The sequence below is a fragment of the Eublepharis macularius genome, chromosome 6 (genome assembly GCF_028583425.1).
Source record: "Eublepharis macularius isolate TG4126 chromosome 6, MPM_Emac_v1.0, whole genome shotgun sequence".
NCBI lineage: Eukaryota > Metazoa > Chordata > Lepidosauria > Squamata > Eublepharidae > Eublepharis > Eublepharis macularius.
The window spans coordinates 77,449,828-77,684,912 of NC_072795.1; the positions used below are offsets into that span (position 1 = coordinate 77,449,828).

General features: G+C 42.0%; 2 protein-coding genes across 3 annotated transcripts; one reads left to right on the plus strand and one right to left on the minus strand.

Moving 5' to 3' along the window:
* Positions 1-100,477: 100,477 nt before the first annotated feature.
* HABP2 (hyaluronan binding protein 2) lies at positions 100,478-153,623 on the plus strand. 2 transcript variants are annotated; one of them, XM_054982285.1, is made up of 14 exons: positions 100,478-100,617; positions 106,129-106,168; positions 127,043-127,165; positions 128,936-129,046; positions 133,606-133,722; positions 134,131-134,250; positions 134,719-134,890; positions 136,105-136,199; positions 136,699-136,951; positions 137,999-138,141; positions 142,971-143,105; positions 145,743-145,888; positions 152,124-152,326; positions 153,441-153,623. In XM_054982285.1, the coding sequence occupies exons 1-13, from the start codon at positions 100,549-100,551 to the stop codon at positions 152,298-152,300; spliced, it is 1,701 nt and encodes a 566-aa protein (XP_054838260.1). In that variant the 5' UTR covers positions 100,478-100,548; the 3' UTR covers positions 152,301-152,326; positions 153,441-153,623. The 2 variants fall into 2 exon arrangements, with proteins under 2 accessions (XP_054838260.1, XP_054838261.1); XM_054982286.1 differs by lacking the exons at positions 100,478-100,617; positions 106,129-106,168; positions 127,043-127,165 and adding an exon at positions 127,182-127,274.
* NRAP (nebulin related anchoring protein) lies at positions 153,065-229,281 on the minus strand. The gene is made up of 42 exons (XM_054982284.1): positions 229,055-229,281; positions 228,614-228,708; positions 226,697-226,784; positions 220,562-220,666; positions 218,325-218,429; positions 215,139-215,252; positions 213,386-213,490; positions 213,175-213,282; positions 211,740-211,832; positions 207,493-207,597; positions 205,703-205,819; positions 204,830-204,934; positions 203,779-203,883; positions 202,227-202,331; positions 198,431-198,529; positions 195,641-195,745; positions 194,909-195,016; positions 194,085-194,186; positions 192,788-192,985; positions 192,346-192,450; positions 190,271-190,369; positions 189,157-189,261; positions 186,527-186,634; positions 183,870-184,181; positions 183,257-183,361; positions 181,680-181,778; positions 180,597-180,701; positions 180,160-180,267; positions 178,424-178,534; positions 176,302-176,499; positions 174,751-174,855; positions 171,882-171,980; positions 170,611-170,715; positions 169,688-169,795; positions 168,286-168,597; positions 166,761-166,865; positions 165,828-165,926; positions 164,231-164,335; positions 162,745-162,852; positions 160,947-161,258; positions 157,734-157,886; positions 153,065-153,500 (listed from the first exon to the last, which is right to left on the minus strand). The coding sequence occupies exons 1-42, from the start codon at positions 229,124-229,126 to the stop codon at positions 153,399-153,401; spliced, it is 5,202 nt and encodes a 1,733-aa protein (XP_054838259.1). The 5' UTR covers positions 229,127-229,281; the 3' UTR covers positions 153,065-153,398.
* Between the last annotated feature and the right edge of the window lie 5,804 nt (positions 229,282-235,085).

Consider the following 235,085-nt stretch of genomic DNA (forward strand, 5'->3'; position numbering starts at 1 on the left):
TGTTACCGTGACTTGTGAGAGGGGAAGTTCTTTCTACACTGTGTCCAGTCTAAGAAGGGAAATAAAGCAAGAGATCTTGGGCCTTAGAGAGATAGTCACCTACCCCTTTGGGAAGAAAAAGAGAGAGAGAGTAAAAGGTTCAAAATTAAAGGTCTTTCTTCTGCTCTTGTAGCTAGAGGACAGAAAATAATTTCACATAGAGATGGGCTTGTGACACAGAGAGTAAAGGCAGCCTTCTCTAAAGGTTAGAAGACTTTCAAGTGCAAAACAGTGTAAAAATGAAAGGCAGTTTTGTAATTAATTTTTCAAAAATTGGATTTTTACACATTTTGTTGTTCTTTGTTGCTGCCCAACCCAAGATCTCAGGATGGGGTGGGATCAAAATCTATATAAATAAAAATATAAATGTTTCAACAATCAATCGTATGTCTTATGTGCTTTTTCAAATGAATGTAGTTTTTAACAACTTGTTTGAAGAGTTGTCAATAGGCATGGTGGCAATCAGACTAATAATGATTTGTTTGAAGTGTTTTACAGTGCAATTCTAAGCAGCGTTACTCCAGTCTAAGACCATTTACATCAATGGGTTTATATTAGCATAACTCAGTTTAGGATTGCATTGCTCAACAGTTATCTAACATCACAAATTTTCCTTCTGAAATAGCCACCAAATTGGCATTCTTGTATGTAGTCATCTTTCCTGATAGTATCTATGATCACAGTTGAAAATAGCTTTGGATGATCGTCCCATTTCCTTCTCTGAAGCCAGTAGAATTTGAATATATTTACTATCCATGATCAATCCAGATGCAACTATATAAATATTTGACAGTGAGGGAAATATCATGCTGTTATGTTTTACTGTATCATAAAATGAAGTTATTTCAGTATAATATGCTTTAAGAAGAGCTTGATTCATGTAAATATAAACAATATAAATAGAGAATGAAATCCACTCCTAATGACGTATGTCAAAAACTTTTTTTGTCACAGAACACTAATAATGATGTAATATAGCATCCTGACCCAGAACCTGCCTCCAATCAAATGATTAGAGTTAACCACACCAGTTATCATTTTGGTTGCCATACATGTTCAGATCCATGCCACAGCTGTAGATAGGCATGAAAAAAGATTGGATTCAGATCATTCCTTGTTTTAAATTTTTGAATTGGATTGTGTAACTTTGGGAGAAAAGCAAGGAAACATATTTCCAGAAACAACACCCCCATTGAGGTAAAATTGATAATTTTTCTCACCAAAGGTATACTGACTCCTAAATTTTAGACATATAGGAAGAACATGCCCCTGTTTTTCTAGAACATCTTTAAAGTGCTTCATTTTTAATGTGTGTGTGTATGTGTGACAGAATGCACTTTAAAGAAAATTTCCTAGGCAATTCAGATTCCAAGCAATTGTTAACTCATTCCCTTGCAGCTCTCTGAGTGCTGCACTTAGGAAATCTTCTTTAAAGTGCATTGAGTTTGATTGACAGGTTGTTCCCTCCTTTCTAATTGGTTGGTCAGAACCAATCATTAGAATAAGTGTTGGTTGCTGACAGGATTTTGAGGAGAGTATGTGTGAGAGTCTGACAGGGAAGGTAAGACAAGTTCCCTAACTATAACATCATTGCCCTAACTGTAACGTTGTTTTGAGGGAGAATTTAGTTAAGAATTCCAAGTATAAATAGCCAACCCAAGCTGAAACCTGTTTATAAAGCTACAATAGAACTGGGTGTGTGTTTTCAGCAAAGAGTGATTGAGTAGTAAGTGGAGACATCTATTCAAGCCAAGTAAAGAAGAGTTATATCTTCTTAGGTGAAGAATAATAATTCCTGCCCAGTGTCTAAAGGAGGGGGGTGGCTCAGAGGAGACCTCCAGGTCTGTTGTAAAGGGAAAACAATTTTGAACTAATGTCAAGAAACCTGAGTTGTAAAAGGGAACTTTGTGAAGAACCATAACAATGTCAACTTCAGTCAACAAAAGAATGAAAGCAACACACAAACACACACACACACACAGCCTCACCCACCCCCATGAAAAGAAAGCAGAATGAACTCAAAGCAGCACACACATACACAGAAACCCCTGAATGAAATGGAAAGCAGAATGAACTCAAAGCAGCTGAAGCCTCTTCTGCAAAGCCGACCCCAACAGCTATGCTTGCACTCACGCTCTCGCTCTCTCTCTCTCTCTCTTACGAATGAAAAAAGCAGAATGAACTCAAAGAAGTTAAAGCCTCCTCTGCAAAGCTGACCCCAGCAGCTATGCTTACGCTCGCTCGCTCTCTCTCTCTCTCTCTCTCTCTCTCTCTCTCTCTCTCTCACTTACGAATGAAAAAAGCAGAATGAACTCAAAGCAGCTAAAGCCTCCTCTGCAAAGCAGACCCCAGCAGCTCTCCTTACACTCTCTCTCTCTCTCTCATGAATGAAAAAAGCAGAATAAACTCAAAGAAGCTAAAGCCTCCTCTGCAAAGCTGACCCCAGCAGCTCTGCTTACACTCTCTCTCTCTCTCTCTCTCACACACACACGAATGAAAAAAGCAGAATGAACTCAAAGCAGCTTACCCTCTTCTGCAGAGTCCTGCCAGGCCCCAGCTCGCTCTCTCACTCTCTCTCTCTCTCACACACACACACACAGAAGAATGGGAAAAAAGCAGAATGAACTCAAAGCAGCTAAGTGTCCTCTGCAGAGCCTGCAGGGCCGAAGGAGGAAGGAATCACATGGGCAGATTCTAGAGCTTCCGGAACGGCGTTCTGGAGCATTCCCCCTCAAAAAGCGCCCTGGTTCCATCTCAGAATTGACCATTGTGGAAGGGATTTTTATCTCAACAAATGTGGATGTTTTTAGGAATAAGTGAAGTTGCCTTTATTGAGGCAGTGGTACACCTAGTTCATACTGTCTTCTCTGACTGATAGGTACATTGACAGCCAAAATTCTATAGGCACCACATTTAAACCAAAGGATCAAGTCCTTTAGAACCATTTCTGAGTAAATGCCAGCTGTGGCCACAGGGTCTTTTATCAGCTTCAACTAGTTGATTAGCTGTATCCTTTTCCAGGCAGAAAAGATCTAGCCACAAGCAACATCAAGACTGGATTACTGCAATATGTTATATGAAGCTCATTGCTGACTCCATTCATCCTCACCTCTGCTGAGGGGTGCCAAGCTTCATCTCCCTCTCACAGCATGCCACAGCAACAACTAAGGTTTTGTTTGATGCTGCTTAATACCTAGGGCATCCCCTCCTCAAATTCACCCCTGTCTCAGGGATGTTATGAACTGTAGAGGAACTACCTCCATCAGCTTGATGGCTCAGGGTCCTCACCTATTCACCCTACCTATCATGGGGAACCTGTCTTATTTCTGCCACACTGGTTAGTGACCTAACCAGCTGTAAGACCAGGCCTATTTATTCCAACATATCCCAGAACAACCTGGAGCATGAAATAGTCCATAAGAAGTCCATCATAAAAGGACCCCCCCCCCCAATCTTGCTTGACCTGGAAGTGACCAGCTAATTCCACAATATCCATGAGAAGGCAGGCAGGGTGGTGCCACACAGCAAATGGGAATGGTGGGAAGGCTTTATATGGTTTTCCCCTAAACCTTTCCTATAGGCTAGGTAATTAACTATCCAAGCCATTACGGTCTCAACCCCAATTTGAACTGAAGGGACTGGCACAATAGCATCCACCACTCCAGTGGCTGCTAATGAGCTTTTATAATTTTGCAAAGAATTTTGAGCCACTGATAAAGCAAGACAAAAAATAAGAAAATGATAGAGACATTATGAAGAACTAGAATTGGAACAAGAACATTACTGCATTTCTTTATTGTAAGGAAGTATACCAAGGTCAATAGTATCACAAGCCAATGAGAGATTCAGGAGAACCAACAAGAACACACTCCCCTGACCATCAGCCAGCGTAGCTCATCAGTAACATTTTTCACTATCAAAAGCAGGTCGAAATCCAGGCTGATAGTGTTAGAATACGTTTATACTGTTATTTGGTAGAATTTGTGGAGTTCCTCTTCCTGTATTGCTTATGGTTTCTAACATCATGTGCATCATTTTTCATTGGTTTTGGCATTACTGGGCTCTTCTTTTCTTGTGTGTATTTTGGAGGTTTACCCTTTTATCTCTTGTGGGAATGAGATGGCAAAAATGAGTTGCTTATCTCAATTGGTTTCATGCACATTGTGGCAACTGATCTTTCGGTAAATGATGATTAGAAATGGGCATGAACAGGGGAAATTCCAAACCATGCAGTTCATGGTTCGTCGGGTTTCACAAACTACAAGCTTTCATGAACTTGCCCTGGTTCATGAACCATCTCATTCGGTTTGTGAAAATGTCACTTCTGGGTCAGCAGAAGGTCTGCAGAGAGCCCATCCCCCCCACAGCTGCCTAAGAAACTGATTGACTGGTGCCAGGCTGTCTGCAGTGACAAACCGAAATATGAACCAAATGAATCGGGCTAAAATTTGTCATGATTTGTGAGAAATGAGTTCCCACGAATCGCCAGTTCATGAACCACGAACCAGACTGGTTCATGGTGAACTTTGGTTCGTATTTTGGTTTGTGCCCACCTTGAATGATGATCTGTATTCACTTCAAATATGGGCAACAGCAGTACTCCAGATGTCACTGAGGGCCAGCAAAAGAAAGTCATATTGTATTTGCTCGTGGACTTTTTGCATTACTATCAAGAATAGCACGCATTGCTGTCAACTATGATAATCATTCAAGGTTTGCTTTTATTTTTGTTTTGATTCTTTGCCTTCCAACCTATTCACTAGAAACTGAAACTCCACAGGAAAATCTACAGGTCACACAAATTGATCTCCAAGACTTTAGTAATACAAGGAATAATTGAATGGAACATTCAGGGATGGAGAGGCCTACATTTGTTTCATTCCCCTTCCCAGTCCATCACCCCTATCCCACCTCACACTCACTATGTGTCAAAGAGGTCACTTGTTTCTCCAGCTGCCTATGTATCTCAATTTCATCATGTCAGTAGATCTTTCCCATGCTGACACTCAGTACAAGATGGGGCTGCTTTAAGTTTCCACAAAAAAAAAAATGAAACCCATCTGTACCAAATTCAAACCAGGACTCTATTTTAAAACAACAATAAATACTTATGACTTGAAGCATACTTTTTTTAATGGTGTTTGATGACAACTGGTATCACTTACAAGACTTGCATCATAAAAGAAAATGCAATGATGTTGCATGTCATCGAACTACATTAAATGTCAGGAGAAACATATTTTCCCTTATGCTTCAATCCAAATTTAGTTTGAATGTCTACATAAAAGCTATGATTCTAGTGCTGAGAATGCAAGGGTTTTTGCAAAGTACTGGGTTCCTCAAGCCCAATCTGTTTGTTGGCAGGCATAGAAGCTTACTAAACTAACATTTTATGGAATTAAGTAGTGACTCCCCCCTTCTTTTCTTTGTCTCCTCTAGAGAAATTATTGTCCTGTAGGTCTGAATGGTTCCACCAGAAATATAGAACAATTTCTGTAAAACTGTGGCCGTTGTGGGTTTTCCGGGCTGTATTGCCATGGTCTTGGCATTGTAGTTCCTGACGTTTCGCCAGCAGCTGTGGCTGGCATCTTCAGAGGTGTAGCACCAAAAGACAGAGATCTCTCGGTGTCACAGTGAAAGATCTCAGTGTCACACTGAGAGATCTCTGTCTTTTGGTGCTACACCTCTGAAGATGCCAGCCACAGCTGCTGGCGAAACGTCAGGAACTACAATGCCAAGACCACGGCAATACAGCCCGGAAAACCCACAACAGCCATCGTTCTCCGGCCGTGAAAGCCTTCGATAATACTTCTGTAAAACTACTTCAGTCCTTTCATAAAGACAATGATATATAGTTATATTAAGCTATGCAGAAAATTAATTTACTTTTGAAGGAGGCCTGGCTAGAGGACTCACTCAGACTCTCCACTTCATCAGACACAGCTGTATGAGTGAAAGGTCTTTATTATAGGATTTCCCCTAGAAGAACACTGTACAGAGCAGTTGCCTAGAAGGCCAAAGTGAAACCCTTTCAGAAGAGTTATACTCCCAGTCTTCTTCCCCTTAGGTTGAAAGAAAGTCAGTTGAAGTCAGCACGTAGTTGCTAAGAGACACAGAACTGACCCCCCTCAAGGCTGGTTGGTTCCCAGATGCTCACTCCCACCTGCACTGATAACTAGACATGGGCATGAACAGAAAAAAACCCAAACACGGTGTTCATTGTTCGTTGCCATCCATGAACAACAAACAATGAACATTGATGAACATGACCTGTTCATGAACATGTTCATTGTTCGTTGTTCGTAGGGGCCAGCAGGCTCTCCTCCAGCCATCAAGATCCCTACCAAGCCACTTCCAGAAACCCTACCTGAGCAGGAAGCAGAAAATGTACCAATCATAAATAATAGTTTAGCCCCAGAGTCTGGCAGCAGCCCTGGAACTTGAAGGGGTAGATCCCTACCGCATCACTCCCAGAAACCTTACCTGAGCAGGCAGCAGGAAAGGTACCAGTAATAAATAATAGCTTGGCCCAGAGCCTGGCAGCAGCCCTGGAACTTGAAGGGGTAGATCCCTATCCTACCGCACACAAAGAAAATTCAAGCTTCAATGCACTCTCCCTGTCTCTCTCTCAAAATGCCAACAGCAACTCTCTCTCCCTCACTCTCTGCAAAACCAGAGCTGGGAGCCCCCCTCCCCCCTGCTCTTTGCTTCCATTTAAGAAGTTTGGAGCTCCACACGTGAAAGGAAGACCTGCCTATCAGGCTAAATTGGGCTTAGATTGGGGTTTCCAGGGCAACAGCAGGAGTTCAGACAGAGTTCAGGCAGTCCCTGCCTCTGGTTGCCAAGGGAATTGATTGCAGGTGCCAGATTGTCTGGCTTGATGAACAGCAATGAACAGCAACGAACGAGGCTTGCGACAACCACCTGTTCATTTAGAATGGGGCCTCACTAACAGCTTGTTTGCAAACAGCTGATTGGGCTGTTCCTGGACTTTTTTTTGCTGTTTGTGCCCATCTCTACTGATAACACAGCCCTGTAGAGATAGCGGCATAAACCCAGCAAAGGAAAAGTGAAGCAGGAAAGGGGCTAGTCTACTTCCCACCCCCACCTCCCCCAATAATTAGATACCCCCATGTATGTCAGGCAGGCTGGCTTGCTAGCCTGTCTGACAGTGATTAGATTTCTATTTTTTTAAAACTTCATTAGCTAGGGATGAGGTGGCCATTTGCTTTTTAGAGGAAAGATGATAGCGCATGTAGCAGCAGAACAGGTTTTCCTGGATGACACATCTGCTGTTGAATAAAAGCTGTAGGTGAAGGATTAACTGTTTTAACATGATAAGTACTTTTAGATCCAGTTATTTTAGAGATGTTATTTATGGTTTATGGGTTTTGTGATTAATTGTAACAGCCTTTGGATATATCCAGTAAATGTTATCATTCCTTCCTTGACCTATTTAAATCTAGTTTCAGGCCTGGGGTTGATACTGAGGCAGGTTTAGTTACACTAGTAGATGATCTTCACTTAAAGTTGGACAGGGGAAATACTATTTGGTCTTTCAGAGGCCTTCCATATAGTTGACCATTCCATTCTTACCCACCAGTTTAAATATGGAGCAGATATTAAAGGCATAGTTCTTAGGTTGTTTTGCTTTTTTCTGTCTGATTGGATGCAAAGAATATCCAATTGAGTCATGGAATCAACTGGGTGGGATTTGACTTGTGGAGTGCCACAGGGTTCTATTGTCTTATCCATGCCCTTTAATACATGTATGCGCACATGTCTGGAAGTAAACCCCATAGAATACAGTGGGACTTAGGATCACAGTCTTTTCAGAGTTCTTCGCTGGGGTGTTCTGTTTGCGCCTCCCCCTAACAGGCGGCGAGATAATAAAGACAGCCCTTCATAGAACTACTTTGCAAGAGGTTGTGGGCTACGGTGCTGGATAAATTTTTCCTTCCTCCTCCAATGCCATTGGAATCATACAGAGTTTGGCAGTTGGGTATAGAGGTGGGTATGAACCGGGAAAATAACAAACCATGAGGTTCATGGTCCGTCACATTTCATGAACCACGAACTTTCATGAACTTGCCCCGGTTCATGAACTGGTTTGTTTGATGCATGAAAACATCATTTCTGGGGCAGCAGAAAGTGACTTCTGGGGCTGCCGAAAGCCCATCCACCCCATTGCCTAGAAGACTGATTGATCGGTGCCAGGCTGTCTGCAGTGATAAACTGAAAAACAAACCAAATGACCGGACTAAAGTTCCTGGTGGTTTGTCTGAAATGGACCACAAACTGGCCCAATTCGTAAAGAATTTTGGTTCATATTTCAGTTTGTGCCCACCTCTAGTTGGGTTTCATCGATATTCATATGACACCCAGCTCTATATTTCAATATCCAAGCTTCCAGATGCATCCACTGTGGTTCTAAATCAATGATCTGAGGCTGTGGTCAGGTGGCTACAGCAGAACATACTGAAGCTAAATTTACCCAAGACAGGCAATTTCTGGTTGTGGATTCTAGAGAAATTAAATCCACTTATCCTGGATGGAGTGAAGTTGGCTTTCTCAGAGCAGGTTAAGAGCTTGGGGCTGCTCATGGACCCCGCACTGGTCTTTGAAAAGCAGGTTGATGTGGTACCTCAAGTGTCTTATAAAAATTATTTTACTGTAATGATACTGTTCATTTGGCCAACAGTCCTTGAGCAATGCCACACTAAATACTACAAGATCAAATTATTGGGGGATGATTTTCATCAAATCAGCCCTGCATGGGGGCCTCCACTTCCTTGTTGTGCCAGGGATAACATCATTACCAGTAAGACAACAAAATGTTCTGGAGTGCACAGGAGCCCTGGGCCCATTATATGTGCTCTTCCCCCCTGCCTGTCAGGTGAGTGCTGGAGGGGGTTGGAGGCCCCTCTCCCACCGGTAACCCTAAATAATATCAATATTGGCATAGCAGCTAATATTGGATGGTGAAATTTAGGGTTTCTCAAAAAAGGAGCCATATCATTTATATACAAATTAAAGAGTAATGGGGATAACAAGCATCTTTGCCGAACACCCTTCAGTAAAGAGAAAGAATTGGCTAAATGGCCTTCCAAACTACAATGAACCCGAGCTGACAGAGAATCATATAACTTCTTTATTAACCATAGCAGTCTTAGATCAATTTCCCTAGTTTGTTCCAGAAACAATCCCTTACAATTCCTTTTATCAGCTGCATCTGGTGCATTAACTCTCTTGCTAACTAGACTCAGCTGATCTATGCTTTTATAGTTTCACATTTAGATTACATCCTCAGTATGGGGTTGCACAACCCAGAAACTACAATTGATCCATAATTTGGCAGCCTATTGTCAGGGGGGCTAGTTACTGGGAGCATCTGTTGCCTATTTTGAAACTGCTACATTGGCTGCCAGTATGTTTCTAAGTTCAATTCAAGGTGCTGGTTATGACCTTTAAAGCTCTTCACATCCTGGGACCTACATATGTGAAGGACTGTCTCCTTCCATATATCCCCGTGCACCAACCACAGGTTTTTTTGGCCAGTCTAGCATCTATTTGGGCCTTCTCTATCATGGCTTCTGCTCTGTGGGATAGGATCTAGGTAGAGGGGAGGGGAGGCTCTCTTTAGAGCCTCTCCTAGATCCTATTCCACAGACAGATCTTCCTCTCTATTCCTTAGAGATCTTCAGGATGCTTGCTTGTTTGCCAAAGCATTCATTTTACAATAAAAGATTATTCTGTGTTGATTATTTTTGCCTTTCTAGAAATATAAATAATAATATAACTTCATTCATTCATTCATTCATTCATTCATTCATTCATTCATTCATACATACATACATACATGAGCAACCACATCAAAAGCTATTAACAGCCCAAAGCATTCTTGCAATTTAATCCTGAATATATCCAGGTAGGTTATTGAACTTTGCCATGAAATTTTATTGCCTGTTAACATCAAGCCTAACTAAATTCAAACAGACACCCTTGAATGAAAATGATTTCTACTCAATGAAAAACATCAGAACTGACAAACGAGCTGAATTTTATCTAATTCTAGATGATACTACATTCACGCTGGTTAGTAGACCCCTTTCCATATTACAAGGCATAAATAATCCAACAACTGTTTTAGGATCTAGGATGAAGTTACAATTAATCTTACACTCAGTTTGAGCAAAAAATTATTAATGAGGTTTAAGAACATTTTCACTAAATAATCTACTAACAGTGTAAACCCTGTGAACAAAGCACATGATTTCCATGTGCTTAAACTAAAGTAACTGCATGGGATAACACTATTAGTTTATATGTTCACATTTTGTCTCATGAATATATTTTGGGATTGTGTGCGGTTTTGAAGAACCATTGATCATTTCAGAAACTATACAAAAGTAGATCCACTTTTTGAAATAACTTTTTAAAAAATATATATGTTTGTGTGTTTTTAACACAATGGGTTGAATGCAAATCAGTGCACATGGAACTGATTTAGGGTTCCCAGGTGACCTCCAGCGGCGGGCAAACACCCAGGGGTTTGCCCCCATGTCTGCTGATTGCCCAGTGATCATAGGGAGGGGGCAAACTCCCGGAGGTTGCCCACCACCAGCAGGCAGCCCAGGAATGCATGCCGCATGTGTGCTCCCAACAGGCATGATGTCACTCCCAGAAATGATGTCAACGTGCTGCCCATGGGAGCGCTCTCATACTTCATTTGGGGCTGATTTAGTGGTTGGTTTGCAGATGACGGCACAACCAGCTATACATGAAATGTGCTTGGGCCGGGGGGGGGGCTTTAGCCTTAGTGCATGGAGGAAGAGGCAGCCCTGCATTCCTAGGCATCCAGGTTTCTGGGAGGCGGGGCCTGGCCCTATAAAGGGTGGCTCTGCCTCCATAGGACTCAGTCAGCTTTGAAAGTTTGGCTGGAGCAGAGCACATCTCAAGCTCTCTCAGCCGAGCTCCTCTGAGGCTGGTTTAACTGAAGGCCCTCGGGGATAAGCAGCAGTAGCTGCCTTGTAGAAGCTGTGATGTTTCCTTGCTTGCTATCTTCAAACTCCAGGAGGAGAGTCAGGGCCCAGCGCCAGGATCAGTGGTTTGACAGAGACTTTTTTCTTATTTACATTTGGGTCCTGTTGTCTATCAGTCAGGAGGGCTAAAGCAGAGTTAAATCCAGCCCCTTCAGGCCTCTGGCCTACCTAGGCTCTTCTCCCCACCACCACCACTGTTTTTACTTTGTTGGGAGGGAGTACTTCCAGTAGTAGCTGGCTTATTATTTGACTCAGTCCTAAAAGGACAGTCATAAAGGGAGCAGCATGTCGGTGGTTAACCGTCCTCTTCAGGAAGCAAAGGATGAGGTGGACCTGAGGAGGGAGACAAGTAAATGTGTCTTAAGAATGTTTACTACACCTGGGCCAGGTGGCTGCTAACCGGCCTCCTTTATGGGAGCTCCAGCAGCTAGAGGGGCACCAAGCCTTGTCTCCAGGGTGTTGGTGCCTAGAAGTGGAGTTTCCTTGGAGTTTCCACTGCCTTGGGGCCCAATTGCTTCTGGGTTTAGTTCAGAGACACTGGTAGGCTGAGCAGTGGCCCATTGACCCATCAGAACAGGGATCTTACTATAGGCTGTATATGCTTGGAATTTTCCAACCCTTATGGCAGTTGGATTACAGAGGAGGGAACTAGATAACTCCTCAGCCCACTTCACATGAACGATTAGGCACCTAACCCTCTTTCATCCAAGTGGCATAGGATTTTGAAATGGGTCTTGGAGACTGATCCTGGTGTTTACGTTTCAAGACGCCACATCTCACCTGCAGATGGAACAATGCAGCTTGTCACTTGAATTTCCTCTGAGCTATGCCTGCGGGGAGGGCTGTGGTTGCTTGGCAACTGGGCAACATCACCCCCAGCACATGTGAACCTATGACCAAGTGGCCAGCATTCTCTAAACTGGGATGCAGGTTGGTCTGTAGGAGATATGGCTAAGGTGGTGGATCTCTCCCACAGTTATTGGGGGAGTGGAAAGTTAAGGAGCTTGCCTCATATCTGGTGGCAGCCATCAGGTGGCTTTAAGTTCACCAGTAAACCTCCCAGTTTGATGTAAGCCTGGACGATTTCTGGGGTTTCATGACATTAATGGTTGATACAAGAGTTAGATCCTGAGCATTAGCGGAGTGGTGACCAAGCCCATAAGGAAGGGTCTAGTTGACTCTGCACTTAGCCATGGGGAAGGTGATGGCTGAGCTGCTACTTCTGTTTGGTGGGACGTGGGGTCCTTTGCCTCACTCCTAGTAATTCATCTGGGGGTAATAAGCTGGGCTTCCCAAGGGCATGGCCCTTCCATTACAGGCCCCAGAGACATGCATGCATAGGCAAGGTGGCCTAGTGTGCTCGAGGGGAGGAGCAGTGCACCTCACATACTGGTCATTCACCTGGGCAGTAATGACCTTGGCTGTGGGGCATGGTCATTCTGATATAGGCTCACACAGACTTGCACTCATAGGCAAGGTGATCTCATGAGCTGAAAGGAAAAAGCAGCCTCCATTTCACGTTCGGGTCATTCACCTGGGTGATATGACTTTGGCTCACAGAGGATGGCCCTTTCCTTACAGGCTCACACAGGCTTGCAGCACCCAGGCAAGTAGTGACCTGATGGTTTGAGGGGAGGTGCAGTCCTCTGCCTCCTCGCCAGGGGTCATCATAAGTCATTGACTTGAGAGCACTCTCCATCACAACCAGGTATAGTACACAAGTAATACTATGACATAATCTCTACTTCTAAGACATTATTAATAAAACATGATTCTTAATATAAGCTCAATCAACAGAAAATCATAGCATTGATTATAACTACACAGATCATTAAAGGAGAGCAATTACATGAGTCCAAAAAGTATCTCACGCAAAATAAGCAGGTGACAGGCAAGGAGCCCCTTCTAAGAAAGAAGCTCATGATTAATTCAAATTGTCATATTTATAGGGTTTCAGAACCATCTCCTAACAATAATTAACTGTCCTGCTTCAAAGGGCTCACATTCGTGGCTAATTAATTATCTTATAACTTCATTTCAAACATCTTTTTAAAATATATAAAAATTGTTAGTTCGTTCTTGTGACATTTTATCTTAACAAAGTGTATGTAAAGTTAGTGATTACAAGTTTCTCAAACATATAAATATCTTCTGGCCCTCAACCAATACTCCTATCCTTGAGTTGAGAAGTTGTACATTTTTATCATTCTCTGACATTCTCTGCACTGGGCCTCAATACACTGTATCTGTTGTTATGGGTTAGACAGCTCTTCTGATCTACACAAGGCCTTACAACTGTGTTACTTCTCTTTTTCATGCCCTTCTCCAAGCTTGTTCTATTCTAGGCCTCTAGACTTCCTTTGTGGCATGTCTAACTATCGAGCAGGGCTAGCCCTGCTTCTGTGTGCAAAGGCATTGCCTATGATTTTCTTGGTCAAATCTGTGGCAACTGTTCTTCTATAGTTCTAGCTATATTGATAACACTCTGAAGTTGGGGAAACAAAGAACAGGGGCTTGAGAGACAGTCTGGTTTGTAAGCAGGCTAGCAGGCTGGATAGTGTGTGAGGAGATGGACCTTCAAGTACCCTGGCTAGGATTCCCAGGTCCCTATATCTTTCTGGCGGGAGGGGCAGGGGCTGGCACTTACCTTGTGTGTATTTTCACACATGAGTAGGATTATGGTGGCAAGCCACCTTTCTTGGCCTATACAAGTTCACTATACTTTATTAACAGATACTAATAAACACATACAAACTGTACCCCTATAGGAACACGATCAGGAACTCAATAAAACCAGGGCCCCAGATTAACTGGGTACATTTACATGCATAAAATGTATATGATAAAAAAGTTTACTGAATGCATGTGAGGTTGGGATGTTTGGGCTGCCATTGCCATCTTAGTATATACCATGCACATTTAGTCTCTCATCATTTCAAAATGCTTGTGGTGAGATGTAAATTAAACAGAACTTCACAAGGCAGGTTCAATATGCCAAAATCTGCTGACAGTGTCCATTGGGTTGATTATACTATGTTAAAAAATGTGTTAATGTCATTTTTCACACATGAGGTTTCAATAGCAAAGAAATGTAAAGCCTACGTTCATTGCACTATCCATTTGGTTTTAGAAATGGCTATCTTTTGCTTTTTGTTCTATATTAATATACAGTGGACAAAAACACACATACCCTCTCCCATGTTTGGGTTTTGCCCCAGTAACTTTACAATACATGCATGGAAATAGTACAAGAGATTCTGCATTAAATTCAGCAGGCATTTTCACTGAGTTCATTGTAAACAGATCTGCATGAAAGAAGTTAAAGGTCTAACATTCTTCAAATAATATGACTGTCTTGTTTCAGAATATCCACTGATAACTAGGTTATATTCCTCTGGAATCTCTATAAAAATACAAATAGATACCTCTTCCCTAAATCACTCATAGACATATAGAGGTCACTGCAGGTTAACAATGCCATATTTAATCAGGATTGCAAGAAACCATTTTAATGCATTTGTGGACACACTATCTTCTTCCACAAATATGCCCAAGGTAACTCTTCCTACATTGTTGCTTTGTAAAGGGTACCCCCCCTGCAGCTATTCTGCTGTTTTGACAGATACTCCAGTAAAGAAAGACCCTTGAGATATATTTGTTGATTAATTATATTCACTTGTTGGTTTCCATAATTTTTCTACAAATTGAGGATGAATCTTTTCAAAAATATAGAAATCAATTAACAGTTTCCTGCATACAGGTTTTGCTGCACAAATATTCTCTTTTTCAGCAATTAAAACAAAGGTGGGGAGAAAGTTGTTTTCTCTTTTTTATTATTTTTTTCATGCTAGAAAGCTGTTCCGCCTTCAGCTGTCTTTACCAACTAGGAATTTTATAAGAAAGAGGCCATTAAAGTTTGTTCTTCCCACTTTAAATCTGGCACAGCACACATTCACTGCCAACTTTTCCAACTCAACATCTTAGTAAATTCTTACTGACAATAGTTAGTGACAAGCATGTCAGAAACAACAAACTCAGTCACATATAAGGCTTATCAATAATTTAGTCCTCTTTTCCCCCACGAGAGCCTGTGTGTTTTGCAATAATGAAATATATGATTTTAAAAATAAACAATAGGCTGTTGTCAGGCCAATTGTAGCTAGAAGTTATGAATTTGATTGATTGATTGAACATTTGACTTCATTCTCTCTAGCAAGATCAAAGAGAAGCTCTTCCATTTGCCCACGGCCACTTGCAATTTATTTAGAGATTGTGTTCATATCCCAGCAGGTAGCAATATTGGACTGAGGTACACAGAAAATCAGCTCTTTGAGGTTTTTTTTTTAAATCCAAGGGATGCAACAAATGAGATTTTAAAAATTTCATTAAATCATTAACCACTTAATTACTAAAAGTCAAGTGATTAGATTTCTCCCCCCCCCCCCCACAACTCCTTCTTCAAGCTAGGCATAACCAAGACGCAAGCATTTTCTTAAAAAATAAAATACAATTTGGTGTTTTAGATATGGTTTGCTGTTTCAAAATGTGACAGATTGTAATTTTTATTTATGCAGCTCTCCCCCCCCCCGCCCCCGCTTTTTAATCAGCATGGCATAAGCCATTGACACCTCAAAATGACAAGCACATGAATTGCAATGAAGAACCATACAATTGCAATGTAGTGAAGACAAGGAGGATTCAGAAGACATAAACAAAAGCATACATGAAATGTTTGTAGAACAAATCTTATAGTTCCCAAAACAGGAAAAACCCACCAAGACTTGTGTGAAAGCTTCAGTGTATAATGGAAATTAATCAAGGAAACTTGACTTCTTCCACTTAATTTCTATAGGCTAACTTATGGGGTTTTGAAGGTTACTTGGTCAAAATGGTTGGGTGGAGGTTGTGTGCTAATACAAAACATGATTCCAAGATTAACTGCATTTATACCTAGGGGTACATCCATGTCACTACATCCACACTGTAAGCCATCTGGCTAGCGATTTCTTGTTAGCGTTAGCACATGCATGCAAATTAGTAGAGAATTTCAATTGTCAGGGTCACAGCATGGAACCTGCTGGGGTGAACAAAGAGTATTTTCAGACCTGCAAGGGAAGTACAGACATGAGGATTAGGAGGGAGGGGATGGTTTTATTCAGGGTGTCAGATTATCCTACGTTAAAAAGGAAGCTTCAAATTTATCGGATTACTGGAATTTGCATTTTTAAGAGTTGTTGCACTAGCCAAGTCCAATGGTACCATAGCCTAATTTTGACTGACTTTGGCAGTGGAAGTATATAACTTCCATATATGCCATCATTCAGGAGGCCCATCTCTGCTGAGTTCCAGCCTCTGACATATTCTCTAACTTATTAGGTACAGCATCAGTTTTCTCAAAATGTGAACATTTTGCTGATACATATGAATTAATTATGAATTCTTCACCAGACCAGGCAACCAATATCAGGACTGAAGCAACATCTGTATTGGATCAAGCATTCCTTTTGTTCATCGTGCACATATGCAGCACTAGTCCCTGAAATGTGATGACTATAAGACACCTTTGTCTTTGATTTGCTATATGTGGGAATATTCAAAAATATGATCCTATCTATGATTTAAAGGGAATCCAGACTAGAATTCTACCAACTTATTCTGCACAACATATGACAATGTACTCCATGCCTTGTGTCAAGAAGAATCTGCAGAAAGTTGAGAAACGAACAGTGCAATCCTAAACCATCAACAGCTTATACTGGAGTAACTCTGTTTAGGATTGTATTGTAAGTATTCCTGATGTTAATGGGCAATTGAGTGCTAGATGTATTAAACATAGAAAGAAGGCCATTTCTGAACTTGATGCAACGAAATAGCAGATCTGCTATAGTAAATACATACAAAAGTGGGAAAGATTTAAGGTGATTGTGTAGCTTGAGTGGAAGCATACACAAGATTAAGTAGATATTTCCAAATAACTTTTTTGGACATTGGATATAATGGAAGATGAGAATAGGCTGTTTATTAAGGGCATCAGGAAACAATAAAGATGCATACAATCCAGCCCTCCCAGCCCACAGACGGTGTCAATCCCTGGCAGTTAGATCCCCAAGTTCTCTGCAGTTAACACACAGGTGTTCCAGTTGAAGTAACTTTATTAGAAATCCATTCAGTACAAGGTGCTCAGACAGTGAAATTGGCAGAAGTGTCGTATGTAGGGCTAGCAATGTTAGTTATAGGGAATATTCCCACCTTTGGGAAAGAGGACCATTAACGGGGGGGGGGGGGGTGTTGGGGTGAGACATTGTTTTAGAGTAGACAGTGAGAAAGATGAACTTATCTTTGGTTCCTAAGAAGGATACATTTCGAGCCAGTTTCAGCTGGCAGTCAAGGACACTGGCTCAGCGGAGCGAGAAAGAGAAAGTAAACATTTGGAGATAACTTAAAGGCATTGCAACAATAAAGAACTTCCCATACTCTCAGAGACTAGAGGCAGAGCCAATATATATTCATGGCAGATATGCAGGAGGCAAATATGACACACGGCTGCATAGGGCCAGGAGCCACCTTTGCCACCCTGGAAGGGGAAAGTAGCAGGGCACATCCCCAGTCATCCAGATACTCAGGATGGGGGCCAGTGCTTGATACTTTAAAAGGTATGACCGCCCAGCTTGTCAGTTGTTGCCTCATGCTTGGCCTACAGAGATTGAGAGCCTTCCCGACTAGAAATTGGTCTAGCATAGTCAGTAGGATACATACAAAATAGGGGGAGGAGAGGACACAATTCAGAGGGCTGGGTAGAGCTGACTTTGCTGAAGGCCATCAGGTCTAGGCAGCAGTAGCTGCCTTGGAGAAGCTGTGCTATTCCCCTGGTTGCTACCTTCAAACTCCAGGATGGAGTTAGGCTTTCTCACTCAGTCCACCTGATGGCATATTGTGTTATTGCATCTGCTTTAGTATGAACTGGGGTTTTGTGCAAAAAAAAGAGAGGGACAGAACAGGAGAGCAGAAGTAAACCATTTGATTGGCATTGTGTGGGATCTGATGAATAGCATTTAATTTACAACAAACAGAACAAATTGTTATTAAAGGACAATCATCACAGTTACTAGGTGTCAGATTTGTGGGTTGCTGTAACAGCATGCCACCAAAGCCATCCAAAAGCCACCCAAAAGAGAGGAGGAGCATGCATGCCCCCCACAATCAGGAGACCTCTGAGGCAAATTTCCTCATCTTTTGAGTACAAGGAAGCATCAGGGACCTAGTGGCAGATCTAGATGCTTAGGAAAGGCCAGGGGCCAGAAGAGAAGGCTAGTTGGAGACTCTTCTGGGGGGAATGCAGAAACCTGCAAAGCTGTCACGCAGGGCACAGAAGTCTAAGATGTTATCTGACCTTTCTGACAGATTGATGCAACTGACGGGCAGTAGCTGAGCTGGGATAGTCTGCCATAATCCAGTTCTGTTGCAGTGGCAGTGGACCCAATTGACAAGGTCGAGTCCAGGTGGCTTAGCCGGCAGTGAGAGAAGCAAAATCTACGCAACAGAGGGTATGGCTATGGAGGCCAAAGGAGCACTGGCTGAGCCAGCTGTGGCAGTGAACTGGTTGACTACCAGCTGGGGTAAGCTTGACCATGGGGGGCTCTGAGGGTTATGTGTCTGCCTCCTCACCCCCAAGCTCTAAACACCAAATATGGCATAGGCCTGCACATCCCAGGGTCAAGGCCCATGCAGGGACAGCCAGTATGGGTGGGTCAATGTGGTGGGGTAGCCGGGGTCCTGCCCACACAGGCACCTATTGGCATATAGCCCTGGCGCTGAGGTGAATGGCTGACTTTGCCAGCCTAAGGGCACCATGGCATGCTTATCCAGGCTCTTCATGAAGGGACCTCCAGTCAGGGAACATTTCCCTTTTTATGGTTGTTATTATCCACAAAGGGTACACTGACTTTGTCAATGCTGTATGGTTGTACACAATGAAGAATTCAGAAGGGGCCCACCCTTAACCCCGGCTCACTTTGGAATCAAAGTCACCAGCAGCTGTTGCTGCAGGTGATCTACCATAAGGGCAAAAAGGACACTGGTCCCCCATGAGCTATCAGTCAAATAAATGTAAACAGTTTCGGTATATAAACCAGTTTATAATTTATAAAGTGCAAAGTGCTCAAAAGTGAATTTCATACAATATATATTTCTAAATATCATTAACATTAAAGATGACACATAAAATGGATATCAAGTAATATGTAGACAATAAATATTAAATATTTAAAACAGTGGCACACAATATTCAATGGATGCATGTGTGTGTGTTATGTGCTGTCAAATTGACTCCGACCTATGGTGACTCTATGAATGAAAGATCTCCAAAACGTCCTATCATTAAGCCATCTCGTTTTAGGTCTTCCTCTTTTCCTACTGCTTTTCACTTTTCCTAGCATTATTGACTTTCCAAGAGAATCTTGTCTTCTCATGATGTGACCAAAGTATGATAGCCTTAGTTTTGTCATTTTAGCTTCTAGGGAGAATTCAGGCTTGATTTGATCTAGTACCCATTTATTTATTTATTTTGGCTGTCCATGGTATCCGCAAAACTCTCCTCCAGCACCACATTTCAAATGAATCAATTTTCTTCCTGTCAGCTTTCTTCACTGTCCAACTTTCACATCCATACATAGTAATGGGGAATACTATAGTTTGAATTATCTTGATCTTGGTTCCCAGAGACACATCTTTACCTTTAAGGATCTTATCTAGCTCCCTCACATCTGCTCTTCCAAGTCTCAATCTTCTTCTGATTTCTTCATTGCAGTCTCCCTTTTGGTTGATGATTGAGCCAAGGAATAGAAAATCTTGAACAATTTCAGTTTCCTCATTGTTAACTTTAAAATTGTGTAATTGGTAGTCATTACGTTTGTCTTCTTGATGTTCAGCTGTAATCCTGCTTTAGCGCTTTCTCCTTTAATCTTCATTAGTAGTCATTTCAAGTCTTCACTATTTTCTTCCAGTAACATGCTGTCATCTGCATATCTCAAATTGTTAATGTTCCTTCCATCAATTTTCATGCCACCTTCTTCTAGATCTAATCTAGCTTTCCTTATGATATACTCTACATAGAGAACATAGAGGTTGAGCAGATTGGGAGATAATATGCATCCTTATCTGACACTCTTGCCAATTGGATACCATTCTGTTTCCCCATATTCTGTCTTGACAGTAGCCTCTTGTCCAAGTGCAGGTTGTGCATCAAAACAATCAGATGTTCTGGCACCCCAATTTTTTTTTAGATGCTCCATAGCTTTTCATTATCCACACAGCTTTTATTTATTTTATTTATTCAATTTATATACCGCCCATCCCAGGGGCTCTGGGCGGTGAACAGTTAAAATTGATAAAAACAAAAACTAAAATCAATATACAAATAATAAAACAAATTAACAAGGTGCAGTGGTGGGGAGAACCTTCCCCACCCCAAAGGTGGGAGGCCGACATGGCACCGCCCCCTTCAATCACCAAACGCCTGGCGGAACAGCTGTGTCTTACAGGCCCGGCGGAACGATAATATGTCCCGCTGGGCCCGGGTTTCCATTGACAGAGCGTTCCACCAGGCTGGGGCCAGGACTGAAAAAGCCCTGGCCCTGGTTGAAGCGAGGCGGGCTTCCTTAGGGCCGGGGATCACAAGTAAATATTTATTCGCTGATCGGAGCGATCTCCGGGGAACGTACAGGGAGAGGCGGTCCCGAAGATATGCCGGTCCCAACCCACTCAGGGCTTTAAAGGTAAGAACCAACACTTTGAACCTGATTCGGAATTCAACTGGAAGCCAGTGCAGCTGGCGCAGGACAGGTGTGATGTGTGACTGGTAAGGTATACCAGTCAGGACCCGTGCCGCCGCATTCTGGACCAGTTGTAGTTTCCGGATCAGGCTGTAATCTGTAATCTATAAAACGTAGGCTGATTTTCTTCTGAAATTCTCCTGTATGTTCCATTAGCTATCATAAATTTTCAGTGTGATCTCTGGTGCTTTTTCATTTTCTGAATCCAGCTTGAACATCTGGCATTTCTTGTCCATAAATGGTAAGAGTCTTTGCTGTAGAATTTTGAGCATCACGTTGTTTGCATGGGAAATTAACGCGATGGATGGATGAATGATAACATTGCAAATCCAACTTTTGGATACAACCCAATGGGACATTTGAATTTTAGATGAGCTTATGATCCTTCATTTGTCAAACTGACAAAAAATCTCTACATGGACAGCTGTATGTGGCATCGTTCTATAGGTATAACAATCCTCCTATAGGTCTTGCTTCTTTCACTGAACCCTGGAACAAGCAGCCAAGAGAGTCATGCAGTAACTGCTTTCTGCATGCTTCCAGGTAAGTAAGTTTACAGTAAGTGATAAGTCCGTCTAATATTCTCTCTATTGACTTATCTTTATTTTTAGGTGAAAAAGAACACAGTAGACCCAACTGGATGGCTGGGTGCCTTCAGACTATCTAGTCCCTAATGGGACAGTTGCATGTTGAGAAACATCTGTCCAAGAGGCTGCTAGCTCTGGTCCTGTTTCGTTCCCTTTATCAAGTACATTATGAGATCGTATCTATTCAATTCCTTTAATCAGGGTGTGTGCCAGGAATTGGGGTGGGATGCTTTATGTCCTGAGTCCTGCAGGCAAGTCTGGTCTCTGCTGGAGTAAGGCTTCAGGTATTGTTGGTTAGACTTGGGATGCACCACTGGATCCGGAAGCAAAGAGCTTAGAGTCACCGGCATACAACAGGGGAAGGGGTCTGTCAGGATCAGCTGGTGTGTTTGATGGCTGCCAGTTATGAGAGTAGATTGTTTGGCAGGACCCTTTGGACAAGTCGGTCCTCCCCTCAGGCTCCATGGCTTGAGGTGGTTGGAGTTTTAAGTGGGGAATCATTTGCCTGGTCAACCAGGACCCAGTCATGTGTATGGATGACTCACACCCAGGGCAGTGGGTCTCATCCAGACAGGTCAAAGTAGAGGTCCAGGGGTGACCCCAGGGCTTGACCTGTACCACTAGTTAGTCCCTTACCATGTTAGAGTTAATGTTGTCAAATAAAAGCGGCCCATTAATACCCAAGCCTTGTGTCTACCTCTTTATTCCAGCAATCATTAGACTTTTAGAGCCTGGGCATGAACCTCAGGGCAACTTCTCCACCCAGGGTCTATGAGTTGATCAAATTTGTGCTGGATAGATCAGGGATGTCAGGGCTTGTCACTGCTGCTGCTGGGCAGGGCGCCAGCTGGGCCGGCCCTGACGTCAGAGGGGCACCAGGGATGCTGCAGGACCCTGCTCTGTGGAAGGAGGGCGGTATACATCACCCAGACTCCCTCTCAGTCCACTCGCTGGCCTGCTCAACCTGGCCTGCTCACCCCCTGCATCCTCCATCACCTCCTCCTCCCAGAACTCTCCTCCAAGCCTCCACTCTCGCACTGCTCTGCTCTCACTCCACACCATCACTCCTTACTCACACCCACTACCTCAGAGTTCTTCCTAGCCACCCTTTATAGGGTTTCCTTTATCCGCCCTGCCCTCCTTCCAGGCTTGTTCCCTCTCCTGACTTGGCCCAGCTGTGCCTTCCCTCAGGTGTTTCCCTCCTATCACTAACCCCTTCTAGGCTTCCTTGCCTTGCTGGCAGGGTGGGGTCGAATGCGAGCCATCCCCAGCTGAGGTCTCCTTGGCCTTGCTCACAAGGAGCTGCCCCATTAGGCCTTTGAGCTGCTGAGCTTGCCTGGCCTCGCTCGCGAGGAGCTGCCCCAGCCAGCTTCTGTGCTGCTGAGCTTCCCTGGCCTTGCTCGCGAGGAATTGCCCTGGCCAGCTTCTGGGCTGCCTGCTCATTGATGCTGGGCGGGGCTACCCATCTCCTTCCCCAGAATGCCTGGGGCAGCTCCACCTGGAGGGGCTTGGCTCCTAGCAACTCCTGAGCCAGGCTACTGTCCTCTGGCCGGGGTGTGGCTCTGGGCTGTAGTGGCTGCTTCTCCTCCTTGGCTGGTAAGGGCTCTGTTTGGGCTGCTGCTGGGTCCCTATTCCCCATGCCTTGGCCCTTTTCCTCTGGCCTGCTTAGCCCCCTCTCCCTGGAGGGTGGGACTAGCTGGTCTCTCCCTGCTTCCTCCAGCCCTCTGAGGCTTTGGCCTTTCACCCCTTCCCCCTGGAGTAGGCAGGTTCTGGACCTGGTTGCTGGCTGGGGTGGCAGGGCCGCTGCCTCCCAGTTGCCTCCCACTGTTCCCTCCTGGCAAGTCTGGGGGTGGGACTCCAACCCCGGACAAGGGATAGGCAACCCCCAATACATCTGCTGAACCGCTGCATCCCAGATTATTTTGCTTGGCACTCAAGGCCAGTTCTCTGCCCAAGCAACTAAGGTGAGTCACTGAGGCACTGGAATCAGTATTATGTGAGAAGGCAGTGAGTGTGGCTTATGCCAATTGTTGTCTCTTGGACCCCCTAGCAAGAAACAAAAAAAATAGTGGTGCAGTGGAAAAAGTGGCTTTATTCCAACTGTTGTTGTGGAAAGCACTTGATTTTATCATACCCACACCCCTGAAGCTTCAGCAAAATGCATCTGGCCAAGTACAATCCTCATGCCCCCACCCCTTTTTTTTTTTGCTGGCACGTCAGTATCTTTATAAGTAGATGCAGTTTTTTGGCACTCAAGCCCAAGTGATGTCTACTTCTGGGTTAGATGGATGATTATCATAACATAACCAAGAAAATGTTTACAGCTTTACATCCATGTATAGAATAGGAGGATTGCATCAGTGTGTACATGCGTATGAAAGAGGACACTAGAGAATGTGTGTTTATTATGTCTCAGATTGGTGTGTATAGCCGCTACGGTCAGGAAATTTGGCCACTCCTGATATACTGCTCTTGAAAACTGAAATTCTACACATTCTTTTTCCATATTAACCTCAGCTGAGCTTCATTTATTTACTGTAACTAAAGACTTCTATCGCTACCCCAGCAGTTGCTCCTCATCATTTTTAATTTTTTATCCCTTAGGCCTTTCCTTCATGAAGTGCCATTTCCCAGTTATTTCTTTTTTTTGTGGCGTAAAATAAATCTATATCCTCTTACGGACGCACGACTTTGCTATCTATAATTGCAAGGGAGGAAACTGGATTATGCAAATATGCTTATTACGCTTAGGTTTGTTGTTAAGTTTGGACTCATTAGCACTTTAGACAGCATAAGATTTTTCAAAAACATATCCTGTGCTCATGCTCCCTTACACACACACACACACACACACACACACACACACACAGAGAGAGAGAGAGAGAGAGAGAGAGAGAGAGAGAGAGAGAGCTTCCCTTATTTCACAAGTCTCAACTGGATGCATTTAGAAAACAGCACAAACATTATTTACATTTATTCTCCTTTTAATCTGTTCCATGACACTAACCCTCAACTCTACCCACTCCATCACATTAATGATCATATGTGGGGTATACATAAACACACATAATTTTCTGAAAACTGAAGTAAATGGTGAAAATTACATTTAGGTGACTAGAAATATTCACAAGTGTATTTCTCAATATTGAACAATCAATTGCTCAATATTTTCAATGCAAATAGTCTCAACAGCTGGCAATTACTGGAGTAATTAAAACAAGGTTTTTTAAAACATGTTTTACCTTAATTGCGTAAAATGCAGATCATGGTCATAAGTCATTTTGGCAGAAGGGCCAGGCAACCTAAATATTTTTGTTTACTGCATGTTAGACAGATGTCTTTTTCAGCCAAAAGATAAGACTATGCTAAATGCAATTTTGTAAATAGTCTTTCTACATGCTTCCACTTGGGACTGGTTTGTGGTTTTCTTGCTAGATTATTATAACAGGTTTTAATTATACCTGGGAGCCAAGGTATACCAGAAGCAAAGTACAAAGGTTTTCAACAAACAATGAATATTTTTCCAAAGGTTCTTTTTTCAGGGCTCCCTCCCCCCCACCCCCACAAGGATAAAGTAATCATTGTTTCCCTCACATTATTGACTAGGCAGCTTTCTGGAATGAAACAATGGAAACCGTTTTTGTGGTGAAGGCCTGAGCTCTGCTTTGCCACTGAAATGATCTTGAGGGTGAAGGCTTGGGATTCCAAAGATGCGTACCACAGAGTGCCATCTGTCAAGCACAATTCTTCCAGCACCCCTAACTACACTATCACCAGTGAATAGCCACTTCAGCCTTCCTCACTGTCCAAAGGATTGGTGGGAGTAATTAATATTTGTACTGACTAGTGCTTGTTTAATGCTTTTCTATACACTTTATGAGCTTATCTGTGTAATGTACTCTCGTTACATTAATTTCTCACCAGTGTTGGCAGGTAAAAGACACATGTTTCTAAACTCATTTTAGACTATACATTTGACACTAATGAGATACAGCTGAACCAAGCTTTATCTGGAGAATATGGCACTTCCAGCCAGCAGCAACAGACACTTTGGCTGGGGGCCACAATTTGCCTCCCTGAAGGAGAAGGAGGCAGCTATGCTTTCCTGGCCATATGGGAATGCTGGAGGGGGTGGAGCAAGAGGCCTCATAGGGCTGCTTCACCCCTCAGTGTCTCATTTGTGCCTCGTGCTCAGCCTGAGCAGAGCATACTTCAAGCTCTCTCTCAGCTGAGCTCCTCTGAGGCTGGCCTTACTGAAGGCCTTCAGGGCTAGAAAATGTGCATTTCCCCTGCTTGCTACCTTCAAGCTCCAGGATGAGAGCCAGGGCCCAGCACCAGGCTAACTGATTTGACAAAGACTTTTTCTTATTTACATTTGGGGCCTGTTGTCTACAAGTCAGGAGGGCTAAAGAAGAGTGAGGCCCAGCCCCTGTAGGCCTCTGACCTACCAAGGCTCCTTCTCCTCCCCCCTTTTCACTTTGTTGGGAGGGAATACTTCCAGCAACATTAGCAAGGGTTTTGCTGTAGGCCATAGGGGTGAATTGCAGCCATCTGGGGGAGGATTGCTTCATACACTGTTGCTGCAGGCCAAGCAGGGTGGATGCTGGTAGCCCCCCGCCACCGGGTTGCCAGCTACAAAGTGGGAAATTCCTGGAGATCTAGGGGGTGAAACCTGGAGAAAGTGGAGGTTGGGGAGGGAAAATAATTCCATAGAGTCCACCCCCATAAGTAGCCATTTTCTCCAGGTGAACTGATCTTTGTGGCCTGGAGACCAGTTGTAATTCCAGAGGCTGGCAACCCCCTCTAGGCTTTTCCCTCTCCCCTCTCCCTCTCCCCCTTTACACTTACTTGGGAGGAAGTATTTCCAGTAGCAATAACTCGGCCTAAAGCCTTCAGGCAGCAGGGGCCGTTTTGTGGGTGGGCTTGGCAGTTTATTCAGTCAGGTGTGGCCATTTTGAGATTGGCACCCGGTGGTCTGCTTAGTTTCCTGGCAGTGGCAGCCATGTTGTGAAGGCATCTACAATATGCACAGCTACAGAGGTGGCCATTTTGAGTGTGGGCTTTGTGTGGCCTGATTTGCCTCCTGCTTACTGGCAGTAGTGGCCATTTTGGTGGGGCTTTTGCAGTTTATTCTGTCTGGGAGTGGCCATTTTGAGTGTGTCACACAGTTGCCTGCTTTGCTTCCTGGCACTGGTGGCCATTTTATACAGGCCTCTGAAGCCTACAGATTGTTTGGGCTGCCATTTTGGGGGTGCTGTGTTCCTATTGAGCTTTGAAGCTCTAAAAGCAGTCATTTTACAGAACATTACATTACATTGCTGTACATTTCCATCATACCACCCAAAAGGGTAGTAGCCCTGCTAAGGGCAAGACTCATTCTTTGAGGATGATAAAGTGGCAAAAAGGAGGAGGGAAATACTGGGCTATCAGTGTCTATTAGTGAGGAGGGGTGAAGCAGGGTTAGGCCCAGCCCCTGCAGGCCTTCAGTCTATCTAGCCACTCCTCCCACTGTTTTAACTCTATTTGGAGACAGTACTTACAGCAGCAGCAGCAGCGAAGGCCTGGCTGAGGCCGGGAGGGGGGGGCTTCCAGTCATCTGGAGGGTGGATTGCTCCATACATTATTGCTAGTGGCTTAGCAAGGATCTACAGTCCCAGGGTGATTGCTGGCCCCTTTTCACTGCTCAATTTTGCAGACTTCGTGGGCCTAAAGAGCTGTTTTTAGGTTTTGTAAATCACACCACTTAATGGCATGCAGTGTTATTGCATCTGATGAAACCTGCAAAGCTGTCATACAGGACACAGAAGTCTAAGATGTGATCTGATCTTTCTACCAGATTAGCATAATTGACAGACGGTAGCAGATCTGGCTAGGCTGCCGTAATCTGGTCCTGTTGAGGTGACAATGGACCTGACTGACAAGGTAGGTAAGTCCACTGGCCCCTAGGGCATGGCAACGGGGGATCCGGGAATCAGGCGACAGTCTCCAGGCTGCCATGATTAGACTCCTGGGGTATATTGTCTTGGGTCTTGCCTTTGGGTTGTACAGTTTGGCCACTGGCTTATTACTTGGCTCAGTCCATCAGGGACAAAGTCATAAAGGGAGCAGCAGGTCGGGGGCTAACACTCCTCTTCAGAAAGTAGAAGAGAAGGATGGGGTGGACTTGAGGAGAGAGACTAGTAACTGAGACTTAAGAAGGTTTACCTCACCTGGGCCAGGCGGTTGCTAGCTGGCGTCCTTTATGGGAGCTACCACAGCTGGCGGGGCGCCAAGCCTTGTCTCCAGGGTGTTGGAGCCTAGAATTGGAGTTTCATTGGAGCTTCCACTGCCTTGGAGCCCAATGGCTTCTGGGTTTAGTTCAGGAACACTGGTGGGCTGACCAGTGGCCCATTGACCAGTCAGAATGGGAGTCTTACTATAGACTGTATACGCTTGGAATTTTTCCAATCCTCATGACAGTTGGGTTGTGGGGGAAGGAACCAGATAACCCCTCAGTCCACTTCATGTGGATGATTAAACAGTGGTGCACATACCTAACCCTCTTTTACCCAAGTGGCACAGGATTTTGAGACGGGTCCTGGAAACTGGTCCTGATGTTTGTGTTTCAAGGCAATGCTTGGTCTTGCCTGCAGATGGAATGGTGCAGCTCGTCCCTTGGATTTTCTCTGACCTATGCTTGCAGGGAGGGCTGTGGTTGCTTGGCAACCGGCTGCCATCTCCCCCAGCACGCAGTGAACCTATGACCAACTGCCTAGCAGTCGGTAGGCTGGGGCACAGGTTGTTCTGTAGGAATTATGGCTGAGCTGGTGGATCTCTCCCTCAGTTATGGGGGAGTGGAATGTTAGGGGACTTGCCTCATATCCAGTGGCAGCCATCAGGTGGCTTAGGCACCTTTAGATTTACCAGTAAACTTCCCAGTTTGATGTAAGCCCAGGCAATTTCCAGGGTTGTATGACATTAATGGTTGGCACGGGAGTTAGATCCTGTAGGGTTAGTGCAGCGATGGCCAAAGCCCTTAAGGAAGGATCTGGAAACTCTGCACTTAGCCACTGGGCTGATGATGGCTGGGTTGCTACTACTGTTTGATGGGAGGTGAGGTCCTTTATCTCCCTCCTGTTCTTTCACCTGGGAGTAATGAGCTTGGCTTCTCAAGGGCACAGTCCTTCCGTTACAGACCCCATAGACGTACATGCATAGGCAAGGTGGTGCAGTGCACTTGAAGGGAGGAGCAGTCTTCCACCTCACATTCTGGTCATTCACCTTGCAGTAATGACCTTGGCTGCGGGGCATGGCCCTTCAAGTGTAGGCTCATGCAGACTTGCATGCATAGGCAATATGGTCTCATGAGCTGGAGCGGAAGAGCAGCCTCCACCTCACATTCAAGTCATTCACCTGGGTGGTATGACCTTCACAGGATATGACCCTTTCCTTACAAGCTCATACAGGCTTGCAGCACCCAGGCAAGTAGTGGCCTGATGGTTTAAAGGGAGGTGCGGTCCTCCACCTCACATCCTTGTCATTCACTACATGGAAATTACCTTGGCTTACTGGGTATGCCCTTTCCTTTCAGGCTCACACAGCCTCAGCCTCACATGCTGGTAATGACCATGGCTCACAGGACACGGCCCCTTTCCTTACAGGCTCACTTAGGCTCGCAGCACTCAGGCGAGTAGTGGCCTGATGGTTTTAGGGGTGATGCGGTCCTCCACCTCACATCCTGGTCATTCACTGTGTGGTAATGACCTTGGCTCACGGCATGGCCGAGTGAGCAGTCGACACAGCCACAGATGCTCTGCTAGCAGTTCAGCTCACTGGGAGCCTACTCCAGGGAGACTTGCAAGTTTCGCCACATGTACCTAGTTTGTGCAGGTCCTCAAGCCTTCATGATATGTAAGCGTTCAGGACAGGGGAAAAGGCATGGTACAGATGGCTCTGGGGATGCCCAGCAACAGGCAGGCAAAGGGCCTTTGCTGCAATGACAGAGTGGACTGTTATTGTTTAAGTTTTAGGGCCTTGTTGTTTAAGGCAGTTAGTGGTTGTGTTTTTTCTCTTTAGGTACAGTTGTTGGAGCTGGTGATGACCTGTGACATGGGCTGAATGGCATATCCAGCTCTCGCTGGAGACTAATGAGATTTGTTGGTTTACCGTTGTTGCAGGATAGAACCTACGGATTATACGCAGCATCTGCTTCAGAGGCTAAGTGGTCCTATGTATTTCCATGGTATTTGGTCCAATGCTTCCCTGCCGGGTGTGTGCAAAGAAGTTTGGAATTGTTTTGTTTTGGGCTCAAGGCTCGGTGCTGTGAGTGTGCTGAAATCTAAGGCTTCAGTGCCGGGTGTGTGCAAGAAGCTTGGAATCTGTTTTGTTTGGGGCCCAAGGCCTTGTGTCTGGTTGCACAAGACTTCCTTGCCTGTGGTGCAGGATGTTGGAATTTGAGGCAGGGCCCAAGGCTTCCCCTCCAGGTATGTGCAAGAAGCTTGGGATCCCCACACATACTCATTCCAAGGCTTCCTTGCCAGGTGTGTGCAAGAAGCTTGGAGGTTTTCTTTTGGGCCATCAGCCTGGGTGCCTGGTTGCGCAAGACTTCCCTGCCTGTGGTTGCGGGAAGGTGGAACTTTTTGTTGAGCCCAAGGCTTCCCCACTGGATGTGTGAAAGAAGCATGGGCCCCGGTTTGCAACTTTAGTCCAAGGCTCCCTGCCTGTGGTGTGCATGGAGCTTTGAATTGGTTGAAGGGCTTGGTGGAGGCCCTAGAACCCTCTGGGTGGAGGCCCTAGAGCCTACTCCAGGGAAAGGGGGGTCCCCCCATCTGCAAATCAGGGCTGCATTTGCTGACCTCTACTGAGAAGACAGAAGGAACAGCATTCTGGAGGAGATGCGGCAAGGGCTCAGGTGGCTTTACGCCATCTGTGGGATGTGAAGGCCTTCTCAGAGGCTTGGACTTAGTGGTGGCAGGTTAGAAGTTGGGGGAAATCAGCGGGCCGGTGAGCCCCCTTGGCATATCCCCATTGGTGGGGAATTGGAGTCTGTCAGGAGCGGCTGGCTGCTTTGTGGCCCAGTTTGTGAGGACAGACACCCTGGTAGGAAGCCCCTGGACAAACCAGTATCCCCACATAGCTTTACGGCCGGGTGAAGGAGCTTTAAAGAGGGGAACCACTTCACCTGGTGGGGCCAGGTCCCAGTCATGTGCATGGATGGCTCGCACCTGGGGCAGCAGGGGCTTGCCCAGTCAGGTCAGGGCGGAGGTCCAGGAGTGACCCCAGGGCCTGACTTGTACTGCTAGTTAGGCCCTTGCCGTGTTGACAGTTATGTTGTAATTTAATAAAGTGGCCCTTTAGTTCCCAATTCTTGTGTCTGCCTCTTCATTCTGAATTTGGGGGGGGGGGGGGGAGAGATGGTTAGGTTCATATTAGTGAGTGTACAAAGTTACCTAAAATATAAATAGGAAGGAACATAAGGGAGGCTGGAGTGGGTTCAGGAAGAAAATAACTAGTTCATAATTTTCCATACAGTGTGAAAACTGGAGAGAGAAAATGGTTTTTTTTTTAATTGCATACCATGTCTGATAATCATATCAGGGGTTGGGGGTAACATTATGTTTTTATTAACTGTCCTTCTGAATCATTATGGTAGTTTCGGAAGGACTTATGTCCAACAATAAATGTATACTTGTATAAGTATTGCTGAGATTGGCATTTGTTTTAATACTAGTTCAAGTATAGCTGAGAAGATCAAAGTACAGCTGCATAGTTCCTACTTGGGTATGATCCCTGAAGGGAGGCAGTGGTCCAGTGTGCCCTGCCATCATTGTATGTTTTTGGTCTTTGTGAAGAAGAACATGATTGCGTTGGTTAATGGAGTTGATAATTATGGCATTAATTTTTTTGATGTGTGGAATATTGAAATACTAATTATGGAGAGACTGGAAGAGTTTCAGTTCCATTTCTCCTGATATACGCCTATGCACCAACTATACACTTCAGACAGTTTTTTTCTTGGTAGTAGGATCCTAGGATAGCACCAGTTAGATCACAGGCTGTTTCTGTAGTAGTGTCATTTCTTTGGAATGGCCTACCAGAATGTGTTCTGAGGGAAGGTGTATAAAATAATTTTATTCCAGAGGGCATTTGGTGGAGGGTGAATTATGTCGCTCCGTCTGGCTGCATTTTTAACTAGGTATTGCTTTTATCTTTTTGATGGACAGTTATGCTGTTTTTATATCATCGCAGCTGTTGCTGCTTTGTTAGCCGCCTGAGGCCGAGGAGAAAGCATATAAATATTTTAAATAAATAAATAAATTCTGAAGAAAGTGTGAGACAATAGTAGCAAATAGTTTTCAACTGGATATATTTTGCTAACTAGTTTTGAAAACATAACTTTAAAGCACATTCTCTTCTCTTCATTCCAACACCACCTCAGTAAGAGAAGCACACAAACAAATGCTGCTATTCATCCTAAGAGTTGGAATGTTGTTTAATTCATGTGTAAGCAAGAGTGAAGGTGCTGTGTTGCCTGAGAGGAAGTGTGTGTTGTGCAGCATGTGTGAAGTGTAATGAATGAGACATTTTGACTTTTGAATTATCTTCATGAAGAGTCATTTGTATTTGTTAGTAAGCCTTTTGTCCTTTATTTCAAAAGCAAGCTCTCAAATTGCCAGTTTCTTTGGTGCATAAAAACATTCCTTAATTAATTATCCAGGTTTACAGTTTAATAAACACACTAGAATCCAGTGTTTTTACACTGCATGCATTAAATGCATCTCTCTTTTTGAATACTCCTAGGCTCTTAGGTGCCACATAAAAAGACAGCTCATAGGGAAAGATACTGATAGTTGACACCATCACTAGTGCAATCAAAACTGAAATCTTGTACTTTTTCAAGCTCCAAAGCTTCCCTTTGTCTACTGAAGAGATCCTTTTTATTGGCTTTGAATATTTATTTTGGGAGGTGATAAGGTCAAGAAAAGCTAAGTTAACCTTATTTTGATTTTTAGCAAATAAGGTTGAGTTTTAACATATAAAAACTTGCAGTTTGTACGAGTACTCTATTATACTACCAGTGTGCTCTCCAAAGAGAAGGAAGATACTTCTTTTCCTTCAAAAGTTCTATGAATGCTTTGCTGTTGTTATTCACTTGATTTCTTTCTACACTATGAAAGATATTAGGAAACAATGGATTCCATCTCTGCTCTGATTTGTTTTACATCCTACAGAAGTAGTTCCATGATGCCACTGATAATATATAGAAATTACTCTCTTGTTTTTAGTTTAAAAAAATTAGCCTTTTAATGTTCAATAATGTAATCATTATGTCTAAGATAAGATGCAAGGTGAAGATTCATATGTATCAAGCTGATGGAAGCAGTCATGTTTTCAGCATTCTTCTTTCCTAACTTCAATAATGCACAAATTGAAAACTCTGTTAGACTTTCATCACACGACCTCACTGTAAGACATTCAATAAAACTGCAATAACAACAAAAGTGTTACATTATAAAAAAATGATATAACTTCCACCATTACATCAAATTTGACAAGTATGTCACTGAAACACTCATGCCTCTTTTTTTCTCAAGAAATATTCCAGTGAGTATCTGAGTACCCTATTTCAATGCCAAGGCAAATTACTGTGACCATAGTAACTCAGTGCCACAACTGCATGAATGTATGAACTCTTCAAGGCAAGCTTTACATTTCTGGTTTGGTGAACTTCACAAGCCAAACATGTTGGGCAAATCCACAATCAATCAAAATGGATCACCAAATACAGTGAGAAGAATTTGAAGACAAAAAGGCAAGCTTGATACTGTTATGGCCTGTTTTTATCCATAATACTATGTGAGTGTTGCCCACTCATGTTAACTAGGAATGATTATTGAAGTTAGGAAAGAAGAATGAAGAAGAAAGAAGTTTGACATTGAGAGAGCTCTGTCTTTCGGTGCTACACCTCTGAAGATGCCAGTCACAGCTGCTGGCAAAACATCAGGAACTACAATGCCAAGACCATGGCAATACAGCCCAGAAAATCCACAACAACCAAGAAGAAAGAAGAATGTTGAAAACATGACTGCTTCCATCAGCTTAATACATATGAATCTTATCTCCCTCCTCAGACGTAGCAGGAAGCTTAAGCAATGATATTTGCTACTCAGTATAATCAGATGAAGTTATCACTGCCACTTTGTCATATCCATCCTTGTGTCCTATCTGTTGTCTACAATAATCCTACAATAATGCATCTGATGAAGAGAGCTGTGGCTCTCGAAAGCTTATGCTACAATAAAGTTGGTTAGTCTTTTTTTATTTTTATTTTTATCTGTCACATTTACATTTCTCAAAGTTGGGTAGTCTTAAAGGTGCTACTGGTCTCTTTACAATAATCCTAGAAATGACTTTTGCCGCCCACCCCCCCCCCCAGTCAGAATAAAGAGGCAGACACAAGGCTTGGGTAATAAAGGGCCACTTTTTATTTTATGGCAACAACGTGAACTGCAACAACTAAAACCTGGCAAGGGCCTAACCAGCGGTACAGGTCAAGCCCTGGGGTCACTCCCCTGGACCCCACCTTGACCTGTCTGGGCGAGACCCACTGCCTCGGATGCGAGCCTTTCAAATGCATGGCTGGGATCTGGCTGGCCTGGCAGATGGTTTCCCCCTTAAAGCTCCAAGCACCTCCGCCACAGAGCATGAGGGAAGGACTTTTCCAGGGGCTCCCACGAGGCAGCCTGCCCTCTCAACTGTCCGCCGCCAAGTATGCCACTCGATCCTGACAGGCCCCTAATATCCCCACCAATGGGGATGTGCCAAGGGTACTCACCATCCCGCTAACATCCCCCCAACTAAATCCTGCCAATGCTAAGGTTGAGCCTCTGCTCAGGCCTTCGCACCCCACAGGTGACTTAATGTAAGATGCAGCCCTTGCCTCAGGTCATCTAAAAATATGTTGTTGCCTGCCACCGAAAGGTGGACCCCCATCACCTCTGTAGAGGTCGGCCAAATGGGCCTTAATCCTGGTATGGGGAAGATAAATCCCCAACCCATTCCCCAAAGCTAACTGGAGGGCCCTATTGGCCCTGTGCCTAGCCCCTTCTATCCCTTTGGGGTCTAAAGCATCATGCCACACCTGGCGCTGAAGTATCTCTGACCAAATGAGTAAGACACCAGGCCACTGCTTGCTAATCCATTGCAAGTCAGCCTGCGCCTGCAAAGTAAGGGCTTTACCCTTTATAAGCCCAGGGTCATTACCTCCCAGGTGAATGACCAATATATCAGATGGAGGACCACTCCTCCCCTCGAACAGCAAATGCAGCAGCCCTGGCCACCTTAGGCCCCAGCGGCCCTGCCTCTCAACTGTGGCCCACTCACGCAACCCAAACTGGGACCCGATTGCCATCCTCTTGGCTTGGTGGGCCACCCAAAAAACCATGCTGTGTCCACATATAAGGATCTGCAGCCTTCCATAGCAAAATACAGCACCTAAAGAAAAAACAAATCAGTTGAGGTTCCCAGCGCCCATTGGGCAAATGTATGATCGATAAGCCTTGGACCTCCACCGGCCCACCTGCTGGATAACCTGACTAGGGTAGCCCATGGCTGCAGCTGTCAAGGCTGCCCTAAATAGGTGCCAAATTTAACATTCTGCAGACCCAATTTTGTCAGAGCCCATCTAGTAACTGTCCAGAACTGGTATTTAGTCAAGGGGGCTCCGTCAATGTGATGAAACAATAACCCCCTGTCATCCCCCCGAAGTGCAATGTATTCCTTCAGAGCCAAGACTGGGCACAACTCTATGTACACACAAGGACCCAGATGAATAACTGACCCCCACTGTAACTGATCCGTCTTGGAATGCCTAATCCTTAAAGTGACATTATCCCCCCCAAAACTTTACATCCGAGGCCATTAAGGCCCTCCCAGACTCATCCTTAACTGAGTGGGCCACCAATTCACTTATTCTAAGAGCCCAAAAAAAGGCCGTCAGCACAGCTGCATGAAATAGAGCCGCCTCATAACCCGAACAGCACACTGATCCCCATACCACACTAAGGCCACTTAGGATGTCCAGAGTCATAGGCTCCCTACCATCCCTTGGTCTGCCTGCTTCCCAGGACCAACCCTCTAGCATCTTCCTAAGGTGGAAATCCCCAGTGGTTTCTGCAAACCTCTGGGCTTTGCTGGCAAATGCTAACGCCACCAACTGTCCCCTAATTGACTTTACCGCTAAGCCCCTCACCCTCAGTTGAACGCAAAACTGCATAAGGCGATCAACCAGGAGTGGCCATACCTGTCACAGACCCTGCTCATTCCTAACCCCCGAAAACCACCACACGATCATAGGACCTCTGTGTGCTGGGGGCAATGGCTAGCTTGATGGCCCTGTAGCTTCAACCTTCCAAGCTGCCACCATTCCTGTGGCAGTGGGGTGGGCATCAGGTCGGCCTCTGGGACAAGCTGATGAAATCTTTCCATTTGTAGGCGAGGCAAAGCATCTGCCACCCCATTATCCAACGCTGGGACATGCTTAGCCATGAACACAATGTTCAATTTCAAGCAGCAAAGAGTGAAAGCTCTAACTAGCCTGATAACCCTTTGTGACTTAGAGGTAAGGGAGTTCACAACATGAACTACCACCAGATTGTCACACCAGAAATGCACAGTGTGACTGGCAAGGTCCCAGACCCATAGGAATACTGCAACTAGGATAAGAAAAAATTCAAGGAAAGTGAGGTCCCGACTGAGGCCCAGCTCAACCCAATCTGCTGGCCACTGCTCGGCACACGTGCCCTTGAAAAAACACCCCAAATCCCAGAGAGCCAGAGGCGTTAGAGTGCACCGGTAACTCCGCTTCCAGCAAAAGATTGTCCCTCCAAAAGGAGACGCCATTAAATGCCTGTAAAAATTCATCCCAAACCATAAGGTCCTCCCTGATCCCGGCATCTATTCTGAGCCTGTGATGGGGAAGCCTTAGTTTGCACATGGCATCACAGAGACGCCTTAAGAAAGCCCATCCAGGAGCCACCACTCTACAAGCAAAGTTTAAGTGGCCTATAAGCTGCTGTAACTCAGTCAGAGATACTCTATGCATCTCTTTAAATGAGGCAAGCCGTGCCCTGAGGTTGGCTAGCTTTCCCAGTGGCAGCCTGGAGGTTTGATGGACGTTGTCCAGTTTAATACACAGAAAAGTGAGGGCAGTGGCAGGGCCCTCAGGTTTTTTTGTGGGCCAAGGGGACCCCCAATTGTGCTGCTAGATTAATGAAGCCTTCCAAGAACCAGGCACATTGGCCAGTTCCAGAAGGTCCCACAAAAAGATAATCATCCAGGTAATGAACGGTGTCCCAACAGTGAAGTCGGTGACACAATGCCCATTCAAGTAAGGAGGAGCTGAAACATTCAAAGACCGCACAGGAAATCGAGCACCCCATGGGGAATGCTCTGTCCATGTAGAAATGGCCTTCAAAAGGGAAACCCAACAGCTCAAAATCCTCTGGATGAACCGGGAGAAGGCAAAATGCTGACTTAATGTTGCATTTGGCCATCTCAGCACCCTGCCACAACGCCTGACAACCTTGACTGCCTGATCAAAGGACGTGTACCTCACCGAGCAAAGGTGGTCAGGGATAGCATTGTTAACTGATCCACCCCTGGGGTAAGAAAGTTGGTATATTAGCTGGCACTCACCTGCTGCCTTTTTTGGCACCACACCCAAGAGGGAGACCCGCAAACGCGGGACTGGTGGGGCTGCAAAGGGGCCCAACACCCGACCCTTGGCACACTCCTTGGCAATCTTTTCCATAACGATACCTTCCATACCAGCCACAGATCAAAGATTGGCTGCCATGAAAGGGGTCTTGGGGCCCTGGAAAGGGATCCTATAACCAAACCAAAACCCATTGAACAAAAACAAAGCGTCTTCCTGCTTAGGGTAACTATCCAAGAGGCACTTAAGTTCCTTCAGCTTTATTGGGCTGGGACCCTTTACCAGCTTGCTACTGGAAGCTACCTCCGGCCCCACCCCCCATTTTCCCCAGCCTCCTCTATAGCGCCTAGGGCAGAAGTTAAAGGAGTCGGAGCCCTCACACATTGGGCATTCATGCTTGAACTTGCATGGTTTCCTTGTGCATGTTTCCTGATATGCGAAGTCCCAGCACAACAGCCATGCTTGAACCGGTTGACCCGTGAACCCACAGGTACTGGGAGTAGAAGAGGACCGCTGGACTAAATGGCCACTGTTGGAGCAGTCTGTAAGATTAGCCTTTGCAGGGGCCATCACCTGCAGCCAAAGCTGCTGCAGAATCTTATCCCTCGGCAAAGCAGGGTTCATTGCTGCCCTCATACAGAATTCTTCATTGTATTGCATCCACGCAGCACCGACAAAGCCTGTGTACCCTTTGTATTTTTTGTCAAGGTACTGGAAAAGAGATGCATTCCTCCATGGCTGCGCCCTAACAATTACTCCTGCATAAATCAGGAACCCAGGGAGCCAATTGGCCCAGGTACAATCGACCTGGTGCTGCTTCAGCCGTTCCTTGTCCCTATCATCGAGATCCTCTTTGTCTTTCTTCTCCAGTTCCCTGTAGAGAAGGGAGAAGACATCGACAAACTCTCCTTTTAAAATCTTGTCCCTAGTAGCTTGAGTTCGTTGATCACCCAAGGGTAGGGATGCGTCCCCAAATGGAAGGGCCTGATACGGAACAAAGCCATAAGGAGTCATTGCAAAAGAGGAGCTCCAAGGGGGAGCAGAACTGGGCCAAGCAGAGGCTGGGCCGGGCAGTGTCTGACTGTCTAAACCCTGCCAACTAGCCGTGCCCATCTGCGCCAGTGCACCCGGGTCAGCAGTAGCATACTGACCACCCCATAACTGATTATTACAACCAGGCACTGCCCCATACGTGGTTTGATTTTGCATGGAGCTTTGCTGCATGCCTGACAAGTGTGTCAGAGATGAGGATGCTGGAGCAGAGACCTGACTCCAGGGTCCCCATGGCCATCCACAGCCTTGCTGCATAAGAGCAGACTTACCATCCATCACCGGTTCCACGGCCACCACCACAGGTTTGGTATCCACTAGGGGTGTACAAGCCAAAAATTTTCGGCTATAGCCGAAAGTAGAAAGCCGAAAGAAGATTCTCTATCGTTAAAGCCGAAAGCCGAAACAAGAATCTCTTTCGGCTTTTGACTTTCGGGATTCTTTCGGCATTATTTCGGCATTCTTTCGGCTTTTTTCTAAGGGAAAATGCCTCCATCTTCCAGGACGCCTGGAGGAGGCATTTTCCCACCAAATAAGCCCAGAATTGGTGGGGACCTTCCTCTAACCCTTCTCTAACAACCACCCAAGTTTCAGACAGATTGGACTTTGGGGGGCCATGTTATGGCCGCCAAAGCAGGTCCCCCCATCCTCCCATAAGAAAGCGAAGGAGCAGCATATTGTTAGCATGCTGCTGCTCATCTTTCTTCATTATTTCCTATGGGGAAAAAATGAAGAGGCAGGCTTCCTTTGCCAGGGGTGGCATTTTGCATGCAAAATGCCCCCCAGCCCTCAGGGGCCCTTCTCCCACCCCTCCTCCCACCCCCCACCAAGGCTCAGCCTGCTCCCACTTGGGGGGGGGCATTTCATGGCCTCCCCAAGTAGGTGCTCTAATCTCTACCACTGACAGCTGGGGGAGGCTTGTGTTGCCAGGGGTGGCATTTTGCATGCAAAATGCCCCCCAACCCTCTGGGGCCCTTCTCCCACCCCTCCTCCCACCCCCCACCAAGGCTCAGCCTGCTTCCACTTGGGGGGGCATTTCATGGCCTCCCCAAGTAGGTGCTCTGCTCTCATCTCTACCACTGACAGCTGGGGGAGGCTTGTGTTGCCAGGGGTGGCATTTTGCATGCAAAATGCCCCCCAGCCCTCTGGGGCCCTTCTCCCACCCTTCCTCCCACCCCCCACCAAGGCTCAGACTGCTCCCACTTGGGGGGGCCATTTCATGGCATCCCCAAGTAGGTCCTCTCAGCCCCTAAAGTCCACCCCTTACAGCCCCACACAAACCCAATTCCCCCCCCAGCTGCCACACACAGACCCAAATCCCCACATTAGCCCCTCACAGACCCAAATCCACCCCCACCTGCCCTACACCCATAACCCCAGGAACAGGCTGGCAAAGGCCAGCCCTCTCCCTTTGTTCCCTATGCTGGGAACTTCTAAACTCTCTTTCCCTGGGCAATTCTGCACAGCCCAGAGGTGCCACAATGGTGGGCACACTTCTGAGTGCCAGCTGGTCCCTGTGAAAGAGCACCTGAACCACAGACACCCTCCCTCAAATTCCCCCACCACCTACAGAGATGGCTGGCCAGCCAGCCCCATTGTTCCCTATGATGGGAACCAACTGCACAACAAAGAATAAAACAAGAACAACACAAAATAAAGTTTTAAAAAAATTATTTTCTCCCTTCCAAAGTACAAGTAGGCAAAGCATTATGACACATTACACCAGCAGTCCCCCACACAGAAAAATTAAAACAAAACTCACTTAACATCAGAGAATCACAAAGCATGATTCCTGTCAAAAACACTTTATTTCTTGAACAGCTTTAGGTTACACAGCAGGGGGGAACACCAAAGGGCATGGCAGCACTATCTTACACAAAAATAACACAACTCACTTAACATCAGAGAATCACAAAAACACAATTCCTGTCAAAAACACTTTATTTCTTGAACAGCTTTAGGTTACACAGCAGGGGGGAACACCAAAGGGCATGGCAGCACTATCTTACACAAAAATAACACAACTCACTTAACATCAGAGAATCACAAAGCATGATTCCTGTCAAAAACACTTTATTTCTTGAACAGCTTTAGGTTACACAGCAGGGGGGAACACCAAAGGGCATGGCAGCACTATCTTACACAAAAATAACACAACTCACTTAACATCAGAGAATCACAAAAACACAATTCCTGGCAAAAACACTTTATTTCTTGAACAGCTTTAGGTTACACAGTAGGAGGGCACAACAGGGCATGATAGCAATGTACTACAAAAAATAATACAACCCACTTCACCGTTTTTGACAGCAATTGTGTTTGTGTGATTCTCTGATGTGAAGTGAGTTGTGTTATTTTTGTGTAGTACACTGCTTTCCTGCTCTGTGGTGCCTTCCTACTGTGTAACCTAAAGCAGTTACAGAAATAAAGTGCTTTTGACAGCTATTTTTTGGGGTGATTCTTTAATGTGAAGTGAGTTGTGTTATTTTTGTGTAAGATACTGCTTCCATGCCCTTTGGTGTCCCCCCCCCTGCTGTGTAGCCTAAAGCTGTTCAAGAAATAAAGTGTTTTTGACAGGAATTGTGCTTTTGTGATTCTCTGATGTTAAGTGAGTTGTGTTATTTTTGTGTAAGATAGTGCTGCCATGCCCTTTGGTGTTCCCCCCTGCTGTGTAACCTAAAGCTGTTCAAGAAATAAAGTGTTTTTGACAGGAATTGTGTTTTTGTGATTCTCTGATGTTAAGTGAGTTGTGTTATTTTTGTGTAAGATAGTGCTGCCATGCCCTTTGGTGTTCCCCCCTGCTGTGTAACCTAAAGCTGTTCAAGAAATAAAGTGTTTTTGACAGGAATCATGCTTTGTGATTCTCTGATGTTAAGTGAGTTGTGTTATTTTTCTGTGTGGGGGACTGCTGGTGTAATGTGTCATAATGCTTTGCCTACTTGTACTTTGGAAGGGAGAAAAAAAAATTTAAAACTTTATTTTGTGTTGTTCTTGTTTTATTCTTTGTTGTGCAGTTGGTTCCCATCATAGGGAACAATGGGGCTGGCTGGCCAGCCATCTCTGTAGGTGGTGGGGGAATTTGAGGGAGGGTGTCTGTGGTTCAGGTGCTCTTTCACAGGGACCAGCTGGCACTCAGAAGTGTGCCCACCATTGTGGCACCCCTGGGCTGTGCAGAATTGCCTAGGGAAAGAGAGTTTAGAAGTTCCCAGCATAGGGAACAAAGGGAGAGGGCTGGTGTCACGGGCTGGGCCAGCCCCAGCAGGGTGGTTCAAGTCCAAACCTTAATGGCTGAGGGGAGTTCCAAGAGCAAAAGCCAGGTCAAACCGGTGGTCAGAGCACAAGATAACGCCAGGAGTGAGTCCAGAGTCCAAGAGCAAGGTCAGGTGCAATCCAAGGTCATTTACCGGTAGTGTCAGGTCCAAAAGCAGGCACAGGCACGGGCAAGGTTCACAGAACACGGAGTGGTTGCAGGCAATAGACACGTTGCTTCCACGCCCGGCAGTTCCTCCAGACTGGCTCTTATAGCCAGGCGTGGTTTTCAGCCAGCTGCTGGGGCTCCATCCTGACACTACTCATCATCACTCTCCAGCAGCTGGCGTTGGCTCAAGAGGCGAGCACTGCGCCGTCTCTCCTGCAGTTCCAGTCTCTGGCGCTGCCTGCGGCGTTCCTTGGGCATGGGTGAGCCTGGGGGGGTGGAGGCTCTTGGCTGCGCTGCACCTGTAGAAGTCCCTGGCTGAGCTTCCCCTGTGGTGTAGGGGCTAGAGGGTGCTGGTGTCTCAGCTGCTGGCTGCAAGCTCTGATCAGCCAGCAGCTGTTGCTCCTGATTGCTGGCTTCTGCTGAATCAGGGCTAGGGCTGGCTACACAGGGCTCCTCTTCTCCTGAGGAGTCCTGGCTGGCTACACGAGGCTCCTCTCCTCCAGAGGAGACCTCACTCTCAGACTGGGCCATGACACCATCCCCCCTCCCAAGGCCCCCCCTCCTCTGTGGTCCAGGCAGCCCCGGTTTCTGCGGATAGGCCTGATGGAATTGTCGGACTAGGCGGGGGGCATGGATGTTCACAGCAGGCTCCCAAGAGCGGTCCTCCGGCCCATACCCCTTCCAGTCCACCAAGTACTGTACTTGCCCCCGCCGGCGACGGGAGTCTAGAATCTGGGCAACCTCATATTCTTCGTGCCCCTCGATGGTAATTGGAGGCGGAGGGGGCGGTGGCCCGGGATGGTGCGGGTCTGGCGGTGAAGCTGGGACTAGAAGGGACCGGTGAAACACAGGATGGATTGGGAGGGTTGGTGGTAGTTGCAGGCGATAGGCCACAGGATTCACCTGGTCTGTGATTACGAAGGGTCCGAGGAACCGGGCATCCAGCTTTTTGGAGGGCCGTTGGCTGCGGATATGGCGGGTGGATAACCAGACCTGATCGCCCACGGACAGGGGAACACCAGGTTGCCGTTTCCGATCTGCAGCCTCCTTGTAGCTTTCCTTGGCAAGCTGGAGTTGCTCCCGTAACAGCTCATGCATGGATTGGAGTTCTTGGAGGTGATCATCAGCGGCTGGGATTCCCGACAAGGTTGCTGCGGTAGGGAAGAAACGAGGGTGGTGACCATAGTTTGCCATGAAGGGGGTCTGCTGGGTGGAGGAATGCACTGCATTATTATATGCAAACTCGGCCAAAGGCAGTAGAGCTAGCCAGTCATCCTGTTGATGGTTTGTGTAGCATCTCAGATACTGCTCCAGGGTCGCATTGGTGCACTCTGTCTGCCCGTCAGATTGGGGGTGATGTGCTGAGGATAGGTGAACTTGGGTGCCAAGGAGGGAGTGCAGGGCCCGCCAGAACCGAGAGGTGAATTGAACTCCCCGATCAGAAATTATATGATCTGGACGTCCATGGAGTCGAAAGACATGCTGAAGGTACAGGTGTGCTGTTTCCTGAGCAGTGGGGGGTCCAGAACAGGGAATGAAATGAGCCATCTTTGTGAACAAGTCCACCACCACTAGGATGCAGGTGTGGCCTTTGGAGCAGGGCAGGTCTGTAATGAAATCCATGGAAATAGTCCTCCATGGGCCAGTGGGTGTGGGGAGTGGATGCAAGAGACCAGAAGGTTTGCCGGGGACGTCTTTGGCCCGTCTACATGTTTCACAGGCTGCCACATACCGGGCCACATCCGATTGCACCCGGGGCCACCAGAAGTCACGGGTCAAGAGGTGGGTTGTCTTGTGGCGGCCGAAGTGCCCGGCAGGTCTAGAATCGTGGACCAGCTGCAGTACCTTTGTTCGTAATGAGCCTGGGGGTACATAAATCCGGCCTCGGTGGGTCAGTAGCCCCTCTTCCTCTGCAAATTCATCTGCCTGGGGCTGGGGAGACCCCCGGACGTTCTGGAGATATTTCTGGGCAACTGGGTCCAGTAACTGTTGAGTCTGTATCTCCTCCACCAGCCCCGGAGGGGGTTGCGTGGCGGCGAAAGTTTCTGGAGCCAGGATGGTCATCGGAGGTGGTTCCAGGTCGGGGGATGTGTTGTACTCCGGCTTCCGGGACAGAGCATCAGCCTTCTTATTCTGGGAGCTGGGAACGTAGGTGATCCTGAAATCAAAACGGGAGAAGAACAACGACCAGCGAATCTGTCTCTGGTTGAGGCGGCGGGCAGTTTGGAGGTGTTCAAGGTTCCGGTGGTCAGTGAGCACTTGGACTGGGTACCGAGCCCCCTCCAGATGATGCCGCCAAACCTCGAAGGCTGCCTTTATTGCCAGCAGCTCCCGCTCCCAGATGGTGTAGTTCCTTTCGGCGGGGGTCAGCTGGCGAGAGTAGTAAGCGCAAGGCTGTGGAGTGCTGGAGGGGGTTGCCCGTTGGGAGAGCACTGCTCCGATGGCGGTGCTGGAGGCATCTGCTTCGACTAGAAAGGGTAGCTGGGGATCCGGGTATCGCAGGACTGGTTGCGTGGTGAAGCGAGTCTTTAGGGTCAGGAATGCCTCGCTGGCTTCCGGTGTCCAACGGAAAGGTTCTCGAGGCCGGAGAAGTCGAGTGAGAGGGACGGCTATGGATGCAAACTGAGGGATGAATTGCCGGTAGTAATTGGCAAACCCCAGAAACCGCTGTACATCCTTCCGAGAACGGGGGGCTTGCCAAGTCTGTACAGCCTCGACTTTAGCTGGGTCCATTCGGATTCCATGGGGTGATAATACATGGCCAAGGAATTCCACAGTAGGCCGGTGGAATGCACACTTTTCCAATTTGGCGAACAGGCCATGCTGCCGGAGTCTTTGCAGCACCGTGCGCACATGCCGAGTATGTTGTGACGCGTCATGTGAATAAATTAATATGTCATCCAGATAAACGATGACGAACTGATCCAGGATATCTCGAAAGATGTCGTTCATCAGTCTCTGGAACACAGCTGGTGCATTAGTCAGGCCAAAGGGCATTACCAGATACTCGTATTGCCCATATCTGGTACTGAAGGCGGTTTTCCATTCATCACCTTCCCGGATGCGCACTAGGTTGTAGGCTCCCCTGAGATCCAGCTTGGTGTAGATCTGGGCTCCTTTGACTTGCTCCAAGAGGTCAGGGATCAGAGGCAGCGGATACCGGTCTCGGATGGAGATTTTGTTCAGGGCCCGGTAATCATTACACAGCCGGAGTTCCCCGTTTTTCTTTTTAACGAAGAGGACTGGGGCAGAGGTAGGTGAGGTAGAGGGGCGGATGAACCCTCGCCGCAGGTTGGTGGTGAGAAAGTCCCGGAGTGCTGCCAACTCTGGCTCAGACAACGAGTACAGGCGTCCCACCGGCAGAGGGGCGCCGGGAATCAAGTCAATGGTGCAGTCATATGGCCGATGAGGGGGGAGTTGGTCTGCTCCTTTTTCCTCGAACACATTTCTCAGATCCACGTATTCCTCTGGCAGTGCCGAAACCTCCGGTGCAGCGGCCACCATAGGCCTTGGGCACGGATTTTCATGTGGGCATGGTTCCCGGAAACGAAGGTCTAACTGGCCCCACCGAACAATCGGATCATGGCGGCAGAGCCAGGAAAGTCCCAAGACCAGCGGAAACTGGGGAATGCCCACCACATCAAAACAGAGCCGCTCCTGGTGCCGCTGGATCTGCAACAGGAGGTCCTGGGTTTCCTCAACCACTGGCCCAGAACGCAGGGGCCGCCCATCGATGGAGTCAACAACAGTGGGATTCTTCTTTGCCCGCAAGGGAATCTGGTGTTGTGCAGCGAACTTGGCGTCCATGAAGCAGCGGGAGGCCCCCGAGTCTATCATGGCATACACGAATAGCCAACGTCCATCAGGCAGGCACAACTTGACTGGCACGAGGAATGGTTCTGGGGGGTCACCGGAGGCACTGGCTGTTCCCACAAGTGGTTTAGGGTGCGCCGACTCCAGGCTTATGGCTAGGGTCCTTCTTTTGGCAGGGCAGCCATCAGCATAATGGCCCACCCCACCACAATACCAGCAGAGGTTGTGGTTTCGGCGCCTCTCCTTTTCCTCTGGGGGCAAGCGGTTACAAGGTACCCCCACTGGCGTGGGCTCAGCTGGCTTTTCAGGCAAGGACCAGGGTGGGGGTGGATGCCTTAGCGCACGCGCTTGTCTCCGGCTCTCCAGCCGTCCATCTATGCGGAGACATAGAAGAATGAGCGCTTGCAGTCCTCCTGGCCGTTCGGATCGGGCCACTTCATCCAACACTTCATCAGACAGCCCTTCCAGGTACTGGTCAACCAGGGCCGCTTCATTCCAGTCCAAGTCCTGTGCCAGTAACTGAAATTCGGTGGTATATTGGGCTACAGTCCCATCCCCCTGGGTGAGGGCACGGATCCTCTGGTTAGCTTTGATGGCTTTCAGGGGGTTAGCAAAGGCAGCAGTGATGTGAGCCACAAAGCTTGGAAAATCCCCTAGCAGAGGGGATTTGGCCAGTAACAAGGGTGTGGCCCATCTTGCTGCCTGCCCCTTTAACAGACTGAGGATGAAGCAGACTTTGACTTTATCCGTGGGGAAGTCTCTGGCCCGGAGTTCAATATATAGCTGGCATTGGGCAAGAAATGCTGGGAATTCCTCCACATCACCCTCGAAGCTGTCAGGAGGCTTCACTGGGCACTTTACAGGCAGAGGTGCAGCAGGTGCAGCAATCTGCTGCTGCAGAGTCACCAGTGCTTGAGTTAGTTGCAGTACCTGGTCCTGCAGCAGTGCCAGGCTCCCCGGGGTGGGCGTTGCCGCATCCATGCCGGGAAGTTTGGGTGGAAGCAATCTGTCACGGGCTGGGCCAGCCCCAGCAGGGTGGTTCAAGTCCAAACCTTAATGGCTGAGGGGAGTTCCAAGAGCAAAAGCCAGGTCAAACCGGTGGTCAGAGCACAAGATAACGCCAGGAGTGAGTCCAGAGTCCAAGAGCAAGGTCAGGTGCAATCCAAGGTCATTTACCGGTAGTGTCAGGTCCAAAAGCAGGCACAGGCACGGGCAAGGTTCACAGAACACGGAGTGGTTGCAGGCAATAGACACGTTGCTTCCACGCCCGGCAGTTCCTCCAGACTGGCTCTTATAGCCAGGCGTGGTTTTCAGCCAGCTGCTGGGGCTCCATCCTGACACTACTCATCATCACTCTCCAGCAGCTGGCGTTGGCTCAAGAGGCGAGCACTGCGCCGTCTCTCCTGCAGTTCCAGTCTCTGGCGCTGCCTGCGGCGTTCCTTGGGCGTGGGTGAGCCTGGGGGGGTGGAGGCTCTTGGCTGCGCTGCACCTGTAGAAGTCCCTGGCTGAGCTTCCCCTGTGGTGTAGGGGCTAGAGGGTGCTGGTGTCTCAGCTGCTGGCTGCAAGCTCTGATCAGCCAGCAGCTGTTGCTCCTGATTGCTGGCTTCTGCTGAATCAGGGCTAGGGCTGGCTACACAGGGCTCCTCTTCTCCTGAGGAGTCCTGGCTGGCTACACGAGGCTCCTCTCCTCCAGAGGAGACCTCACTCTCAGACTGGGCCATGACAGCTGGCCTTTGCCAGCCTGTTCCTGGGGTTATGGGTGTGGGGCAGGTGGGGGTGGATTTGGGTCTGTGAGGGGCTAATGTGGGGATTTGGGTCTGTGTGTGGCAGCTGGGGGGGAATTGGGTTTGTGTGGGGCTGTAAGGGGTGGACTTTAGGGGCTGAGAGGACCTACTTGGGGATGCCATGAAATGGCCCCCCCAAGTGGGAGCAGTCTGAGCCTTGGTGGGGGGTGGGAGGAAGGGTGGGAGAAGGGCCCCAGAGGGCTGGGGGGCATTTTGCATGCAAAATGCCACCCCTGGCAACACAAGCCTCCCCCAGCTGTCAGTGGTAGAGATGAGAGCAGAGCACCTACTTGGGGAGGCCATGAAATGCCCCCCCAAGTGGGAGCAGGCTGAGCCTTGGTGGGGGGTGGGAGGAGGGGTGGGAGAAGGGCCCCAGAGGGTTGGGGGGCATTTTGCATGCAAAATGCCACCCCTGGCAACACAAGCCTCCCCCAGCTGTCAGTGGTAGAGATTAGAGCACCTACTTGGGGAGGCCATGAAATGGCCCCCCCAAGTGGGAGCAGGCTGAGCCTTGGTGGGGGGTGGGAGGAGGGGTGGGAGAAGGGCCCCTGAGGGCTGGGGGGCATTTTGCATGCAAAATGCCACCCCTGGCAAAGGAAGCCTGCCTCTTCATTTTTTCCCCATAGGAAATAATGAAGAAAGACCATCAGCAGCATGCTAACAATATGCTGCTCCTTCGCTTTCTTATGGGAGGATGGGGGGACCTGCTTTGGGGGGCCATAACATGGCCCCCCAAAGTCCAATCTGTCTGAAACTTGGGTGGTTGTTAGAGAAGGGTTAGAGGAAGGTCCCCACCAATTTTGGGCTTATTCGGTGGGAAAATGCCTCCCCCAGACGTCCGGGAAGACGGAGGCATTTTCCCATAGAAAAGCCGAAAGAAAGCCGAAAGAATCCCGAAACGTTTCGGCTTTTTTCTTTCGGCTACCCGAAACGTTTCGGCATTCCCCGAAACGTTTCGGCATTCCCCGAAAGAAGCCGAAACACTTTTGTTTCGGCATTCTTTCGGCATTCTGAATGCCGAAATGCACATCCCTAGTATCCACCATCCAGCTTGGATAAACTCCTGAATGCTCAATGCTGCCCCCCTGTGCCCTCTTTGTTTTGATTCTCAGCTGCTTCAGTGCCTGCTGAATTAGAAGGCCCCTCAAGGGCAGATAGTCGGTTAAGAACCTCAGCCTGAAAAGCTGCTGCCGACATCAGCCTGGCAGGCCTACAGCCACTTGTCCTCTGCTGCTGACACCCCTTACATATGCCTTTTTAACCCTAGAAGTTAAGCCTGACAAGTTAACCCTAGAAGTTAGGGTTGACAAAACTGGAATAGGAGGAAGCATAGGAGGAAAAAAGATGAGATGGAACCAAAACTGGTTTGTGTTCAGCTTTTCAGTAGAGTAGACTGGAGATTCCAGCTGTCTTGTTATCCTGAGCTGACTCATATAGTCAATGACAAGGGAAAGGCATAACCAGAAAAAGTGTAAATAAAATGAATGCTCACTCTAGGAAGGGTTCTTGAAGCCTATACTCAACAGACAGGAGCATAAATATCCTTATAATACGTTTAAGCTTCCAATCCTAAGGGCACATCCGCATTAGAGACAAGAGTCTGTTCTTACCAGAGACTCCTACAATTATAGTTTTGTGAGAGAACTAGGGCTGACTGACAGAGCATCATTAACTCTTCACCATTCTGTAATTTTTAGGATTCTCTTGAGAAGCCAATGTGATAGAACTGATATTAATATAGCTAAAGTCCAAGGTCTGCAGTTGAAGAAGACTATGTATTCTGTCCTTGATTCTCAATGTCATCAGCCAAATAACTTCTTCCTCAAGAGTTGCTGTTTGTGTATTTAATGCTGTGTTTATCATGAGTATATCTATGTATTAAATCTGTACATATATATTATAGAATAATATTTCACATTTACATATTAAAGTTCTGCTATTTTAAAATCATTCTTTATTGTAGAAAATATCAGTATGTATTTCTGACAATTTAGTATTGTTTCATTTTATTAAGCTTTTTATAAAAACAAACCTCAGTTTCCTTAATCACTACAGCTAGACATTTCCCTGTCCCATCATCAATGGAAGAGAACTATGAACACAACAAATTGCACATGACAAATTTTATAGGAAAGTAAATATGATGCCAGGCCTTAAGCGTGTGGTGCCTTTGACAAGAAGAATTTACTAGCTACCTGCATCTGCATTTCTTCTTTGATGAATTAGTCCATAGGCAGAGGAATGAATATTATACAGTTTATTTTTTTTAAAAAAAGTTAGAAAATCTTACCCAATTTTCTCAATAAAAATGAGAACCAGCTGGGTTCAGCAGAAGGACTTTAGACCATAGATAATTGATTTGCACTTTAAACCAGATTTTTAATGTCTCTGTTCAAGTTTCTCTCTAGAATCCTCTTGCTATAACTGATATGTCTCTTTAAGCCACTTCCGTTTAGAGTTGCCAATTTAAATCCTAAAATCACTTCATCATAAGAAGCCTTGCTAACTTCAATAGTTGTTATTTATATGAACTATGCTTTCTTAATATGAATAGGAAATTCAAATATTCATACAGCCTAGAGATTAACAGGTCATAAAGACACAGGTTTGCAAAAATGGCAATTTTTTTCATACAATGATGGCCAGGGAAAAATATCTGGCAGCCAACCCATGTGAAGCAGAACCTGACACAGTGACTCAAAGTCACAGACCATAAAAACAGTGATTATTTGGTTTAGATGACACTTGTTTGGTATATGGCTATTATGATAATGAAGACAATAGAAAGCAGGCAGAATGGATATCTGTAAAGGAATATACCAAGTACATATTGTCTACTTTTGCAGAATTCAAACATAACTCCACGTTGCCAAATATTCAGTAGATCTTGTACAGGCAACATGAGGGACTGAGCAGGGTTTTCACCCATGCATTGTGCCAAAATAGTAAATGTGGGGAGACCAGTCATGGCATCCAGGACAACTGTTTCCATGAGAGGTCAAAGCAGGTCCAGTTCCTTATGAAGGCTTCTAGATCAGGCTTGCTTACTGGACTGAGCCATTAAGTGATTCTGTTCCTTCAAACTATGGAATGTCTTTGTGTTAGGAATGCACATCTCATGTAAGAAGAAATGGTTTTGCTATTTCCATGCCCAGGGGCCCATTATCTGCAAGTGTGTCAAATATCATAATCCTTTCATTTTTTTAACAGATGTCAAAATGCTACAGAGGAAGACTGAGTGCCCTGCTTAAAATTGCATAGAAAGCCTGTTGTAAAATGTGATGCTGAAATCTGATCTTCTGGGAGTCATAGATATCAGCTGTTCTCTACCTAGATTTAGATATTACAAGCACTTGTGTTTTCCAAGGTGAAGGAAGGAATTTAAAGGCAGTATTTATTTATTTTTAAAATATTTTGATGCCATCTTTCCACCCAAATAGGGTCCCCAAGGTGGTGAACATCAAACATTAAAACATGTCAAGATTAAAAACATTTAAAATGAAGTATGTATACTTCAATAAAAACATACAAACAGACATAACAAACATTTAGCCTAAGATGGCAAGAGTACCCAAAGCAGGGCCTCCAAAGATGACCAGAGTAGATGGATCAGTTAATATAGGAAAAGTGATCCTTAAGATATGCTGCCCCCAAATTGTATAATCCTTGTAGGCCAATTCCAGCACCTTGAATTGGGCCCAGAACAAACTGAAAGCCAGCGTAGACAGAATAAGACTGGAGTGCTATGGTTCCTATGATGCAATTTTGTCAAGATTCTGACTGCAGCATTCTGTACCAACTGTAGTTTCATGATAGTTTTTAAAGGCCACCCCATATAGAGTTCATTGCAGTAATTCCAGTCACCGCCAAATGGCTAATATTGTTAATTTTAACTTGTATTTCAGATATTTGTATTTTTGTGTTCTAAATAAATAATAAATAAATTTAAAAGAACAAAAAAAATTCCCCACTCCAGGAAAGGCTGCTACTAGCTCACCATCTGAAGTTGATAAAAGGCACCCCAGGCCACCACTGCCACCTGTTTATCCAACAGAAGGACCAAGTTCAAGAGAACCCACTAGCTACAAACCTGTTTCTTTAGGGGGAGTGCAACCCCATCCAGAACAGGAAATATCCCAGTCCCTGCTCAGACTTTCCCCCCCACCAGTAACACTTCCATTTTGTAAGGGTTACATTTCATTTTGTTAGCCCTCATCCATTCTAAAACTGCCTCCAAGCACATGTTCACAGTTTCCACAGCTTCCCTGGGATCTACTGTGTGAGACAGAGCTGAGTATCAATGGCAGATTGGTGACAACTCAGCCCAAATCTCTGGATGACTTCTCTCAGCCGATGTAGATGTTGAAAAACATGCTGTTGTATATGTTGTATAGTGACATCCTCCATCAGTTGAGCTCCACTGTAAATGCTCTGGTGAAGGTGAAAGGGAGGTGCCTTGTGTATGCATATAGTGCATTTTATTATGCCGCTGAGTATACGTGTATGTATTTTATGTATGTATTTTAAATGCTAGGATGTTTATATATTTATAATTTTAAACTGTGTAATTGTTAGATGTATTTTAAATGTATGTAAATTGTAATCCGCCCAGAGCCTGCTGGTGTGGGGAGGGCGGAATATAAATCTAATAAATTAATTAAATTAAATTAATGTAGATGCTGAAAAGCATGGGGAGGATGGAACTCCATAGGCCAGAGGCCAAGGGCCAAAGCAGCAGTCCCTCCAGCACCTCACTCTGAAATCTACCTTTGAGGTAGAACCAGAACCACCGTAGAACAGTGCCTTCCCGTCTGAATCCCCAAAGGTGATCCAGAAGGATACCATGATCAATTGTATTAAAAGCTGCCGAGTAGAGATGAGCACGAACCAGAAAAAAATGAACCATGCGGTTCATGGTTCATCGCATTTCATGAACCACGAACTTTCATGAACCTGTCCCGGTTCACAAACCGGTTCATTTGGTTCATGAAAACGTCACATCCAGGTAAGCAAACTGTCACTTCCGGGTCAGCAGAAGATCACTTCCGGGTCTGCAGAAGGCCACTTCCGGGTCAGCAGAAGGTCTGCAGAAAGTCCATCCCCTGTTGCCTAGGAAACTGATTGATTGGTGCCAGGCTGTCTGCAGTGATGAACCAAAAACCGAACCAAATAAACCAGCCTAAAAATTCGTGATACTTCATCAGAAATGGGCTCTGATGAACCGCCGGTTCACGGACCATGGTTCGTCATGAACTTTAGTTTGTATTTCAGTTCATGCCTATCTCTACTTCCAAGAGGTTCAGGAGAATTAATAGGATAACACTCTGCCTGTCCATCTCCCAGCACATGTTATCCACCAGGGTGGCCAAGGCCATTTCAAGTCCCATAACCAGGCCTGAAACCAGATTGGAATTAATCCAAATAATGTGCTTCATTCAGGAATTCCTGAATGAAATCTCTTGGATGAGATAAAAAGAAAAGAAGCAGAATTAAAGAGATATCCAAGAAATATAAATATTTCTCAACATATTAAGATTTTACAGCAAAAGTTATCTAAGTTAACAATAAGAGAAATAGAAATAAAATTGAACTATGTAAAACAAAGAACTTTTGAATCTGCAAATAAACCAGAAAAATGGTTGGCTTATCAACTGTGAAAGGAGAAAGAAAAGAAAATGATACTGAAAATACAAGAGGGAGACATTTTAGTAACGGAGATGTGGCTATACAAAAAATCATTTCATCAGTATTATTCCAATTTATATGAGGGGTGATATACCAATGGAAAAAATAGATAAATATATTAGAAAAATAAGTTTACCCAGGATTAAAGAAAAACAAGGACAAATTATTAATTTAATTTAATTTCTTACATTTATATTTCGCCCTTCCCTCATCAGCGGGCTAATGGACCTATAACAATAAGAGAAGTGTTGGAAGCCATAAAAAAGATTAAACCAGGAAAGGCCTTTGGACCAGATGGCCTCCCAGGTACTTATTGCAAGTGGTTTGAAGATGAACTCCTACAACCTTACAAAATATGATGATTTCTGTTCTACAGGGAGAAAAGATGCCAAAGACTTGGAAAGAGGCTAATATAAAATTAATACCAAAAGATGGACAAGATATGACATTGACATGAAATTACAGATCAATATAATTATTGAACAACTATTACAGGTTGTTTACAATGATATTAGCTGGAAGCCTTTTAAGACTTTTCAGGATTTCATTCATGAATTTCAAAGTGAATTTTTACCTAAAAGGCAGTTGAGGGATAATGTAAGAACTATATTAGATATTTGGAAATATTTGGAAAAACATAATGAAAAACAAGCTGTGTTGCTTTTTTTAAGATGCAGGGAAGGCTTTTGACAATATGAACTGGACATTTCTATTTAAAGTCATGGAGGATATGAATTTTGGAAAAAAATTATAAAAGGGGTGAAATCAATTTATACCTTCCAGACAGCACAAATAATTATCAATGGAGAACTGACTAAACAAGACAAAATTGTTCATTGTCACCACTTTTATTAATTTGTGAAATATTGAATAGAGACATATGACGAGATGAAAGAATTAGAGATGTAAAGAGTAAAAAGTAGTCTTATAAGTTAAGAGCGTTTTCCAATGTCTTGGTGCCAGGTTTGGAAAATTTCTTAAAGGGAATTGACACTTTAATGGTCAAAGTGAAAGAATTTGATGTAGTATCAGGTTTTAAGAACAGAATACTAAGATGTTAATATACAATTGGAACCAGAGTCTTTTCTTTTGAGACTGATGGATACTCAGCTGGAAAGAAGTCATGGAACTTTATTTTTATATATGACAACTGCAGCGACATTATTATATGCACAAAACTGGAAGAGTCCAACATTGCCTACAACAGAGGAATGGTGGGTAAAGGTGTTGGAATTTGTAACGATGGTAAAAATTGATGGTTGTTGGGGGTTTTCCGGGCTGTATTGCCGTGGTCTTGGCATTGTAGTTCCTGACGTTTCGCCAGCAGCTGTGGCTGGCATCTTCAGAGGAGATCTCTGTCTTTTGGTGCTACACCTCTGAAGATGCCAGCCACAGCTGCTGGCGAAACGTCAGGAACTACAATGCCAAGACCACGGCAATACAGCCCGGAAAACCCCCAACAACCATCGTTCTCCGGCCGTGAAAGCCTTCGACAATACATCGATGGTAAAAATTACTTCATTGATTAGAAAAAATTCATTAAGTTTGCTTATTGTTAACTGGGATCCCCGTATAGACTTTTTGCATGCAATAGATAATAATGATTTGATGATCTGTGGGTCTGCGGAATAAGGAATTTGGACATTTAAAAAAAGAGCACTTTTCTTTGTAACATAAAGAGAAAATTTGATAATTATGCTTATATTTGTCACAGAGAAAATCAGAAGCCTTTTTATAGCTTATATACATGTATTTTGTTTTATTCTATATTTTTATTAGCTGTCATTCTTTGTTTTGTTGTTCTCTATGTAGTTGTCTTTTTGTTACTTTATTTCCTTTATATAAGATTCTTAATTTAAAAAAGGAATCCCTGAAGTTGGCCAACCATCACTTGGGCCGAATCCACATTACCTCCGCGCGGCGCTAAATGTCCGCGAAACACCCGGAAGTATAGCGTCTTTCAAGCGCGATTTCTGAAATCGCGCTTGAAAGACTCTATACTTCCGGGTGTTTCGCGGACATTTAGCGCAACACCGGGACGCGCGAAGGTAATGTGGATTCGGCCTTGTTCAATCACCTTGCTCAGGAATGGTACATTTGCAACTAGAAGGTAGTTATTCAACTCCCCTGGATCTAGAATAGGTAGTTTCTTTAAAAGTGGATGCACCACTGCTCGCTTCAAGGCAGAAGTGACCATCCCTTCTCTCAGAGAGGCATTTACTGTCTCCTGGACCCAGTCTGCCATCCCACACATCTGCCAGCAGATTTAAGCAGCTAGAAGTTATAAGGGTTGTACAGCAGGTGGTAGGTCTCAAATTTTTAATAATCTTATCCACATCCTCAGGCTGGACAAGATGAAAGGTATCCCATATACAGCTTGCCAAATTGTCACCCCGGGACCATCCAATCCTGCCACTGCTAAGGTAGAGTACAAGTCAAAGCAGATGTGAGATTTTATCTGCAGTGTTAGCAAAATGATTGCAACTGGTTTCAGATCAATCCACCTCCTCTTCTAGGCCATAACCCAATAAACCCCTGACCACCTGGAACAGTTCCATAGGTCTGCACTGTGTTGATGCAATGGTAGTGATTTTTTTTTTTTAGGCTTTAAAATGAGCTCTAGCCTGTGCCTCAACAGAGTCATCCTGAGCCTTTCTCTACTGTCATTCTAGCCATCTCCCTTGTCTTATAATCATCCACAGCTTCTCAGCAAAACAAGGAACTGCCTGGGATCTTAGATCTGAGAGAGTGGGTGCCTAGATACAATTGTGTCAATTGCCTGGATCATTTCCTTACTCCAAAGGTCAACCAGGAGCACCAAACATATCTGAAGGAAAGTCCTCTAATACCATCTGAAAACTAGTTGGATTCATGTGATATAGGGCAGGTCTGTTACCTGAATTAGTCTCCTTGCAATAAGAGAATTGTGGGGAGAATTAGCAGCAAGGAAGACAGCTATGTGAGAGGCAGTAACTACGGGATCTTTTTCACCAATTTTTATGGAGTCTCTTCCCAGATAGCAGATGACACTGGTGCTTTAAGTTCAAAGAGCAATATTTTATTGGAGAGGGGAAAAAACATACATACAGGAGTAAATAATAAAATGGTTACACACATACAGAGTCCTAGGAAGCTAGCCAGAAGTTGGAATAGAGTGAGGGAGGGGAAGTATATCTACCTATCCTGGAGAGTAGTCCAGTCCATGGGAGAAGAGAGTGGCTTCAAACGTCCAGCATCCTCGGCCAAGAGAGCAAGAGGCTTGGGATAACCTCAAGGGAGCAGTACTTCAAATCCACTAAGTGTGCACTGTTCAGTTTGAATGGGGCCAGGGAACTACTCTTATAGGGTAAAACGTGTCCTGAGGTGGGAGAGCCCACCTAGCCATTGGAACAAAGACTGCAACGGTCAGTTCCTGGGAATAATAAAGGTTTGATTACCTTGATTGCTAGCTGCCGGGGCATGTAAAAGAGAATGCAAAGTCTCTCCTGGACCTGCACATAAGGGGCAGTTTGTTAATGGAGTCCACTGGAGCTAAGTTGATGAATTTAGTCTGGGAATGTACCTTTCCCAGGAATGAATTATAAAAGCTTATGAATGCTAATTGATTCCTTTCGAAGCTGGGGAGACTGTAAAACTAATCACCACTGGTCACTCTGCATTTACATGCGGCATTCCATTCATGCCTGGGTCTCCCAGGCGGGACTCAGCAACTGCTAGCTGGAATTCCCCTGTTTGCAAGCCAAGCTGCATTTTAATCCAGATGCCTTGTAATATTATATCACAGGTAGCTACATTTAATAGCTATTAAAGATGGCGGAGGCCAGGCCAACTGCTTACAGGTCATCTTAATCCTCCATCCCATAGAGCCTTGGTATCCCTGTAAGTCTAAACCCTAACAAGTAGTGATCGGTCCATGACTGTCTTCATTTTCCCCACCTTCAGATCACCTTCATCCTGTCCAGAGCAAAGTACCAGATCAAGAATGTGACCTGCATTCTTGTGGGGCCTGTCATTACCTGAGGCAGGACCATGGTTGTCATGGAAACAATGAAATCCTGAACCACTCACAACAAGGTAGCCTTGACATAGAGATCCCCCAAAAGAACCAACCTAGGAGGCCTCAACACCACCTCCAAGATCACTCTTTTAGCTTAGGTAGGTAGACAATTGAGTGGCAGGATGGACAGTACACCAACAGAATCCCAATCCTCTCTGGCACTCCCAACACTAGATGCACACTCTCAAAACTGGCAGAGTTCTGAACAAAACATTGAGCCAAGGGGTAGAATCACAATAGACTACAGCAACACTATCACCCTGTATCAAGCCTGTGAGCACCCTGGGTACATATAATGTAGGGGGATGTATTTAGGGAGCTTCACTGTGAGTGGATAAATTGGCAAGCATCCAGAGGCACTGGACATGATCAAGGGTGTCTGGGACAAATTAAAGGCAGAAGTCTTGAGTAAACATTCCATAGGTGGAATTATAGGTGGGTGGCCAAGAGAACTGCACCCACTGGATGTGACTTATCTATTTAAAGTCACATGATATATGATTGCTTCCTCAAAGAGGATGCTGATTGTTGTACATTAGCACTGAGTGCTTGGAGAACCTTTCTCCATTCACAAATGTCATAGAAAGCAATTCATGTAGAATCTCCTGGAAGTGTAACTTTATCTGCTGTCATAGGTGCTACTTCCCTTCCGTAGATGTTTATAAAAGTGAAATATAATAATGAATGTTGCAGGCATGTCAAGTTGCATCGTGGCTCATTGTATGCAACCTCTTCATTCCTGCCCCAATTAATTATGGCCTAATCAGTCAGAGACCAGGCCTATTTATACCCACTTCCTAGGGACATTGTGAAGCCAGCAACAAAAGGACAATTAGGGAAACCCAAAGCAACCAGCTAATCTCATGATAACCCATGGGAGGGCAGGTGGGGTAGCAGTGTGCAGCAAGAGCTTGTGTGTGAGGAGAAAAGTTAAGCTAAATAGCCCCAAAAGACCTGTCTCCCAATTGGCTGAAATATCTCCATACCTATAGATCATGGCCTATGCTTCATTTGAAACCCAGAATGGCCTGGGACAAGATCTGCAGCTATTCTGCTGTGAATGCAGGGATGTCCAAGGTACCTGAATGTAACATAAGATACCAAAATGTTCCCCCTCCAAAGATGAAGAATGTAGTGTTACAACAAGGACTGCTGCTAGTAACATAGTGGAACAAGTGGACCAATACAAGGGAAGGGGGGCGTGATCTGAAAGATATTATGATATCACAAATTATTACACTTACAGTTTGACCATGTGAATATCCTGGACAAATTTGTGATAGCTAAATGAAGTGTTCTGCATAATCTTGCCTAAATAGCTATCCTATTTAACTAAACCCACATAGAGGGACAAAAACATATAAGGATAAGACATTCATTTATTTTTCAGGGTATATCAGACATGTCCTTTGATTCTGGCAAGGCCCGTTAGTCAAAATGCCAAAAAATAATTTAATTCACATTTTAGATATGGCAATATATGACAGAGTGTCAAATATGTAACACACAGGTCAGTTTCCAGCAAAAATGTAATGGAAAAGTTTTACATATATATATATAAATAGGAATATAATCAGAGGCCAATTGGCTCCCTCTATTAAGCAGTTAAAATGTCTTCCTACATATATGGTTCTTTCCTAGGTAATGAAACAGAATCTCTACTGTAGCTCTTCCATGTATGCTCAAGCTAGTTGAATTTTTCCAGTATGCAAAGATATTTGGGTGAGAAGAAACAGGAAAACTATTTTGCTAGTTAGAGCATCAGACTGCATTTTTGTATAATGCCTCCTGATGGGATATACTGTAATAAAACATCCATTTTCAAGTTGAGATAAAAGCATTTACCTATCAGATAAATCTAGCTGTAGAGACTAATACTGCTTAGCATTGTTTTCATATATTATATGCACAACTAACATTAATTGTCACCTTTTTCATAAGTCTTTCCCATTCGTTTTTAATCTCTGTAGGCTGTATTGATTTTTTTCTCTGTTGCAGCTACTGTTGCCACTAGGACCTCCTTGTAGAGAAGGTGTTTCAATTCTGCGTGTGATATTTCATAGGAAAACACTTTTTTTTGGTATTCCCTGCCCCCACTTCTTTTTCAGAATATTAAAAGGAAGATGCTGTAGAAAAAGGAAGAAAAGAATTCAGAGCACCAAGCACAGACTTTTGATGCCCTTCCTTTTTTAGCAGATCCTTTTATTTGACTGTTGGGAATGAAGCATTTTTGTTATGGCAAATGCAGACTTATGTTTTACAGCCAAAGCAGTTTACAAGGTTACACAGCTGGTCTGCAATACTGAGCAGGTCTCCTATACTGGGAAGCGGTGATGCTTACTCTCACCAGCTCTGTAGTGCAGCACGATCCTTTCTCTCTCATTTTTACTCCCTTCCTCCATCATTTATAGCCCACTGAAGTTTATAACACAGAATGTTAAACTGACATATTCTGGGCAGTTAAAAGAAGGTTGTCCATGAATGAATGGAATGACATCCATTCTCCCTGCATGATGGATGATGACTGATACTCCACCATAAATAACCAGTTCCATAAAAAATGACTTTAGAGGTGGAGCAGAAAGATTATTACAGAAATCACTTTCTGCAGCATCTGAGTGGGTATTTGGTAGCATGCTTTACTTAAGAAGCAGAAGTCTTCATGCCAGTTTATGTGTTTGCTAAGACAAAACTTTATTCAGACATGCATATAAACCAACACAAATAAATCAAGGGGCTACATTTCCCCAATGCTCTTTGAGATGTTTCAGGGAGTCATTCACCAATAGAAAGGGAGGGTTTAAACGGCAGGGTGGATGAGCACAGAAGGGACTTTACAACTTCTGTTCCTATCCTTTATATTTTGTTGCATGGGAAGCTTGTCCTAGCCCATACTTCCTTACTTTTAGAAGATAATGCCCATTTTTCTAATAAATAAAATCTTATGGATCTTACCAACATCAGTCCTTCTACATTACTCCTTGCCACTGTTGGAGAAATTAAACTCACATTGATGTCTGATTAGTTTCCCATAAAAAATTATGTCAAATATGGAGTGAGAATTTCTTGCCTCAGTCCACTGCTTTCTGCTGCAGAGCCTTCCTTTCCAACGCACTGGACGTGACTTTTTTTTCCCTGCCGTGTGACCAAAACCAATGGCAACGTTTTCCCCATGGCCAGGTGGATTTGGCACAGTTTAGGATGGTGTGGGAAATCTTACTTCCTCACAAGAGGCGTGAAAAGGGGTCAGCTTGGCCTGTTACAGCTGCCTTGGCCATTTAGTAGTTGGTCCCATTGTCTTTTACAGGATATGTACATTGCATCACATACCTTTGTACTGTCCTCTCCAGACAGCCCATAGAGTGGCACAATGTCAGCTAAGTCAGCCTCTGTCTTTGTTTACTTCAGCCCTGCAAGTAAGCAAGCCCTTTTCTTCAAAGCCAAGGCTTCTTCTCCTCGTTTAAACCAGGAGCATTCACACTGGTACATTAATGCATTGAGCAAGAAACTATTCTAGTGCCCCCCCCCTTGAGTCCCTGATCCAGTTTGGTGTAGTGGTTAAGAGCACGGGACTCTAATCTGGAGAGCCGGGTTTGATTCCCCTCTCTTCCTCTTGAAGCCAGCTGGTTGACCTTGAGCTAGTCACAGCTCTCTGGAGCTCCCTCAGCCCCACTCACCTCACAGGGTGTTTTGTTGTGGGGATAATAATGATATACTTTGTAAACTGTTCTGAGCGGGCATTAAGTTGTCCTGAAGGGCGGTATATAAATCAAATATTATTATTATTATTAATCCATTGACCAGACCTATCAATCTTTTCCTTTCCCAAGAAGGAGGGAGGGGGGGAAGAACTAACCATTGAGAACTTTCTCAGATACAGAAATTGTCTGGCTACCAATGTCTCAATAAACTAATGTACAGTCTACTTAAAAGTTATTTCACCATTCCCCTTCAAATCCATATAAATACTACTTTTCCCAGTTAAAGAAAATGGTCAGTTTACATTCCCTCATTGAGTATCTTGAAATCTTATTCTGCTTTCTGTATCCTGATAGAATTTATTTGTTAAATGGTCCAGTCCTCAAATCACATAGAAGCTAACAGGATTACTGCAAAATAAGTGTTCCAAGGACCATGGCTTTAACTATGCTGTAGGCAAAAGGCCAGGATATTGAGGGAACAGTAATATCTCAGGAGAACCAAAGAGCCTTGATCCAATCATACTCTTTGCCATACAAAAGAGCTCATCAAATTTTAGGAGAAAGGAAAACAGGGTTGTGTATCTGACAATATCTAGCCCTACTGAAGCTCCTGTATCCAGGCTACACATGAGGAAATGAAGGAATGGAGAAAGCTAAAATAGCTGTGATAGTCCTGCATAACCAGTTCAAAACCTTGTTCCGGGAAGTGGGCTAAATATTATCCACATCCACCCCACTGAGTAATTTCAGACTGTAATATATATACTACTACTTTAAATTCCATCCACTACATCGGCATCAGTGATGGATCAAGACAGATGCACAAAAAAGTTTGCTGCTTATGAAACATACATAACCAAATCAGGGGTCTGAATGCAAAAACTCCCTGCCTTGAAAAGCACAGCACCTGTAGAAGTCTGGGCAGAAGGTGAAATGTTTTGCAGTTATTTTGCTTCTGGACTAGATGACTAACTGTTGTAAAATTCAAAAGAACTATGGAGGAGCTGTGTAGGAGGACAGTTTAACTAAAGGAAAAGAAAAGCCGGAGAAGTGACACAGAGAAAAAAAAATCAGCACTGGGAATTTAAAAGGCTTCTTTCTAAAAGGAGCATTTGTCTATCATGCTGCTGTTTTGATATTTGTTCCTGATGGGAGGAATATTGGTCCATAAATTTCCCAGTAGTGCAAAAAGAGCCAGAGAGAGAGAGTGGGTAAACACAAGCTGAAGTCAGGAATGTTCAGCAGTTGTCGTTCGGCAGGGGTGTGATTTCTGGTGAGGGAGACCTTTCAAGAGACCTTTTTGGCCTGAATTGCAAAGTATTGGAGGTGTTTAAAAAGTTAATACGGTGAATTTGCTGAAGGAGACCTATGGTACAATCTTAAACAGAGTTCTGCCTTTCTATACCCATTGAGTTCAGTGGACTTAGAAGGTTATGTCTCTGTTTAGGATCATACCATTAATCACCCAGGGGGAACAGAGATTTTTAGAGAGGGATTATTCACTCTTACTCAGTGAACCTATCAGATGTTGTGTATTCTTTTAGCTTGGGGGGGGGTGTGTGTGTGAAGTCTATCAGATTTTAATACAGATCTTTGCTGCCCATTTCTTATTTTCATAGATTTTAATAGAGATCTTTGCTGCTCATTTCTTATTTTCATGGTTTGCTTCCAAGAACTGGATGAGCATTCAGGTATTAATTTAACAAAATCAAAATTGAAAATGCCTTGTCCTTTAATGTAGTTTAATAAACAGTATCAATAAAATATAAATAATATTTTAAAACAATTGCTAGTATTAAAAAAGATCATTAATTCCTCAATAACTTCTGTCACTGCACTACCTGAAAGCTCAACAAGGGGAGTAAGAGTGAGAAGAGAGAATGAGCTAGCAGATATGCAAAGTGACAGGGATGTTTTCCATTGAGCAAGGTTATACATCTTGCCACTGAACATGACTGTGAACTTTTTGTGCGCACTCAATGCCCTGTCTTGGTAGCATGGAGACCTTCTATACAAGCAACAACAGAAGAATCTTTTCCCTTTGCTGGGCTTTGTGCCTTCACAAAACACTCAATACTTACTGAACAAATCTCTGTTCCCACTCTATCATTCTACCTCTACCATTTTCCCTCAGTCTTTTCTGCTCTTTTGTCTTCCTTCTGGTGTTGCCAGCTCCTGGAGATCTGGAGGTAGAGCATGGGGGTGGCAGAGTTTGGGGGGTAGAGGGCTATGTAATACCATACTGCCCACCCTCTGAAGCTACCATTTTCTCCAAGAGAACTGATCTCTGCAGTCTGTAGATGAGTTTTTATTCCAGGAGATTTCCAGGTTCCACTTGAAAGTTGGCAACCATATCAAACACCTTCTAAAAGCCACTGGGAGAGGTTATCCATAAATGTAGGCTGAGTTGCCACCAATATGCAGTTGGCACTCAGCTCTATCTCTTGCTTCCTTTAGATCCCAAGGAGGCTGTGGAAACTGTGGACATGTGCCTGAAGGCAGTTTTAATCCCAGAAATAGGTTATCTCCTATTCTGGACGGGGTTGCACTCTCCTTAAAGGAGGAGGTTTGTAGCTTGTGGTGTTCCTGGACCTGGGTCTCCTGGCAGCAGTGGCAAGGAGTGCCTTTCATCAGCTCTGGCCTTTCCTGATAGAAATGATCTTGGAACTGTGGTACATGACCTGATAACAGCTAGGCTAGATTACTGCAACATGCTGTATGTGGAGCTGCCTTAGAAGATTGTCTGGAACTTACAGTTGGTACAGAATGCTGCAGCCAGAATGTTGTCACTGTCACCTCTGGCCTCATGTCAGGGACCATACCTTTGAAACCCAGATGGGTCCTATTTGGCTCTTGCTTGGCCAACCCATGCCTTCCTGCCACCTCCTTTTTATCAGCAACCTCTCTCTGTGCACCCCATGATGTAGCTTGCCCTTCAGTTCCTAGGCTCCTTCAGTCCTGGGGCTTCTCCTGGTAAGCCTGTCCCACGGAGCTGTGAAGCCAACTTCTTTCAGCCTTGATAGACATTTTCCATTGACTGAGAGTTCCACCCAAGGCATACCTCCCCTGCATGGAGTGCCTCCTCTTGCAGTGGCTCATTCCAGGTGCCTTGTTGCACCATCCTAAGCTTGGCTCCAGCAACCACTACCTGGGCTGCTGACACAGTCATGCTGCTTCCCCCTGGTTTTTGTGCTGGGAAGAGCTTGTTGCCACCACCTTTCCTGCCTCCCCAATCTCTAGCTATCCCCCCTTTTTACCATGGAGCCTCAGCTGGCTCTGCTGCTCCCTGCAGCTCCAGTGGAGTCCTGGCATCTCCTGTTTTCACTTCTGGGAGGGTCACTGGAGCAGTGGCAACATTATCCAGACCTCGCCAGACTGTCTGGGTCAGGTAGGCAACTACAATTGACTGGAGAGGGTTGTAGGGACTATATCTTGTCTTGGTCGACCTACACTGGCTTATAATTTGTTTCTGGGACCAATTCAAGGTGCTGGTATTGACCTTCAAAACTCAATATGATTTTTGTCCAGAGTACCTTAAAGACTCTTCTTCCATATGAACCTACATGTCCACTCTGGTCATCTTTGGAGGTCCTGTTTCAGGTGTCCCTGCCATCTGAGACAAGAAAGAAAGCACCTGCTCAGTAAAGGAGCCTAAACTTAAGATCTCTCTCCCCGGAAAGATTCATCTGTCTCCCTCTGTCGTTGTCTTCCACCAATGGGTGAAGACTTTTTTGTTCTGTTTGGAATACTGTTATGGGCCTCCTCCCTGGTTTTGGTGTTATTTTTGTTTTTATATATTTATTGAATTATTGTATACATAATTTATTTTAAATGTTTTTAAAATTGTTTGATGTTTGCTGCCTTGGGCATCCTATTTGAGTAGAAAGACAGCATAGAAATGTTTTAAATAAATAATTAATAAATGCTATTCTAATTGCCGTAAATTGGAACCTTTTTTCCTATCAGACTGAAACTTGTAATGGAGAACTCCTGGGAGTGAGGAGTACTACTTCAGGGAAACTTGTACCCATTGTTCAATGTGAAAAAATTGTGGTTGCTTTAAAAGGCCTATAAAACTGGAAAACTCTTCCTGCGAAATGTGGCAGATCATATTCCATCAATGAAGGATATTATAATCCCTGAATATGTCATCCTAAATCAGGCAGAAGGGGAAAATGTTAAAGCTAGAAATACATTTTCTGTTACATGGTTTGCCATTTATAATTCGTCTGTGACCAAACAGATATCTGTGAATCTGCAGCATCCAGGTGTAAATGATATCACAGCCATGTCTTCCTTGCCAATATGATACGGAGCACTGTTGAGCACTGTTCAAATAGGTTGGTTCTCTGACAACTGGTCAGAAGTGCTCCTGGTCACTGGCTATTCCTTCTACTTTCTCAATGGAATTTTCTCATAACTCCCATGGTCATATTGTACAGTTGGTTCATTATCTGGAAAATGAGGGAACAGATTATTTCCATCAGTGAATTTTTTAGTAAATGGCAAACATTTCACATTAAAGGGGCTCTAGATAGTAATATGTTCTAAATATAGAGCTATCATCTGAATTCTCCCTCCAAAATATAACTGCTAAGAAAAGGAGGGGGGAAGAAAGATCAAAAATATAAAGTAAATTATAAATCAAAATGCAGAAGCACCAGAAAACGTTATTTTCATGGGATCCTGGCCACACACATAAAAAAGGAAAATGAGCCATAGAGGTTTCAAAAAATGGCACAAAGGAATGCCCCAAATTAACACTTAAACACATCACATATCTCCTGTGTTCAGGGGATTCTCAGCAACATCCCAGAATTGATCTTTTTGGCTGCTCCTAATGAAAGCCAGGTTTTTGTACAAGGTTTTCATCCCTAATAACTTGCAAATCAGAAATAATTTTCCATGCTAAACATCACTTTCACACATGACACAGCATGCATCTGACAAAAAGAACTGTGGTTCTCGAAAGCTTATGCTACAATAAAGTTTGGTTAGTCTTAAAGGTGCTACTGGACTCTTTACTATTTTACACATGATACAATCACCTTTCAATCTGGAATTTCTTATTTGAGTAATATGAAAAGCAGAAGAACTGTGTCTAAAGTGAACATATGTTGTAGTCATTGTAGAGTTTGTATTTGCTTTTACAAGTATGGGAAAATATTTAAATATAATTTGTAATTATGTCCTAACTCCAAGATATCTGAAAGGTGGACTATTGAGTAGTCATTTTTCTTCTCTTTTCTTTTGGTTATCATTCTCCTTAGAAACCTTTGCAGCTTTAAACCCTTCCTCAACAATTTCTTAAGAAAATGAGAAATGACTAATATTGCTTAAATATAATGATAGTTAAAGCCAACCAATTTGCATAAGGTACAAAAGAATTACAGTAAAAAGAAACATATCACAAAATCTTCCCCCCTCCTTTTTTTTTTTTTTGGCTGAGGTTATCTATGGAGGAATTTTAGGTGCTATTTTATCACTTCTATTTCCATGCTGGCAACGGCATCCCTGTCATATCGTACACATCTTGCCTTATCTTGACGGGGGCGTTATTTTAGTGATTAGGATGCTAAATTTATGCTTTATCAAAATTGCCATTTTATTAACTACTCTAATAAATGATCTTTCCATTTTCCCTTCATAGTAAGAATTCTGTGAAAACCCATCCACGTTCTTTTAAAAAATAATGTCAATTTCAACAGATAGGTATAATTCTTTCTCCAGCATGAAATATATATAAAATGCAATTATAATCTGAATAATATTGTGGAAATGTAGGATACCAAAACACAGTGGAAGTGGATGATATGCTGAGGATGTGTACCAAAATACACAAAATCCATTTATTTCAAGTAAATTTCAAATATATTTTCCAGATTGTTATTTCCTGATTGCTGTAATGCAAACTAACAATGTACACTGTGTTGTATGGAAGGAATGCTAGTTTTGTTTCAAGCACCTTTTTTACTGGCTGGAATGTAATAATGAAGTTTTTTTTCAAATTTTATGGGAATATAAATACAGTAAAAGAATAATTTGTATTGGATTAAAGGTCCGTTCCCCATTCCCAAAGTGGACAGAAGTTCAATGTATTTCCAAAGTTCAACTATTCCAGCTCATGTAGCCTTGTACTTTAGTGTCCTCTAGTGGCTGAGTACACAATCCTGTACTGAGCTGTGGGAGATTAAGAACTCTAAAACACTTGCCATTTTGTAGAAATGAAAACTTTAACCCTCACTGTGTCTTGCCAGAGAGCCAATTCACTCAACCATTAGACTTCCCTCCCCCACTGACTTTTTTCCTGTATAGAGAGGCAAATTGTTGTGTTGTGGGCACAAATGGCCTCATCTACACACAGGTGGAGTATATTTTAAACAGCTTTACCACCTAATGCTGGTGTACAAATCTTACTGGAAATGAACAAATACATTTCTTGATCTAACACTAGAGTGTACTATGTTTATTACAAGCTAGTCCAGGATTTATACTCTGCATAGATGGCAATCAAGGAGAAATAAGTGAAAAAGGTTTTTGCTGTATGCATTGATGAACCAGTAATGTTGATGTCTATGTCTATTTGCAGTAGAAAAGAGCGTCCAGTAGAACCTTTAAAACTAACAAAATTTGTGTTATGGTATGAACTTGCGTGAGTCTATTCTTCAGATACATTTCTTCAGATACTTTTCTACTGCTACAGACAAACTAAGATGGCTACCCATCTTGATCTATGTCTTTGGATCTTGATCTTGATCTTTGCCATAATTCATATACCATACCACTGAGCTACGGCACTTAATGCATAGAGGCATAGGCAATTCTACAGGGAATCAAGGGTAGATAAATGTCCTTTTTGAAAAATTACCCCCTGTTGCCCATTTAACTTGACAGAACAGGGATCAGAATTCCTGAATGTGCAAGATATTGACACCACATTTTCCCTTTGTAACTCATGCTACTGTGGGGTAATTAGACTATTGGGCTACGATTGAGAAGACCTGGGTTCAAGCCTTTTCTCTGCCATGAAGCTCATTGGGAGACTTTGGACTAGTGAGTCTCTCAGCCTAGTCTAACTGATATGGTTGTTGTTTGCATAAAATGGGGCAGGTTGTATGGCACCTTGAGCTTCTTGGATAATGTGGGGTAAAAATATGCAATCCCAGAACCTTCTACATCTCTTCTCTCCCCCACACTCTTTTCTATTGCCACTGCTGCAGTCAGGTATTAGAAAGCAAGCAAAGTTCACATATCACTGCCAAGTCCCAGGTAAAGCAGCCCAATATTATAGTTCAGAACTGAATAAATAAAGTGGTGATATCAAGCTGTTTCATGCATGTGTTACACACTAGCGCATTCTTAACTGGATATAGATCAATGCATCTTTAACTGATGTATCTGAAATCTGCAAATTTTATGAACTGATCCATGCTCTATAAATGTTACTCTACAGCTTTAACTGTATTTATTATCTTCACCCAAATTATATGTTTGCCTTTCCCTCTTCCATTCAGCAGTCTTTAACCTCAATATTCTCCAGCAAAACACAATAAACTAAAATGGCAGAGTTATAAATCTAAAATAGAACAATGCATATGCAACATCACCAAGGAGCGTTGCATTCTTGGGATGCTGGCCACACACAGAGAACAAGTATCAATGACTTAGGCTTCAAAACATAACACAGGGTAAAATCCCTAGGATATAATAAATTCAGACATATTGGCAAAATTCTCTGTGATGTTCCAGAGAGGATGCCTGCAGAATAGCCTACATATGATCCATTCCAACATTCTAAATTATATTCATGGAAGTCTTAAATTCCCAAATAATATTGGGAAATGCTGTATTTTTGACAGCATTTAGCTGTGTTTCAAATTAACTATGTCCCTTTTCACATGGTCTTCTGACAATGTACAATAAATGTATGGAGGATGAGAATGATTGTCCACATTGTCTCTGCCTTCATACCAGTGTTCACAGAGTGTCTCCTTCTCTCTCTCTCTCTCTCTCCCTCTCCCTCTCTACACACACACACACGCGCACACACACACACACACACACACACGAGAACAGCCCTGCTCAATTGGACCAATGATTGAGTCCAGTCTTCTTTTATTACAATGTCCAGTCAGATGCTCTTGAAAGACCTACAACCAGGGCATGGAGGTCAAATTGTCCCTCTATTATTGCTTGCCAAAACAGCTGGCATTGAGAAGTATACTCTGCTAAAATGGAGGCTCCATTTAGCCATTGCTTTAGCTAGTCCTGTTCTCCATTTAGCAATTGATGATTCTATTCTTCATGAAGCTGTCTAATCCCCTTTCTTAAATTGTATAAACTAATGCTCATCACTAAATCCTGATGTCCCCATAGTGGCATAAGAGCTTTTGTTGCATGGTCAAATCTCACAGCACCAAGGAATATGTTTAAATGAAACAGCCATGTGGGTACAGCTAATTGCATCAATCTTCCACCAAGAGGAACGACAGTGATTTGATGGGAAGGACACATCTGATAAGGCTTTCCCCTCCTTCCTTGCCCCATGGGATTGTGCCACTTATGGGTGCTTCTGAAAAGGAACTTATCCAAGAAATTTCACAAGTTCTCATAAAATTCAGGTGGTTTAAGTTGATTCTGCCTTAAAACGGAGATGTTCTAACGGGCCTTGGGCTGAGTGCCAGCATGTGTCCTCCTTCCATCAAAGACCACCACTTTTTCTGGGGCTGCCCTCGGCCATCTGCTATGCCCGTATACAGACTCCCAAATATTTATTTAAATAGCCTGCATCTGGACTATTTTAATGACTTTTAAAGATTATGATTGATTTTATGGTTTTGATTGATTCACTGTGTTTTATGAAGGTTGTTAGCCGCCCTGAGCCCATTTGTGGGGAGGGAGGGGTATAAATCAAATCAAATCAAATAAATAAAATAATAAATAAAACTCATCACACTATTCTCAGCTGGAAAGAAATGGCTACTGTTGTATGACTGACAACTGATCACTTTTTAGGGAAGTGCCATAAACCAGTGGTTCTTAAACTGTTTGAAATGGAACTAACTTTAAACACGCTCTACCTTTTTAGACCCAGCACCACAGTGCTGTCAAACCTGGAAGAAAATACATGTAGCCCAACCTCACTGTGGTTGAGTCGAACCTGGGGGAATAAATGGGATGAAAGAAAGGAGGGTAGAACTTGGCAGTTCTTTTCTCTGTTCTCTTTCCCACCACTGGGAAATGTGAAGGCAAAGTCATTTCTTATTGGTCAGAAGTTTAAGCCTTGCAGTTCACCTACCCTCTTTGGGGTTGTGACCCACAATTTAAGAACTACTACCCTTTCCTGTTAGTTGTGAGATGTAGCCAGTTTGGTGTAGTGGTGAAGAGCGGCAGAACTCTAATATGAAGAAGCAACTGGCGCCAAGACTCATCTGGGGGGCCAGATTGCAGGAGATGCAGGGGGGGGCGAGCAGGGAGATGGCATGGTGGCTGCCATGTTGTGGTGGTGGTGGGGATGTACAGGGGCTGGGGGAGCACGCCCACGCACATCCGGTGCAGCCCCCTCGTTTAGGAGGCTGCCCCCCACCCCCTCAGCACTTGGCCTATGGCAGCATCCCGCCCAGCCCTCCCTTTTGTCACAACTTTGGGATGAGTAGGCTGCGTATTGGGCATTGGGCACTGATCCATTTGGGGGGAAACAGGGCCCTCAGGCTCAGTTTCCCTATTATGGGGATCCCCATAAGGGGTCTGGGAAGTGAGGAATAGCCGGTGCATGCCCAGTTGGGGGGTGTCAGTTCGCCTCACTCCTAGGTGGCAGGGGATGTTTCACACAGGAGTGTATACCCACGTGGCATCCCACTGACTGTCATCCCATGGTTCCCCCCCTCAGCAGGGGCCTGAGGGGGCATGTGGGTCATCGGCTTGGCAGGTGGTTCAGCCAATGCTTGGATCTGTGCCCTATGTGCGCCTTCACTCTCTGAGCTGTAATCTCAATAAAGTTGTGGCCTTCTTTACCTCCAACACTGTGTCTGTGTGTTTTTGTTGCCGTGTCCCCTCCCTGCTGTCCTCCCCCACTTAGCACTCACCTGCAACTGGGTTTGATTCCCCACTCCATCACTTGAAGCTACCTTGGGGACCTTGGATTAGTCACAGCTCTTTCAGACCCCCACCTACGTCACAGGGGGGTAATAATGACACTGATTTGTTAACTGCTCTAAGTGTGGCACTAATCTGTTCTGAAGAGTGGTATGTAAACACAAGGTTATTATGTACAATGGAATTCTCTGCCGTTCCTGTTTCTGCTGCCATCCTCCCCCACCCATTAATATAAGAATTAGAGGTTGTTGCCCAATTTTTTTTTCTCCAGCCAGTGTCCCTGGGGGCGCTTGCATGACTTTTACATCACCTGACTCCATAGTGCTATACCGTCATCATGATGAGACACAACTACCCTCCATTTTTGCTATTTTTAAAAGGTTTTGTGTAAAAATAGTTTATGGTATAAATGCTTCCTCACATCAATCACTTCCTCACTTCCTCTAAATGGGAAACATGAAGAATTTCAACTCCTCCCGTGCCAATGCATTGGCACTCCCCAACACTGGTCTTTAAAAACTGTTGTTTTCCCCATCAAAGATCTGCATTCATCACCTCTGTGCACTGCAACACTCATCTTCTGTGCTGTGCTTGAGAAGATGAAAGGGATAAACAGGCTTCCCCCCTACATCTCTGGTTTAGAAAACAGCCCAGCAAAGGAAACAGGAGGTGTAGGTTTCAAACCCTACCAGAATGTGACCTTTGCTGAGCAAAGTGTATCTTTTAGGTGTTCTGCCTACAGCAAGGATTTATGATGCAAATCCATTTGCTTTTGTCTCCTACCAACACTGTTTGAGAGGGGAGTTAAGATCTCACCTCTCCTCCTTGCTCATTCGAGGCCCTGGCAAAAATGCAGATTCCTAACCCTGGGGCCCCTTGCTCTACCTTGTGGTATGTTTGCTTCTTTGGAAAAATAACAAGGCAGGGCCTCCACATTTGCTAATAGTCATGCTGATAGAGAACTGAAGTGCTGAATGTTAGCAATGTAGTATAAATAATAAGTAAAGCAGAGCAATTCAGAGAGCACAGCTAAGTATCGATGTGTGCATGCTGATAAGTCTGCACATCAAAGGATAGCATCAGATACAGCTGTATAGTGTGTCTTCCTCTCTGTCTCTCTAACTCTGTTGTTAGAGAGCCCTCTCTGTAACCTGAGACCAGGAACAAGGGGCAGCCTACAAGTCCTTCACTTCTTACAATGTGTAGACTGATACTCGCAGGGAACTTCCTTCCTTCTTCTTCTTCATCTCCCTCACATGCCCACACACTCTCTCCATCTTGCCACCATGGAGGATACGGGGTTCAGTCCCTGTATTCACCAGGATCTTAGTTTAGATAGACAATTAGATTATACCTCTCCTCTTTCCTATCCTGAGTGGAGTTCCTAAATAAAAGGACTCTTATTTTCTTTACTGAAGTAAGTGGAATCTGTGTGAGTTTATTGCCTCATCAGCACTCACGCACAAACAGTTGTGCTCTCTGAATTGCTCTGTTTTGCTTATTTACTTATTTATCCTACATTGCTAACACAACTAGTGATGGACAACCACTCCTTTGTTTAAATTGTAATATGACTGCAAAACATGAAAAAAATATTCACTCCATATTGAGTATCCTAAACTACTCTAAATTGCACGATAAATTTTTGCACATTTTGTTATACAGCTTGGGAACTATGATTGGGGGGAGAGAGGCACGAGTCCAAAAGGAAGCCAAGCCCCAGCCACCTGACCTATGTAGAAGAACCTAGGAAAATATGCTTTTAAAAATAAGTTCTTTGCTCCTGTATGGTAGTTGCCATTTCTGTCCATTTTACTAGCCTGTTTTTATCTTTTCATCCTCTCTGAGTCTTACGTTATTGGGTATTAGTTGTATTCCAAAGCAGCTACTAATTTCATAAAAATATTCTTCCAATCACTGAGTCTATCAACAAAATAGTTCTGTAACTTAGCAAAAGGGTCTGATTAATGGTTAGCTGTATGTTAACACAGACTCTGACCGATCTACTGCAAACAAAAAGGCAGTTGTCATCACTTCTCAGAAAAAAAACTGATAAAAACATGGACATACCTGGTTCAATTCACAGCTCCCTTGAATGGTTTCTGTTTCATTGGCAGCACTGCTGGGGATGCTTATTTTAGTAAGAGTGGATGTTTTTCAAATAACTATGTTTGTTGAACTTTTATAGACAGTTATACAAAGTGGTTAAAAAAAAGAGGTACCAGTACTCATGATGTTTGCCACCCTGGAGTACCAATCCCACCAGCCAAAAGAGGTACCAGTACTGCAGAAAGAGATGCTGCCACTGTGGAAAGAAATGCTGGTATAGTGTACAGTGGGTACCACCAGGAAAAAGGCCCTGTTTATATGTAACACAAATGTTATACATTTGAACCTTTTATGAGCATCCTTTTGAGTTTTATTCCAACCTCTAATTTACAGTAAAGTCCTTTGACCACTAATGCGGCAATGAGGCAGTTCCTGCATATGATAGCAAGAAACATAAACAGAACCTTCTTAATTTCCTTAAGAAATTAATTTTCCTATCATAGCAAGCAAGTTTCAGCTATGTCTGCAGAAGATTTCATATATACCATAAATAGGGTTACAAGTGATTAGATGGCAACTGGTGGGAGTCGGGGGGACAGGAACATAGGTGGGATTTGGGGCAGGTACTATCAGCTGATGATGTTACATCACTTCCAGGGAAAGCCCAGAAATTATGTCAGTCCAGTCTAGGAATCTCAGGAAATTTTAGGGGGGGGGGGGCGGGGACAAAAGTGACATAACACCAATAGTGAAGTTTTAAAAAAACTCCCACTGTCCAGGAAAGCAGCAAGAGAAAACAGGAACCATGGCTGGAGGATTCCCCACCCCTATCAAGTACCTGGCAGCCCTCATCATTTAATTGCATTTTAGTAGGGACAGTAACATTATGGATTATATTCATGCTTTATATTATGGAAGCTAATATCATATATGTAATAATGTTACTGATAACTGTTCTCCAGTTCAGAAATGACAAGCTTGTAATCATCAAAGCCAAAATACCTCTAAATTTCAGTTGAATTTATAAAAACTTTTGGTCCATTCCAAGCTGCCTCCACCCTTATTAAGGACTTGGAAACCTCAGAAAACTATAATTCCCAGAGATATTTGAACCTAGAACTTTCTGTTAAGTTTTGTGCCTAATGAAGACTCATGAGTAGACATGGGCACGAACAAGGAGAAAAAATGAACATGGTGTTCGTTGTTCGTTGCCATCTATGAACAATGAACAATGAACATTGACAAACATGACCTATTCACGAACATGTTCATTGTTCGTTGTTCGTTGGGGCCAGCAGGCTCTCCTCCAGCCATCAAGATCCCTATCACACCACTCCCAGAAACCCTACCTGAGCAGGCAGCAGGAAAGGTACCAATAATAAATAATAGCTTGGCCCCACAGCCTAGCAGCAGCCCTGGAACCTGAAGGGGTAGATCCTTATCCCACCACATACAAAGAAAATTCAAGCTTCTGTCTCTCTCTCAAAATGCCAACAGAAACTCTCTCCCTCTCCACTGTCTGCAAAACCAGAGCTGGGCCCCCCTCCCCCTGCTCTTTGCTTCCTTTTAACAAATGTGGAGCTCCATACTTGAAAGGAAGACTTGCCTATCAAGCTAAATTGGGCTTAGATTGGGGTTTTCAGGGCAACAGCAGGAGTTCAGAGAGTTCAGGCAGTCCCTGCCTCCGGTTGCCAAGGGAATTGATTGCAGGTGCCAGGCTTGACGAACAGCAACGAACGAGGCTTGCAATGACCACCTGTTCATTTAGAATGGGGCCTCACAAACAGCTTGTTCGCGAACAGGTGATTGGGCTGTTTGTGGCTTTTTAAAATTCGTACTGCTGTTTGTGCCCATCTCTATTCATGAGTAGTCCTTCTCTCTGGGCCCCTTCATTCACATATGCTGGATTTGGGAAAAGAGAAAATAAAGGGGAAAGGAAACCTGTTGTGGGAAAGACCCTGGAGGGCTGACAGGTTAGTGTTTGGTTTGGTTTGGACTGGTCTTTCCAAAATTTCAGAGGACTTCAGGAAAAAACTGAGGAAGAACAAACTGATGCTCAGTTAAGCTAGCAGGATGTCACTCATCCCTACAACACTGGTATTTGTCATCCACAGTGTTGAGTAGTTAAACCTGTTCAACTGTATTATTAGAGATGGGCAAATGCTCATTTCACGTAGAGATTTCAAGCTCTGTCCAGAGTTGCATGGGCAAGTAAGAAACAAAAGGTGATTGATTATTTTATCTTCTTATTTTATTTATTTAGGCTATTTCTATGCAACTAGAATACCACTCAATGTGGCTTACAATTAAAATCACCATAATATAAAAAACAAGCAATTAAAAACAAGCCATTGGATACAAGCAGCATAAAACTGTCCATAAAACAGAAGCAGACCATTTGGAACTCCCTTCCTAGGGAGATTCATCTGTCTCCCTCTGTTGTTGTCTTCCCCCAGTGCATAAAGATTTTTTTTGTTCTATTTGGCATTTGTTATTAACCTCCACCCTGGTTTTTGATGTTATGTATGTTTATATGTTTTATTGAATTATTATATATAGATATATACTTTATTTTAAATGTTAATGCTGAAATGTTTCAATGTTTGATGTTTGCCACCTTGGGAAACCTATTTGGGTGGAAAGGTGGCACAGACATTTTAAATAAATTAATTATAATAACAATAACAGCAGCAGCAGCAAAATAAAATAATAAATCAAATAAGAAGCTATAAGATAAAACCCCTACATAAAAATACGTGCTTTGGCCTGGAGCCTAAAAGAAAGTGAAGTAGGTGCCAGGGGGAGGGTGTTCCAAAGGTGAGGGGGCACTACAGAAAATGCTGTTTCTAGCTGCCACTGCCTCCCCTCTGAAGGCAGGTACACAGAGAGCAGTGCTTAAGAGGCAGGTCTTAACTGGTGGGCTGGATAGTATGGGAGAAAATAGTCCTCTAGCTTCCCTAGCCCCAAGCTGTTTAGGGCCTTCTGGGTAAGAATCAGCACTTTGAATGGTACCTAGAAAGACATGGGCAACCAATGCAGATCTTTTAGGCAGGTGTGATATCCCCTTAACCAACTGTAACAAATGCCTGGCTACCACATTTTGAACTAATTGAAGTTGTTGAACCATTTTCAAAGGTAGACCCGCTTGGAGTGCATTACAGTAATCTAACTTGGATGTGATCAGAGTATGGATCACTGTGGCCAGATCATATGAACCAAACAATATAAGGAGCTCAGGAGGCTATCATAGGAACCAATGCTGATGTCTTCCTGCTTCCCTTGAGGCATCAAATGTCCTTTCCTGCCAAGGATTCTTTTTTCCTCTCAATACTCGTGATTAGAGGTGGGCACGATCAAAAAAAAAATACCGATCAAGCTGATCGTGGATCGGCGCCGGCAACGATCCCGAATTAATGATCCACACCAGTCATCTCTCGTTTCCGATCCGTGGATTGTGGATCGTGGAGGCCAAAGCGGAGGGGCGCCCTGCTGTTCCCAGCAATACAGGAACGGTGGCTGATGCCGGCAGCATCTCTGTGTGTTTGGCTGTCTCTGTTTGGCTGTCAGAGCTGCCTATCAGGGTTTGCACGGATGAGATTGGAGTGCCCATGGCTACAGAACACCCCCTTCCCCCTCCCTCCCTTGGGTGTCTTTTCCCAGCTGGTGACTGCTTTGCTGCTCTGTGGTTGGAAGGAAGCCCTGCTGATCAAGGTAAGCTGGGCTTCCATTTGGGTTTCCAGGGTGACAGAAGGAGGGCAAACACAGCTCAAGCATTCCCCTGGCTCCGTTGTCAGGGGAATAGATTGCTGGCGCCTGAATGTCTGGCTTCCCGATCCAAGCACAATCGCCCCGATCAAGCCCCGATCCAGCCCCCTCCCAACCGCTGGATCGTTGGCCGTGCCCGAGCACGATCCGCCGGGTCCCAATCGCGCGATTGCCATTATCGTGGGGGGTTTTCGATTGTAATGCAGATCGTGCCCATCTCTACTCGTGATCCTTGCATTGTAAAAGATGTCTTTCTCTTCACCTCTGATATCCATTGACCAGAGATTGATTGGAGTTCTGCATTCCTGCATTTCTGCCATCTGTTCAAGTCAAAAGATCCTGAGTTAACATACTGCCAGTCTGAAGGAAAAATAATTTCTGGGTTACTTCTCCCCATTGTCAGCTTTCTTACAAGCGTACAAACTATAGTAACACTATAGGGAGAATTATTACTCTTTGTCCTTCATTGTATTTATTTAATGCCTTGGTAAAAAGCAACAGTGTCCTTCTTTTCAAAGCCTGTGTTGCTTACTTTCCTTCCCCAGCCCCATCAGTGCCCTTTGCAGATCTTTATGTCATACTATGTATGTTATATTGTTCTTTGCCTATGATTCTGTATATCATGTTACGTACCTTTAATGAAAATTAAAGTATTGCCCGGTTACTAGTTTTTTTCATTATAAGTACATGTTCATAGTAAGCAAGGACATTAGGGTGATGATGATGATGGTGTCCCCTACCCATCTATTACCCAAATGAATAATACCCAATTAATAACAAAAATAATAAATGATAAAATAACATTATTTACAAACCAGATTTTAAAAAAAACACTAGATAACAGAAGTAAACCTAGCCAGAAGTAAATCTAGCCAAACCTTGCCAGGAGTTATGAGATCATGCATATTACACCCATTCTGCAGTCTCTCCATTTGCTGCCCTTCAGTTCAAAGTACTGACTATCAAATACAAAATCCTCATAGCCTTAGACCCTCAAATCTGTACGACTGTGTCTCTCCTTATGTGCCACCATTACAATTTCACTCATCTGTTCAGGGCTTCCAGTGGGGGCCACCCTGCAAACTGGCAAGACCAACAACCACTCAGACCTGTGCTTTCTCTGTTGTGGCCCTCTTGTGGAATAGCCAGCTTGAGGAGGTCAGAGGACTTCCATCCTTCTGTCATTCCACAAACCATGTAAAACAAAATTGTTCAGGAGGGCATTTCTGTAAACTTAAAAGGGCTCTACAAAAACAAAAATTAATGAAGACCCTTTATAAAGAGAAAGGCACTATGGTCTAAACTGCTGTGTATAGGATGTGTACTTTACTGTACATATTATGCTGTTGTCTCTGCATTGTTTTATACTAATGTAATACCATTTTTCTGCATTGTATTTACACTCTGTATCATGTCTAATATGACATGATACATGTTCAGATTTCTATAATCCTAGTCCTAGTACATTGCTTATGAGTACATTGCTTATGACTTCATTGCTTATGAGTTCTCATCGTATTGATTGTATCAACTTACACTGTGTCCTAGTGAGAAAGATGGACTATAATTATAAAAATGAAATGATAAACACAGCAATAAATCTAGCCAACCCAACTTATCATTGAAGGCGTATCTGAAAACAAATGAAAGCATATTACTGAAAACAAATGTCTTTCACTTAGACTTGTTTTCCACAGTGTGATAGCCAGAACTAAAGAAGCCCTATTGTGTCCCCTAGGCCACTGTACCTTTTTTATCAATAGAGAACTCTAAGCAGTTTCCCTAGCAAATCTCAATGGGTGTGAAGCAAAGAGGGAGTCTTGAACAGGGAGAGACCTATGCCCTTTCCAAGTAGTATAACAGCTACCTTCCTTATATGTTAAACCTTTGATTTCTGTTATGGAAGTTCAGGAGGTTTGGTTTTCAGTCAGTGAAGCTGAAAGTTCTTAGTAGACGGCAGAAGTAATTTATGTGCAATTATCTTTTTCTTTTTTAGCAGCTTGTATGCTTTTGGATCTTAGAATATTTTTTTACTGCTATATAGGTAATTCCACTGCCACTGTCATAGCATAGAAAGAAGTTATGATATAAAATGACAAGTCCTAATGAGCCCACTGACAAGGGCATCTTGAGTACGAGTTGCTGTGATGGCTCTCTCAGCATTTTCATCAATAGCTTTGACAATAACTGAAACCAGCCTTCTAAATGCTTGGTCAAACTTACTACTTGACCCACTCATTGCTGGCCAGTTTTATTATTAAAAGGGCTGAGAATTCACTAATAAATCCTCATTCCTCATGGCAAATTCCTTGACAATCTTACTGCCCAGCAACAATACATACTCGTATAATGGCACTTTATATTCTCTTCCACAAAAATTGTCTTTATGCTGTCCTATTTATATCTAATAGTAAACACTGATAAAGTAAAGGAACAGAACAAGGCCATCAACAGGCAATATGGGGCCTTTATCTATTTTAGGAACTCCTTTGTAAATTAATCAAAAGAAAAGGTGGGGAGGTAATGGTCTAATGAGGAGTGACCATGGTCCAGAAGGAACAGTATGTTTAGAGAAACTGGAGAATAATGGGAAGGGGAAATCAGCTTAGCCCCCAAGATTTGTGCTACAAAAATTGCAGGTAAATGAATAATAGGAATCAATAGAGATGCAAACTCTAAGGAACAGAAAGAAGAACCAAAAAAACTGTATTGTTATTAGAAGGCCAGTAGTACCTTGACCACTGTAGTTCCCAGCAAGGTCACTACTGATTTTTCTGGGTTTTTTAAAAATTTTGCCTTTATACCTATATATTCAATTTTTTACACAGACTTACTTCTACACACTTGAATATTAAAGCTACCTCAGTCCTGCAGGTTAAAAATACATATATCATGCAAGCAATGATGAGCATTCCTTAAAGTAAGAGGCAGAGTATTGGCACATATGGAATGAGAAATGCCATATGTTCAAGCTGGATTCAGAAAAGGGAAGGGGTACTAGATATCATATTGCAAATATAAGTTGGACTATAACAGAGAATTTCAGAAGAAAATTGGTTTGTGTTTTCTAGATTACAGCAAAGCTTTTAACTGTGTGGGCCATGAAAAGATACGAATGGTTTTAAAAGAAATGGGTGTGCCATGACATCATATTGTTTTTATGCACAGCCTGTACTCTGGAGAAGACGCTATTGTTAGAACAAAACGTGGAGAAACCAAAGGGTTTCCAAATAGAGATGGGCACGAACAGAAAAAAACCTGAACATGATGTTTGTTGTTCGTTGCCATCCATGAACAGGGACTCATGAACAACCACAAACATGGTCCTGTTCGTAGGGACCAGCAGGCTCTCCTCCAGCCATCATCCAAGTTTGGTCAAGATCCCTACTGCACCACTCCCAGAAACCTGACCTGAGCAGGCACCAGGAAAGGTACCAATAATAAATAACAGCTTGGCCCCAGAGCCTGGCAGCAGCCCTGGAACCTGAAGGGATAGATCCATATCCCACCGCACACAAAGAAAATTCAAGCTCCAATGCACTCTCCCTGTCTATCAAAATGCCAAAGCTGATTACAGCTGAACATCAAGATGGAATACACAATTTTAAGGATGACAATGAAGAAATTGAAATTGTTAAAGATTTTCTATTCCTTAACTCCATCATCAATGGTAGACTGCAACCAAGAAATCAGAAGATGATAGAGATTTGACAGCCATGAAAAAACTATAAAAGATCCTGAACCGTAAGAGAGTGTCATTGGAGACAAAGATTCATACTATGGTATTCCCCATTATTATGTATGGATGTGAAAGTTGGACAACAAAGAAAACTGAATGGAAGAAAATTAATTCATTAGAAATGCAGTGTTGGAGATGGTACCACGGATGTCCAAAAAGAAAGAAGCTAACATGACTAAATTGTGGCTGTTATGCTTTGGTCACATCATGAGAAGACAAGCCTCTCTGGAAAAGACAATAATGCAGTAGCTAAAGGAGAAGCCCCACAATAAGATGGCTTATTGGATTTATTCTATAAAGGAATTCATGGCCTTCAGTTTGCAAGACCTGAGCAAAGGTGTTAATGATAAGATTTTTTGGAGGTGTTAATTCATAGAGTTACCAATTTCAGCACATAACACACACAGGCATGAGTAGTACTTATTCTTGGTCAAGCAATTTCACAGAAAACACATCTCCTTTACTAATTTAGCAATTTTAATATCCAGTAATAATTTTGATTAGGAAAAGAGCCATGACTCAACAGTAGAAAACATGCTTTGCAGGAAGAAACCTGCACTACCTGGCCCACCTGCGAGGATCTGGCTTCGCTCCAGGAACCATGCGGCGCGAGTTGTTGGCCATCTCTTTCGTCTGCCAGGCAGAGGGTTTCCCTGACCCATGTGGCGGTTTCCAGGCTCGCAGGGCCATAGAGGGGTGGGGGAGGGTCTCCCCGTGGGCACCTGACCAGCGCAGGCCCATCACCCTGCCCATCCTGCGGGCGATCTTGCGTGTGCTTCCAGACATTTGCTGGTCCTCATATGAGGAGCGGCTCGTGCGCGTGGCCTTCACCCTGGCCTTCTTCGGGGCCTTCAGGGTCAGCGAGCTGGTGGCAGGGTCCCGCCAGGATGCCTCGGGTAGGGCCCTGGGTGTGGGGGACGTGGTCCTTTCCAGGCGCAGGGTCACCATTTTGGTCCGGCAATCCAAAACTAACCAGCGGGGCCGGGGGGTCTCCGTCACCTTGCGGGCCACTCGGGAGCGGGCCATCTGTCCAGTCACGGCTGTCCAGTCTTTCCTAGCAGTCCGGCCTCCCCTCCCAGGCCCCTTCCTGGCACACAGGGGCGGCTCCCCGTTCACTCGCTACCAGTTCGCAGCCCTCCTGCGGGCATGCCTACAGGCAGCAGGGTTCCCGCCGGCGGACTTCGCATCCCACTCCTTCCGCATCGGCGCGGCCACGGTGGCGGCAGGCCTTGGGCTCCCCGCATCCGCCATCCAGCAGCTCGGCCGCTGGCGGTCCAGGGCCTTTCGGACCTACATTCGCCCTGCCCGGGCTCTTGCTCATTGAGTTTTGTTTATGCTTCATGTTTCAGGGCGGCGGAGGATTGTGTGGATTTGCGGCCACAGTATCGTGTATTGGGCCGGGAAGTACGCTGCGTCTTCAGGATGGGGAAGACACCTTGGGCTGGACGACCGCATCGAGATTCGCTGGATCGGCTCCCGAGGCATGCTGTGGGAGGCGCTGGCTCCCACCTTGATTCGGAGGGCCCGCCGGGAGGGCCAACCCGACGCCTTGATCATCCAGCTGGGAGAGAACGACCTGGGCAAGCGAGAGGCTCCGGAGCTGAAGCGGGCGATGTGCGGTGACCTGGACTATCTAAGGGGTTTGTTTCCCCGGACTTTCCTCCTGTGGTTGGACTTGCTCCAGAGGCGCTGCTGGCGTTTTGCGCGCCACCTGGAGAAGGTGGATGGAATCCGGCAAAGGGTGGCCCGCGCCATGGGACATTACATCTCTGCGGCCGGGGGCCTGCTCATTCGGCACTTGGACATCTCATTCCGCATGGAGGCGCTGTTCCGCCCAGATGGGGTGCATCTGTCCAGCTGGGGGCAGGACATTTGGCTGCAGGACCTCAGGGATGGTCTGCTGGAGTGGTTGCGGCGGTAGGAGCTTTGGCGGGAGCCCCCCCCGGGGGGGGGCTCTGGTGGCGGTTGGTCATTGGATCGGATCTCTTTTGGGGGGATCAGGGCCTCTGCCCTGGTTCCTGAAAGGGGATGCCCATAAGGAATCTTGGGGGTGAGTCGTGGAGGTGCATGCCCAGCTCGGGGGCTGCCAGGTGGACTCACCACCAGGCGGCAGGGGAATCATGCAGGGGTGTACACCCAGATGATCTCCCCCCTTAATGCCGCTCCTTGGGTGCCCCCCCTCAGCTGGGGCCTGAGGGGGGAGGGTTCATCGGCTGGCAGGCGGGCCAGCCGATGCTTGGGGATCCGATCCATATGACTGCCTTCGCTCCTTCCTGCTGTTCATAATAAAGTTGTGGCCATTTTCACCCAGCCATGGTGTGGTCTCAGTTTGTTGCCAGCGCCTGTCGTCCCGCGTGCCATCAGCCTAGGCTGCAAAGGCGTGGCTGGCAATGCATGGCACTTTCTAGCTGGATCAAACATTTCAGGTTTGGGGAAAGAGAGCATCTCTGTCTTAGACCCTGAAAAGCCACAGCTAGAGTCAGAGAAAACAAACATGATCCAAGCAGTCCTAAGACAGCTCCATATGGTTTTCATATGTATGTATGTATGTATGTATGTGTATGAGAGAAAGCAAATCAGTGTATAGCTGTAGACGTGAGAGCACATTAGTTGGAGCAGGACAGTTGGTCTTCTTGCCCCCAACTTATTTTTCTCTCATATGTTGAGGTGGCATAGAATCAGGAAGTTCTTGTGTGATGTACAAAGCCTTTAGTTTGTTTTTTTTAAAACTTGCTTAAAACAGAAATAGCAAAAGAGGGAAAACAGAAAACACATGGTAAGATTTGTTTATATATGCATGTCTCTTTTTTGTGAGATCTGATGCAAAACAAAATGCAAAATGGCTCCCTTTCCCTGAAGCAATGTATGAACTGTAAAGGTTCTGTCCTACAAAAGAGAAAGTACACAGTATTATATCTAAATATATCCCCAACCAGCTGGGAAATCTTTTTTATCTCCCTTCTTCTGTTTCCTTGTACCATAAGGTGATGGCCTTTTGGTTTCGATAATACTTGTCTTCTGGAAATTGGTCTTTTGCTTTGGGGGTTAGTTTTTCCCAGTTAGCAAGCCAAAGCCATGGGTTAGGGCATAAGGAAGAGGCCCATTTCCTCCCACCCAAGAGTCACAGGCCTGTTCTTTTCATGTGTTGCTTATAATCCCTTTAAAACAGTATTTCCAATGATACCCACCAATGTGATGAACATTTTTCATGTATTATTAATGCCTTTCTTTGTACAGTGCTCCAAAGAGGGAGGTTTTTAAAAAGTTTTGATTTATTCCATACCAATGTGACAAAACACTGAAATGGCAGCAGGCTGTCTCTTTCTTTCACCAAGATTTGAAAACTGAACTTAAAAGTCTAGAATTATACTCAGATGCATTTCTCTCTTGTAATATTAACATTTTTTTATTACCTGAACTATTTCCCCTGTCTCCCTTGACTCCCACAGCAGGGACTCTCATATTATTTCCCGCAGCGTTCCACCTCCGCTTTCAGAGATGTGGATTTGAGGAGCTGCCCTACCGTTTATCAAAGCTTTCCCCTTGGTCATCAGAGAGAGGCTTGTCTAGTTTGGGCTGCTATGAAATTGCCAGCGTCTACTTTTTTCCCTCTGGCTTTTCTTCTTCCTCTTCTTTGTATTGAGTTATCTGTTCACAGCTGAGTAATCTCACTAGAACTGTTGGGACGATGATCTTCATGCAGCACCTCCAGCAACTAAGCCAAGGGCTCGTGATACTGAAGTGTATTTATAGCTATACTAAAAAAAAAAAAATTGGGCATGTGATGGAGAGATCCACAGGACAAATTGCATTTATCACAGACCTTTGACCACCATGCCTATTCTTTGGCCACCAATGCACCTGTGCCAAGAATAACTACTTCAGAAATCAAAGCAATGATGCTGTTTTTGGTTAGTAGCCATTTTCTGAATTGCTGACGGTTACAGAAACATTTCCCGTTTCTCTCCAGAGGTGTACAATCTTTTCTTTTCTCTCAAGAAAAACAGTCGTTGTTCTGAATTACAGGAATCATAGCATATAACAGGATTGCCACCTAAGTAAAGCAATTAAAGGGGCCCTTTCATACTGAATGTATGAAGGGCTTTACCAAAAGCTATCTGTCCATCTGAGATCACTATTTTATAATTTGACTGGCAGTGTTTCTCTTAAACCGATAAAAGTATTTTCCAGCAACTGTTTCCTTTAACTGGACTGAACCAGGGACCTTCTGTAAAAGAAATAAGGTTTTCTACCACCGAACCACAACACCTCATTTACTCTAGCTGTATGCGAGCTACTTACCTGCAAGCAACTTCTGCATAATTGGAGTAATGTTAAAATGACCCAATTACATTGGTGAATGCTACAGAATTAGAACTTCCTCCTTCCTGGTGAGGTGCTGATTCTGTAGCTGGGAAACATAGTCAGCTCAATGGCATGAGGCGGAGTCTTCTAAATATTCCCCTGTTGCAGGGCTGCCACTAATCAGTCATTTGTTTTAGGCGTTAAATTGATTATTTAGTTAAGTCTGCATAAATTTTCATAAAGAAATTAATATAATAATTGTGAAGAAAACAAGGATGCATTATTTTAAATGATACATGAACATCTCATTTTCCCCTCTTCCACCATGTCCTTTTTCTTTTTCCTGCCCTTTATAACTTCTCTTCCTTTTCCTGCTTTCCCCTCCTCTTCTTCCCACCCACCATTTCTGGTCTCATCTTCACATTTACCCTTTCCCCACCCACCTTGGCAGCCTCTGCCCTATGGCCCAGTTTTGTGTTGCTACCTGAGCCAGGCCCAGTTGCATGGTGGGGAACCTGCAAGGACTTGTGGGAGGTACTTCACTTTCCCCTGAATCTCCTTCCCCACATTATTTCCTCTTTCCCTCCTCCTGGCACTTATCCCTACATCCTTCTCTCCTTCAAACCCAGTAAACATCTTGCCTTTTATCCCCCCTTCATCTATACTTCTTAATATACTTTATTTATTTACTGCCTTTCTACACATTGGGATACAAAGCAATTTAAATCATTCTCCTTGCCTCTATATTATACTCACAACAACCCTGAGAGGTAGGGTAGGCTAAGAGTGTGTGATTGGATCAAGGTCACTCAGTGAGCTTCCACAGAAGAGTGTGATTTGAACCTGGGTCACACAGATCCTACTCTGAAACTCTAACCACTACACTACACTGTGGGGGGCGGGGGGGATGCTGCTGTTGAACAGTAGTAAGCAGCCAGGCCTGGGTGAGTCATGCAAGTCATGTGATATCCAGTTGCCCAATGTTTGCTTCTGGACCTGGCCCCAATGAATCCTCCCTTAAAGTGCAAAACAGCCCTGGAAAAAGCTCTGCCCCCCCCTCTGTCTTTTGCAGACAGGAACCAAGCCTGAAATACTGGTTAAACTATTACAATTGCCTAGAAACAGCTACTGAGAGCATCTGGTTAAAGGTGCTCCTTTTATCATTTTGGGTTTTTTTTAACCACCCTTCCCCAATGTTTTTTTTCTTCTTCTAGATTTCCTTTTCAGGTGTAAAGGAAGATCTTTCTTGTCCATTCATGGTTCCAATCTCCAGATTTAAGTATCCTAAGATCAGATCCACTTAGCTATTAGGATATAAGACATTCCATCCTACATATATGGCTGCGGTCACCCCATGATTATAAGTACCTGTTTTAAAAATATCCATTTTTTAAAAAAAGAATCCTCTCTCAATCAGTTAAATATTGTAGGCTTGCTTATAATTAGAGACTATTTATAACTGATCAGACCCACTAGATTTTGTGATGCTTCACATGAGAAAACATGATGATAATATTCAATTCCATAACAAATTAACAAATCTCCAATTCCATAACAAATTAACGTTTCCTCTGAGGAAAAATTGAACTCTGAATAGGCTATCCGTTTAGCCAAGGTGATTCACTTTTTTAAATAATCTGTTGTGGAATTGGCTTATGGTCTTTTTGGATCATTCTGTCCTACATAACAACAAAACAAGAAGAATAATGTGTCTTAACCATGAATATCACTTTACATCAAGGTCAAGCAGGATTCATACCAGGAAGGGACCTAACAGACAACATCTATAAAACATTGGATGTCCTTTCCTCATGCAAGCACATGGACACTGAGGTGATCTTTCTCTTGCTAGATATTGAGAAAGCCTTTGATTCACTAGAAACATCATACTTACAGACTCTACTTCTTCTTTACGGACTGGGATCTGGACTGGGAATTTTCTTCGTTTAGTGAAAACCACCCACTTTTGCCTAACAGCACAAATAAAGGCAAATGGTGCAGCTTCAGAACCTATCACACTACACAGAGGGACTAGGCAAGGATGCCCTCGATCGCCTATACTTTTTGCTATTGCCTTGGAACCTCTAGCTGCAGAAATACGAGAGAACTCCTAAATACATGGAGTGAACATAGCCTCTCACGTCTTCAAACTGAGCATGTTTGCAGATGATATGCTTCTTTACATCACAAAACCAGAACAATCCCAATCCAGAAAAAAACATCACAGCTTTTAGTCAGATCTCAGATTTGAAAATCAATCAATCCAAATCCTACCTTTTACCTGTAAATTTATCTTCTATTTCTGAAGTGCATTTACATCAACTATATGACTTTCAATGGATGAACACACATCTCTCCTATTTTGGGATACACATTCCTCTGAATCTCAACCACCTGCTAAAAGTCAACCATTTTAGGAAATTCCAAGAGATAAAATCGGATATACAAAAATGGGACAGACAATTGCTTTCTTGGTCAGACAAATCTTTTGTTCTTCCTAAACACTGTTTCTATTCCAAGCTATTCCCATTGCTATACCCTCCAAAACATTGAAACAGTGGCAATGCATAATTAATAAATTCCTGTTGCATCATAAAAGACCAAGAATTGGTTTAAATATGTTATGTCTACATAAAGCACAAGGGGTTAAATTATCCTGATATCTCCACCTACTATAAAACAATACAGCTTTCAAATATAGTACAAATGTTGTGAATAGGACACCTTGACGACTGGATAAATACTCTATATCCACTCATTGCTCCCATGGCCATTCAAGAAGTGATATGGAACAGTCAGCACTTTCGTTCAATCTTGATTGAACAGAACATTTTTCTTAAAGCCATGCTTTGGGTGTGGGACTCATTTAGATCCAAAATGACCCCATAAATACCACAATTGTCCTCATTCTTATTCCAAGAATGGTTTCTTGCAGGCAAAGAATCTTCTGTACCCACCATATGGCGACGAGCTTAGATCACATGCTTGACTGACATTTCCTCAAAGGAGGGTATTTTAGCAAAAGTTGAATTGGAACAGAAAATTCAACAGAAAGTTCCATGGTACTTCTATTTACAACTTAGCCTTATGATAAACTATCTATGAATCCCAAAACTTCGGGTAATCCTGAATCAGACTTCGAACGATTGCTGAACAACTTGGAATCTAAGTGCAAAGGTTTAATCATAAAGATATATGATATATTACTCCATATAGAAAAACCAAAATCTTTAAGTTATCAATAATAACATAACAATAATAACATTCGATTTATATACCGCCCTTCAGGACAACTTAATGCCCACTCAGAGCGGTTTACAAAGTGTTATTATTACCCCACAACAATCACCCTGTGAGGTGGGTGGGGCTAAGAGAGCTCAAGAGAACTGTGACTCGCCCAAGGTCACCCAGCTGGCTTTGTGGAGGAGTGGGGAATCAAACCCAGCTCTCCAGATTAGAGTCCCGTGCTCTTAACCACTACACCAAACTGGCTCTCAACTAAGTGGCAACATGATTGCAACAACATCCTAACAGAAGACCAGTGGACAACTATATGGCCCTCCACATTGTTCAATTCCTCTGACATAAGCAGCAAACTACAACTTATAAAATACTAACCAGGTACTACCTTACCCCCAAGAAACTAGCAATAATTACTTCTTCCAGGGAAGTACACAACCTCACTCTCTGGAGATCTAGTGAGGAATAGTAGCTCTGGTGTGATGGATCTGTTGCCTCCACCTGTGCTCTGCCCGTAAATTTTTAAATATAGCAACTGCTAGAAAAATTTTAAAATCTCCAGTGCTCTCTTCAACCCAGGGAAACAACTCAGGTAACTGGTAGTTTCAAGAACTTCTCACAGTCAAAGAAGTAAGGCACACAGAACAAGTCATTAGGAAAGGAGACTAGAATACGTGGACTGATATGTTTGTACAAATGACTGAAGAAATGGGGAGAGATCAGAAATAATACCACAGACAAAAGATGAACAGAGAATATTTAAAAAGCAAGGAGGAAAAGCAAAGCCTGCTGAAAGATTAAATAATAGAAATGAGCAAATCAATTATAGTGTGAAGATTTCAAGGATTTTAATTCATATTGGTCTGTGTTATATTAGGTTTCCTCATAGTTTTTTTTATTATTGATGTTCTTTCTCTGGAATCTAAATCTATAGGACTGAGCTATCCTTTGAGGATAAGTGTTAAGAAATGGAGGTCTGATCCTATGCATCATTTCTAAGGGAATTAACTGGATTCATCCATACACTCATATTGATTTCCAAAATGATATGAAAGTGTCTGATTTTTATATGAAAGAACCACAAGATTAGGCATTCAAGATATAAGAGTTAAAATAGCCATACTTTCAATGCTGAACTGAATAGTGAGCAAGCAGACTACTGAACTCTGAATTTTGGTATAATAACTTCATATAGACATGAGTCGGGAGTAAGATGGTTTTGTGTTTTGGCCTTCACTGGGATAGCTTCATGTATCTAAGACAACACACCAAATAATAATTGGCAAGCTCCCATAAAATCCCTACTTAATTTGTCATCATACTAGATTTCTTATAAAATTTGAGGAGGGCATTATGTGGCTAAACCCCAAATGTAGTATCAGTCAATTATAAACTGATCTTTTAATATTTTTCTTCGGAAGGCAATTCCTTCTATTTTGTACAATTGACTCTTTTGTTTGGCAAATGCCTATAAGGAAATGTATTTGAATTAACCATAAAATATAAAACATATTTCATACAACAATTTCTCTCCCAGGGAAGGCCTCAGAAAGCAAGGAGGAGGGGCAACCCTGGGTGACCCAAGTTCTCTCTGTGCCATCTGCACAGTCTACACTGTTATTCACTGGCCCAGAGGAGCCTAGAGACAGAGCTGCAGCAGCTGCCCTTCATCACTGGCCCTCCTGTTCCCTCCCTCCCCTGTATAGAAGAAAGTTAACAATACGCATGAACAGCACAACAATATTCACTAGCTTCACTTGGGGTGCCTCTGGGTTTAATTTCTGATTGTTTTAAAACACTGGCAAAGCCAACTCACCAGCAGGCAAAGTTATAGCCAGGGAGGTGGGCAAAACTGGGACAGAGGCAAACGAGCTGCAGCAGGGAGTGCAAAGGGAGGAGTCCAGGCAGGAGCAACTTTGGCAAGAGAACAACATTATCTGGCCACTTTTCTCAATTTTCTGCACAGAATTGCCCCGGGGTCCAATGAGTGTTCTGGCTGGATAGAGGGAACAGGTGGTGAGGGAGATTCCAAGTTGGAATTGTGGATTTTATACAGTGTGCCAACTTGATAAACTGTCCTGCTGGTGTTCTATCTAAGTTTTATCTTTGGGATGAGCGTTTTCCCCTACCTTCTCAACACAGACTGAAAGAGGATGCAGGCTCACATCACTCAGTTTCATAGCCTAGAGCTGGGAAACTGAAGAGTGGCAAGTTGACCTTCAGGAAGACCAACTGCTCAACTCTCCAGGGGAGTAGTCAAGTGTAATGAGGCCTGACAATCTTCTCCTCATGGGAAAATATACACTTGCTCTGCACACTCATTGGAGGGCATAAGAAAGGAGCTTTACCTCTTTCTCATCCCAGTAGCTCAGACAGCTGCTATGCAATTTGCAGGGATCTGTAAGGTAGTCCCTGACTATTGCCTCCACCAAATCCTGGCTCATACACCTCATGTTCCCAGAGGGGTTGATTGCATCCCAAGTGGCCTCCATTTCCATGGACATCTGGGTACGGCCGTAGGGGAATTGTGCCAAGAAGGGGAGGTGCAGAGAACAGCAGAGCTGGCTCCTCATCCTCCCCCTCTGCTTGCAAAGTGCCATCGTGGCCTGCGTATGTTTCAGCTACCAAGAGAGCTCACCTCTCAAGCTGGTGAGCTTCCCTGTCCACTTGACAATGTTGCTCTTGATGTGTGAGTTACACATGGTGCCCAGCATGTACAACTTATTCTTGGTTAGAGGTCACAGGTAGAACTTGGTGGCTTCTTGCAGCTGTCAGTCCTTGGCAGTTAGGTCCCCAAGTTCTCCACAGTTAACACACAGGTGTTCCAGTTGAAGTAACTTTATTAGAGATCCATTCAGTAGAAGGTGCATAGACAGTGAAAATTGGCAGAAGTGACGTAGGTGGGGTTAGCACTGTTCGTTATAGGGAATATTCCCGCCCTTGGGACCCGAGACATTAACGGGGGGTGGGGGTGGGGGTGGAGTAAGACATTATTTAGAGCAGGCAGTGGGAAAGATGAACTTATCTTTGGTTCTCAGGAAGAACACACCACAAGCCAACTTCGACTGGTTGTCAGGGACACTAGCTCAGCAGAGTGAGAAAGAGAAAGTAAACAATTACAAGATAACCCATTGGCATGGAGCAATAAAGAACTTCCCACACTCTCAGGATCCAGAGGCAGAACCCATATACATTCATGACAGATATGCAGGAGGCATATATGACAGCAGCCTTCTCACAAGCACATGGTCTGTTAAAACAAAATCTGCACATCCTGTGCTTGGAGCCAAAGGGCAGCCAACTCCCTCTGATCAAAGGAATGACCAGATCCAGAGTTGCCAGGTCAGACCTTCATAGTGAAGTCTTTAAAGGGCTTAAGGATCGCCACCATTTGGGAGATGGTCAGCCAGTCCTCTTGCCTGAACTGATTATCTTCTCTGATTATCACCCGAACTGATTATCTCCTTCAAGATCCACCTGGTGGTGCTTCTTTAAGTGGTTCTATCTTAAGTCAGATAGTTTTGTGGTGAGCCAGGTCTTTCCCTCAAGTGATCCAAGCCCTACACAACTGGCATTGTGCATACCAGGGTTCCTCCATCTTCTGTAAGTGATCTCAGATGGACAGCAGAACACGGGATATGGCACACAGGTAGGGGACAATTCGCTGGCTCTCAACCAAAGGCCCAGCAGAACATCTCCATTTTGCAAGCCCTGTGGAACTGTAACAGAGCCTGCAGGACCCGTATCTCAATTGGGAGCGTGTTCCACCAGGCTGGAGCCAGGGCCAAAATGGCCCATGGGCCAGGGACCACCAGGAGCTGCTTATCTGCAGAGCAGAAGGCCCTGCGGGGGACATAGTGGGAGAAGCAGTCCCGCAGGTATGCAGATCCCAGTCCGTAAAGGGCTTTGAACATGAAAACCAACACTTTGAACTGGATCAGGAACTGAACTGGAAGCCAGTGCAGCTGGCACAGCATGGATATGTGCCCAAAATGGTGTCCCTGTAAGGATGCCATTTGTGGGTCACACATAGAGATAGAAATATGTTCTCTTATTACAAAGCCTTATTTATTTATGCGATTATTCTATCTGCATTAGGAAGAAGTGTAATTCCTCTTTGAAAATCAAGCACCTCCCTTCTTGAAATTCAGAGACTAGTACAGACCAGTCTATGGTTACAAACACTACTTTTCTAAACCATCTGACCTGGCTTTACTGAAGCCAAAAGACCAAGAGCAAAGTGAGCAACCTAGTTAATTTTTTTTTTTACTATGGACCTATTTATATATTTGACAACAACACCTGAACGCTTTTTAATGCCTGCACAAGCTTCTTTAGAGGAAAACTACAGTTCCCTAAGCTGAAAATTAATGTGTGCTTTTTAACGAGGTCTACATTTCACCTATATTAAAGTGTAACTAAAACCTAGCGACAACAACTCATAACAACCAAACAAGAGCACTCCAAAATTGTAACCACTAGAAGCAAAACTGCAGCCACTAAAGGCAAAAACAATAAACAACTGCAGTGCAGAACAACTCTTAAAACGCTTTAATACAGGCAAGAATCAATCTGCCCTCCACAACAACAGTAACTCTTAATATATAAGAATTAAATATTAAGCCCCACTAAAAAGCAAAAAACAATCTGCCCCCACAACAGCAAAAAGTATTACACAACCACTAGAAAACAAGCAAAAGCATGCCCCCAAACAGTAAAAGTAATTACAGTTTTAAAAGAGTTTAAAAGAAAAGAAAAAGTTTGCCCCTTTCCCCACCCTTACCCTTACCCCCCCCCTCAACCCAACACCAGGCCAAACCCTCTCCCCCTCCCCCCAAAACAGGAGAAAACAGCAAGTCTACAAATCTCAAACAAGGCAGAAGTTCCTCAGGTGGTCCTCCAGGCAAGCATACAGGCAGCAAATACTCAAGTCATTCACCAGGCAAGCTGCAGAAGGTAATCCAAAGCACAGAAGATCCAAAAGACAGTGTTAAATCCAAAAGGCAGACTCCCAGAGCAGCCAGAGCCTAAGAGCACCCACAGCACACTCTCCAGAAGTCTCATTCAAACTGGAGTCTGCTCTGAGCCAGGCCTGCTTTTATGTTCTTGCAAGAATTTGAAAAAGACTCTCCCATCAAATAATCCCTGTGACTGGACAGACAACTAGAGTTCCTCCACCCACTGGTCACTCATTCACTCCCCCTCCATCCTCTGCCAGGGGGTGGGGGAAGCCCGAGAAAGGACAGAAAGGATAGGCCGGCCAGATTTAAAATAGCCAGCACAGTGATTCCAGGATAATCCCAAATAATTAGGGTATATTTGAGAATGCAATATTTGGTATATAAATGGCTAAGTATATTCAAGACAACTCACTTCCTACCCTGGTACACCACCAGAGGGCACTGCTTTGGAGGGAAGCCCAGATGAGGCAGCCAGACCTCCAGAGAGTGTGTCACGGTAGAAAGCCCAGGCCGGGATCAGCAGCAGAGCAGGTGGCAATGCCTGCCCCCCTTCACCTGGCTGGGATCAGGCGAGGAGCAGGTAACAATGTCTGCTCCTTTCACCCAGCCAGGAGCGGAGCATGAGGCAATGCCCATCCCCCTTCACCCAGCCTGAATCAGGCACAGTGCAGAAGGTAATGCCTACCCTCAACTTCATCCGGCAGGGATCAGGACTGGAGAAGGTGGCTTTCAATACAGACAGATCAGAGATCTTTACAAATCGGACTGTTCAAGACGAGGAATAAGAATGGAAAACTCAGAATTGGAAGAAGTAATGCTACAAGAAGGCAAGAAACAAGTTTCAAAGATTTATAAGATACTTTTAAAAATGGTACACTAAGGATGAAACAGTGAAAGTACAGATGGTGAAGTGGGCAATAAACTTTCATAAAGAAATAACGATGGAGTCCTGGGAGCACTTGTGGAAAAATACAATTAAGATTACAACGTGCATGAATATTAAAGAAAATGTGTATAAGATGATATACAGATGGTACCTAACACCAAAAAAAATTGCGCTGGGGAATGCTAATATGTCAGACAAGTGCTGGAAATGTAAAAAGCACGAAGGATCACTATATCATATGTGGTGGACATGTGAAGTAGCTAAACAGTATTGGGGTGAAATAATAGAAGTAATAAATGAGATTTTACAAATACAAATAAATAAGAACCCAGAATTGTTGCTACTGAACTTGGGGATGGAGAATGTTCCAGTGCAGCACAGAACATTGTTATTCTACATGACAGCGGCAGTAAGATTATTGTATGCGCAGAAATTGAAAGTGCAAAAAGTACCTACTGTAGAGGACTGGATTTACAAATTGCTGTACATGGCAGAAATGGACAAAATGACAAGAAAACTTAAAGACCAAGACCCAGAACAATTTATGGCAGACTGGGCGAAAATGAAACAATATTTGGAGAAAAAATGGGATGTGAAAGGAGAACTGTGGCAGTTCGAGAACTTTTAAACTATGATACTACAAACAGAAGAGAGAAGTGACTTTACCAATAGAAGAAATGTGTGTTTATATTAATCTAAGCTAGGATTATAGTTAACTATAGGAGGGGTAGAATTTATAACTGATATTTAGAAGTGGGATTGATATATTAGAAAAAGTAATATAGCATACATATAGTAAGGGAAGAGGAAATTATTTAGAGTAATAAATGTTAGTAAGTTAGAATATTAACTTAGTTATCATTAAGTTTGAATTATGGTTAAGTATAAGATATGAGAAGTATGCTGTTAATTATGGGAAGAAGTATTAGTAAAATTAATTTGATAAGTATGTTATTAATTTTGCGAAGAAATATCAGTAAAACTAATTTAGTATGTATAGATTATAGAGTAATTAGGGCTTAGAGTAAGGATTGTTATGTAGGGATGCTTGATTGTTTAATATAGGATATGTTAAGTAATAAAGGGGGTAGAGGGTTGGAAAGCTGTTGGAAGTCAAGAAGGAGGGGGGAAAGGGTGGGGGTTAGGTTAGATTTAATCAGATAGGATTTAATTGAAATATTGTTTGAAATTATGCTCACCAATAATTTTTTTTAAAAAAAAGGACTGGAGAAGGTGGCAATGTCCACCCTCTTCACCCAGTTGGGATCAGGCAAGAAGAAGGTGACAATGCTCACCCCCTTCACCCAGCCGGAATCAGGAGCAGAGCATGAGGCAATGCCCTCCCCCTTTCATCTGGCCTAGATTAGGTGCAGAGCAGGAGGTAATCCTTAAACTTCTATGGTAAATGTACTGGCTAAGTGCTGTAATAAAGTAATCTGAATCAGGAGGCAATGCCCACCCACTCCCATTCAACCTGCCAGAATCAAGCGTGGAGCAGGCAGCAATGCCCCCCACTTCACCCAGCTGGGATCAGGAGCTGAGCAGGTGGCAATGCCCACTCTAGCCAGCCAGGATCAGGCACAGAGCAGGCAGCAAGGCCCACCCCTTCACTTGGCTGGGATCAGGTGTAGAGCAGGTGGCAATGTCCACCCACCCCCCTTCACCCAGCCAGGATCAGGTGCAGAGCAGGTGGCAATACCCATCCCCCTTCACTTGGCCGGGATCAGGTGCAGAGGAGGTAACCATGCCCACCCACCCCCTGCCTTTGTCCAGCCGGGATCAGTGACAGAGGAGGGAATGCCCTCCTGCCCACCCTCCCCTTTCTAGAGCCTGTTGTATTTTTTCGCACAACAGGCTTTGTTGCTAGTCTAAATATATCTGGTTTTATCCAGTTACACCAAAAATACTCAAATAGTACTGGTAAGATATTTTCCAGATATATATTCAGCTCAGGAATACTGAATTGCTCACCCCAAGTATTGGAAGCAGTGAAAGATGCATAAAAGGTAGCTGCTAAAACAGATCTTTTGCACATCCCCTTCTCCCAACAATGTCTGAGACTTTGGACAGCTGACGCTAGATGTCACTGGACCCACATGGACAAAATGGCATATGAAGGGCTGTTGTGAAGAAGGGAAGCTCAGCAACATCCCTGATCTCACTCTTAAGCCTATATAAGCTCATCCATTATAAACTGGCCATTGTATAGCATTTCTTTTTATACCTCATAATCAGTTGTTTATATTATTTCTGGATTAATTCATACTATTATCATTATTGGGTTGGATTCAAAGGTGTCTTAGGCCCAGAGGAGTTCCTTGCACTACAATGCTGGCAAGAAAATTGAAACAAAATCCAATACTGCCTCCTCTATTTGTGCCAGAAGATATGCCAGAGCACTTCTGTATAAGGAAAAGTATGAGACCTGGAGGCCAAATCTGCAGTCAACCATTGAAAATAATGGCCCTTTCAAGTTTGAGGATTGTACACAGTAGGGGTTCATTTTTTCCTCCATCATCACTCCTGCTGTGTACTTGAAATTCTGGGAGATTTTTTTTTTTTTAGTTCCAGAATTTCAGGAGTGTCGGGGGTCATTTCAGATACCCCCAAGCCAAACTAAAACCAAGAATTTCAGGTTTGATTTCAGCTTGGAAATGTCTGAATGCACACCCCTAGTTACACACCCCCTCACAAAAGCTCATATCCTACCACAGATTTTGTTAGTCTTATAGGTGCTACTGGACTGATATTATACAGTTGCTCCTTAAGTCATTCTACAAAAACATACCCATAATGATATTCTGGGTCACACAAGTCTTACAGAATACATATTTTCAAAAAGAAGCTTGGTTGTTTTGTCATCATACTGACACTCCAACAAACTTCAGTAGGAACTTCTGTGGTCCAGGAGTAGCTTTCATGTTTGAAATAGAATAAAGCACATCATTACCTTGAGGGTCACTGTTTTATTTCTTCTTCAGACTTTCTCAGATATGAAATGTATCCTGTAATATGGTCTAATCTATGTCACTAATTTGTCTTGTAGGTGAAAAATAATTTCATTTACATATTGCTTTACAATGCATTCCTAAACTGAGTTATACTCTTCTAAGCCATTGAAATCAGTGGGTTTAGAAGGGTACAACTTTGCTTAGGGTGGCACTTCTAGTGTCATGAGTATTGGACAAAGATGCAAGATCTGCATACAAAGATGGTGACTAGATGGTAGGTGTGGTCCAGTAAAATTTTATTCAACCAACCAATATGCACATTGATTTATGCTGTTTGATGTGTAGCATGCACAATACTAGTGGTTGCCTAGTAGATAGAAACCGGTAGAATGCAGTAAATTTAGCCCACAAATTGGAGTAGCATAATTAAAAGATAAACAGCATTACAGGTTATGTTTAAGTACCGTGTCACTTTTCCAAAGATATAGCTGAAGAGATGCAGGACACATATTAATAGAATGCATAGGAATCACCAAAATATGATCTACATTTCACTTGATCAAAGAGTTTGTGGAAAAAATAATTAAAAAGTAAAAACCTTACACAATGAGATTTAAAAGAAAACTTTGGAGGCTGACAAGATGCTTCTGGCACAACTTCAAAGTCCTTCAAAGTACATATAATCAATGTTTGTCAATAGCAGTTTTGCATCCTTTAATTTATCTTTCATGGGTATAAAGAACGTTATTATTAGGATCCAGTCCATACTTTAATTCTGTTTGAGATTTGATGAATCAGGGCTCCATTAAAATTCAGTACACCTCACCTTACTCAAGGACACATTACATAAAACTGCTTTATCACGATCCTTTCATCTTTCTGTCTTTCTAACTACAGAAAGTTGACTTATTTATGGAAACTTTTGTGCAAATGCAAACACAGAAAAATCAGTGAGGGAGAAAGTGTATGTATCTGGGAGAACAACTTGGTGTTATGAAATGGACGGATGGATGAATATATCATAAATACAACCATACTGGATTGATCTAATGGTCTTTTCAGATCAGAGTCCTATATTTGTTAGTGGCCAAATTTAGACACTTAAAGAATTTTAATACCATGCAGGAACTAACAAGACAGAATCAAACATAATGACAAATGTGGTTTATTGTTAAGAGCTCACACACTTTCTTTTCCCTCACTCACAGTGGACTCTGTCCAGGGTCTGAGGCCCAGCCCCCAGACTTACCAGGAGGAGGGGACAGCCGGGAGACAGCTGTCCAGCCGTGCCAACTGACACCCCGGCCCAAAACCCAACAGCAACAGAGGGAGGGAGAGAGGCACCAAAGCCTCAGGGGGTCAGATGGAGCAGGTGGAAGCCAGCTAGCCCCACCCTCCGATGGGAAGCTAAAAACCCAGACAGGGAGAGTGGGGATAGCAAGGAGGGGACTGTACCAAAGGGAGAGGGCACAGGAGACAGGGACAGCCAGCCAGCAGCCAGCCAGACAGCAACTTTATGGGCAGGAGTGGAAAGGCAGCAGAAGCAGCACAGGGCTACGCCCCAACCTGCAAGCAGGGTGGAAGGGAATAGCAAGAGCCAGGTGAGACTGAGATCAAGGCAGCCTCTGGTGGGACCCTGAGGCAATCAGCAAAGAGAGCCTGGCAGCCAGCAAAGGAGGCGCAGGTGTGGCTGGCTCAAGCAGGCAGCAGAGTGATGCCAGGTGTCGCTGCCTAGAACAGCCTGGACCATGGCTAGAGTGCTGGGGGGGGCGCAGTTGGCAGGTGGAGCCAGGGATGGGTGAAGGGATATAAGGGGAGTTCTCTCACAAGGTGGGGTGGTGAATTAGGAGCATGGAGGAGGAAAGAGCAAGAGCAATACTAGGAGGAAGAGCAAGAGAGCAGAAGGAGGGAAAGAACAACAAATGAGGAGGTAAGGAGGATGAAGGCTTTGGGAAGCTGGAGGCAGGAGGAAGCAGCTGGGAGTCAGCCAGGTTGAGCATGCCTGTGAGTGGGAAGGAGCAAGGGTGAGATATATCCCCTTCCTTCCACAGAGTGAGGCTCTGCACCCTCCCTAATGGCTTTCTGGAATAAAAGTCAGGTGCGCCAGTATACAGCACCACTGTGCCTGTGGAGGAACCTGACAGACTCTTCCACATTTGTACATTTAGTCTGAATCACTAACAAAATATGGTTTGTTACAAATCAGGAAGTCTTCAGTCCCCAACTTGAGACTAAGGATTTCTAAGGCCATTTGTCATTATGCCTGAATGTGCCACAGAATATTCATTTCTTGGCACTTGTTTTCAAGTATGTTCTGGGGAATGGTAGGGTTCCTCAGAAGCTTGCTGTACAATAAGAAGATTGATAATAATAGACAAACTTTGCATAGGACAAGTTTCCCAAAATTTATCTCCAAACTGAGGATCTGAATACAGGATTGTCAACCCCCAGGTGGGGTCTCAAAATCTCCCAGAATTACAACTGACTACAGAGATTGGTTCCCCTGAAGAAATTGGCTGCTCTGAAAGATGGGCTCTGCAGAATTATACTCTCCTGAGGTCCCTTCATCCTCAAATTCCATCTGCCCCAGGTGCCACCTCCAAATCTCCAGGAATTTCCCAAGACAGAGATGGCAACCCTATTTAGATAGCACGTTATATAAATTGAATCTAAACCTGAGTCTAGAATGCAGTTGAATTGGGTATAGAGATAAAATCTGATTAATGTGAACTTACTAGCACCTCAACAACTTTGTCATACATACAGGCTACCAATGTAATCTAGTATAATAAAAGGATCTTTCCATACATCTGTCTGTGGCAGGTGTAACTACTCAGAAAATAAAGCTAGGCAACTCAAAATTGACCACTGGCTTTAGGAGGGTTGTGGAAGTTGCAGTGCCAAAAACAAATGGAATCTGAACATCTTGTCCCAGATTATCTGAAGAAGCTTTCACACACACATACACACAAAGTACATGCAGTGGAAGCTAACATTTTCTATGGCAGGCACAAGTTACTTGGCAACATGAAGAACCTCAAAATTTACCATCAGCTTCAGGAGAATGGTAAGATTGCAGAGCCCCTAATATATATTGTTTCTCTGGTCAGACATACGGGGAATGGGTGAGGTTGATTGGCTGATTGGTAAGGGGGACTGTTAGAATTTTCTCAGTATGAGATTTGTCTGGTAATTTTGGATGTCCTGTAATACATGTTCCAATTGCTATTTTACTAAGACAATAAATCTGCAGCATGTTTACTTCTCAAAGGAGAAAATAAGTTGTAAAAAAGATGAGGGCGATAATTAGCAATTTAAAAAATTAAAGCACATGGTATAGACAAAATCAAGTGTTTAACAGTCAAATCCTAAGCAAAGTTACTCTAGTCTAAGCCCATTGAAGTAACTCTGCTTAGGATTTCTCTGTAAATGTTTCCTACTAAAATTAACAAGAAATGCTTAATTTTGGTTGAATTATACCCATAGAAAGAAATTAGTTAGCCAGTAAAAATGAAAAATAAGATTAATGGACATTCTTTCACTGCTCATAGCCATCAGTTCCTCTTTAGAAACTGGGATGCTGAAACTTGTAAGTCCCCAAACTTTCCAAATAGAAGGACAGAAGGCTGATAAATACAGCAAGAGCCTCTCTTATCATACACCCCAGAGAATAACTATGTTGGAAAGGCTTTTGGCAGTACTCATTGGATCATGAGAGCCTGCATGGAAAATATAGTTAATAATTTGCAAGGTACAAGCCTGTTCTTTAATTACTTTAGGCTGACTTTTAGAACAACTAAGAAACAAGGAAAACATTCATCGTACATAGAAAAGGAGGGGGAAATCATACAATAAGGATGGTTAATAGTTTTGTTTATCTGCAAGTTCTTCCTCTGATTGTCCTGTTTGGGAATAGACCTGTTTATGTAAGTATCTTTTAAAATTTGGATTAATGAAATCATGTCAGAGCTGTAGCATAACATACTCCTTACAAAACTGAGCCCTATATAAAGAAATGTATTTATCCTGACATTATATGGATTCAATTTTATCTAAACTTTAAAAATTATTTGGTATACTCTACTCATTTAAGCCAACCCAGTGGAAAATCTGAAAGGGTCTATCCAAGCAATAACAGGGCATTTTAACAGTGCAAAAGTGTTCCACCTTTGATAATTTCTAGTCCCAGCCCTTTCTATTGTTTCTATCCTTCTCCCAATAACTGAAATCTCTATATCCATATTGTCCATATTACTTTAATTCACTTGGGTGCTAATCTAACAGAGCATACTTTACATAGTATTAATATAAAATAACAGAGTGATGTTGCCCCAAAGAATTAAGACAATGAAAGAGCTGAGTGTATCTATGGTAAGTACGTATATTGGAAGCTATTAATTTAACTCTGGCATTTTGGGGGGGCAACCCTTTAACACATATGGAAGATTAAGATTATGATCCTAAGAACAATTTCCTAGGATTGAGCACCATTGAATAAAGTGGGATCTATTTCTGAATAGAACTGCTTAAGATTCCTTCCAAAATCCTAAAAGAGAGTTCATGATTGTAGTTTCATATGACATTAAGACTGCAATCTTAAATGTACTAATATGCAAGTCATGGTTAAATGGATCTTACTTCCAAGTAAACCTGCTTAAGATCAGGCTGCAAATGTTTATGAGTTTGCTCTTTGTAAGTCCATGATGACCTATCAAATAACAGTTCAATGCATACAAGAAAATGTCTTCTGTTCTGCTGCATTGTAGTCTCTCATGGGGTAGGAGAGGAAAGCAACTTGCCAATTCAGCATTGTTCATTGATCAAGGAAGGCCAATATGCTCTTTCTACAGGATGGGCTTGGGTCTGCCTGAAGCTACAGGATTGCAAAATGTCTTAGCTAGATGCATTAGCGAATGTTGCACTGATCTGTTGTAGAGGGGAAAATTCTTTTTGACCCCTGAAGGCAATCAGCATATGCCCTGAAGCATGAAAGTTCCCTTACAGCTAAAGAGTCTTAATAGGTTTCCATAAGCTTTAAGTCAAGCTGCATAACCTGCATTCTCAGCACAGATACAGCAAAAGATTTGATGCTGTGGAAATCTTGTGTCAAGGAGAACCTGGTTTTCGGGTTGTAACTGAACAAGTTCTGCTGTTTCAGTCTTTAATTTATATCTGCTTCCTATAGAACAGCACAATGGCAGAAGCTCAGCTAAACTGATGTGGAATGTTGATAGTTTTATTGTTAAGTGATACAATATGTACAACTTCAGGATGGGGTAATATAGCACATCAGAACTGTCAGTGCTACTTCTCATAGTATCCTTCCTGATTCCTTCCTATGTATTTCATTCTGCTTTTGCTCTAAGGAAACATACATAGTTGTCTTGTGACACATGGCCTACTCTGGTTACTGTCACTGCTAGAAATTTCTGTTTCTTTATGCAAAAGGTACCCTTGAGAGAAATTAACACATTATGGTAATTAGTAGTCAAGCACTAGATGTAGGGATTGATTAAAGAAATGGATACTTTTAGATTTAAATAACAGAACAAATTTCAGTTGAGAATATAATAAACCAAGAAAAATAATGTAAGAATAAAACACAAAACCAATTCTGCCTCCTGTCATTGCATATACCCTGTAAAAATTTATTTTATTTTACTTTCTTTGCATTATTTATAATTAGCCTTTCAGACTGAGGGTCTCACCACACGAGACAATATACACTCGAATTACATGGATAATTCGAGTGTATTTTGTAATTCGAGTGTATTTGAGTATAATTCGAGTATAATTCAAGTGTATTTTGTCTCATGTGGTTTGACCCTGAGATTCAAGGCGTAATTCAAGTGTAATTCAACACAATTAACAGCTGGGACATTTGTTAAAACATCAATTTCAGAAAATAAGCAATTTGACATGACATAATAAACAATAGTAACAGCTGTTATTTAAGTATCTATTTGAACTATTTGCTTATGGTATAGCCCTATTACCTGTGTATGAAAGCCCTCTTGAATAATTCGGTTTTGCACAGTTTGTGGAAAGCAAGAAGAGTGGGACTTCTGCTGACCTCTTTAGTCAGGCTATTCCTTAAGGTGGGGGTCACTGCACATGTATAGGCAGCTGTTGATTTTGCCTGTTTACAGAGTGGTATCTGAAGAAAGCTTGTTCAGATAAGGCAAGCTGCCCTGGCAGAACATAGGGAAGAGGTGCTTTCATAGATATGCAAGACCAAGGCCATGAGAGGTTTTGAATCTTGAATTGAGTCCAGAAACCGATGGGTAGCCAATGGAGTGGCTGCAAAATGGGAGTATTATGCATGGTCCACCTAGCTCCTGATAATAATCAGGGCCAAGCTACACATGACGAATGACACTTGAATGGCAAGTGTATTTCTCCCTGTTCACTTGCCCTCCACTCAATCCACTTGCCGTTCAAGTGTCATTCGTCATGTGTAGCTTGGCCCTCAGGCTGCAGCGTTCTGCGCTAACTGGAGTCTCTGAGTTGACTTTAAGGGGAGCTATTTGAGGCTAGACAGGTAGCAACTCAAGGAAGGACTTTTTTGGCCATAGCACCAAAACTTTAGAACTCTCTCCCCAGGGAGATTCTTGTGTCTCCCTCTATTGTTGTCTTCTGCCAGCAGGTGAAGACTTTTGTTTCATTTGTGTTGCTATTGAAATGTTTTAATAATTCGATTTTTACTTTGAAGACCCTGTTTGAATGGAAAGGTGACATTGAGGTGGTGACATTTTAAATAAATAAATAAATACAGTGGTGTCTGAGGGGGTAGTACAAGGGCATGTACGTATTGTGATGGTTTGCATACTTGTATTTAGGTTACCTAGAGAAGCTTTTTATTTTACTCTTGTGACTTTTGCAGCAACAGAAATCAGATGAGTGAAGCTTTTTGTCCACTTGTCCTCTTGACAGAACGAGCTTCATGTGCTAAATTTCTGTGTGCTAGGTTATAATGAAAGATGCATCAGGAGAAAAAGGAAACATTTCTGTTTGTATGTTGATATGTTCAACCAAAGCAAACATAAACTATCTCCAAGAAAATATATTTAGTACTGTATTTCAGGTTATTTAATTCACCATATATTAGAACTTTGCCAGTGATACACTAAAATAAATTTAAAGGAAGACTATCTGTTTATATGTCAGTTAAGAATGTACACCAAAATTGTATTTCAGTCCATTTGTTTTTCAATAATATTTTAATTATTACAGTTATTAATTGGATTTTCCCTTTTCTTTATTCATTCCCAGTAGCTTCAATGATAGAAACACTTTCATCTGCACTTTTTTTTCTTTTCTCCCAATGACATTGGGATGAAGTTCTCAGGAATCTCCCTGACAATTTTCAGACAGATTTTAGTCAATCCAATTTTAGAGACAATTAAATGTACTACTCATACAGGCAAGCATAAAATAGGTATGTCTGTGAATTTTTCATGCCTTCTGAGCATCCTCAAGCACAATAGCATTTTAAACAGAAAAAATTAAATGTGGGAGTATTGTAAATAAAGAAAAATGTTTAAAATTTTAAACCCTCCTAAAATTTGCTGTTTTGCATCAGCTCAGAGATACCCAAAATACTCCCTTAAATTTAGGAGTTACAAAAAATTATCTTCCAAAGTGTTTCGGGGTTCAGGGGAGTCAGCAGGAGTAACACTGACAAGGGAAGGAAGAGAAAGAGGAACGGGAGAGATGGAGATTGTATACCCATTTGAATGGTATCAATAACTAGTTGTGTTTTTTAAAAATGCTGCAATCACCAGAGTAGGGCACAGAGTTTAGGTCTCCTCCCCCGATCTTTTCCTGCAACCTAACCTACCTGCCAGCTAAATATTGCCTGAAAGTACAAAACTATCTTCTCTTTTATCTCAAGTTATCACTGTGTTCTGAACAAATGAACTAAATATTATCAAGTGCAATTAAGGGCCTTGTCATGCATCAAAAAGTCTTCATGTTCCCCAAATGTATGCCTTGGTCCTGTGGACATGTGCTAGGAGTCCTGTGCTTGGAATTCCCAGGTGCATATAAGCTGTGTTCAGATCTTAAGCCTTTTCTCATCACCATTTGTCTGTCCTGAAATAGCTCTGGGAAGCCACTATCTGTCCCACTGGAGAAATATTTGCAAAGTAATGGCTAATTTTGCACATTTTTCTAATAACATTTTCCCAGAATCTTAAAAAATTCTTTTCTTGGCATTTTGGGTTATTGGGTTTTTTTGCTGTTTTGTAAAGTACTACAGTAAAACATGCTTCCTATAATTTGTTTCTAGCTTCAAAATGTAGAGCCGCTGTGGTGTAGTGGTTGGAGTGTTGGACAAAAACTTTGCAGGTCCAGCATGCAGCCTATATTCAGATTCAAATTCATGATCTGCCATGAGCTTTGCTGAGTGACCTTGAGGTAGCCACGTATTCTCAGCCTATCCAACCTCATAGGATTATTGTAAAGATAGAGAAGGGAGAGTAATGTTGCTGTAAGCTTCTCATAGGAAGGGATGGATGGATAGATAGATGGATAATATTTCCACCCACCCACCCACTCTCTCTCTCTCTCTCTCTCTCTCTCTCTCTCTCTGATTTTACTCCCTGGAATGGCATAGTATGCATGTTGGACAGCAGAAACAATTGCTTTTGTATGAAATAGACTAGTTTCTCATTTACTAGTTCTTTGTGACTTTGAAAGGCAAGGCCTCCCTCTTCTGGTTATGTAGAATATAACATGCCAAAAATGGAAAAAAATATTCTGAAACTTACAAATACTTTCACTTTCCAAATGATTCATCTTGAGTAGTTATATAATAGTATTTCCTCACCATGAATGTGGGTTGATGAAATGATTCATTAATTTATACAATGGAGTAGAACTATACACCAGGAAACTGGCCAAAATTCTGCTACAATAGTTGGTGCCTCAAAGCACTAATGAGATTGTAGCATTTGTACAGGCAAGAAAGAAAGAAACAGAATTGTGATGCTGGAGGAGATTACCGCAAGTGCAATTTAGCTAACCCAGAAAAATATGGAAAATTATCATCACAATGTCATAAAGCAGAGTATATAATTAGAAATGTACACACACACACACCCCAAAGCTCCCAAGGCTTGCCGTCAGAAAGTCAAAAGTGTGATAGCTTTCTTGACCTCTTTCAGCAGGCCATTCTGGAGGATGCTGCTGAGAAAGTCTTTCCAGCCCTCCCTCCTATTCTGCCCAGCAATTATTTCCTTGAAAACTGCAATGTATAAAATATTTACTATGTTCACTTGCATTTCCGTTCATAAAGTGACAAGATTTTCAAAATGTTTCTGCTTTATTAAACTGGTTTTCTGTATAGTGCTAAATTAAGGTTTAGCTTTAAAAAAAGTATACTTTATTTAGTATTATTCTACCATTAATTTCTTATATTTTTGCTCCTCATGCAGATTTCTGGTACCCTGCCTTCATCATTTGGCCTACAGATTGGTAAGTGATACAGCTCTTTTGTTTTGTGGCAAATACTGTGGATTGCCAAGACCCAGGAGGGGGCTGCAGACCATTGTTGCCAGTTATAAATCACAGAACACATTGAGTTGAAATGTATCTGACAATTCTTGGAAAACACTGTAAACTGCATGTTGATTTTATTTACAGCCTGTGTAAAAGAATTCACTTCTTTATATTTATATGATTAAGTCTTTTTTAAACTTAGTGAGTGCTATATATTTAATTGTGTCAACTATGAATAACTTTTATTATTTATTTTGAGAGCAATATTATTAATTGTGAAGATTTTGCGATATGTTTGGAAGTCTTAACATCTTAACACTTTATAAATGGACTTTTCCGGAAGATACCAGAAGAAAATTTTGCTTTCCTGTGGAAAATCATCTTTGCTGTTGCTGGTTAGAAGTCCTATTTATGATAAAACAAACTTTTCAGTTTGTTTTATCATACTGATAGCTGATAACTCAAATTGCTGAAGGAACCAGAGTTTGTTCATTGGTATTTTTTATGCAGTTTAAGAATCGCCAAGTGGGCACGTGCTCTGACTGAAGGGAGACCAAGTTCTGCTCGGAAGAAGGCCACCAGTGTCCCTTTTGGTAGGGCTAAAACATGTCTCATGAAAAAAAACTGGATTATTTCCAAATTGTTAAGTGTTAGTTCTTTCCATCCCCAGATCCCAATTCTATACAGTAAATGAGTAATGACTTTAGAAACAAAAAGCTTTATAGCCAGCGCTATCAAAAAAACACCCCTAGAGTAGTAAAATCTCACTATTGCTCCTATTGTCTTGAGTGTTGAGGCTTTTATAAGCTTTAAATGGGCATCCCATTTCAGGGTCTCACTAAAAGTTAAACCTAGATACTAATAGGTCCTACACTGTTCAATTTGGATGCCTTGTGTGCTCCACTGATATTTTTTCACTCTTCCTAAATACCATTGTTTAACTTTTTGTTAATTAATTGTTAATTTTTCCTCTTTACAGTATTCGCCCAGATTATCTAAAAATCTCTTTAATCCAAGAGATTAAATCCAATTTAATACACTCCTAATTAGGACCATGTTGTCCACTTTTAACAAAACTGACACTTCACATTGGCCTAAAGTTGGTGCGACAAATTCTGGTCCAGATAACTTCATAACAATATCATTTATAAATAGAGGTGGGCACAAACAGCAATACGAACAAAAAAAAGCCACAAAGAGCCCAATCAGCTGTTCGCGAGCAAGCCATTCATGAGGTGCAATTTTAAACGAACAAGCCTCGTTCATTGCGTTTGTCTGCTGTTCATGAAGCCAGACAGTCAGGCGCCTTCAATCAATTCCCTTGGCAATGGAGGCAGGGACTGGCTGAACTCTGTCTGCACTCCTTCTGTTGCCCTGAAAACACCAATCTAAGACCAACTTAGCTTGATGGGCAGGTCTTCCTTCCAAGTGTGGAGCTCCAAACTGGTTACATGGGAGCAAAGACCAGGGGGGAGGGGGTGTTCTGTAGCCATGGGAACTCCAATCTCATCCCTGCAAACCCTGTTAGGCAGTTCTGACTGCCAAGCACAGACCTCCTGTGTTGCTCTATGGGACCTCTGGTTATGAAAGGAAGCGTGCTCCAAGCTCTGACTTTCAGATTCAGCAGGCAGTGGAGTGGGAGAGAGCTGTTGCTAGCATTTTGGGAGAGAGACAGGGAGAGTGCATTGGAAATTGAATTGTTTGGGTGGGTGGGATAGGGATCTATCTCCTCTGGTTCCAGGGCTGCTGCCAGGCTTTGGGGCCAAGCTCAGTGGGCACCTTGGCTGAGGGCTCACATTGATTATTATTAATGCCTGATCTGGTCAGGTATCTGGGAGTGCTGGGCTAGGGCTCTAGCCCCTCCCTCTGGTTCAAGGGCTGCTGCCAGGCCCTGGGGCCAAGCTTAGTGGGCACCTCAGCTGAGGGCTCACAGTGTTCTCTCCTTTTCTTTCCTCAATTCTTGTTTGCTGGCACACGGCTTTGGGTGGGGGCCAAGGGTGGTCATGGGGGGAAGTGCAAAGATTGTCCCAGTTGCCCTGCTGGAAGCAGTACTGGGCGGGACTCGGGGGTAGAAGAAACTCCTGCTCCCCAAGATTCACCTTTGGGGGCTCTGGAGGAGGCCAAAGAGGTTTTGCCACTGGGGGAAGAGGATCTCTAAACTTTTTGAGGAGGAGGGTGAGGGGTCCATGGAGGAATGGTTGGGATTCGATGAAACATCCATCCCATCTCCATCCCAAACTCTTGGTGCTATCCCTGACTGGAGTGCACCTCTCATTCCATCTTCCGGTGCCAGCTCTGCACTGTGGCCTGTAACCCTTCATCCTCCTTCCCCTGGAACAGTTAGTGGGCTACGTTTCAAGCTTTCCATATGGAGGCACTTTCGGGCATTTCTGAATGACCCTCATGTGGTGCAGTGCCGTGCTTGCGATGGCCTGGTGTGCAGGGGCAATGACCCGAAGCACCTGTCATCGATGGTCCTGAGTAGGCACCTGAAGACGCACCACCCGAGCCTGTGGTCTCCATCCTCGCCCAGCGAAACATCCGGCGGGGGGAGAAAGAGGGCTACCAGTTCTTCTGACCAGGGATCAGTGGGGGGGTCACCAGAATCCACCCCAAGCAGGAAGTCTTGCCCCAAGACTGCTGCTGGTGGGAGCAGAATGGTCAGGCAGGCTGCCCTTGTGGAGGTTGTTCCCTCGGGGTTGGGGATAGTGCCGCTGAAAAGGGTGAGGTCGAGGTCTCAGGAGGCGGTTATTCGCGTCATGGCAGAGACAATTGTCCTACAAGGATTCCCCTTATCTGCCATGGAGGGCTGCTGCTGGTATGGTTCTCCATACCGTCATGGCACACCGTTGGCCGTCGAGTCCTGCCTGCCCTCTACCAGTCTGTGTGAGACATGGTGCTCAGGAAGCTGTTGGCTGCCAACGGCTGTACCGTACACTTCACGGCAGACCTCTGGAGTGGCTGCCATCATGGCTACCTTGCCATCACTGCCCACTGGTGGCAACAAGAAGACCTCCACCCCAGGCCAAGAACTGGCACCCAAAAACAGGTTACAACAAGGGCACAAGCCCTAGGAACCCAATAAATCTATGATTATTATATCAAAATATTTTATTTGTGTCTTACTCACCAAGTGAATACGAAAAATGTACAATCAGTCAAATATTTACAATGCATACATCTATAATTCACAGCATTGATTAGAAACGGAAAATATCCAAACGAAAATAGCCATCTGGAGAGTATGATTGGGACTATTATGTGTGTAGAGGAGGCCAGGATGAAGGGAAACCGAAACGAGCAACTCTAAGCTGGCGGGCTCGTTGCCACCTACCTGGAGATCCAGAGGGATCCTATTAGGCTCTTCTGATATTGCTGGTTTGGACACTTACCTTTACATTGACCATCCTGATGTGAACACAAGAGGAAGAATCATTCCAAGGACTACTCCAGCCTACTTAGATTATAGAATTGTCATTGACTCTTTGCAGCAACTATGGGACAGATGTGTGTACTTGTTGTATTTATAGATGTATGCATTGTAAATATTTGACTGATTGTACAGTTTTTGTATTCACTTGGTGAGTAAGACACAAATAACAAAATATTTTGATATAATAATCATAGATTTATTGGGTTCCTAGGGCTTGTGCCCTTGTTGTAGTCTGTTTGGGTTGGGACCCCTCTCTTTTTTGTTACTGGTGTTTACCCCAAAACAGGTGCCATGCTTGACACTGGGCTACAGGGTGGTTCTTCTCCAGGCCTGGGGGATGAATGATGTTCATACTGGGAAGAACATAGCCACCACAATAAAGGCAGCTCTGAGGGAGTGAACGACCAGGGGGGAAAGGTTTGTCTGTGGCTTCATGGTGACGGATGCAGGAAGCAACATGTTGGCATCCCTGAAAGAGGTAAACCTCCCGGACCTGGTGTGCTTGGCGCACAACCTGCACCTGGTCATGAGGGATGTTCTTGGGCTAGGGAGCAAGCTGAGGGGACAGCTGGGATGAGGGAACTTTGTGTATGTGCAACCTGCTGGACAGCTGCTGGCACATCACTTCCCACTTCTCCCACAGCATCAACTCTTCCCGTGAGCTGCTTCAGAGGCAGGGGGAGGGGGGACCCCGAGCATGAGAAGAGCTGCTCCCCAAGGCTGAGCAATTGCATCCTCTGTACCACGAGGTGCCATACCAAATGGCCTCCCTCTGTGACCCCCATATCAAGGGCAGCATTGCCATGTGGGGTGGGGGAGATGCAGCACTGGAAAAGGGAGCTCTGCAAAGCACTGCTCCATTTCCAGGCAGAGAATGCAGGATGGAGGGAACTGGGCAGGGGTGAGGGGCAGGCAGTGGAGAAGGAAAAGGAAGAGGAGGGGGAGGAGGGGGGAAGAGAGCCACAGTAGGAGAGACCCCCCCCCAAACAGGCCCACTCAATCTCTGGGCCTCGTTGGGGGGCTGTGTGGTTGGTTGCAGAACAGTGGGCGCGTCTCTCACTGTGAAGGACTCGGTGGGGGCCATGGTGCGAGAGTACCTTGCAGAGCCCACTGAGCCCCCATAGTCCAACCCGCTAGAGTATTGGGTGAGTAAATCTGCCATATGGCCGGACCTGTCCTTCGTGGCAACCAACATCCTGTCCTGCCCTCCCACCAGTGTGCAGAGCGAGCAGGTGTTTTCCCACCTGGGAGACCTCCTCCGTCCCCACCATGCATGTCTGCACCCGGACCTAGTGGACATGTTGACCTTGTTAAGGTCAACCTCCACCTGCTGGGATATCCTGACCTGGACCTACCTGGGCTCTGAGCTACCGCAGTCTACTGTAGTTCTAATCTAGGCAAAGCTCCTCTGCAGCAGCCTCAAGATCTCTGGCCCGCTGACTGTCTCTGGGGCAAAGCTACTTACTGCTATTACCTGTCCCACGGCTACTCAGGTCAGGTTTTTGTGAGTGGTGGTGTCATGCTCTAGCCCCCCTCAGTTCCCAGGGCTGCTTCCACGGTCGGGTGCCAAGCTCAGTGGGTATCTCCGATGAGGGCTCACACTTGTTATTATTGGTGCCTGTCCTGCCTGAACAGGAAAGGTGTCTCTGAGTGGTAGTGTCGTGCTCTAGCCCCCCTCAGTTCTCAGGGCTGCTCCAAGGTTCGGATCCAAGCTCAATGGGTCTCTTGGATGATAGCTTGCAAACGTTTGGGTCTTCCCGGTCCTGCTCCACAATGCAGCTAGTAACCCTTTGTCCTCCTCTCCCAGACAAGTTCCCGGTCCCTCTTTTGACCTCTTCCTCTCTGGATGGAAGTACTACAACCCTTCCCAACAACTTGTTCTGCCCATCCCGTCCTCTCCCAGACAAGTTCCCAATCCCTCTTTTGACCTCTCCCTCTATGGATGGAACCACTACGACCCTTACCAGTGACCTCTCCTGTCCTGCCCATCCTGTCCTTTCCATGAAGGCAGGAATGTGGGTCATGTCAGCTGCTGCCACTTTTGGACACAAGGGACACCTGAGCTGCTGTGGCACATGTAACTGTACAGCACGATGCCCCATATCCATGGCACCTGCTGTCCCCTCTGAGCAGGGGGGAATGGGTCCTGTGACTCCTGTCATTTTCACAAAGGCAGGAAGGTGGGTGATGTCTGCAGCCACCACTTTTGGGCACAAGGGACACCTCAGCTGCTGTTGCGCATATGGTTGTACAGCATGGTGCCCCCATCAATGGCACCGGGTTTCCCCTCTGAGCAGGGGGGAATGGGTCCCATGACTCCCATCCTATCCACTGAGGCAGGAAGGTGGGTGATATTGGCGGCAGCCTCCCCTTCGACATAGGAGGAGCAGACACTTTTCTCCAGCTGCAGTCTTCGCATTCCTTCAAAGTGGATCCCATCACCCGGGGTTCTTAGTTTGGGCTGACTGTCCTCCCGGCTCCACCATGTCTGGTTGGAGGGATAGTCAATGGCATCAGCCTTCCCTGCAATGCCATCATCTGTAGGGTGCTGAATAGACTGCCACGTCCATGACAGCAGGCCAGTGGGTGATGCTGGGGGCAGCCCACAGCTCCCTAACCCTAACCCCAACCCCCCAACCCCTAGAGGGGAGGTGGCCCACAACCACCTCCTTGAACCCGCCAGGCCTGGCAGCCACCGACATTTACCACCTTCTGGCCAGGTGGAAAGTAGTCTCTGTGAGGCCTGGCAAGCGAGCACACAGGGGCTGCCACCAGCGAGCAGCCAAACCCCATACCACCAGAGGGGAGGTGGCCCACAATGGGGTTTCGAGTCCTCCACTTGTAAGCAGGGCCAAAGTCGATGGCTCCAATTGTATCGAATGGGAGTTTCCTGGGGGCGTCAGATTTGGGAATGTATAACTCCAAGATTCGTGTTGCAATCTTGACCAAACTTGGATGATGGCTGGAGGAGAGCCTGCTGAACACTCCCTGTGAATATGGGCTCTCAAAGTCCCAAGGAGGCTGTTCTAGCCCCAACGAACAACAAACATGTTCGTTAACAGATCATGTTCATTACTATGGTTGTTGTGGGTTTTCCGGGCTGTATTGCCGTGGTCTTGGCATTGTAGTTCCTGACGTTTCGCCAGCAGCTGTGGCTGGCATCTTCAGAGGTGTAGCACCAAAAGACAGAGATCTCTCAGTGTCACAGTGTGGAAAAGATGTTGGCAGGTCATTTATATCTACTCAGGAGGGGTGGGGTTGAGCTGAGTCATCCTGTAAGAGTTTCCCAGGGTGTGGAATGCTAATGAAGGGAGGCTTCACTGTATCCTGAGGAGGTTCTTTTGCATATGGATTGGTGCTTGATGTACTAATCTTCTCTGCAGGGCTATTGTCGGGTGTAGAGTGTTTTGTTAGTCTGGTGTTTTTCAGAACTGGAAACCATGCTCTGTTCATTCTTAAGGTTTCTTCTTTCCTGTTGAAGTTTTGCTTATGCTTGTGAATTTCAATGGCTTCCCTGTGCAGTCTGACAAAGTAGTTGGAAGTGTTGTCCAGTATTTTGGTGTCCTGGAATAAGATACTGTGCCCTGTTTGAGTTAGACTATGTTCAGCTCAACAACATCCACCTGAACATACAATTCACAATGGAGAAAGAAATCAAGGGAAAACTCCCATGTCTGGATACCTTGGTCATCTGCAAAGCAAACTTTCGGTTAGGTCACAAGGTCTACAGGAAACCAACTCACACTGATCGGTACTTACACAAAAACTCCAATCACCACCCCCGACAGAAAAGAGGCATGATGAAAACATTAGTGGATTGTGCAAGACGGATATATGAGCCGCACTTTCTCATTGAGGAAATTAATCATCTAAACCACGCACTTCAGGCAAATGGCTACTCCAGAAATGAAATCCGAAGAGCAATCAAACCCAGGATGAATCAAACAACCAAGGAAAAACAGTCTCCTACAGGAAAAGTGTTTTTGCCATATATCAAAGGAATTACTGATCAGATGGGAAAGCTTATGAAAAAGCATAACCTTCAAGCAGTATTCAGACCCACCCGAAAAACACAACAGATGCTACGATCAGCAAAAGACAGTAGAGACCCCCTCACCTCTGCAGGAGTATACCGTATACCCTGCAGCTGTGGACAAGTTTACATTGGGACCACAAAGCGTAGCATCCAGACAAGAATAAAAGAACATGAAAGACACTGCAGACTTGGACAACCTGAAAAATCAGCAGTGGCTGAACATAGCCTAACTCAAACAGGACACAGTATCCTATTCCAGGACACTAAAATACTGGACAACACTTCCAACTAATTTGTCAGATTGCACAGGGGAGCCATTGAAATTCATAAGCATAAGCACAATTTCAACAGGAAGTAAGAGACCTTAAGAATGAATAGAGCATGGTTTCCAGTCCTGAAAAACACCAGGCTAACAAAATACTCTATACCCGACAATAGCCCTGCAGAGAAGATTAGCATATCAAGCACCAATCCATATGCAAAAGAACCTCCTCAGGATACAGTGAAGCCTCCCTCCATTAGCATTCCACACCCTGGGAAACTCTTACAGGATGACTCAGCTCAACCCTACCTTCCTGAGTAGATATAAATTACCTGCCAACTTCTTTTCCACACTGTGACACAGAGAGATCTCTGCCTTTTGGTGCTACATCTCTGAAGATGCCAGTCACAGCTGCTGGTGAAACGTCAGGAACTACACTGCCAAGACCACGGCTATACAGCCCAGAAAATCCTCAACAACCATTTTTCTTATATTTTAATTGCTCTAAGTGTGTTCTCTGGAAAAACACCACATACATTAGCTCTTGCTATCTGAAGTGTGGTATTGGGGAGTGACAGCAGAGAAACTCTCCATTCTTGGAGCACTATAACTCTAAAGAGCAAAGTTGTGATAGATCACCACGCTCCTGCTAGTAGCAGCAGGAGATGCAGCAACTAAATGTAGCACTCTTTCTGGCATGAGATACTTCTAAGAGTTGGTGGTTACCCAGGTGTAATTGGCACCCCAGGGGTACCTTTGACCTCCTGGGGGTCCAAATAGAAAACATTGGGAAGTGAGCCTGTTCCTTCGCAACATGTGACAGAAAGCAAAGAAGAAATCAGTGGATGAGTGGGTAACATAAGCTTTGAACTTGGAATGCACAGAGGCAAGACACACTGGTAAAGAATAGTTCCAAATTGCATATAAAGAGAGTGCCAAAGGTCAATACAGTCATTGTACTGAATGCACAAAGGTCAAGAAAGGAGACCACATAGAAAGTCCCATACTCCTCTCCTGTGTGTTTCAAAGTAACATGTACACAGAGCTAGAAAATATGGTTTTTCTTTAATGACAATGACGACAGGATTACTAGTAGCATCTCTAGCTCAGGATAATCAGTCTGCAAACACTGGTTTTTGGTCTTGAGAAATATGATCTAAAAAGCACCTACAAACTAGGAAAAATATTGTAATAGTCACATACTATTTAATGTTTCTGCCTCAAAATAATGCGGACAGTCAAGTAACATGTGCACACATCATTTTCAGCAACTTTCAACCTATTGAAAATAAGCAACGGAAATGACAAGAAACGTAGAAAGATAATACTATGCAAAAACTGGTTTGAATGATGAAAGAAAGCTGACTAAGCCAAATCTTATGGGAAATTTGAGACTTCTGGAATAACAGAAAAGGGACTTGTGAGGAAAACGAATTCTAAAAGCTGGGGTCAGATTTATTGGGGAAGATTTATACAAGACATTTTGGCACAATAGTATCCAGATGCTTTGAGACTTTGGAATAATGAAAAAAGAAATGCCAAAACATCATTGAACAAACCTTGTCAGACAAACCATGGCAGCAGATTCCATCAGGTTTGCCTACATGAAAGCAAAACAACCATTTGTCCATTATGAAGTACTGTAGCCAGCATCCAAAAATTATGTAATCATCAGATGTCAGGCAAATTCAGCATTCAAGTTCACAAAGTCAGTCCTAGCAAGGCATGCGATCTTTGACAAAATTATATCTGACAGTGCAATCCCATTAAAATCAATGGCCTTAGACTGGAGCAACTCTGCATAGGATTGCAGTGTTGGTTGAATTTGTGTTTGTCTAAGACCAAAGTTTTAAACATTCATTTACAATTGCATATACATAGTATAGTGGTTTATAGTGGTTAGGACTAGGAAAAGTCAGGTTCTAATCCATTGAGCCATGAAGGTTACTAACCTTGGCCAGTGACTCTCAGCCTAGATTAGTTCAAAAGATTGTTGTTAAAAATCAAGATAAAGATGAAGGTAGGATAGAGTAAGCAATACATACATTTGAACTTGTTAAACTATAGAAATACATCAATAGTGACCAAGTCCAGAGTAGTAGCTGAATTAGTCTGTTGTACTAGAAGAATCTTGTGGAACCTCCAAGACTAATAAAGTTATAGTGTAGAAGCTTCCATGTTCCCACTTTGCATTATATCCCACACATGCCACATGTTCTTCCTGTGTATTGGTGTAAGTGTGATATCTCCCCCACTGAATGTAATAGTATATATAACTAACTAATCAGGCTCCAGCTTATGAAACAAAAAATATGCTAGTTTTTAAAATGCCACAACAACTAATGGGAGAAGTCATTGAAATATTCCAAACAAGTAGGTAGTCCTAGTACAGATGGACACAAACAGAAAAAAAATGAACATGATGTTCATTGTTAGTTGCTATCCATGAACAGGGACTCACGAACAACCATGAACATGGCCCTGTTCACGAACATGTTCATGGTTGGCTGTTCATGGGGGCCAGCAGGCTCTCCTCCAGCCATCATCCAAGTCAAGATCCCTACTGTGCCACTCCCAGAAACCTGACCTGAGCAGGCAGCAGGAAAGCTACCAATAATAAATAATAGCTTGGCCCAGAGCCTGGCAGCAGCCCTGGAACTTGGAGGGGTAGATCCCTATCCCACCACACACAAAGAAAATTCAAGCTCCAAAGCACTCTCTCTATCAAAATGCCAACAGCAACTCTCTCCCTCTCCACTGTCTGCAAACTAAGCCAGAGCTGTGAGCCCCCCTCCCCCCCTGCTCTTTGCTCCCTTGTAACAAATTTGGAGCTCCGCACTTGAAAGGAAGACCTGCCTATCAAGCTAAATTGGGCTTAGATTGGGGTTTCCAGGGCAACAGCAGGAGTTCAGACAGAGTTCAGACAATCCCTGCCTAAATTGCCAAGGGAATTGATTGCAGGTGCCAGACTGTCTGGTTTGACGAACAGCAACGAACGAGGCTTGCAACGACCACCTGTTCGTTTAGAATGGGGCCTCATGAACAGCTTGTTTGCGAACAGCAGATTAGGGTGTTCGTGGCTTTTTTTTGTTCGTATTGCTGTTCGTGCCCATCTCTAGTCCATAGTAAACACTCAATGTAATAATGAAAAATATATAAAGAGCAAGCAGAAAACATCCTATGACAAAAGGCCAGAGCTGATAAGGATGAAACAAAAGAATGAATGCTCTATAGGAAAATTGTGGTCAGTGCTACTGAGATCTTCAATATTAACATGCTTGCCAGCCAAGTTTATATATGTATTTATTTACAAAATGTAGACCCTGCCTTTCTTTCCTCATTATATCCACCAAGACAGCTAACAAATTAAAAATATACATCATAAAAGCACATCTTAAAAACCATTAAAACCAAACAAAAGCACAACATTAAACAATTAAAACTAAGCTAAAATATATGTACAAAAACATAAAAACAACATCTGAAACATAGGGCAGGAAGGAGGGATAATTGAGGGAATGCCAGATGAAACAAAAAAGTCTTTAATCTCCAGTGGGAGATAACAATAGTAGGCAACAGAGTCTTTCTAGGAAGAAAGTTTCAGAATTTTGATGCCGCAACCAAGAAGGCTCTCTCTCAGGATGCCACCTATCTAATCTCAGGGGGTAGGGGCACCAAAAACAGGGCATCAGAAGATGACTATAACAGTCAGGTTCACATTTTCTCTGATCAGACTCCTTGCTTTCATACCAGCTGACCTCCACTACTGAATCACCTCAATGTTGCTGTGTTCTCCATTATAACTATGCTAAGCAGCTTTGCTCCTATACAGTAGCTATTTGTACTATGGGGTCATGGCTCAGTGGAGCCTTAGTAGATGAGTTTGTTTTACTTCTGTACTAAAGCTTGCAGCTGTATTTTCATCGGTATAATTGACCAAGTCAATCTTTCAGCCACCGGGGTAGATGGCATGTATCTTCCAAAGGTTACAGTACGTTCATTTAAGTAACCTACTTTTCAAGCACATTCAAAATTTGCCTCTTTGTTCCAACAGTATCTGTGCAAAGAGTATCACAAGAATTTATTGCAAGATTTATCACCTAGTTTCATGGGCAGCCATACATCTTTGTGTAAATAACTTTCCTGAGCAGCCAACTAATTATTTGAAAAGATGTATAGAGATACCAAAGAAGAGGTTTCAGTTTTTAAGAAGTTAAAATATCAAAGTTGTTTTTCTCTTTTAACAATATGCCTAGTTAAAGCTAAATATTTGGAAGGACCATGTACCATTCTAGGGAAAGGCTCTATACTTGAAATGTTTAGAACTCAATTTATCAAAGAGAGAGGATATCACACAATGCATTTCCTTTATTTCCATACCATAGAAAGTAAGTTATAGAAGAAGTTCTTGATCTACACTTGCTACACTTTCTGTGTAATCTTAAGCCCTGAGTCAGCACCCCCGCCCATGCGTCAATGTAAATGTGCTGCTCCACCACTCCCTATGGATTTTTGCAGGAGAGCCATGCCAGCACGAGAGCTAGGCAAGGTGGGGCTGTCACCAAGAGCACCCACCTGCTGTTCCCCTGACAACCCCTCCAACACCAGCCAATGGCTGCACTGCTCCCCTGACAGGCAGGCAAGGGACAAGTGGCAGCACAGCCATTGGAGAGGTTTTGATCCCTGATGCCCACCAACAACCCCCCTCATCAGGGAGCCGGTATACCTGTTGGGGAAGGGGACAGAGATAATACTGAAGGTTCAGATTGGACACCCCCCCTCTCGCCTGCCCAGCCCCCATTTCTGATGAGGGCCAGGCTGGTGGCTGCAGCCTACAAATTCTCCCGCTGCTGCCGCCACCACAAGAAATAGGTTCCCCCTCTCTGAAAAGTGGGACCAGAAAGACAGCAGTACCTGGCGAGGGTCGTACTCACAACCTACAGCACTTGGGATCAGCCCCCATGTTCCGGGGGGACAGGTGGGGGACAGGTTTCTCAGTAAGTGACACGAATGCCCATTGGAAACCACATGAGAGGCCAGAATGCCCATTGGAGGTAGTGGGAGTGAAAAGCTCCCACAGACTTGCAGTGGTGCCATTTGAACACATCACTGCATCACAATGATGTGAGAATGTGGGTTGGACCTTGAGAGCCATGCCCCAGTCCTGGGGTGATTTCCCAAGTCCATTCCTGTTTCCGCAAACAGCAAAAAGGAGGGTAGTCCATCCTCCCGGAGGAGGAGCCCTGGAGATCCCAAGATGTTCCACATCCCCCACCTCCTGGCAGCAACTTCCTCCACATGCAGCGATCATCTGCCTGGCTTATCAGATGCCAGCAGCTCAGTCTATCAGAGAATGAAAGTCCTCAGTGAAGCCCCCCCCCCCAGCCCTACCAGACATTCATAGACCACACTTCAATTCCCACCCCACTCCCACTGCCTGAAGTTGCATTGAGAGGGGAAGGGGTCAAGGAAACCGGACGGAGTGCCACTTGACATCTTCTCCTCCTGGCAGCAGAGCCCACCCCATCCATCCCAGCCCTTTGCCTAGAAACATTTGTGAGGATGGGTGAGAACACATCCCGACGGGGATTGGGGGGGGGCAGGCTACTGTCAATGTCAATGTCAGGCAAGCAATCAAACAGAAATCTGTTGTTTTTCAACACATTTTATTAAACTAGAAAAGGTGCAAAGGTTCTCTAGACATGTCTCTTGTCAATGTCCCTCGGCTGGAAAGAGAGCAGAGGCAGTTTGCACAGCAGTCAGAGCCACAAAATCCGTGCCTCGTCCTGCCCTCGCAGGGACGAGGCTGAGATACGGACTGCCTTGGAAAACTGCTCCCTGGGCTTGACCTGAATGGAACTCGCAGAGGATTACCGGGGACTGAAACATGCTCCATGGTCTCCTGAATGAGTTGCGACCTGCAGGGAGAATTCCTGGGCCTGGGGCAGCTTAGGAAGCCAACTAACTCATGACCCGCCCCCTGCCCTGTCCCCTCCAGCACTGGCATGGGACCTTGTGCCTCACTTACACCTCTGCCCGGCCGCCAAGTGTCTCTGCCAGTGGCAGCCTGGGCACAGTAGTGCGCCTTGGGCAAGCACCGGCAGAGAGGGTTACGTCCACGTAAGATCCATTTATGCCTGCGCAAGCCTTAGTTCCCTCCCTGTGCGCTTTCCACACACCCCTTAGGATCGGGCTGTTTGTTTTTACATTGTGTTTTTTTAATACTTGTTTTAACTGTTAACTGCCTTGGTGGACCTGGTAGGGCAGAAAGGTGAGGTACACATTTTTTAAATGAATAAATCTAAAAGTTGACTTTAAACTTGAAATTCAGTCTGCCTATCACCTATGACATGGACATTTTTTGTACTACACAGAAAAGTTACACTTTGAAAATATGCGTAGAATGTCTCATTAAATTTTGTGTAATTATCATATTTCAGAGACAAATGTCGGATCACAGCATCCTTAAATATGTTTTTTTAGAATTTCCCAAGAGTGAAGGCTCTGATTCCTCAATATGTTAAAATAAACCCATGTATCAGAATTTGTGCATTAATGACACTTAGATTTTTTTAAAAGTTGCTTTTACTTTACTACATCTATGACTTGTTATGAATAATTTAATGAATGGAACAAAAACTGTTTCTTAAGTACAGAAAATGAGGTTAGCTAGTACTTAGAAACAAATAAAGAAGAATGTTAAAGGAATGAAGCAAGACTAAGAGATTTCTTCCACTGCATTAGTCACTAGCTATGCAGATGGAAAGCTCATCTCTGGACATAGCCTAATTTCACCTTAGAATGGAAAGAAAGATATTTTGTGATAAAATACCAGACTGTAATTCAGAATCAATTGCCAGCTTGGCAACAGAATTTATAAGTAAATCGAGAAATTCAGTATTATGCAGTGTGCTGCATTGGGGCATTCTTGGGGATTTTTCTGAAAAATAAAATTAAAAAGATGTCCAGATTAGATGGAAGTAGTAAGACCGCTAAGTTGAAGAAAAAGTGCTCATGTGATTAGGGTTTCTTTCGGAGAGGAAATACTAGATAGAATCCTTCTAGGAATTTGAATAGCCAAACAATTAGGGCAAGGTTTCCCCAACTTACTTTATGCAGAAAACACAATATATTAGGCAGCTGTATTATTCACACACTGCTAAGTGTCATTTATAATTTAGCAGTTCATCAGATGGATTTAGAATGCAACTTGATGATGTCGTAGAAGAAATGATGCATTTTACATGTTGCACACATGAATGTATCATGGCATAGAAACACCCAACATGAGGAATAACTTTGCGATACTCAAGTGGTAATGTAATGAATAAACAATTGTAATAGTTTTGTATAGAAATGCATAAAAATACAAGACAATCATAGGCACACCACATTTAAAAACATTCTTCTCAACAGTAGAGGTTATTTATCGTGCTTGTTGATATTTCTCTTGCTTGGTGGCCATGGGGTTTTTTTAATGAAAAAAACCCATACTATTTAAGCAGAAAAAGTCTGGAAGCTATTTACCCTTTGACTAATCTTTTAATGTGAGTCCAGATGTTGCACTTTATAGGAATGCAATACAAAATAAAGGATATGTAAATATTAAATTCTTGATCAATTTTTAATTACAGAAAATGTATACTGATATTTGGTAATTATCACCTTTCTTTTTTACGCATGTGCCCATAGCAATGTATAACTTATAAAAACCCATGATAAAAGCCAACTAGAACAATCCAAAGTAATAGAAAAGGAGAGTAGGGTAAAAATAATCCCAACTGACACCAAGACACTGACTCTGTTTTATTGGTTTATTTAGAAATTGTATATACTACCTTTCCAGACAACCTGCCCAAGGTATTTACCAAGTAAAACACGATCAAATAATAAAACACTATAAAAATTAATACAATTCAACAAACCATTAAAACACAACCTGAGGATAAAACCAGAACAAAACATATAGCAGCCTAAAATAATGCTTATAAAAGAGTGTTCAGGCTGGAATAATCTGGGGAGTTATTTCCTGATTGCCATTGTGACAGAGAAGTCTTACCTTGATTACTTTTTGATATAGGAAGCATAATCTAAGGATCCAAATGTTCCTCCATAAGGACCAGCTGATAATCATGTACATAGCATAATGTGTTCTATGCCATTATTGATCTAGGAGACATTTATTTAAAATCAGTTGTCTTAAATTACTGCAGCCCCTAAAAGTTGATTGGGCAAGCATCACAGAAGCCAAATCCCTCCATCCCTAGGATCGAGAGAAACTGAACATTTCAGACCTAACCTAGCAACTTTTAAGATTAAGAATCCGTTTAACACAACATTGATATGTATGTGAAGAAATAGGCCTGCTTGGCCAGAATCTGTATGAATTGTGGATAAGTGATGACACTGTAAGAGGGAGTCTGCAAAAGTTTGTTTTGCAGCAGGCACTATTGCAGCAGTCTCCAAGGTTAAAGGCAAGGTTGAGCATTTCTACTAATTAAGCTTATCTGACCTAGCTGCAGTTCCCAAGAGAAGATGGTGCATGCTCATGGTAATGATATATGGGCTTGGTATAACCGCAGAATGCTAACCTCACATACAGTTACAGGGCACTGGTTGGTTACTGAAATCTCCCCAGGTTGCTAGGTAATTGGGAATAAGTTAGAAAAGTCAGTTTTTGATTCACTATTTCTTTTTGGAAACTCTTTAAGGTCCCTTATGGCCTTTCTTAGTTATGGGTGCTTTCTCAACCTTAGACTACATCTTTGAGTTGATGCTTTGGACCTAAGAAACTAATGCTGACTGAGAATGCTGTGTTATACCTACAAATTACCATCATAAGTTAGAAAGGCAAGAGATTCTGCCTAGTATGTATAGTGTTAGATTTAGTTAGACTTTATTTCATGTATTGTTTTACATACTTTCTACAATATAACGTTATGATGCACATTTGTAATAAGCAAAATATTCTTTGTAACTGTGTAGTGTTTCTTTAATCCTTGGCTTCAACCTAAACCCGTGCTAAGACCGTTTTGGGCTTCCTTTGTAGCTTTCATGGAGAATCAGCAGGGCTGACTCTCAGGTGACATCTAGTAAAGCTAGACACTTGTTTCCCCCCGTTTCTGAGCCAGGGCTTGTTCAAGGACAATGGTGGCAGTACTACAATGTTGTGGTTCAAGGGTGCTCTGTTAAGATTGGTACTTTAATCCCTGATTCTATTCTCCTCTGGGCCAGGTTCTGTTTACTTTACAATGTAACACTAGATTTAAAAGTTAGAACCATTCTTTTTTACCTTTTTCATTTCTTCATGAATTACCTCTTTTTATTGATGTTTTCCATGAGTTATCATTAAAAATATCTTCCTGTATCCAGACGATCTTAGTTGATGTGATAACCTAGTTCAAACCAACTCCACATGACTAATCATTGTGAAAATGCCTGACTTTGAGATAAGTGATGTAGGAAAGACAGAGAATACCATTGTGCCTGAGAGACCTGAGGCTTCGATACTTTGTCCAGGAACTTGCCCCTTTCAGAAAACCTCCAAATTGAACTTTTTAAAAAAAACTTGTGCAGAGAAAACATTTGAGACTGAACTGGTGGCAGTTCCTGGATCTCAGAATCTGAGACCTTTCTTGAAGCTGTAAGAATATACAAGGACTTGGGAAAAGGGGGACAGTTTTCCAGTCCATTCAAGGGAAATATTTTGTGACACTTCTGTAAATCAAAACAACTAATTAGACAGAGTCTAGGGCAGTCAACCAACAGGGCAATCAACCAACATTTTTATTGCTACAGCATATCTGCAGCAGCAAAATAAAGTAGCAGGCTTTGAAGCAGGCTTGACCCACAAGCAAATAAAATAAAATTAAAATTATGAAGTAATGTAGAAGAGTTATACGAATAGATCAAATGTAATGATTCTCATGAGAATTTAAGTATAGTTTTTGATAAAAATTCATCTTCCTGAAAAAAATATATATATATAGGCTTGCACCATGTTGGAATTTTCTGTTTGTCTTGATATAAAAAACAGAAATCTTTATTGTACTTCCAGTACCAATGTTATGTTTTATAGTATTATTGCATATATTATATGCCAATATTATACTTCAGGTTATTTGTGCTTTTTATACTTATCCATTCATCTATGAATACTAATCATTTCTAACTATTTAACTCCCATATCCATATTATCTATACTTCTTACATACTAAAGCTGATTAATTAGGCATCTGCATGTGTAAAGATGTATATCTTGATTAAGCAATTGTAGCAATTTGTTCATGTCAAAAAATAGATGACTTAAATAGCTTGAATCCTAATATAAAATCCTCTGTGGTTCTGAAAGTTTTGTGGGTAGGATTCTCATCACCAATTACAGAACAAAATGAGCAAATGAGCCAAAAAGAAAGGCTCAAACAAAATGAACAAAGACAGACCAACAACTGTGAGAAATATAGAGAAATGTAAGTTCCGAATGGCTGATACTATCATGTGGTCAGTTCAAATGATGTCACCCAATGTTTCATTAGGAACTAATAAAGGCATGTGAGACAAAATAAATCAAGGAGAAGTCCTCAAGCGGAGGAAAATACAAGCTCAAAGATGTTCTCAAAGCATCCAAAAATGACACCATTGTTCACTCAAGGAAAAGGCCCTGTTTGTTTCATCTGGAGAGTAGAGTATTGGGATGACATGCAGACCTTAAAAGTTCATATGGAGCCAAGAATACCTTTTCTTATACAAAGTTTAATAAATAAACAGAAGAAAATCTAACTTCTGCAAAATCCTCCTACGCAATGTCAGCTTGAAGTCTGAACTCCAGGCAAACGTTCTCTTTGTTTTTCCCTTTTCTATTGTACCACATTAAATTTTATTTTCTCAGTGAAGACAATGGTCTTATCTTGGAATGAGATTCTTATTCCTCAGCCTGGCGTGCACTCCTGCAGCACTTTCATATTGCAAAGACTCGACTCTTATGAAATAATGAGCAAAGAAAAGAAGTCTTGACTTGACATAACGATAAATGAAGGGAAACTTTTTTTTCCCGTCAAGAAACCAGGGTTGGCGCATAGAAAAAAAGCAAGTTCTATTTTAATATGAAATATAAAGCATCCATTGTACAAAAAGTAGGGTTTTTTTTTCATCAGAAGCAAAGGAAGACTAAAGATAAAGGCTGCTTCAGAATGAATGAGGAGAAAACTAAGATAATGTCGTTGATAATCAGTTCAAGGCGAAGCGTTATTCACCAGGCCATTGGCCCAGCCCTAGGGGAGAGCTTTTAAAAGTGTCCCTGTATGCATTTTCACTCTCCTCATTACCATACCTGCTCTTTGAAACTCACCAGTGGTTCCAACAAACTGCAGTGACACCTGCCGGAAAGAGCGGATGACCCGTCTTAATCAACTACTTCTGTGAAAAGTCTGTGGAATGAACTGCCATCCCATCTTCACTTTGCTGTTCTGAAAGCTATTTGTCAATGGGTATGCTGAGAGCCATGGCTATGAACAAAGATCTGTGCCTGTGTATTGGAAATGTGGCACCATGATCAAAGCTAAGGAGAATCTCCCACTTGTTCTCTTTGTTCGTGAATATGTCCCTTCTCTTATATGGCTACTAGAACTAGAATAATTATCTGTATTTTATCCTTTATCTAAGTAGAAGTATTATTCCAGTAACGTGATTTCAACATTGTCCTGAATGGGATTGGGACCCTGAAGCATTCTATAGCCCCTTAATGAGGCTTTTTCTTCAGCCTAAAGACCCCAAGCAAAGTTGCAATTACCTCATGGTCATATGTTAGCAGTGTAAATTGTGAGGGCAACAATAATAAAAGTATCTTAAAGTAAATGTTCTGAATGATGCAGTTAAATGTAAGTCATTAGCACAAAATGTTGAAATGCAGCCCTGAACTATTGAGATCAATAGAAGCTTTGCTACTGCCTGCAATGGAATATGAATTGTGCCCTAAAATGGGGCTTTGTTCTTCAGTGATATACTAGGCAAACTAAAATACAACTGGATTGATTTAGAATAAAATTAATTTGAAAACAGATATTTCAAAATATCACTTCTGTTATTGAAATATGTTGAATAACATTTGTAAATATTGTTATCAGAATATCTTGTAAACACGCATGTCCTTGTAAGCATGTTTGCAGAAACATAAAGACTGAAACCCAGTTGTCATATTACTTACATGGTAAAGTCTCACCACATAAATTCTGAGCAGCAAATGATTAGTTTGAACAAATGCTTAGGTGATATACAGCTATTTACAACTTGTACTTGAGACCTAGTTATTAAGAATTCACCAGACAGGATAAAAACTATGTAATTTAAATAAAAGTTGCATCATAGAAAACTACCGTCCTAAAATCATCTTGTGGTGAATTTATCATTTCCCAAGTAATAGAATTATTTTGGAGTCCCATTGCTTTCTACTGGAAATGCTTACGTACTGCTTAGATTAGATACGGTTTCATTTGTAAGAGAACCAGTGCAATCAATAATTAGAGTGTTAGGTTTAAATGTGGGAAATTTGCTGAGCTATGAAACTCATTGGGTCATCATGGCAGTTAATTATTGTTCATTCTAATCTATATTCCAAAATTTTAGTGAAAGTAAAAAGAATGAAGGACATGTTGATGATTCAGCCTGAGATCTCAAAACAGGATAGAATAAAAAGTTGTATGGAAATAAATAATCTCAGCTATTCAAATTACCAATATGTCCAAATTTATAATTTGTTCTTATATAAATGTGAGTGTGTGCGCACACACATGCATGTGCAATCAAGTCTCAATCAACTTATGGCGATCCCAGCAAGGGGCTTTCAAGACAAGTGAGAAGCAGAGGTGGTTTGCCAGTGCCTTCCTCTGCAGAGTCTTCCTTGGTGGTCACCCATCCAAATACCAACCCTATTTAGTTTCCAAGATGTGATGAGATCAGGCTATACCATGCTGCTTTTCCTCCCTCTTATATAAATAAAGATTCAATTTGTCCTACATCCTAATCTGTCAAAGCATTTAACTATCCAGAGAGTAAGAACGTATTATATAAGAGACTTATTTTTAATCATGCATGTCTTAGTCTATTCTCACTCACCCCTTACAGATTCAACTGATGACTACTATTATGAATACAGCACTGAATATACTACACCAAACCCCACTAACACCAGACATGGTGTGTCTGCTAGAGATCCTGACTGGTTCCATGAATACTTCAGCTACAATGGTATTAGTTCACACTTCCATATGGAGAGAGGGTCAACGACAAGTGAAAACAATCAATCAAATGCAACAAGGCTTGAAATATTATTCTGTCTTCTTGGCTCTTTCAAAATGTGTGTTGATTTGAAAGGATTATTGCATTCTTTTAGTAAAGAGTCTTATCACCTTGGACTGATGTGAAGAGGGTTCTTTTTTTGTGGAAACTCTTAAGTATAATTTTAGAAACTCTTCAATATAATTTATGTATTAGAATCCTGTCTCTTGATACATTTAGGGTAAGGATGTAAGATATACTACACTTAGGGGAGTTACATTGATTCAAGGAAACCTTGTCAAAGTAAATGGTTTTGCAAGGGGAAAGAATAGTCGTATTTTGTGCAGAAGGTTCTAAGTTCAAGTCCTGGCACCCTCAGTTAAAGGATTTCAGGCTGGAGTTATTAGGAAAGACTTTTCTCATCTGGGATTTTAGAGTGTCCTTGACAGTGAGAGAAGATTTCATTTTTCATTTTTTTGTTTTGTTGCTTCATTCAGCAGCTTCATTCATTCATGGAAAAAAAAATTCATTTTTTTGTTTTGTTGCTTCATTCAGCAGTTTGATTCATTTTCTTAGCTGATTTCAACAATTTTCTTGATTTCATGTCTAATTGGAGTAGCTGCTTCATTTCAATTTTGATAATTTAAAAAAAATTCCCACTGATTTCTGAGGAAATTTTAATTCACTGTTATTTTTTAAAATTTCTTTTTAGAATCAGATGAAATTTTCAGGGATGGATACCCTCCATGAGTGAACACTGCCTGCTAAATTTCATCCAAATAGATTTGCATGAAATGCACATAGAACATGGAGATGCTTTTGGTAAGCACCCTGCAAAATTTCAGCTGTTCCCCAAAAAATCATTCTTGAATGTGAATGCGTAATACTACTGGATGTTGGAGTTTAAATGCTGGATCAAAATGAAACTCACCCAGTCTCATGAATATTAATTAGGAGCAATAAAAAGGGAAATAATTTATTGATTTAATGACCACCCTCAAAACATACCAAACAGCCAGAAACCTATGTATTTTTTCAGATGTTCTTAATTCCCTCCCTAGAATCATGAAAAAGTAAAGGAGTCAACCAAACAACAACCTTAATTCAGCTACTTTATACCTTATAGAGCTGTCAATCATATTTCCCCTTGCTTGGGCTCTCCATAATGGCTTGAAAATAATCTCCCTTAAACAGATGAAAAGGCTCTAGGAAATTAGAAAGTCAAAGAGCCAAATGAAGCAGCCAGCCGCTTGAAGTGGCTTGAAGTGCTTCAGATGACTGTGCTTCACTTTGGAGTGATTCAGGAGGAACTTGCTTCATTTAGAAGTCCTCCCAAAGCAGCTCAAAAGCAGGATGATACATTTTGGAGTTTAATTCTTTTAGAAATGCATTCACTCCCCTTAAATTTACATCTGGATTCAGAGGCAGTCGGCTCAGTGATATGTAGCTGAATGCAGAGGAAGGTAGTGAGCCACACTGTTGCCCACATTTGACTGCACATAGTGATTCCTACACTTGTTGACAGAAGCAGACAAAAAAATTAGGTATGAGAAAATGGAAGGGCTGTTCTGCATGTGTAAACCTATCAAGAGGACAATCATCAGTGGTCTGGTGAGAGAGAAAAAATATTCATCTGAATAATTGGTTGGTACTGCTTTATATGGCTGCCATGACAGAACCTTAGCCTTCCATATGTAACAGCCTAATTGGAAAATAAACTTTGCTTTATTTCCATGTCAGTAAATCCATGCCAAGCCAAACCATGCCAGAATTATGGAATATGTGAGAGGAATGGAAACAGCTATAAATGCCACTGTGTCAAACCATATACAGGCTCCAAGTGTGAGAATGGTAAGTGCTATTTTCATATTCTTGTTGCTGTTACATAAAACATATTTACTTTTATATGAACCTTTTAATCAAAATAATTCTATCCCAAATGCATAATTATTTACATTTTAAACAGACTATTGTTAGCTTGGAGATCACAAAATGTACATTCCATCAATCAGTTCAAATATTTATTTCAATGTCATCTGTTTTGAAAAATACTTCAAGATTATATCCATTGTATTTGTGACATGACTTCTTATATTTCATTTAAAAACATCTGTAGTGCTTTCTCATGTTGAGCTTTTTAACTTAAAAAAAATCACCTATTGCAATCAAACCATGTCATACTCAAATATGGACAGATATATAAACTGTGTCTTACTCAAATGTAATACATCCAATTATTCTTTTCTTGCTCTATCATCTTGCCAGAAATACTTAAGCTACAACTCATTCACCTTATGAAACCAGTGATTTCATAAAAAGAGTTGCCCTCTTTTAAGAGATTAAACAGCACAGATAAGCTGCACCTAATGAGAGAGTGAGATAAAATTTAATGACGTAAGGAAAAGATTCCAGTAACAGAAAACATACATTGGTGGTACCAAGAACATGTCATCATAACACACCTATCATGCTCCCACAACAATCAATGTAGAAGGAAGGGAGGGGGCACAAAGGCAAAACAAAGGAAAAAGGGCAATTGGTGCAAAGCGAAGAATCTTTAATAATTGTGCACCCCTACAAGTTTCACATACAGCTTCATCAGATGGAATCTACCAATTATATTTTGTTTTCATTGGTAGGTTCCCCCAGATGAAGCTATATGCGAAATTCTTCTCTTTGCACCTTTTTTATTTCCCACAGCATGCCAATCATGCTGCATACATAGGGTCCCAAGTTGTGCCTATAAAACCTAATCTTGAATAAACAGATCCCTGGAATAAAAAACATTATTGCTTGTACAAAGTATTAGTGCTATGAATTCTTAATAAAGCTTACTAAATGAAAACTAGGCTTGTGGATTTCTTTCATTAATAATTACAATAATTATAAAACTGGAGTGTTGTGTCATTATCATAATTAATATGAAAACAACACATTCTCAATCTAAACAGCCTATAACAGAAAAATGCCATGTGTTCCTTACATTTTGTTCTGTTTCTTTTGTTACTGTAGTCTTTTCCTTCTTTGACTCTACTGGTTTCACTTTTACAAGGCAGCCAATATTTTCCTAATAAGGACAAAAGTTGTGTTCTTTAAAGGGAGGAGTAAGAAAAAGGCTCTGGGCTTGCTTTATAAACTATAAATAGCATTGCTAGCTTCCAGGAGGGGCCTGGAAATCTGGAATTACTACTTATCTGCAGGCCGCAGAGATCATTTCCCATGGAGAAAATGGCTGCTTTGGGAGGTGAAATCTACATTATACCCCACCGAAGTCCCTCTCCTCCCAAATCCCCACCCTCCTCAGGCTCCATCCCCAGATCTCCAGGAATCCCCCAAAGTGGAGTTGGCAACCCAAACTGCAAACTGTAGCATGTGTGAGGTATTCCAGTCCTGAAGGGGTGGGATATTGCTTTCCACTCTTCTCCAAATGTCTGCCCTGCTGTGTCAAATTTTCCCTTACAGTCTGTGATCACCTGCTTGCCTCATATTTTCCCAACTTTATCTCCCTTTCCACCCTAGCAAAGCTCGCACACGTTCTTCCTGCTGCTGCTTGCCTGCCTTGTTCTCCTTCTGACACCAAATGCCCTTGTTTTGTCTCTCTGCCTCATTCTCATAGTACAGTTCTTCAAGCTAAATGGCTGGGGTTGCCAGGTCCCCTTACCTTCCCAGCTGAAGTGGGGGAGACCTGGCTCTTACCTCCTTCTTCCCTTCTGTATGTTCCACTCAGTGCGCACACAATCTCACAGCTGTGTGATGATGTCACTTCCAGTGACGTCACTGCGCAGGCACAGGAATGTGCACACTTCACAGCAGGGCAATTCAGGCCTCAAACAGGCCCACTTCAGTCCATTTGGGACCCAAATAGGCCTGCAGTGAAGCTTGGAAGTACTCTCAGGGTGTTGCGATGACATCAGTGATGTTGTTGCGCCACCCCAGGAGTGTGCCTGGGAGGCCCATTCCCATACCATCCTCCCCCACCAGCCAGGTAAGTGGAGGAGAGGGCAGAGGTTGAAAGCAGGGGATCCCCCACCCCCACTAGAAGAATGGGATCCCTATAAGTGGCTGTAATGCTGTGTTACTGTGTGTTTGAAATATTTCCTAAAAATTCTGTCATAGATCAAGATGGGTAGCCATGTTAGTCTGTCTGTAGCAGTGGGGGGAAAAGTCCAGCAGCACCTATAAGACTAACAAAATTAGTGGTAGGGTATGAGCTTTCATGAGCCACAGTCAGGCCTGGTGCGTCCACAGAGGCAGTGCCTGCAGCCGCCTCAAGTGCTGAACTCTAAAGGAGGTGCCATGCCAGCCCCTGATGACCCCTGACCCAGAAGTGGGCCACATCCCCGCTCACCTCTCCGCCCCTTCACCATTGCTGCCTGCCTTGGCGAGCCGGGCAAGCTGGGCACCTAGGTGGCACGGCAGCGAACAGGTAAGCAGGCCGCCTCCCTGCCCCTTTGCCGCTGCCACTTGCCTCAGGTGAGGGGGATGCTCCTGCGCAATGACGTCACAATGTCGTTGCGCAGGGCTGGAGCGCACGCATGCTTTGCACACGCACGGGAGGGGGGCGCAAGTAGGTATCTCACCTCAGGCACCAGTAACCCTGGCACCAGCCCTAGCCACAGCTCACTTCTTCAGATACTGCTAGAATATGAGTCCATCTGTCCTTATATATTGGAGAGTGGAGTGATTACAGAAGACGAATGATAATAGCTGTGAATGACAAATGCAGGCATGACTGAATAGGGTAGGGTATGCAGAGGGGTAGTAGGTGTGGAGAAATTAGCACTGATAATGAGACAGGAAGTCTTTGTCTTGATTCATTCCAGGTGGATGTATTGTCTTGAGCTTCATTATCAGTTGCAATTCAGCAGTCTCTCTTTCTAATCTCTCTTTGAAATTCCTCTGCAGGAGCACTGCTACTTTTAAGTCAGCAACTGAATGTCCTGGAAGGCTAACATTGTCCCCTGATGGTTTTTGAATGTTTTGGTTCCTGATATCAGATTTATGTCCATTAATTCTTTGTCAAAGGGACTGGCCAGTTTGTCCAATGTAGAGAGTGAAGGGGCATTGCTGACACGTGATGGCGTAAATCACATTGGAGGATGAGCAGGAGTATGAACTCAAGATGGTATGATGTTATTGAGTTCATTGATGATGTTGCTCGGATTGATATGAGAGCAAAGGTGGCATCTTGGTTTGTTGCAGGCCTTGGTACCAGAGTCCATGTTAGTGTTAAGTAGTTTATCATTGTGAGTGAGTAATTGTTTCAGGTTAGTAGGCTGTCTGTAAGCAAGAAAAGATCATCCCCCCAGTGCCTGTATGAGGAAAGTGTCACAATCCAGCACAGGTTGTAGATCATTAATAATGCATTGGATGGGCTTGAGTTGTGGGTTATAGGTGACCACCAATGGTGCTGTGTTGTTATTCTCTTTGGGATTGTCTTGTAGTAAGCTGTCCCTGAGTGTCATTTTGGTCTTCCCAATCATCTTTCTCATTATGTCAGGTGGATACTGTAATTGCAAAAAATGTCTGATGCAGATCCTTCAAGTGACTATCTCTTTCTGAGTGGTTGGAGCCAATTGTCTGGACCCATGGCAAAGAAGTCCTCGAGAGATTTCACTAGGCTTTCCATAACTTCCATCCCACAACCAATCTACACAAGAAATAAACTTCTTGGACATCACACTACAGATACACAAGGGACACATAAGTACCACATTATAACCAGAAATCAACAGATCAGCAACCATATCTACGTACCTCAAGCCAGCACCCAAGCCACATCAAGCAAAAGCAATCCATTGTGTATAGCCAAGCCCTACACTATAGTCACATCTGCTCCAACCCCTCAGACAGATATAGTCACTTGGATGGTACACATCCAAGAAACAGGGTGGGGTCTTCTATGGAAAGGAAATGAGAAACTTCTGAGATAGCAGAGCCCACTCTTTCCCCATTTGTTTCTGTCTATATTGTGCAGATTTTTTTATCTCCACTCTAGGGCCTGTTTCAGATTTCGATATAAAGGTATAGCTAGGGTTGCCACTTGCTGGCAACTGGCAGGAGGATCCAGTTAGAAGATGAGGCTCAAATGGCATCACACAATGCCACGACGTCATTTTTGACTGAAAAAACAGAAGTAACATCACCACACTGCAGTGATACTTTAAGAAACCTATCGATCTCTATGGTTTTTCCAGTAGTGACATCACTTTGGCCAGAAATGATGTTGCAGTGTTACCTGATGCCATTTCCACTTCACCATTTCCTTCTGCTGCTTATATGTGGGCAGCAAGGAGGATCAGTGGGAGCTCTCCTACTGAGGTAAGTGGAATTTCTAGGTACAGTGGCAATAAAATTGCTGCAAAATGAGAAGATAATGTATATTTCTATTTTACCTGTACTTACCACAGTGAAAAACACATGTCAAAGAAACAGCTGCAATAGAGGAGACTGTCTTATAAGCCTAACACAACCTTATTATCGATGCAGTTGCAGATATCCCTATCAGCTACCATTCTGTGACAGAGGTAAGTACTACCTGGATAATGTCTGCTATCCAACAATACTGAAGTAATGCTATTCTATGTAGCTACTTGAAAAGTGGATCAAATCCCTTCATAGTTTTTTAACCGTTGACATCCTCCATTGGAAATAACCTTTTAATTTGGACAAAATTACTTGCTTGTTATATTGCACCCTGTCATTCCTTCAAGATGTTCAGGTTGGTTTATATTGAGTTATTTTATGTTCTCAATAACCCTATAGGTAGGAAGACCTAGCTTCATGGGTTTCCTCAAAACTGAACATACAACTATACCATACTTACCATTTCTATTTATAAAATTATTTACAACTATCTACATCTCTGCATTGTTCTTGCAAGTTATTAATCTCACAGAAAAGCCTGATTTGTTTTATTGTCTGAACACTGGCAGCACGATCAGTTTGTAAACCAAACCCTTGCAAAAATGGAGGTGCCTGTATGAAGCACCGAATAAGATCGAAGTTCACGTGCAACTGTCCTGAGCCATTCAGAGGAAGATATTGTGAGATAGGTAAGGAAATGCTCTATGTTCAAGTGGTGGGCAAAGTAACACATGGGAAGGAAGGAATTTCAGATCCAGTAGTATACTCTGCTTGTAATTTATCAAGTATAGTTATGGATGAGCTTCTTGCCCTTATGACAATACTGTCCAGTTTTCTATGTCAAATGGCCTTAGGTTCATGCTTACTGCCATTTACATGTATGAAGTAGACTAAAGATTTCAGATATTATTATGTGACAGCAAGGGTTATTATTAACAGCTTGGAAGTGAAGCAAAAAGGAAATGAGGAAAGATCTGTGTATGAATGGTTAAGCTGGATGCTTAAAAGTTATTGTGAAAAAAGTATAAGAAAGATACAAGAAAAGATAAAAGGTTTATGTGTAAAAGAGAATGCCACTACAAAATTTAAAAGAGAGAAAGCACTGAAAAAGGAAATCAAAATCATAATAATTTCATATAATGGCATTCCTTTTGCAGGACCCAAAGACTGTTTTACAGAAAATGGCCATACATACAGAGGAAATGTCAGTCAAACAATTCTGAAGAAGACTTGCCTTCACTGGACATCTCACCATCTCTTGGAGAGCAGCTACAATGCATTTATGGAACATGCTGACTATTATGGTCTTGGTGACCATAACTTCTGCCGGTAAACTTCTGTTCAAACATTCAGAATGTTCTCCTTCCCTTCACCTTGCATGAATAAGAATGCCAGAGAAGAATAAGAATCCCTCTGGCAACTAAAACAGTACAGAATGGATTGAATTATTTTCTGCTGCTATGGGGAATAACTACTTTGAAGTTAATAATGCTGTTTAAACACCACGAGTATGAATGAACTCTCCTTGGCTTAGTTGCAGGAACCTTTCATACACAGGCTGTTTTCTCACACCTGTAACCTCTGGAAAATCGCGCAAATCTCATGGCATGACAGCGTCTTCATAGCACAATTTCCCGTCATAATCCTGTTTAATGGCATTTCTGATGTCATCTCACCATTAAACGGGATCATGACGGGAAATCGTGCTATGAAGACACCATCATGCCGTGAGTTTTGTGTGACTTTCTGGAGGGTTTACAGGCATGTGAAAATGGCCACATTGACAGAAACAGTCCCAAGTAGATGTTTGATGGTGGCACACCTGTGAAAGATGCAGGTGAAATCCTTGATCTAGAAAAGTTAACACAATTCATGAAATACTAGCTATCACATGAGGGTCAAACCAGACATGTATTGGTATGTTTGCTGTGTAAAGTGCAAAAAAGTGCATAATCTATTGTTTAGAAAAAACAAGTTCAGATGTGGGGCAGTTAACCCTGCCTCCTCCCTTCCTTTTCTCATTGCACTCTGTTGCTTTATATATTTTTCCTAGCCTGACTCGCTTTTGATAAGACAGCCAGACTAGGACACAAAGGCTTCAAACAAGGGAGTTCAAGAAAGAGGAGTGGCAGAGTTCAGCATCTCTCATCTGAGTATTGCCAGAATATATGTGGATATCCCCATCATGTCTAGTTTGACCGTACATCTCTTTGGTTGAACAAGGTTTTAGTAGTAAGTAATCACCACCAGCAATGAAAATGTTATTATGACTAATAATATTACCATTGGACATCTAAACCCCCTCACTGGAATTGAAAATATTATACTATATCAGCTACACATATCTAGGAAATGTTTACAAACAGTGCTTTGTAATTAGGGTGGTGTGCATCACCATAAAAAGAAAACATACACAATTAGTGAAGATCATATTTATATAGCGGTATGAACCATTTTCCATTCTGCTACCTTCCTGCTCTTCAGTTAGTAACTTGCTCGCTTATGACTGGTGAGTGGTGACTATCAAAACCTCCCTCCTTCAGGAATCCAGATGGTGATGAAAAGCCCTGGTGCTTTGTCAACGTGGATAACAAGGTGAAATGGGATTTCTGTGATGTCTCTCCCTGCTCAGCAACAGGTAGAGTGGATAATAATGTGGAACATATTAATTCAAGTTGAAAGGTGTAGCAGATTGGCAGACAGTGTGAATTTCCTGCCATCTCTCTGCCACCACAACACAGCCCACAAAATTATAGTGACTCTAGCATGATTTTTTAAACAGTGTTCTTGAAGCTCTGCCCAAGAGTTTTGTGTTATTATAGGATCTGCTATTTGTAGATTGCTGAGAAGTGTGCCAAACAAATAACAAGTTCTGAGATGTCTATTGTCAAGAGACACAGAAAGAATTAAATATAAAACACTACATCACAAAACAAACCATTCACAGAAGGAAGGAATAACATTCCACCTGAGCCTATCAGGAATTATACTGATGCACTGTGAGAAACAGCTTTGATGCAGAAAAGTTGCATTCCTGTGGATAACCATTTCAGAGCTGAAAGGGATGTGTATGTGTGCATGTCTAGATAGGCACTATAACATTTCCAAATGTTGCCATATCCTTTCTATTATAACAGAGTACTTTGGGACTACAACCAGCTTTAATGTGCTGCCTAGAGTGGGTAACAGGCCTGGTACATGTGGACAACCAGAGATGATAAGATCACTCAAGAGAATCTACGGTGGTACCAAGACGACTCCTGGCAAGCATCCATGGCAAGCTTCTCTTCAGAGCAAGTTTTCAATGGGATCTTCCATGCCAAGGGGACACTACTGTGCAGGAGTACTGATTGAACCATGCTGGGTTCTTACTGCTGCTCATTGTATTATGTAAGGATGCCCACTACATTCTACTGATTTCCTGTTGGCTACATTACAGTTAGGAAATTAAGGCATAAGCCACAGAGAAGTGAAGTGACTGGTCTTGGTGTGGTGAAAAGAGAGAATTTCCTCTTCTCACATACTAAAACTCATGACTATGTAATGAAGTGAATGAACAGTAGATTCAAGAGAGGCAAAAGAAAGTATTACTTTATGCATTGCATCTGTAACTTCTGGAACTCACTGCCACATGTTCACAATGGCCACTTGTTTAGAGAGTTTTAAAAGGAATTAAACAAATTTATGGAGAAAAGATCCATCAATTGTTAAATGGAGCCTCCATTTCAGATGCAGTATACCTCTGAATGCTAGTTGCCGGTATTCAGCAAATGGCATATTTGGTCTCTGTGGCCTTGCTTGTGGGTTTTCCAGTACATCTGCCTGACCACTGTGAGAAACAGAATGCTAGATTGTTGATTTACTCCATCTGGAATCTTCTTACAGCATTGAGTCAGGTGCACCACTTTTGCTTCACTCAGTACTGGTTCTGCTGTAATGTGAGTCATTTTAGTACTAAAAATGGCTCCACGTGACTCTGAGCTATTGGCTAGTCGAAGCATCCAAAATTCAAACTCCATGCCAGGGTTTGCTGATGTAAATACTGTTGGCAAGGAAATATGCAGAATCAATGCAACCATTTTATAATAAGCTCTTTCACAGAATGTTCCACAAATGTATATGTTTCAGAGAGAGAGAGAGAGCAGACTCCGTTTACCCTGGCACTTTGCACAAAACTTGACTCTGTGGTATAAGATCATATGTCTTTGAATAGGAAGATGATTATTTAATCAGTTATTTTTAGCAGTATAATTATGTTTCAAAAGTCTGCAGAATAGTGTGGCTTTGTGTTTTGAGTGCTGTCTGATGCTCATAGGTTAATATATTAAAGATATTTTCCATGGTGTTCAGGAGATTCATGTACAGGGATTGAATCAGAAGGTCACTGAATTCTCTTGCAAGCTTTCTAATTATGACTTTGGTTCTTTTGCTTCACAGGACAAGCATATATAACCTCCAGGTGTCCCTTGGGGAACAAGATCTCACTAGGAAAGAGCATCATGAGCAGACGTTTGATGTAGAAAAAATAATTAAACATGGACACTATGTAGAAAGAGAGCAGATTCCATACAATGATATTGGCAAGTTTCTATGACTCATGTGTTGCTTACAAACATTATTGTTCTCTGAGGACAGAAGAAGGAAACAGTGAGCATTAGCTGAAGAACATTGATGCAGGGTAAAAATCAGGACAAATACATTGTGTCTATAAACTGGGCAGTAGAGCATATAATTCAGGAATGTGGCAAAGCCCTCATCTGTTAGAAATGTTCAAAACTAGATTGTACTGGATACAAAGTACCACAAGTACAAAAATATTTTTGGAACGGACTTCCTTATTCTCACTGCCACCCTCAAAGTCCCCTAATATCTGCTTTTGGGAGTCAGGGGACCCTCACAGAGTGGGGAGCTCAATTATCAACATAAGGGGATAGCTGTCAAAATACCTTCATCCTCCCCTAACATTGCACCATTGTAAAAGAATCTTTGGATCCAACTTATTTTTTCAGAGATTCTTCTACATATTTACTTATTGCATAGCAAGTTCAGAAAAATGGATAGACTGAGCATATGGTGCTACTGGACTCTTTTTGATTTTGCTACTACAGACTAACACGGCTAACTCCTCTGCATCTATGAGCATATGAGAAGCCTATACATGTCCTATTGTGAATGGAAGAATGGTGCTTATGTCTTGGACATAGTATCAATTTCAGTGCCCCCAAATTCAAGACATTGTGTCAGGCTTTCTTCCTTTCTGGTCATGAAAGGAACTTGGAGCTCCTTTGTCAGTTCCTCAAAAGTGGCCATAAGCTAAGTGTACTCACTAAAATTACTGCAGCCAGCAAACAGAAAATCATCTAAACAATATGTAACCTTAGTTGACCCAGCATCTACAAGAAGTCCCAGACCAACATTGTACTAAAAAGCTCAAAAACTACACAAGGGTAGAATATACCATAGGCAGGGCTTTAACTGCCCCTCAAACTGAAAATCTAACAACTCAAAGACAAAAAGATGAAGCCTGAAAGTGGATTTTATATCAGCTTTGCTAACATGGCACCCTGACTCCATGATCTAACCATGTCATCTGCCAAATCAAAAGATGAATAATTCATCTGGTATCCCATCACTGGGTATCCAAAAGTACAATCTAAATAATCTTTCTGAATTATTTAAAGACTATGTAAGGGACAGATTTACAATGCTAAGTTTAATTGATAATGAACCAGAAGAACTATGGGTTGAAACCAGAGATATTATCAAGGAAGAATGTAGCCTGTAGCCAAAAGAAAGCAGAAACCTAAATGAATGACTGAGGAAACTCTTAAAATTGCTAAAGACAGATGAGAAACAAAAGCAAAAGAAAACAGATAAGAGTCCAAATTCTAAATGCAGCTTTTCAGCAACTTGCAATCAGAGATAAAAAAATTTATTATAATAACTAGTGCAAAGAAATAGAGAAGAAAAAAGGGAGAACAAGAGATATGTTCCACAAGAGCAGGGAAATCAAAGGGAAATTCAAGCCATGGTTCAGGATGCTGAAAGATCAACATGGAAATACAATATCTGATCAGGACAAAATAAAGATGGAAACCATATACTGAAGATACCTTTAAAGAAGAATCTTTTGACAAAGAACCAGAAATCTTAGAAAGTGAAGCTGCATTCAAAGCAATTGGGAGAAACAAAGCACCTGGAGTAGATGGACTATGCAGAGCATATCATAAGGAAAGCTGGATTAGATTCAGGTGAAAATTGATGGAAGGAATATTACGTTTGAGATATGCAGATGACACCACATTACTGGCAGAAAATAGTGACAACTTGAAATAACTACTGATGAAGGTTAAAGGAAAAACAGCCAATGCAGGATTATACCTGAACACCAAGAAGATAATAGTAATGAGGAATTACACAATTTTAAAGTTGACAATAAGGGAATTGAAATAGTTCAAGATTTTCTATTCCTTGGCTCAATCATCAACAAAAAGGGAAACTGCAACCAAGAAATCAGAAGAAGATTGCAACTTGGAAGAGCAACTGTGAGGGAACTAGAAAAGATCCTTAATGATAAAGATGTCTCTTTAGGGACTAAGATGATCAAGATAATCCAAACTATGGTATTCCCCATTACTATGTATGGATGTAAAAGTTAGACCATGAAGAAAGCTGACAGGAAGAAAATTGATTCATTTGAAATATGGTGCTGGAGGAGAGTTTTGCAGATACCATGGACTGCCAAAAAGACAAAGAAGTGGGTTCTAGATCAAATCAAGCCTGAATTCTCCCTAGAAGCTAAAATGACAAAACTGAGGCTATTGTACTTTGGTCACACATCATGAGAAGACAAAACTCTCTGGAAAAGGCAATAATGCTTGGAAAAGAGGAAGACCTAAAATGAGATGGCTTGACTCAATAAAGAAAGCCACGTCCTCCAGTTTGCAAGCTCTGAACAAGTCTATTAATGATAGAACATTTTAGAGTCTTAGGACAGGATAAATAATAAATTAACCTATGTTCCTCTTGGGCCTTTTTTAGTACCACACCCAATGGGAACAATAGCAGATTACTAAAGGGCAATATTATATAGGGGGCAGCAATCCTGTCTTACCTCCTTTCCTTTAAAAGTTGCTCCTGTCACATGTTCTGGCCCCACAACCAACTTCAAGTTCTTAGCCTTGTAGAAACGCCATGAACCAGAATAGGGAATATTAAATCTGTTATTAAAACCCTCAACTAGGTACACTGCATCCTCTAGGTACACCATGACAGGAAAAGTCCCTCACCTGCCAGGGCCTGGCATTTCACCCTCACCCATTTCACCTCTAAAGCCTCCATTTCTTCCTCAATAGTGTCAGTATCCTGAATATGTGCCTCTGTGAATGCACTCACCAGCCATGCACCCAGTGCCAGAAGAGAAAGCACCCTGGCCAGCCCTTCTGGTCTGCAGCAGAGATATTGCAGGAATTCCAGCCAAAGGAGGAGCTTGCCCTGGATGTGCCATTGCCTGCTGACAGCTGCTTCTCCTGCACTGCTTGCCACATTGCTCAGAGTTCTCAACTCTGCTGTAACCCTGGCTATTAAGAAGAAAGAAAAAGACTTAGCTGATTGCCTAGTAACTTTTGCTGATGTAGGGCCACATAAGCTGACTGCCAGTCAAACACAATGCTGCTTGGCTACTCCCTCCAGGGCCTCTATCTACACCGCCAAATAGGCCGCGCTGTCCTCCTCCTCTTCCAATGAAATCTGCACTAAGGCCCCCTTGTAGAGGGCTGGCATTTGGTCAACCCTCCCCTTTTTGCTGGGCTTTTTTTGATGCCATGCTCCTGCAACTGACACTGAGCAAGAATAGCCAATCAATCCCAGTCCCCTTTGCACAACCACAGGCAACTATGAATACCACTTGGGGCTAGCAATTATCCTCCCACAGTTAATATAATTTGTGATATGTTCATTACCTATATTATTCACACCAGACTACAGCAAGTAAAGCATTAACCACTTGCCCTTCCCACAAATCTATTAGGTGAACATTCCCCTTCCTACTTATATAATTCCCTCACAACACCCCTGCTTTCTTAACAGTATTACACTATTTAAAGAACTATACCACCTAATTAACTGCAATAAATTCTATTAATCACTTCACCAAAGCCCCACTAATTATGATAAATTCTATGATAAACTCTTACCAAACTTACTAAGCCACTTTTTGACATACCCTACTCTTAATATTTCATTCCTATTATTTATAAATTTCTATTTTTAACAACCCCCACATTATTTTTATTTGCCTAAATGGGACTTTAAGCCACCACCACCACCACCACCACCACCCTGTGAACTTCTATACAGTTAAACTCCTCTGTTGTTCCAACTACCAATTTTTTGGAGACCCACAGCAGTTGCTCACTGATGGCAACACAGAAACAAAAGTGAAGGAAGTCCTGCTGCCTCTGTCCACCAAACTACTAACCCTGCTCTCCTGGGCTACCAAAATGAAATCCCCACTCCTTACAGCCTGCCAGTTGACACTTAAATCACCTCCCAAAACTACCAAAACCCACAGGTGGTCTAATAACTGGCTGGGCAGAAAATCACCTAATAGGAAAAAAAAACTGTGCTGGGCTAATTTCTAAATGGACATGCAGCCTCTAGACCTGCTGGACCAGTGATTTAACACCCGTGTGCTATAATACTCCCCCTGTGGACATCTGTTTTTTGGAACCCGAAGAGAGGAATGCCCCCAGTAGACAACCGCTTGTTGCCTTTTTAAAAAATACAAATAACCCATGAATATCCAGTTGCACTCAGCATACACAAAATCACTAATGCTCAAGAGAGCCAGTTTGGTGTAGTGGCTAAGAGTGTGGAACTCTATTCTGGAGAACTGGGTTTGATTCCCCACTCCTCCACCTGAAGCCAGCTGGGTGACCTTGGGTCCGTCACAGCTTCTAGGCGCTCTCTCATCCCCAGCCACCTCACAGGGTGATTGTCGTGAGGATAATAATAACACACTTTGTAAACTGCTCTGAGAGGGTGTTAAGTTGTCCTGAAGGGCAGTATATAAATAGAATGTTGTTATTATTATTATTAAAGTCACTCAAACCAAACTATCCAACATTCTATCAACAGAAAGCCAAAGCAGGCCATGATGCTCCATCCTTTTGTAGCAACAGTTGGCAAAAGCGTGCCTGAAAGGGGGCAAGGAATATGTAAATAGCCCTTCATGGTTTACCACCACTTCAGCACCTCACTAATGTTGCCTTGTGCCTCATTTGGAAAAAATAGGTGAGGGCAAATAGGTCCACGGCCATAACGCTGTGAATATATCATTCAAGTAACAACACTTGTGATCGTGTAATCAGTTGTATCTCATGACATTATCTTTCATTCTTCCATGCAGCTTTGCTAAAGTTGAAGCCAATTGATGGCCACTGTGCAGTGGAAACAAAATATGTCAAACCAGTCTGTCTTCCTGATTCTGTATTTCCTGATGACACAGAATGCTATATATCAGGCTGGGGTCTTACAGAAACAGGTGAGATATTTGGGCGGATAAAGTAATGGATTTTAGTTAATGTAACACTCACACGTATCCCCATCCTTCCCAGTTTACCCTTTGCTGAGAGCTCTCTGGTGTTGGACCAGGATAAGGAGGCCAATATTTTAATGCCCATTTCGGCATCTTGTAAAGTTTTATCTGCCCTAAAGTAATTGAAACTCAATCAGCATGTTACTTTGTAATGTCACAACATCACCAAAATAAAAGTTTAACCGTTAGTTTTATATACTGTATACTGAATATGCTTTGAATGTGTACTCGTACTTACAGATGTTATATGGATGAAATGAGAACAAAAGCTTTATTAGAGCAAATCTTTGCCTTTGACTATTCTCTTTGGCATAGTTATTATCAGCTCTCAGATGAGAGTATATAAAATTACCTCAGAGTACATTTATCACATCAAAAATTATTATGAATATTGTTAGATAAGGATAAAAGTGAGAACTTTTTAAAAAAAAGAAACCTAAATGTTCAATGTCAGGGTGAACACAGATGTAACTTTAATAGAGTGGTGAAGACAACTGACACGTATCCCCACCAGTTAATTTCTAGAGCAGTTTTACTTATAGGACTCCATGAAGCTATAAATGTTCATTACGTAATTCAATGTAGGCATGTGCAAGGTAACGTTGAACATATGTGAGGTTGCCTGTTCTTCATAATTTTCCTGGAGATTATGAGAACTGTCACTATCATGCTTTGACTCACTGGCTAAACAAGTGCTTGATTTGCTGGTATGTGCATCTTTTGTGTAAATTGCAAGGCTACGCTTTAACTGCTGTGTGAAAAAATCCCTGTGAATTCTGCATTACAACTGCATTCACTCTGAGATACTTTTTTGAATGTTGTCATAGGGTGCTATACAGGGATTGCTCCTACCAAGTTGGAAAAATCATACTTTGTGGCACTTCTGTTTCTATTAGGATGTAAACATCTTTTAAAGTTTTTCTTCATTTAAATCAATTTTGGCTATTATGAGAGTCTAGGTGGCATGACTACAGATAGTGTCTGAAGTTTGATGATATTTCCAGGGCTGGTCAGGGAATATATCCACATTTTACTGACCACTACTCATCATTTCTCCAGAACAAGTCAATCATTGGAGTTACACTATAGATTATGCATTTATAACCTATGCTGGGCATTTGAAAGTGTAACTTTGAAAAGAACTTTGCTGAAAACTGAGGTTGTTTAGTGTACAATAAAAAAAACATATTTAGGCCAAGCATCTCTCTAATTTGCTCATCTCCATTTTGGTCATATGTCATTCATCATCTGACTTTATTCAAAGAATCAAAACAGAGTGAATGAGATTGTGCTTCATTTACAGATTCTGAGCCATAACTAGGTAAGAAACCCACAAACTGTGACAGTATTTTCCAGCCTATTGGTTTGGATAAGTTTTTGATAAGCAGCATCTGGATTTTTGATGCTTATTGAAACTGAACTGCCAAATCTATTCAAGTTCACCTAAACCTCCATGACATACTATGAATTCCTTGGAAGGAAGAAATAATACTTGTGCTTAAAAATAAGATAATGAGAGCGTTCTGAAAATGCGTTTTCTCACTTTTCATTTAATGAGTTGCTGCAAAATTGCAGGTCGACAATATGTCAGTCATGTTCCCAAAAGTACTCTGATGTTTTATAAGCAATATAATCCAGTATGAAGTATATACATCTTTTGATATAATTCATATTGAAAGAAAGAAGCATTGGGTATGCAAATATGGTAGGTTATGTGCTGATGATATGTTTTAATAAATCCTTATTCTTCCATAAGGCAACCAACTTTCTAAACCAATGCATTCATAGTTCTCAGCTATCTGACTGGCTAACCTGCTCTGATGTCACAGTGGGACTGCTCCCCTTCTCCCCCCCCACCCCCGCACCCATTTCATTTATACTTTTCCATTTCAGGAAACTCACTTAACCTCTTTAGCCTTTCCGTTATACTTTGGGGTTAGTTTAGGCAAGGAGAAAGTTATTTGCACAAGTCTACCCAACAAACTTTGCAACTGAGCAAGGAAACCTGGGTTTCTTTTCTGACTGTGCCACATTGGCAATCTGCTAATTGAATTCAGTGACATCCATTGGGATGTAGTGAAATTAGACTGTTGGGCTAAGATCTGGGAAAGCCAAGTAAATTTACATGGAAAGCCATGTAAATTTGCTGAGTGACCTTGGGCTGGTCACACACTCTCAGCCTAACCTGTAGGCTTTTGGGATCATAAAATGGAGGAGAATGATGTGAGCTGCTTTGAGTCCCCAATGCGGAGAAAGAAGTAGTATAAGGGAAGTAAATAAATAATAAGTAAGTAAGTAAAAGGTATGACTCTGTTTTGGATTGCACTGTTAACATTTGACGTCATAGAAAGTCTAGGTTTTTATTCTTAATTGATTCTTTATTTTGATCCTTAATTCAAAATCTTAACTAAATGTGTACAAAAATTGCCTCCATACTTTTGAATAACTCTGTTCTGTTGCGTGTAGTTTATAGGCACCAACAAAGTTGTGATCTGATTTTAAAAAGAAAACTCTCCACAAAGATTTAGCTAAAGGAAGATGGAAAATAAGAGTGTCTTCATTTTCCTGGCATTCGTTCTGCAGGTGAAGAATCTCATCAGCTGTTAGATGCCAGAGTAAAGCTGATTTCCCAGACGCGATGTAATGCACCAAGTGCATATAAGAACAGACTGGATGAAAGTATGCTTTGTGCGGGAAATCTTCAGAGAACAAGAGCTGATACTTGTCAGGTCTGTTGCTTTTCAGTATTTGAACACTAATTTCTCTTTTTAAAAAAATGTAAATAGGCTATGCAGAGTAATGTCTGGCAGGGTACTACATATGTATCTGCTTCTTGTATCAGATACATTACAACAACCTTCTTCCTTTCAACATGATGTGAGAGGAATGTCCTTCAAAGCAACAACAGCTCTTCTGGTGACAGGTGAGCCTATGGGAGAAGTTCAATTGGTATAAGCCACAAAAAACTGGGAGTTTGACAAGGTATCTCCCACCACATTTTGTTCATGTGATCTACACCTCTCTTTTTTCCTCCTTCCCAGTTTTATGTTCTTTGTGTTGACATGATGTTACATGGATACTTTATATTAATGTATTTGCCTATTTATTTCTCTTTCCTACAATATCTCCAGAAGTGAACATAATAATTGAATGAATAATAACTGAAAAGCTAGAGGGTTGTGTTCTGCATCTCTGAGCATCTTGGCCAGAGGAGAACAGGTCCCCAGGCTTATAGAACACATGGAGCTATATTGCTTCCCAAAGAATTCCCTTAACACATAGATCTTTTCCTTATAAATACAACTGACTATCATCATGGTGAGCATTCTGCTAATAATGCAGTAATATTTTGAAGAGAGAAAGTGATAAGCCCAAGCCTCCTGACTTACCAGGAGGCACTCTTTGCAGGGCCGTGCAGTATGGGGCCTGCAGTTGGGCACCCACCATGCTTTCTCGGCCCAGGAGGCTCCCAGCTGCCTCCACACCTGGCATGGGGGCCAATAGGCTAAAGCTGGCTGGCCAATCAGAGGCGGCCTGTTTGGGTGGTGGGAGGGCCATGGCCAGCGGACCTCTCAGGGGCAGTCTTCCCTTTGGTCCACAAGCAGGGCTTAAAAGGGGAGCCAGCCGGGCTGCAGATGCAGTTGCTGGCATTTACCATCGGTGGCAACAGCAGCCTTCATTCAGTGGCAGCTCTCTGGCAGCAGCTCTCTCTGGCTGCTGCATCCCGGCGGCAGTGGTGGCTGTTCTCTGGGTGGCAGAGGCTCTCCAATCAGTGGCAGGTGTTCCCCAGGGAATGACAGCTGCTGACACATTTCTAAGGGACTCCCAGCCCTGCAGGGCAATGGCACTTTGCATGGTAGCTCCTCCCATGGCCCTGGTAGCCCCTGGACTCCCAGCCTTCCAAGCTTCGCTGCCACGGTGGTGGTCCCCTTCTTAGTTGCCCTAGTGCTGGCCCAGGGGTACTCCCAGGTGGTGGGCTTCCCTTCTCTGCAGCAGCATTCCCTTTCTCCCCTTTGCCTGCCATGGGCTCAAAGCTGCAGCGAAGCCACCCAGTAAGGGGGCAGAGGCCCCTATGAGGAGCAAGGGCGCTCACCCTGTTCTCCCCATGGCCTCAATCAGGGGTGGGGATAGAGGGGTGGCACAGTGAGCTCAGCATACCTAGGGATGCATGAGGCAGAGCAGCTGCATATTGCAGGGACTTTCTAAGGCCCTTCAGTGCCTCTCAGAATGCATGGAATAGCTGAGCACCTCCAGGTCAGGGCTGTGGCAGAGGCTGTGGTCCAGTAGACTGTCGAGGCCCCCTTCTGGGTGGCAGGTAAGGCCACCAAGGAGCGATGCATGTGACGAGGCACAAGCTTGCCCAGTCCCCCTCCAGCAGCTGCTCCAGGAGCCTGGAGCAGAGAGTGAGACCTGCAAAGAGGTGGCGTTGCAGGTCCCACATGCCCCAGATATCCTTATGCTGGAATGAGGACTTAGACAGCGCTAGATTATCTGGTGAGTTCTTGTCCAAGGAGAAGTGGGGAGCAGGGAAACTACTGGGGTGAGGCTGCATGCATTCCTGGCTTGTCAGCCTGGGCCATCCAGCAGCTGTCTGCCAGGGATGAGGACAGTGCCAGTCCTGGGGTAGTTTGGGCAGCTGGGGAGGGAGAGGGTACTCAAGCAACCCCTGCTGTATATGGCAACAACATGGACCCGCCCCCAGGAGTCCACCTGGCATATAAGTTCTGCAACAGGATCCTGTGGATGTCTTCTCCCTGCTTCGCCCAGAGGCCAAGAATGGAATGAGTGGCGGAACACACATTCACCACCTGGATGGAAGGGTACACCGTGTTTATGTGGGTAGTTGGGACCTCATCAACCAGCTGTGGCTGGTGGGGCCTCATAAGAAGGGCAAGGCTGACCCACCTTAGTGGGGGGAGTGGGCTTGCAGGTGGGAGTAGGGCAAATGTATAAGTTGGGAGCGGAGGTGCCACCGGCCCAGGTGCCAATATGACCACAGCTGTGACAGCTGCTTCAGCCCATACCCCTGCTCATCTTGATGGTCAGTAGTCCTTTTGGACTGCTTTGCCCTATTCCGACAGTGCCCACAGGAACCCACCACCTCTGGAAAGGAGCACTCCAGCCGCCATGTTGGGTCTGGCCTTTACATCCCCATTTGGAAGGAGGCTCTCCATCCCCTCCTCGATCACTATCCCAACTGGGCAGCAGCAGCTTATCTATGGGCAGATTTCTATAATAGGTTCTGCATTCCTTGCAAGGGCCTCCAGGTGGTCACCATCTCTGGCAACCTAAAGTCCGTCAGGGAGCTGCCAGAGGTCATGTACAGGAAAATCAGCAAGGAGCTGTCAGAGGCTGCATCGCTGGATCCTTCCTTATCTCTCCTCTCCCCAATTTAAGAGTTTCTCCTCTGGAGGTGGTGCCAAAGAAGGCCCCAGAAGAGTACTGCCTGATACACTATTTGTCCTATCTACAGGGATCCACCATAAATGAAGCCATCCCAGCAGAATACTGTTCCATCTGGTATGCATCATTCAATCAGACAGTCCACCTCATCAGGTCTTGGAGCACTAGGGCCCTTATGGCCAAGTGCGATGTGCGTTGGCCTTCCAGCTGCTCCTGGTGCATCCAGAGGATTTCTGCCTCCTGGGATTTAAATTCGGAGGCTGCTGGTAGGTTGATAAGGCAATGCCCATGGTTGATCCATGGTCTGTGCAGCTTTCAAAGCCTTTAGCACATTCACTGAATGGGTAGTGAAGGACCATATGGGATGCCCACATGTAATCCATTACCTGAACGATTTTCTCATAGTTGCACTGGCAGACAGTACTGCCTGTGTCAACCGTCAGGCTGCCTTTCAGGCTCTGGTCAGCAAGTTGGGAATCCCCTTGGCCTGGGAGAAGATCGAAGGCCTATCTTCCTGCCTGACCTATCTGGTCATCGAGTTGAATTCGGTGGCTGGGTGTTCCCCGCTGGCCTCTGACAAGCTCCAGTCCCTTTGGTCTTTGATTCAGTGCACCTTGCTCCGACCCGAGTGCACACTCAGGGAGCTGCAGGCCCTTCTTAGGCACCTTAATTCTGCTTGCAGGGTGGTTGCCCTAAGCTGGGCCTTCTGCACAAGAGTCGCCAGGGCATTGGTTGGTGTTGTTCCTCCCGCCACCATCACATCAGGGTTTGCCAGGGGATAAGGAGGGACCTGGACATCTTGATTTTCTTCCTGTCAGGGTACACTTTGGCAGAACTTTGTGGAACTAGGGCTGGCAATGCAGGTGCACTCCAATGTCACAGGCAGCGTGGGTTTTGCCGTTTATCTCCAGGGTTGGTGGTGCACCCAATAATGGCCTGTGCACTGGAGCAGGCAGGGAATTAACTGGGATTTAATGTTCCTTGAGCTCTTCCCAATCGTGGTGGCTGTGGTCATCTTACAGGAGTAGCTCAAGGACAAGTGAGTGTGCTTCCAGTGTGACAACAAGGCTCCTGAATAGGCAGTCTTCATGCTTCATGCTTCAGTCTTCATGCTCTGAGCAGGTCATGTACCTTGTTAAACAACGTTTGGTCTCAGCCTCTTTGGCTGCTAATATATCCTTCTTAGCCTGTTATGTCACAGAAATTGATAACAGCATTGCGAATGCCTTATCTCAATTCCAGACAGTTTTTCATCGTGGCCCTGGATGCTTGTTGGACACCAGAATTGTGAAAACTTTGGAGAGATCAATAATGCAGGAAGTATTGGCATCCATTGATCCCTCCACCCTTCAAGCATACCGGGCCTCACGGTCCAATTTCTGCCAGCTGTGAGGGGGGTGGGCTGCCCACATCTGAAGCCATGGTCTTGTGCTACCTGGCTTCTCTATGGGAGCAGGGTTAAGTCCCCAAGACCATGAACAGCCATCTGGTGGCCATCTCCATTTTCAGCAAGGCTCAGGGCTACCCTGACCACTGTAATTCCTTTGCAGTACAGCAGGCTATAGAGGATTGGAGGCAGACTAATCCATCCCACAATGATCCATGCAAGCCCGTCACCAAGCACATTCTTGCCTGAGTTATAGGTAAACTCGTTCACTCCTGCCAATCCACATTTGAGGCCCCATTGTTTGAAGCTGCCTTCATGCTGGCCTTTTGGGGGGCCTTCCAGGTGGGAGAACTAGTGGCCAACTCTCAACATGACAGCTCAGGGAAGGCCTTCAAGCTGAGTGATGTCTCCTTTCAGGGCTCCTGAGTTCACCTCACCTTGAGATGGTCTAAGACTAATTAGGGGACTCTCTTCACCCACTGAGCCTGGTCAGCACTCTGTTGGCTTACCATGCAGCTCACCGACATGGCCAGGGTCTCTTTTTTATTCAGGTTCGTGGCTCCCCCCTCATGTGTTTCCAATTAGTCAGTGTGCTTTGGGCAGCCTTGGAGGCCACTGTCCTACCTGCCAGCAAGTTTGAAGCTCACTCCTTTCAGATTGGCGCCACCACCACAGCTGCAGGCCTCAGCTTTTCCCCTCCTGAGGTCCTCACAATGGGAAGGTGGAGGTCCAATGAATATAAGTCATACATATGCCACGGGCTGGCCATTTTCCAGCTTGTTTTTAGTTCCCACAGGGTGGCGAAAGGTTGTTTGGATCTGTAGGCATATCACTGTGTACTAGGCATGTGGTGGAGTTCCTTCGCACATTTTTGCAGTGGGCCACCCAGCTGGATCCCCCAGATGTGCTCGTGATCCAGTTGGGGGATAATGAACTGGATGCTCAGCTGTGCTTGCGCTTGGTATGTGCCATCTTGGCAGACTGGGGACCTTGTGGGATCACTTTCCAGACATGTGTCTGTTTTGGTCAGACTTGCTTGAGAGGTGCTTGTGGCAGGGCACTTCCTTGCCTGAGAAGATCGAGTTGGCCAGAAGATGGGTGACAAAGACCATGCGACACTTTGTGGATTTGGTGGGAGGTTGGGTGATTTAACACTTGGATGTTTCCTTTTGTGTGATGCTTTTTCCCCCTGATGGTGTGCACCTGTCCAGCTGGGGGCAGGATCCGTGGCTGCAGGTCCTGTGGGACAGTCTAAAGGGTTGGGTGCAGCTTTAGAAGTTTTGGCAGGAGCTGCTTTGGGGCTCTTGTGATGGTTTGGCATGGGGCCAAACAGGGGGGGGGGCTGCTGGCACTGTTTCCCCATAGATGGGATCCCTTTATGGGATCTTATGAGCAAGGCACAGAAGAGACAAGCCCAGCTCAGGAGCTGTCAGGGAGTGCTCACTTCCATATGGCAAGGGAACCATACAGTGGCTTGTGCCCAAGTGCATTGCCTCTGACTGCCTTCCCGCGGTTTTCTCCTCAGCTGGCAGAATGAGTGGTCATTGGCTGGCAGGTGGGTCAGCTCAGGAGCTGTCAGGGAGTGCTCACTTCCATATGGCAAGGGAACCATACAGTGGCTTGTGCCCAAGTGGATTGCCTCTGACTGCCTTCCCGCGGTTTTCTCCTCAGCTGGCAGAATGAGGGGTCATTGGCTGGCAGGTGGGTCAGCTAATGTGTGGATCTGAGCCCCATGAGGAGCCAATGCTCTTTAAAGGTGTACTGAATAAAGTTGTAGTCTTTTCACCTCCATGTGGTGTCTTGGCATTTTCTGTTGCCTTGACCCCCACCCCTCAAGCTGGCTCTGCAATAAAGAATTCTGGTTTCTCTTCAAATTATATATAATAAAGAACTTGCTTCATGTTTTCTCCATGATGAATTTGTAGATAGATATTTCTATTCTATGTTCTGCACTAACTATGCAATCCTTTGCAGTTATTCCAGTCTAAACCCATTGACATCAATGGACCTACACGGGAGCAGCTCTGCATAAAATTATACTGTAAAATCTTGCACTTTCTTGATCTTTCTTAAAAATGCTAGGAAATTTTCAGTCTTTTGGCTGAGACATAAAATTTTATGTTGGTCCATATTTTTGGTTTTACATTATTTGCCTTATTTTTATTTCTTAATAGGGTGATTCAGGTGGTCCTTTAACCTGTGTTAAAAATGGCACTTATTATATCTATGGAATTGTGAGCTGGGGAGACCAATGTGGATTAAAAAATAAACCAGGAGTTTATACCCGTGTGACAAGATTTCTCAATTGGATTAGGACAAAAATTCAACGAGAATCTATTTCCCACAATTGAAAAATACCTTCTGGAACTAAAGAAAGGTAAAGTGAAAACACTGATCCATAATGACAACTTATGAAGATTTTACTAACATCATGTCATTAAGAATATATTTTGTAAAAAGATTAAAAATGTGAATTTCAATCTGCACTTGGAAATTACAAGTATACTGCTCTCTTCAAAATATAAATCCATTATCCAAAATGTATCCAAATCCAAAATGTAAAAAAATTATCCTATGCTCTTGTGCCCTGGCTTTGGCTTTTACCAGTTAATACTATGGTAAATGAGGCAAAACAAGCTGTATTAGGAGACGTAAAAATGATCTATGTCCAACAGGCAGCCCACTTTATCACAATAGTACCTGGCATAGATTAATGTTATATGTGGATGTTATGGGTTAGATCCAGACTAATTTAACAATTTCCACTTCATGCTGTGCATGACCTGATATCTTTGTTTACAGTCCACTGCCTCTTAGGAGGAGGAGCTCCTGGAGATCAGTGGACTGCAGTGGGAGGTAAGTGGTAGGAAAATTCCATTCTGTCATTGGAAAATTTAGTCTGGATTCAACCGTATGTTTCCGTGTTGCAAGTTCTTTCTCTCTAAAGCGCTCATTCTAATCCACTTACTCATATATATCTGAAGAGAGTGACTCCTACTTCCATTCAAAGCTAACAAAATTTCATTATCAAGAATCCAATTCAGCCCTCAATGCAGCCTTATCCAAGTTTTGTGGGTGTATTCTCTTCATAATCATTAAATAACCAAGAGAAATATTTGTAGAAAGTGAATCTGCTGATTTATTTTCAACACAATTTATTGTACCTTCAATAAATCATGGTTCATTCATTTTTAGTACCAAGCTGAGCCTGCCAGTCATCTAGGACTAATCTCATTTGCTGTCTTAAATATATGGGAAGTTTTAGAATACACGCACTTACAAATTACTGTCAGTATGCAAACAAGAATATTTTTTAAAAATCATTATTAATTCTAGAATTTTTCTTTTGGTACCATCCTCTATGCTCCTCAGGGTTGAGAAAAACTACATAACTTGCTGATCAAGCAAAAAAATACACACTTTCCACTGAGAGATGTCCATGTTCCAGTTCACTTTTTCATTAATTGCCTTTTTCTCCGTTTGACTTGCAGAATCTCTGCTGCATCTGGGTTGACTCTGGCTTGTTGAGATCCTTCTCCTGTTGGCTGGTCCTGCCAACAAAAGGAATTCTAAGTATCAACCTGGAGAAGCCTGTTATATAATATCCATTTATAAAATCAGTCAATAAAAATGTCTCCTTTGGTATTTTAATAATAAAACATTAATTAATATAATGTTAAAGGCATTTCTTTCTGTATACTTTTGGCAACCTTGGATGTCATCAAACATAATGGTACACATATCCACTCCTAGGGCCCAGCTTCCAAGTGATAACCATAATATACAGAACATATTCCAAGCGATTTCTGTGAATATTAAAAGGGCCTTGAAACCTACAGGACTTTATGCATGGATTTTATTTTATCAGTAGTTTTACAGCAAGTGCTGGATCAGGCATGCTTGTCTGCATCCGTTACTCAAATCTTACAGTAAGTGCCTCATATCTTTAGATACTTGTACGTAAATGCCTTCTCAGAACCAGCACAAAGTCTTCTTCCTTACTATCTTTTATGTGCCAGAGCTCCCTGCTCTGTCTCACTGGAGCATCTACTGGAATAAATGTTGTAAATGCCACCGGACTCCTGTTTTGCTTTGCTGCTACATACTAACATAACACCCCATTGGAATCTCCATGATCTTGCATCATCTTCTTAACTCTTTAATATCTCAGTACTTCCTGGCTAGTGTCTTTTATTCCCACAGCTCTGCTATCTTCTTCTTGCCATTCAAATATCTCCTTATGCCTGGAACTGCCACTCAGAACACCAGTGTGATTCTACCTCTCTCTCTCAAGTTCCTCTTCAAAATCCACCTATTCTGTGAAACCTTTGCTTTAGTTTACATATTTTATAGAAAGTAAGCCCCAGAACATATTGCTGAAATCAGCCATACTCTTCCCATGTTTATTCCCACTTGTATTTTCCTCCCATCCCTTAATTTCATCTCATTTCAAATTTTAGATAGTAAGCTCCCCAATGCAAGGACAAGTTGTTGGACTCTGAAAAGCACCATGCCCACTGATAGTTGTGTATAAAAATAAATAAACATCAATGTTAAGTGCAAATTAAAATAGTGCTCCCAATGAATTCTACAGTTGCTGAGCAAACACAGCTTTGTAAATGAAATTACAGACATGTATACTAATGATCAAATGGCTCAGCCATCACTCTGTCTTGATCCTCCTAATATTCATCAGGACAGCTAACTGCCTTTTAAAAAGTTCTACATGAACACATCTGAAGTTGCCTTATACTGAATCAGACCATTGGTCCATTGCCTACTCAGACCGGCAGTGGCTCTCCCTGGTCTCAGGCAGAGGTCTCTCGCATCACCTACCGTCGGATTCTTTTTAACTGGAGATGCCAGGGGCCTTCTGCATACAAGGCAGATGATCTACCACTGAGCCACTAGGTCATACATTTACTTCTTCTAAAAAGGAAACTTTTTTAAACTGCCAAACTTCTCCAGTGATTTGGGAATACAGATCTAAATATCACAAAGAATTAATTTGGACTAATTGTAGTGTGGATGCTTTCAGAACCTATTGTTCTACAAATATGGGTTCATAATGTTTCCATTTTTTATTTTATCAAAGTTTTAGAGCCAGCAAAAATAATAATAAATGGTAATTATGGTATTTAACTAAACTTAACTCTTACCATGGTGTCTAAAGCTGCCTAGGTGATCCTGTTCTCTGCTGAGAGTATACAACATATATGTAGATCTAGCATAGTTATGTTGTTTTTAGAATGATGAGTGAAATGTCTTTGAAGGCAAAGTTTTATAATATCGTTTTAGTTGCTCTTTATTTCCTCAAAATGCTTTGTATTGACCGTAATAATTGTAAGACACTCAACAGTATTAGGCAATTACAATTCCTATGTACCATAAACATGTACAACTTTCAAATCTTCTTGCATTCTTCAGATTCCTTCATCTTCTACAAGAAACTATCACAGATATAGCCAGAAATATAGGGGAACAGTTGCTGGATTTGATCAAAAATATCATAGAAGATGTCTCTGCGCACAGAAACAGGGTTAACCTGGCCAGCAGCTAGACATGCCATGAAGAGTGTCTAGAAGTCCAGTATAGAACAACTTTGGAAAGGGGCATGAAAAAAACCAAGAGTAACGCTACTGTGTGGCCTTGTGTAGATATTATTTGTTGAGCCCCAGGTGCAGAGAGCATCTAAGAACGGCAGCAGTGTCTAACTTCATGGAAGTAAATTTAATGTAATTTAATCATGGATATATTGGCTGAGGGCCAAAAAGATATGCATATGTATGAGAAACTTGTAAACCCTAATTTTACATAGACTTCGTTAAGATAAAAAGTCCCAAGAATGAATTAACAATTTTCATATATTTTAAAAAGACATTTCAAGTATAGATAACCTTGTAGGGTTATTGAAGTCATAAGGTAATTCATTAGCCAGGAATGTGCACCCTTATCAAGCAGGACAGTTAGATATTGTTAGGAGATGATGCTAAGATCCTATATAAATAACTGGCTAAATTGATCGGGAGCTTCTTTCTAGAACGGGCTCCTTTCTTGTCACTGGCTTATTTGGGCGGTAAGATACTTTCTTGGACTCTTATAATTGCTCTCCTTTAATAATCTATGTAGTAATGATGGGTGGTATGATTTTATGCTTATTTAGTTAATATTAAAAATGCTAAATAATTATGTTTTAATGAATGTTTAGAATGCAAGCAGAGATTTTGTAATAGTATTTATTTGTGTACTAAAACTGGTAAGGACCTAAAATGTTTTTGAGGTGTACCTCTTGCTAACAGTTAAATGATCTGTTACAGGAAAGCTAACTAGATGCTCAAGGCTTCTTAAGTGCATACTAGGGGTGTGTGCTTCAGGTTTCCTGTTCATAAAAAATGCCCAAATCAGACCCAATCTGTAAAGATTCGGGTTTTCTGAATCAAAGCCTCCCGAAGCGATTTGGGTTGCTTTGGGAACCTTCTGGGCATTCTGGTAGGGAGGAGTTTAAAGAGAAAAATGCTCCCCATGCCATTTGCAAAAGGCGCAGGGAGCCTTCTACCCTTTAAGTTCCCCCCCTCCTTCCAGCCGGCTTAAAAGGGGGAGAGTTTAAAGGGCAGAAGGCTCCCACACCGTTTGCAAACAGTGTACAGAGCCTTCTACCCTTTAAGCTCTTCCCCAATCCCTCCAGCCAGCTGGAAAGGGGGAGAGCTTAAAGGGTAGAAGGCTCTCCATGCCGTTTGTGAACAGCACGCAGAGCCTTCTACTCTTTAAGCTCTCCCCCCCTCCCTCCAGCCATCAGCAAACGAGGTGGAGGAGGCCCTTCCTGCCCCAGGTAAACCTGAAGCGGGAAACCCAAATTTTTTGGCAGTGCACACCCCTACTGCATACCTATATCTGAATCGGGTCTGACCAGACTCATCCAGAACAAATGGACCCAAAATCACAGAACAAATCAAAATATGAAATAGCAGTGAAGTGTTTACATCAGTGTAAATCTTCAGTTCCCTGAAGTGCATGGAAATAGAATAAAAGTTTGGCATCAGAAATATATGACTACGCCTTATTCCACCTCTCAAACAGGAGGTCAAAGAGGGGTACATGATTCAACTGTTCCCATTTTATACTCACAACAACCTGGTAAGGTAGGTTATATTGAGATAAAGTGACTAGTCCAAAGTCACCTACAGAAAGCTTCAAGGCAGAGTGGTGACTGGAACCTGAATTTCTCAGATCCTGCCTCACCATTTTAATTGCATTATTTCAGAAATTGATTTTTATTAGAGAAATAATATTTAGACAATAATATTTTAAGTCTAGCTTCTAGCCTTACATTGGAGTTTTCCCCTAGAAAGAGCCCTGCCCCTCCTCCTGCCTTTTACTGACAGAAACTAAGATGTGACACCTGGCAAACTGTGCAGTTGCTGCCTAGTAACAGCCACTAGGGTCATTTTGTTTCTTAAAGCTACATGCACTGTTTCTATTATTTTGAGGAGGGATTAACTTCAGTTTTGTTTTTAATTTCAGATTTTTCCACAAACTTTGAGTGTTTTTTTAGGTTTGTAGATAGATCTGTCTTGTCTGTTCATGGCACCAATCTCTGGATTTAAGTAACTGCAGATTTGGCCATGTGGAGTAGTTATATTGATATATTTCAATCTTACTCACATTTCCCTTTTATTAGCAAATAATTGAGAATAAAAAGTGATTTTACTCCCTCTGTGACTTTGAATTTTTGGGAATTTTACATTTCTAGCCTAGCTAATAAAAAGGGCTGTTAATTCACTTACAGTTTCCAGATCACACCGAACCAACATTTCTTGAGGTTGATGTTCCTGAGCATATGCTAGTTCAGCAGCCCGTCTGATCATTTCTACTTTGTAAGAACCTGGAGGGGTCCAGCCAACACCTTTGATCCAGTTCAAATCAGATTTGTATTTAATCTGCAAAACAGAATCATGGACTTTGAGACAGTAATTACTAAGCTCCAAGAACACACCATAACTTGGCTTTTGCCAATAGGATCTGGTTTATTTATTTCTACAAATAAAAATTCTGAAATAATGAATATTCTGCATATTCTCTGCAAAAAAAATTCAGAGAGACTTTTTATTCCTGTTTTACGCCTAGCAAGTATCTGATCTCTGCAACTTGCTCCATAAATAAGCATCAAAGAAATTTACTTCTCATCTCATAAAGAATAAATCTGCCCCTTAATTATTGGCAGTTCCTGCTTCTAGGTGAGACTATTTACTGCTATTGCGGGGAGGGGTGATATGAATGAGAAGATGCTGGCTAAAGCAGAAAGAGAGAGGAAACCCTGCTAGTGTTGTTGTGGATTTTCCGGGCTGTATAGCTGTGGTCTTGGCATTGTAGTTCAGGAACTACAATGCCAAGACCACGGCTATACAGCCTGGAAAATCCACAACAACCATCGTTCTCCGGCCATGAAAGCCTTCGACAATATCCTGCTAGTGTTGTTTCAAGCAGCACCAGTCTACAAAAACTTGTTTTGGCAGAAGGTTATACAAGTAACACTGTCTGGTCTGGAATATTAAGTTATCTTTTAAAAAAAAAGAACTTTGCAAGCAACTTGAAGCATTTGTTAAAGAAAAGAGTTTGCCTAAGGGCCAAACTAAACATAAAGGCGAACGTGTGGTGGGCACATGTTTGCCATCACCATTTTAAGGTATTTTTATAATGCTGAGCAGGCCCAATCATGATTGGACTCAGGGCATGGAGTTCTTTCCCACCACCTCCGAGAGCCTTTTAAGTGCTAAAATAGCTGAGGTGTGTGTGTATGCCCCCCTTCCCACAGCAGTCTTGGTACTTTAAAAGATATGAGGTGGAAGGAAAAGATCTCCATCCTGTGGGCCCAATCAGGATTGGGCCTGCACAACATTTTAAAAACACTTGAAAATGGCGACCGTGAACCCATGCTGGCTATGAGTTCACTGTCACATTTAGGCTAGTTCTAAGCTTATATGGCTCGGTGGCATAGGGAAGATGGTCCCTTGGTGTTAGGCAACTGAACTCTAGCTGCTGTACATACAGGGAGATGTTGGTGGGGTTCAGTACCTCTCAGAACAAGTTTGTGCAGGATTTTTTTAAAAGCCTTAAATGTTTGAAACCAACCTATCTTAGGGGTACTTCTCATTGAACCTGCTTGTTAAAAAAAGAAAGAAGACATATTTTTATTGTTTGAATGGACTGATTAAAAAAATATAAACATACAATAAAACTGCTACACACAACCACAAAATTTACTGTACTTTGTCTTGCATGTTTGTGTGTGTGCTAATTGAACTGCTTTAATAAGATTTCAAGTGTTTTAAATTTAAATTGTTTAAAATTGTTAGTGTTTTAATGTTTGCTGCCTCGGGGACCCTATTTTAGGTTGCAAGGTGGTACGCAGATGTTTTAAATAAATAAATTACAACTATTTACCATTTTTTCAATCCTATACAATGAATCAGCTACGTATATACACTCCGGTACTGCTTCTTTTACTTTATCCAATTAATCATACTTATTTTAATATCAAATGAAGCATGACTATATAGGATTAAAGGGTTAAATTACTCATTATATCATTGGATATCCTGATTTTTTTAACCTTAAAAAAATAGTCTGACTTTCCAACTGCGGAGAATGAAAGCAAAAAAGGAAGCAAGGAATATATTCTATATATGACAAAAATGTTAAATATTTAACATTTTGCATATCTTCTAACTTTTCTACAAATAGTATACATTTTTAAATCAATATGCATTTATGGTTATGAGTATGGACTTTTATATGGGAAGTATCTAAATGTTAATTGATTTAAATGAGCATCTTTTCTTCGGTGATTTGAAATCAATCCTTGGTAAATCATGGAAGTTTTGAGGAGTGGACCTGAATATTTTGGGGAAAGCGGGTAAAATTTGGCCATTATTTCCAATGGGAAATGTGATTCAGGGCTTTCCAGGGGGTCTGGGGGTGCATTTAAGACCAAATGTTACCAAATTTCTGAGGACCTACTTCTAGGTGTTATCTTAAGACTCCCCAAGTTCCATGAAGATTGGACTTAGGGGGGTACTTTATGGGCCCTGAAAGAAGGTGCCCCCAGCCACCTCCAATCTCCATTATTCCCTGTGGGGAAAACTAGGGAAGCTATCTCAGGGGCTGGGGTGACATTTTGCAAGCAAAATCCTCCAAATTTGCAGAAGACCTACTCCTCACTGTTTTCTAAAGATCCCCCAAGTTTCAGGGAGATTGAACCCCAGGAGAGGTATGATCCATGGGTTTCCCCAGTTGCTGTTATTTTCTCTACACAATAGTAAAAAGTGGGGTGGCTGATGACACCTACTTTGAGGGGCTCTAAAATGACCCCCCAAGGTCCAAAATCCTCAAAATTTTCAGGTGACCTACTCCTCACTGTCCTCTAAAGTCTCCCTCCCCCCACACACAAGTTTCAGGTGAAAATTTTGTAGATTTATTTTGCAAAATGCTACCCCCATCCCCCCGGATAGTTTCTACAGTTTTCCCCATAGATAATAATGGAGATCAGAGGTGGCGTTTCTTGCTGCATTGGCTTCTGAAGTGGGGACTACCCACCCACCCCCTTTGCATAGATGCCCCCCTTCCTAGTGGGCCGAGCTGCAAGATCTCAGCAGAGGTGTGGAACCCCCGTTTTCACACACACCCCAGGAAATCCAGCGTTTTTTCCCCCCAATATGTCCAATTGAGTAAATAAGTCTCCCTCTCAGAAAAGCTGCAGAGGAAGATTTGGGCATGCACGAAGAGAAGGTGCATCATGGGATACCATCGATTGTCTGGGAGGAATGGGGAAGAAACAAGTGCCAATCAAAGCACAGAATCTAGTGCAGTGTGCAAGTGAACAGGAAAGCAATGGGGAAACTCATGTAAGTGCATTCACGTGTCATACGCATGTAATTTGTCTTGTGTAGTTTGACTCTATCTGTGCTGTGCTCTGTAAGCTACTTATTAAATATACATACATCACTCTGGATTTTAGATGCCTGTTTAGCATGCTTCAGGTTCAGCTGCTCTGGGTCACAGGTGTACTGATGCAGGTGCTGCCTGTAGTTGACATCACTTATCAGCTGCTGACTTTTTCTTGCATGGATGAATCCTGGCTGATCCATTTGACTCTTGAACTGTCCTCTGTTTCTGACAAAATCCATTTTGTATTGGTTGTCACTCTGGAGATGACCCATCTTGAGGTAGTGTGTCATTTTGGGATCATCATTCACATTGCGGAATCCAATCTGTTGGCCTCGGTTCCTCTGAAAGGTCTCTTTGTATCTGAACTGGTGATACGAAGCAATGAAAGAAGGGTTTATTCCATTATAATGCACATACAAAAACAGTTTATTACATAATTTCATGCATATTTTCATTTTGCATGCATGCTGTATGGATTGTGTGGGACATTGCTGATTCAGAAAACTTGTTATCTATATCCAGAGGCCAGAAAGAGTTTGTTGAGCTGATTCTCAATTGAGATAGGTAGGGAATAAAATTTCATATTCATTCATGTACTTTCATGGAAGTGCAAAATACACACATTGATATTAACAGTACCCCAAAATTTACTTACACTTGGACTTGGTTTAGATGTCATACAAAATCAAAGTTTAATAAAACTGTTGTTAATATGATTGTCTAAATGTAGGCTACTCCACTAAATATATTTAGTTAGAGTGCAAGTCTAAATGAAGTTACATCCTTATAAGCCCACGGACATCAGTGATTTTAGAAGGGTGCAGTTCTGGATTGGTGTATCTAGCTTCCTCTGGAATGTAACTCCAATTTGGCCTTTTCTGCAAAGGAGAGATAGGCCTCAAGGAACTGCAACTCTCAGATGCATGTCCTTGAGCTTGGAGTGGGGATCAATCCATGGCTGGGGGGAGTGAAGGATAACATAGACATACTGTGCTGGGGAGAATCAGCCACAGCTTTACTGATTACAGATTCCTCAGGTCTTGGCACAACGTAGGCTGGGTGCAGCTGACAGCCGAATTGTTGTCAGCAAATCTCCACAACCTGCTTGTCGTGGTAACCAAGGAAAGAGGGCTGTTATTAGGGCCAAAGGTGGTGGAAGCCACTGTTGCTATTCATCACCAGCTGCCTGAGGAAATAGTCAACACCCTAAGATTGGCTGTCATGCACTCAGCCACCAGAACCTCTTATGGGGACACACACACCCCTTCAAGGGTCATGCAGAGAGCTGACCCTGCACAACCTGGCAAATGCCTAAATGTCAGCAACCACTTGTGATGGTTATACTGCTTTTAACAGTACGATCAAACATTCACAGCATATACTCTTGTCTTTGCAGAAGGCAAAATCCTCAGGGCCTATTAGCCAGTTAGAACCATAGATAAAAGTTCTCCCACAGCTCAGTTAACCAGCAACTGTCTGTGGACATAGCAAGGATGATTTTTGCTGGTAGGGGGCTCCAAGTGCCCAGTGCACCCCCAGTCCTTTTCTTTTAAACGTGACCTATAGACCAAATTGAAACCTGCAGCCCTCAGTTCCAGTGACTCCACTCTCCCCTAGCCATGGAGCACAATTGCCCAGAGTCATCCACCACTACCCCCCAGCCACAAACAGTGCTCTAACAAGGCTGAGAGCTAGATTTCTTGAGTCTACATGAGCCTTGTGTACACATGAGTCTTTCCTTTAACTTTTAAGAAAAAGCCACGAATATCATACTATAACACAGAACACTATCTTTTAAGTAACATATACAGGGGTCCCAAGATTGAATCTTGGAAAATTAATGTCTCTTACATCACTGGCAATTTCTCTGGAAGCTTTGGCAGTCTGGAAAGGGATGGCATCCAATCTAAAATCATAGGCAGCTGCCCGTGTCTGCTCCCAAGACATTTTATAGAGTTTCTGCATTAAAAGGGGAAGAAAGGAAGGGGAAAGTAGATTATAACCCTTTTGTTGCTACATTTATAAATGTTTATAATGGAGTCATTTGTTTCTGGGTTGGTCAATAATGCCCTTAAGGTTTCTGACTGTCCTACCACCCTTAACTTACAAGAAACAATGAGTTTACAATTTTCAACAGATTCTACTTATCAAATGGCTACATTTTTCCCTCCAATAATGATGGCAGCAAAAACTCCCAATTATCACAACGATGATCATATGGAAGAGATTACACATGCACAAATGATCACACGTGACACCTTTTAAGGGCAATTCCGGATAAATCTTTATTTGGATAAATCAAAGGAGAAAAATTGGGAATTATGAGATATTGTTCGGGGGAGGGAGCACAACAGCAGTTTTACAGGGATGAAAATGCTGTCTTCCCTCCCCAACTGTGGCATAAACCCAAGGTAGCTTTATATCTAGCAACCTCTAGCAAGTCCTAGTCATTTCCTCTCTCGCTCTCTTTTTTAATCTGCCAAAGCCTTTTGCCTCGCTGCTGAGGATTGTACTGTAACATGGATCCTTTGATTTTAAACCCCATGAATCATTTTACTTTATCACAGTTTGCACAGTTTTTGCACTCATCCTCACACATTACATTCATTTGATTTATGGCTATCTCACCAGCTTTACAAATATCAGTGAGGGTTTTTTTTGTGGCTGTAAGGTCAGTCTCTCTCAACAGCTTTCTGTGTGTGGCATATGATCCAATTGTATATCTTCCAAAAACAGTTTCATTTTTAATGAGAGGCCCCCAACTCCTCCATCTCCCCATGCTCTCACTGGCTGTTTCAGTTCAGATGCATGCTGATCCATTTGAATGTTTTGAGAAGAAACGGCACATATCAGACTTACAACTGTGACATTCATCTGTGTATGGCAATAGAGTTCTAACTGCATGAGCATTAGATCTCACTTATTCTTTTCTTCTATCATGAGAGAAAAGGTTTGTCAATGTATAATGCATAATGCACTTCTGCCTCTATCTCTTTAAGAGGCTGGAATCTTCCTACATTATTCTTTTCCATGCTGGATTTTAGTAATAAACTAAATACGTCACTCAGTTTAAATTAATGCAGTATCAGTGACCTACAAGGAGTTTTATTTACTCACCGAAACAAATACTCATGCAATTATCCCCCCACCCTCTGATTCAATATAGGCCACAGAAGTATTATTTACACAATTAGATTTCCTACATGGGTATCAAAAATATCCTTACATATATTCAACATTCTTTGAACCAAAGCTGCTTGAATTATATTTATGCAAATGATCAAAGTGTTTTTATTTTCAGCATAAACCACCAACTATAAGAGGAATTATCACTTACATCACTGATATGAAGTGCATTGAGGCGCGCCCGTATAAAATCAGGATGGTCAGGGGGAAGAGTGTATTTGTGTCTAGATTCCAAGTTTCTAGCTCGGTATAGTCGCTGTGAAACCGAATTATATTAAATGAAATTCTGATCAATGTACTTTCACACCATCTATAATGATAACAAACAGCTATTTTCCCAAGAACTACAACATGCAACACATTTAACACTTAAACAATGCCTTTGTTTGTTAGAGCTGCATCTAAATATGCTTTCCACTTTTTAAAAAAAGGTCTTTTATATGTTGCACAAATGAAGATTCTGGGATCTAAATTACAAGTTGCTATCCTGAGGACAATTTTAATTTATAACAAAATAGATATGCTGGTCCAAGATTCTTAAGGAGGTCCCTGTGAGTAAGTGGCAGTAGAATCCTAAGCAGAGTTAAGACCCTTCTACATCAACATCACTGGACTTAAAAGGGTGTAAACAGTTTAAGATTGCACTGTTATACTGGGATGGTACAACTACAACCAGAGGGAAAACACCCTGAGGAACCTATCTGGAGAAATGCCAGTAAATAACACAAGCTTATATGACTGTATTGTTAAATATAAAGTGCTCAGGCGCTCCAAATCTTCAACATTTCTTCACCAATGTCTAAACCTGAACCATGCTAGTGCGTTTACAGTCTGACAGTAAATACAACATGCTAAATATCTAATAAATGCACAATGAATATATTACAGTAATAAATACAATAATAAATACAATAATAAATACAGAACAAATACAAAATCTGCTAGCAAACCAGAAAATATACAGAAACTTCTCCTTTTTGTCTTGCACATACAGAAAGTATTTTCAGACATACAGTCCCAGCACCCATTCAAAGTAAATCCTAATCTCAGTCCAATCTCCTGAAAACAGAGATTTGTTTGTTTGTTTGTTTGTTCTCTTTCAGGGTGCTTGGAATCCCGTTCCCTATCGTGAGGTCTTGTGCAAACCAGCCAAGGTGTGAAACTGCCAAAGGAGGGGTGTGAAATGTTTCCCCCCCTCACCATGAGCTTGCTAGCTATTATCTTAGCCCATTTCGAGCACCTTCCTCGGGGTTAAATGGAATGTACTGATCTTTAAAGTTTCATTCTTAACTTCCTGCTCCAAACTGAACTAGTCTCCTGGTGACAGCCAATACTGGGATTGTAAACATTTTTAGCCCTTACTTATGTTAACAGTTGCTCCACAACTCAACATTACAGCAAATATTTGTAAATATTACTCTTTCTATTCCTTGACATCTGTTTCATCCACAATGGAGAGCGAGAGAGAGTAAATATGAATGACTGGTATGTTCAGTGGGTTTTAGTGCAATCCACTGGAATAATTCTGCAACGTTAGATTAGTAGATTTCTACTTATGATGAACTTTCACACCATCTCTAATAAGCACGACGTGCTTGTGTTTTCTGCAATTGTAACACTGATTTGTCAGGCATCAGCTGACAAGAATCTTCAGTGAAATGCATTCCTTATTATTTCATGCTCCTAGGGATAAAGGAGGTAAAAGATAGCCTGTTTATGCCCTACAACATATCAAAAATTTAACCTACTTCATTGCACTGAATGTAGCTATTCTTAGCATGGATGAAATCCAGAGAGTCAGTCACTGTTGTGAACTTCAGACTATTTGGTTTTTGACGATACTTTGTCTAAATAAGGAACAAAAGGCAATAAAGGATGCTGTTACACATTGTATGAAAGGAAGATTTCAGGTGGATAATATCAGACATTCAAACTACATTTCCCCTGTATTAAGTAATATAAATATATTGTAAAATGGAGTCAGAAAAAAAAGTCAAGAAACATTAAGAAAAGTTTGCCCTGAATATGTGTTGAAGCCGAGGAAACAGCTTGTCAACAGAAATGCAGATATATTTGGGTTGTTACTTATTGCTGATTCAATTTGGATTCAAAAGTCCCATAGTGGGGTTTCTTTTAGTAAGAAGGATAAAACAAACAGAAAAAGGCTCTTTTTAAAGTTTGTTTTTACCATTAAATTTACCAGTGTGACTCAAATATGTTATAGCAGTGATGTATTCAATAAAATTATTTTTGTCTGGGCAAATGGAATTAGTACTCAAAATGTCTCATTCTCCAATTTTTGGATCTCCAAACTATAGTTAGGACTTTCCCCATGTTAATAACATGCATATCAGGATAAATCATTCTCCAGTTCAGTGTCAGCATCAAGTATGCGATTTTTAAAACTACATCTCACCTGCTTAACATTCTGATGCTGAATTCACTGCTTTTATTTATTGCTACATATTTTTGTTGTTCAGAGTCTCCTGATCAGGATAGAAAATATGCATCAGGATGTCACAGGTGGACTCCTATCTTTGGTAACGTACGTCTGTTGTATAAACAGGTTCCCACATCAAAAGAAAATGCTAAGCTACATCCATAAGTGTCATGTAACAAGGAGCCTTGATGGTAAACAATTCCTACAGATGTACCATCCCCCATGAAAGATTTATCAGTACCTCACTGATGAGTTCTCCAGCCTTCTTTACATTTTCTATCTGAGGGGATCTCAGAGCCACCCAGCCAACTCCCTTCATGAAGTTCAGGTCTGATTTGTAGTGAGACTATCAAATAAGAAAAAAAAAGTCTGTACACTTTATCAGATTTTTCTATCTTGATATGAATCCCTGGTTTGTATTAACATTTTTACTTTTCTGTTTTTCATGCATGCATCATCTTGTTGAGCCAAACTGTTTGCATTCATCTTCTCAGAATTAAATTATGTATCATACACTAAATACAAAAGGAGCCACACAACTGAATTAACATAACTCAGAGAAGAAAGTAATAACCTGTTGGCAGAACTGGTTCCTTTCAGAGCAATTTTAGAGAAAGGACGGTAAATCAGGCATACAAAACTATATTTTTCAGTACATGCATTCTGATAAACTGGGTGAGATAGCAATGTTTACTTAAAGCTCCACGTCTAATAGCAGGTTAAAAGAGAAATGGGACAATGAATTAATACAGTAAAATATGGTTCAATGAAAGATGAAGAATTTAAGAGTGGCATTATGTTGAACCAAATAGTATGCAAGAAAAAAAGAAGCATTATGCAGAAACAAACCCAATTCTGACACTGACTTTACTCTATACAGATAGTGGGTCTTTGATTAGTGTAACATTATAATATACATATTTTCATTTGCTTGTCCTGTTTACATATTACAGATTTAGGATCACATTTAAAAAATCTTAGGTGTAAACCTAAATGAAGTAATATGTGAAACAGAGTTTAGCTAGAAAGCCATTCTGGAGCAGAAATTTGGATGCACTCCTAGCTAAACTTTCAGCAGAGTATCCTTTTTAAGTATACTGTCTGGTAGTTAACATCGAAGTGTAAAAGTCCATGCCTCTATCAAAGCAAAGAAGAAAGAAAGTTAAGGTGCCCTCTTAACACAATAGCTAAGCTCCATATTAATGGATGGCTTTTTACATTGGGATCCCCCAGCTTGCGCAACACATTGCCTTTCTCTCACCTCAGAAAAAGAACAAAGGCAATTGGCACATTTGCTGCACAGAGAGGAGAATCCAATGGGGATTCTTCAGTTATCTCGTTGGCTTTCATTGAAGAGATAAATCGTGCAGAGCTCTTTTAAGTTGCCTTTTGTTGCAATGTAGAGTTGAGTTTGGAATGTTATATCATGGGTACAGTAAAGTAAGGCAAGCAGGATAGAGGCATTCTAGAGCTTTGATTTTGGACAAGGCTCCTGTCAATGGCATTTTCACTTATATTTGTTCAGCTAGACAAGTTTCAGCTATTAGTTCTAAATTTAACAAGATCCTACAGTTTGACCTCTCAAGTAATATTCTGAGCTCCATAAGCAACCACGCCCCAGGAGATATGCAGGTACGTGCAGAATTTGGCAGGCACATCTTTAAAGTATCTGGCCTTATTTTTGTGAGCTGGCATACAAATGCACTTTCTTGATTTGCTATTAATGCATTTTCAGTATCAAGAAGGGGTGAGGGGTCTCTCTTTACCTCACTCTGCAACAGATGAACTCTCTTTGCCCACTTCATCTTCAAGTCCTCAGGGAGCACTGTATATTCATGCAGTCTCTTCTTGTAGTCTTGGTCGCTCACTAAGTTTTGGGCCTTCCTGGCATGGACTAGGTTTACCATGTCCAAAGGCAAGTTATACTGAGAACTGATCTCTCTAGATCCTTTCTTGTATTCCCACTCACTCTGTAACTTAGCAGCATATAAGCAGTGGAGCAACCTGGTATCATCCATAACGCTTCTGGCACCAACGTGCTTTCCTCTCTCCCTTACAAAGATATGCTTGTATTGAAGCTGGGAAAGAAAAGGAAATTCTATTTAGATGGCAATTGAGCATTTCAGACTCTTTAAAAACTAGACATTATGTCTAAGCAGCCAAAGGAAGAAAAAAAGAGAAAAGAATATAAGAGAAAATGATCAATGCAAAGCATCAACAGACCAGGAAAATGTCATTCATGTTACTGGCATCTTTTATTTTTCCTATTCCCAAACTTATTCAGTGCAACCATACTCCAAAGGAGCAGAACTTTTATCTTTAAGAGGTCAACATTCAGCTAATACAATTTCCCCACCTACTGCTACACTGTGATAGACTGTATGACATGCTGCATCTGTGTTTCTTTCATGCTTATTAGAAACTCTTAAAGTGGCCCAGGTTCAAATCCTCATTTTGCTATAAAGTTTGCTGGGTTACCTTGGACCAGTCACTCTTTCTCAGTGTAGCCTACTTCACAGGGTTGTCATGAGGATAAAATGGAGGAGGGAACAGTGATGCCCATCACCCTGAGTTCCTTGCAGGAAGGATGGGATAAAAATGTGCTAAGTAAATAAAAATAAACTGGCAAACCTTTGCATCAATATCTGGTGATGCTGAATGGAGGCCCCAATACTTGATTTCTCATCTAATTAACTGATCTAAAACGAGCCTCAAAAAGCAGAAAAACAACCACATGATCATAACTATATTTTACAGACTTTCATGGACACTTTATATTTCTCTTCATTATCTCTAGAGACAATAGACAAGGGAATAAAGAAATGTGTGGGCAGATAAGTATATGCATAAATAGTATCATCTTAGATGCGCTATATATTTTGGAATTGCATATCCAGAAACACTTTTTACAGATATATAACATTCTTTGTTTTCTCCTGCAAGTCCTGATGCAAGATCTTCAGCATGGTTTGATTTCTGATTAAAAGTGACTCTTTTTTTAATTCACACAAAGAATCTCATTCATAAGTAATACATTTTTTTCTGTCTCGCATCGTTGTCTCACATGATTATGGAGCTGCTTTAATTCAGTAAAATCTGCTTTAGACAATGTATTACATGAAGTTAACAAAGATTAGGCAAGATGGAAGGTTGCATAATTCAACTCACATCACTAGCAATTTCTCTTGAGGCCTTGGCAGTCTGGAAAGGAATTGCTTCCATTGTCAGTTTGTAGCCTTGAGCGCGGAGATTATGCCAAGATTCCCTGTATTTTGCCTAAAATGGAAATGGCAACTTTAGATTTCTTGGTTAAATTTTAAAGCTCAAGTAAATTAACAAGAACTCTTTGTTTGTTGTACAGAGTTAGCAAGTCAACATCTCACTTCCAAAGATTTTTGAATCGGTTATAAGAAGTTCAAAAACAATCTATATAGAACAGTAAATGAAATACTGAATTCCTTATGTGATCTTGTACTGGTAAACCAAGGAAGCAATCTTAAGGAGGTCTACTCAGAAATAAATCCCATTTTATTTAGTTTTCCTACTTCCGGGAAAGTATTCTTAGGACTACAGCCTAAATGTGGGCAGGTGAAAGTATTCCAGCTCTGTAAGTATGAGCCAGGTCAGGGCACCTACATCACTGCCCCAACACTGTGCCCCAGATAAAGCCATACCTTTGCATCCAGGACCTTTATTTAAACCAAAAATTCTGTACTTTTGTAGAATCTGAGACATATATTGTTTTATTGTATTTTGCATGAATTCGTCGGTTTTTAAAAAACATATTAATGTCAATGAATGCAGGGGTGCTGAAATTGAAATCCCCTAAAGAAAATGGTAGAGAAAATACTGCCAGGATTTGTTTCCAACAATCAGTGCCACCAAAATGACAACAAGCTCTACTGGTTCTTGGGGACTATGGAAGTTGTTCTTCGATCTCTTAACATCAGCCAACAGCCTCTAGGTTAATAAATGAAAATCGTCGGCACCTCCCTTATTCGCAAGTTGGGTAGTGCCCCTTCCCTACCTGTACCCAGGTACTAATCTACATAAAAGATCTTGATCAAGCCCAACCATTGACAGGCACTTACATCGCTGAGGTTGATTGCATTTATTCTTGCCCTGGTGAATTCAGGCAGTCCCAAAGTTGTTGTGTAGTGATGCAAACTATCCTCTCCTGCTGCCTTATAGAGGCGCTAGGATAGATTTTTATGTTTTGGGGGAAAAGAAGAGCAATTGATAATATATTCCTTTAAATTTTATCAAGCAATGCTTCTAAGTGAAAATTAAAATAAACTGAATATATATTTATTATCATAGAATACTTTATGCAGAAATTGGCCCACATAAAATAAGTTTCATATTTAAAGAGTTTCGGCTAGCAGGCAGACACAATTATCACATAGCGCCCCCCCATCACTTATTTATTTACAAACATATAAATAAAAGTATGCTTTAAATGCAAAAAATAGCATTTTGAGATACAAAGTAATAGATAATAATATACAGATGTTGAGTATATAAAAATTAAATCACTAGAGGCTTCAAACCTGCCAATAAAAGCACAACTAATATTAAACTTTAGCATAAGCTATCTTTATCATCAGATTATGAACTGGCAACAATAACAAAAAGCTGTTTTAATAGGGGATGCTGTGGTCTCACTCTTAGCTTCTTAGAGTCTTATTTGATGACATTTTTAATAACACTCAATATAGTTATGAGAAATGATTAAAAAGGAAGTTCCCGGTTTGGGGCATGTCAACTCCCAGATGTTGCCTTGATTTTTTAAATGTCATTGGCACTGAGAGTTTGCAAGGCCACCTGTATAGTCTGGGGAAAAAATCAGAAACTAGATTCTTGGTCTCAGGTGTGTTAAATGGGCTCATGAGCGAATTATTCGCATTCATATTAAGCACCACTAAGAACTTCCTCCTAGAATGCCCTACCTTTGCATGTCTTTGCATGATGGTTGCTTAAAAGAAAGAAAGAAAGAAAGAAAGAAAGAAAGAAAGAAAGAAAGAAAGAAAGAAAGAAAGAAAGAAAGAAAGAAAGAAAGAAAGAAAGAAAGAAAGAAAGAAAGAAAGAAAGGGACAGTTGTATGAATTATATCTAAGAGCTGCTCTGATTTTTTTGCTAGTGGTTTGTTTTGTTTTAAAGAAGCAATCTGATTGACAAAATGATACTAAATGTTTGTCCAGGAATAATAAAATATGATCTAACCATGCTAAAGGATAAATCGATGATGCCTTTTCCTCCCCTTTTGATGTATTATATTTCTCGAAGAGAGCTTCTCTCCTCCCATTCCCAGCTCATTGCATTTTAAACAGCATATTTTCTGATCCACGTTAGCAGAGCCTACCTCATTAGCAATCATATTGCTGAATTTTGCATGAAGGAGGCCAGGAGAGTCTGTCACCGATGTATACTTGAAGGAATTCGGCTGCTGACGGTATTTACTCTGAATTCACAGACAGACAAAAAATGAATGCAAGAGCTAAGTTGTATTATAAAACAAAACCATGGCCCTTTTCACACTACATACCTGCTTCCAGAACATCGCGAAACGCAGCACAAAAAACGCAAAAGATAGTGTCTTCTCGTGAGATTTTTGTGCGATGTCGCAGAAAACTCTCGCGAGAAGACGCTATCTTCCGTGTTTTTTGCGCTGCGTTTCGCAATGTTCTGGAAGCAGGTATATAGTGTGAAAAGGGCCCATTATATGACTTATACAACTGGTGACTTGTTGAGCACTCTTCAATGGGCCAGGCCTATTGATCTATTGACCCCTGTGCCTGTGTAATCCTTTGCTCCCACATATTTGCTGGATCTGTCTCTCCTTAATGAAAATGACATAGACCCCACAGGCAAATGAGCCATTCAGTTGCAATGGCCCTAATTCTCAGTGTTTATGTTTTCAATCACCTTTCAGCTCTCCTGAGATAAAACATCGCTAATCAATTGATCAATAAATGAAAAATCAGCTAGATCCATTCCTAGATCTGTGACAAAATGTCAACTTTAGAATATTATGGGAAATATGTATTTTTTTTCCAACAAGTGGACAGATTGGAAATTCTTCTCCTACAGTCCGTCAGCACCCAAGCATGCATGTGCAGCCTTTGCAAGAGGCCCTTCACAGCAAAGCATCAGGTTGCTTCTGCTCCTTCGACTCCTGACGACTACGAGGAAGGCTTAAACTGCTCCCCCCCCCCCTGGCAGTCAGGCCTATGGATTCTTGTGGATATTTGCTGTTTGGGGGGGGGAGTAATACCAGGAGCTCCACTCATGAAACTGCCGCATCTCTTGTTATTTGGTGCTCTGAGATGACTCACGACAGGGAGATAGAACAATAACAGAAATCAGGGGAACAGGCAGGGATCACGATCAAGGGTGCAACATAGCTCAGTTAAAACCAATGCATATTTTGCTGCTCAGTTCAGTGTGATTTGGAATTATGCACTATTTATGAGTAGGGCTGTGCGCTTCAGTATTCACTTGGAGTAAAAATACCCAAAGCGAAGCCGATTCAGAAATATTCTGGATATCCAAATCGGGGCCAGCATTCGGAGCATAGTGAAGTGAGGGGGCAACTCCCCCACCCCTACCCCCACCCCCCTGGGGCAACCCTTCCACCCCCTGGGGAACCCCTCCACCCTCCATCCATGTACCTGGTGGGAGGGTCAGCAGTGCCGCGGGCCGCTGCCACCAGCATGCTGGCCCCAATACGGAAATCCAGAATCAAAGCTTTCCGAAGCTTTCGGAAAGCTTCGGGGCTGAGTTTAAAGGGCCCCGCTGCTGCTTGCAAGCAGCAGCGGGGCCCTTTAAACATCATCCATCCTCCACCCCCACCCACCCCCACCTACCTTGTTGGCGGCAGCCACCACTGCCTGAGCCTGCAGGGCATTGTGGAAGGCCGGAGCTGCCTCCTGCGGCTCTTCCTGCCCTTCAAATGGCTGTGGCACACCAGCACCACAGTGCCCAATTGAGGGGCAGGAAGGGCTGGAAGAGGCGGAGAAAGCCCCTCCTGCCCCTCAAATGGCAGCTGCAGCGCTGGTGCACCATGGCCATTTGAGGGGCAGGAAGGGCCAGATGAAGCAGCTCTGGCCTTCCCCAATGCCCCGGAGGCTCAGGCAGCAGCAGCACGAGGCTGTGACAGCCTGGAGCTTCCAGGCCGTCGCAGCAGCCTCGTCCTGCCGCCACGGCAGTGGCAGCATGAGCCTGCTGCGACGGCCTGAAACGTCCAGGCTGTCGCAGCCTCATGCCGCCGCTGTCACCGCAGCAGCCCGTGGCACAGCTGACCCTCCTGCCAGGTACATGGATGGGGGGTGGAGGGGTTCCCCGGGGGGGTGGAAGGGTTTCCCCAGGGGGGTTGGGGGGTAGGGGTGGGGGAGTTGCCCCCCTCGCTTCACTATGCTCCGAATATTTATGGAGCATACTGAAGCGAGTAAAGTGCCTTAATTCCAAAGTGGCTTGCCACTTTGGAATTAAGGTGTTTCCAAAAAATTTTCCCGCTTCAGGGAAACCCGAAGTGCGAAACCCAAATCAATCCCCTCCTGCACACCCCTATTTATGAGTGGAAGATGCAATGCAAAAGCCAGTGAGGTTGGTGCAGAGCATGAACTTGTTTGTATTGTGTACAAGTGTCTACAGCAAAAACTGAACACAACTGAGATTTTCAGCCACACTCAGGATCAAACTAGATATGATGGGGTAGCACGTTCATTTATCTATGTTCCTGCCTAGTTCACGATTAATGTGTGGGCTGGAAAGTCTAGTTTCACAACAAAAAAATGTGCACAATTGAAGGGTGTTGCACCTTGGAGAAAACCTAGATAAGTCCTGACGCTGTAATTAAAAAAAGGAAGGGAAGAAGAAACAATTCTCTCTACTGGCCACTTATGTAGAGTCATTTGGGGTTGAAGAAAAGTGATTCTAAGTCTAATAACAGAACACAGACTTCCTTTCATCTGAAGAGGAACATTTTCTTCTGTGTAACAGCCACTTGGGTCCTCCTGATTACAGAAGTTTGTGGAAGTAGTTAGCAAGGTCTGCAAAACCTTGAACTCCATTCAGTTCACCCAGGATGTGAATTGAGTGATCAAATAAAGAGGGAAGGCGAGAAAGGGAGCCCACCCTTAATCCAGGGAATTCCTTTGCCAACCCATTTTTACAGAGACATCTGGCAAACCCTTGTTTGTAGCACAGAAATCAAAACCCTCTTTTGTTACCTCGCTGATGAGTTCAGAAGCTTTCTTCTTTGCTTCAATCTCTAACGCCCCTGGTGTAATGCAGCCAACTCCTCTCATAAAGTTCAAATCAGACCTGTATAAATTCTGTGAGAAACCAATCAAAAATAATTTATAGCAGAAAATATGAGAGACAGTATCGTTCTCTTAATGCATTTGTTAGAAGTAACATCTGTTACACAATTCTTATGTAACTTCCAGCCCTACCGGAATGGTACTTGCATGTGCTATGTAGTTGTGTTTTTTATTTTATTTTTTAATGTATTGGTGGAAACCGAAAAAGAAACAAACCAAACAAAAACATAAGCTTCTATAAATGGTTTTCAAAATAAATCCATAAGCAGTTGTCACATATGTGATACATTCAAATGTTAATAAGTTTATAAGGTCCTCAATCCAATGAGTTATGGGAAGTGGGCTTTTGTATTTCCAGTGTTGTAGTATAAGTCTTTTAATGACTGTAAGGGCATGGAGGATCCATTTCCATTGACTGTTGGTTAGATTCCAGAGACAGGCAAATGGTTTAAAAATATGTAAACGCCCTAAAAAATAAATGAGATTTCTAATACAAAATTAATAGGAGTAATGATTTTCTTCCAGAAGGTACCTTTACCTTTAATGATTTTCTTCCAGAAGGAACAAATAACTGGTGTACCCATGTTTACATTCATTTACATTTTATTTATTTACTTTATTTAAACGTATATTGCTGCTTGCTCACCACTTAAAATGTTCAGAAGTTCCAGTTGTAAGTATAGCATGAAATTAATTTCTTTTAGATGGGAATGCATGAGATGTCTTTGAAGTATTTTCTTTATTTACCAATATGCAAATATAGTTTAAACACTATACAAGCCAACAATTCTCTTAGCTCCTATTAGATTTCAAGAAGAGCTTGCACTCGAAAGTGTTTTTTTCAACTAATTTACAGCTCGGATGGTCTGCCTTTTTCTGGATCTCTCTACCAAAACTGCAGACTGCTGTTCCTTCATGCACATTTATGTATTCGTTTAATTACTTCACTTATCCTCTGCCTTTTCCCCAATGGGGACTCGAAGTGGCTTACACTGTGCTCCTCTCCACCATTTTATCCTCACAGCGAGCCTGTGAAGTAGGTTAGTTTGAGAGTGTGTGACTGGCCCAAAGTCATCCCATGAAGCTTTCATGGCAGAGTGGAGATTCAAACCTGGGTCTCCCATATCCTAGTATGACCTTCTAAGGACTAGAACTTTCTCCAAACTCCTAGGGGTATCTCACTCATCATCTCCTTACATTAACATTTTTTAGCCAAAGACCCTGACTCCCCTTAGGTGATTCTTTAACCTTAATGATGGATGCACCTTTCTTGTAATTTACCTATGAAATCAATACAAGGTGCTGATATATATTTACCAAAGATATCTAAGGTATTTATCAAAATAAATAGCAGCTACAATTGTTCACATTAATATTTGCACTGGCTCTTTGAATTTTGTAGCATAAAATTGCCCCCCTCTTCAGTATGTTAAATGTGATATGGAAAATTCAGCTTACCTCACTCTGTAGTTTATAAGCTTTCTTAGCACACTGAAGTCGAACATCTTCATCCAGGGAAGTGTAGTCATGCAGCAGTTGCCGGTATTCCTGATCACTGACCAAAGACTGAGCTTTTCTGACATGTACTAAGTTCACCATGTCTAATGGAAGGTGGAACTGGCTCTTCTGATGGTGAAATCCTTTCTTGTAATTTACCTACGAAAGGAATATAAATAATACTGTCTTACTGAAGTCAATTGAGACAAACTCAGGGAAAATGACTAGAAAATCTATAGAATTTTATCTTCTTTTTAACCCAATTACAATTCTTATTTTTTAAATGTTAATATTATCATCACTGGTGCGACTAATTCTTGGGACAGTTGAAAAACATCCAACTCTCCTTAGAACAGCAGTGGTAGAATCAGGGGGAAAGGGTTTTCGTGGTAAGTTAGAGGAGGAGGGCTCCTGCTCAATGCTCCCTTCCTCCCCCTGTAGTCCAGGGCTTTTTTTCAGCAGGAACACGGTGGAATGGAGTTCCGGAACCTCTTGAAAATGGTCACATGGCTGGTGGCCCCACCCCCTGATCTCCAGACAGAGGGGAGTTCAGATTGCCCTCCGCGCAATCCCCTCAGTAAACTCCCCTCTGTCTGGAGATCAGGGGGCGGGGCCACCAGCCATGTGACCATTTTCTCCGAGGGCAACCCACTGAGTTCCACCACCTCTTTTCCCAGAAAAAAAGCCCTGCTGTAGTCTAATATTCAGGATCTGCTGGCTATAATCAGCCACCATCAGCCGCCCTGAAGCAAGACCCCTCTTCCTGCCTGTCTGCCCACTTTTCTCTCTATGCTTTCTTGCTCTCTGCTGATAGGCAAAACATTTCACATTGTCCCTTGTCAGATAACAGATAGACATTTAGAGGGAAGAGATTTGGCACCCCAGCACTTGGAGGGAGAAGGGTCTTTTAGGAAAAGCAACAGCAGTACATGCTCAAGAAAGGCACACAGCTGCCACAATAGATGCCATTGAGCCACTTGCTTGAAGGGAATCTTCATTCTGGCTTAGCACTAGTATTCCAGGGAGAAAATTAATGTTAAGATATTGTCACATAGCTCTGCAATATCCAAGTAACAGTCTTGGAACATCTTAAAATCTAATGTCTTGTAGTATAATATTATTTATTTAACAAAGTGAATAGCCAGACTTTTTGTCCTCATAAGAACCTCCAAGTTGACTAACAAATTAAAACATACATACATTTTTGGGAGCCAGAGCAAGCTCTGTCAAAAACATCTTTCAAACCAGGTTCCAGCTCACCAAGTGGCATTAGGCTCACAAAAAGTTTGTCTTTAAGGTGCCACAAAACTATTTGCTGTTTGGGGTGTAGCTAAGTAACACGGAATTGGCTAAGTCTGGGGTCTGTGCTATAGGAACATGGATTGTGAGATTACCATGGACTATGTTTGAATTATGTTTGAATCAAATTTTGCTTCCAACTAACTGCAAAAAAAAGTATTATTGAAGAGCAGGAGAGCAATGCTTCAGCAATACAAATACTTGATGAACAACGGTTAGTCCACACTACAGTTTGCAAAAGCTGGCTTCTGACCATGGTTACAAACTGTAGATTAGCAGTGGTATCAGTGCAAACACAACTCAGTACCACAATTAGTTTAGTTCAAAAAACAGAACAAATGGGGAACTGGAACACTATCACCATTGCTATGAGTTTGGGAATATTATGTCCGCACTGAGCCAATACGTGCAATGTAGGATTTCTGAAAGTCTGGAAAGGCTGAATGATTTTGGGGTACCAATACAAAATTACACTTTGGAAATTGTAGTAGTGTACAACATGCACTGCTTTGTTCATCCAATACACACTTAGATATGCTGCTTCCACTGGAAGACGATAAACCTCTTATGGATGTTAGGTTTACACTGAAGCTCCTCCTCTGCCCACAAAGAATCACTTGAATTAGGATGAATCAAGTTACATTGTTGCTGTGAATGTACTTCCAATTCAAAAGGAAGTGTTGGTTGTGCAAACAGTCCAGCAAAGTTCATTTTTCATGACAAATGAAGCTTCTTAGAAATGCACCAGTGCATGTTCTCATCACATCTTATTCCATGCACTTACATCACTTTGTAGCAATGCTGCATGTACAGAATGAGAAATGTTAATATCTTCCAAGCCACATGAGCCAATCATCTGTCCTTTCATTCTCTGAAATGCTTCTTTGTACTTGTACTGAAGAAGAAAAAAGAATAAAAAAGGCATAAGAGAAAGGAATATTTTGGCTATATTTGTATTACTTTTTGTTGCCTTCTCAGCAAGTGAATGTTTAAATGAAAACTAAGTAAGTCTTATGGCCACTGCAAAATAGACTATGCTAATTCCAATATTATAGTGCACAAAGAGATTTTAGAATGTACTTAGTAAATAATTTTTGATATAAATATATCAACTAAATTTTGACTTATTTTTGTTAAAAATAATATACTTGATTTGATGGTCTTTATATTTTTCAAGGCAGAAATGCATAGACTTTTTTGTTAATATTCTGGATTCGATGTTATATGGGTTTGGTACTTCTACATGTACCCTGACCTGGATAGCTCAGGTGAGCCTGATTTCATCACATCTCAGAAGGAAGCAGGGTTGGCCTTGGTTAGTAATTGGATGGATACCTCCCACTAAGGCAGTCAATGACAAACTACCTCTGCTAGTCTCTTGCCATGAAAACTCCACCAGATGTCGAAATAAGTCAACTATGACTTGAGGGCACTCCCTTCCAGCACCACTTCAATATGTAATACTTTTTGATAACAATAAAAAGCCTACAAAACTATATGGCAACTGTCATGTGAAACCAATAATAGCATTAAAATGAGAGTTTTCTGTTGCAATAGAAGCAGATTCTGGATTTAAGATTTCAAGTTATATTTGCAGACATGCATGTTATTTTGCCAAGAAATAGATTCAGAGGGACTTTCAGGAGAATAACTTTAAAGCACTACAGTGTTGCAAAGATTTCAAGGATATAATAAAATGATTTAAAAACATACACCACATAATATCTTTTATTTTATTAGGATTCCATCCTTTAACAGTAGGTTAGTGACTCATTGCAATCAATGAAATCAGTGGGCTTAGACTAGAAAGACACCTCATAGGATTATACTGTAAAGTTAAATCATAAGTGACAATTGCAGAATTCTTAGTTAGATATTTAGGAGTTTTTGAGCAAATGCTTCTGACCTAAAATTAATTGAATAAAAATAATCAGAACCTAGCATGCAATATTTTAGTAGTCTTTTTCCATACTTTTGCCAGGCCTACCATATTTATTTTGAGATGAGGACAAGAAGAGCGGCGTTCGTTTTTCAAGCTGGCTTACTGGATCTGTGTTTTGCTGCTTAATTTTACTGTTCTTTTTCTATTATTTTGTGCTTCCATGAGCTTATGCAAGGTGGGATGTCTACTGCTGTATTTCGAGCCTATCCAGGATCTCTGTTTGTCTTTTTCGCTGTCACAGCAGCACACTAAATAGATTACACCACTAAGCTCCAGTATGTCTTTCCTATGTCAGTACAGTTAATTCAGAATCCATTTGTGTATATGTGAGGTTAGGATTATATATTCCAACACGTATTAGAATGAATTTACTTAGGAAGAAAGGCATCTGTTATTTAGCTCAGTCATTACAGTTTTGAAAGGTCCTCTGGTACTCTTCACATTTACCCTTTAGCCTTAAAATATTTGCTTTCTTTCTGCATTTCTCTTCTTAGCGTCTAAGCAAATTTCCCTTAGGATAATTTTTTCTGCCAAGATCTCCCATTATATCTCAGACTGTTGCTATTAAATCAACTTACATCACTTATAATTTCACTGGAAGCCTTTGCTGACTGGAAAGGAATGGCATCCAATTTCAGTTTATAACCACCATCTCGTATCTTGCTCCAGGATTCCTTGTAGCGAGTCTGTTTGGAAATGATAAACAGAGCCAACATAGATTTATTGACATTTGAAGCTTACTCTCCATACAGTATGCACAAAGTTACATCTAGAAATGCATTCCCATTCCCTTGTGTCTAGTTATGGCTCATGCTGCTTAAGGCCAATCTTTAAAGCTTCTTAGAATGATATAGGCCCAAATGATTCTGTACAAGACTTTATTTATTTATCAACTTCATTGATACCCCACCTTTCTTTCCAATGGGGACAAAGCTGCCTATAGAATTACCAGAGATCGATACATTCTTGAAGGTAATAAGGTCTACATAAATTCTGTACACAAGACAACTCTTACCTCACTGATATTTAAACTATTTTGTTTAGCTTGAAGGACCTCAGGAAGATCTGCTGTTTGGGTGTAATGATGCTTTATGTTCTCTCCATGCTCCTTGTACAATCTCTGCCAAATTAATATATAAGCAGTATCAATGCATAAGCAAAGACCTATTAAACTGGGTGTCTGATGATAATTGCAATGAATTCAAAAGATTACTTCCCCCATACCTCATTGTTTATATCAAATGCACATTGAACTTCTGAGTAGTTCAGCACAAATTCAAAGTATGATATAATCTGAGCACGGACATCTTTAAAAATGAAGAATTCCAAGCACATGACATATCAGTTGTTAAACTGTTATCCATTGAATTGTCAGGTGAAAAAGGAAATGCATTGGGTAGTCCTATTACAGGGGCAGAGGTCACATCAGCACAACATGAATTCTTGTTCATGGTTCAACCACATAGAGGATACAGATTTTAAAAATAACTGATACACAGCCTGCTACAGAAAACAATTTCTTGAAATTTTATACTGGAGTGTGTGCAGAGCTAAAATAGTAGCAAACAGTCTGTTTAGTCCTATCTCAGAACTAGTTACACAAATAATCCTGGAGTATTTGTACATATGGGACGGTAGAGATTCTCATGACATATGTGGCACGAGCAATGTTGGAGATGTCCACAAAATGGGAATTTGGTGGTTCCACTGTGCACATGAATCTGAGAACGATAGTTACTAAAATATTCCTGTTTAAATCAGGTATCTACAAAATTTCCACTTAAGAAGGAAGGTATCCTGCTAAGCAGTTTACAAACATGATATTTTATATACAAAACTATGTAATTTAGGATAGAGTTAAAATCATGTACACTAGATGTTCTATGTATGGGATTCCCATTGGGTTCAATAGAGGATAGCAGGTTTCCATTCTAGCTAAAAGTGGCCTTTGTGTGATTCACCTGATCAGAACACAAGTCCCTTGGTGCCTGGGAATGATATCAGCAACAGGGAGTGAGAGAAAGCCATTGCTTCAATCAAGTCTTTCAAAGAGGATACCACTCTTATAATCATAATGTATATACATTATAAAACTTACATCCACAGCCTGGTTATAACTAATTCTAGCCTGGATCATCTCAGGAGTGTCTTTAATACTGGTAAACTTCAAAGCATATGGATGCTGACGGTACTTCTTCTGTTGAGCAGAAAAAGATCAAAGCTGTGAATTTTGTGCTGCTCTTTCATGCTATTTGAAAGAGAAAAAAATCATAGGTTGCTTGAGATTAGAGTGAATTTGTGAACATAATTATTATTCCCCTTTCCTCAGCTTTATCCCTTAGGTACTTTCAGATTAATATTTGTTTCCATGTAACAATAACCTTTACCGATTAATACAAAAGAATTTTCCACCAAAATATAAGAAAAATATTTCAGGATAATCTCACACCTCCTAAAACATCTAAAGCTCCATAACTGGAAAGCCTTTTCCAAATGGTCATTAAAGAATATTTTGCATATACAAATCCCTGAAGAAAATAAATTGTCCAACTAAGCAGTAATTACAAAAATATTTGTATTTCCAAGCTTGATTTTTAAAAACGTTTCTCTTCCACATCTGAGCACAGAAGAGTGTATAATGTCCATTGAGGGATTTCAGGCAGATTCTGTATATAGGTTCCTGGGACTACCAGAGGTTTTAAAAAAAGGTTTGGACATACATAACCTTTTGGAAGATGGATCATATAAATACACAACAAAAATTCTTTGTTGCTTGATGATAAGGGCATGGTGAAAACATAACATTGCATAATAATCTATAGTGTAATCCTATTCCAACCAAGGAGGGTGCTTTGTTATTCTATTGCACTTTTGTTGAAAAAAACAATTGGGTGGGAGTATATGCACACACACAAATATAAGTTCACATTATCTGTGGGTTATATTCTCACAATTAATATTTTTATCAGTGATTTTTAATGTGGACTCCTGTGCAATCAGAACAGACATGGAAGAATTAAACAGAAGAAGAACTGCATTTCTCAGGAGCAAAATACAGTATTTCAAGTGCAGGGAAAATGTAATGTACTTGTACAAGAAGTGGGAAGATACATGTACCATGTTTACATAAAAAACTGAAGCTGGAAATAGACAAAAAAACCCAGATGGAGCCATTGTTTCCTGAGGGTAGGATAGGGATGACAATGAGGTACAATGTGCACAGGAGAGCAGTGAGTTCCTGTTTCCTTCAACTCTCTGAAAAAATGTCATCATTGAGCCTCAATATTGCTTTTGGTTTGAGAGGGAGGATGGAGGCGAAGCTTGTGTGAAAGTAGGTTTTTAACACCATAAATACACCTTCTTTGGCTCTCCCGTGATCCGCTTCATGAAAAAAGTGGACTAGCGGGTAGCAATTGAGCATTGTTTGATTGTCATAATTATTCATAATATCATTTGTCACCTACTTTGTTTTTGCAAAGGCTATAAGGACTCCCACTGTTTCGTGTTTGGTATCTGGCTTCCCTCTAATTACCACCAGTCCTATTCCTGGTTTTGAGAGCTTTCATGTGGGATGCCTTTTTCTTTCTCCTTTGAGTAGAAATTATTTTAATTTTATACAGACATTTTGCACGCATTATGCAGCAAGTTTTGTTACGTGCTGTCATGAAACCTCACCTCACTAATGAGTTCTCCTGCCTTCTTAGCCTGCTTCACATTTAATGACCCAGTGGCGATCCATCCAGCTCCTTTCATCCAGTTCAAATCTGCTCTGTATAGGTTCTAACAAAAGGAAAAAGAAAATGTCCCATTGTTGCTGCTCACACATTAAAAGTGCCACCTAAAGAATTCACACATCAGAACACCAGCTGAGCCAAATTAGTGCCTGCTTTTGTTTCATCCACTTCTTTGCAATTGCAGGCAGTGGCCGGGGGGGGGGCGGGGGGGAGGAAAGCAGAAAAAATATGGTGATATTGCTAGCTGCAAACATTTCTGCTTCAGAGAAAAATTCTTTTATTTAGCTTGCTAAATATTTTCTGCATAAATAAATACTGAAGACATATTGACTACTAACAACCCTGCAGAAGTGTTACAGAAGATTTTTCAGCACATTTAGGGTGAACAAGAACATTAAAAGGAAGCAAGTGAACGTGGATTTGCAAGTGACTTGAGTAACCACTTTTACATTACTGGTGTTATGTCCAAAGGGACAAACTGTTTCTGATTGGCAAAAAATGTTCCTCGTTGTCTGCAATGGTTGCATGCAAGTTATACAATGGGCAATACTTACATCACTCTGCAAGCTGTAGGCCCACTTGGCCCATTCCACTTTCATGTCAGTAGGCAAGGCTGTGTAACGGTGCATGATTGTCTTGTATCCCCTCCCAGTGGCCAAATCCTGAGCTTTCTTGGCATGGACAAGATTGATCATATCCATGGACACATGATACTGAGTATTTGCATTCTCAAATGCCTTTTTGTACTCCAGATCACTCTGCATCTTTGACATATGGAGCACATGAGCCATCTGTGAGTCTTCACTCACATCTTTCACCCCAATCAACTTCCCTCTAGTCTTCTCATAATTCTCCTTATATTTTATCTGTGAAGAAAAAAAGCAATAAACAGTCAATGTGTAGTCATGCCTTGTTTCCCCTGGTAAAATTACTGATGATCATGTACAATATATAAAAATCTTTGCCTCACAAAGCAAGAAACATAAATCAACTTTTATGTATACTTAAACTGAAGACGCACATATGACTTGCGTGTGCTTTTCTTTCAAAAGAAGCATATTTTTTTATTTATTGCATTATCTCAGTTGGCCTTCATGTAACTTGAAACTGTGTTGTATAGTTTGGGGTTTATGCAATCAACAGAGCAATCCTTTTGAGTCCACTGAAATAGGGTGAAGATCTGCTTAGCGTTGCAGTGCAAGTGTCCGTTCCAATTTCTTCCCTGAAACCACTCATTCACGAAACCAAAGGGATACAACATACTTCTGACACAGAAACATCTATATATTTTGTTCCCTGCTCCGGTCAGCCTGAGGAAGAAGCAGGGCTGGCCCTGCCACATTCAGTAAGATAAACAGATATCTCTGGCAGACCTGGATATAAAAGTATGCTCAATATGTTCAATGTTTAATTTTTGTATGTTTCTACATGGGTTGAAGAAACTTAAGCTGCCACTGGGAAAGCATAATTTAAGCTCAGATCATGCTTTAGGCACCAATCAGTTCAAGAAATTTTATCCTTTTACTGTCTGAAGGTTGGTAGTGAAAGTTTAGTTCTTCTTGGTACCAGCCTGATACCAGATTATACTGAACACAACAGCTTCACTTTTTAATTTTCTTCTACAGTATGTTTTTATAGTTTATATTATTTTCTAGTGTTCAATATTTTAATGAATACCAGTATCAAAAATACAGCATTCTATAGATAAATAACATTTGTTTTATATACCCTTTTGCCACAAATTTCTAAGAAAAGGCAAAACAAAACACTAGGAGCAGTCTTCATGAAAGAAGCTGGTGTCAGGCAAGATGGAGGGGTACAGAATAAAGGTCCCCAATGTGGTGCCAGTAGGTGCCATGGTGCCCACCAACACCTTTTCTGGTGGCCACCAAATATTTTTAGATAGTGGTCAGGGCTTTCTGCTTGGCCTTTGGAGATCTGATTGACTGTGCAGATTTTTAAAAACATTCAACTGCAGCTGCCATCACAGTACAAGGATCTTTACTATGTGTCTGAAGGTAAGATGCAGCACCCATTTTGTGGCTGGCTCCACCTCCTACAGCAATCATTGTATGGCAGATATTTTGTGGCTGTGCTCACTATACTGTTTCAGAATTTCAAAGGTGCCCACAGGCTCAAAAGTTTGGGAGACCTCCTGTCAGCAACCCCACTTTCCACTTCCATTCTATCAGCTGGCAGAACAAAAATTAATTTTGAAAAACATTAGTGCAATGTCATTTCTGGGGAAAACCCAGAAGTGATGTCACACTGCTCCAGGAATTACTGGAAAGTCTATGGTTTTACCATAGAGTTTCCAATGATTGCTAGAGCATTAAATGTCATTCCCATCCCTCCAAGGAAGTGACATCATGCCATTGCACCAATGGAACCCCTCGTCCCTGCCCCCCCCCCTGCTTTTACTGGATGCCAGTTGTTATGTATTGACTTAGCTTCTGTCTGAGCTAAGGCTCCTGAAGCCTTCATTACTATTGGGTGTTTTCTGCTGGCAGCAGCCAATCAGGACTGTATAATAAAAACCGATCACTGTACTGTAAATAAGTTACTTTGTATATAGTTAATGCAAACTAAGGTTTCTAGTTATGTGTGCCTATTGGTTGTTGCTTGGAAAAGGGGCGTGGCTTGTGTTGGCTCCTGTTGAGACTGTCAGCAACTGTCTGCTTCCAGTTTCAATAAAGCTATTACTATGAGCTGAAATCTCAATGCTTAATACCAGTCATCAGCTGGTAAATCTATTTATTAAGCTTGTGTTTCAAATATTACAACTAGAAGTTGCACACTCAAGATGGCAAAAGCCTTACTCTCTGAGAAGAAATTAACTAATCCCTCAGATGGGTCTGGAATTAGTAAAGACCTTACTAACTTTGAGGTTTTGGTTTCTGTGAATGAATGGACTGAGCAGAAGGCTCCTGTGTACAACCAGCGCTCCATGTTGTCTAGTGTTAGTCCTAGAACTTATTATGTTTTGCTTCAGTATTTTTTCTACTCTGTCTTGGATCCTTGCTAATGCTATGTCTTTTAAACTTGTATCTGTTTACCTTATGGTATTGTATTGAAATGTACTTGATACTGATTGTATTAACCTCATGCTGTGTAATCCGCCTTGAGTCTCAGTGAGAAAGGCGGACTATAAATAACGTAAATAAATAAATAAAATAAATAATACAATTACTTAATCTTTCTAGATACTCACATCACTTGCCAGATCTCTCTTTGCTTTAGCTGTCAGAAATGGTATTGCGTCAAGATGAAGTTCAAATCCTTTCTCCTTTTGGTTTTCCCAACTACTTTTGTAGAGTTTCTGAAAATACATCAAGACTATAATTACTTTTTGTTACTGTCTTGCACCATTGACTTAACACTGGCATCTAAAAGACACCAATTACATCAGATTCCCTCTGTTCTAAAAGCTGTTAAAGAATATACTGTAGTAGCTAGTCCTTATTCCACATTGTCTGTTGTTCACATTTAGGAATTCCTTATTCTGAATATCAGTTTTAATTTACAGAATTGAAAGAGTTATACAACATTAACCTGGTTTATAGGCTCTTCAGGTTAGACCTCAGGGACTGTCCAGCTATACCAGGAAACAGTAATAACAGAAATAATAGTAGAAAAGAACAAGAGTCCAGTAGCACCTATAAGACTAACAAAATTTGTGGTAGGGTATGAGCTTTTGTGAGCCACAGCTCACTTCTTCAGATACAACTAGAATGTGAGTCCATCTGCCCTTATATCTTGGAGAGTAGAGTGATTACAGAAGTCAAATGACTTTGCCAACTTTGCTCTCATATAGATCCGAGCAACACCATCAATGGACCCAACATCAGCCATACCATCTCAGGTTCATACTCCTGCTCATCCTCCAATGTGATTTATGCCATCATGTGTCAGCAATGCCCCTCCACCCTCTACATTGGACAAATTGGCCACTCCCTTCGACAAAGAATTAATGGACATCAGTCTGACATCAGAAATCAAAACATTCAAAAAACAATGGGGGAACATTTTAACCTTCCAGGACATTCAGTTGCTGACCTAAAAGTAGCAGTCATCCTGCAAAGGAATTTCAAAGGGAGATTAGAAAGAGAGACTGCTAAATTGCAACTGAATTGCATCAGCTATATCAGCAGATATAGCTGATGACACACAGCTATATCTGCTGATGGACGGCCAGCCTGGATCGGCCCCGAATGCCTTGGAGCATGCTTTTGAAGCCGTGGCTGGATGGTTGCGGCAGAGTTGGCGGAAATGAAACCCCTCGAAGATGGAGATCCTGTACTTGAGTCACGGGAATGTGATTCGGGACTCCGGCTCCCTTTACTCGATGGGGCGGTGCTTACACCAGCCCCAAGAGTTAGGAGCCTAGGGGTGATTCTGGATGCCTCCTTGAAAATGGAGGCCCAGATCGTGGCAGATGCCAGGTCGTCATTTTTCCATCTTTGACTTGCAACTCGCCCCCTATCTTTCGACTCGTGACTTAACTACAGTGGTCCAGGCAATGGTCACCTCTAGGCTAGACTACTGTAACACGCTCTATGCAGGGCTTCCCCTGAACCTGATCCGGCGGTTACAACTAGTCCAAAATGCAGTGGCAAGGGTCATTACCGGAGTGCCTTGCACTGCACATATAACTGGTATTGCCCCAGCTGCATTGGTTACTGGTGGAGTACTGGATCAGATTCAAGGTTTTGGTCCTAACCTATAAAGCCCTATGCGGACAGGGACCGGCGTATCTATGGGACTGTCTCTCCCCATATGAGCCCTGGAGGATGCTTCGATCCAGTGATAAACAGCTGCTACTGGTCCCTGGCCCCAGGGAGGCCCATTTAGCGTCAACCATAGCCAGGGACTTTTCAGTCCTGGCTCCAACCTGGTGGAGCGCCCTATCTAAAAAGATCAGGGCCCAGCCGCATTGGCTATCCTTCCGCCGGGCCTGTAAGACAGAGCTGTTCTGCCAGGCATATGGCTGACGCTCTGGTCCTCCCTGCCCGCCACCTAGAGATAGCCGTACCCCTACAAAGGGTATCTACCACCTAGCCTTTGCCATATATTTCTGGAGATGGTTGGGTGGTGGTTGCTGATGAAATCTGCTGCCATATGTCTTTTAAAATCTGCTGCTGTATCGCTTGTTGTGTGTGTTCTTTTTTTAAATATTTAAGATGGTTTATTGGTTTTAAAGGTATTTGTATTTTATATTATTGTATTAACTGGAATCCACCCCAAGCCTGCTGATACGGGGAGGGCCGGATACAAATCGAATAAAATCAATAAACTGATAACGAAACTCAAGAGAATACATCCACCTAGACTGAATCAATACATAGGCTTCCTCTCCCATTACCAATTCTGATTTATCCACACCCACTACCCCTCTGCATACCCCACCCTATTCAATCATGCCTGCCATTGTCATTCACCAGCTATTATCATTCAGCTTCTGTAATCAGTCCATTCTCCAAGACATAAGGACAGATGGACCCACATTCTATCTGTATCTGAAGTGAGGTGTGGCTCATGAATGCTCATACCCTACCACAAATTTTGTTAGTCTTATAGGTGCTACTGGACTCTTGCTCTTTTCCACTGCTACAGACCGACTAACATGGCTACCCATCTTGATCCAACAGAAATAATAGTTTGAGGACATATTTATTTATTTAGAATATTTCTATGTAGCCTCTTTGGAATCCTATTCAGGGCAGCTTATAATTAAAAATCACAATATTAAAATATCTACATATCTAGACTATATCTACACTATAGGCTTAAACTGATTTGATAGAATTAAACTGATTTAATGGCATTCAAATCCATCCTTACCTGACTAATATTTGCTGCATTTATTTTGGCCTGTATGAAAAGCGGCTCATCTTTACTGATGGTATAATTATGAAGAAAATCTTCTTTTGCAGATCTGTATGCAATCTGTACACAGAAGGCAGACCAAATAGTATCAGCTCTGGCCAAGTTTTTTGAAAGCAAGAAGTGGATATGGTTTTCAACTATGGCTACTAACACAGAGGCTATACCTCTGGTATTTGTACAATCAGTGATTAAAAGGTTCTCAAAAGTCAAACACTATTCTAGACTGATTTTAGACAAAAAGGAACCTAAAATCCACAGGTGGCAAAACTCTTATGAAAAAACTGTACAGTCTGATTATATCCTTACTTCAAGCTGGCATTCTCACCAGATAAGTTCTCTTACACTAAGAATATCTTGGGTTGGATTTGTTCCACTAACTGTGGCACCTTCCCCCAACACAACCAGCTCTTCCTCTAAGGGAAAGGCATTACAGTTGATGGGACAAATCCATACAATCCAACCCCTTGTTTGAATACTGAAAATGGTTGTAGCCCGCTTTAGGTTCTGCTACTTTTCCCAAAATGAGGTAAAAGACCTGGCTGGCACTATTTCCCTGATAAACTGAAGCAACGCAAAAGTCAAAAGGGAGTGAAACCAGATATGTAAAGAATTTTTTTCCCTAAGTACTGTCTAAACCACTGAAAAGGTTTTAAAATGAAGCCATGTAGAGACAGTCTAATTCAGGTACCATGTAAGATGGGCAGAATAATTTTAACTACAGGAAGAATAGCCTTACTGAGGAAAGAACAACTACAGAGGTCAGTGCAAATGTTCTAAAGGATCCAATTTAGTCTTTTTCTCTCTAGTTTTGTACATGGCCTTTATCACCATAGTTTCTGAAACCTGGTCAGCACGTGTCTTGATACCCTTTGGGTTTAAAGGTTTTCTACCTGTGGAAGGAGAGGGAGTTCAAACAAAATCTTAGAAGTACACCTCAAACCTATGTAAAGCAATGGCAAATTTTCATGGCTAGATCCTATAGCTTTGTCAGTGGTGGTGCCTGTCCCCAAGAATTACCAGTTTTAATGATAAAGAATCAGTGTGGAGAGAAGGTAAAGCAGGGACTTACATCACTCTGCAGTTCCTGGCTTTTCTTCGCATGTTTGATCTGGGAACTGTCTGCCACACTTGTGAACTTTAGAGCATCAGCCTTCTGTCTATACTTTTTCTAATTAAAATACAATAAAAAGGGGGTGAAAAAGACATCATTACCACATTTCTCAAAGGTTAAAGATTAATGAATTAGTCCTTCCACTTATTGCTGGATGGACAAAAGTACTGTAAGCTTCCAAGCCGGAAATGAAGACAAAATTACTCAAAGGAAATGGGAACCGTGTACTGGATTCCACCTTTCTGCACATCATTTTCTTACAGTGTAATTTACCAATCAGTGAAAATGCCTAATTGTAATAATCACAAACCGATGACAGGAATCTACAGCATCAAAGTGTACTCTCACTTGTAACTTTAAAAAAATCTTAACTAAATATTCTTTATTCTTTTCTCACTATGAATTTCTTTTTAGAATCTCTTTTCTTCTAATTTCCAGCTCCTTAAGGTAGGTTTGCACAACCAATGACACAATAGAGAGATATAAGCCTAATAGGAGCTTCTTTTACCAACTTCCTGGAACTGTAAGAGCAGAGGGATTGATAAACATCTATTAGGCCACTGATTCATCCAGCTGGTGCAGAAAGCTGCAGCTCAGCTATTATTGGGAACTAAGAGGACCACGTATATTATTTTTATTCTACAGTCACTCCATTGGCTACCTATCAGTTACTGAGCCCAATTAAAGGTATTGGCTATCACCTACAAAGCTCTTCATGGCCTTGGTCCATCATATTTATAGGACTGCCCCTCCCCCTATATGCCATCGTGGCAGCTTTGCTCATCTGAATAGGGCCTTCTGCAGGTGCCATCTTGCACACGGGCAAAATAAAGAGTCATCTGTTAGCGTGTATCTTCTGTGGTGCCTGCCCCACCATTTATGCAATGATCTACCTGAGGAAGTTAGGAAAGCTCCCACTCTCCTGACCTTCTGCAAAAAATGCAAAACTGAATTCTTCAAGAGGGCCTTACTCAGATAGGAAGGCTGAACTGTAAGGAAGTGGTCTCACAGAGATTCATCGGTAAAGGGATAGGGAGGGATCATAGACTTTACTATGATTGATGTAAATATTGATGGACTAGAAGACTCTACTACTATTGCTATAGGTACAATCCTACTGGATCGTTCCTATGTTGTTCTATGTTGTAGAATTGTTTGTGCTGTTTCAGCATTTCTTCAGCTCTGTGTTGGATTTCTGCAGATTTTTTAAATCTTTGCAAATTCACATATGTATACTCATTATCATTACATGTTTCATTGAAATGTCTTTGATCCTGACTGTACTGACACACACTATGTAATCTGCCTTGAGACTCAGTAAGAAAGGCAGACTATAAATAATGTAAATAAATTAATGGTAAAGTGCAATGGATTCAACCAGATTTTTTCACTCAGGCTCCCCTAATACCATTACTTACAACAGCCCTCATCTCACATGGATTTTGTACATGCAGGTCCCATGGCCCCCAACACCACCCTTTGGTAGCCAAAGGTAACCCCTTTTTCACCAGTGGAAAAACTGGTTTACTCCAATACATTCTTTTTTTCAAAATACTAGCTACAAGTGATGTCAGGCACATGTTTGTTTAAGGTGTTGGGGATACAATTTTACCTGGGAACTGTAGTTGAAAACAGCATTATGTCGCTTGCGTGGGGAGGGGAAGAGCTTTTCAAAGACAGCCATGCAGGATCACTGGGAGAGAGGAACTTTGCAATTGTTTTCTTGAAATTCAACAGAGAGATGAACTACCAGCTCTTTCCCTCCCCTGCCTTCTCTGACTAGGGACAAAGTCCTGTATTCCTATCTCAGTTGAGATCGTAAGAAAACAATCGTAATGTTCCTCTCCCCCAGCGATACTGTGTGAATCTGTCTTTGAAAAGCAATTCCTCTCCCCTGCCTCCTCACGCTGGGACATAACGCTGTTTTCAACTACAGTCCCCAGGTACAATTGCATCCCCAACACATTAAAAAACATGTGTCTGGTGTCACTTGTAGCTAGGCTTTTAGTTTCACACAAAATCAAGAAACCTACCTCACTAACAAGTTCTCCAGCTTTCTTTGCTTGTTCTATATTAAGACTTCCATCTGTTATCCACCCAACCCCTTTCATCCATGTTAGGTCTGTCTTGTACTGAAGCTGAAGAAAAAATAAATTTTTATTACATACAGTGAAAGGTAAGGTTGACTAAATATACTTTACAATATATGAATTTTCTAGCACTAGAAACAAGTATGCAAGTTACTATTCTTTAAGTGGTGTTTATGATTCTCTACCAAAAATATTGCTTTTAGCATTGGATATCTGTTTCAGGAAAACTATTTTTCAATGTCCATTCTTAATTAAAACTTAAATCAAATTCAGTTTGATTCTGAGTGGTTAACCTCTTGTCTGTGGATGGACTCCAATCTAACACCTGTCTCATGATAAAACAGTTAAGACAGACACCCAGAATAATCAGCACCTCAGAACCTACCTCACTCTGTAGCCCATAAGCCTTTTTGGCCCACTGTGTCTTCAGGTCTTCTGGAACCACTGTATATTCATGGAGTTTCTTCCTATAATCAAGGTCACTAGCCAGAGCTTGGGCCTTCCTGGCATGCTCCAAGTTTATCATGTCCATTGGCAAGTGGAAATGTGCTTTACTCTTCTGAAAGTCCTTTTTATATGCAACCTAGATGATAGCAGAATTTAACATTTACATTTCATAAAAGACTACAGAAAAACAACAGTATTATATTACATTAATATAATATTAACAACCATATTAATTATACGTCCATCAGTTAGGTTAAGCCAACACTTTCTGCTTTGCATATCTTTGTGTTTGTCTGACTCAAAAGTCTACTGCAATTAAAACTTTTGGCTGTATAACAAACCTCTCAACTATCTTTAATGGAGTACAATTTATCAGTTCCGATTTACATGTATTCACTATTTATTATCATCATTTACATAGCACAGCAAATGTTTTATGTTTTTTCTCCCAGAAAAATATATTAGTGATGAATTTATGCCAAATAAATAAATAAATAAAGTTTTCAATGTACTTTCCCTTGAAATTAAGGTTGATGATCTTTAAATCACGGTTAACAGACTGAGAGCATGCCTTCTGCTCATCTGCTCTCCTGTTCTCCCTTCCCTTTGTCCATATGACTTCACTCTTCTCTTCCTTGATATTAATTGTAGTGGATCATTTCATCTGCACTAGCAATCACCATGGTTATTTTTTAAACCAAAATCAGAAGCAATTTTGGAAACTCTGATTAAAGTTAACCATGTTTATATTTAATGAAGGCTAGCATCAGTGTAGATGTTACATGAATCATAACTATAGTGAACTAGGGAAGGAGGGAACAATTTGACTGCAGGGAGGAGGAAAGGGACATATAGAACTCCATGGCAGACTCCTGTTCTCCTGTCCTGACTGTGATTAGGAGATTGCTAACATTATGGGTCTATGTTGTAATCCTAACCTGAATGACCTTACAAGGGTGCAACTTTGTTTAGGATTACACTGTAAATCATGAACAACCAAATAGCATCTTCGTGCCAGACAAGGATATAAAACATGAAACAGTACTGAATTTTACTGACAAAATGCAAGTCCTATTTAACCAAAAGTAATAATAAGGGAGCAATCATAGGCAGGTCTACTTGGAAGTAAAGCTCCAGAATTGTGATCTTAGGACTGCAGCTTAACAGATGAAGAACTGGTTTTGTACTTTCATAATTTAGAAAATACCTTTTCATACTGAGAAGAAATTATTTACCTCACTACTCATCTTGGCTACCTGCAAAGAGTGCAGAAGTCTGGAATCTTTGGTCGCCATTGCTTTACCTTTTGTTTTCTCATATTCTTCTTTATATTTAATCTTTAAAGATAAAATATTTTTCTATAAGTAAAATTGATAATTTAATATTTATTATAAATACAGACATCATGTGAATGATGTGAATCTGTGAATTCTGTAGAATCTACTCCATAAAATGCTTGTTAAACTAAAATATTTCCTTTCTTCAATGCTATTTTCCAAGAATCATTCTTATTAATTAAAGAATTAAACTTGTAGAGCCATATAAAAACAATCTTTCTTCTAGGTTTGGTGCATTTCAGTTGCATTTTGAACTACTGCAATCATGAGGCACCACTCAAAAATAATTAGAAAATACTATACTGCAGACAAAGATAAATTAATTGGTATTAGCATAATGTAAGACAGCTATGCTTAGAAAATGCCATTGTGAAATAAAACTGAAACAATAGAAATTGCAGAAATGCAGGCTTTGAAAATATTGTGAAAGACAGAAAGACAGAGATTCTCTAGCCAATTAAGATCTGCCTCATTTTAATTAACATACTGAATTTTGTAATGTGTTGAATTTTTGGTATTTTAATTATATTTAAAAAAACATTTTCAAATGATGATTAGTTAGAAACAGAAAATATTATACAGTTTCTCCAACAGTTCATCTGAGTATGATACAGATTAATTTAAAATTAAACCTAAAAACATCACATCAACATGTTTTTATTTCCTTCAGTTATTACTGGCTTCTATTAGGAATAAGTCCTAAATACTTATGTATAACCTACATCACTGGCAAGATCTCGTGATGCTTTGGCAGCCAGCAAAGACAGGGAATCCAATGTCATTTCAAAGCCTTGGCCTTTGCTTTTTTCCCAGCCTTCTTTGTACTTAATCTGGTTAAAAAGATACATTGGAATATCACTAATTTGATTAGAGGGAAGCAAGAAAAATGTACTTTACTTATTATCAGCAAACATAATATATATGACTAAAAACTGAATGGAAAATTGATGTTTTTCTATTTGACACAGATTAAATACTTCTTTTCACTGTTAAAATTAGAATAAAAATTAATATAATTGGGACTCCCAGGACCCCTACAACCAAACAATCAACCCCTTTCTATGCCTTCACCTTATAATTCCTGAACAAGGAATATCACTGAATAAGGAGAAGATGTCCACCAGAGGGGATGGCATTCGATGCATTTCATAAAATGAAAATATGCAAATGTCTCTAAGGAACTCCATTAGAAATAATATATTCGAATGTAATTTTGGTGCAGAATATGTTTCCTACAGCTAGTGTAAATGAAAATCCAATGAAATCTTTGGCAATCTCTAAAAATTCACCCAAATGAGTTTTGCAACTAAGTTAAAATGGAAATATCTAATGCCTTCTGCACAGTTTCCACATTTTTCATACTTATTATTATTCATACCTCACTATAATGCACAAATGTATCATCACTATAATGCACATCGCTATAATGCACAAATGTAAATAATTTCCCTTACCTCACTGTATAATTCCGCATTGGCTTTAGCTTTGACTAAATGTGGTACATCCTGAGGCAGAGTATAATGTGTTTTGGTTTTTTCATACTGGGCTCGATAGTTCAGCTGCAACAACATATTCAATGAGTTATAATAGCATTTAGCTATAACGCTACACTGTAATTAAAAACAATTTGTAAAAAAGGTGAAATAATATGCCATGTGATTGCAGGCCAGCGTTGAGGGGGGAAGAAGCAGCAAGAGGCAAGGCAACAAAATACATCAGACAACCATCTGCTCGCAGAGCACTGGAGCTGAATAGAGCATGGATCCCAGCATCAGCTGACCTGCCTGCCAGCCGATGATTCCACGCCCCTCAGAACCATGAGATGACAGTTAGTGGGATACCATGTGGGCAGATGCCTCTGTGTGGATCCTCTATCACCTGGGAGTGAGGTGGACCCGACAGCCCCCGAGCTGGGCATGCACCTGTCATGCCTGACTCACCAGACCCTTTAAGGGGATCTCCATAATAAGGAGCTTGCAGGTCCTGTTTCCCCCAAACAGTGGCCATGTCCCTTGCCCTCCTCACCCTCTGCACCCTGCTACCAGCCTCCCCAGGTAACTCTGGGGAGCGGTGTTTGCAGGCTAGCGTCAAAGGGGGGAGGAGTGGACAGGGACAAGGCGACAAAATACATCAGACAACTGTGATGGAGTTGAAAGAGGCCACAACTGAGGCAGAGTATAATATGTTTTGGTTTTCTCATACTGGGCTCAGTAGTTCAGCTGCAACAACATATTCAATGAGTCATAATAGTAAAGGGTCCAGTAGCACCTTTAAGACTAACCAACTTTATTGTAGCATAAGCTTTTGAGAACTACAACTCTCTTCATCAAAGAACTGTGTTTTTCAAAAGTGTATAATTCATCAGAGCTGTGGTTTTTGAAAGCATATGCTACAATAAAGTTGGTTAGTCTTAAAGGTGCTATTGGACTCTTTACTATTTTGCAACTACAGACTAACATGGCTAACTCCTCTGGATCAATGAGTCATAATAACATTTAGCTAAAACTCTACATTGTAATTAAAAACAATTTGTAAAAAAGGTGAAATAATATAAGTGATTATGACAATTCTCCAATTTTTTAAGGAAATGCATGCTTAGTAAAAAGCTTTTCAGCCTGTTTAAAACTATAAATGTGTTCTAGGTACCAGAAAAGCATTTTATTCCTTAATATGGATTCCTGTAATCAAGAATCTTGAATTACCATTATAAAATTATCATTGCCATAAAATATTAAACATACTAGTGTTTAAAATAATGCAAAATGCAGGTTGCGCACCTACAACAGCTAATATAAACATGTAACATGAATCAGTAAAGCAGGGAGAAGGACGGTATAAAGTATAATGATTCTACAAAATCCCAAGGGAAATTTCCCGGTTAGTACATACACTTTTAATTATCTGCTTATGACATTAGTGTAATTCTAATTAGTACTTAGGCATAAGTAACTCTTCTCTGAATAGGACCCTACATAATTAAACTGTAGAGTTAGTTTTCACTAAGGTGATAAACCCATATATGGGCTGCAGATATGGACTTCTATGATATAATGCTCTCCAAACAAAAATTATCTCCTACCAAAAAAAAACCCCTAGACAGACACTAGTGGGAAGATGCCTTCTCTCTGACATGTTATTTTTATATTTGCAAGGAACTTTTTATATGGAAAGTAACATATGAACTTTCATCTGAGGTCAAGCCTAAACACAGCTTTATCATCTCAGTAAGAATGAGGCCTTGCCAACATTAACGTACATTAACATTAACTCTTGTGCTTACTGTGTTAATTATCAGCAATTTAAAGCTAGGAAATAGTTTATCAATAGTAATGAATCATAACAAACGTTAAACTTCTGTTACTTCTTTAAAGTACTGAGTTTGCACCATTCGAAGTTTGAGTTGTAGCCTATGTGTTTTCACTTTGTAATCTCTGTGTTACGGACTTAAACAATTTCCAGTCAACTATAGTCTTGAAATCCAAGTTTCCCTTCAGTATGACAAAAGAAAACAGTTCTTGCCTATACCTTTAATACTTAGAAGTTTAGGGAACTGACTTCAGCAGAATATCATGGTTCAAGATAACCTGAAGATGCAAAACTTGGCCACATAATGTGTCAGTCAACTCTGCTGTAAGAGGAAGCCATGTCTGAACTGTTGTACAATCCCACCATATATGCCAGTCTTGTAGCTGGTCTCCAACCAGATGTGAAAAGCTGGTAATGCCATATGAAGGCTCAAACTAGTTCAACCCCCCATTTTAACAGTGCTGAGAATAAGTGATGTGCAATACAAGAGTTTCTGGTCTTGTGCATGGAAGAAAGGCATTGAAAAAAAATCTGTGTGTCAGACAGGCATAATTAGAAGATACTTCAGGGTCAAACTTCAGTTAGGCCCTAAAATCTGAATTTGGATATATACCTAAAGTTATCATTCTAGCTATCTTTGAGCATGAGGACTCATGGGAAAATCTGAAGACAAATGGCATCAGTTTAGTGAAATGGCTGAGAACTGAAAAGATTTCCCATAAAGTGCTTTTAAAGTTATTATAGCATACAATGAATGTGAAATTAGAAAAGTGGTATATCAACATGTAGTTTTTGACAAGAAGATTTTCCTGCAAAAAGAATATAAGGTCATTACATTTACAACTGTTAACCATGGGATAAGTACAAGATACCTGTTTAACTACATTATGATTCTCATGTTTTCCTGTTGCTATCAAACAATGGGTAGTATGACTTACATCGCTAAGCTGCTGTGCGTTGATTTTTGCTTGAACGATCTGAGGTGTGCAGGTAACAGAGCTATACTTCAACTTATCTATATTTTGCCTGTAGTTTACCTAAATTAAAATAAAAATGTACACATCATAACAGGCTCAAGTAAAGCAATCCTCTCAGATTGGAGATACAGCTATTATTAAGTCAGACAAATATATTAGCATTCAGACTATCAACAGCAGTAACTAAAAATAGAAACCCAGCAGCTTTTTACAGTGATGCAATTTCACTTATCAAGCGTTTACATGAAATCGAAATCAGCATCCTTATTTTTTTTCTATCTCTTCTCTTTTAGTATAAAAAAGCTAAATTATAGGCAGTAACAGAGTTGGGAGAGTGGCATGAAAATTATCACTCCACTATGACAATATTAAATTATTATTTTAAATATAAGAAATATAGTTAAATTCATTAAATAGAACAAGTTATACAATGTGGTATAGAAAATTGTAATAAGGCAAAAATGTTATTTCAGAGTCAGTAAGCTCAATAATATGCTAATAAATTAATGTAGTAGCAATAGTATTAAACTATACAAAGTAGCTTATTAAATCCACAAATTATGCAAGATAAATCATCTTGGTGAGGTTTCTCTTTAAGCCTTTTCCTCCTCAAAAACTCCATGTCACTCAACAGGATAAAACTGTTATCCTCAGCAGACTTTAATTAATAGTAACCCTAGATAATTTCCTCGCTAAATTGCAAATTGCATGCTACTTACTAAGAGGGTTATTATTTTGAGGGAAAGGTTCTAAGGCAGCAAAATGGTATCTAAAGCCAAGAAATTTATTTTAACATGGTTCTTTTTCCCTTAAATTTCTGTAACTTAATGAGAAAGGTGATCAATATAACTGGAACACTTAATTCCTTGTTTCTGTTTTATAACTAGTTTTCTCTTCATAAGATGATTTTCATGATCTGGAAACACTAGCTGAATTTTCTGTTGTAATTCCAGGAGGACAGCCATGTTATTGTGGCAAAATAAAGCAGAAGTCCAGTGGCACCTTAAACAACATTCCAGCACGAAGTTTTGAGAGTCAGAGCTCCCTGCTCCTCCTCCTCCAAACTCATACCAATATAAAGGTTGTTACCCTTTAAAGTGCCACATGACTTCTGTTGAATTATCTATTGCAAATGTTGTACCACTCATTTTGAAGGGGTCTTAGCTCCTGAGAAATTCTGGGTTGTCTGAAAAGTATCAGAGTGATTCTAGTCTTTAGACTGTACATTTAACAGTTAAGTAGAAGAATTTCAGAAGGTGCCATCTTTCTCAATCCTGTACCCCCATAGAGGTCCCTCTCTGCACAAAGAGGTTGAAAACAATCACTTTGTAGCCTAATGCTCCGCCAAACAAACTACTGTCCGGTACAGCTTGGTGAATAAAATCCTGGGATTTAAACTGTTCCACCAGGCCAGGAGAACGCCAATTGGATCTCAACTGGGTTTGAGTGCTGTGGCCACTGTGGAGTGGCAGGGCCGGTGTGGCCTTAAATGGCCAGGCCTGCTGTCCCTTCTGTTTCGGGGACGGAAGGGTCCTCCCCCGCACATTTTGGTCATTCACCTTGGCGGTAATGATCTGGGGTTTATGTGGGGCAAAGCCCTGTCGCTGCAAGTAGCTGAGGACCTGAAATTTGTAGGCAGCCAATGGCCAGGTGTGCTTATAATGTGGTCAGACACGCTACAGAGACGGGTTTGGCGGGAAGCCTTAGATCCCAGGGCAATTGAAAGGTCCCGGCGTAAGGCTAATCATGCCATTAAGAAATCTTTGGGGCAAGGCTTGGGCATTTATCTGCCACACCCCAAGATTAGGGCCGACTTTGCCCACCTCTACAGAGGGGATGGTGTACATATGTCACCTGAGGGCAATGAACTATTCCTAGATGACCTGCGGCAAGGGCTTCGGGTGGCTTTAGGCCACCTGTGGGGTGCGAGGGTCTAAGCAGAGGCTTGGCCCTGGCGGTTGCAGGAGATTTTGGGAATAGGGTGTGGGATGGTGATCACCCAGTGGCGCTTCCCCAAGGGTGGAGAACAGGGTCTGCCATTCAGTGCGGTATGCTTGTTGACGGCTACCGTAGCACTGGCAGAAGCCTCCGGGGATCCCCAAACACAAGGCCTCCCCTCATGCTGTACGGCTGCAGCGTTAGGTGCTTGATGGGGGGATCCATTGCCTGGCTGGCCGGGTTGCAGCCATTCATGGGATGGCCTACACTTGGGGCTTTAGGGCTCGCCCAGGCAGGCCAAGGTGGAGGTCCAGAGTTGACCCCAGGGCTTGACCTGTACCGCTTAGTTGGCCCTTGCCTTGTTAAGTTATGGTCATTTTAATAAACAGCCCTTTAATCCAAGCCTGTGTCTGCCTCTTCATTCCGGTTGGGGTTGCAATGGTTTCCTTTCTATTTCTGATGAAATTTCATCAAGAATAATAAATTGCAAAATCAAGCTATTAAACCCTGGAATTTTTTTCCACTATGTGTACTTAGTAATCTTTGAATCCTTAATCGTGTAGACTTTCTTTTTAATTGTGGACAGACTTTCTTCTCAAAAATAACTTTTATGAAATACACTATCCAGATGTAATAAAATAGAAGAATGAATGAATCTTGCTGAAATTACTCTCAGCATCCTTACCACAATTCCCAATATTATTTTGGTAAAGCAATGATAGCTAATTAACTAGTACAAGTCTGTCATGCCCACAGATCATGGATCTATAATGTACAGTGCTAGACCCAAATGTGGCTTAGTACAGAACCAACTGTGGTTCTTTTAAAAAAGAAAAGAAAATCTTTCTGTTAAGCTATCTTGGAGTAGAGATGGGCACGAATCGAATTATGACCCCAAAAAATGCACGAACCAGGCCGATTCGTGGTTCATGAACCAGTGGTTTATGGAAGCTCATTTTCATGAACTTCCACGAACTGGTCTACTGGTTCGTTTGGGTCATAAAGGGGCAGTTTAAATGGCCATTTCCCCAGATGGCAAAGGGGGATCCTCCTGCCGCCTGTCAGCTGATAGTTTTTGGCCTCTTCCGCCACTGTGTGGGCCCGCCGTGGTTCGTGCCCATCTCTGTCTTGGAGGGAAAAGTAAAACCCTAGAATAACTAAAATAACTAGTATGTGAAAAGCAAGCAAAGGATTTTATGAGACTACAGTGCTTAGAAACACTTTACAGAAAGGGAAATTATAGAAGTGAAGAATTACCAGTAATCCAAATGCAAACCTGGCAGAGATTTATGCCAGTGCAGTAAACTTTTGCACAGGGACCTACTTTGTACATTTATTACATTGTGAGATCTCAATGTGTATGCCACATCCTAATAAAAGACTCACAACAACTTCTGTTTGGGCTGCAGAAATTTTATGATTATTTATCAACATGTTACTATCAGTAATGTTAAGATTTATGCAAACAGGCTTTCTTACTGGCTCTCTATTGATTTCTTGCTTTAAATTTTGGCATTGACTGGCTCTAACTATAAAATATTGCAGACCTCTGCCTCTGGAAACAGTAGCAGTAATGAACCTTTGGATTACAACCAGGACTAACACGTACATCTAAATAACACCATGCTTAGTGTGCCATTTCTAGACTCTTGAACTTTTATGATCTTGCTAGCTGAAAAACAACTTTTTTCTTTTCAACTCTGCTGTCATCCACTATGTTTGTCATCATAATTAAATGACTGGCTATGACTCATACTCCCTCCCGCAGGGGATGGTGAACCATTCAAGTAATACAGTGAGATGTCAGAGGGCTATTTACATCTTTCAAGGGGACCAACTTCCTTGTTGTTTGATATGAAGGAGTAAGTGTTGCTGGGTAATTGTAGTCAACATCTTCATGTGTATAGTCTGATTTATAGGCTATCTGGAACACAAGAACAAAAAGAATCAACTTTTTTAAAGCTGTCATTTGTTTTGAAAAAATAGAAGACAAGAAAAAGAAAAACAATAATATTAATATTAAACACAAGAAACAAAGTAAGTGCACTGTCATCAATGCCAAAGAAAATGAAATTATTTACATAGTTTAGCTGCTAATTGATTCTTTTTCAGCTGCACAATTAATCCAGTGCCAACTGTGGGAGCATTTACTTAAATTCCACGTGTGACACATCCCTTTTATCTTCCTGCTTACTTCTTGAGCTTCTTACAGATCTGTAAATAATGCACTTCAAGACAAGGTATGTCATGAAATGGCATCTCAACAAACCCATATTAATTAAACAAAGCTTAATTGTTTACGAAAGGTTGATTTGTACAAATGGACTGACCATGAGAGAGGCTGTATCTCAAAGTCCAATCTCAAGACTTAGGGGCTCAACAATGAATTAAAATTGGCAAAACACCACATTACCCCAATGATCCAGCCACATTGTGGCATACTATCCACTCTTGCGGTTTACTATTGCTGTTTGTTCAGTTTAATGCTCAAAAGGATTTCTGAATAGAGGTGGGCACGAACAGCAATACGAACAAAAAAAAGCCACGAACAGCCCAATCTGCTGTTTGTAAACAAGCTGTTTTTGAGGCCTCATTCTAAACGAACAGGTGGTCATTGCAAGCCTTGTTCGTTGCTGTTCGTTGCTGTTCATCAAGCCAGACAGTCTGGCACCTGCAGTCAATTCCCTTGGCACCTTAGGCAGGGACTCTGAACTCTCTCTGAACTCCTGCTGTTGCCCTGGAAACCCCAATCTAAGCCCAATTTAGCTTGATAGGCAGGTCTTCCTTTCAAGTGTGTAGCTCCAAATTTGTTACAACAAGGGAGTAAAGAGCAGGGGGGAGGGGGCTCCCAGCTCTGACTTTGCAGACAGTGGAGAGACAGTTGCTGTTGGCATTTTGATAGAGAGAGTGCATTGGAACTTGAATGTTCTTTGTGTGTGGTGGGATAGGGATCTACCCCTTCAAGTTCCAGGGCTGTTGCCTGGACCAAGCTTTTATTTATAAATGGTACCTTTCCTGGTGCCTGCTCAGGTCAGGTTTCTGGGAGTGGTGCAGTAGGGATCTTGACTTGGATGATGGCTGGAGGAGAGCCTCCTGGCCCCCACCAACAGCCAACCATGAACATGTTCGTGAACAAGGCCATGTTCGTGGTTGTTCGTCCCTGTTTGTGGATGGCAATGAACAATGAACATCATGTTCATTTTTTTTCTGTTCATGCTCATCTCTGTTTCTGAAATCCCTCTTATTTCTTCCCCACTTATCCTTGTATCTCCTCAGAGAGAATCAAGCCTGTGGCTACCTTCATCTGATGCCACATAGAACAGAATGTGTAGATTAAAATATTGGCAACAAACTGAATCCAACCAACTTACATTGCTTGCCAAACTTCCAACCTTCATGGCATGCAGGGTACGCTGGTCCAAACCAACACCTTCATAATGACCTTTCTGGTTCTGGTAGTGCTCTTTGTATTTGAGCTACATATAAAAACAAATCCATCAGAAATACAAGAGCTTTGTTTTGTTTGTAACAAACAGGATACCACACACAAAGGAAATACAGAGCAAATTAGAACTACTAGTATTACATATCTAATCATCCTGATGATATAACATTTTATTCATTTCAAAACAAGAGATATATTTGTTCATTTTATTTTAACATCTCAGGGCTAGGCAAACTCATCATCCCTTCCATTTTATGAGAAAACTTACTATAGAAGCAAAGAGGTTGAAAGAAGACCAATGTACACTTCTGGTAGTGCAAACCTAAACAGAATTAACCCTTAAGCAATGCTTAAATTAAATGATAAATGTAACATTTGCAGGAATATATTGATATATTATGGTTGACTTTTTATGCTTGTTGACGATGGATATTTTGGTTTTCCATTGTCTAATAACATGACAACTGCATTTTGGATTTTAATGTCAAATTAAATTCTTAAATCTCATTGATTTTTGCTCACAAATGCTTTAAAAATATTCTTCAGTGAACAACAAAGCTATTGTGACACCTTCTGTTCATAAAGGCTAAGGCACTGGAATTCAGCTGCAGATATATAACACATTAGGTAACAAAATAGCATTCTTCCACTGACGGTTATAAGCATATGACTTACTTACAGTCTGTTCTATAATTTGCAATTCAAACAACGTTGACTGAACCCATCAAGAAACAGATATAACTGATAAAGTAAATGAATGATGAGTCAATCAACGTAACCAATTAATATGCATTATTTTATTAGAGTTGTGATGAATTGTATATCATCTGTTTTCCTTGTAAAGGTTTTTATATTCAACCTTTTCTTTTACCCAGGGTTCCTCCTCTTATCTGGAATTCACATGTGTACAAACTGTTATTCCAACAGCGACTAAGTTAAGCTTTCGCAGAACAGCATGCAAGCTACAGGAGACTTACATCACTGGTGTATTTTGAGAGCTTGCTAACATTCCTGAACTGAGGCGTCTCACAGTAGTTAATACTATGTCCTTTGCTGTTCTCCAAATCTTTCTTGTATTCCACCTTAAGAATCAGATTTTTAAAAGAGTGAGAAATGCAAGTTTATTCATTTATTGCCAATAATATTATTTACATGCAGCAGTTACAAAAATGGGTTTCTATCATGAAAATGATATTGCATAAGCAAAAAAGCAAAGGACAAAAACATAAGATCTCTCAACATGCATATAAACTGAAACCTGAAGAGCAACTAAATCCTGCTAAAATAACTGGAATTTATTCCCCAAAGTCTTAAAATCCTTTGATTTAAATGGGATGTAACTTCCATGAATGGATGTAAATTACAACCATGAAGAGTTATCAAATTTTCTCTAAAACAAAATTCAAAATTAATTTGGAAGGTACCACTCAGGCAAAACGTCTGCAGAATTTGGAAAGAAGTCCAAACAGCCAAAGAATTAGCCTTGTGGTAGATAGTGATATAAGATCATACATCTCTAAGCTGTCATTTGGTTTTAAACTGAAATTCTAGTCACTTTTGCCACAGGGAAGGGCAGCATTGGCATGGGCAGAAACTATGTTGCTGTTCTAATATTATCAGAGCAACTTGGGAAGCAGATGCAAGAGTGCTATATCATTGCTCAGAATGGAAGCAGCAGCCCCAGACAGCAGTTCAGTTGTTATTCCTTTCTTATACAATACAGGACACATTTGCAAACTATAGCATACACTTGCTTACTCTCATGTTCTGATAGCCATAGCCACGTGCAAATAATCATTCATTGTATTGTACACTTCCATATCAACCTGCAGAATATTTGACCATCTTACCTCGCTGTATAGCTTGTTAATATTCTGAGCCTGTTTAAGAGCGAGGCTTTCTTGGGCTGAAAGTGAATGAAAGTGGGCTGCTCCTTTCATATTTGAAAAGTCCTTCTTGTATTTTATCTAAGAGGGAAAAAAAAGAACAAACCCCCTGACAAGTGGCCATTACTCCTTTGCTCAACTCATTGCTAATTGTCAGGTGTTATTTTCTTCATGGTATCTGATGGCTGAAAATGTGTCATCAACAAACAAGGTATTTGCAGGATGAGAAATCCATGTTTTCTCACCAGGTGGATATGGGTAAAAAAGAAACAGTTTGAATTTGGGCAGAACAATTCAGAAAGGTGGGGAGTATTGATGGAATTAGCTAAAATAAGAAATTGTTCTGGGGAGGAGGGGTGCCTGCAAACACAGGCTCTGAATCTCATGCAGAATTAAAAGAGTTGTCTAAGGACTTTACGTCATTCCAGTATGCTTTTCTTGTATGTTTGTAAATAAACAGATGTAATAAATTCCCACTGTTTTCTCTCATTAGGACTACTCTGGAACTTCCTAAGTGCAGTGTGTCTCCTTTAGTTACAGAGTTTCAGTGTCGAAATAAGTACTTTTATACAATTTAAGTATAGGATATAGTTGGGAAATTAACAGAGCTATCCTAAGCAGAATTATACCCTTCTAGGACCACTGAAATCAAGCACAGAAGAATGCAATTCTGCTTAGGGTAGCACTATAAAACTTTTAGTTCTTCAAATCTGATGGGGCATTTATTTATTTAAGATAATGTTCAATTCAGACAACCCCACAAACTGTGTTTTGGACTGGGAATATGCTGTGAGATTGCATACTCCTTCCTCTCCCTTTCATTTTTCTCTCTTATGCACAGATTCTCTCTTCACTTTCCAGGAGTTCTATTGTGATGTCTAAATTGAGCAAATGGTGATTACCACTAACCAGGGATTCCTTTGAACCTTAATTTGCAAATCCAGGATTAGCAGGTTAGCAGCAGTCATCAGTTGCCCATTTGGGACATCAGACCAAACTATGGTTAGAGCAGTGATACGCACTCAGTGGCTCAGAGCTAAATGCGGCTCTTTGTCATGCCACTCATGGCTCTTCTGAGCATTGTTCCCCCAATGCGGCACATACCCCATATTCTATGAAAGTAGGCAAGGCCCTTGACTGATGGGACTTGTAGCCCACCTTGAAACAGCTGCTTCCAAAAGAATGGGTAAGGTTTTTTCTTTGAACCACAGATGTCCCTGCAAAATCCCATAGTGCTTTTGAAAATCTGTTCAGTTTCAAAAGTGAGATGCATTGTGGCATGCAGAAACTTCAAAAAAAAAAATCCATCCCCTTTGTCTTGTGAAACTGGTTGTGCAAGTCTTTGGATCCCAGACAGAAAAGTTGGCTGTGAGGTAAAAAAAGAGCAGGAGAAACAACCTGCTCTGCAAGTTTTTACTATACAAACAGAAAAAAATACTGGGTGATTACTATGTTTTTAAAAATCTCTGGTGGTAATCTCAGTTTAGAACAAACCAAATGAGATTTTTTGCACATATACAAAGACACACTGATATTACCATTTTACAGGCCCATCAAATAGCATCCTCAGGCAGGAACAATTATAATTGGTGTCTCTGGAATTGTCATCAGAATCACTGAGAGTCATCAGAGGTCCCTTTTTATAGGTTTCTACTAGTTGCTCAAATAATATGATACTACAAAATCTTTTGGTTATAAGAAGCAACTTCTTGCATCTGGCCAATATTAGTTGACACTTCTTTTCTCATACTTACATCGCTAACCAGTTCATTAGCCTTCTTTGCATTTTGATATGCTGGGGTGATCATAGCAGGAAAGCTTCCTTTCCCTCTGTGCTCTTCATAATCATCCATATAATCCTGGAGGACATTCAGTAGTTATTTCCTTATTGTATGTTATTTCTTTTTATATCTCTCTGTCATCATCAGTCTTCCTAGTCAGCAAATACTGTTCTCAGGGAACAATCCTAACCAGGTCTATTCAGAAGCCAGTGCTCGCCACAAACTATGAAAAAGTGAACCATTTATGAGGACTTCTTTACATTGGGCAGATGTTTGGGGAAAGGGTTAGGGACTGTGGACTATACTACTATGCATCCTCTCTCTTGCTATAAGTAATACTTTAATGCAAATTTTGCATCGTTTAACAAGCCATGTTAATACTTATATTTTCTTTCATACCTGTTTCAGATTTTGGGTTAGTTCCACATTTCTGCAGACCTAATCCTATTGCACTGTTTATTGGATTTCCAACCTGTTGACTGTATTGACTTACTCTATACAATCCACCTTGAGTCCCATGGGAAAGGCAAACTATAAATAATAAAAATAAATAAAATAGGGCAAACTTCCAGGAATGTTTTTTTAGGATTGCAGTTTCTATTTCTGAGTATTAGAGCACAATGTAAAATGTAGAAGAAAACAGAATGGGAATAAATCTTAAATGAAGTTAAAAATATCTTCTGACACTGCCAGTTTTTAAAACTCCTGTTAGAAGCTTAGGAGCTTCTAAATCACATATAAAGTCATAATTTTCCTTAAAGCTTTCAGGTCTGATTGCATAGATGACACTAATATCTTGATTTCCCTCCCCCTTTACTCCATTCCTTAAAACTGAGGCTACAATCTTAAGAATGCTTTCCTGGGAGTAAGCCCTACTGAATAAAATGGGACTTACTTCTGAGTAGATCTGCTTTGGGTTGCTCCCTGTGTCCATCAAAATCTTAACAAGAATATGTCAACAAATATGGAAAACAAAACAATGGCCCACAGGCTGGAAATGCTGAGTCTATATTCCATTTCCAAAAAAGGGATGCCAAAGAGTGCAAATTCTTTTTTTTTTTTTGAAAAATTTTTATTGGGTTAGAATCCATTATTTCCACATTTACATTCAATTTTCCCCAATTTTTTCATCTCTAACCCCCTCCCTTTCCCCCCCCTTTTTGTTGACTTCCAGCAGCTTTCCAACCCTTTGTCCCCTTTCCCTTACTTTTATTAGCTTCCTCTATCTAAAACAAATATATATTCTCCATTATTCTAAGCAGTACATCCTTAACTATTTTTAACATTATATGCCCAAACTGTAAGCCTTTGTTTCCATCTTAGATAAACAATTTATCCCAATTTTTCAATTTCAGGTATTTCTATATATCATAAACCATATAGATCATACATTCGTTTATATCAAACAATTTGACTTATTCTCTATATATATTACTCATTCTATCTTTTTATAATAGTTCTATATATCTCTCCTCACGTAGTCAATCAATTTGACCCATCTATATCTTCAGACATTCAGTTTGGTACAAAACTTGTCAGAAAAAAAAGAAAATATTGTTAGTTAATCGCTCCTTATATTTAGTCCTTATAATTAATTATTTTCTCTATGTTCTGTTTGTTAACCTATATATATCTATATATATGTCAATCTATTAATCTGACTGCTTATTAATTCACATTTATCTCTTCTCCCCCCGGTAAAGCCTCCCCCCTCTACTTCAATACTTCAGTAGTTCTCAAACTGCCACAGTTTTCCTCCCACCTCCCATTTCTTCTCCAGGTATTGTTTCAGCTTCTCCCAGTATGTGTTGAACTGCCCTGAGTCCAGATCTCTCAATTTTCTTGTCATCTTGTCCATTTCAGCCATATACAGCAATTTGTAAGTCCAATCTTCAATAGTTGGCACTTCTTGTACTTTCCATTTTTGCGCATACAAAAGTCTAGCTGCTGCTGTCATATAAAATATCAACGTCCTGTGTTGGGCTGGAATTCCCTCCATTCCCAAGTTCAGTAGCAGGAGTTCTGGGTTCTTATTAATTTGAAATTGTAAAAAGAGTGCAAATTCTCATGCAAGCAAAGTGATGCTCAAAATTCTACAGCAAAGGCTTTTACCATATACGGAACAAGAAATGCCAGGTGTTCAAGCTGGATTCAGGAAAGGAAGAGGCACTAGAGATCACACTGCAAATTTACAAAGGCTAATGGAACATACCAGAGAATTTCAGAAGAAAATCAGCCTATGTTTATAGATTACAGTGAAGCTGTTGACTGTGTAGATCACGAAAAGCTATAGATACTTTTTAAAAAATGAGAGTGCCACAACATCTTACTAGTTTTATGCACAACCTGTACTCTGGACAACAGGCTACTGTTAGGGCAGAATATAGGGAAACAGAATGGTTTCCATTTGGCAAGGGTGTCAGACAAGGATGCATATTATCTCCCTACCTGATCAACCTCTATGCAGAGAATATCATAAGGAAAGCTGGATTAGATTCAGGTGGAGTGAAAATTGGTGGAAAGAACATTAACAGTTTGAGATATGTAGATGACATCATGTTACTGGCAGAAAATAGTGAAGACTTGAAACCACTACTGATGAAGGTTAAAGGAGAAAGCACCAAAGTAGGATTACAGCTGAACATCAAGAAGACAAAAGTAATGTCTACTGAGGAATTTCACAATTTTAAAGCTGACAATAAGTTTTCAATCTGGCTAAAATTATGGCATTTGGTAGAAGACCTAAGATCTGGGCATGAAGCATAAACGGCCATAAGATAGAGCAGATGGCCATTTTAAGAACTTCAGGGTTATATTGCATACCTCTGGCTCAAGGAAAGCCCATTGTGACTATGAAGCCAATGCAGGAAAAAATCAGCCTATAATATTATCAAATTCTTATGGACCAAGGGTTGCCAATATATTCCAGCTGCTCTCAAAATATTTTGGGCCAAAATACTGGCTCAGCTCTTATATGAGACCGTGATCGGCCCATATTCTTCTTGCCTTGCACCTCTGGAGCGAGTATAATCAAAATTTCTGAGAGCAGCCCTTCAACTGCCTTGCTGTGTCTCAATGTGCCAATTTGCACTTGGAGACAGGTATGGTAAAAGTGGAGGCCAGGGTGTGCCTCGTCTCCATTAATCTTTAGCTAAAGGCGGTTAAGCTTTGAGGCTTAAAATTTAACTTTAACTAATTTTAAGCCTCAAAGCTTAACCCCCTTGATTCTCCAAGACAGTTATCAATCTACATGGCTAAAGGCAGCTAGGATTAAGCTGGTGAATTTGGGCTTTTCCTCTTGTTCTGTTCTGGAAATGAGGTATGAGCAGGCAAAACAAGTTTTAAAGCAAAGGGTGATGGATATCAAGTGGCAGGTAGATCTAGAGAGGTCACTGACTTTTCTGTGCTCAGAAAACTCCAGATACATAGTTTTCCTGGCTAATCTCTTTCGGTTGGAGATCTCATCACAGAAAGGTATTTTCTCTTGCTACATGTAAAGCACCCTATGGATGGGTGATATTAAAAGATTCTACTAATGTTGTATCAACATTCTGCTTTGTTGTTCTTTGTATCAAGAGGTTCACTCTAAGGTTATCCTCCCTTTGTATCCTCTGGATACAAGAAATCGGAACAAGATTGAGATTTGGAAGAGCAGCTGTGAGGGAACTAGAAAAGATCAGGATAATCTAAACTACGGTATTCCCCATTACTATATATGGATGTAAAAGTTAGACAATGAAGAAAGCTGACAGGAAGAAAATTGATTCATTTGAACTATGGTGCTGGAGGAGAGTTTTGCAGATACCATGGACTGCCAAAAAGACAAAGTGGGTTCTAGATCAAATCAAGCCTGAATTCTCCCTAGAAGATAAAATGACAAAACTGAGGCTATTGTACTTTAGTCACATCATGAGAAGACAAGATTCTCTGGAAAAGTCAGTAATTCTGGGAAAAGTGGAAAGCAGTAGGAAAAGAGGAAGATCTAAAACAAGATGGCTTGACTCAATAAAGGAAGCCACATCCTCTAATTTGCAAGATTTGATCCATCTATTAACAATAGGACAATCTGGACAAAATAAGAATTTCAGGGGTCTCAGGGCACTGCAGCTGGAGAGGGGAAGCAAGAAAATCCTGCTACACCAGCTTAGCTTTGGTTCCCTCTGACTACTTTGCATTCAGTCCATAACCTTTTGCAGCAATTCATTTGTATTCTTCCTTACCTGACTAAACTGATCTATGTTTTCTTTTGAGGCACCAACAGAATGACTGGCTTTTCCCTTCATCTCCTTTTCATATTGCTGGTGATATTTAACCTGAAAGCAAGGAAGATGAAAAGATAATTCTTGTTAGTGTTACAACAAATCAATTACATTTATTTACTTTAAACACTTGTATGTCACATTTTCTAAAAACAACCACGAGTTATGCAGCCCTATAACTATATTATCCAATACTCCAAGATTACAAAGAGAAGCAAATAATATAGCAGTATACAAACTGAGCCACCATTGGACTGCAAAAATAAAAACATCTCAATAAGCCGTCTCAATGTATACAGGGTAAGCCTGCCAAGTTTACTGAGAGAATTTCATAACTTTGGATCTAGGATTCAGCTTCAAGAAGTTGCCAACAGTCCTGTGAATGGGGCTCCTTCAACAAATTCTCCTGCATTAATAGAAGAAAACCTAAGGAAGTACATGAAGGACAAGATGGTTCTTTGCATATGCTGGACGCTGACTATGTAAGGCTTTGAAGATAATTACTGGCACCTTAAATCAAGCCTAAAAGCCAACTCGTATCCAATGTAAGCCAGCCAAAAAGGATAAATGTGCAATGCCCAGCCTCCATTAGTAAGTTAGTAACTGCACACTGCACTAACTAAATCTTCCAGACAGTTTTCAATAAAGCTCTATGTAGAGCACATTATAAAAGTTAACATTACATTATTATTTATTTTATTTTATTTATATCCTCGTTTTCTCCCAAATGGGGACCCAAAGTGGCTTACATAGCTCTCCTCTCCTCCAATTATTCTTCACAACAACCCTGTGAGGCAGGTTAGGCTGAGAGGATGTGACTGGCCTAACATCACCCAACAAGTTTCCATGGCAGGCTGTGACACTTCAGAGACAGGGTGATGCTGTCAACTATCATATTCTCTTCTCTGCCAGGTCACAGGGATTACCAATCATGAGTAATTCTCTTTTCACTTTGCAGGGTTGCCAGCCTCCAGGTGGAGGCAGGGGATTCTCTGCCCCCATCTCCCATTTCCCACCTGCTCCCATTTCCCAGCTCCCATTGCAGCAGGAGAAAAATAAAATTAAAAATGGCCATTGTGCTTATGGTATGATGTAACTTCCAGAGGAAATATGGCAGTGATATCACATGTATGTAGGAATTGCCAGAAACTCTATGGTAAAACCGAGCACCCCCACTAGTCTCCTGCTATTAATTTGCTTAACGTCACCCAGCCTAAAACAAAGATTTTTTAAATAATAAAAGACTATCAACATTCCTACTAAACTTGCGCAGCCCTTGCCCTTACTGTGCAAATCCACTGGCTTAGCGATGTCTGAAATTTTCTCACAACTAGAAATGTTGCCTTAATTTTCTTCCAGTTTATGTATTCATGTAAATTAGCCTTTTAAAACTTACTTTGCTTGCTAGTTCATTGGCTTTTTTAGCTATCTGATAGGCTGGAGTGATCATTGCTGGGAAGCTGCCTTTTCCTTTCTGTTGCTCATACTCTTCTGTGTATTTTAACTGGAAAAATCAAGAGAGTTTAAAATCAAGTAACATTGCCACATACATAGAGAGAGTCAGTAAAGGGTTAAAATATTTATGTATTTTCTTCTGTCCCACTTACATCACTTGTGAGCTGGCCCCCTGCTTTTGCATGAAGTATATTCGGAGTATCTACAACACTAGTGAATTTGGAAATTCGGTCATCGTGCCCTCGTTTATACTCCACCTGTGGAAGGAGTAAAACATATACAAAGGACATTTGAATACTAATAAAAACTGCCATCTTATTTCTTGCCATAAAGCATCAAAAGGCGAAGAAATATATGCTCTTTGGATCTGCTAATTAATTTTGCCCAATTTTTGTCCTTTAATATAAATCCCTTGGTTATAAATGCAAAAGAAGTGGTACCTTGATGAAAAGGGATTGGAATACCAACACATTCTGACCTTATTTGTCAAAATTATGTGCTTTGGATTAATTATCCGTTATTTCATTCCAAGTCCATGAATTCTCAAAGATGTTTATTTTATAACAAAGAAACGGCTGTGGAGAAGTAAATGTATAAAAGACATCAAACCAGTAGCCTATTAAAGTTAATAGAATGACTCTAAACTCAGTGGGAACTTTGAAATTTTTATTTGGATGAAACAGCTTTCTTTTACACTAACCCAGCATGTTTAATCATTAACAATCTCAATTGCTTTCATTTTCAATTTCTGTTAAACCATTATGTTATTCTTGGAATAACAGCTACAGGATTTTGTATGGTGATCCACAAGGTGAACCTTTTATTGAGTTTCCATTTTTCATACTCAAAAAGCATTCATATAGTTTATTAAAATAGTGTATTAGTTTATTATGGATGTTAAAACCTACAGCAGCAAGCAACTAGTACATACATGGTCAATCAAGACTGTTAAATCTATGGTTAAGCTGAATGGTGGCTTTCTACGCTCACCATTTCACATGTGAATATGCTAGGACATCAGTTTCTCTGATTACATGAGACATAAAAAATAACTAACCACAAAATACTCAAAATACACTATTTATAGCAGTTCAATCATATATTTCTGTAGGCCTTAGATTGTCACCTATGAGTTATGCTCAGGCTGAGTTCTGGTTAATGATACACAGACATTTCGTTTTGGTTGGAATGGCCACAACTTTATTGATTAAAGCCAGATTGGAGCATTGGCTGGGCATCTGGGCAGCAGATCCTTTGGCACAGAAAGGCCCCTTGATGTTTGATGCATAACACCCCAGTCCGATGTTAGCCAGCTCTTGCCTCCCTTGTCTGCAGGGGTAAGCTGCCTGAATGCCCTGCTCACCCCCTAAGGATCCGGCCCAATGCCTCAAAACCACGGAACCCCTAAAGTTGTGACAGGCCCCACAGACCTCCCTAAATGAGTGGAAGGTGTGGGTGGAAAAGCGTCCTACTCCCACTGCTCTGATGCTGGAATGGTGCCAAGCATGTTGTAGTCTCAGAAGAGGACCTCCTGCCGCTCCTCCTCTTCTGGCTCTGGGCATACATCCACCGCAGTCTGGCCCCTCAGTGCCAACACAGCCCACAGGAAGTCTGTAAGCTTGCATGAATTTTCACCACCAATACAAAGATCTCTTTGTAGGGTTGCCAACCTCCAGGTAGCCCCTGGAGATTGCCAGGGGCTATCTGGTCTCTAATCTAATCTACTTGATCTCTAATCTAATCAGTTCTGGTGGTGAAAATGCTATGGCAATGTACTCCACTAAGGCCATTCCCCTCCCAAAAACCCACCCTCTCCAGGCTCAACCCCAAGTCTCCAGGAATTTCCCAAAACACAGTTAGCAACCCTATTTCTTTGGCCAGGATATACCCCTCTGAGAAACTCACATCACTGGATAGTTGAGAGGCCCTCTTGGCTATGTGATAAGCTGGAGTGATCAAAGCAGGAAAGCTGCCTTTACCTTTGTCTTCTTCATATTCATACTCTTCTGTATTCTTCAGCTAAAAGTAAGAAACAAATATTTGTGTGTATCCTGAAGGCTACTAACTTATGCACAATGATTTAGGATTAAGTCCCTCCAAATATAGTGTTAGTTACTTCCAAGTAAACATAAGATCAGGCTGCATGGAGTTTAAAACAGCAGTTTAATATCACAGTCTTTGGAGGTAAGATTAGAATGAAAGATGGTTACGTACACAAGGTCACTAGAGAGTGAATTTCCTACATCCCAGACCAATGATCTCACTGAACTGTGTTTGCATGTTATAATTAGGACTTGTCCAAATTGCAGTAGCATTTATTTTTCAGGGCAGAGAAACAAGGGTCATCAGTGAACACCATACTACAACAGGGGTTTGGACCAGGGTTTCTTGGATTTAGAACATAAGAAGAGCCCTGCTTGATCAGACCAGTGGTCCATCTAGTCCAGCATACTGTTTCACACAATGGCCAGCCAGTTACCCCGGAGAGCCAACAAATAGGACATAGAGACCAGGCTTTCCACTTACACTACCACCCAGCATTGGTATTCAGGGTTTGCTGCCTCTGTATCATGAGGTTCCCTTAACTCACCATGACTTGAACCTATTGATAGACCTATCCCCAACTCCATTTTAAATCTATCTACACTTATGGTCACTATGTCCACTGGCAACAAATTCCACAATTTAACAACTCATTGAGAAAAGATGTATTTACTTTCTATCTCTCCTGAATCTATTGCCCATCAGCTTCATTAGGTGTCCCCTGAATTCTAGTATTATGGAAGAGGGATAAAAAAATATCTACTTTCTCTACCCCATGTCCCTTCTTAGCCATCTTGTTTTCTAGACTATAAACTTTATCCTTTACTCATAGAAAAGGTGCACCAAACCCTTGATCATTTTGGTTGCCTTCTTCTGTACCTTTTCCAGTTCTGCAATATCCTTTTTGAGATACAGTGACCAGAATTGTACACAATACTCTAAATAAGGTTACACCATAGCTTTATGCAAAAGCATTACAATATTGGCAGTATTATTTTCAGTCTTTTTCATAATAACCCCCGGCATGCAGTTTGCCTTTTTCACTGCTGCTGCACACGGATTCAATACACAGCAGGGGGGCACACCAAAGGGTATGCCAGAAGTATCTGACACAAAAATAACACAACTCACTTCACATTAAAGAATCACCCGAAAACACAATTGCTTTCAAAAACACTTTATTTCTTTAACTGTTTTAGGTTACACAGTAGGAGGGCACAACAGGGCATGAAAGCAGCATACTACACAAAACAATACAGCCCACTTCACCTTTTTTGACAGCAATTGTGTTTGAGTGATTCTCTGATGTGAAGTGAGTTGTGTTATTTTTGTGTAGTAGACTGCTTTTACGCCCTGTTGTGCCTTCCTACTGTGTAACCTAAAGCAGTTAAAGAAATAAAGTGCTTTTGACAGCAATTTTTTGGGGTGATTCTTTAATGTGAAGTGAGTTGTGTTATTTTTGTGTAAGATACTGCTGCCATGCCCTTTGGTGTGCCCCCCTGCTGTTTAACCTAAAGCTGTTCAAGAAATAAAGTGTTTTTGACAGGAATTGTGTTTTTGTGATTCTCTGATCTTTAGTGAGTCATGTTATTTTTCTGTGTGGGGGACTGCTGGTGTAATGTGTCATAATGCTTTGCCTACTTGTACTTTGAAAGTGAGAAATGTTTTTTAAAAAACTTTGTGTTGTTCGTGTTTTATTCTTTGTTGTCCAGTTGGTTCCCATCATAGAGAACAATGGGGCTGGCTGGCCAGCCATCTCTGTAGGTGGTGGGGGAATTTGAGGGAGGGTGTCTGTGGTTCAGTGCTCTTTCACAGGGACAAGCTGGCACTCAGAAGTGTGTCCACCATTGTGGCATTTCTGGGCTGTGCACATTTGCTCTGGAAAATAGAGTGTTATAGTTCACAGCATAGGAAACAAAGGGAGAAGGCTGGCCAGCCTGTTCCTGGGATTGTGTGAGGCTGCTGCAGCTGGATTTGAGCCTGTGAGGAGCTACTGTGGGGATCTGGATCTGTGTGTGGCAGCAGGGGGAGAATTGGGTATGTGTGGGGCTGTAGGGGGTGGACTTTGGGGGCTGAGAGCACCTACTTTGGGAGGCCATGAAATGCCCCCCCCAAGTGGGAAAAGGCTGAGCCTTGGGGCTGAGCCTTGGTGGGGGGTGGGAGGAAAGGTAGGAGAAGGGCCCCTGAGGGTTGGAGGCATTTTGCATGCAAAATGCCACCCCTGGCAAGACAAGCCTCTGTTATTTCCCAGCTGGAAATAGTGGAGGAAGGGGAGGAAGAGCACCTACTTTGGGAGGCCTCCCAAGTGGGAGCAGGCTGAGCCTTGGTGGGGGGTGGGAGGAAAGGTAGGAGAAGGGCCCCTGAGGGTTGGGGGCATTTTGCATGCAAAATGCCCCCCCTAGAAAGACAAGCCTGCCTCTTCATTTTCCCCCCATAGGAAACATGGAGATCAGCAGCAGCATTCACAACGTAAGAGATCAGCAGCAGCAAGCAAAAACCTTTCCCTTTTAGGCGAGGATAGGGGGACCTGTTTTCGGGGGCCATAACTTGGCCCCCCAAAGTCCAATCTTTCTGAAACTTGGGGGGTTGTTAGAGGGGAGTTAGAGGAAGGTCCCCACCAAGTTTGGCCTGATTTGGTGGGAAAATGCCTCCCCCAGGCTTCTGGGAATCCTGGGGGAGGCTTTTTCCCATTGAAATGCATTACTAAAACAAGCTGAAATACCGAAACGTTTCGGATTTTCTGAAACGTTTTGGGGAAACCCGAAACAACCCGAAACAGGTTGTTTCGGGGTTTTTTCGGGTATCATATACCCGAATTGCACACCCCTAGTTGCCAGATCTCCTGGGGGTGAAAGCAGGGGATGCGGAGTTTGAAACCTACTACCTGCTTGTACAAAGAATCAATTCAGACAAAGGATTAATTCAAACTCTGCACTTCACCAGCTGCACCAAACTGTCCTCCTCTTCCTCCAGACCTGATGGTAACCCCACTCACAAAATAATGCTGCTACTCCAAATAAAACTGAAATAAAATGCAAACTAACTTACATCACTGAAAGTTTTCTGTGCTTGAGCAATCCTGACCATCTCTGGATCTGGGACAGTCTCAGAACACCAGGATTTTCCTTCTTCATAAGCAGCATGGTAGGCTTTCTAAAAAGGAAATCTATTATAAAAATGAGCATAGAGACCTTGTGGTCAAGTGGTTAAAATATTAAGTCTGTGACTAGATGGTTGGATACAGGGCTGAATTTACTCTTTTTATGTATCATACCACTCCCTGTGGATCTGTTTTTGAAAAAGAAGCTATTTAAATACAACTTGCACAGGAAAAGCCCACTGTTTGTGTTCACTACCATCTTAGTCTGAATCACAATTTCTATTATTTCAATGGAACTTAATTTTCAATAGAACATCAATGAAAGTTAAGTTAGATCAGATTGTCGAACCAAGAAAGAGTAAACTCTCCACTTCTAAATATAGGTGCTAAGACTATCTGGACATAATAGAAATGCAGTCTCACTGGAAGGCAGTTTAAAGTTGAGTTTTTCACTTTAGGATCTATCACTGCTACTTCTGTTCTAGTATCAGAAGCCTTTTGAGCCCGACCATCACCAATGCTACCTGCCCCTTTACTTATTGTCGTGGCCTCTCTCTGCTCTTCCTGAGCTGGTAAGCTGAACTCAAGAGAAGGAAATGTGGAGAAAGAAGGAAGAAGTCATTGCATCTTCCCACACTCAAAAACCTTAGGTTGATCTAGACAATACACAGTGAAAGGAAGTTGTGGACGGTGCCCTAGAAATGCAGCTGTGTCATGAAATACAGCCTTAAAGCAGAACCCCAATGCCAACAACGTATTGCCATCTCTCAAATTATTTATTTGTATGGGACTAGATTCCCATCTTCTAATCTAGAAATGTAAATATATAGCTAATCAACTCTGAGCATACAATGGAACATAAATATAAATATATTGCATAAATATTAGTATGCTTGGCAGTATGCGACATTATTCAATCATGTGTCATTACAAATATCATCTTAGACAAGATTATGAGCATCTGTGCCAAATTTGAATTTCTCTTGGTTATTTCCCTGCGACCCTGCCCAAGAGGGTTAGATTACCTACTGGTGATCTTGGGGTTTTCTCCAAAGTGATACTCTTCTTGCTGCAGACCAGAAAGGCACTGCTATTGGCAGTTCTTAGGAAACACTGCAAAGTTCAGTAGAACCTTTGCAGGAAGATCTTTCTGCCACATGCCCTTATTAGTGGGTTCAGAACATGCTTTTTTATTGTCTGTTTTTATTCATTATGTTGTGATGCCTATTTTAGGTTCATGCTGATTAAGAGTAACTTTGAGATTCCTTGTATCGAGAAAAATTGTATATAAAGAGAGAGAGAGAAAAAATTCTATTTCCTGCAAGAGGTGGGAGAATGCCTTTTCTAAGATTGCACTTGCATCTGGAGGTTGTCTTTTTAAAATAAATACTTAAATACTTGTACTAAAAATAATATTTTTGAAAACAGATGTACTGCCCAATTATGAGGTACTTTTTATTTGACTAACAGTGCAGTCCTAAGCAGAGTTGCATCCTAAATCCAATTTCAGATCAAGCCAACAGTATCACAGCTAATGCCTGAATGACGAGATGGTTCTGGTGCACTTTGGATCCAGATTAGGGATGGGCACAAACCAGATAAAAAATGAACCGTGCGGTTCGTGGTTTGTCGCATGTCACAAACCATGAACCACGAACGTTCATGAACCTGCCCCAGTTCGCAAACCAGTTCATTTGGTTCATGAAAACATCACATCCAGGTCAGCAAACCATCACTTCCTTGGTCATCCGAAGGTCACTTCCATGCCAGCAGAAGGCCACTTCCAGGTCAGCAGAAGGCCTACAGGAAACTGATTGATCGGTGCCAGGCTGTCTGCAGTGACGAACCAAAAAATGAACCAAATGAACCAGCCTAAAGTTCATGACAGTTCGTCAGAAATGGGCTCTGATGAACCGCTGGTTCGCGAACCATGAACCAGCCTGGTTCATCACAAACTTTGGTTCATATTTCAGTTCATGCCCATCTCTAATCCAGATCACAAAAATCACCGGTCAGGTTGGTTGGAAAAGCCATTGTAAACATACATGAGTCACTTGCATTATTGAAGTACAGGTTGTAAAAGCACAAAAAATATCTGTTTAGTGAACAAAATTAGTTCACAGGAGTTTAAAGGATGACACAATACTTCTTGCATGCTTACAAGCTCTTGAGGCATGTCTCATACCTGATTGTTTAGTTGTTGAATTTTCTGTGCAGTTTCCAGTTCTCTTGATTTCATATTCCAATGAAAAACAGATTTGAACTTCTCACCCTCTTCTCGATACTTAATCTGCATAAATGAACATAGACTCAGTAGCCAGAAATGGGAAAAAAAGGTAGACTTCATTTAAAAGAAGGGAAAGTGAATGGAAAATGCCATTCTCACTTTCACACACATTGAATAATGCACTTTCAATTTGCAAATGAATTTTCCTGTGTGAAAAAGGAAAACTGCACTGAAAGTGGATTATACAACATATGTGAAAACAGAACAAGAGATCTCTATATTTAGGAATCAAAACAATAAGTCTCAGAACATACCATATGAAAGTTAGTTTTATGGTTCAAACCACATTTTAAGTGAAATCCTACACTTACTCCAGTCAAAGCCCATTAAAGTCAATGGGCTTAGACTGGAGTAACTCTGCTTAGGATTGCACTCTTCTGAGTTTTTAAAAAGTCGGAATTTGAGTTATGATTTCCAGTCTTTCATGTTTTGGAAAAAATTTGCTGAAGAGACATGTAAAATGCTACTTTAAAACTTATTTCAAAGAACTGAATGCCAATCTTTATTTCCAGTACTTCACATCAGGTCTTATCAAGAAATTTACTCATTAACTACATTTCGAAGGCAGATACCAGTTTTGACAATCAGACGTTAATATTATTTATTTATTTATTTTATTCGATTTATACCCCGCCCTCCCCACAGATGGGCTCACGGCGGCTAACAACATTAAAAATACATTAAAATCACAAAAACATAAAATCAATAATATTTTTTTTAAAATCATTAAAATAGTCCAGGAGCAGGCTATTTAAACAAATATTGGGAGTCCATATACGGGCATAGCAGATGGCCAAGGGCAACCCCAGAAGAAGTGGTGGTCTTAGATGGAAGAAGGAGGACACCTGCTGGCACTCATCCGAAGGCCTGGCGGAACATCTCCATTTTACAGGCCCTGCGAAACTGTAACAGGTCCCGCAGGGCCTGGGGAGCATTCCACCAGGCCAGGGCCAGGGCAGAAAAAGCCCTGGCCCTGGTTGAGGCCAGACGGATGTCCTTCGGGCCAGGGACCACCAGGAGTTGCTTGTCTGCAGAGCGCAACACCCTGCAGGGGACGTAATGGAAGAGGCGGTCATGCAGGTATGCAGGTCTCAGTCCGTGAAGGGCTTTAAACACCAAGGTTAACACCTTGAACCGGATCCGGAACTCCACTGGGAGCCAGTGCAGCTGGCACAGCACAGGATGAATGTGTGCTCAAATTGGCATTCTGGTAAGGACGCGTGCTGCTGCATTCTGGACCAGCTGTAACTTCCAGGTCAGGCCCAAGGACAGCCCAGTGTAGAGTGAGTTGCAGTAGTCTAGCCTGGCAGTGACCATTGCATGGATTACTGTGGCCAGGTCCTGGGGTGAAAGATAGGGCGCCAGTTGCCTGGTCTGTCAAAGATGAAAAAAGGCAGACTTGGCAACGGTCGTGACCTGGGCCTCCATTGAAATTGTGGCATCCAAGGTCACACCCAGGCTCCTCATCGTCGATGAAGGTTTCAATTGTACCCCATCGAGGGCTGGGAGCCGGGTCCCCAGCTCGATTGCCCCACGACCCAGACACAGAACCTCCGTCTTCAGGGGATTCAATTTCAGGCGACTCTGATGTAACCATACCATCACAGCCTCAAGACCCTTGGCCAAGGAATCCAGAGCAAGATCAGACTGGTCACCCATCAGCAGATAGAGCTGAGTGTCATCCGCATACTGGTGACAACCCAGCCCAAAGCTGCAGACTAACCGGGCGAGGGGGCGCATATAGATGTTAAATAGCATCGGGGAAAGAATTACCCCCTGAGGGACGCTGCATACCAAAAAATGGTGAGTGGACATCCGTTCCCCTGTCTCCAATTGCAAAGGAAGGAGTTCAGCCACTTCAGGGCTGTTCCACGAACCCCCACATCGGCAAGGCAGTGGGTCAGAAGATTATGATTGACCATGTCAAACGCTGCTGTAAGATCTCAAAATATCAGCAGTGCCGACCCACCCTGGTCCAGGTGTCACCGCAGATCATCTGTAAGGGCGACCAGAGCCGTCTCTGTACTATGGCCATGCCTGAAGCCAGACTGGAATGGATCCAGGATAGAGGCATCATCCAGGTATACCTGCAGCTGTTCCGCTACCGCCCTCTCAATTTGAATTTGAAAATATTTGAATTTCAAGAGGGAAATCCAGACTCAGCTATTCTGTTTTGAATATTCGGCTTCAGAATTTGCTGTGATGCAAGACAGTTGTTGGTGCATAATTTCTTACAGTAGTTAATTCAAATATGTTTACTTCCCTCTGCTGTTTAAGTCACCATGATATGCAAACATGTTATCATCTTTATTCACATGTACAGAGAGTCACAAGAAAGGATCCTTACTAATGGGACACAAAGCAGTTCTTCCATGTAGCAAAACTCAATGCAACACACCAACAGTGCAATCCTAAGCAAAGTTGCTCCAGTCTAAGCTCATTGATTTTAATAGGCTTAGACTGGTATAACTCTGCTTAGGATTGTACTGCAAGTAACACACGTAATAAGGCATGCTAATAACTGGAAATCTCAAAAGCATGCTGATAAGACACAGTAAGGTGGAGGAACACAGCCCTCCTAGCAGGAGTCCCATTCATCTCAGTAGTGTTTGGACAACAGAATGTCCAAGTGGACTGAGGAGAGAGAGAATACTGAAGTAATGTAAGAATATATTTTAGATATCACCGGCACAGGTTATTTGTCCTGTCAAGCAACTAGATTCTGAGTACCTCTGGGGTGGATCACAACATACAAACTCCAAGTGGGGGAACATGGACTGTCGTGTGTCCAAAGGTACATGAGCTTCAGTTAGGACTGGGAATATAATGCATCATGAAAGGGTACAAAAACATCCCCTCTCCTGCAACACACACAAACACACTTCCTCCCAACCTGGAATGACCCCAGAATCCACTATTTATCCCATAGGGGAAGGATACATATAGCCATCAGCACATGTAAGCATCCCCAACATGGTAAATAATGGATCCCTGGGGCCATTTCAAGTCAGGAAAACAGTGTTAGGGCAAGACTGAAACCCATTCCCCTGTAGTCCCAATCTAAATCAGGCCACCATATACCTATGAATTCAGTTCCCAGCACAGAATACCTCTGATCCAAAGGCATTGTGGGAGCCACATGTCCACCACAGAGACTTTGTAATCTGTGAACTGGCCCTCAATTGCTATCGGAAAGATCTGACATATGGTTGCAAGGAGCCTTACTACCTCTTCCATCATTACCCTCAACTCAGTCATTTTGAAAACTGAGCAGAAGAGGGTGTAATGAGCAGCATGGAAATGCTATTTTTTGAGAGTTGCCCCCCTCCTGGTGCAAACCCCTAACCCTCCCCAGCATGTTGTTCCTGTGGTGTTCCCTGTTTCTTGCCCCCAGATGCAGCACTTGGGGAGGTCTTGGATGCAGCAAGAGAAGGAAGATGAGAAAGCTGCATTCTGCAAACAGAATTCTTTGTGGGATCCCACCGAAAGCTACTATAAACTACATCATCCATACAAAAAGAGATGTTCCTATTACCTTTGGTAGACCATGATTTGAACACAAGAAAAAATAACATAAAATGACTGCAAACATTTAACTTTTGATGCAGATACATGTATCAGGAAGTATGTATTGGATTTCTTATGCATAAATAAGTTAGCCAGCAAATAATCTCTTGTGTATAAAACATTCATGTGAGAATTGGCTTTCATTAGCCTCTATTTTAATTCAAATTTCCTTTTGTGATTGAAAGGAACAGGGTATGTTCTAGGTAAGAAAAAGTAGGGAAACATCTCTAATATTTCTAGCATACAAATACTGGAAGTGACAAGATCTGATATTACAGCCGCCAAACAGAAATAGAAACTACTGTTAATCTCAGACTCATTCCAGAACAGCTCTCTGTTATGCATGTGTAAAAGGAATTGTATCTGCTGTTATTTTTGAAACTTCTCTTTGGATATTACAAAATCCTGAAACTTCTTAATAAAGTGTATATGAAAGTGTTAAGAATGATCATAGGAATAGGTCTAATAAAGCTATTTTTCCATATTTTTAGCTTGATCTTATCACATAGTAGGCCATCTGTTTCTATTGTGAAGACAAAGGCAAAACATAAAAATTTAAATCCCCAAATTTTGGAAACAAGTAACTGAGAACACAGTAATAGTTTTGGAAGCACAGTATTTCAGAAGATTTCCTACAGCTTCAACTTGAAAAAAAAACTAGAAGTCCCTGACATTTCACCAAATTTCCCCAGTGCTACCACATAAAACTCACTTGATTTTATATAGTTGTTTAAAACTCAGATGTAAGTGCTAAGTTCATCACAGGTTTGAAAAGCCCTCCCCCGCCCCAACACACACTTTTTAGTGAACCTGGGTTCAGATTCTAATAAATCTGCAGGCACTTTCTGGTATGGTGTCAAAGACTTGACAGATTCAGCTGAGTTTTCCTTTGAGTTTTCGAGTTCATTTGAAATGAAAATTCAAAAGAAGGCTTGGACTGTGAAACAAAGCTACAGAAAGCGTTTGCATGAACCCCCTATGACTGAACTCATCATGCTTTCCACACCCCAGTTCAGCATCCCTAGCAATTTTTGATGAGCAAGGACACGGATTTTCAAATGGTGTATTAGCTGAGGGCAACACTTTCAAATTCTACAGTTCGTAATTAGGCAAATCTCTTTCTGGTATTCTTTGTATAAATATAAATTTCAAAAGTATACAGAAAATAAGGCTAAAGTTCAGCAGTGCGATTTCTAGAATAATGCAGTATGACCAGTTGGTTCTAGAAGTCCCTTAAACCTACAGAGAATCAAAGCTATGAATGGTGCGCCTACATACAACAGGCTATTTGCCTTAATGCCATAGGCCAAGCACATGGGGCGGGGGGTGGGTATATAACTAGGGAATAGCATTGCCAGCTTCCCGCTGGGGACCTGGAGATCTCCTGGAATTAGAACTGGTCTCCAGACTACAGAGATTAGTCCTCCTAGAAAAGATGGTTGCTTTGGAGGGTAATTTCTATGGCATTGTATCCTGCTGAGAACCCACCCCTCCCAAAACTATGCCCTTTACAGAAACGTACCAACTCCAAATGGCAATCCTACCAGGACCAGTGTCCTGAGGGGTGCACTCTGGGATATAAACCCATTATTATGTTGCTGTCTAATACCATTTCAAAAATCAAGTCAAAATCTATCTTTACATTTCATCAGACTATGTATGTTTTTACTGGGCACAGAGAATTAAGCTTGTTTAATGTTAGAGACAGTTCTAAATGTACATCTTCACTGTGTACTCCGAGTCCTGACAGTTCTCCAGATTTGCCATATGACTACACAAGAGAATCCTGCATGGCCAGATTAGTCTAATCTAATCTAAAATACAGCCAAAACAGGCCAATATAAAAAATTTTCTTTATGTTCTTGTGTAGCACTCATATGAGGTTGGTTAATTAACTTATCTAAAAGAGACTTAGATTATATTTTGGGTCTACTATCAGTTTTAAGCTGTAAAATAAGTATATTTTAGCAGAATGGGTAGGGTCATTTCTCAAAAGTCTGTAACAACACTGAGAGGCCAGCCCTTTAGCAATTTCAGGTATCAGTGCAATAGAGTTGTGGAATAATCTACTGAGTGGACACTGGTTGACTAGACTTGCCCATGTGTAGAAGGCATTTTCCTTACTCTAATAAATGGGCTTCAATTGCCCTTAACATGATCTAATAAATTGTCAGATCATCTTGGTTATATGACAGTGTGATATTATCACATCCAGCATATGTGCCCTGATTGACTGGGATAGAGGAATGAAAAATACAAATGTGACACTGAAGCCGCAGCAAAGGGAGGTTGCAAAGAGTTGTAAGTAGCCATAAAAATGAAGGATTAAAGGACTAGGATAATACATTAATTTTGAGATGAAAAGCAAAGCAAGAGAGCATTCAGTTCAGCCTTACAAAGAAACATAGCGCTATGTTAACATAATAGTTACAGCTGAATATAAAACGCATTCCTAAAGCATCTTACCTCACTTACAGCTTCAGATTGTTTTTTCACATTCATATTTATTGGTGTCTCAAAAACACTTGTGAATGTATTATTTTTTGGATTATGTCTATGAAAGAAAGCAGGGGACAAATTTAGAAACATACCATTAGCATCTCTCAATAAGATATGTACTCTATTTTGATGCATATTTTACTTTGACATCTTTCCACACAATAAAAAATATTAAAACAAATTTAAAATACAATTAGAGGCACATAAAACATTTAAAACAAAGCACATAGACACATGAACAGGAAGAAGAGAGCGGAGAGGTTGGAACTAGAGACGGGCATGAACAGCAATACGAACAAAAAAAAGCCATGAACAGCCCAATCCACTGTTCACGAGCAAGCTATTTGTGAGGCCCGTTCCCAGCAAACATGTTCATTCCAAGCCCTCTTCATGGCGTTCATCAGCCATTTGTAAAGCCAGACAGTCTGGCACCTTTCAATCAATTCCCCTGGCAACATAGGCATGGACTGTCTGAACTCTGTTTGAACTCTTTATGGCTTTCCTTCTGGCTTGTAACCCCTCAAAGTAGCTTCCAGCAGACAGTCCAGTTTTTTCCACTGTGAAAAGAAAATGACAGGAAAGGGAGGGACCCATGGATCATGGCCTTCCCAGGGTCCAATCTCTCTGAAACTTGGGGGGTCTTCAGTGAGGACTATGTTCCCTGCAAATTTGGTGGGTATTGGACATTGGGAAGGTCAGTTTGTAACCCCTCAAAGTAGCTTCCAGCAGACAGTCCAGTTTTTGCCACTGTAAAGAGAAAATGACATGAAAGGGGGAGAACCATGCATCATGCCTTTCCCGGGATGCAATCTCTCTGAAACTTGGGGGGTCTTCAGAGGACAGTGAGGACTATTTCCCCTGCAAATTGGTGAGTATTGGACATTGGGAGGGTCAGATTGTAACTCCTCAATTAGCTTCCAGCAGACAGTCCAGTTTTTGCCACTGTGAAGAGAAAACGACATGAAAGGGGGAGACCCATGGACTCTCCCCGGCTCAAGTTCAGCTAAGTCCCAAGGGGGCTGTTCTGGCTCCCATGAATCTCCAACTACGAACATGTTCGTGAACATGTCATGTCCGTCGGTGTTCATGAATCCCTGTTCGTGAATGGCAACGAACAACGAACATCGTGTTCGGTTTTTTTCCCTCTTTGTGCCCATCCCTAGTTGGAACTCCTTCCTAGGGAGATTCATCTGTCTACTTCTGTCGTCTTCCACCAGCAGTGGAAGACTATTTTGTTTTGTTGGCCATTCCCATACTAACCCTTATTAACTCTCTTCCCTTTTTGTGTTTTTAATATGTTTATATATTTTAAAAATCTCATTTCATTATACATATTTGGCCTTTTAATTTAAAAAAAAAGAGGGAGGACACAAATTCATTCAGGGCTGAGGATAATTTCTCATTTTATATCACTATGTAGCATTCAGTATAACTTTAAATCAAGCATATACTTCTGAATAATCAACTCTGTGAGCTGCATATGATCAAGATTTTGACTTTGTGGCTTAGGAGGCAAGGATGCCAGGCCTATAGCAGGAGGCTATATAAAATAAAAGTATATAACATACAGAGTTACTTCAGTCTGAGCCCACTGAAATCAATGAGTTTAGACTGAAGTAGCTCTGCTTAGGTTTTCACCACTAGTATATCTTTTAGGTCCTAAACCACTATCGAATTTGTCTTTATTGGAGAGGGAGTCAGTAGAGGAGTCTGACACAGACTGACACAGCTAGTGTTCTGGAATTGCCTACAACTCTGTACTTCGAAAAAACAGTAAAACATCTGGAACAATTCTACAATGGTGAACAGAAATCAATATGGTGAGATCCTATTGATGAATTACATAGCTGTAATTTGGAGGGAAGGGGATAAAGTCCCACTTACGTTTGGCAGTAGGGCCTTTTCTGGTGACTAATGAAGTTATTTACAGTTAGCATCATCTTGCAGACTTCGCAGTGAAAGCAGGCTTTGTGCCATATCTAGAAATAGCAAGGATAAAAATACATTGAAAGTTGCTTGCATTTCATACATGATTAGTATGTTTTGAAAATTCATTACTGATTACTCTTGTGTACCTCATACAAAGTATTGCTCACTGTGTCAAAAACACCATACCATAGATACATTTCATTCATATATACAACGTAAAAGCGATGTAAACTTTTATACTAATTACATGTTTAACAAAGTTCATTCCCAGAACCAAGTAATCTAACATGACTAAAGATAATATAGATACTTTCTACTGAGTTCAATTATAACCTATGTAGGATAAATATGCAAAAACATATTAATACGCATATTGTATCAAAAACTTCTACTGACCTGATCTATACAGTTTATCTTCTCTGCGGGATAAACCCCAAAGCCACATCTGGCACAAGAATGAATATTCATCTTGAAATTATCCAAGGAAAGTCAAAACGATTATACCAAAATTTCACAGAGTATATAAGCGGGGAAAAGTTGTTTCCAATCTAACTAGACAAATTATTCCAATCCTCAGCCCAAAACTTCTGCCTCCCTTTTGCTGAGCTTCTGCTTCAAACTCAGCTGTTGTCTGGTTTTTAAAGCTGCCTGTTACTAAGAGAGGTTATTTTGGCAACTATGTAAGAGTGCATGGGAGGGAAAGTGGCTGAAGAATTCAGTGACACCTTTCTCTAAATAGAAGAGTGAACTCACAAAGAAGCATCATGGTCATATGAATTATAGAGTCTAATTGTTAGTATTTAAACTTTAGACTTCCGTGGTTAGTTGTCAGAACTTCACGACGAACTTCTAAATATACTCAGCTTCAGCTTCAGATTATTATCTCTTAGCAGAGAGTCATCACAGGGAGAAATATGGCAAGGCAGTTTCCCAAATAAGTTCTATATACTACCTATCCAGAATTAGTGCTTGATCCCTGCAGGAAATTTCATATGCAATGTCTATTATCTCACCCACCTAGACTGGCATCAACGTTCTTCATTTGGCCATAGAATTCTAAGAAAAGTCAACTTTTAATTGATCCTCCTCAAAGCCTTGCATGAATGTAGTATAGCATTTTACAATCTATATCTAAGGAGAGGGATTAAATCTGAAAGCCAGTGTGAGTAAAGTGGTTAGAGTGTCAGATTAAGATTCAGGAGACTCAAGTTTGAATCCTTTCTCTACTGTTTAAGCTCACTGGGTGACCATGAGCCAGTTTCTTTCATTTTAATCCCACTCCCAAGGTTGTTGTTGTGCAGATAAGAGAGAGGAGTGGAGAACAAATGGGTATAAATATCTAAATAACTAGATATTGTACTGCTCAGACACATTCTTGCTTCCATGTAAACCTATGGACCTGTGCATGTGGGAAAAGCTGATTTTCTGAATAAAAGTCATTTAATCAAGGAACTGCGGCTTGCTGGAATCCCTGCAGCACTGAAGCTGTATCAAGCTAAAGCCCTTGCACAAATCCTATATGGTATTAATTTGGGCATATCCGCTGACAATTTGCAAGTTCACAAGAAGATTCAGTCCAAATTTATCCGTGCTGTCTTACAGGTACCCCCAGGAGTGCCAAATGCCCTCCTACGGCTAGAAACAGGCCAAATGAGAATTGAAGTCAGAAAATTGCTATCTTCTGTTTATCAGTGGCTCAAGATATGTAACAATCAAAAAGGCCTTCTCCCTCTAATAAACCAAGATCCTTACCACCCTAGGTGGATGCGGATGGTTAAGAGCAACCTAGAAAGATTGGGACTCTCGCCTGATGACCTACTGACTCAGGGCAGTGACCAGGCAAAAAGTATTGTTAAACAAAGGGTGAGAGACATAGAGCGTCAACAAGATTTAGCTCAATCTCCTCATTTTATGCCCCCTAGGGAATCTAGATACGTTATGGGTATGGCCAGATATCTCACTCATTTGGGTCCCATCTTATAGAAGAGTTTTCACCCTGGCTGGATGTGAAGTTATCCCTCCAATGACCATTGAAATATAGAAAGATCCCATATGAGGACAGACGCTGCCGTTGCTCCATTGGTGAAGTGGAATCACTTATTCATATGTTCTTTCGTTGTCCTTTCCATCAAGTCTATAGGGACAAGTTTATTTCCCCATTCTTAGACACACCAATTGCAGAGGCAAATAAGGCCTGCCTGGAGAAACTAATTGATGAAAATCCAACTATCTCCAGGCAAATAGCCAAATTCTGTCTCTGTTTGGTTAAATTCCATAATAAAAAGAATAGCCATACATAGTCTCCTGCTCTTTTTATGATTTTAACTATTTTAATGTAAATGTTTTAAATATTAGAATTCCTGCGGTTCCCAGAGAACTATATACATTTTAAGATAAGATTTTAAATGCTAAATGTATTTTTTATGTCCTTTACTTTTTTATGCTGGATTTAATTATTTTATTGATTGACAAGGATGTATTGTCATTGTTACGGTCTCTGACCGCAAATAAATTTATTATTTGCCTTGCTGGAATGATCCAGAGATCTACCTACCACATCCTGTCATCCATAGCCTGACACATATCTTCACACACACATCTGAAAAAGCAAGCACTGATCCTCTTCTCGGCTAATCTGCAGTATGTCTCCACTTCAGAATCTGGCTTTAAAGCCTTTATCTCCTTGCACCAGTCACCTTCTGACAATGAAAAATGTAAAGCAAATGCTTGGCAGGAGCTACTATATTCAGTGTGCTTCTGGGTTCCTGTTTGTTTGTTTTTAAAGTGATGTCCATGATAGTCACCACTGAAAATTCATACGTAAGTAGATGGAGGAAGGTACCACTGAAAAAATATGGTTAAAAAATTTGCCATACCCAACTCAGTACCTGATAGCAATGGAATGTGTATTCTCCATAGCAGACAATATTTAGAGAAATTTAGAGAAATGAAAAATACCACACCAATGGCACAGAATCTATGCAAATTAAATTTAGACATGTCTTATGGCGAACTTCACAATTATGTAGGTCAGAAATCAGATGCTTAAAACTGTAGTTCTGAGATCATCTCAGTGCCCCACCCCCAGGTTTTCAACGCAATTCTGGAAGCAATGCTGTTATAATGGGAATCCCATGCAGAAATAGATATGCCAATTAACCACTGGAGTTTCCTTGCCAAGGCTAACCACCACCCCATGATCAATTTTACACGTAAATGGCTGTTTAGGGAGCCACAAAGGCAGTAGCAGCAGGGAGAAGATATACACATTCCCTGCACCCATCCCTCCATCCCCCAAGCTGGTTTCCAAGGCACACTGTAGGATCTGTTCTCCTGCACCTATGCTGCTGCTGCTGCTGTTGCCACCACCTGGCTGGGTCCCAAAGTGGACTGTACCACCCCAACAGAGGCAGCATAAGAGAAGACTTGGAGCCTCAAAATGCCTTGAGCCACCTCTTTCCCCCAACTTGCTTTTACCCCTGCAAAGGAAAACTTACCGGAATGTACAAACGTGGTTCTACACTAACAGTGCAATCCTAAGCAGAGTTATTCCATTCTAAGCCCATTGATTTCAATTGACTTAGACTGGAGAAACTCTTCTTAGAATTGCATTGTATAATGTCTTGCTCCAACAATATATATATTTATTTCAAACGAAACTGTAAAAGAATATAGTGGGTGAAGATGTACAGTTCAACAACAGCTTATTTTAAATGCTATTGAAAATTTAAAATTGGAGAGAACAATCTACTCTTTCTCTTTTAAGAATGAGCAGCTGGGGATTGAGAGACAAAACTGAGATCAGAAAGGATTTTCTAACACATGAAATTGGAAAAAAGTAAAGCACAGATCTACATGGATCCCTATGGATCCTATAGTTTTTTTTAAAAAATAGAACACCCTCAAATGCAATATCAAATCATATATCACAACCAGTTCCCCAGTTCTAAGGAATAAATCCTCAAGGATCCTCAGGTTTTTTACATAGGGTTGGCAAGAACCTGGCCTATCCAATCCGTTTCTTGGCTTTTGCAGATCTTTGGTTCAGGTTTTTAGGCCTGGTTAAGCTACAAAAGACGTATCTTTGGAAAAGGGCAGTCACTATGGGTCAAGCTAAATGAGATGTCAAAAACAGATTCAAACCTGTAGCCAGTGACACATCTTTAACTAGGGATTGTAGTTTAAAGATAGAACCACGCAGGGAGGGAAGGGATTCTCTCGCAGCCCTCCACCTGACTGCTGCAACTTCTGCCAGCAGCTCGACCAGCTCCCATCCCTCCCAGCTGCTCATCCATTTCCTTCCCTCCTCTTGCACTCTGGATAGCAGTGTGGGCTGTTGGGCGCTGTCACCTTTCTCCTGCCTTCACCCCCTCTAGAAGTGCAGGTGTGCAGCCACGCAGAACACAGGGGAAGGGCGCAAAGGCAGGAGAAAGGTTGTGATGGCACACAATGGCCTGTGCCTTCACCTAGTGTGCAAGAGGGAGAGAAAGCAGCAGAAGCAGAGGAGGAGGAAGCAAGCTGAGCAGCCAACAGAGGCAGCAGCCAGACAGAAGGCTGTGAGGGAATCCCTCCCCTCCCCCTTTCCCCAATGAGCCCAGGCTGCTGTCTTTGAAAACTACAGTTCTCAGGTAGAATTGTGTCACTGGTCCTGGGGAATGGTATAGTGAATGTTCAGTGACCTCATGTAAAAATCCTAAGGATCCATGAGGATCCATGCCTTGGAACCATATTTTTGGGCCCTGGCAGCATGATTTTTGAGGTGGAATCTGTGGCTATGAATAGGATGTTATTGTGTGGTGAGTTTTGCATGACCTTGTGAAAATTCTGAGGATCCATGAAGATCTGTGCCTTGGAACCACATATTTACACCATGGCAGCCCTGTAAAGCAGTGAATGCATGATTTTTGAGGTGGGATCTGTAGCTGTGAATAGGATATGTTATTGTATGTTGAATTCTGGGTGACCCCATGTAAAAATCCTGAGGATCCATGAGGATCTGTACATTGGAATCATGTTTTTGCGCTGTGGCAGCCCCACAAAGCAGTGAGTGCAAGACCGTTTTAATGCTGACATAGGTCAAATCCACATTCACCCATTACCCGCATGTTTATCAGATATCTTCCGTTTGCTTCCAATCCACAATTTTTTCCTCTTCGTTCACATTTCTGCTTCCAATCCGTCTTCCTCGCGCGTCCCTCAGGTCACACGGCCGCTCAAAAACTGCTTTTTTGGGCGGGACCTTTTTTTCCCGCCCATTTTTATTTTATTTTTTTGAGCGCACTTTTCCGTTATTTCGATCTTGCCTTAAAAAGAAACATTATTGACGATAATGATGCCTCTCTTTCCCCCACTGACAGCACTGATGGCTCTCTCCCATTTCTTTTTTGGAAATTTGGAAGCATGTAGGAAGCTTTCGTGGGCATTTCCTATGCAGGACAGTTCAGTGCCTGAATTTTACTGAAGTTTCACTTCCTTGGAGTATCATTATTTCAATATTTCATAATTTCGATATTACAGTAATATAAAATAAAAAAAATTAAAAAGTTAAAAAGGAAGTTTCGCGAGTCCATTCTGAGGATGGATTCACCCCAAAATGATTTTTCAAACTACCAGATTTGATTCAGAAACAGCATAATCAATAAATCCAATGCTATGAAGTCAAAAACAGTCTTTTGCAGACTACGGAGCACTTGCAAGTTGAATCAGCCAATAGGAACTCTCGGAACGGCCGGAGAGACAGGAAGGGGGGTGGTTTTTAAAAAAACCACGTAAATTGCGCATTGGCCCGTTCACGGCCACCGTGAAACTCCCGTTGAAAACCTGCGACCACATATTCGGGAGAAATGCGAATGAAATGCGTCTGTTTAATGAGGTAATGTGACCAGCACTCGGGATTGCGTGGGGAATGCGGGGAACATGCGACTTAGAATGAGTAATGTGGATTTGACCATAGACTAAGGAATGGTCTACAATAGGAGGCTGGTTTTATTTTGTTTCAATGTAAAAATCATACAAATTAATGAGGATCCATTAAAAATCATCAGGACTTTTACCCTCTCCCAACAAAATATTATTTTCCTTTGTAATGCGGTTGCAGCCCATTTTCAGTTATAATATAGCCCCATATATCCCTTCTGCATGCTCACAAAAATCCCCATACTTCGCTTCATGAAAGCTGGCCATTTTGGCCCAGGTTTTCTTTTGCAACTTTCTGCCTCCATTCCTTCTGGTGTCCCGTCCACCCCATCTCTTCCCACTCCCTTATGTGGAGGAATGAATTAGGATAGCTCCCATTATTTTTTTTAAGGCTGACAGGGCAATGCCCTGGATAGCCCAGGTGTCACATCTCGGAAGCTAAGCAGCATATTAACTGGATAGACCTCCGACGAAGAGCAGGGTAGCAGAGGCAGGCAATTGCAAGCTGCCT

Bases quoted from the DNA above. Each gene is read 5' to 3' on its own strand.
- NRAP (XM_054982284.1), bottom strand. From the start codon at position 229,126: ATGAATATTCATTCTTGTGCCAGATGTGGCTTTGGGGTTTATCCCGCA. The intron at 192,986-194,084 runs GTAAATAATTTC...GCTATCATCTAG, and splicing joins TAGCCAAGATGAGTAGTGAG to GTTGCATATAAAAAGGACTT. The intron at 161,259-162,744 runs GTAAGAGACATT...TCGTATCACCAG, and splicing joins CCAGAGAAATTGCCAGTGAT to TTCAGATACAAAGAGACCTT.
- HABP2 (XM_054982285.1), top strand. From the start codon at position 100,549: ATGGTTAATAGTTTTGTTTATCTGCAAGTTCTTCCTCTGATTGTCCTG. The intron at 129,047-133,605 runs GTAAGTGCTATT...TACTTACCACAG, and splicing joins AGGCTCCAAGTGTGAGAATG to TGAAAAACACATGTCAAAGA. The intron at 143,106-145,742 runs GTGAGATATTTG...TTCGTTCTGCAG, and splicing joins CTGGGGTCTTACAGAAACAG to GTGAAGAATCTCATCAGCTG.